At 41.6% G+C, this 288,358-nt stretch overlaps 1 protein-coding gene and 1 pseudogene across 5 annotated transcripts; both read right to left on the bottom strand.

Annotated features, from left to right (window-relative positions):
* Window positions 1-65,099: 65,099 nt before the first annotated feature.
* On the bottom strand, window positions 65,100-272,347 carry TGFBR3 (transforming growth factor beta receptor 3). Of its 5 annotated transcripts, none has more exons than XM_029228505.1 (17): window positions 272,133-272,347; window positions 240,295-240,474; window positions 178,957-179,141; window positions 140,309-140,446; window positions 116,986-117,169; window positions 112,405-112,573; window positions 109,996-110,143; window positions 104,149-104,338; window positions 101,862-102,196; window positions 101,282-101,434; window positions 98,420-98,560; window positions 98,087-98,245; window positions 93,405-93,704; window positions 90,409-90,529; window positions 81,564-81,599; window positions 78,870-78,977; window positions 65,100-68,520 (listed from the first exon to the last, which is right to left on the bottom strand). In XM_029228505.1, the coding sequence occupies exons 2-17, from the start codon at window positions 240,353-240,355 to the stop codon at window positions 68,402-68,404; spliced, it is 2,547 nt and encodes an 848-aa protein (XP_029084338.1). In that variant the 5' UTR covers window positions 240,356-240,474; window positions 272,133-272,347; the 3' UTR covers window positions 65,100-68,401. The 5 variants fall into 5 exon arrangements, with proteins under 5 accessions (XP_029084338.1, XP_029084334.1, XP_029084337.1 ...); XM_029228501.1 differs by having other exon boundaries at window positions 81,564-81,605; window positions 101,862-102,199; window positions 272,133-272,185; XM_029228503.1 differs by having other exon boundaries at window positions 67,124-68,520; window positions 81,564-81,605.
* Window positions 272,348-282,605: 10,258 nt separating this feature from the next.
* On the bottom strand, window positions 282,606-283,361 carry LOC114899116 (annotated as a pseudogene).
* Between the last annotated feature and the right edge of the window lie 4,997 nt (window positions 283,362-288,358).

The raw sequence follows: 288,358 nt of genomic DNA, 5'->3' as shown, positions 1-288,358 counted from the left end.
CCAATGTTCATGGTAAAGGAAGAGGTACATTGGAGACAGTAGAAGAGAAGGCGGTCAACATCCACTTCTCTATTCAGTGGATGTTCAAATACCCCTCACATTTCCTAAGGAGGGTTTCTATTGGGCCTCAGAGCCACACTGGGCTAACGGTCAACTTTGGTACTGTGTTTGCATTTACAATACAGTGAAGGAACTGGCAGGAACTCACTGAGAAACAGTAGCAACGAGAGAATGGGGAAACAGAAGGAAACTGAGGCAGTGATCTGCAAATGCCTAACTTGGGACTTGGATTCAGAGCCGAGTTTCCAAAGGTTGGGTGTGTTCTTTCTAAAGTGACTTTTTAGAAGGTAAGTGTGAGTGTGGGCGTGTGGGGGCCGCAGGGGGGTCTCGTTCGGGCACAATGCTGAGACTCCAGACTGCATGAAGTCCTCCTGGTTGTGTCAAAACCCACTGCGTGAGTTGGGAAAGTAGCCTTGTTTCTCTGAGCCCCGCTTCACATGGTGGGGAGAGGACAAATTAGGGCATCATCAAAGGCTTAAGATAATAAAAGTGTTCCTTAACCTTTTAAAGAGAACAAATCAAAAATGCATACTTCGAGAAAAACAAAGTCAGTGATTTAGGCTTCCCTTGGAAAATACAATACATTTAAGAAAAAACATTAGCCGATGTTCCCTTCATCTTCTCAAGGAACATATCCTTTACACAGCCATGAAAGGAGTTTCAAAAACACCCGACAAATCATTCTGCTTCTTTGCCTATAGTTCATCACTGGCTGCCTGTTGCCTACAGATCACAGGTCAGGTTCCTGGGCTCCACAGCCAGGATCCTCTGCGATCCTGCACTGCCCATCTAACCTCTCTGGAGTCAGCTCCCATCCCCCCTTCCATGCACTCCCTCTCCAGGGGCTCCTGAAGGCTGTACCCAAAGACGTCATAGGGGCCCCAGCACGGTGGTCACGGTGGAGATGCTTCAGAAGACCAAGGTGATAAAAGGCCTCATCAGACCATCCACCCAAGGTCAGCTGCATAGAAACCCAGAAGACATTGTCCTTGCCCACTCTGTACCATACCTCCACTGATCTTCAGCAGATGTTTGCCTCTTCTCTCTCTTCGCCCTTGTCCTTGACCCCGGTTTGCTGGAAGCACTCTGATAGTGCACATTTTCTGTTGGGTTTGGTGAGAGCTCGAGTCCCAGCAGTAGCAAAGGGCACGGATTTGTCTATATGGAGCCTGAAATGCACAGAAACAGGTAGTGAGCTACTGCAACAGGGCAGAGACCAGGCTGCTGGCAGATAGCCAAGGGCAGAGATGCACAGGGGTTTTGACCCAGCATCCATCGGGCCCTAACTCCCCTCCCCTGGGGCCTTGAAGATGCCACATTGTCTGGTGTTTGCTTCCTGGGATAGGGGTAATTTTGCTCATCTTTCCTCAGGCCTCCCACCAGCTGGGTCTTGCTAGTTGTGCCCTAGAAGTAGCAGGTTCTCTCTGGACAGCCCTGCTGCCTAGTTACCCACAACCTTCAATTGCTTCACAATTCTACCCTGGTTGCACTGAGGGCACACTACTAGGTCGACCAGACAGCAGCCACGTCTCCCTCACCCTCAGATCGTTTGGACAAATGAATTAAGAAACCAGATGATTATAGCCATCTTACTCTGAGCAGGCACTGCACCGTCCCTTTACATGCGTTACTGCTTTTAACCCTCTCCCTATTCTTCAGATGTGGAAGCTGAAACTCAGGCTCAGTACTTTGCTTGAGGTTATAGCTAGAAGGGGAATGGAGCTGAGATTTCAACCCAGGTCTGACTCCAAAGACTGCTTTCTTCCATTATGCTAATTATATTGTTTTTACTATGGGCTCGATACTCTTCTCAGCACTTTGCTTCTAACAACTCATTTATACCTCACAACATCTTAGGAGGAAGGGACTACTATTTCCATCTTACAGAGGAAAAAACCAAGGCTCAGAGAGGTTAAGTAACTTGCCTAATATCACACAGCTAGTAAGCGGCAGAGAGAGGATTCAGCCCGGCAGCCTGGCTCCAGAGTCTGCGCCCCTCACCCCTGTGAGCCACAGTCTCTCCGAGCTCCAGCCTCCTAGGTTGTCAACAACCAGCGCTCCTTGAGTGCCTGTCACGGGCCAGCATGGCTTGAAGGCACTGAGAGAGAAACATAAAGAGATAAGTGTCCTTGGGCTCAAGGAGCTAGCAAGGTCCAACTAAGGTCAAGGGGGTACGAGGCCTTTACAAAGACATGTTGAGGGTCATGCCTACCCTGCACCTCCAGGTTTACTTCTAAAAAACTATAACAGTTCCTTTTTGGAAATCTTTACAATGCACAGGCCTCTATGCTGTCAGGGGAGGCTGAGAAATAGCAAAAGCCTGCCTTTGGCTTTATCTCCTTAGATAGAGGAGAAATCCACAGTTATGTGAGATCTAAGCAGAGCCAGCCTTTGATACTCTCCAGCTCTGCCTGGAGAGGAAGGCGGCGGCCGGAACCGAGGATGACCATGGAAACCTGAACAAGCGCAGCTCAGCAGCAAATGAGAAAACCAGGTGCCCCCCACCTGTGCCCTAGTCTTCTGCAGGCAGCTAGAAGGCTCGGTCTAGACATCTGTTCAGTGTCTTCAGTCCCTCTGGGCACAGCTGGGGCTGGGGCATGGGCCGGGAGCTGCTTGGTCCGGGGACTGATCTCTGCATCTGTCCTCCCTGGGCTTCTTTTGGCCAGCCCCTGGCTCACAGTGCATGGTCAGTTAAGGATGCAAACTTTGGAGCCAGACAGAGTGGGAATTGGGCTGTGAGTCCTGGGGCAAGTTCCTGCATCCCCTACACCTATGGTTACTTTATCCATAAAATGGGTCTATTAGCAGTCCCTCCTCATAGGGCTCTCGTGAGGGTTAAACGCAACGGTCTTACAAAATACAGGGTCTGGCACATAGCCAGGGCTCCGAAAATGTTAGCTATTAATAATAAAATTCTAAATCCCAAGTCAACTGTTAACTCTTTTCTGAATCCTCCTGCCCTTCTCTCTATCCTCCACCCCAATTAGTCTCTCCTGTCCCTGGGCTCGTACAGTACTATATATATATATATATATATATATATATATGCTATGACACTTAGCATACTGAATGACAATTGTGTCTATCTCCTCACCTAGACCATGAACTTTCATCTGAGGGCTGAGCCTCACCTGTGTGCCCACACAGAGGCACTGTCAGTGTTGGCTGGAGTAATTGATAAAACAGACTCCCATCCTGCCTGCCTTACTGACCTCCCTACACTCTGGCCCCACTGGCAGTGACTGGAGGCCTGAACAGATGTGTCTGCTGGCTCAGGAATGGTTTCCTCTGAAGACCCTCTTTGCTACCACATGGGCCTTCATCCAGCAGCGGGACCCAGGCAAGCAAACACATAGGAACTCAAACCCTGAGCCAGGTTTCCAGATCGGCTCAGCAGGAGATGTGTAGATAGTTATTTCCTTAGCCTTCTCTCTGCTCAGCCTCCCTGAGGCCTCTGTATTACAACAGTTTCCTAAATTAGCCCCTGCATTTGTTTTTCTCTTACAATTTTTCTGTTATATCAGTGCTTCTGGACGTTTAACAGGCACGCAAACCACCTGGAGACCTTGTTGGGCTGAGGCCAAGGCGCTGCCTTTCTAATAAGCTCCCGGGAGAACAGGTGCTGCTGGTTCTCATTCAACACTTGAGTAAACAGACTGTGCTCTGTTGCCAGGATGATCTTCCTAATGCATAACTCCGATCATGTCACTTGAATGGGTTTGAACAGATCTTTCACCCAAAGACACAGGGGAATGGCAAACGACCACATGGAATGGTGCTCAACAGCGTTAGTCATTAGGGAAATGCAGGTTGAAACCGCAATGAGATTCCACTACACACCTATTACAATGGCTAAAAATAAAAATTACAATACCAAGTGGTGGTGAGGGTGCAGAGAAACTGGAACTTCCATTCACTGCTGGGGAGAATGTAAAATCTTACAGCTGCTTTGCAAAACAGTTTGGCAGTGGTTTTTTAAAATAAAGTTATACATACACTTATAAACATTTATTTGAACTAGCAGTCTTACTCTTATATGCTTAGAAATTTGCCCAAGTGAATTGAAAACGTATGTTAGTACAAAAAGCTGTACATAAATATTGTTAGTGGATTTATTCCTAATCACCCGAAACTGGAAATAACCCAAATGTCCTTCAACTGATGAAAGAATGCACAAACCATGATGTAGTCACACAATGGAATACTACTGAGTGAAAGAAAGAAGAAATTGTTGACATAAAAAAACATGGGACATTCTGGAAAAGGCAAAACTGTAGAGACAGCAGACCAGTGGTTATGAGGGGCTAGGGTAGGGGAAGGATTGACTGCAAAGAGACATAAGGAATTCTGTGGATGATGGGAATGCTCTACAGCTTGTTTGTGGCTGTGTTTACATCACGACATACATCTGCAAAACTCTAAAAAGGATGAATTTTACTGCATGTAAATTGTATTGATACTTCAAAAACAATGATGACAGCAGCAAAAAACATGTAGTGACTCCCATTTGTCCAAGGAACTAAAATAAAGTCCAAACACCAGACCCCCTACCCTTTCTGGCCATTTCTACTATTCATTTTGTTTAAATGCAGCTAAACTTTGCTGTCACCCAAACTTGCCTTGGGTTTTCTTCTTCTCTCAGCCTGTATCATCTCCCGGAATATCGTCTTCCTTTACAAAATAGGTAGGTAATAAACACTGAAGGGATGAATGAATGAATGAATTTTCCCAGTAATATTCCTTGATTCCCCACTGACCAAAAGTGGTGCCATGGAAAGATAAACCTACAACCCTGCCCCTTTCCGTCAGTGAGGAGCTCAGTCGTTTGTAAGCGTTTTGTTCTACTCTGGTTGACTCTTTGGACACAGGCGAACCAACTTAAAAAGCCCCAAGAGTGCTCGAGGCAGTTTGCAGCCTTGGAAAGGCCTTGCCCTGGCAAGCATCCCACCCGCTCAGGATGCTGCCAGCCTCCCCACTGCCCGGCATAAGCGAGGAGACAGGCCAGTCCCGCTGCCAGAAAAGAGCTGCGGTGGTGTCATCAGCTGGTGGTGATTGATTCCCCTGTCCTCAGGTGCGGCTTCCCAGGGCTGCCCCTCCCAGGACCTCTCGCCAGTTCATCAGTCCCATCGCTCTTTGCCCACAGCCCCGGAGCACCGACAGACAGGAGGAAAAGGCATAGGGATGGATTCTAGGAGCTGATCCCATGGTTGTTAACACTGAGATGATAGTTTGGGGCTCCCAACCAAGAATCCCAACTCTGACCAAGTCCCTACAATGAAGATAAGTCTTGAAGGAGGTACATATACACATATACATTTACATACGGGCCGGGGCGTGCGGTGGGGCGGCGGTTACGTTCCCGATTGGATCTTTGGCCACAAACCTCCAAATCATCTCCTGGTGAGCTAGTGTTTACAGGCTATAGGCAGGTCTGCGGCCTTAGTGAGAATCTGAGCGTGGCCAGCACCTTCCCCAGAGCCCTCAGGACTTGAGCATTCTTGAGAAAAGGAAAGATACGTCAAAGAAACAAAGGGTGAGGCTGTACGTCCCATTCAGGCTCCCTCTGACAACACGGCCTCGCTGCATCTTTGCTTGATCCATGGTCCAGGCATCTCTTTCTCAGGAGGGGGAGGTGAGGAGTCTTAAGGCTCCCCTGGGGTCCAGTGACGATGATATGGAAAAAAATTTTAAACCTGTAACGTGTACGTAAAGTTCCTGCCAGGGCCAGTTACATAATTGGTGGGGCCCCATGCAAAATAAAAATATGGCGTCCCTTGTTAAAAAAGCAGGAAAAAAAAGTATCTTAAAGGTACTAAAATATAAAGTTTTTCATTTCATCCATTGTCTCTATTTGCCATGGTTTATATATATATATATATATATATATATTTTTTTTTTTTTTTTTTTTTTTTTTTTTTTTTGCGGTACGCGGGCCTCTCACTGTTCGGGCCTCTCCCGTTGCAGAGCACAGGCTCCGGATGCGCAGGTCCAGCGGCCATGGCTCACAGGCTCAGCTGCTCCACGGCATGTGGGATCTTCCCGGACCGGGGCACGAAGCCGTGTTCCCTGCATCGGCAGGTGGACTTTCAACCACTGCGCCACCAGGGAAGCCCCGGTTTTATATATTTTATATTTTATATAATGTTGTTCTAAGTAAAGAAAAATTAACATTTTAAATTACTATCATGACTTTTACCATTCCTCTCTATATTGTGTAATACCTGTTTTAAGTGCAAATATAAGAGCAATTAATTCATATGTAGAATCACGGAAATTATACAGCTTTATTTCATAGTTTGTATGTGTCTATGTATTTCATTCTTACCAGAACAGTGGAGACACTGCACAAAACGAATGCAATTTTTATTTCACATCTTTCTATGCACATGTTCTACCAACACACTCTACCTTCAGCTTACTGATGAATAGAAAGAACTGAAAAGAAAAGGAACTATAGTTTGGCCCTTCTTTCTTTTTCCTTCTATGTCTTTCTCTCTCCCTCTTCCCAGCTTCTGGTAAGGTCACCGTCCCAACCCCGCTGCTCTCCTGGCTCCTTAGTATGGCTCTCTTGTGAGAAAGCTGATGTCTGCACAGAGGGCACAGGCCTTGGATCTCCCCCAACCCGTCCAGAGCTCCAGGCCTTCCAGATGCCCTGGAGCCTCAGCACCAAGCCATGTTTGAAAACGAAATGTCCCTCTTCCTAATGGGGTCTCAGATTTTATCATTAAAATAGTGGTAATAATAGTTAGCATGATTGAGCATTTAGTATACTGGACACAAACCCACATAACCATACACAATCAGAACTGCTTATGGCTCTCTGCATCTCAGAGTCCTTGGTGACAGAAGTTTCTCTAGCTTTAGTCTGCAGGTCCTCCCTCCAGAAAGCTCAAACAGGAGTTCATCAGGCTGGGGTGGTGGGTGCATAGGAGATAGCAAGCCAGATCCCTACTGTCTTCTCCATCTGCATAGGACACTGGTGCTCTTTTGAACTCCTTCCGGTCTCTGAAAGACTCACACGGGCTTCCCTGGTGGCGCAGTGGTTGAGAGTCCGCCTGCCGATGCGGGTGACACGGGTTCGTGCCCCGGTCCGGGAAGATCCCACATGCCGCGGAGCAGCTGGGCCCGTGAACCATGGCCGCTGAGCCTGCGTGTCCGGAGCCTGTGCTCCGCAACGGGAGAAGCCGCAGCAGTGAGAGGCCCGTGTACCGCAAAAAAAAAAAAGACTCACATGAAATCACCCCATGGGTCCTCCTTACCAGTCAGTGAGACAAATCTCAGGAGGAGAAACAATTCAGGCTATAGTGGAGAGCCCAAGTATAAGATCACACACACACACACACACACACACACACACACACACACGGTGGCCTAATTTGAATTTTAACACCCTTGGCAGAGGGGCATCTCCTACTTTACTGAGAATCATTTCCCTCTGTCCTCTCGTGGCCCCTGATGGACATGGGTGGCAATATGCAGGAACCAGCACCCCTGCCCTCAGGTATTCTCTATTACATCATGATGTTATAGCTTCAGTATAACGTTTAGTATAACTTATTATTTGCCTACATATCATCTCTCTCCCATCACCCTGGAATGTCAGCTCCATGAAAGCAGGGTCCTTATCTGTTGTGTTCCCTGCTATAGCCCCAGAGCTCACGGTACACCCTCAATATGCATTAGGTGAACATATGAATGAATGAATGAATAAGTGGTATCTTTTGTTGCTTTTGCTACCTTTGCTTAGCACCTGCACTGCCCATGTGCCCTCTAGGCTCTCAAAAGCCAAATGCTCTACATCACCCTAAGGGTAAAATCCCCTCAGAAACGAAGACATCCAAAGGGGATTAGGCCTCATGCTTTGTCTCTTTGGGAGGGCATAGAAAGGGGCTTTTATTATGTTCAGCATCTGGGCAATGATCAGTGGGGCTTTTGGCTGACGTGAGAGATGTCTGGGACCCCGTGAGCGTGGCTGGCAGGAATCCCACACAGTACCCTCCACCCCATCACCACCAGCCTTTTCAATATCTTTCGGGCTGAGTGCTGCCATCTTGTGACTCCTTTCACCCTTCCAGCTCACCCTTGGGGTTCATTTGTTAAGGTGAGGGTAAACAGGACCCTTTGCCTCTAAGGGTATTAATGTGGGTCAGCAGACCTTGGCCACCAGCAGGTGTTGGAGCTCCCCCACAGGTGCTGCCTGCTGGTCCCTGAATGTGGACCGGCTCCAGGCTAGAGGAGCAGCAAAGCAGAGGCCTGGATAACCCGAGGAGCGGTTAAGAATGTGAGTTATGCTGCCCTGATAACAAAGGGTATTGTTTTACTTTGTCGGCTGATTGAGGGCTAATCAGCTCAGGGCTATGCCGTGACCCTGGTGATCCTTGGCCTGTGGTCCCTGGGCCCAAACTATGTCATCAGCACTTAATTTCAGTACACAGTTTGCAGGTGCTGGTGGAAGGTCCAGGGTCTCACCCCAGGAGGTTTCAAAATATACAATTTGTAAGTGTCCTTTTAAAAACACAATAACATTTTAAAAATTATAAAATTAATACATAACCAATGTAGGAAAACATAAGATAATTGCCTAAATATTGGTATATATGACTGAAGCCTTTTTCAATATAAACACACATACATCTATATAAAACATTGCTTTTTATTGGGTTTGTCTGGGGAGGGGTTCAAAATTCAGTTCATATAGAATTTTTAGTCTGCTTTTTTGTTTTTAAACTCTTTTTTTTTTTTTTTTTTTTGGCTGCACAGCGCAGCTTGCAGGATCTCAGTTTCCCAACCAAGGATTGAACTCGGGCCCTAGCTGTGAAAGTGCCAAATCCTAACCACTAGACCCCCAGGGAATTCCCATAGAATTTTAGTCTGCTTTTCTTACTTAGAAAAATGTCATAAGCACTTCCCCATGTCATTATTCTGATTTTAATGGCTACAGATCGTCTCATTGTACGGATGCACCATAGTTCACCTTATCATTTCTCTGTAGATGGACATTTACATGAACTCATGAGCTATTAATAAAAATACAGCAATAAACAAATATTGTGAGTAAAAAGTAGGCACATATATATGAAAGATGAGAAGCTACTTAAAAGCTGTGTGCTTGTTTCCAAAACTTGTGCTCTGCAGTATCCGCCTCAGAACGTCCAGAATTTATATGTAAATCATCTATACATTTATATATAAATGTATAAATAACGATAGCTCTGGAGATCATGGGAAGGCTGGGATCCTGTCGGCACTCAGCACTCTCTCTCCTCTTGAGAAGTTCCTGCGGGGAATGTCTGTGAACATCAGTGTGTGCTCTGAACAGACGGTCTACACTCTTGTTCTCAGTTATACTCAGCCAGGTCTCAGCTGAATCTAAAAGCACATCTTCCAAGATATCCATGGATGAGGCTTGGGGCAGACTTTTGACTCAGGGCTTCAGAAGATACCTTGGTGCTAAATCACCCCCCGAGGGAAGGCAGTGTCACCTGTGGGCTGGAACAGAATTTGCTGTTCAGCTTAAAGATCCAGAGCTCAACTGTATCAGAGCACAAGGTACTGAGATCAGGAAAGATCCCTGGACTTAGGATCAGCCGAGTGCACCCACCTGCAGTGTGTGACTGAGAACCGTGTCCACAGTCTCCCACAGGTAGGCCTCTGGGCTATGTAGATATCCCCCTTTACCCCTAATCCCATGTACACCACCCACCCTTCTTCTCTCTTCTTTGGTTAATAAATAAAAAATTGGCTGAGAGGAGAGGGTGGTCAAGGACACCATGACTCCCCACGAAGGAGTCTTCACACATGTGGCAATGTCACTATATTCTTGTTGCAAATAGTAGCAGAATGCCCGTTCCTATTGCAAACCCCAGGGTGAAAGTGAAAGCTTGGGTGGAAAGGTCTAGAACTTATTTCCAGCTCACAGGTAACACAGCCCTTCATGTGAAACACCCTTTCCTCGGGAGGCGTCAGGGCTGAGTTAGTACTGACACTCTTCTGACACTCTTAGTCACTCGGCTCTGGGAATTATGGGTGTGGACCAGACTGGGAACTTGCTGGATACTTTTCAGTGTTACTTGGACCCACCCTAAGCATCTGAGGGACCTGAAGAGTCCCATGTCATCTGGACTAGGCCCCAGTTGCAGGCACACGGTAGACAAGCTTTAGACTTTCTGGATTGCTCCACTTCTAAGCCCACAAGGGAACCCCAGAGGCTCAAGAAATGCCAGCACCATCTCGGACTTGCCTCACTTTCTGGCCCTGCCAGACGGCCAAAAAATCAGAATGAATGAAGAGCACAAGAACAAATATATTGTTGCCTCCCTTCCTCTGCAAGAGCAGAATTGACAGTGTCCCTCTGCCAGGGCAAGGGGTGGCCTGAGGGACTTAGGGGGAAGGCCAAGATGTCCAGGGAGTCCTGAGGACACCTAGAGCAGGGAGACAACGGCCTGCAGTCAGCATCCTGAACCAGCATTCAGGACAGCCCCCAAGCTCTGCCCACGGGAGTCTGGACAGCCACACCTGTGTTCCTCAGTTTCCCTAGCTCAGCAATGGGAAGAAGAGCCACAGCTCCTACACTTCATCTGTGAGACAGTAAAGACCTAAAACATTTTCACTGAAAAACTGTCATGTGTAACCCACAACCTGGGTTCTCCCTACTGACTCGGGGGTTGGTGAGTAGCCTTTCCCAATGTAACTGTGGTTCCAGAACTTGATTTGATCCATGTGATAAGCAAAACCATATAAAAAAAACTAAGTTGAAATCCCATTTTTGTATTTTCGTGCAGGAGCTCAGAAAGAATTCAAGGTGGGAAGTGTGAGAAGTATGTTGATGAGAGGAAAGGAGAGAGCTGAAGTCTTGAATGAGTCACTGACCTTGGGTTATTGTAGTAAGAAGGGCAAGTATTTTAGATCAAACATCAAAGGGGTTCTTAACAGAAAAAGTTTGCCTCTGCTGGTAAGTCTTTCATTAATTTACTGGCTCATTCGTAAGTGTATTTCATATGCAGACCCTGCTACTCTTGCTTGAGTGGTGGAGAAGAGAAATAGAAAGCTGGATTTTGGAAGACTTGACCATGGCCTTGAAGGCCTTATGTTTAGAGAGGCAGTGTAGCTGGTAAAGGAGACAGGGCACTGAGGTGCCAGACTGCCTGGGTTCAAATCTGCCATTTACTAGCTCTGTGACACTGAGCAAGTTACTTAATCTCCCTGACCTTCAGCTTTCTCCTTTATCAAATGGGAATGATGATAGTAATTCTTTCATTAGGCTGTTGTGGGGAATAAATGATCTAATGCATGAAATGTACTTAGAACAGACTCTGATACCTAGTAAGTGCTCAAAAACATTAGTAGTTATTATTTCCTAGAAAGGGAGTATAAGGATGGGTGGTGTCATCATCCAATATCAGATTATTCCGTGCATCACAAAGTCATATTTAACATTTTCTTATTCTTAATATACCTTATGACATTGTTTGCTCCATTTCTAACATTTGTCATTTTCAGCCTCCACTGTTACCTGCAAACCTGGACCCTGGCTTTCAACTCTCTGGCCTTAAGATCTTTGCCAACAAAGTTTTTAAAAACTTAAAAGAAGATAAAAAGGCAAGACCCTAAAATCTGGTGCTATAGCAACTTCCTCCCAGGCTGTGAATTTAAACGGATTAGGGCAGGAGGTTTTGCATGCCTGTCATGTTTGGGGAAGGTATATGGGAAGAAGTGGCAGCACCAGTTGTGGGATTCCAGAGCCTCAGAAGTCACTGTGCTCTGACACCCTGGGGCCTTGCAAGTAAGCTGGAGTGGTCCCCTGCCTCATGGTCACAGCACATCACAAGGCACCCCCCACCAACCCCACCCAGGGAACCCAGAGTCTCTTCCAAACACCATCTTGTTGCCAGATGGTGGGTTGCCTGTCTTGGATCTAAAGAAACAAAGCAGATGGGCTTGGTACAGGGTCCCCCTGCTTCTCCTCAGCACGCTGTTGTTAGTGACTACATATATGGGGCCACTGGGGGCTGCCTAGATTGGCTCATATACACAGCAGCCCAGGAGCTCATCAGGTAAAGCTGCTCGGAAAGGCATCCTCCCTTACGGATGGGGGCCAGGAGGGAAGAGGGCAATGCGGCCTACAGAGCTCCTTCCTTTGGAGATAAATAAGGACTGGCTGTGCCAAGCTTCCTTCCTGCCCTCCTGGCCGTGCATCCCCTCCTCAACTCTGACCTCTGTCCTCCCACAATGCAGAAATGAAGACGAAGGAAACAGAGGGAAAGTGAGACATCAGACTCCCTCTGGAGCCCTGAGCAGCTGTTCCACAATGTACACAAAAGGGGCCAAGTTGGGGTTCTTCTGGCTTGATGGCGCTGGTCAGTAGCAACTAAGATGTCCCAGCCTTGTGGTCCATGGTCAATGAAGCAGATCATAGGGACAGCCAGGTTGACTTTTCACGGAGCCTAACCCTGTCTGGTGATGGCATCCCAGACCCAGCCTGAAAATGAAGGACCTGGCTGAGTAAGGAGGGGGCTGAGTATTTAACAGAAGCCTAGCATTGTCAGCCAGCCTCAAACCCTCACAAGTAGGGCTCACCTCTGACATGCACGACCACCTGGGGTGTGAGCCCTCTCCAGCAACCTGGCCTGGAGTGACGTCACCAGGATCATCAAGTAAAGCATCCCTCATTTGAAACACTCATATACAAATATTAAGGCCTAGTCTGCTCACTCTCTCATTTTAGAATAATAATAGCTATTGTTTATGGAAGGCTTACTATGCATTAGATAATATCTAGCCATTTTGCATGTATTAGCTCATTTAATCTTCATGAAAACCTCAGTTGTTGTTTTTATTCCATTTTTATCCCCCCTTCAGATGACAAAACTGAGGATTCAAGAAATCAATAGGGAGTTCCCTGGCAGCCCAGTGGTTAGGATTCTGGGCCTTCACTGCCGTGGCCTGGGTTCAATCCCTGGTCAGGGAACTGAGATCCCACAAGCCACACGGTGTGGCCAAAAAAAAAAAAAGAAAAGAAATCAAGTAATTTGTCCAAGTTTATTTATCTAGTAAGTGGCAGAGATAGGATTTTAAACCAGATCTGCTTGGTTCCAAAACTCATGTTCTCTCTCCCCCAGAACCCCTCACGCGTTGCACAGTGCCCATGTTATTATAGATCTGATAAGGAGTGAATTCTAGGGACAGAAAGGAGACAATGGAAGGACCTGGATTCCTAAGGTCTTAACTCAAGTGACTCTGGTTCCCTTGTGGAAAGTTAAGGTAGGAATGCCCAGTTACCAAAACCTGGGTCTAAGATCTGTGCTTCCAAATACCACAAAGCCTTCAACCTGGTGCAGATGAAACCGTGGGCCCACCTGAGACATAACTACAGCATAAACTCTAATCCTCTCACATAGTCTGGAGCCACCTGCTGCTCTGTGCCCCCAGGACCAGCCTTCTGAGGTGGGCAGCCACTGTTTAGAATGCGCCGACCGCCTGGGTGTAGCTCTTTCCCCTAAATCACAGCACGGACAATGGCCACTGAAAGAAAACTTGCCAATTACATCCACAGCGGTTTCAACTCTTACTCTCAGATGTTGGTTTCTCTGCCTTGGAGGATTTGACTAAGCTGAGTGGAAAGAATAACAAATATTTTTAGAGTACTTGATTCGGTTTACAAAAATTGCTGTGTTTTGTAGGTCAAAAGCAGTCAAATATCAACAACTTCATATGGTTCAACTTTATGCAAATCTTGCTGATTGAATCAATCCATTAATCAGCAATTAATCCAACCAGCCAGTTTTTTTTTTAATTGGAGTATAATTGCTTTACAATGGTGTGTTAGTTTCTGCTGTACAACGAAGTGAATCAGCTATACGTATACCTATATCCCCTCCCTCTTGTATCTCCCTCCCACCCCACCCCCATCCCACCCCTCTAGGTCATCACAGAGCACCGAGCTGAGCTCCCTGTGACATACAGCAGCTTCCCACTAGCTAGCTATTTTACACATGGTAGTGTGTATATGTCAATGCTACTCTCTCAGCTTGTCCCACCCTCCCCTTCCCCGCCCCGTGTCCACATGTCCATTCTCCATGTCTGCGTCTCTATTCCTGCCCTGGAAATAGGTTCATCTGTGTCATTTTTCTAGATTTCCACTGGGGAACAAAACTAACTCGTGAGCAATTATAGGACTAAAGTATGTAGTGAAGGCATTGTACAAAGCAAAAGTTACAGATGTTACTGAGGCCACCGAGCTCCTAAGTGGCCGAACCAGGTGGGTGGCAATGTCCTTCTAAATGCCTCAACTCCTCCAAGGTGGCCCAGTTGGCTCCTGACGGTGCCGGGAGAATGGGTGGGACTTAGATGGGCAGAGGGGAAGGGAAGGGGATTCTGGATGAGGGGAGCAACATGGCGCAGACGCTGGGTCCAGCTACACTCAGCGTACGTGGGGCAATGAGAGAAAACAACCTGATGGAGTAGAGGAAGCATCCAGGACAGTGTGTGGGTTAGACAGGAAGTGGGGTCAAATTTTGGTTAAAACTTAGGCAGGGAGTTTGCATTTTTAACATCTTCAATCCTAGTGCTGGAAGGAGCCAAAAGAGATCATCTATCCTAGCCCACAGATTTCAGACAGGAAAGATGCTACCTTCTTAATTTTAAAAAACAAACAACTGAGGCTCTGAGATTTGGGTAGAGATGGAGGGTGAGCTAGAATTATGATTTCTTGCTTCCTCATCTGTTGCTTGTTATATCTCATCACACTGAACTTGACTTGCCCTTCAGATTAAAAAATAACTATTTTGCCTAACAAGCTGTCTTATTTATAGGCTGTTACTATTTAAAACTCTTACACATTTCTAAAGTGGCAACAAGGAATCATAGGTTCTTAAGGAGAATTTCTTGGCAGTGATATAATAAAAGTGTTTTAGAAAGATTAGCCTGTCAAAAGCATTCTAAATAGATCAGAAAAGAGGGAGAGACTGGAGTTAGGAAAAGGGACAAATCAGTGAGGCCTCAGAGAGGCACTGGCTATGGGGCCTGGGGGAAAGGCAAGAATTATAGATGATGCCAGAAGAATGGTGATCCACTGACAGAACTGGGGACGACCAGAACGAGAGCCGGCTCTGGATGGGGAAAGATGTTAAGTTTAGGGGAGGGAGGCTGATGTTTAGGAGAAGGCTGGAGATACAAGACTAGATATATATGTGAGGTTGATGGTGGAAACAGAGATTTAGAAGTCACTAATGCTGGGATAAAGATGGAAACTATGAAAATGGATGAGTTCACCAAGGGTGAGAGTCTTGTGAGAAAACTCAAGGGCCATGGCAGAGACGGCAATTGTCTTCCAAAATCCATTTCCCCTACCATAGCATAGAGCTGTTGCTGGGGAAGGGGCTTCCCAGCCATGAACTGTATTTTCCAACTCCCCTTGCATCTGGAAGTGGCCATATGACTAGTTCTCTCCTACAGAGAATGAGCAGAGGTCACTTCCAGGCCAAAGTCTTAAAGCAGATGTGCGTTCTCCATTCTCTTTTTCCTCTTAGGCTAGCGGGATGCAGGTAATATTGAGGGGGATGGTAGGGTCATAGAATGGAAGGATCCTGGGTCCCTGGGTGGAGGAAACCCACCTGCCAATAGGAAAAGCCACTGTGGACTAAAAAACGAGTGAGAAATAGACTTCTTTTGTGATTGGGCCATTATAATTTTTGTAACTATTTGTTTTCGAAGGTTGGCCTACAAGGGCTCTTAGGGAATGTCAGGTTGAAGGTGAATGGCAGGGCAAAGGGGATAGAGAATCAGAATATTTAGCTAAAGAAAGAAGATGGATGATTAGAGAAACAGGAGAACTCCCAAAGTACAGCCTTACAGAACTCAAGGGAGGCACATCCTTGAGCAGAAAAGAAGTTCTCAGCAGTCTTAAATGTCCAACAACAGGAGAGGAGGATTGATAATGAGGGCAAAAAACACTAGACCTAGCATTAAGAAGACCATTCACAACCTTCCAGAAACAAAATACAGATATGGGCAGGCATATCGGAGAAGACCCAAGACCACATGGCCAGTATTCTCTTTCTTTCCACTTGTTTTGCTGTTGGGCTTTTCTCTCCTGGCTCTGAAAGAGCTTGAACTTCAGAACACCCCCAAAGGACTAGGCAGCACAGTCCAAAACCAATGGAAAAGTGACGTGAACCCTGCCATTATGTAATGCAGTGGAAGAGCCCCTTGGTTGGGCTGCTTTACGAGAACCAACTCCTGACACATCTGGGACAGCAAGCCCAATAGGACAAACAGGGGAGGAATTTTTGTTTGTAAGAGGAAAGGAAAAAAAGGATTCCAGCCTTGACCCAGACTGACTGCAGCGTCCCGCCTGGGAAGCAGCAGGTGGGGATCCTCCTGCGGGCATTGCAAGCAGGGGCAGCACCTGCAGGTCAGAGGCGGGGGCCAGCATGGGGCTGGAGCCAGAGCGGTGCAGGAGTGAAGACGGGCCAGCCTCCAGCCAGCTTTCTGTATTTGGGGAGTCTTCAGGAAAACAGGCCAAATCATGCAGTCTGCTTTCTCCTGCCTTATTTAGTTATATTAGTTTAAATGAAGTACAAAAACAAAACAAATCCCTAGTAACATTTAAAGAGGTTTTTGTGCTCACCATGAGGTCAGCCTGAGCTTTGGAATCAGACCAGTATTTAAATCTTGACTCGCCCCACATGATGCCAAGGAGTGAGTGAGGGTGGGACGGAGGGACTCTATCCTCATCTCCATCTGCCCCCACAAGCCACCCCAGAGACAAAATAAAAATAGCACCACATATATCAACTCTTTAAAATGTCACTAAACGCATCATTAGAAAATGCAGAAGAGGCAAATGCAGCTTCATGATAAGTCTCCAGGTGCTCATTCCAACCCAGTTGTTGCCCCTGATCTCCTCTTATACCAAAACTCTGAAGCCTCCACTGGCTCCGTGAATGAATATCTTCTTGCTCTTGGCAAGTTGTCTTGGGTCCTTTGTCCGGGAAGCGACTTCCCTGGGCCGTGGTGAGGACTGCACGAGATGACAGAGAAACCACCTGTTTGCTTCCACTCCCCACTTTTGCTGACAGAAGCTTGGTCCCAGGCTGCTTCTGAAGTAGCCTTTGCTACTGTGTGTGCTGGGAACTGTAGAGCACAGGAGAAAGTGGAACTTGCCTCCCCTGGGTCCTCGTTTGTCTGGATGGAGCCCAGTATTCAGAGCAGCTGAGTTCTCACAGTTCAGTGCTTTCAGTGCTTCAGGAGAAGCAGAGTCACTCATCCAGCTGAAAAGGCAGAAACCTCAAGGGCAAAACTTCAAAACCAAGATCATTAAAATATGGATCACAGGTTCACCCAACTTCCCACCCAATATCAGAATTGCTTCCACAGCTTCCTCCATTGGGTAATCAGCCAGGATCTTCTAGAAACAGCCAGGTGTTTCACAGCCTTCCTTGTGAGGTGTCCACTCCACCACCAATCAACCTTATGTTGAGCCAAATCCACTTTTTTGTAACTTCTTCCAACTGACCCTTGTCCTGCATTTTGGAGCAAACCAGAATAAGTAGAATCCCTTTTCCACACGACCACCATTGAAATATTTTACTGCAGTTATCAGGTCTCCCCCATTCCCTATCCACATCACCTCTTTTTCAAAGTTAAATACCTCCACTCCCTCAACATGATACACAGACTTTTAGCATCCTATTTACTTACTTTTTTTTTTTTTTTTGCGGTACACTGGCCTCTACCATTGTGGCCTCTCCAGTTGCGGAGCACAGGCTCCGGACGCGCAGGCTCAGCGGCCATGTCTCACGGGCCCAGCTGCTCTGCGGCATGTGGGATCCTCCCAGACCGGGGCACAAACCCGTGTCCCCTGCATTGGCAGGCGGACTCTCAACCACTGTGCCACCAGGGAAGCCCTATTTATTTACTTTTGAACTTGCTCTTATTCATCAAAGTGTAATAGGGAAGAACATTTTGTATTCTACTAGAAGTTTTTCACTAAAGGGATGCTACCTATAAGCTTAAATTATACATAATGGCCCATCTCTGGGAACCCTGCCTCCCAGGTAATGAGCATTAAGCTAAAATACCTTTGTTTAGCTCACAGGAAACATCCTGACCAGGCCCACCTATGGATGACCAGGCCCACCTATGGATGACCAGAACCAGGAAATGTTTGACTTTTAGTATAAAAGAAGCCTGAATTCTAACTCGGGCAAGATGGTTCTTTGGGGCACGAGTCCACCATCTTCTCAGTCTGCTGGCTTTCTGAATAAAGTCCCTATTCCTTGCCCCAGCAACTCCTCTCTTGATTTATTGTCTGTCGTGCAGTGAGCAATATGCGATCGGACTCAGTGGCAAAGGAACCTTTGGAGATTTTATCAACAATAGGGGCCATAAGTGAACCCAAAGCTCCCAGATGCAACTCAAACAAGGCAGAGTGTAATGAGAGTACTGCCTGTGTTGATCTGTATATTAACATAGCCTTTTTTTTTTAGCAGCCAAGTACATTATTGGCTCACATGTAGTTTGGGTCAACTAAAACTATTGGTTTTTACTTCTGATATTAAACAGCTCTAGACTGACTGCCCTGGTAGAAACTTGCCTCATTTTCTTCTAAAGTACCTATGAAGCCACAGAAAGATAAAAACCCCATTTACCACCAAAGGCTAAGGCCAACAGAAAATCAGTTACCATAGAAGGAATTTACACTTAAAATTTTTAAATGAGCAGGGAAAACAATTGGCTGTCAGTCTGGCTTTCCCGCCAAGAAACAGAGGATCTCTGATCGTTTAAAAGAAGGCAGAATGAGGTTTTGTTCCTCCTGGCTGCTCCATTTCCCAATTAGAGACCTGGGGTCTACACCACAAGAAACCTGGCAGCTATCCTTTTACCATGTGGGTGTGACATTTCTAGTTGATATAAACATTTTTTGCCATCTCCATCTCTCAACATTCATTTAGAGACTAATTCTAGGAAATGTACACGATGGTGAGTGTTGGATTCATTATATTCTTAAAGAAACAATCATGAGAAATAAAATGCTGTATCTGATGTGTAAAGAAGTGTCCCAGTAGCAACACACAGTGAGGAAGGTATCAAAGACCAGACACGGAGGTAGAAACCTAGCTCAACAGAACCATACAATGGGAATGCTAGCTAAATTATCAGAATTGGGCAGACACCCAGTTCTCATCAACTCACAGAGCTGAGAAGATTCCATCATTACCCCAGTGTCCAATAAATAGAATCAACTAAAGCCTACGCACCGTGTCTGTGGGTGAATCTGAAACTAGTTCTTTCTCTTTTCATTCAAAAATGAGTAATCAGAAAAAGAAAAACTGTCATTGGAAACATGAAAAACCATTACACAGAAGAAGACCAGATGAAAATGGCCTCCTGCAGGGGAACCAGAAAACATTTTTAGGAAACTCTGTAATATCCTCAGAAAGATGCAAGAAGACGTGGCTTCCAGGAAAGAGGTGCAGATAGTCACAAAGAGACAAAAGGGTGGGATACAAAGACATGAGTGAGGTGAACAGCAATGAGAGATAGGACGCGTAAATAAGAATATTAACAACACCAAAAATATATTGTTTCATGTTCAATACTATAGCATGGAAGTATACATTGGAATGAGTAAAAAGCAGCACTAGCCCTATGGAAAAGTAAGTTAGTATTCTGGAGATCACACTTGAGATATTCTTCTATAATATAGAGGAAAATGAGGAAATAAAAATGGTGGGTGAGAAGATGGTAGACATGGAGGATAGAAAACATGATTCAACCTAATAAGCACGATAAGAACAAGAGCAAGAGAAACTGAGATAAATCAAAGACATAATTGAAAATTGCTTTCTTGTTATGAGAAATATTTGAGTATGCAGACTGACAAGACTCATGATATTCTAGGTAAAACTAAAGAAAATGACCTATATCTAGATGGATCCTGAGCACATTTTTGAATTAAGAGAGAAAAGAATCTTTCAGGTACTCAGGTTAAAAAAATAATAATAATTTACTTACAAAGAAGCAGAAACTAGTCTAATCTCTGACTTCTTTGCAATGCTAACTGTCAGAAAACAGTGCAACTGGATGTACAAAGTTTTGATGGAAAAGGATTGTGATGTATGAATTTTGTATCTAACCATTTTGTTATTGATTAATATAGGCAACAGAAAGACGTGCTCAGATAGTCAAGGACTCAGAAAATAGATCAGCCCAGGGTCTTTTCTTTTTTTTTTTTTGCGGTACGCGGGCCTCTCACTGCCGCTGCCTCTCCTGCCGCGGAGCACAGGCTCCGGACGCGCAGGCCCAGCGGCCACGGCCCACGGGCCCAGCCGCTCCGCGGCACGCGGGATCCTCCCGGACCAGGGCACGAACCCGCGCTCCCTGCATCGGCAGGCTGACTCTCAACCACTGCGCCACCAGGGAAGCCCCCAGGGTCTTTTCTTGGACGTTATTGGAAGACATACACTGACTGATGAAATAATCAAAATTAACAACACATGCACAAAGGACCAGGGCTTCCCTTACACAGTTTGGAACCATACTCGGGAATTCAGTAGATTGTATGTGTTGTCTGGCACATTGTATAGCACAGAGACTACTTAGCCTTTAGGAGAGATATTGTTGGTTGCTACCCAACATCTTCCTTCCTTCCTCCTTTCCAACACTACCCCAGTTTTGTTCATATCCATCTCCTTATATAGCCATGAGCTTCAAAGAAAGCTAGCCTCTCCCAAACACAGGGTGTGGACTGTGGTTGGGCCACCTCCAGCCTGTAATTAGTTTAGGTATGGACATACAACATAATCCTGGCCAATAAGATATAACGGAAGTCCACAGGTGGAGACTTCTAGGAAAGTTCTCCCACTCTTAAAAAGAGACATCTCATAGAATACAGGCTCATCTTCCCTGGTCATTGCCATTTCTGGACCTGCCATGTCTGGGAATTGCTGCTGTCATCACACAGCCTTGAGAGGAGCTGGCCTGAGGACCATGCCAATATATGTAGGATGGCAAAGTTGGAAGAGGAGAAGAGCCTAGGTCCTTGCTGACATTATTGATTAGGTGAATTAACCAAACCTGGGCCTGCAGTGTAATACTAGGTGCATTTATTATTTAATCCAAATGAGCCAGATTTTTCTGTCACTTAGAGACAAAAAAGCATCCCAAGTGACACAGCCCTGAAGTGTTAACTTAGCTATTCCTCTGCAGCTCCCACTCCTCTCTTAGTACCAAGAAGCATTTTTCTTGAGCCATATCCTTTAACCTACAGTTCATATGGAATCTCTTGCCTTATTTGATGATCACTTATAACAATAACTGGTGCTGTTCTTGTCCAGATTTTTCTAACAATGGCTCAGCTTATTATATAACGAAGACCCTGTGCCAAGAAAATTACTAAACAAAAGGTCTTTTCTCTCCCTCTTCACAAAAGCAGCATTGCATAGAATGACATAATGAACTTTTTCATTGCTAAAGAACTTGAGAAATGATTTTAATCATTTAATCATTTTTAAGCCTCATGTTAAATGAGTTAACTCATTGGAATTTTTTTTAATGAAGAAAGACAATAAATCATCCATTGATAGACATTATATATTATTAAATGCCTCCTCTTAGATTATATGATTTGTGAATATTCCTGTATTAAATGACACTCAAAATCAGCATATATTATTATTTCCACCCAGTAAATGCATAAAAACTAAGAAAATAAATTATATCGTTTAGGATGATTCTTTCTGCATGGTGGAGCATGACTGATTATTATTTTCTTCTTTAAACTTACAGGTACTTGTATTCACTTTTGTCATATCTCTTCCTTTTTTTGTGAGTATGTGACCTTGCTTCACCCAGGAAGTACATGGCAGCCCCTCACTTTCCTGAGAGGAGCCAAGTGGGCCATTCCCCCTCCTCTCAGTTCTGAAGAACAAATATATTTTCTTTCCCAATTCAGATTTCCCTGAGTTAGATTTACATCTTCTAGCTCTAGCAAGATCCCCCTACACCAAGGCTGCAGAGTTGGCCCCTCTCCCTTTGGTGCCCTTGATGCATTCACCCACACCTCTGAGGACTGTCCTACCATGAACACCAAGTTCTGCATTTCACCTCTGCTCTAACTTCCTCCGATAACTAGTTTCTTGACATTCCCCTTTGGAATTCTTTTTTCTGGCTTCTTTCCTGGATTACCTCCTAGAAAACTAGATGACTAGAAACCCTTTATTGTTTGTGGTAAATTGAAGGGCAAAGAGAGGGGGGTGTTCTCTAAGCCTTTCATCTTTATCCAAATGGGAGATTACCTTGCGTTGGTAGCACTCAGAATGTAAAACACCTCAGGCAAGAACACTGGTCTAGCGCACAGCCTGTAGGTCAGCCTGACTGTCCAGTGACCGTATTTACTTCTTTTTTTTTTCTTTTTTTGCGGTACATGGGCCTCTCACTGTTGTGGCCTCTCCCGTTGTGGAGCACAGGCTCCGGACACACAGGCTCAGCGGCCATGGCTCAAGGGCCTAGCCGCTCCATGGCATGTGGGATCTTCCCAGACTGGGGCACGAACCTGTGTCCCCTGCATCGGCAGGCGGACTCTCAACCACTGTGCCACCAGGGAAGCCCCCTATTTACTTCTTAGATCAACATGGTCCCCAGGAAACTGCCATGGCAAATTACCTATTAGTTCTCTCTGTTCACTGTCTAGACCTCCTAAGAATATGCTTTTAATTCTCTCCTGGTACATTTGTACCTGGAGGGAAGACGGATTGGCTTTGATCACCTGATATTCTGGTTCCTACAAGGGTCTCTCCTAACCCTCCTTCATGAGATGCGGAACACCATTTGACACCAAGATTGGCAGGGCCACTCCACTTGGGCAGATTCTGACTGTAACAGGTACAAATAATCATTTGTTTTGAGGATGCCTATTTTGATGTGGAGGAACAGAGGCTTGACTCAAGCCAGTTCAAAAAAAGGGGAATCAGCTTTTAAAGATATACACAAAGCAAAAGTGGATCAGTAATGGCATAGGCATTCAAGGACAGCAGCTATAGTATAGCTGGGCCCCATGGGAAAAGGAACCAGGAACTGGAAATCTACAAGGAGCAGGGGCCACTTTCCTCCGGCAGGGCATCTGTCTCTTTCTGAATGACCACTCGGTTCTCCTCCCTAAGCTGACCAGCTTCCTCTTCTTACCCATACTTTCAAATCCCTCATAACTTTGGAATGCCTATGGCTTATCATGGCCTCCTACGACCCTACCTAATGACAACTCTTGATATAGATATTTGGCTTTTGTCTTCACTATTCATTAGCTTAGTTTTATAATAGCTATAATTTAAATAGATAAGAATAGAGAGAGGATAGATAATGAAACCCCCAAAACCCATCATCCAGCTTGCAATTATCAACATTTTGCTAAACTTCTGACTTTCTCTTATTAGAATGTTTTAAAGCAAATCCCAGAAATAATTTCATTTCACTTCTAAATACCTTTGTTCAATTTCCATATTTTAATATAATTAGATCTTTTCCATCAAAAAAGAATCTGGATTGGCCTTGTCTCACCATTTCAAGCCTAACCATACAACTGGACTGCCCATAGATTGGATGTCTTTGGGTTAGGTGACCAACCCAGTCCAATCAAGACTGACTGACTCTAATGACACTGCTTCTCCACAGGTCAAGAGTGGAACAGTTTTCTGTATAAGGGGATCAGGCATAGTACACAGTGTAAAATGTGATTAGGTCAGCTGTGATCACAGAGGCATCCACTGGGGCTAAGATTACGGTGGGGCAGGTGAAGTACTTGGGTCAGGCACAAAATTTAGAGAGAGCCAAAACACTTAGTAATCAAGATAAATAATATCTTAATGCAATGTTCTAAAGGAGCAAAATAACTTCTAGAAAATCTACAATGAACAAAATATCAAAATGTTAAATAAGGACAGGCTCTGCCCGTAACAAGTCCTACATTGAACGATTGTCTTGTGTACTTGAGGTACTCTAATTCATTAGAGCATTTACTCCTCATAATGACCTCGGGAGGAAGGTATCATTAAATATCTTATTAAAAATCTTGGTATCAAATTATATTTTCAATCTATTTTTAATAAAAAGCATTTATTGGTAAAACTAAATGTAAGGCAACAGAAATTCAGTCAAGGCAAAAAAGTGACCATAGTTTCTGTTTTTAAAATGTCTTCTTTAATCTTCCCTTTTCCCGGTTTGCCCAGTTAAATGACCTAACTTGCTTAGAAAAATAACAAACCCTTTCCAAAAGAAACAACATTTAAATCAAAGAAAATCCTTACAACAACAGTGTTTTTAAACGTGAATGTTTTAAGGCTCTGATATTTCCGACAGGCTGAGTTTTTGGAACCTTAAATTGGGGTGCTTCATCACTCAGGGGACTAATCCTTCAGGGGATTTGCATAGCTGCATTTGGGAAGTTGCTGGGAGAGGTTATTTTGCTTTTGAACTATGATACCTCTTCAACAAAAAGGAGGTTTCCATTATTATTATTTAAACTGGAACCGTAATGACAGGCAGCTACTATTAATCATTTACTTATTTTACAACTATTCATTGGGTGCCGTCATGGTCCAAAGCACTATGCTTGGGACACAACTATGAAATGAAACAACCAAAATTCCTGCTGTTCTGAGACAAACATTTGATTTTTAGTATTATGGCAGAGCTCAGAGTGGTGTCTGATTTAGGGCCTGATTTTACCATATTTTAAAAAAATAGACAGTTTTCATTTGTATAATTATATGAAAAATAGGAAATGCCTCAACTGGTTATAATTTGAATGTACCGGAATAACCTCCAATCAGTAAAAATCCCTAGACCTATATTATCATTCTCCTAAATAGTCTAGCTCATTCCCAAATAATGGCTTATTAATTCTACAGCTAAACATTCAATGATTAGCAGATTTTCTTGTGCTACAATGGTTTGTATGAATTGGGAAGTCATGATTTTCCCTTTCTTCTTCTAAACTGCTTTTCTGAAAACAATTCAAAAAAGCAATAAAGAGTTAGTGAATTCTGTCCTTCATGATTTTATCATGTAAATGAATAAGGGTGGTTAATTTTATGGCAATTTTAATCTCCTTTTCAAATTATTTCTGCCATAAAATATTCCCATACATTATCAGATAACTCTCAGCTGCTCTATGGGTTGAGACATGGCTTTTTGGTAACGCCATGGGGCTCCAATGGTAGCAATCCCAATACAGAGATGTTCCCTCTAATTATCCAGGTCTGTAAGACAATTCTTAAGAATTGTGTTCCAGCACCGCTGGAACAAACCTTCATTAAGATAGATGATCTTATTGGTTCTATAGTTTACATTATTCCTTTTGAAATCTTACAAAGACACTTGTTTTCTTGAATAAAAATGTCTCCAGTTTCCATAGTTATATCTTATCTTTGCATTGAAATGCAATTGCAGCTACAATCAGTAATGAAAGAGATGACATCACTACTGATCTTAGAAAAACAAAAGGATTATAAGGGAATGCTATGAACAACTGTATGTCAACAAATTAGACAACTTAGATGAAATGGACAAATTCCTAGAAAGATGAAGACTATAGAAACTGACTCAAGAATAAGTACAAAATCTCAGACTTCCCTGGTGGCACAGTGGTTAAGAATCCACCTGCCAATGCAGAGGACATGGGTTTGAGCCCTGGTCCAGGAAGATGTCACATGCTGCAGAGCAACTAAGCCTGTGAGCCACAACTACTGAGCCTGTGCTCTAGAGCCCGCAAGCCACAACTACTGAGCCCGCATGCACAACTACTGAAGCCTGTGTGCCTAGAGTCCGTGTTCCACAACAAGACAAGCCACTGCACTGAGAAGCCTGTGCACCACAACGAAGAGTAGCCCCCGCTCTCCGCAACTAGAGAAAGGCCTGCACGTAACAACGAAGACCCAACGCAGTCAAAAATAAATAAATTCATTAAAAAGAAAAAGAATAACTACAAAATCTGGATAGACCTATAACAAGTAAAGAGATTAAACTACTAATTTTAAAACTTCTCTTAAAGAAATGCTCAGGCTTAGAAAAAGAGGGAGAAAGGAATCGAAGCATATCACTACAAAACTTCATCAAATCACAAAGGAAGACAGCAAGAGAGAAAGAAAAGAACACAGGAAAACTTTAAAACAGCCAGAAAATAATGAACAAAATGACAATAGTAAATACTTACCTGTCAATAATTACTTTAAATGTAAATGGATTAAATTCTCCAGTCAAAAGAGATAGAATGGCTGGATGGATTAAAAAAAAAAACAAGATTCAATAATATGCTGCCTACAAAAGATTCACTTTACCTTTAAGGACATACATAGACTGAAAGTGTAGAGCTGATAAAAGATATTCCATGCAAAGGTAACTGAAAGAGAGCAAGCGTGGCTATACTTACATCAGACAAATAGACTTTAAGTCAGAAACTATCATGAGACAAAGTCACTATATAATGATAAAGGGGTCAATTTATCAAGAGGATACACTTATAAATATATATATGCACCCAACATCAGAATACCTAAATATATAAAGCAAATATTAACAGAACTGAAGGGAGAAATAGATAGCAGCACAGTAATAGTAGGGGACTTTAATACCCTATGTTCAACAATGGATAGATCATCCAGACAGAAAATCAACAAGCTGGACTTGAACTATACTTAGACCAAATGAGCTTAATAGACATAACAGCATGTTTCATCAAGCACATTCTTTTTAAGCACATATGAAACATTCTCCAGGATAAATCATATGTTAGGCCACAAAACAAGTCTCAGCCAGTTTAAGAAGATTGAAATCATACCAAGTATCTTTTCTGAACACAGTGGAATGAAATTAGAAATCAATAATAAGAGGAAATGGAAAAGTCATAACCATGTGCAAATTAAACAATACATCTCTGAACAATCAGTGGTCAAAGAAGAAACCAAAAGAGGTATTTAAAAAATATCTTGAGACAAATGAAAATGGAAACACAACATACCAAAACTTATGGGATGTAGCACAGTTCTAAGTGGGAAGCTTATAGCAATAAATGCCTACATTAAGGGGGAAAAAAGATCTCAAACAGCGTAACTCCACACCTCAAGGAACTAGAAAAACAAGAGCAAACTAAATCTAAAGTTAGCATATGGAAGGAAATAATAAAGATCAGACCAGAAATAAATGAAATAGGAAAAAACAATAGAAAAGATCAATGAAAATAAGTGTTGGTTTAAAAAAAAATAAAATAGATAAACCTTTAGTTATACTAAGAAAAAAAAGAAGGCTCAAATGAATAAAATTATAAATGAAAAAAGAGACATTATAACCAACACCACAGAAAAACAAAGGATCATAAGAGACTACTATGAACGTTTATACACCAACAAATTAGACAAATTAAAAGAAATGGATATGTTCCTAGAAACATGCAACCTACCAGTGAGGTTAAGAAGAAACTGAATAATGAAGAAATAGGAAATCTGAACAAGCCCATAATGAGTAAAAAGATTGAATCAGTAATAAAAACCTCCCAGCAAAGGAAAGCCCAGGACCTGATGGCTTCACTGGTGATTTCTGCCAAACTGTTGAACAAGAATTAATACCAATCCTTCTCAAACTTTTCCAAAACATTGAAGAGGAAGAAGTACTTCCAAACTACTTTTTAGTTGGATTGTATCCAAATAAAAAGCTTCTACACAGCAAAGGAAACAATCAACAGTGTGAAGAGACAACCTAGAGAATGGGAGAAAATATTTGCAAACCATACATCTGATAAGAGGTTAATATCCAAAACATATAAGGGACTCAGAAAACTCATAGTAAGAAAACAAATAGGGCTTCCCTGGTGGTGCGGTGGTTGAGAATCTGCCTGACAATGCAGGGGACATGGGTTCGATCCCTGGTCCGAGAAGATCCCACATACCGCGGAGCAACTAAGCCCATGAGCCGCAGCTACTGAGCCCGCGTGCCACAACTACTGAAGCCTGCACACATAGAGCCTGTGCTCTGCAACAAAGAGAAGCCATCACAATGAGAAGCCTGCACACCACAACGAAGAGTAGCCCCCGCTCACCACAACTAGAGAAAGCCCACACGCAGCAATGAAGACCCAACACAGCCAAAAATAAATAAATTTATTTTAAAAAAGAGAAAACAAATAACCCAGTTTTAAAATGGTCAAAGACCCGAATAGATATTTTTCCAAAGAAGACGTACAAGTGGACAACAGGTATATGAAAAAGTGCTCAATAGCACTATTCATCAGGCAAATGAAAATCAAAACCACCGTGAGGTATCACCTCACATCTGTTAGAATGGCTGTTATCAAACAGACAACAAATAACAAGTGTTGTTGGTGAGGATGTGGAGAAAAAGGAACCCTTATACAGTATTGGTAAGGATGTAAATTTGTATGACCATTATGGAAAACAGTTTGCAGGTTTATTTAAAAAATTAAAAATAGAACTACCATGTAATCCAGCAATCCCACTTTTGGGTATATAACCAAAGGAAATGAAACCAGGATCTTGAAGAGGTATCTGCACTCCCATGTTCATTGCAGCACTATTCACAAAGGCAAGATTTGGCAACAACCCAAGCATCCATCGACAAATGAATGGATAAACAATATGTCATATATGTATTTTTTTATATATTATATAAATGAAATTTAACTCTGAGAAAGGAGGAAATGCTGCCATTTGCAGCAACATGGATGAACCTGGAGGACATAATGCTAAGTGACATAAGTCAGACAGATAAAGACAAATGCTGTATGATCTCACTTATATGTGGAATCTAAAAAAAAAAAAAATGAGGAATTTATAGAAGCAGAGACTGAAAATGTGGCTACCAGGGATTGAGGGAGTGGGAGGTGGGGTGGGAATTGGGAGATGCTGGTCAAATGGTACAAAGTTGCAATCATGTAGGATGAATAAGTCTAAGGCTCTAATGTACAGGCATAAGGTCTATACTTAATAATATTGTATTGGTCACTGTAAATAAGCTGAGAGAGTAGATTTCAGGTGCACTCATCATACCCACGAAAAATGGCAGCTGTGAGATGATACGTTAATTGCTTGCATGTAGTAATTATTTCACTAGGTATACAAATATCAAATCACCATGTTTTATACCTTAAATGTATACAATTTTCATTTTAAACTATATAAACTTTAAAAAGAAAGAAAGCCAGTTTAGCAAAGTTGAGTGATAGAGATGTAGGATAAAACATGAGAGGTCAGAGGGTAAGGTGTTTTAGGGGAGGACAAAGGAAGAGTGGGGCATGTAGAGGCATGTAGAATCTTATAGATTGTTCTAAGCCTTTTCTTCTGAGCAGGAAGGGGAACTATAATAAGGTTTTGAGCAGATTAGTAAAATTATCTGACTTACATTTTAACAGGCTGCAGGCGGGCAGTGGCAAGAAGGCCAGCTGGGAAGCTGTGGCAGTGGCCCAGACTCAAGAGAGTAATGTGGCTCAGAGTGGCAGTGGAGAAGGTGGTGAGGAATGATTAGCCTCTGTATATGTTGTGAAGGAGGAACTGACAGAATTCGCCGACAGATCCACTGGGATGTGGAGAAAGAGGGAAGTCAGTAAAGGAGAAATAAAAATGGGTTAATATATGTAAACTGTTTACTTACCATAGAGCCTGGTTAATAGAAATCAGTGAATCAATTTCAGGTGTTCTTACTATTATTACTACTTCCTGTTGTGAGAGTCATGGAAGGTAATGTATGGAACCTGTAAGTATTATCTAGAGTTAGGTGTTTATAAAATGATTAAGCTCTGAGACGTAGGTCCCAACAGGAGATTGTGCCTCTCCCCAAAGCTGGCTGATGGGCAGGTGAGAAATCTTCAAGCCTCAGAGATGAATTAAATGACTTATCCAGGTCCTAGCTAAGACTGTTGAATAAGATCAATAAGTGGCCACAGTCTTTGTTTCCCAGTACTTAGAATCTTAGTTACTTTCTTTTTCTTTTTTTTTTTTTTTGGCCACACGGCGCATCTTGTGGGATCTTAGTTCCCTAACTAGGGATTTAACCCAGGCTCTCAGTAATGAAAGCACCAAGTCCTAACCACTGGACCACCAGGGAATTCCCCTTAGTTACTTTCTTGAGTACTGTTTTTGTAATATTCATTATGTGTATATTTTTACTAAAAACAAATGCATATTCAATGCAGAGAATTTAGAAAACACAAAGGAAAAAAATTTTAACTACCCAGAAATAATATCACTCAGTTTTCTGAGACATATACATATTTTTTAAATTAAAGCTGGGGTCATACTATACATACTGTCTTGAAGCCTGCCTATTCATTTAACAATACGTTGTTTCTTTGACAATGTTCTTCCACAACATCATTTTCAATGGCACATAATGAATACATTACAATCATGTATTCCCTATTTGCTCAATATTCAGGCTATTTCTAATTTTTTTGATATTATAAGCAACCCTGTGATGAACATCACGACTATTTCTTTGCACAGCTCTAATTTCATAGAAGAGCCTCCTGGAGGTGGAGCTGCTGGGTCCAAGCACATTCTTAAAACTTCTGTTACATGTTGCCACCAACTTAATATTGACAGTCCGGGACACACATTTTTACAACTGAAGGCTCCTTGAGGAACATAGTAGAAAAGAATTATGAACTTAAAAGAATTTCAAGTCCAGTCTTTATACCCTATTCGAAGATGTGAAATGACTTTACCTCTATTTTTCAATGCCTCTATTTCCCAAATGAAGCTAAGGCACTTTCTTCAATGCAGTGAAAAAACCCCTTGAAAAGATTGTGACTTCCCAAAGTACATATTACCTAAACCAAAAAATCCTCAGAGACCAGGCTCTGTCCTTACAATCATCCTTCATCTGGAGAAGGGGGAACAAATCTCCTTTGTCTTCCAAACCATTATCTCCTGTTTTATTTTTAATCACGTTTGGAACTTTACTGAATTGAGAACTGGGAACAAGGAACCAAAGAGCTCAAGAGCTAATTGTTGGGAAGAGCAACCTTCATTCACTGTCTGGTGTGAGTGGGCATTTCAGCCAGAAGGCCATGGGAGGAGGCCGAGGGCTCTGTTCTCTCAGCCACAAGACCTTGGCCTGGTGTTGAATAAAGTATGTGTTGCACTTGGAAATGGTAGGCTGGGCTGAGCCAGCTGACCCAGGGGGGATGTCCCTACCCTCACCCCAGGCAGGGGAAGGTGGTGTTGGGCTGCCTCCGAGGGGGTGCTAGGAGACAGGGGGGGTAAGGGCAAAGGGGGAAAGCAGGGGCAGTGGCGCCCCTGGTAACTGTGGGAACAGCCCTTCCTCAGCTCTCACTCCCCACCCTCCGCCTCGGACCTTAGACCTGCATGAGTCCATATCATTGGGCATCCAAAGTTTCTGCATCGGGCTGATGGAGCAGTCCCCACAGAGAAGGCCGAATTTCCTCATCGTGGTTGGATTGAAGCCATTCACGTGGATGACGCAGCGCTGGAGTCCAGCACTGGACTTTTTCCTTGTCCAGGTCACAAGACCGCCAAGGATTTGCTGGATAGCAGTGCTTTCCCAATATACAAAGAGTCACCATGAACTTGTACAAAGGCCATGAATGTCAACTTGGGAAGAAGGATCCCCGACCAAAACTCAGAACTCTCTCTAGGAAATCTCAGGGCCCTTGGTCAATAAATTTGGATTCCCCTAGAAAACCTCCAAGCTCCCCCAAGGCACATGGCTTTCACAGCACCCCAAAAGGACCCACAGTTGCTTTTTTCTATGGAGGCCGTGAAGGCACCCACTTGCGTGAGGTCACCTAGCCTAAGGGGTGCAGCAGGATGGCTCCTCTGATGGCAAAGCACCATCCTTCCCTGGAAAGTGCCCACTTTCCTCCCTCCCAGGTTCTCACATGGACCACATTCCAGGATGGTGCTCCTCTAAGTGCACCAGTGGCCCTGCATGTGACCCAAAGTCCCGTAGAAACCACAGCAACTGCAGAGACCCGAGGAGCCACAGGCATATGCGTCATCATGATCTCAGAGATCCACCCCTCAGGCAGCTGGCTGAATGTCACAAAAATCAATTAACTACATTAAATTGACTTCTGGGGTGTTAACCCGGAGAAGGCACTGACATCCATCCCTCAGGCTTCGCAGGGCAATGACAGCTGATCTGAGTCATTGTACAATGGGTCCCAATGGAATCCAAGTATAAACAGGGAGGTGCAAGTCTGGCCCATCCCCTCTGAGTCAGAGCAGGTCTCCCGCTTGCGGTCCCCCAGACCTGGCTGCCCCTCCTCCCTTGTGTGGGGCACACTCCCCGAAGCAGCTCACCCTCCTGCAGGAGAGGACAAAGGGATGCCTGCTCAGGAATCCTGGGGCTGACGGGAGGGGACAGCAGGTTGTCCTTGATTGGTTTTAATCCCACACCTCCATTTCTGAGCAGATGCACTTTTCTTCCTCCTTCTCCTTCCTTCCTTTCTTTTCCTTTGCTTTGCTTTCTCTTTTCCCACATCCAACTTGGGAAGTAGGAATTGGCAATGACCTTATAGGCAGATAAAGATAGAAAGTCTAGAAAGATAGAACATCCCAAGAATTGTTTGGAAAGTATCTGCTATTATATCATATACGTTATCACATACACAGATATACAGAAAAATCATACCTTTGTTTAACTTGTTGACACTTTCTTTGTGGTTTAGCTTAGTTTATCTTTTGAATCACAGGTGGATCTATGGGAACAAACACCATCATCTTTTCTTCTTTTCTGAGCTTAGAGATGCTAAAGTCCTGTGGGCGAGGTGAGTTTTGAGAAGCTGTGGCTGGGGTTAGTATGAATCAGGGGAGACAAGCTTTCAGACCTAAAGTCATGTCCAATAGTGCAATAGTATTTGCGATTGTCGGTAGATGTGAGCGGTCTCAGCTACTTTGGGAGGCAGCAGTAGAGCGTAGGGTTAAAAGCACCAAAGTTGTGGTCACGCAGGCTGAGTTCAAAACTCAGTTTACACCCTGAGTGATCTCAGTGAGTTATTCGGCCTCTCTCAGGATCAGTTTTGTCACTCATAAAATAGGTGGTCTTGAGGACTGAACGAGCTAACATGAGTAAACCACTTGATGCATATTGTAAGTATGCAGTAAGTGATAGCTATTATTCTGTAACATAAATTTTTTAAGTGAATCTGTTTTTTGTATTATTAAGACTTGCAACATGATAAATTATGTTTCCTTTTAAATATTTTCTAGTAAGTAAACTATTGGGTTTAAAAAAAAAAAAACCTTGTTTTTTAATATAAAAAAACCTCTATTGGGTACTGTTAAATAAGCCAAATAAGCCTTAGATTAAGAATGTAAACCTCAATACAGGTATAATTTATTAATTTTCTCAGTTGATGATATTATTATCATGGAAGACAATTAAGTTAATACATCAAGTTCACCTATAATTTAAAAAATAAAAGAGATCTAGAAAGAGTGGAAACAGTTTCCTTACCTAGACTCTGGTCATTACCATCTTAAGTTGACTTAGACCCAAATGATGAGAAGTGAAAGGCAGCTGGCCCAAAGTGACAGAGGGTAGGAAGCTGGGGGAAGGGCTTCCATCTTGGAAAAGACCAAAACAAGAGCTTCCGCGGAAGTAAAGATTCACACAGGAAAGGCCTGGAAAACCCACAGCTAAGTGGAGGGCTCCTACCATGGTTCTGATCCCCCGATGGTGACTGATAACTCCCATTGTGTCCAGGCCTGGTGCTTCCGGGCAGGAAATCCCAGCCCCCAAACCAGGATAAGGCCAGCCTGGGAGCAGGTCCTGTGGGGGGCATCTCACTGCCATTCCCACTTTCCTGACTGGGTCAGGTTCAGGCTCCCTTTCCCAGGACCTCAGAAGTCCGAGAGGTCAGGGCTGTTGCAGGCTGGTGTGGAATTCAGCCTCTTCTGCGTGGGGGTCAGTTGTTAAAGCCAGGTGGGGTGCTTGCCAAGGGATGGGGTGTGAGGAGGGTGAACGATGAGGAGTGAGAGAGAAGAAGACACGAATTTGAAGGTTCACAAGGTGGCTTATATTTGGGGGACATAGGGAGGTCAAGGGTCATGGTAGAAGGTGATTTGAGGGTTGAGATAGGAAGAATTATCTCTCCCCTGTATTTGAATATTTTTCCCAGTTTTAACTATATTTTGGTAAATCTCGCTAATAAGTGAGGACATAATAAATCTGTGTTTTTGCAAAATCTGCTTATTTTCATGGTGATACTGAGCCCTGGGAGGCCCAGCTGGGCATCTTCCTGGCATCCTTTTGGCATATCCTAGTCACACATTTGTACCAGAGTCCCAAATAAGTAGGCTTTAAAATGCCTGACCTAGGTGTGCCTCTGCCTGTGCATTTTTAAAGATGGGATAAGAGAATCTGGGAGAATTTCTAATGATAAACTAATAATAAACTCATACAGACTGTTCCAAATGCTTTAGCTATAGTAATGCATTCAATCCTCATAACAACCCTTTGAAGTAGGAAGTAATATCTTCTCCATTTTACACATATAGAAACTGAATCACAGATAAGTAATTTCACCAAGGTCACACAGCTTATAAATGGTACAGCTGGGATTGAACGCTGGCAGTCTGGCTCCACTGACCATGTTCTTACCAGCTACACTATGATGTCTTTCATTAAATTATAACTTCGTATCTTAACTTTAAAACCAGAATCAAAATGTGATAATAGCTGTTTTTTAAAAAATCATGTTACTGCTTTTTTTCTGAATATAAAATTTATAGTTATTGTAGAAAATTTGAAAAAAATTTTAAACTTCACAAAGAAGAAAATTAAAACCACCATACTCTCGCCACACAGAAATAACTACAATTTACACTTTATTATATTTTCCTTCAGACTTTTTTCTATGCATAAATATGTGTACATTATTGAGCTAATGCTCTTCATAGTATTTTGTAACCTGTTTTTTTCCCCTGAACGATGTATCACGAATGTGTTTTATGCCATGCGGTAGTCTACAACTTGATTTTTAACAGCTGTTAAATATTCCACCATTGCATTCCACGATTTATTTAACCAACTCCCTGCCATTGGACATTCAGTAATTACCTTTTTTTTCCCACTTTAAAAGATAACTCTGTGATAATCATAATAATTACCACTTTTAAATATGTATTTTCATTCTGTTAAAGCAAAGAGGGTTTGTTACTGTGACAATTATCCAAGAAGGTCTCAGTTTGAAAAGAAAGTTCTAAGAAGTTTGAAAGGCCATCTAAATGCAGCATTCAGGTCTCCCTGGCTTGCAGAGCACACTGATCCTCACCCAGGCCAAGGCAGCATGGAGTACTCATACATTCAGCTGGTTAATATTTTGGGGGCACCTACTATTTGCCAAGCACTATTTCAGGAGCAGGGGATATAACCTCCAGGGCAATCATGGAGCTTTTAAAGAGAGAGACTAAGAGCCCAGGGTCCTAGAGTCAGATGGCTTGCTCTGGCCCCAAGAAATCTAGCTGTGTGACTTTGGGCAAGTAACTTTACTACTCTGAACCTCAGCCTATTCATCTGTGAATAAAAATAACAGTACCCACCTCATGGATTGTTATGAACATTAAATGAGATAATACCTGTGAAGGTTTCCTACAATGTCTGATACATACTAAGTGCTCTACCTATTACTATCATTAACTCTAACTCTGCCCTCCTGCTTTTATCATTGAAGATTTGTCCATCTGAAGCTCTAGTCCCATCTCTCAATAATTCTAAATCTCTCTATTATCTACTGAAGAAAATTCATCTATTCTCCCACCAGCAGCCTAACTGAGGCAACTGTCTAACCTATTATCACTTGAGTGGTGCACACTGTCAAGGAAAAAGGAAACACGAAGTTAACAGATAAAAATAGAGTTCAACAGTTAGCCTTCCAAACTGCAGTAGATACTTGATTAGTCTTGAAACTTAGAGTCAACAAAACACAATTGCTTAAAGTTTACTCTGGACAAAGAGATTTCCTCAGTGAGAGAAAGTCCTGCCCAATGCCTCATGTTCCTTAGAGTTCAGTTTCCATTTTGAAACACTAAACCCTCCAGTTACTCTTCTACAAATTACATCTGCTGTGGCCCACACAGCAACCATATCACTAACGCTAAGTGTGGAACACCGAATGTTTCATTCCAGCCAGCATATTTTCCATCTTTTCTGTGGTCAAGAGCTTCATGAGAATCCAGTACTGCAAAGCAAAAAGGCACTGGGGACAACACTGCGATGGTTGTTCTACCCTTTTTATTCCCTCCCCCTGCAAAAAATCAGCATTTCATTCTCATTCTTTGATAGGGTTACAAGACTAATCTTCTTTTTTTCCCCCTGTAACTTGTATTATTTAAATGGCAAAACACAGTCCAATACAGCGCTAGCAGGAGTGGAGATTTGCGAGGTGAAATGGGAAGGGATGCCCTCATGCATGAAGTCACAAGAAGCCCCAAGTTAGCTTAAAAATCTTCTCAGCTATTTATTCCATCCTTTAAAAATGCTGCAAACTGTGGGAAAATAAAGGTGGCTCTCTGTCATCCCTGAAAATTGATTGGGCAGGAAATGTGACATTGGGGGGAACCAAATTTAGGAGTAATTGAAGGGACTGCGTAATCTAACAGGTGGAGGATCAAACTGGGTTTTCTCTTCCTTCAGCCGTTACCAACAGGGTTCTAGAGCTGGCTTCACACTTCACTTCTCAATCCTTTAGTTTTCTTTTTTGTAAATTGAGAGTCACACTACTAGGTAATCTCTAAAGTCTTGTACAAGTTTCTATGAGATATTTTTTAAAACATATTTTTGCACATTTATTAGAATTGGGAAGTCCGATAAATGTGTTTATTAATACTGTGGATGGGCAAAGAGCATGAACAGACAATTCATAAGAAAAGAAACAAATAACTAATGAACATTTCCAAAGAAGGTTAAAGGTAATAATAATCACAATTTTCCTCTTACCCGAATAATAACTCTTAAAAAAAAGTTTGTATTAAAGAGGTTTAAAAGAGTTCGGTGGCGAGTTGAGATAAACTTGCTTGCTGGAAAGATCATGGAGATAACAGTAAGCTCTAAATCAGCCGGGGTCTAAGCAGAGTGGGGCCTGCTGTCTCACAGCCTGGTCCTCCCACTGTTCCCTCTGTGGAGTCCGCTGGTTTTCTTTGCCTGGAATCCGGGCCCCTTCTGCTGTCAGCACTTCTTGGGCAGCCACTCACCCCTGACTCTCAGGCCATTTGTTTGGGGGTTGCTGGCCAATCCCTGGTCACTCCAGTGGAACAATCCTGGGACTTTTGTCAGAATTGTCAGGAAAGTGAGGTTTCTTTCTGCTGCCACTAATAGCTATAAGAAAATAGCAGAAAGTAGAAGCGTGGCTGCCAGGAGCTGGGGGGAGGGGGAAAGGAAGAGCTGTGTGTAATGGATATAAACTTTCCATTTTTCAAGATGTAAAATTTCTGGAGATCTGTAGCACAACAATGCGAATATACCCAACACTACTAAGGTGTACACTTAAAAATGGTTAAGATGGAAATATGTGCTTTGTAACCACAATTAAATTTTTTTTAATAAGAGAGAAAGAAAGAAGGAAGGAAGGAAGGAAGGAAGAGGGAGGAGGGAAGTAAAACATAGGCAAGGAGGTCCTATGCCCCATGAAAAGGGCCTAACTAAAAATGAAGTCAAAACAGAGAGCAAAGCTGAGAAATCAAGCCCTGATAAATTTGGATGAGTTCCTGGATCCAGTCATGCCTGAAGCTTGTCCTATGCATGGACTTTTTATGTCATTATTATTTTTTTAATTGAAGCGTAGTTGATTTACACATATCGTTATTATTTTTGAGGCAATATATATACAAGGTTTCAAAAGTCAAAGAATATTATAAGGTTTATAAACAACAACCACAGAAGCCCAACTAACTCCTCCCTGTCTCCTTTATCTTCCTCTTAAGTGTTTTCTTCTACTTTGTCTGGTGTTTATGTCTGTATTTTTAGCCAATAGGGTTATACAGCTACTTTTCAGGTCAATAGTTTTATGTATTATCTATTGACTCTGTATACAGAAGATGAGAATTCAGCACTATTGCTTCTCATTATCCCTCACCCTACATCACTCTTCCAAAACAGATATGTTACAATTTTTGGTTAAATCACTACTTAGTGATTACCTTTCTTTCCTTCACTGTTTGTTTTTTTTGTAGGGGATAATTTCCTCCCTTTTAGCATCTGTTCATTTTTCACTACCATAATTTCTTCTACACTCACAAGAACATTGTAAAAACCCCTGAATTCAACTTTCATTTTCAGTTGAATGTCTCGTGCTCTTTCAGTTCCAGCTTTTCCTAGAGACACTCCCTCTGGGAGCTTTCCATTGCCTGCTTTAATCTGGACTAGTTAACTTCCAGGCCTGCTATGAGAATCCCCTGACTTGACTTCCAACACTTCTTGTGGCAGACACTACAGTGTGTTCACCCAAACAGATCCTTCTCCCTGAGCACAAAGCTAGGCTGTGTCCCTTTTAGCTGATGGAATGTGAGCAGAAGTGATGCTCTCCACTTGCAGACCTGATCCATAAAATCCCCTAAGAGTGCCTCTTCCTCTCCCCCAGGGTGACAGTAGGAGCTCCGCGGTAAAGATGGCACAGACTTTGTCAGCTGAGGCTTGAATAACTTTGTGGAGTTGGAGTCTCACCTCATTCTGCCATCTTTTTACCACTGATTGGACTCATGAATGAGAAATAATTTTCTTATGCTGTAGTTGTTCCTTTGTATAGCATTCAGTTCTTATTTCAAGAATGCAACATCATGTGTATCACTTTGAGGACATTGAAGGGTTTTTGTTGTTTTGTTTTTACTTTTCTTTTGCCTCCTGCTTGTCTGTTTCCTCTGAGTTTCTTTTGCCATCTCTCTGTTTTGCAACTGTCTTTCATGTTGAGTTTTTCCCTAAATATATGAGTATGATCATTGACTCTCTGACCATATTTGAAATTGAAGCATTAAAAAACAGATTAAAAGCTATGTGACCGTAGATCCAAATGAATGAGACAATTTACCAGCTTCATTTCCTGCTGGGGGACATCCCTCCTGGGACTGTACATACATACACACACACACACACACACACACACACACACACACACGCACATACATATACACACTATATATATCTGGAAGGATAGAGGAGAAAATGATGTTTATCTTTGGGCAAAAGGACCAGGAGACGGTATGGGAGTGAGAATATTTTACTGACTGTACCACTGTTTGAAGATTTCCCATATGTGTATCTATGACCTAGCCCCCTCCCACACAAAAAAATATTTAAAAGAATAGCATTAGATCCCCATCTACCGGCTTGTGACAGCAAGTTAAAGAGACAGGTGAATATATGATCCAATTTTTTAAAAAAAATTTAAGAACATCAGTAAAAAAAAAAAAAGCTATGTGACCATGGGTGAGGTTTAGTGCCTGGTAATCTTCATTAGGTTGGCTTTTTTATTCAAGAAGCCCCAAATCTCAATATGGTAGGTCTTCACTCCTGGGCTGGCCAATCTCTCTAGAGATGAATTTCCTCTCTAGACTCTCCCCTAGTCTCTATAAGCCTGACTGCTCAAGTTCTGTGAGCTAAGTGGGGGAAGCAGCTGGAGGTCTCACATTCAGAATGTGGAATTCCCTGTTTTCCAAAGACTGTCTCCAACTCTTACATTTTCATGTACCTCCCCTGCACAACCTTGCCATATCTAGTGTCTCGGGGTCTGGAACCTCTCTGGTTAAAGCCTCCCCCAACATTAAATCTTCAGTCTCTGCCAGGGTTGGGGAGAGGAGGGGGCCTCCTCATATACCCTTTCAGACGCTATCTCTGTTTTCAGCCTCACACCGCCCCCTCGCCTTCAGAGGCTCCTTCATCATTAGTTCCTCAGCCTTTCCGGGGCTCTGTGGCATGAATGGGCTTGCTTCTCCTTTGAATCTCTTTGTAGAGAGTGTTAGGGTACGCCACCCAGATGCTCCCTTTTTGATGGAGACTCTCATTTCCCAGCGGCTGGAAGTATTTTCTGATGAAGGCTTACAGCTGAGTTTCTTCCCAGGCATTGGCCCTGGATGAAGGAACCTGCCTCACCCAAGATGATCTCCCTTCGAGGGGCAGCCACATCCAATGACTAGCCCGTGGAGGGGTACCAAGGCCTGAGTCCCTTGCTTCAATTTGGGACCACTCTGAAGAGCTTCCTGTGAGGTCAGTTAAGACTGCCGTGACTGCATCCCAGTTCCGCTTCTCTCTCTGCCCAGCCCTGCATCTTTCACTCCCCCTCAGGTGTGGTTCCCAAGAGCTCTGTCCAATAAACCTCTGGCATCAGATCTCCATCTCAGGGTCTGTTTCACAAGGAGCTCAGTCTAAGACCCCTTGTAGCTCTCTTTCATCTGATTTTCATATTCCAGACATTTATTGACATTTCTCACCTGCTGTTGTCTCCTCTCTTTGGCTTCGTGAGCTTATACCTATTTTTGTGTCCTCTACTCTCATTTCAATGATATTTTTACAAGGTATCTGAGATAAACACATATGTTCAATCCGTTGTGTTTAACCAGAAGCGTGAAAACATATACATAACACATAACGAATCTCCCAGCTTCACATAGGTCAAGCGACAATTATTAAAATTCACGCCATTTTTTGAGCACCATTTGAGATGGAATATTAAGAAATAAGAAAGCATAGGGTAAATACAACAGATTCCGATCGATCATCAGTGGAAAAGCTAGAGAGAAGCCCCCAAGCAATCCTGGCACACCCCTCCCAGTGAATCCACACCCAGCTCAGAGCCTGCTCTCTTTTCTCTCTAGGCATTTGCACCAGCTGCTTTCTTGGCCAGAATGTCCTCCCCTTCATTTCACTTGGCCAAATCCTCCTAGTGTCCCAGAACCCAGCACAGAACGCCATCAAACCCCCATACCCAGCATAAAGCCACCTCACACTTACCTTTATAATAGCACTAAATACACCAGGATTATAATTGCCTGTGACTTTGAGCTCCTTGAGCACAGAAACTGATTATTTTTCAACTTCTTAGACCTAGTATCTCTCACACTACCTAATAGATAGTAGATACCCAACAGTGTGTGTGGAATAAGTGAGTCATTTGGATTAAATGGATTGATGGATGGATGATTCAAATAGGCTCTCCCTGGGGGTCAGCCATGGAGAAGGGGAGCCCTCATGCTTGGGGAGAAAAGAATTGTTCACTCATGAATGGATTTCCCCTATCCAGTCCTCACCCAAACCTTGGTGAAGCAGAGCCCAGAGATACTGGAGCAAATAGTCCAACCAAGTGCTATTGATCTCGGTTGACAGAAAATGGAAGAAAACATGCCAGATTAGCTATTTTGGAGTACTAATCTAGAAAAGGCAGAAAGGGGGAAGCCACACCTAAAAATCATTATTACCAGCCTGAAGTTGTAAAAAATCTATAAAAAGGAACCTCCATAATTGCCTACAATTTCAATAAGAGCCCTACTACTAACATATATTTTAGGGATTTTTTAAAGATCTGTACATGCTTTAACTCCTTTTATCTTCACAATAGTCTTATGAGTTGGGTGCTTATTTATATTTTATAGATGAGGAAACTGAGCACAGAAGACTTGCCCAAAGCCATTCAGCTAGGAAGTGACAGTGCCAGGATTTGAATCCTAGCAGTCTCTTAACCACAAAACAAAAGCTCCCTCTCCTTGCATTTCCCGATTTCACCAACTCACCTCCTCCTCCAAGTTGCTGAAAAGGAAATTAGCCCTTTTGGATGGAACAGCAATATTCCTGCTTTGGCAGCTTTCCCAGCTGCGTTCAGTCTCATAGCCCAGGTGTAAAAAAGTTATAACAAAAGTGAAGTGAAGAAGGGAGCTGGGAGGGAGAGAGACCCAGTGGATGCTGCTTTTAATCCCATCCCTTGAGAAATGAAATCTGAGAAAGAATCAGTGTAGAGGACAAAATGAAAAAAAGAATCCTTGGAGGGCAGAGCCGACTGGCTGTGCCTCATGGCAGAGCTGTCCCCTCCAGGCCTTGTCACAGGGACCTGGGGGTCTGCTTTCAGATGACGAGCTTTGGTTTATGGACCCAGGAAGAAGGGAACCACATGCAGCAGGAATCAAGTCAGAGCCAGTGACTCAACCCACACAGGGGCCCGGAGGTCCAGGAACACATCACAAGATGCTGAGACACGTCTCAAACGCTTGCCAGCTGAGTCCATCTGGAACATGAGTTCTGAGCATGAAAGTGCAAGAGCAGAGAGATGAGGGGAGGAGGCCTGAATGTGCAGGTCAGTGAGAGCTGACTCAGATAACTTTGAAGGTCAGCCGGGACCATCCCGCCATGTCTCGGACCAGTCCCAAAGTGCTGAGGGTGGTCATAAGAGTCATGAGGCTGAACCTGGAGACTAGTTTCCCAAGTAGGGAGGGAAAGCAGCTTCAGTGTCTCCCAGCTTCTGCCCGTGCCCTCCCCTTAGGTCTCCTTATTCATGTCAGGGTCATCTGTTTTCTCAGGACAGCTCAGCCCTAAACATGGGAGGCAGAATAAAGGGACTGCCATCAAAAGTCCCAGGGGCAGTCTCCTTACTGTTCCCCTGAATCCTTTCAAAGGATTCAGAAAGGAGCTTGTAAGCTTGGCCATGAAATTGTTCCCACTTGACTAAGCAGAATGTTCACACTTGTATTTATTGAATTTGTGATGTGGAATTATTTATTCCATGTCTGTCTTTCCCCCTGAGCTGTAAATTTCACCAATATCCATTTAGTCTTGTTCACCAGCACCTACAGGAGTGCCTGGTACACAGTACAGCTGAATATATATTTGATGATTGATATAATCATAATAATAAATAATAATGATGATGATGACAATGAGTGGAATAAATGCATGGACTTACTCCAGCCCTTAGGGATTAGTATGAACAAAACCCTCCCCTCGCCTCTTTGCAGGGACCAGCCTTCAGAGTCTTCAGATGCTCTTGTGCCCCATCCGCCACCCACCAGGGCCTCCTTTCCCATCTGCAGAGCTGGCAGCTAAAGCTCCCCCCAAGGAATGACCGGCGCTGGAGCCCAGGTCACGTGGTTCGGGCCCCAGTTACATCTCAGGTGTCAGGGCTGGGCAGGGGTAGGGGCTGGACTGGGAAGGCTGGATCTCTGGGAATCAGATGAACGACTCAGATGAAGAATTTGAGAAGTAGCGGAATCAGCTTTTGAAAGGGAATGTCAGTAACTCTGGGGAAAAACAAAGAAAAACAGGGAGAAGGGCGAGCTCCTTGGCTACCAAGAGCTATACTGGCTCCCTTCCAGGTTTCTATTTCTGGTGTTTGGTGGTTAAATTTAAAAAGCTTATAAACTTAACTCCAGTTAGAAAAAAATACAACTATTTCAAATATTGATCCCGGATAATCGCCTCAAACCTGAGCGGGAGACCACCCGGCGTGAAGGGGCGGTAGGAGTGGGGAGGCCCAGAGTGTGGGAACCAGGGAAGGGGTTGGCAACCGAGGCTGGCGGCTGCTGAATCGGAGCGGCACTTTCCTGACTGCGCCCGCCGGTCACCTCCCTCCCTATCGTTGGAGGTTAAGGACCAAGGAAACAAAAAGTCAATTTGCAGGCCTGTAGCCTTTCCAGACTGCTCACATCTTAGTGTTGAAATGTGACATTTGGTTACTCTTCCTCTCTTGGCAGAAGTAATGTAAAAATATTTATTTTTGAAGTGGAAATGGATTTAAAATACTTTTAACAGATCAATAAAAATATGACAAATCCCAAATAGAAAAATTGGCAGGGGATACGAACTGGCAGTTCAGAAAAGGAAAACAAACACCCAATAAACACCTGAAAAGCTGTTCACCCCCAATATTGTCAAAGAAATGCAATCAAAACAATGAGGGACCACGTTGTGTCCCTCAGATTGGAAAGGATTGAAAGAAATAATGTCATTCGCAAATTTTAACTATTGGAAAACTAGAGAGTCAGCTGGAAGATGTGGAACTGAGACCTCAGTCAACTGACTGGTCACAACATTCTCATTAAAAAGTATAAATATACAGGCTTACCTTGGAGATGTTGTGGGTTCAGTTCCAGACCACTGCAATAAAGCAAATATCACAATACTGCGAGTCACTGGAATTTTTTGGTTCCCCAGTGCATATAAAAGTTATGTTTACACTATACTGTAGTCTATTAAGTGTGCAATAGCATTATGTCTAAAAAAATAATGTATACATTTTAATGAAAAAATACTTTATTGCTAAAAATGCTGTCATCTGACCCTTCAGTGAGTCATAATCTTTTTGCTGGTGGAGGGTCTTGCCTCGATGTTGATGTTAGCTGACTGACCAAGGCAGTGTTTGCTGAAGGTTGGGGTGTCTGAGGCAATTTCTTCCAATAAGACAACAACGAAGTTTGCCACACAGATTGACTCTTCCTTTCATGAACGATTTCTCTGTAGCATGCAATCCTGTTTGACAGCATTTTACCCACAGAACTTTTTTCAAAATTGGAGTCAAGCCTCTCAAACCCTGCCGCTGCTTTCTCCATTCATTTTATGTAATATTCTAAATCTTTTGTTATTTCAACAATCTTCACAGCATCTTCACCAGGAGTAGGTTCCATCTCAAGAAACCACTGTCTTTGCTCCTCCATAAGAATCAACTCCTCATCTGTTAAAGTCTTGCCATGAGATTGCAGCAATTCAGTCCCATCTTCAGGCTCCACTTCTAATTCTGGTTCTCTTGATGTTTTCACCACATCTGCAGTTACTTCCTCCACTGAAGTCTTGAACCCCTCCAAGTCATCCATGAGGGCTGGAATCAACTTCTTTCAAACTCCTATGAATGTTGATATTTTGACCTCTTTCCATGAATTATAAGTGTTCTTAATGGCGTCTAGAATGGTGAATCCTTTCCAGAAGGTTTTCAATTTCCTTGGCCCAACTCCATCACAGGAATCACCATCTATGGCAGCTATAGCTTTACGAAATGTATTTCTTAAAGAATAAGACTTGAAAGTCGAAATTACTTCTTGATTCATGGGCTGCAGAATGGACGTTGTGTTAGCAGCCATGAAAACAACATTAATCTCATTGTACATCTCCATCGGAGCTCTTGGGTGACCAGGTGTGTTGTCAAAGAGCAGTAATATATATATATATATATATATATATATATATATTTTTTTTTTTTTTTTTTTTGCAGTACGCAGGCCTCTCACTGTTGCGGCCTCTCCCTTTGCGGAGCACAGGCTCCGGATGCGCAGGCTCAGCGGCCATGGCTCATGGGCCCAGCCGCTCCGCGGCATGTGGGATCTTCCCGGACCGGGACACGAACCCGCGTCCCCTGCATCGGCAGGCGGACTCTCAACCACTGTGCCACCAGAGAAGCCCAAAGAGCAGTAATATTTTGAAAGGAATCTTTTTTTTTTCTGAGCAATAGGTCTCAACAGTGGGACTTGAATATTCAGTAAACCATGTTGTCAACAGATGTGCTTTCATTCAGGCTTTGTTGTTCCATTTACAGAGCATAGGCAGAGTAGATTTAGCCTAATTCTTAAAGACCCTAGGATTTTCAGAATGCTAAAAGAGCATGGGCTTCAATTTCAATTCACCAGCTACATTAGCCCCTAACAAGAGGTTCAGGCTGACCTTTGAAGATTTGAAGCCAGGCATTGACTTCTCTTCTTTAGCTATGAAAGTCCTGGATTGCATCTTCTCCTAATAGAAGGCTGTTTCATTTATATTGAAAATCTCGGAATTCTCTGGCAGTCCAGTGGTTATGACTCCATGCTCTCACTCCCAAGGGCCCAGGTTCAATCCTTGGTCAGGGAACTAAGATCCCACAAGCTGCTCAGCATGGCCAAGAAAAAAAAAAAAAGAAAGGCAAGAAAAGAAAATCTGTTGTTTAATGTAGCCACATTCATTAACTATCTTAGCTAAATCTTCTGGATAACTGGCTGCAGCTTCTACTTGCACTTTTATGTTATGGAGATGGCTTCTTTTCTTAAACCTCATGAACCAACCTCTGCTGGTTTCAAACTTTTCTTCTGCAGATTCCTTAACTTTCTTAGCCTTCATGGAATTGAAGAGAGTTGGGGCCTTGCTCTGGATTAGGCTTTGGTTTAAGGAAATGTTGTGACTGGTTTGATCTTCTATCCAGACCACTAAAACTTTTCCCCATTATCAGTAAAAAGGCTGTTTCACCTAATTATCATTCCTGTGTTCACTGAAGTAGCACTTTTAATGTCCTTCAAGAACCTTTTCTTTGTATTCACAACTTGGCTGACTGTTTGACGCAAGAGCTCTAGCTTTCAGCCTGTCTCAGCTTTCCACGTGCCTTCCTCACTGAACTTAATTATTTCTAGCTTTAGATTTAAAGTGAATGATGTGCAACTCTTCCTTTCACTTAAATAGAGGCCATTGTAGGGTTATTTATTAGCCTAATTTCAACATTGTTGTATCTCGAGGAATAGGGAGGCCCAAGGGGGCAGAAAAATGGGGGAAAAGGCCAGTCGGTGGAGCACTTAGAACACACACAACTTTTATCAATTAAGTTCGCCATCTTAAAAGGACATGATTTGTTGCACTTAAAAACAATTACAATAGGAACACCAAAGGTCACTGATCACAGATCACCAAAACAAATATTATAATAATGAAAAAGTATGAAATATTGCTAGAATTACCAAAATGTGACACAGAGACGCAAAGTGAGCAAACACTATTGGAAAAATGACTCCAATAGACTTGCTTGATGCAAGGTTGTCACAAACCCTTCAATTTGTGAAAAATGCAGTATCTGCAAAGCACAATGCAATAAAAAGAGGTATGTCTGTCCTTTCAGTCCTCATGTCCTTCACATTTGCTGCTGTCTCTGCTTAGAAAATAAATATTCCTTCTCTCACCACCATGGGCGGCCATGTCTCCTTCTTCAGGCTTGAGCTGAGAGGCCTACTTTAACCAGTCTAATTCAAGACCCTCCTTACTCTTTATCCCACCAACATGTGCATTTCCTTTATAGCATTTAACAAAACCACATCTTATAATTATAAATGTATTTATTCATTTGTGATTCCAATAGAGAGTTATATCATAAGGGCAACACAGGAATACGCCTACCTTGTACACCAGCATAAATCAGTACTTGGCACAGAGGCTGGCATAAGCCAGGAGGCAACGTACATTTGCAGGATGAATAAGCACTTCTCCAGGTGTTGGAGATATAAGAGAAAATGAGATAGAGTCCCTGCCCCCTGGAGCTGACATTATAGGGATTGGTTGGTTGGTTGGTTGGTTGGTTGATTGACTGATTGGATGATGTATGGATTGATGAATAAATGAATAGGCTTGGGTAAGTTTTTCATGAGAGTATTCTATAAGAATTGCCTACCTGGTTTTTGCCTCTTCCAAGGACCAGAACCTTGGCTTGAGGTGGGGTCCAAGTATCTTTATTTATCTTAAACCCTACCCTAGCCAGTACCCATAAGCTCAGCCACAAAGCACTGCTGCATTCAAGGAAGTAGAGTTCAATGAAGAAATTATTGAAAAGGACTTTCATTTGTTTCTCATATCTTGACCTTCAAGGGAGTCCAATTCATAACCCCTGCAGGACTTCTCATACTCTCCTTTTTCTACCCCAATTCTGTCCAGCTCCACAAGAATATAGATCAATCTAGACATTTCTTTACCACCTTCCTCATTTCCCTTCTTTCCTAATCCCACCTGGAACACATTCCCATGTTCTCTCCCACCCCAGCTATTTATTAGGACTTAACCCCTTTCAAAATCCTTTCCTGGGCTTCCCTGGTGGTGCAGTGGTTGAGAGTCCGCCTGCCGATGCAGGGGACGTGGGTTCGTGCCCCGGTCCGGGAAGATCCCACATGCCGCGGACTGGCAGGGCCTGTGAGCCATGGCCGCTGAGCCTGCACGTCTGGAGCCTGTGCTCTGCAATGGGAGAGGCCACAACAGTGAGAGGCCCGCGTACCGCAAAAAAAAAAAAAAATCCTTTCCTTCCTTCGGCCTCCTGGTCTAGTCTCTCGTGTCTTCAGAACTTCTGAGCACAACTGCCTCCACCAAAGTCTGACTGAGGCATTCTCTTGGGAAGATGGGGGCAGGGGTAGGAGAGCAATGATCTGGAAATTACCGGAAGCTCTTTTGTGGCCTGGGGAGGGGCAGGAGCAGAGAGGAGGAATCTCTCCATCATCAATAAAATCCCTACATCCCCAACCTCTTCTCTGATCTCTCCCTTCATGACTCGCAATGTCTGAACCCTGGGGGCACCCTGAGCACTCAGCCTCTCCTGGGCTGTCAGTCCCGCCACAGCCTGTTCCACAGAGGATAGGCTCTCACTCTCCTCTAAAAGCTTCAGCGCTGAAGCTCATGGCATCAGATGATACTCCCACCTAGCATTCCTTCTTACATCCTGGTCCCTCCCCTCATTTTTTGCAGATCTCTCTCCCCTCTCTCCCTCTCTCCCTCTCCCTCTCTCTCTCTCCCCTCTCTCCCTCTCTCTCCCCTCTCTCCCTCTCTCCCTCTCTCTCTCCCTTCTCTCCCTCTCTCTCCCCCTCTCTCTCTCCCTCTCTCCCTCCCTCCCTCCCTCGTTAGTCATGTGATGAATCCTGGCTTGACCTTCCCAGCCTCCAGAAGTATAAGAAATAAATTTCTGTTATTTATTTAAAAAAAAAAAAAAAAAAAACCCTGGCTTTCTCATCTTCTTAGTCTCCAAATGTTGGAATGCTCTGGGCCTTAATTTCTCTGACCCCTTCTTTATCTATACTTCCTCCCTAGGTGATGTCATCCAATCCCATGGATGGTCTGTACATCCATAAGCTAATAACTCCCAAATTTATATCTCTTTAGACCTCTCCTGAACTCCAGACTCATATATCTAACAGCTTACTCACATCTCTATCTGAAGGTCTAACAGACATCTCATTCTTAACAGAACTCTTGATTTCCCCATGTTAAAAAACAAGACAACAGACTCAAACTGGGGTTACTTATGCTAAGCCCCACATCACCAAACTGAGACTTAATTACAATTTCAGCTCTCGCAGGAGTAGAATTTTAAACCAGTCAATCAGGAATCATCTGATCAGCACTAGTTAGGTAACCTGCCTGCTACCCTGCCATCCCCTAAAGGAAAGTAACCCTACAATGACCAATCTGCTCCCTTTTGCCTGTAATAGTCTTTCATTTCATACAGCTCCTCAGAGTTATTCTGTCTGCTGGATTGGATGCTTCTTGGTTCATGAATCACTGAAAAAGGCCAATAAGATCCTTAAAGTTTACTCAGTTAAATTTGGTTTTTTGACATCCACAGAGCAATTATCCTTACAGTTTTCTTTAGCTCAGTAAATGTACTTTGCTCGGTCCCAAAACCTTAGAGTCACCCCTTACTCCTTTCCTTTTTTCACACTCCTCATTCGACCTGTCAACAAATCTTGTCCAGAATCCATCACTCCTCACCACTTCTGCCACTAGTCAAGTCAGGCTCTGTAGCAGACACTCGGCATCCCTGTCCTTTGTGCATTACTTACCAGTTTGGTAAACACAGTGTCCTCTGGGCCTTCCTGATGAACAGAGCTGTTGGGTTTTCCAGTGTCATATGAAGTAGCCCCTCCTGCATGCCCACTGCTCTGAGCGTCCGCGTCCTTTCTTCCACCATGTACCACAGCAGTGTGACATTTCTACGTCACTTAATGTGGGACGTTGCTTCTTCTGAGCAGCATCTTAGCACTATTTCCCAGGGTCCATGCCGGGGTGTTCATCCTGTATCACAGGAGAATTCTCCCATATCAATAAACTCTCTGTGGCAAGAGACTCACAGTGAACCCCACAATCCTGCTTTCTAGTGTTCACACACTTGTGTAATCCCTCCCCTGGAGTGTGATCTGGACATGTGCTGAGATATGTGTGATTACTTTACACAAGATTGTGACATCTGTCTTGCTAGGAGGCTCTCTCCCTTGCTGGCTTTGAATAAGCAAGCTGTCATGTCATGAGCTGTCCCAAGGAGGGGCCGGAGCAAAGAGCTGAGGCAGACAGCCAGGAAGAAACTGAGGCCCTCAGTCAGACCGTCAGAAAGGACCTGAATCCTGCCAACAACCGTGTGAGCTTGGAAGTGGATCGTTCTCCAGTCAAGCTTTTAGATAAAATCTCAGCCCTGGCTGACACATTGATTGCAGCCTTGCAGAGAACCCAGCTCACCTGTGCTAGAACTCCTGACCTATAGAAACTGAGAAAAATTAATGTGTATTGTTTTAAGCCACTAAGCTTGTGGGAGTCTTATCATGCAACAATAGATAACTAATATACTTTCTCTTATCCAGCCTTATGTCCTACCCAGCCCCCTGCTCCCTGCCCCACCTTGACCTATAGGAGGCTCAGGACCCAGTCCCATCCACACTCTCCCAGTTTCTACCAGTACATACTGGCCAGGTCCTGAAGCGCCTTTCTTCTCTTAGCAGGCCCAGCACTCCGCCAGCTGGGATTTATTACCTTGACCCTTGTTATTGGCTTTAACAATTGCCTGTTAGCTTATGCCAGAGGCTATGAGTACCTCACCTACCACCAGTGATGGGGTCTTCATAGCCAATGTGCCAATGAATAAGTTCAATATCCCAATTTAGAGCCTGCTTCCTAAGACTACTTTCTGTTCCAACTGTTATAGCTCAGGTACACTGAGAAACAGATGACAAGACTCTGAGATTTGCAGGCAGGAGGTTAATTAAGGAGCTCTCTCAGGCCAAACTTCTGTGAGGAGTGAGGGAGGCTGGATTGAGCAGGGGGAGAAGTTGAACTGCCATGTAGTTGTAACAGAGCTTTCAGCTGTTCCTCTAGGGAGCCATACCCAGCTGGCCCTCGAGAGTTGTTCTGTCTGGAGACCAGGGGCCAGGACCTTATACGCCACCTCATCCAATCTTTGAGGCCAGGCTGCTCCCAGTGAAGGAGCACGACCTTGGGCTGGCAACTCTTCCCGAGGGAAACTCTCTCGGAGGAAGTCAGCTGAGAGCACTGTTGCTGACAGGCCCAGCGGCTGGGGGATGGGTGCCTAGATCCGAAGGCACATTCCTGCACCCCTACATTCTCCCTAGTGGTCCTCTTTAACCTATTTCTACCCTACCTCACACTTCTTCTGCCATCCCACACAGATAACAGCCTCTCATACCTTTAGGACAATTCTGTTGACAGCCCTGTGAATCAGGCTTTGGGTGTCCCTCTGAGCTGGCAAAACAACCAGCTCCCAGGGCCACAGACTAATACTCACCATCTCAGAGCAGCTTGAGAAATGATTCCAGCTGGATCCGTGATGTTCAGGAGAGAGAACACAGGGGGAGAAGCCACTGGGAAAAGAAAAAAGCCCTCTTCTCTCCCTCAGCGGGCTGCACACAGCCAGCCCAGTACTTTAGCTCATTTAACCACCACAGCTGAGAGTTATTATCTCTGATTTACAGAGGAAGAGCCTGGGGATCGGGGACACTCAATAACACAACTGTTAGTCTCTTTGGAGTAACTGCTCCGTCTCGGGCTACTTGCTTCATCCTCCTTATCCTGACCCTAAATACTGGAATAACTCAACTTACTAGGGAGTCTCATCCCGTTCTATGGCTTTACACACCATCTTTCTGCTGATGATTCTAAATTTGTATCTCCAGCTCAAAATGCTCCCTAGAACTCCATGCCTGGTTGTTTATTTGCCTTCTCAGCATCTCCACTTGGATATGTAGAAATGAACTTGATAGTTCAAACAGAATTCTTGACCTTCTCTTCCAACTCTCACCACCCCCCATTCCATCCATTCCTACCAAGAAATGGCACTGCCATTCTTCCAATTGCTCGGGTGTCATCCTTGATTTTGCATGTTCTCTCATATCCCACATCCAGTCCATTGCACTTATTGTCAGATTTCCCTTTGAGGTGTATGCAGAATCTGACCCCTTCTTGCCAACTTTGCTGCTACCATCCTGGCCTAAACCACTGGCAGCTCTCATCAGTACTACTGCAAGAGCAACTTCACTGGTCTTCTCACCTGTTTCTTCTCTACAGCCAGAGTGATCCTTTAAAAATGTAAGGTCATCTCCTTCTGCAGTTCACTTTCCTGTCTCATCCAGAATAAAACCCAAAGTCCTTGCCATGGCCTACAAGACTACCTGATCTGGTGCTCTCCAACCTCTATCCTCATCTCTTACCTTCCTCTCCTTAAATCTCACCCTTTCTTTATTTCACTCTAGACATTATGGCCTCCTTACCTGTTCTCTACACCCCAGTGATGTTGCTCCCACCTCGGGCCTTTGCATTCCTTGTTTCCTCAGAGATGTTTAATAGGCTCACTCTCCCCCTTCTTTCCTTTGGTCTCTGCTCAAGTATGCTCCTTTTAGGTGTCACCTCCCAATATCAAAAAGGCATTTCTTACCAGTCTAGCCTATTCCATAACACTCTTACCTTGCTCTATCTTCTCTGTACAACATCTGTTTATTTGATAGCCTCCTCGCTAAAACATAAGTTCTCTGAAAGCAGGTCTGCTGTTCACTGATGTGTTGTCAGCACATAGACTAGCACCTGACACACAGTGAGAGCTCAATACATATTAGCTGCATGAACAAATGCATGGATGAGTGAACAGCCATGGATGAGACTTGACCTGGCAAGCTTCTTTCCAGGTTCTTGGAAAATGTTCTGTGAAAACCCAAGGAGCAGCAGGTAGCAACAGAAACTGGTACATCAGCTGTCTCTTTTGTGCAGTCTAGGGATTTCCCACCCGTATTTGTTATTGTCTAATCATCTCATTCAAAATACAGTTCTAAAACCTCATGGCTTCTACCCAAACCAGCAGGGTTTGTGACACAGCACAGCAAAACCCCTTCTTTCTTACCCATTTCCCAAACACACATCCACGTCCACACCCACGCTTAGCCTTAGCAAGCAAATTCTTCACAGAACATGTTAAGCCAACCAAATATACAAAAATCTGTATTTACAAAAAGATTAGGAGGAGTTTATGCATTTCACAAAAGGATCCTTTGCTTTGGAAAAGGATTCACCACAGGAATACTTTAAATAACTAGTTCACCAAATGATTTTAAAATAGGACTTGACTTCAAGCATCTCCTGTAGAAAAAAGAAAGAAGACTATATTTATCAAATACCTACCTATGTTCCAGTCACTGGGCTTGTCGCATTGGTCATTATTTTATTTAATCCTGATACTCCATGACTTAGTGATTTACACCAGGTGTATATCTAGTTATTACATCAGTTTGTTTATATCTTCTGAGTTTCTTTGAACTTTATAAACCATCATATTCATTCCCAATAAAAAATATAAAAATATATAGCACACTGGGGTCATTTTGTGTGGTGGCAAATAGATCTTACTCACCTTGAATGCGCTGAAGGAGGCAACTTCCATTTCTAGCTGTTGTGATACCAGACTAGCCTCCCATTGTAAACAACTCTTCAACTGGCAGAAATGTATAAAATAATTGTTCTCAGACACTAGACAGGACTGTGATCCTCAAGAGAGGAAAACAAATGAGGTAAATCCCTCAATTGCCCTACCTTTCTGCCTGGAGGCCCCTTACCCAGTGGGGTACAAGGAGGGGGCATTCAAACAGAGTACAGTCCCCTCGCTGAGCTGAGAAGACAGCAATCAGAGGTCAGGGCTACTTAAGTGAATGGAATCCGTGGGGCAAAGCACTGGAGAGGAGGGACTCTGCAGAGAAGGAACTTTAGGCATCTGCTTAGGGGTCCCCATGAAGCTATGGCTGAATGCTAAGCTGTTTTTGTCGGGGGTAGGACTCCGCAAGGCTAGGCAAAGAGCTATCAGGGAAAGAACAACCACTGGGGCGCTGTGAACTAAGCAACTACTGAAACGCAAACAGGACTGGGAGACACTAAAGTTCTGACCAGCCAGATGGGGAGATCTCACTGAACACCCCAGGCAGTCAATAGAGACCCAGGAAGGCCACACCTTAGGAGAAGGGTTAGTCTAAACTTGAGTAAAGGCTACTTTAGACCCACCCTAACAAGGCTTAAAAACAACTGTTGAAGAGACCAAGTTGATCCACAAGTAGATTAACTGCCTGCTAGAACAAAACTCACCCCTCTATTAAAGAAGACAACAAAATCCAGAATTCAGCAACATAGCATTCATAATTTACAACAGCCAATCAAAGATTATTAGACATCTGGAGAAGCAGGAAAACGTGAACCATAATGAGAAGAAAAATCAGTCAATAGAAACTGACATTCCCAATATTTTCCTTGCAATATGGTACAATACTTGCTTTTAGGAATGAGAATTTTAGTTAAATAAGAAGGTAAATGATGTTCTGTTTATTTGTTTAAAAACTGAAAAGTATGATAACCTTTAGGATTTATGCCCATCCCAAATGGAAAAAAAATAGGAAAAGAGTTTGTACTGAGAGGGGTAAACTTCATCTCTTTGAGAATCACTCTTGAATCATATGAATAATTTACAGCTTCATAGAATTATCATACTGTAAGTGGCCACAGAGTGTATCTATTTCCTTACTTGAAAGATGAGAAATCCAAAGCCCAGTGATTAGCTGTGATGTAGCAGCTGGGTAATCACTGAGCCAGAATAGCTTCCTAGGCCTATGCTTTTTCCATGCTGCTTCTAGAGCCATCTTGTTAACTTTTAAATTTCACAGTATTTATTATAGTTCTGTTATTCTGGACACTGGACATACAGCCATGAACAAATTGGATAAGGCCCCTTTCTCATGGATCTCACATTCTAGTGTGAAAGGCATACAACAAACAAGAAAACAAATAACTAAGAGTTCCAGATTGGGAGAAGTACTCAGAAGAATACAAAAGCAGAAAAACATGATAGAGAGTGATTGGGGAGAGAGAGGCGCCTAATTTGGTTTGTGTGGTCAGAAAAGTCTTCTCTAAGGAGCTCATGTGCCCTGAGGCCTGAATGATGACAAAAGAGTTAGCCATGTGAAAATCTAGAAGGAAATAATTCCAGACAGAAGGAATAGCAAGTGCAAAGTCCTTGTGGTGGGAATGAGCTTGGCATAACCATTATAACAGGGAGTAGGGAGGAGGTTAGTGATTCAGGGGTTACAGATTTGCATCCTGGACCTACTGCTGATTTACTGTACCACTTAGTTAAGTCTAGGTGACCATTAAGACTCTATCAGGCTCTGACATATTATGATTCTGTGATTTATTGAGAAAGTATGGCATGCCAGTAAAAAGTATATGCCATGCCGAAATTTAAGGAGTAAGATAATGTCCTAGGTATGGTGTAATTAGAAGAGAACGGACTTTGAAACCAGCTCACCTCACGTGGACGTGCATGTGTATAAACCACATGTTCTTGGGCAACTTCTTTGGAGGCTTATTAGAGTCTCAGCTTTATTGATAAAAGTGAACATAATGCTAACTAGCTCAGAGTGACCAGAAGGATGAAATGACATGTATAATAAAACCTAGCCCAGTGTTTGGCACATGTTGGTATCAAAACAAACAAACAAGAAAAAAACATGTTATTTTCAATCTTCTTTCTAGGGAATATGTCAGGCGATGCACATTGTAAAGGCATGTGAAGATGCCTGGAGAGAGGATGAAAGGATTCATTCATCACACAATCTGTCTGACGTGCCTACTACGTGCCAGGTCCTATTTTAAGCTCTGGGGATAGTGTGATGGGCAAGACAGACCTGTTTCTCTTGGAGCTTCCATTCTGGATGGGGAGAGACTGACGATAAACAAACTAAAACAAACAAAAAATACTGGTGAGAAATAAGAGCTTCGCAAAGAATTAAGCCTGAATGATGTGATAGAGCAGAATTGGGTGTCTACAGTAGACCGTGGTCCAGGAAAGACTTTCCCATCAATACTTCAGCAGAGCTCTGAGTAATAAGGAGGAGACAACTGTGCAATGATCCAGGGAACAGCATTCCAGGCAGAGGGACAGCAAATTTAAAGGCCTTCAGGCAAGAAAGAGATCACAGAACATCGCGGCTGGAGCGTAACAGGTGGGAAGGAGATTTATATTAGCTGAGGTCAGATGTGAGGTCAGATCCCTAGGGCTTTAAATACCAAGATGATCACAGATAAAGATCTAATCTCCCTAATGTATAAAGAATTCTTAGAAATTGAGAAGGTAAAGGACAACAACCCAATAGAAAAACAGGTAAAAAACAGAACAGACAGTTCACAGAAAGAGAAAAATAACTGATCTATATACATATAAAAAAGTTCACAATTTCATTCATCATAAGAAAAATGCAAATTAAAATTACATTGAGATACCATTTTTTATCCACCAGATTGGCAAAAATACCAAAGTTGGATAATGCGCGCAACTTGTGCAGCTGTAAGAAAATAGGTATTGTTGATAGAAGTGTAAAATGGTGCAACTTCAATAGAATACAATTTGGTAATATTTATTAGAAATATAAATGCATTTACTCTTTGGCCTGGTAATCCTACTTCTGGGACTTTATCCTTGAGATTTGCCTGCACACAAACCAAAAAACCTGCATATGAAGCTACTCAGTGCAGCTTGTTTGTAACAGCAAGAGATAGAAACAAACCAAGTGTGCACTGAAAGGGGCAGGTTAAATAGATCATGGTATATTCCCATTGTAGAACGCAATATGGCTATTTAAAAAAAAAAAAAAAGAATGAGGAACTCCCTGATGTTCTGATATGGAAACAAAATATATTAGGTGAGAAAAGCAAAAATCAGAGCATGTGTAGTGTGCTACCATTGTGTAATAAAGAAGAAAATAAGAAGCAATTCCTACTTGCTTGCATTTCCTTTAAGAAACAGGACAAACTTGTAAAAGTTTGGTTACCTATGGGGAGAATAGAATATCATTTACATTTTCAAATCATATAAATTGTATTTTTATTCAAAAATGTAAAAATAAAAAGTTAAAGACAAAAATGAGTAAGTAAGAAAACGTACTGATTGAGCTAAGAAAAAAAATAAAGGAATTTGGAACTTTTTCTAAGTGTGATAGGAAAAATTTGGAATTTAAGTGTGATGGGAAGTCGTAGAGCTTTAAACAGGGGCATATTTTGAAGAGAGCACTCCAGCAGTCAAGTGGGGAACAAACTGTAGTGAGACAAGAAGGATGCAGAAGTCTAAGAGATGTGTTAGTTTATGTTCCAGGACAGGATGACTTAGACCAGGATGAGGTGGTGCAGTTGGGGAGAAGCAGAATATGGTTTGGAAGTAAAGTCAACAAGACTTGCTGCTGATAGATAGGCTGTGAGGGGTGGGAGAAAATAAGAGTTTTGTGCCCTGAGCACAGGTAGCATGGTGATGCTACTAGAGCTCGGAAAGTGATAAAATAACTCACAGATGGGGCAGCTCATAAGGTTCCATGGAGAAGGTTGAGTAACAGCAGAACTATGAAGGATGTTAGGATCAGAGGAGATGGTGAGAAGGCCATGCAGATGGATAGGAGGGAATGGAGCAGGCCAGGGGCACAGGACAGGGGGCAAGGGGGCACAGGGCAGGGGGATGGGTCACTCTCCTAACAGTTGCTTCTGGTTTTTCTCCATTGCAGCTCAGCTCAGACTCAAGGGCATTAAATGACTTGAAACCAAATCCTCCGTTTCCATTACATGCTTCTTTTAACTGCTTCCTACTCTTCCTGTGACTGTTTCCTTGCAGTAACTGAAGAGTTCCTATCACACACATTGGCATTCTGAGAAATATACTAAAAGGGGAAAATCAGCCAGTCAAAATGGGGACTCTCTGGTTGGGCTTAAGATTTGTCGATTTTTCCTTTGCTGGCACAATAACTGAATTAACTTCTCTTGGAATGTAATTGTAAACTGTTAACTGTAATGAAACAGTGAAGAATGGTGGATTTCCCTGGAGTCCAGGTTAGACACTCCAACAGATGCTTCTACTTTGAAACCTAATTGATAGGCTAAGAAGATTTTTGTTTTCACCTCTCCATTCCATTTAAGAAAAAGATTTAATAACTAGATTCCTCAATGGAGAGACTCCCCTGCAGATTGTGTACTTATCTTGAAAGACTAGTGACCCCAGAAGTTTGTGTTTCTGAAGAATATACTTGAAGCTCTGGTTTCCAGTTTTGGGGGTTGATTGTTATTATCTGGGGTGGGTTTTAACACCAACAATGCAGTTTTCTCTCTTCCTACCCTTCCCCTCCACCAAACAGAATCCATGTGTTTTTCCCCTTTTAAAGTTCAGTATTATTTCAACACTCTCGTCAAGTGCACTGTGTTCTTTGCAGGAACTATGTCATACGCAGTTTATGAACCAGGACGAGCAACAGATCGGCAAAAACTGCTCCACCCAAGTTACTTATGAAGACTTTCAGCTCTGGATCTTGGGTTGGTCAAGTGGAAGGAACCCAGTTGGTTTTTAAAGCTGAGAAATTCTTGTTCTCCTTGCCCATCCTTCTTGTACAGATGGTGTGCTACGGTCTGTAAAAGAATGATCAGTTCTGGGGCTTCTGAGCAGAAAAAAATATTGAGAACATGTTAATTTTTTTAAAAATGAGGAAAATGTTTGAGATACAAGCGTGTGTGTGTGTGTGTGTGTGTGTCTGTGTACACACGTGCGTGCTCACGACCCTTATCTCTCTTGAAGTCAAGGTAGAGTTAACTTCAGTCATGTAGTTCTACTTTTGAAAGTTTTTTGTTTCTTTTTTAATGAAATCTCAGAGGCAATAAATGGAGAAGGTCATTAAAAATCAATTCAAGCTGTGATCTTCTGCAGAAGGGGAGGTGATGTCATATGACCTTTAAGGGTGAAATAAAATCTACATAAAGTGCAGTGTTCAGTTCCTCCAAAAGAGCTGAGATTGAAATTTAGACACGAAGGCAGAAAATAGGCAAAAACTCAAACCGTAGATTATCGATGACATCTATAAAGCTTAAAGCAGCCACTTGCCCATTTTCAAACATACTGTGTTAGGGAAGAGCAATGCTATAGGTTTGGCTTGCTTTGACACAAAAAAAGATGTGTGCATTTTCCTTGAAATTGGCATTTGGTAATATTTCTTCACTTTACAGAATTATTGTAACATTCACAGTGGCTGGAAGAAACCAACACTTTATAAATGACGTTTGATTAGCTAATATTAATTTTTCTATAAACATTTATGTGGAAGGACAAAGAGGAGGAGGAATAGTAAATCATCATGCAAATCATCGATTTCTATCTTAGCTCAGGCTGCTACAACAACTACCATAGAATAAATGGCTTAAAAAACAGACATTTATTTCTCACAGTTCTGGAAGCTGGAAGCCCAAGATCAAGGCACTGGCAGATCTGGTGTCTGGTGACAGCCTGCTTCCTGGTTGGTAGATGGCTGTCTTCACATTGTATCCTCACATGACAGAGAGAGGAAGCAAGCTCTCTCCTGTCTCTCTTATATAGGCACTAATTCCAACGTGAGGGCTCCACCCTCGTGACCTAATTATCTTCAAAGGCCCCTTTTCCAAATAGCATCACACTGGGGATTAGGGCTTCAACTTATGAATTGTGGGAAGGCACAACCGCTCAGTCCCTGGCATTTCACTCAGCACCCCCGCACCCCATCATGTCCTTCTCACATGCCAAATACATTCTACCCATTCCAACAGCCCCCAAAGTCTCAACCTCATTCCAGCATTGCCTTTAACGTCCAAAGTCTCATCTAAATACCACCTGATAACAGTGAGAATCGAGGTAGGTACAATTCATCCTCAGGCAGCTTCCTCTCCAGCTGTGAACCTGTAAAGCCAAACAAGTTGTGTGCTTCCAAAATACAATAGTGGGACAGGCATAGGGTAGACATTTTGAAGGGCAGCAGAACATGCCACCCCAAGATATGACTGTAGGAGTTTAGGAGTCATACTACCCCAAAATATGCAGCTTTGGTATATTGACTATTTTGAGCTGTAGGAACTTGAAAAACGGCAAATACGGGGAAAAGCTTACTCTGCACCCCCCCTTATCTGCCTGAAGACAGATCCTCCAAAAGGACCTCAATTGTCATAAATCTTCTCCCCAGGAGTTTTATCAACCAGGGGAGATTGATTGACTCATCACAGTAGAGGAGAATAGAACATCAATCTTAACCATTGTCACAAACTCATCTGTTCATCTATTTATCTTTCCTAAAAATTAGTTAATTATTTTGCTCCCCTAAAAGGCCTACTTCCCCCTCTTCTTTCCCTAAGACGGTATCTAATTCTGAATTCTAAGGCTGCCTGCTTGCACTACTCATTTTTCCCTGGGTGTCTCCCATGTATATATAAGGCATACATGTTAATAAACTTCTGTTTATTTTTCTTTTGTTAATACATCTTTTATTAGAGGTCTCAGCTAAGAACTTAGAAGGGTAGAGGGAACATTTTTTTTCCTCCCCCACAATTCTCATTCCAAAGAGGAAAAATAAGAAAAAAGGAAGGCATGACAGGACCCAAGCAAGTCCAAAACCTAACAAAACAAGTTCCATGTGATCTTAAGGACCAACACAATCCTCTTTGGCTTGATTTTCTGTTCCAGACCCAGCGGGGTGGCGACATCATGCCCACAGAAAGTTTAGGGTAGACCTAACATTAATCGACTTTTTCTTTTTCAGACAACTTTTCCTCTAAATGTTTTAAAGGATGGGGGAAAAAAATCAGATCCGTTTTTTTACAATGAAAATGGGACAACCTATAGCTCTTATTTTTGGTCTTGGATTTATAACCATTTTGGGGTCATGGAATCCTTTAAGAATCAAGTGAAAACTGTGACTAGTTATCATATGTTAAGGTCCCAATGAATTAGATCTCTTTGTGAACGCTCTAACTGTTTGAGAAATCTATTTAACTATTCCTGTGCTAATATCATACTATTTTTATTTTAAGATTTTGTGCTAAATTCTAGTATCTGCTAAGGCCAAATCACAGTGACCATTCTTTTTCAAAATCTTAATTCAGTGAGAAATAGATGAACTTTTAAATAAATGGTTCTGGTAGAAGTGAATAATCATCTGGAAGAAAACAAAAATAGACCCCTAGCCTCATGCCATCACAAAAATATGGAATAAAGATCTAAATTTGAAAAACAAATTAATAAAACTATTAGTATATGCCTAGAGTTAGAGAGACACTAAGCAAGACGGGAAACCCAGAACCCAAGAAGGAAAGGTAGACATATTCAACTACATAAAAATTAAACATTTTATCTTGGCAATATCTGTTATAAACAGAATGAAAGAAAAAACCATGGTGGATTAGAAAAAAAATATTTGTCATACATGACATGTGACATATAATGCCACTAATATGGAAAGTATTAAGAAAAATACAACTCAGTAGAAAAGCAGGCAAAGGAAATAGAAATGTACAGAAGAACATGGAAAAAGCCAATAATTTATAACAACTTAAAACTCACTGGTTATGAGGATAATATGAAGTCAACTAAGGAGATACAATTTTTCATCCTTCAGCCTGGCAAAATTTAAAACGCAATGCTGGTAACAATAATAGTAGATGACATTTATTAAGTGATTAGTATATGCTAAACACTTTATGTGGATTATCTCATTTAATGTTCATGACAATGCTAAGAAGTAAATTTTTTTAAATTAAGGAAATAGTTCAGCTAGCAAATCGCAGAGCCAAGATTCAAACCTAGACAGTCTGGGAGCCCAAGCTCTGTGTCGACATGCCCCGTTCTGATGGGGAGGCCTGTGGCATTGTGATTTGTTACAACCTTTAGAAAAAGTAATGTGGTAATAGATATTAATATTAAAAAACTCATTCCTTTTGACCTGCCGCCCCCCCCAAAATAAAAGAGCCACTGTGATTCTGGCACTATCCATTATCAATTCTTTGACTACTTGGTAGAAGTTAGCTTAGCAGCTTTTTTTTTTTTTTAATGTTCTGTTTCGTTGTAAGTAGATTTTAATCCCTGATTTTCTTAATGATTGAAGATGTATTTTCAATTTCTGTTGCTTCTTGAATTGGTTTTGGAAAATTGTATTTTTCCAGGAAATCATCTGTGCCATTTACTGAGCTTTTGTCTCCCAGATCCCAATCTTCCCTTCTCTACCTGCCTGATGATGCTGGTGCTGGGACTCTGCAAACCACCCCCAATTACACCTGCTGACAATCACCAGTCCCAGGGATGCAATTCTTCCTACATTTATTAACTCTGTGTTACCTCAGTGTCCTCTCTTCACCTTTTCAGCCATCCAACACCTGCTTAACCAACTCCTGATATTGATTTCTCTTTGCTGAAATACCCAGTGTGACTTCTGTTCATCCAATAGGACCCTAACTGATATATTATCCATGTTGTCTAAGTTTTCAAATTTATTAGAAGAAAATTATTTATGGTGATCCCTTATTTATTAAAATCTCTGTAGTATCTGTTGATTTGTCCTTTTTCATTCCTAATGCATGCATTTATTTTTACTTAATTTTTGTCTATTTCTGGTAGTCTTTTAAAATACTAATTAGTTTTTGGCATTTTTCCTAATTTGCTATATTGAATACTCTTTCAACCTTTCATTGCTTCCCAATATAAGCATTTTACAGCTATAAATTTCTCATAAATTACTACTTTAGCTGCATGTACGAATTTAGTATTTTAATTCTTCAAGTCTATATATTTTCTGATTTCTATTATAAGTACTCCTTTGAACCAGGAATACGTGTTTTAAAATTTCCAAATATATTGAGTGTTTAAAAATTATTTTCTTATTGATCTCTAAATTACTTGCATTATGGATAAAGAACTTGATCAGTATGATTAAGTTCTATGATATTTGTTGAGAATTCCACTATGGTCTATTAATGGTCAATTTTTATAAATATTCTATATGTACAAAATTCTCATATTTGGGGTCACAGATTCTATGTGTATGCCCAGTAGATCAAGCTTAACTTCATTGTTCAAATCTTCCATATCCAAATTTTTTTTATTTATTCGCTTCTGAGAATGATATATTAGTCTCCTAAGGTGATGATGAATTTGTCAGTTTCTCTTTGTGATTCTGTCACTTTTTTTCCTTTAAAGTACTAGGACATTCAAGGATGTTACAAGGATGTTAACTGCAGTAGAGTATCTTGGCAAAACCCTTCTAAATGTTCATCAGTAGTAAATTGGCTGAATTCATTACATGAAATACTATATAGCCACTAAAAAGCATGAATTTGTTCTATATGTACTAACTAAAGGCAGGTCCATGTTAAGTGAAAAAGGCACGTTTCGGAGTATGTATACAGTGTAAACCAAAAGAATTTCCTCTATTTGTGAACATGTATCAATATGTTTGCCTTAGAAAAAAGGCAGTCAGGGAAGTGAGTAGAGGGGGTGGGAAGAGCATTAACAAATAACTTTGTTTCATTTCACCTCCTTTAATGGCCACCTTTTACTTTGGCAATTTATGGAAAGTCTAGTGCAAAAGTGATGATCAGCGCTCGTGAAGCTTGATAGGAAGATATGCCACGAGAAAGAAGCAAGTCACAAATGTTATAATGTGATCTTATTTATTGTAGTGACATTTACATGTTGATATGAACATTAAGGAAATGTCTGGGAACACATTCACTAACTCAGTATTATTATCTCTAAATTTGAGGACTGTGGAGGCTTTTTCATTGTTACATGTCTATTGTTTGCATTCATTTTATACATATACATTAACTGTTTGCAAAAACAAATATTTTTTATTCAGTGTAACTACAAAAGCGCTATGGACACTTTCAAGAAAGAAACTCAAAACTAGAAAAAAAGTCCAGACACATTAATGCAAAAATTTACATGCAATTTCAGGTAGTTAATAGACACTCTGAAGCTCATTTATGGATCAGCTAGGTTTCTGCTCCAGTAGATACAAAGAGAGTTTAACAGCAGAAAAATTGGTTGACCTGCCAATTTCTCCCTTTTTCCTCCGAGCGAGGAGCTGGCTCCAGGGCACAATCTGGGTACTGGACATTGGCTGGACTCTTATCTGTAACGAGGACTCCACCTTCGCTGGAGTGAGATGCTGCTTAAGCCTCTCACACTGCTCTTGCTGTGTGGACACCTGCCTGTGTGAGGTGTGAGCATGGGCCACTGGCCTTGTTACATTTTTGGGTCTGTTTCTAACCATCTAGATCACTAATTCTCAAAAGGGGAGGAGAGGCAAGGATATGAGAGAGCAGTTTGTAAACACATATTCAATGTTATAATTTCATCTCTGATAGTAAAAGCTATTCTTTTCATAATATAAATGTGTCTGGTGGGAGATATGCCACATAGAACTTTAGTTCCAGAGAGGTGAGAGAAGTAGCTGGGAAAGTAAGCAGATTATTCTCTTTGAACCATGCTTAGGAGGCTGAACTTTATTCTGAAGGCAAATAGAGGAACTACTTAAAGGCTTTAAGCTGGAAGGTGACATGACTTGAGGCTGTTCAGGACTCCTTTGGCTGCGCGGTGGAGAGAGAGTTGGAGGGGAGCAGGCTGGGAAGTGGGCTTGTGCAGTGATTCAGTTTAAGAGATAACAGGCCTTGGATTCCGGGTAACAGCAGGAGGAGAAGAAATAAGTGCATGGTTTGGAGAAAGAGATACTCGAAAGATAGAATAAACTTGGATTTATTCATTTGGGGGTGTGAGAACCAAAAAGGAGTCCAGAGACATTCCCAGGTTTCTGGCTTTAGCAGCTGGTAGATGGTGATGGCGTATTGATAGAGAATGCTAGAACCAGGACTGAGGTGTTTGGAGGGATTGGAAATAGTAGGTCCAAAATACGTATTATTTCTCACTCCGTGCCTCTAGGAGATTGACAGAAAGCCCCTGAGCGGATTCCAGGGCTGACCCCCACTTCCAGGTCTCCTGCCATGTTTTTCTGAGAAGAGTAGCAGCTCCTGCATGCCCACTCCGGTCTGTCTACCCCCCCACCTCTGCTCTGTGAGCCTTCGCCCTTCCCCTCCCTCCTCCTCATGAGCACAGTAGTAGCGGAAGATAAATTTAGGAGAAAGGCACAATGAACAAGGGTTATATCAGCCTGAGGGGAGAATTTAATGATGACCAAACAAGACACGTATTAATAATTGATATATATCTTTTTATTATGCACAGATAAAGGACTTAAAACTGTGGTTATCAAAACTATACATCTAAGCATGGTCATAAGATTGACGACATACTGAACAGAGAAAAGAGTACAACAGGGGTGCTCAAACTGGCCACAGGGATTTTCAGGGTACTCTTTTTACCCTCATAGATGATGAAAAACAGCAACAAAATCAGGCTCATTCAGGAGAAACCAGAAGAGAGAAGTATTGTATTTGGAAACTGATAATAGTCCTTTTCAGAAAAACATCTGTCAGTTTCATGAACAACCCCCAGCCAAAACAAACAGGAAAAAAAAATCACACGCAGGAGTCACCCAACAAAATGTGCTCTGTTAACACAATCAGCAGTACAACCATCACTCAAATCATGAGGTAGTTACAGTACAAAAAAACCGGCACGCAGGTGCACACCCCCTCACACACTCACAAGCACGCCCACAACAGAACACACACAGGAAACGGGTTTACAATCTCATTACAGACAAGGAAAAGACCTTTTGTTTTGTTTAGAAAATGCTATAGAAACAGCTTACTCAGAAGGAATCTGACTTTCCAAATACAGAGCAACGGGCTGGTACACACCACACGGTGAAAAGCTATAGGGTATTACACAATCTGCCTTCGAGTTTAGGGCATTTCAACAACAGCTTTAGCATCAAATAAATAAAACAAAATGGCCTCTGCAAAGGAAGGGTGTAACCTGCAGAAGTAACTGAAGACTTTGCAGATAGAGGAATTTAACTGGAATATAAAAACAGTTTTAAAGAAACTTGTAGGATGTATTATAAAGTAGAGCTTATACTTTGTATTAAAACTGTGAAATATGAAGCAACTGGAAATGCTGTAACAGGAAGCCAGGGAGAAAACACAATTTTTAAAAAATGTTCACTTTTTAGAAACATTTCAGAAATACTTAATGATGTTCACTCTGCAATTAACACAGGATTGGGTTTCATCAACATGAATTTCTTGATCTGAATAATACTCCTGGATAGTAAGACCCAAACAAATAAAAGTTGATTTCTTCTCCTCTTTCTTTTAAAATCTTTTGGTTTGCACCCATAAATTTGTAAATTAATTTTAAATTATTTATAAAATCATCGGCAATGTAGCATCTCTCTCAAAAATATACATTTAAATATATTACAAAAGGTTTTAACCCTGTCCATCTAAGAATTGGACCTTTTAATACCTCTTAATAGTTAATCATCTTTTTAACAGGATGGATAGGGATTTTTAAAAAGCAAAGAACTGATCAAAAGAATTCACAGTAACTGAAATTAAACATTTCATATGGAGTAACTTAAATTTATCTAAAACACTTAAATATATCTTTATACACAGATTTTTGTAGTAAAATATAGCTATAAGTGACTTAAAGACTCTAGTCTTCTTTGAAGACATCTTTAAACTTTTTTATACATAGAATATGCTAAAACAATACATTCTGCTGAAGGTCAGGCAAAGCGCATTATTTTCAAACACAGGTAGCATAATCCAGGTCCTCCACTCATACCTTTATGTTAAAAAAAGTTAACTGAAGGCAGAAGTTTTTCTAACCTCCTATCTTCATTTGTCTGTGAAAATCTGCAAAATTATCAATATAGATAGCCTGGAAATCTTAGCCCACAATCTGTTTTGATTAAAATCATCCTGATTGAATGTCTATAACTATCAAATCAATCAGAGCATGACTCCATGATGGGTTAACGATTGTCAATCTCTACCTATTTGCCTTGTAGACACTGCCCTCAGGTCTCTGGTGACATCAACATTTCCTACTTAAGATTCCATTCACAGAGAACCAGGCACAAATTCCTTATTTTAAGAGCAGTTAGATTTGCTTATGAATAGTTTGGGGGTAGAATCTAGCCTGTTCTATTTGTAGACTTCTGAGTTGTTTGGGAGAATTCTGGAAACAGAATAATATTTATTTGCAATGAAGTTACCTTCAGGAGTAAATGATTTGGCATGGACATTTTCCTCCGGCATCTTTTTTTAACATAGAGGTATCAGTTGAGCTTATTTTAGCTGCAAAGTGGTATCATATTATTCCATTTTAATAAAATTCACCTCAAATTCTTTTTGAGTTTTGGGGGTATACTGAAGGCAAGAGAACTAAAGCAATCCAAATGAGTGTCTTTTTCTGTATCTCATCAGTTTCTTGGCAGAACTGGTGACACTGTTCAGATAACCAACAGTCTGCCATACATTTGCATCTTACAAGAGCTTGGCGTTTACAAAAGGGTCTAGTGAAAAGGTTGACATGTTTTGCATGGAAACACTAATTCTCTCAAATATATTTAAGAATAAGTTCCAACTCTGAAGGTGTAGGACATTTTAAAAATGGGAATGAATTTTCTCTTCTTAAACTGAAAAAAACGAATGTGCCAAATGACGTATTATATACTTGTACTGCTACATATATCACTGTGCAAATTCCTCCTCAACTTTACAACCGAATTTTGCCCCCATTTACACATTGATGTAATAGAACACATTGTCATAAATGGGCACAAATCTTCAGTCTCAGATTTTGGCCATTTTCAATTTCTATATGCCTATAAAGAAATGCAAAATTTACATTAAGACATTTTTGCAGTTGGTGTGTGAATGTGGGGAGAAGGAGGAAGCTGATAAGGAAATCAGCACTGGTTTTGGCCCAGGGCACAAGAAAGGAATGTTGCCTTGAGGTGTGTCAGGATGCAGTCCGTGAGGGCAGCACCCATCAAGCCGACACAGCAGTCCCCACAAGTGTGGCAGCAAGGTGAGAAGTGTGCATCCAGAAGGTGCAAATTAGAAATGGAGGAACACACTGAGAAAGTCTCGAAGCATTTCTGTTGTTTTACATCTTGGTTCAGTTATAAAAGAATCTTTGGCCACATCTACTCACTGGTTCTACTATCTGGCTATTATCCTTTTACCAACCCTTTGCGTCTGGGTAAAACGCAGGGCTCCAAATTACAGATGTTCTTACCTGGACAAAGCAGCATTTTAAAAACTGGCATGTGTTTCACATTGAAAACCCCCAAGCCTGTGAGGGGCTGGTGGAGAAGGCCACCACCTTAGCTTTCTCACATGAATCTAGTGTGTTACAGAAGCCCAGGGGTCACATTTATATTAGCCCTGGGTGGGGGGTGAACACAACAGGTGATCGCTATATTGAAATTCACTCTCTTTACCAGGGACCCACAATCTAGCCTCCCGAGAGTCTGGAATCTGGGCCCAGGGGTGGGCTCCCAGTCCTGCCCTTGGCGGTGGGTGGGGCAGGCTAGGCTGTGCTGCTGCTGGAGCAGGGCGTGCTCTGCGTGCTACCGATGCTGTGCGCAGCGCTGCTGTTTTCCGAGGCTGGTGGGGAGGTGGGGACCTGCTGCCTTCCTGCAGTCTCTCCTGCAGTTAATGAAGAAAAGGGGTGAGGAGAGATGCATGTTACACATGTGCACTTCTGAAAAGACCTTTTTCTCAGTTTTTGTTTTATCTTATTTAGTTATTTTTTTAACATCTTTTTTGGAGTATAATTGCTTTACAATGGTGTCCTAGTTTCTGCTGTATAACAATGAAAAGCCCATTTTCTCTGATGTTCTTCTCATCCACGGGCAGAAGCAACTAGACCAAAAGGCCTTGTACCATAAGGCTGTTCTGCTTGTGGGTATTTTATTTTGCTTTTAAAGCCTCTTGCATGGGGAAAAGAGAACTGATTTCAAGCAGACTGACAGTTAATAGGGGCAAAGACCCCTGATAGTTGAGGACGAATGCCCAGGATTTCAATGCCTGCAACCTTTGAAGACCACCATCATCTGTACTGTGTGATCCAACTGACTAGCACCTGTATTCAGGAAACACCTCCTCTCATAAAAGTATCGTAGGGTTCGGAGAGTGAGACCTTTAAACTGTAATAAGAGAATCTTGGCAATTTGGAGGCCTTTTTCTGAATACCCCTGGTCGAAACAGGGGTAGTGACGGCTAGGTTTCGCCCTAGCTACAGCGGAGAGAGCACCGTGCACGGAGCACATGACCCGCCTGAGAAATGGAGGTATAGGAGGAGCCTGCTCCCAGAAACACCTTTTGAAGAAGGGGCTTAGCTGTTGCACAAGGGGACTGTGGTTGCCAGGCAACAGCCCCTCCACTGGGAGGTTTACTGCAGGGTGCAGCTGAGCACATCAAGCACCCCACTTTTCATCACACACCCCACTGTATTTCAGCAAAGCCCATACCTCACGCCAAGTGCGCAGGGCTGTGGGGAGGCGGGGGATCCTTGGGTCACACAGATGGTCTGCATTTAGCACTGCAAAAGGCTCTAGAGCTGTCTTTTCTTCAACAAAACTGGCCTCAGGGCAGCCCTCAAACAATGGCTCCAGGTAGGGAAAAGTGATCAAGGCTCTCTGATGACAAACACTGCATTTTCTTCGAAAAGTCAAAGCATCAACTTAGTACACTTCTGGTCAGCGATCTCCCCACTCCAATGTGGGAAGCCCCAGAGGGCCAGGTCTGTTTATGAATGAGCCTCCTCTTTCCTGTCAGGCAGAAATACACAGCACTCTGCAGTTGATAAGCAACCCTCTGGCCTCTTCCTTAAAACAAAACACACCAGCAAAGGCTCTGCCCTCCAAGCACAGGAACTTAGTCCGTTACTTCCATTCCCCTTTTGGGGCCCCTCAAAAGCCTCTGCCAAAACAGCAGTTCTACAAAATGTAGAAGCAGCTCATGCCTCTGGGTCTGGTTACAGCTTTCCCTGTCACCCATTATGAACCACACGGCTACAACACACATTCTGGCCTCAACCTCAGGGCCTTGCATATGCTTGTTGCATATTTGGCCCTTGCTGTATTTCCTCTGATTATCTATTCTTCTGGGATTGGTGGGATGGAGAGGGGAGAGCAGGTCAATATTCCTCAGAGGCAGAGAAACAATGTAGTTTTCACTCTTCTTTTTTTTGGCAATCTATATTTTGGACCCTTTCCAGCATTACCCTCTACCCTTCATGTGTGCATTTAGTTAAAGGTGGGGAAGTTTGCCTCAATGACAGTGACTTTCTGCCAGAAATCCACTTTCCCCAGAGTGGGAACTTTATTTCTAAAAGGAAATTAAATCTGTTAACTATTCTGAATTATGTCTACCCCCTCCCACCCCCAAAAAACCCCAAATCCTCCAGAGACTAGAACAACTCGTGATATACTTTAAAAATTCAGCCCCCTTACAACCCACATGTTGAAACATACCCAGCTGGATTCTCAGGTTATCAATTAGCAGGACTAAAGTGGCTGTATGTGAGGCACATTTTAAAAATATCTTTTCCCCATTTCAATAAAGGATCCGTCAGAAAAGCAGGAAGTAAGTCAATACCCCACCTCCCTGTTTTGGCTCACCTGGGTTTCGTTCGTTCAGCCTGATAGCAGCTAAAGTAAGATGGCTTTGGCTGTTCTATCGACAGTGCACAGGTTTGTCTCATCCCAAACGTGACATGTGCTTGATTATTCACATTCAGGAAAAGTGCCAGTACTACTCCCTGCCCAGGAAGTCTGAATATTTGCTTTCCGATGTTTATTTGCCAAATATAATTTGTTGTCATGTCAGTTTATTTTAATCATTGCCCATTAAAAGGGTCTTTCAACTTCCAGAGTTTTGGAAACTCTTGCGCTGCTAATACAAAACACCGTCCAAAATGAAACCCCAAGCAAAACAAAACAAAGAAGTCCCCTATACTCAAGACTACAGGATACATTTCACCAGGGTGGACAAGTCAACTTAACCTAATAATCTGCTGGCTTTGAGAAAACAGTGTGCCAAGGAGTACCTTTTGGAAATGTTGAAAACGGCTTCTTTAGACTACCCCTTCTAGCTCTGTGTCTATTTTCACATGTGAGATGTGAGATTTCTCAGTATAACCAAGTTGTTAAAAACTTTTACCTTTGGAAAAACTTTTACCTTTGGAGAAATCAAGAAAAGTTTTCTCATTGTCAGATGCAAGTGGCACTACAGAAAAATTCACCATGAGAAAGGAAGTTGAATGCGCAGATGTTCCTGCTTAAAAAGCCAGCAGAGTCCCTTAGGTTTTCTAAGATGGGTTCTTTGGTTTTCTGCTCTCTATCACAGTGACCTCTGATTTCTTGGAGCACTGAGTTTCTCTAAAATATCCCTTGGGTGACAAATACAACTGGCCTACTTCTGGAGAAGATGGATGGTCAGGGAGGACTGCAGGGCTATGCAGAGCAGGCGCACTTAGAGAATGCAAGTTCAAGGAAGGCTCCCTGCTCATAAATATCAAACTTGGCCATCAGAAGAAATGTGTTCAGTCTTCATGCTTTGCTCCTAAAATCTGAAACCACCGAGGAAGAGATATTTGAGAAGGAGAGTGAGTAGGGGAAAGAGGCATCTGGCACACAGGATACTCAGGAGGAAGGTGTGTTAGGACAAGGATTCATTCCACCCGGCTCAGTGTGAGTTGGTGGTATAATGGTGAGCATGGCTGCCTTCCATTCCACCCGGCTCACATATTAGCCTGTGGCTGAGCTTAGATATTGCCAGAGATGCTTTTAAGAAAAAAAAAAAACCCACATAGGGCTTCCCTGGTGGCGCAGTGGTTGAAAGTCTGCCTGCTGATGCAGGGGACGCGGGTTCGTGCCCCGGTCCGGGAAGATCCCACATGCCACAGAGCGGCTGGGCCCGCGAGCCATGGCCGCTGGGCCTGCGTGTCCGGAGCCTGTGCTCCGCAACGGGAGAGGCCACAACAGTGAGAGGCCCGCGTACCGCAAAAAAAAAAAAAAAAAACCCACATATTTTAAGGGATAACCTATTTCCTTTCTTTAGCTTGGCATGGAGCTGTCCAGATCCGATTTCCTGCCACCTCTTTGGCAGTCTACTTTACAACTGGATTCTTATCTCTTAAATCTTTCACCATGGCAGGTCCTGGGGAAGAAACTTAATCTAAAGATGTGAATAACATGGAGAAGCTCTACGGGGAAACAACAACAGAAGAATTTTAAAGAAAGGTGAGAGGAATCTCAATTATTTAGCCCAAAGCAGACAGTTTGCAAATATTGCCCACAGAGGATTATTACAAAGAGGAGCAGACAGGTGTACTGCTCCCTGGAGAGCAGTACATGAGGAAATGGGTTTAAATGGCAGTGACAGAGATTTAGGTCACATAGCAGGGAACTTCCTGATTATGAGGATTGGTTAGTTATAGCGGGAATTTATGGAATTTCTTTCTTGAGAGATATTTAAGCATTAGATTGAAAACCATATGCCTGGGGGTGACTTAGACCTAATATTACTTGATGCTGCAGAGAAAACAAAGATATTTTCCTCAAGGCCTATGTGTTGGTTGCAATTTTGTACCAATTATTGTCTCTTGATATCCTAATTATAATTATTTCACAAGCTCACTCCAATAAGGAGAGTGAACTAGACCACCTTTAGTTTAGAGAAGCTTTCAGTCACTATTCATCATTTTCAAAAATTGTCCCTCCTCACTTTTCAAGCTAAAGGACTTTCCTGTTGTAGGCAAAACTCTGCAGGAGGGGTGAATTAGATGTTGTTATAAGTTATGGAGAAAGGTTCCAAGGCAGGAAGTAAAATCTTTCAAAATATTCTGCCTCCCACTTTCTTTCTATATTCCCGCAATATGGCCAACCTGTTCGCACCTGCACTTTGGTTTTCTGTAGGCATCTTACTTTAACTTAACCTGAGCACTTGGGTGAAAAGAGTGGATCCTGCCCTCTCTCCAGGCATACCAGGGTTCCCATCTGTCCCACCTGCATCTTTCTGATCCCTGGGAGTTAGTCTCTTGTCTCCTACTTAGTCCCACTTTAGCTGATCTTCTTGCTGTTTCTTTCTTCACCTGGACTAAACTGGGGAGCTTGGAGAAACTTCAGATGTCTGAAAGCATTTGAAGCCTCTAGAGATGCTCCTAATTAAAAGGAGCATCCTAATTACCTGACTCAGGTGGACCTGGGTTTGTGCTTGACTTCTGCTTTAAGAACATACAGTGTGTTCAACTCAGGATCGTTGAACAGAAGCCCGAGGGATTGGGACAGGCACACCTAATTCAACACCTCAGCATTTTACTTTGTTCTGTGAAACACAGTGTTCCTTCCACACTTAGATTTTTTTCTGCCTGCACATATGAGCAACCTTACATTTTTTGGAGGACTTTGGAGTTCAGAAAACTTTTCACTTGCATTTGTTTAAATACTCTCACCTTCATAACCCTGTGAAGTACAGATCATCTCTGTGTTTACTAAAGAGAAATATGGTTCATATTCTTGGCTCAGGTAACAAGATTAGCAGTTGAACAAACTAGTGCTTCAAGTCCAATTTCTGACAATAGCCCACACTTAAGGTGGTACAGATACACATAGAAGGTGGCCTCCCTCCCACTTTTCCCCTCTTCTTTCTCTTCTTCCTCTTCTTATTATCATCAAACTTTGAGTGCATCCGGTTCAGGGACCACAAAGGCAAGTTAAAGTAAAGATAAATTATAACAACATCTAAACCACCCCCTCCTACAGTTTTGCCCACAAAAGGTAGGTCTTTTTTTTTTGGCGAATGGGGAGTGGTAGTTTTTGAAACTGATGAAAAGGGATTGAAAACTTCCCTAAACTAAAGGTAGTCTAGTTTACTCTTCTCACAGGAGGGAGCTTATGAAATTCAAATATCAAGAATCAAGATATTAATTGGTACAAAACTGCAAGTCATAAGCTTAGAGGAAAAACCTTACCAAAATGACAATTTACAGATTTTTAAAAGGCATAAACCTATAAGAAGAAAGAAAACCTACAAGAAGAAGAAAGAAAACAGGAGTGGAGACAATAGCAATAAAATATTGGAAGCTAATGAGGAAATGGGTGAGTAGTAACTGACTTAGCAGATTCAAGTCAAGACTTAGGTGGAACCTAAGCCACCAGTAGGAAAGGCTGAGAAACAGCCAAGTAGTAACACAGAACTCCTCAAAAACTCAGGAAATGGTGGCATCAGGTACCCCTAGACAAGAGGGTGAACATGGGGCTGTAAGAAGTTGGGTTGGCTAAACTTCTGTTTGAGAAGCAATAACATTTCTCTAAATCCCCTTCTTTACTCCATGGTGCTGGGACCCTGCCCTTCCTCATCTGGGAGGAAGACAACAAGTTTACTCTCTAAAGAGGATGAAACTAGGGTTCCGGGAATGACCAACACCAGCACAATTGAGGGTAGAGAACCACAATTACAGAGGAGAATTAAATTAATGTCTACATGTTGAATGTTGTGACACCCAGAATGCTGACAGCCAGAACTACAACCTCCAGGAAGGAAACAGGAAAACCTGTTTCATTGAAAACCTGATAAGCTCAAGAGGAAAGATCCAAAGATGAGATACCAGGAGTTCCTCAGTAAAAGGCTTAGCCAGATTACCCTAAGGGAAGTTCAAAATCAATATGTTCTATCCACAAGCTCAGAACTTCCCTATTCTTAAATAACTCTATATTAATATTCTCAGAGAGATAAGACATTGCACCCATAAGATAAGAGTAGGATATATTTTTTTAATTCATAGGAAATACTTCTTGGAATTAACAAATGTGAAGGCAGTATTAAAAATGCAATAAGAAACCGAAAGATAAAGATGAAGAAATCGCCTAGAAAATAAAGAAAGGAAAAAGATGGAAAACAGAAAAGGAAAATTAGAGCATGATTCAAGAAGTTCAACTTTCAAATAAAATTATTTCTAGAATGAGAGAACAAAAAAAACAGGGGCAAGAAAAAATAAATAATTCTAAAAAATCTCAACAATGAAGGACATAGTTTCTAGACTGAAAGGGCTCAATTAATGCCCAGCATAATGAATGAAAATATACCTAAATCAAGCACGATTATTGTAAAATTTCTTCCAGAGAGAAAAAACAGCTCAGGAATCTGAATGGCTTTGCATTTCCCCAAAGCAGTCTTCAGAGGTAAAACTCAATGAGGAGTGCTTTCAAAATTCTGAAGAAAGTTGTAACCTAAAATTCTATACCTTGCCAAACTATCTACCAAGTGTTTGTATAAAATGAGGATATCTGCAGACATGCATGGTGCAAAAAACATTTACCTCTTATGTTCCCTTTAAACCAAGAAGGGGGAAGACAAGATCCATGACACAGGACATCCACAACTCAAAAGTACTGAGGAAAATGAATCAGTAGAATATCTGATGTCTGAATGTGTAAGTGTAAGAGGAGACTGAGACAACTGGCAGAGTCAACTGATGAATTAGTGATAATTATATACAAAACCAAGGTAATGTGGGGGTGGAGAGAGAGACAATTATTAATTCTAGGGAAAATTAGAAGTCATGCAGGAGAAGCAACACTATTATACTACATGGCTAAAGTGTGGTTAGTATTTAGGCTGTCATAATAACGCAAACATTAATTCTGACCTAACCAAAATGTCAGTATAATTCTATTTGGAGGATGGTGGGGACAAGGGGGACAAAAAAGGCATGAATATATAATTGGCACACAGGGCTGAAAGAGAACTAAATTTTCATTTTCCATAGTAAGAGGTCGACGGAAAAGACCTAAAATTTTTGTCAAGAAGTGGCAACATATTCATGTTATTTAGAGATATGGATTGATGTCCAAGAGAATCAGCTAAGAGTCAAAAATGGTGCTCTGAGGAGACAGAAAAGGGAGTGGGGCAGTAGGGGACTCATGTTTTTCATAACAAGAACTATTTACACAACTTACAGAACTATTTCAGCCTTTAAACTATGTGCATGTTGTGATAAAGCGTAAAAGTTTTACTAAAAATTAAAAATAAATGCTTTTGCTCCTCTCCTCAAAAAATTAATAGATATAATATTACACATGACTTTTGGGATCTTCATGAGTCAGGTTAGGGACCATGACCTAGCTAGGCTCCCAGGAGTATGAAGATTCTATGGCTCCATTCCAGCACCATTTCCACCCTGACTGCCCCTCCTCTCTGCACCATCTTAGTGGAGAATGTAAATATTAGAAATGGAGTTTTCCAAACAGAGTGAATATAGCCCTAAGGAAGTATCCCTTATTGTGCCCAAAGTTGTCATATGATAAAGCAGGGACCCAGCTTTTTTGGACTAACACACATTGCAGGTGTGTACGTAGATCTCCACAATTGAAACCTGTGACTTGGTTCTGCACCCTGAGCTGCAGATGGAATGGACAGCACAACAGGAGTTGTCTAAATTAAGGATCATTTTAGCCATAGAGGCAGATGCTGCCTGAACCCCCAAATATACCATATAAGGTCTGAGTTCCACAGCTTAGATTATTGTGGAAACTGAATGGACTGAGTCAGTGTTTGTATAGACACCTCTTCCCATTGGCCACTGCATTATGACCTTCTCTTTTTATCTAAACTTGCTGCTAGCTGACCCAGGTAAGAAACTGAGGGGCTTCTGGATAGGAAACTACCATTTAGTCCTAAAGTGAGCCTTTTTCTTCCTTGCATGACACTGGTATTCCTTATGAGCAATCTTTAAAATGAACCATAGGCTATAGCTTTTAATAAAAAGTCATCTGGGGACTCCCCTGGTGGTCCAGTGGGTAAGACTCCACGCTCCCAATGCAGGGGATCCGGGTTCGATCCCTGGTCAGGGAGCTGGATCCCGCATGCGTGCCACAGCTGGGAGTCCACATGCCGCAACTAAAAAGATCCTGCATGCTGCAACGAAGACCTGGCACAGCCGAAATTAATTAATTAATTAATTTTTAAAAAGTCATTTGAAGCTGTATCATATGTGATGCTAACAGCTTTAGAGCCCAAATGAGAGTGTCTATAAACCTTTCAGCTTCCAAATCAGCATAATTTATTTTGCTGGAAATCATCACAGGAAGGCCTTTGTGGTTTTTGTTTTTTAATCTACTTACAAATCTATGACCAAGGCCAGTCATGGCTCAGTAGGTACCTGGTAAGCGTCTGTGGGTGACTACCCCGTAGAAATTCTCAGGGCTACAGAGTCTTCTAGGCGTACTTTCAAGTTCATTCCTAATATATACAGCATAAGCTGCCCAACAGCCCTAAACCTTACAGCCATGCAGGATTGGGGAAAGTTGCAAAGAACTGTGAGTCTGAGATGTGAATGTGTCAGTACTCCTGTGACAAAATTATTAACTCTAAGATGCTCCTCTGCTAAACACTGTGCCTTCCAGTGCTTGTATACGCTGTTCGTGAAGAAGAACATTCCTAAACTGATTCACAGATGTTCATATATCCTCAGAGCCTTAAACTTAAGAGACTTATTTCCTTTCTCTCACGTGAAATATACACTTGACCCTTGAACAACGCGGAGGTTAATCTGCATGTAACTTATAGTCAGCCCTCCACATCTGCAGTTCCTCTGCATCTGTGGATTCAACCAACCGCGGACCGTGTAGTGCTGTAGTATTTATTATTGAAAAATATCTGCGTACAAGTGAACCCTCACAGTTCAAACCTGTGCTGTCTAAGGGTAACTGGCTTCACTCAAAGGATGCCGACGAGGAATCTGTGGACTCAAAGCCTACTGTTAAACTCCTAAACTTTTGTTTTGGACTGTGTGACTTTCCCATGCTAGGCACATAGGGTTCATTCTTCTCCTTCTGCCATAATTTAAAGTAAGTCAGTCAGAGAATGCAGTATTTGAAGGGAAGATTCTGATGAAGATTAAGATGTGACTTCGCAAAACGCCCTTCCGTGCTTCTCTTCCCTATAAAGCAGTCATCGTTTCAGCCTGGCTAGTTGGATGGCCAAGGTAAGGCCAAAGATCGTGGCATGTGTTGGTTCAATGGAGAATTAATGAAATTCTAAACAGAAAGTCTGTGCCTGTCTCACCTGAATGATCAATCCAGCAGCTTACCTAGCTTCACAGCGTAAACAAGCATCCAAGAACAGACAATACCAACTAGCTTCCTAGACACGCCTCAAAATGCATGTCTTTCCTTTCCATATTTGCAAGGAACCTAAGAAAGAAGCAATAGAAGGGCAGTCCACTTGTTCCTTCCCCTTGCCCGACAGACTCTCCGAGCCTGGCCTGCATTCTGTCTTGGAGTCAGAGCAGGTTCTCTGTTCAGGCCAGAATGTTTCAAACTTGGGACTGGGTGTAAGGGGCAGGAAGAAAGGCACATGAGAATTTTTAGGGGTGGAAGAGCATAACTTGAAAACAAACTGCTTTGTTTCAACCATTCTTATCTGTTTACAATTCATGAAAATATATTTTGAAAATTTAAATAATTTTCAAGCAAGACATGAGAATTCTATGTTTATCAAAAAAGACATGGTATGGATTTAAAAAAGGTTGAGAAATTCTGGTTTATGCCATTGATTAGGGCCTCTGGTGGACAGTGCTCAGCACCTTGGCTTCCTTTTTTACTTCCTGCCTATTTATATGTTTATTCTGATTTTTAGCTTTGGGGGAATGTTTTATGTTTCCAGTTTGTCTGCATTATCTTTCTTTAATTAAACGCTAACCACAAAATAGCTTTATTAGCAGCTAGACTTCAGCAACATCTCAAATGTAATTAACATAAATAGTTTAAACATTCCTTTTCTAAAAGGAATTTAGAGATTTGCTTAAAGCAAATTATATTTTTGCAAAACCCAATTCATGCCAATACGTAAATGTGAAAATGGTGGGAATGAACTTTCTCTCTCTTTCATTCATTATTTCATCCATTCATCCACGCAATGAAACACTGAGTGTCTATAGTGTGCCAGGCACATGGAATGTGCACCAACTGATATGCAACAGTCACACTAACCTGTGTGAGAATAGATGTACCATAAGGCCCCTGTCAGCAGTGCTCCAATCACAAATGCTGCGAACGCAATGCCCATCACGGTTAGGGTGTCCAGACCATGGAATATCGCTATAATGAAGAGAAACCAATGTATACGTTGAGTGACTCTGCATCACATGCTGCAATTTTATATTGTTTCACAAGTATTGTCAGAAAGGCTGAGCACCAGCTAATAAAATCTGAGGATAAAAAGCAGATTCCAACAAAATACACTGTATGTGTAACTTGCAAATATTTTCTCAAGAGAAAAATGAAATTTTCAGATTTCCAAGATACCCTCAGTTTGCAATTTATTTTGAGCAACAAACTTACTAAAAAAAATCAGATTTGTCAACTCTGTAAAACCTTAGGTCTATGGTTCATTGTCTCAATCTGAGGACCTACTATTTGAATGGTAAGTGGCTTGAAAAGTCAAAGGTTAAGATGCTTGGGAAAATAAGGTGAACTTCTATGAAAATCTGACTCATGGCTTCTTATTCGCTGAACTGAGACACTACACAAAAAACAACAAGACACTACATAGAAAACACACTCCAAACACTTTACAAACATACCTTCATGAACATTTAAAAGTATGAAAGATAACAGGAAGAAAGGTGGTGAGGAGAAAACATACAATAAGGATAAACTATTCCTATGGATTATAAAATTTCACTGACCTCCTCACATTAAACCCTCCATCTCAACAATTACCTATTGTGTCATTTAACACAACTTACTTTTTAACACTTTTCCAACCATGATCTTTCTATAAGGTGAACGGAAATACTCCTCAGTGGGGAGTGATGTCAATTTTATGGTCAGCAAAACATATAAATAGAACCAACTGTTCCTCAATTTGGCAAAGATTTTTATATTTGAAATTAACTCTAGGCCACAGAAATAGAACACTTCCTTTCATTTAAGAGAACTACCTTCTTTGAATCACTTATAAAAAGTAAAAATCAGTTTCCAAGGGAGAGAGGTTTTTGGTGGAATAAAATATCTAGTCTCTCTTTTTTTTTTTTACTATAAATTGAAGGTACAGGGTCTCCCCATTATTTCAATACTGTTTCTATGCTCCTCTCCAGTCAGAAGTGACTCCAGCTGATCTCTATGTAAATTCAATAACTTCAGGGTAGAAGATACAGGTGTAGACAAAGGTGACCCTTGAGCAGCCCCAGCACTTGAAAGGGCTCAGGAAAAGTATAATGTGGTAGAGAAGATTCTGAAGGAGCCAAATTCTCAAGTCCTGGTCCCTACTCTTCTAGCCATGTGCCCTATGGTGTTCATTTAACTTCTAAAAAATGGGACAGCACTACCTCACCTGCTGAAGGCAGGGGGTAAACAAAAGGAGTTTGCAAAGGGGCTGGGGATCCCCTAGGAGGAGTAAGAAGTGGGAAGAACGCTATGGAGGTTAAGACGAACCAAGCCGCCATCAACCTAATTTAGTCTGTAGGACAGATATTAAAAGATGACTTGGCTTGGGCTTCCCTGGTGGCGCAGTGGTTGAGAGTCCGCCTGCCGATGCAGGGGACACGGGTTCGTGCCCCGGTACGGGAAGATCCCACATGCCGCGGAGCGGCTAGGCCTGTGAGCCATGGCCACTGAGCCTGCGCGTCCGGAGCCTGTGCTCCTCAACGGGAGAGGCCACAACAGTGAGAGGCCCACGTACCGCAAAAAAAAAATGACTTGTCTTTTCATGCCTACAGATGCAAAAGTGGGGCATGAGTAAAAGTTTTTAATGAAAATATTCTAAAATTCTAAAGATGAAGGTGTCATTTATGAGAATCAGACTAGGTGAGTACCAGAGAATGTGTCCATATGCATCTCTTTCTGGGTTCATGATACTATTCCATGATATTGTTAAAATAATACACTTAATAGAATGGTTTATAAAGTACTTAGCATAGAGGAACTCTCCAGACTGATTTTTACATGTATGTGATGGGGTCAGCCATGGAGACTAACCTGGAAAGTCTTAAAGAGGAAAAAAGTATAGACTCTCCTCACAAGGCAACATTATCTAGAAGAGCTCTGGGTGCACACCCAGAAAGCCCAGGCTCTTGTCCTGCCTCAGTGACAATTATAACCATGGGGAAGTCACTTAAATACTTCTGGGTTAGAGTTTTCTTCTGTATAAAGCAATGAAATTGGCCCAGATAATTTCCAACGCATCATTTTGCAGCAGTTGGTCTCTCTCCCTTTTTGTCTTACAAGCCTTCTCAACACCCCTTGGACTAGTGATTGTCTTAATGGTATAGCAGCTAGTTCCTTTATCACTACTTCTCTGAGCAGGTAGATACTGTTGATGATACATAAAGCAAACCCCTCCCATAGCTGTATGTTAATGCTTTCAGATCACAATCGATATAAGTACGCAGACGATGAGCTTCTCTAAAACTAAGAAAGTTACTACATTCGCATTAAGGTGATACACACCAATGGGTTAACAAATTCATATTTTAAAATGGCAAAGGTAGAGAGGAAAAAAGAAAGGAGAATGAAGGAATGACAGCGGAAGGGAAAAAAGTAAGTTCGAGAAAAATGGGGTGAGGGAGAATGAGAGCAGAAGTCTTCTTATCAAAACTCAAAGTTTGGCAAATGTTCCATAACCAACTCATTCTTATAAAAGCCCAGGAGGCTTTATTTCGAAACAGTTGCATAAAGACTTACGTGGAGAAACTGGAATCGGTTTCTTAATGCTTGGACCTGTTTCTGAAACAAAAACATAAATCACAATGCGTTCTACAGAGAAACCAAGTTCTAAGCGAAAGGTCATCGAAATCTCAGCAGAGGCTGACACTTTTCTATTTGTTAATAAATACTTCCTTTGTAAAAGCTCTGTCAATTATCCTCTTTAGATATCAAGACTATAACATGGATTACTCAGGAATTTTAAACACTGTACTTTGTTAATGATCAATTGTACAGTTTCTCCAATTTGAAGAAAAATTGAAGGCAAACACCTTTAAGGAATCTGAGTCTGATAATTCGTGTGTGTGTGTGTGTGTGTGTGTGTGTGTGTGTGTATACCTTTCTGTTTATTTAAAAAAGGATCCAATATCTTTAAATCCTGTGTTTCTCCAGTGTATTCAATATTTGGTTTTTTTGTTGTTTTTTTTGGCCGTACGCGGGCCTCTCACTGTTGTGGTCTCTCCCGTTGCGGAGCACAGGGTCCGGACGTGCAGGCTCAGCAGCCATGGCTCACGGGCCCAGCCGCTCCGCGGCATGTGGGATCTTCCCGGACCGGGGCACGAACCCGTGTCCCTTGCATCGGCAGGCGGACTCTCAACCACTGTGCCACCAGGGAAGCCCAGTGTATTCAATATTATTCGACTTTCAAAAAAGTCTCTTAATGTACACAAGTGTTGTAAAGGCATCTTCATCCTTCCGTCCTAATACTATCGATCATCCTATCGTTCAGCTCCTCATCACGCATCTGCATTATTACAGAGCTTTTCTAACTGGTCTCCTTGTCACCACTACTGCTCCCACCCCAAATGTTTCTCCCCCCATATGTGCCCCCAGAGTGACTTTTCCAGAGCTCAGAGCTGATTATGCTATTGCCCTGATTAAAACACTCAATGACTTCCCTTCGTTTATGGGGAAAAAAAATCCAAACTCTCTAGCACAGCACAGAGAGGTCTGCCTCCCTCTATCCACCTCTCTCCAGCCTCCTTTCCTCATGAGCTCCTCACCCGTGCTGGGCTCCTCGTAGTGAAGTTCCCCCAATTCTCCATGTGGCTCCATGTCATCACAAGTTGCAAGCCATCCCCTCAAGTACTCCCCCTCTCCCAGACCTGCTTTGCTGGCATTTTCACAGGGAGGCCTTCTCTGATTCTCTCATAGTCCATGCCCACCCCAGCAGGACAAGTCTCTCCCGCCTCTGCTCACTCCCTCCCTCTTCTGTTATAAATGTGCCACATCACATCGGAATTCTCTTAGTTTTTTTTTACCCCCAGAGTCTAGATCTTATTCATCTGTATATCCTCAGGGCTCAGCCTGGCATAGAACGGCCTTAGCAGAAATGCTTGGTGGAGGATGGTTAGAATGTTGATGCACTTTTTGAAAATAAAGGCAATAGAGGAAATTTGGAGTAAGACTATAAGAAAATGCTTATATGCTTTGACATTTCTATACAATGTCTTTGTGTTCAGAAAGTGCTAGAAAGCCTAATCTCATCTGAGGTTTCAACCAACCCCGTAAAGGAGGCAGAAAAAGAATTCTTATCACTATTTTACCAAGGAGCAGCCTGAGACTGTTATCATGTGACCAGCCCAAGGTCAGAGCTGGAAAGCATCAGGGTAGGGGCCGACCAAGGATTCCAGATTCTGCCCCGTAAGCTAAATGACTGGTGAGTGTTGCTCTGTCCTCAGCTGGGGAAGCACTGATTAAGAAAGTACTTGTGCATAGTGACATGCTATTCTCAACAGTGAGAATATCATAGACCAGGGGGTAGCATATAACGGCCAACCACTCTAGTTTTGTTTAAGTGAACTAAAGATGAATTTTATATTTTTAAGTCATTAAAAAAAATGAAAATAAGGTTTTATGATGTGAAAATTATATGAAAGTCAAATCTCTTCCATAAATAAAGTTTTATTTGAACATAACAAGACTCATTCATTTATATATTGTCCACCGCTGCTTTCACGCTGCAACAGCAGTTAAGTAGGCGAGGCAGGGACTCCATAAGCCACAACCTGAAAATATTCACCATTTGGCCCTTTATAGAAAAAATGTGTTAAGTCCTCACACAGACTCTGCCCCTGTTCTTGAGAGTTTAAAAGTGATATGTTTAGGACCTCTCTTCATCTCCATTTTCATTCAATAAAGGAACACACACCTTGTGTTGGAATCCATAGGGAAGCAAAAAACTCAACGTGAAAAACTGACCAAAACAAGCAGCATTTGAGTTGATGTTTATAAAAATAAAAAAAGCTAGATAGGATTGTAAATTCTCGGGATTAACCATCTTAGCTGGTTGATCACATTCTTGCAGCATGGGGTATCATGGTCCAGCTCTAAGGGAAGGAATGCTATGGGATGAATCAAAGCCACTACAACTGAACGATGCCCCCTGGAGTTGTGCAGCGTAGTGGCCCTGAGATCAGGATATATGCGAAAGTTATACTTAAATAGAATTACTAAGAAAATTAAAATAACTGTGTGTTTTTAAGAAAATCTATCTCAGTGTGCAGAACACACACCAACTACACAAGGCACATAAGAGACTGTCTCCTGGGAGTTTGGCTCCACCAGCCTTATTGGCAGCAATAAAGTAACAACAGTGATGCCTTACATTTGTACATTTGTATAGTGTTCTACAATTGACAAAAAACCTTCACTTACATTTTCTCATTTTAAACTCTCAAGAGTCCTATGAAGTAGGGGTATCTAACCACAAAATTCTTCAAGAAGTAATGGTTTGATACGCTGAACTAAGTCCAAAGGCATTTAAAGGTCTCTATAGCGTTCATCATGCGAGAAATATACACACTTCTGGGAAGAGTTCCATTCAATCAACCACCCATAGTTAAACTCTGTCACTCAAAATCCCCAAGAGGCTTCAAATAATCATTCTCCCCTAAGGAGACATCAGATGTGAGAATGTAGGTTTTATAGTAAGGCCTGTGTGATAGATGACATTGTTTTAAAATTCTTAATGGATTTACGTTATGACCTAATCCTCTTACCCCACCCCGAATAGGGGCCTCCTCATAGAGCTAAGCAGAAACAGTTGTTGCTCATTTCCCCAGAGGCGAAGTTCCTCCATGCTTTCTGTGCATAAACAATAATAAGCACAAGCTGCAGATACAAGGTTAAAGGATTTTATCCTCTAACATTTGGGTTCCAAAATTCCCAATAACCCCTGAGTATAACTAAAATAGTTTGATCTCCACCGGAACCCTATGATCGATTTGGCATGCTGAAAGGAAAAGAGTGGACAGAACAATATTTACTTTTGGTTTCAGGGTACGATTGCAAGAAAGGAATCCTAGCTATTACTGTAAAGAGAATTTTAACAGTAAAGATTTCTTTACACACAGAACAAACTATAATCAACATTCTGAATTAAATCTTTTCATATACTCTGAGCAAACTTTGGTCTGCTCCAGAACCAAAACTTCCCTCCTCAGACTGTTAGGCATGGTTTTCATAAAAGGGATCTTTCTGGGCTTATGCATGAGTAACTGACCACAGCTTCTGGCCTCAGGCTTTCAATTCAGTTCTCCTAAACATGGCAGGACCAGGCAGGCCCACAGGGAAATGAGGTGTCTAACAGGCACTCACATCTATTAGTATTTGGCACAGAAGGAAGGATGGGGAGACAAAGAAGCTTGTGCAGGCCACTGAAGATATACTTTTTACTAACTTTATTGCACTCTTAACAAATTAATTAATCTCTTCTCTGGGTTCTTTCAATATCAATAGGCACTACAATTGCCTATTCACTTATCTGCATCCTTCTACTAGATCAGTGGTTCTCAACTGGGGGTGATTTTTGCCTACTTGGCTCCTCAGGGGACATTTGGAAATGTCTAGACACATTTTGGGTTGTCACAACTGCTGGTGGAAGGGTTTGCTAAGGACATCTAGTAGGTAGAGGCCAGGCATGCTCCTCAACATCCTACAATTCACAGGATAACGCCCACAGCAAAGAGTTATCCAGCCCAAAACATCAGTAGTGCATTAGATTGTAAAGCCTTCATTCAAAGATAGGAAAATTTGTTTACTATACGCCAAGCATGTAGTAGGTCCTCAATAAACATTTCCATTATAAATAACCATAAATATCATATATATCTTATTATTGCATACATACCCTAGCAACTCAACTTCCATGCTGCTTTCAGAGTAGCCTTCCTAAATGATCTGACCATCGGTCCTCTACTTGAGATCTTTGATGGGTCTCAACTTTTAAAGGTGCATACTGGAATATTTGTGAATAAAATGAAATGTCTGGGTTTTCTTCAAAACAATCCAGGGACAGGAAGTGATAAAACAAAATTGGCTATGAATTGGTAATTGTTGAAACCAATTGAAGGGTTTATGGGAGTTCATTCTACTATTACCTCTGTTTCTGTTTATATTTGAACTTTTCTAAAGTAAAAAGTTTTCAAAATGTGAAGCACATTGAATGAAAAAAAACCCCTATGATATCTCTTCCTTACTGGATAGAGACTGAATGTCCTGGTCTGTTAATTAAACATTCATACCATCTTTCTACTCAGCTTCCCCTCATCTCTACCTCAGCCTGAGGACAAAACCTGGCTGGTGCTTTAGACTATTTTTGTTCTGGAAAATCAAATGTGTTCCAAAAAGTAACGCCTCTCTTGGATTAATTTCCAACTGACGTTCACAACTTTCCCTTCCACTCCCCTCTAATCCCCCGCAAAAACCCCAGTTTGGCTGAGATGTTAAGAGGAAGGAAAGGAAATTAACATTTACTGAGTGCCCATGATATGCCAGGTACTGTCCTGAGCACATTTTAATCTTTAAAAAGTTATGTGTAAAATACATAGCTAGTGGGTAGCAGCCACACAGCACAAGGAGGTCAGCTCGGTGCTTTGTGACCACCTAGAGGGGTGGGATAGGGAGGGTGGGAGGGAGGGAGACGCAAGAGGGAAGAGATATGGGGACATATGTATATGTATGACTGATTCACTTTGTTATAAAGCAGAAACTAACACACCATTGTAAAGCAATTATACTCCAACAAAGATGTTTAAAAAAAAAAAAGTTATGTGGTAGAAATATGGAGAAAATTCAGTAATTTAAACACTTAACTTGCTAAGAATTATATATTGTATATAAATCATGGCAAATTTGGGGATGTTCTTTTGTGTCCTCAATTTTTTTTTATATACATGCCCTAAATCTCAGATGATTACTTTTCCCTTTCACCATTAAAAAATATCACTGACGTGGTGTGATCACTTTCATTATGTAAGCCCACGTGTTCTCAGATGCTGTAAAAAGTGATCACAGCATCCAAAGTAAACAGCACTAACGTGCCTATACTTCAAAATATTTCAGAAAATATGGTAGGATGGCACCATCTCAACGATTTTAATTGTTTTGCCATAAACCATAATCTGCATAAACTATTCACGTTTCCTGGGCTTTTTTGTGAGTTACAATTCAAAGTCACAGAACTTGTCCTAAACTTTAATACTCTCTTAAACAGTTTACATGTTTCCCAACATCTTAACCCTTTGGGGGAAACAGACTTTTTTCCTTAAATTCTTTTTTTTTTTTTTGAAAATGAAAAGATTCTATTTATTTGTATACGGTCATATGAGCATAGAGAAAGGGATGGAAAGATATACACAGGATACAAAAATTGTTAACTTTCATTAACCAGGTGTGGGTTAAGGACTAGTTATTACCTATTTTATTATACATTTAATATTGCATCAACTGTTAGAATGAATAGGTATTAATTTTATAATTAAAAATCAATAAAAATTAAAATGAAAACTTAAAATAAGTAATAAAATATATTGCTGGAAAACAGAAATTTTCTCAAATTATTGCATTTCTCCTCTTCCTTTAAACCCATTTCTTTTTTTTTCAATTTTTATTGAAGTATAGTTGCTTTACAATATTGTGCTAGTTTATACTGTACAGCAAAGTGAATCAGCTATACGTATACATATATCCCCTCTTTTTTGGATTTCCTTCTCATTTAGGTCACCACAGAGCACTGAGTAGAGTTCTCTGTGCTATACAGTAGGTTCTCATTAGTTATCCATTTTACACATAGTATCAATAGTGTAAATTCTTCAGCTTCTTTTCATTTCATAATTATTAGAGTACTTGGGTGCTAACTTGCATACCAGTGTGATGCGCCATGAACAGGGGAAGGGGCCAGGAAGAGGGGTATGAAGAGACAGATGCCTATGTTGCTTGCAGTTTTTATTAAAAACTAGAATCAACCTCCCTCTAGGACAAGGCATAGGGTTTAAGAGCACAGGCTCTGGAATCAAAGTTCCTTGATTTGAATCCCAGACCCACCATTTATTTATATGCCTTGGCCATCCTTGCTCTATACTATACTTGCCTCACGGGGGGGCTATGTGGATCATATACTATTATCCACATAAAGCATTTAGCACAGAGCCTTGTACTAAGGTAAATGCTCAATAAATGTTAGATCATCATTACCATCATCTCCAGCTCCATCATTGCCACTACCATCATCATCTATTATTGAAAATTTAAGAAGCAAAAGAATTCTAATCCAATGTTGGTTCCCAAGGGACTGAGATATCAAAGGTAGCAAAGATGTGCTGCAAGGTTCAGGAAAGTTCCATTAAAAACAGTGGCCCAGAGGAGGGACCCAGAATTATTTATTTAGTCTAGATGGCCTATTCTCCCTGTCCACAGAAGGAAGAAACACCACCTGAAATGTGTCCATGCTACTGGCAGTGGTAGTCACAGAGCAGCCCTGTGGCTGGCTGTGAAGTTGAAAACCTCTATCTGCTGCCCCAGAAAACCCAAGTGTTGAGAAATAAGATGGACCAAATGTCCAGGGAGAGCTAGAACTTTGGCCCAGTCTCCAAAGAGCACCCATATAGTAAAAAGACAGTAAACCATCCCATTGGTTGGGAAATTTTTACCCCCAAAGTTATTCCCAACAAGACATCTGCCCACTTCCAGAGATACTATAGTATGTTATCTTACTACAGTAACACATTAGACTGTCTGGCAGGAAGAACGTTCATGATCCTGTTATTTTTCAAAGAGACCAATGTTATCAGGCAAATGGCCACACTCCCCTTATAAATGATTATTCCAAATCACTGAGAGGTAGAAGGAAAGCACAGACCCCAGTGGCCTGCATTGAGGAGAAATGCTTCTAGAGTCAAAGGAAAATAAACATAAAAGGTGAGAGGAGTCACTCATAAAGCTAAAAACTGCCAGAAAACCTACCCCATTCAGTGTAAAGTTAGAAAGAGCATTTGCATACAGCCTCTGCTCTGGGAAGCCAGCCTACAGTCTAACCTTCTCAATTTGTTTAACAAACCGAAGCAATAAACTTTCTTCACTGCATGCTTCTCCACTAAAATCTACTCTCAATTAGCAAATCTCATGAAATTGCTTTGATATTTGGTAAAACTTTACTCTTGAACTTTTATGTAAAGAAAACACTGACCTTTCAGGATAATTACAAAGTTTAAATAAAAGAGGAATTACTTAGAAAAATACCACCAGAATTAAAAGAATGGATGAATGAATTACTGGAAGTTATACGGCTGCAGTACTGATGCCTAATTATTGTCTGGCACAGGAAAAAGCAAGCTGCTGCCTTCAATTACCAGCAGAATGACCTCTCTCAAAATAGGTAAGAGTAACAGATGGAGTAGAGGTAGCTCTTGCTGTTGTTAAACCACTTTCATAGCACAAAACAGAGCCAGCTGTCGCCCAATTGTCACATATACTTTGCAACACAGTTAATTTATTCTTATTTCTTTCCCTTGGACCCAAAAAACAAGGAACTATTTCGGCAATCCACTTAGAAAGACTGAGGCTGTTATAGCTGTTTCAAACTATTGAAAACCAACTAATAACCTAATAACGTAAAACAGACAACAACAACAAAAACATTGATGAGGAATCAATAAACATCTCACGTGTACATTTCACACCAACTTTAGGAGGGCTGGGAAATGAAGGAAAAATGGTTTTGCTTCTTCAAACAGTACAGCTGAAAAGGCCTCTGGGGGTCATCTGGTCGAAACCCCTCTTTTTCCAGATAAAGAAAATGAAACCCCAGGACCTAAGGGGAGAGCTCCAAAGTGCCACAGCCAGCTAGCAGGGAAAGCCAAGAGCTGTGCATAAGATTCTAAAAACTAAATTATAAAAATGCACTTGAACAGCTCTCAGCCTTCTTTCGGCTGTGACACCTAAGATGGATGGTGTTCACATAGACAGTGCCCTCCCCAAAGGCATCTGCGGTCCTGAAAAAGTACTCTAATAGCTTGCAGCCAGTACAACCTTTACCAGTAGGTCATGGAAAAATGGGCTATGGACTACATGCAATTCCAGCAGGAACTCTAACCCTCTCCTATGCTTCCTCAAGGAAGCATATTTGCATGCAAGGGAGAGTAACATCGTGATGTGATGGAGACAACCTAGACTTTGATCTAATATTTAAAGAGGAAATCATTGGGACTTCCCTGGCAGTACAGTGGTTAAGACCACACTTCCACTGCAGGGGGCACGGGTTCGATCCCTGGTTGGGTAACTAAGATCCCATATGCCGTGCAGCATGGCCAAAAAGGGGAAAATAAATAAATAAATAAGGAAATCATTTGCAAATGTATCACTAACCGCATGCCAGCAGGAGAACCAACTAAATAAAATACTCCTTGGGCAAAGAATTCTATTCTAAAGTTACTAATTGGCTATTAATTTATCTTTTGAATACAAGTGGACTTTGATTTACAGTATTGAAGCTTCTTTATGAGCAGCCCTCAGGCTTCTCTGACTGAGCCTCCTTGAAACGCACCTTTAAGTTGTACTTCATGGTGGATCACAGCGAGGGGCTTGGTGAACGTCTTCTTATTCTGCATCATGGCCCAGATCATCGAGGCATCCAGCGAGGTGCAGGCTTCATCAGGAAGCACACACTGCAGAGAGGCAGAGCAAAGCAGAGTCGGGAGGTCACTCAAAAGGGCCTGCACAGCTGACCTGTGGCCCCTTATCAGACAGCTCACAGCTGTTTACCCCAGAAAAACAGGACATTGGGAGAGTTTCAAAGATCCACAAATAATCTGGGAGATGTGAGAGCAGGCCCAGTGTATTCTCAGCTGCACTTGAAGATGCAAACATGGCTGGACGGCTTCCCACAAAACAACTGGAGCTTTTAGTGTTATTTAGTCTGAAAAATAAAAAAACTACATGACGAATGTTGGCCCTTCACCAAGCTGGCTTCACATAAATGGTTCATGTTTGTGATTTGTGATTGTGGGAAACTTCATGTATTGCATTATGAGGGTGACAGATTTTACATTTGTTGTCCAAAAAGATAATCATGTTGTTGAGTACGTTTGATTTTTTAACTCTGGTATAGGCTCGTGCAAAATGAAGCTTTCCAGGGTCATCTGCTTTTAATGTTCCAAAATGAAGTCCTGGGGAGTTGTGCCCAGGTGTGGAGGCCATGAGATCAGCTGTTTCTAGCTATTGTAAGGCTCCAAACTTAGAACCGGCATGCCCAAGCCTAGTGTATCTGTTTCCATTACCTTTTTCTTTAAAATAACTTTGGTTCCTTATCTATGCCCATCAGTGGGTAAAACCCTAATGTCAATGACATTCATTCCCTTTTGTTGGAAGAAGAAACATATCAATTATTTTAGAAGTCTATATACAGCAAGGTACCCAGAAAGGTTAATTAGCTTCCAGTTCTTCCAATCACAAAAGAGCAAAGACTTGTAGCTTTACTGTCATTGCTGCTCTAGGCAACATGAAAGTCAGATACATGTTATAAGAAGACAACTCCCCCCCTCTCCCCACCCCCCCAAACAAACAAACAAGAAAAGCCTTTACAATAGCCCTCCTGTAAAGGGAAACAATGGATTTTCTGTGGAGAGGAATCATTACTGAAAAGATTTGCATTTTAGGAAAAGCCTTCTTACTTTCCTACTAGTTCTTTGGTTAAGCAAGAGTCTATGATTCTACAACAAACTCACTGCAAGACCCTGGGCAAGACACTGAACTCTCTGGCCTCAATTTCATCAGCAATGGGCAGGGTTGGACTCACCTATCTTTGAGAACTCTTCCTAGAAGATTCTTTGACTCTGTTTATTGTCATAGAAAGCACTCACAGGAATGTGGAAATATTAACCACAGGCAGCAAACAGAGGGACAGTGGTAACAGCTCTATAAATGGTCCTCTGTCATCATATCTACCGTCTCATTTGCTCCTCTACCCAGGAGGGAAGCCGGTACTATTACTTCAATGGTACAGATGAGGACACGCAGGTTCTGAGAGGTCAGGGACTTGCTAATGTCCTGTTGGTAAGCAGCAGGCCTTCCTTCTCGGTCCTCCATGCTCTTTCCATTCTATCTTGCCTTGGATTTAATAGCGACTTTAGGCTTAGGGTCACATCTCATGTCATCCCCTATGACTTAGAACTCTCCTTTGAATGTTCTGGAAGGAAATATTAGGACTAATTTTCACAGATTAACACACTATGAAGCTGGGCTGCCACAGGCCAGGCTCACTGAAAGGTAACAGCCACACAGCCATCAGTATAGACCCCTGGTAACTGCCAGGCCTCCCCTCCTAGATTCCTAATTCCTAAAAGTTATCCTCTGGGTCCCAGCCATGCACGAAGCTCTGCATGGTTTTCTACCATGGTCCACTACACCCCAACCTTGATGGCCACTGGAAAGTGAAGGTCCACACAGCTAAGGCACCAATGTTTCCAAAGGCAACCTAAAGAACACAGCCTAAATCACCTTGTATATATATGTACTCCCTAAGGACTATGAAATCAGATTTGCTATATTTTCAAATGTATTATAAAATTTCCTATGGTCTTATGGAGAAATGGATGCCCAGGGGAATATAACAGTGCAAAGGATTCATATCAATGGTAATCCATCCAATAATAATAATTTTTCCTTCTCCCTCTACACCCATCTCTTACAACCTATGTATCAGGTGAGAAAATTCCATCCATACGATACATTATTAATGATATGACTCGATTATTAGACTTTTAGACATTAATTGATATGTGATTATAAAAGGAATAGAAGTCAGCTTACACTGTGTGAGATATCTAAAAAATAAATGCACATATGAAATTATACATAATTATGGCAGATCACAGAAACAAAACTAAGCAGAAGATACCCTTTGTGCACAAGGCCAAAATGATGAGGTAATTACCCTTGCTGATCCCCCCTACCTTGGCCACGCCTGCAAGGTCAAAGGGTTCTGATTTCTGTTGTGGCAATAGAATGTACTGGTTCAATGTGGGGAGTGACATGAGGCGAACATGACGAACCGATGAGAAACCAAGAAAAATTAAAATATTTGTTAGTTTCCCTTAGAAGTCCTCATGAGAGAAGTCAACCTTATAACTCACACAGAGAAGGTCAAAAAACAACTGCAATACAAATCTCAGCGGGACCTGGAAAAATTAATCCTCACACTGAACTTGTCCTTCGGCTCTCTGTACTCTTGGCACTGGATACTATCTGAATAGCAAAGATAAAGCCAGACCTCTCCTTCAGTGGAAAACAGTCTTGATTTATCATTTGTAAGATACTACTGAGTAGCACGCATGGAAAAAAAAAAATCATACTGTCAGGATTTATTCTCTAAGACTCCATAAAACTCAGTTCCCTGCTAACATGAACTTTATGGCTTCAACTGGGCAGTTCCCTAACCCAAAACCTCAACCTGCTGTAACTTGTGATTAAACTTCTCTGGTAGATCACTGCCTCACCTAAAAATGTCAAAATAACAGTACAAATGGATAAAGGCTCACTAACCTTAGGTAACTTCTGGGGGTCCTTTTCCTTTTTGGTACACAATGTGAGCTCACACTGTAGAAAGAGCAGGGAGGTGTTGAAGATGGGCTTAAAAACAAAGCTGAATCGTTTCTTATCTATCTCGGCTTGCGGGATAGGAAAGTGCACTCTCTTGGGATTGTAGAATTTCACAGATTCATCTTTAGGACAAATGTTCTCAATGATAGTATAATCAGACATCCTATCAGGGTTCGAATATGGAGAGATAAAGCAAGTCTGGATGGCAAATCCCAGCTCTTGGTCAGCCTTGGTGACGGACACCTACAACAGAACAGAAAGGTCAATTCAGAAACAGGTTAGCATGTCACTTTCACTCTAGGCACAAGGGTAACATATCAAAGCGGCCCTTCTGATGAGAGACATCGCTTTACTTTCCTAACATATCCATATAGTCTTCCTTCTAATTACAAAAGTAACACACACTAATTGAAGAAACATATGTTTTCCTTTAAACTTGGTATAGATGATACAGTGAATTATTTAGTTCAAGTCCCAGCCTGGAAGAGTCTATAATACAAGATATATAAGTCTCTTCAACCTCCCATAAGTCCTCTGGGAAATAAAAACAAAAGTACATCATGCACCTAAGTGGATTTTCCCAAATAAACAAAACACCAGTAGGCAAAGCCCCTAATGTCATTAATAGTGTATCACCTGTAAGGCAAGCTCTTTTAAAAAATTACTCAGAGGATTCCCTGGTGGTGCAGTGGTTGAGAGTCCACCTGCTGATGCAGGGGACGCGGGTTCGTGCCCTGGTCCGGGAAGATCCCACATGCCGCGGAGCGGCTGGGCCCGTGAGCCATGGCCACGGAGCCTGTGTGTCCGGAGCCTGTGCTCCGCAATGGGAGAGGCCACAACAGTGAGAGGCCCGTGTGCCACACACACACACAAAAAATTACTCAAAAATTAGAGGACAGAGGTAGAATCTATTTAAACTAGGCACGGAAGACCAAACTTCTAAACTGCAGCAAGTCAGACTGAGCCTAAAACATCGCAGTAAAGCTATAGATTGACCTGAAGTCCTGGTTCATGGTGAGCAGGCAGAGCTGGCCTCTGGGGCTGGATGTCGGGGAGGGTGCAATCTGGTGGCGATCATGGGCCTGGCGAAGTGTCCCAGCTTCTCAGAGGTCCAAACCAGACCTTGCCAAGTACTCTCCCTTCACTCTTTAAGCCCAAGGGTGTTTTAAGGGAAATCTAATCTGGAAACGTTTCCGACTCATTTACACTTCCCTCTTACAAAACATTTGTATGGGCTATGTCCAAACCTTGTTAAGGTTCTTTTCTTTAGAAACAGGAAGTAGTATTTGGCCAAGAGTAAACAGAATTCAATTCTCATCTCAACTACCAATTCAAATCTCAACTAATCTGAACTCAGCGAAAATCCTCAAACCAGACTGGGTCCTCCATTTGGTGACACATGCATCACTGTGTGAACTGCCTCTCCCCTCTATTGCCTCATTCCTTGACTAAACTCAGGATCAAAATAAACTTAAACACTTTAGAAATAAAGTTGGTCCTCAACCATAGGCCAATAGCCCCAGAATCCTTTCAAAGGCATGAAGATATAAACACACTTTCCATTCTGAAATACCCAGGGGAAATCCCTGACATTGCATGGGGCTTTTAGGCCACGGCACTATTTTGAAAGATCCCTATGTGGTTAACTGCAAGATGCTAAACAATGAAGATGACTGTGATAATGACATTTTGTTGTGCCTTAAAGCTTAATCCCTGAGAAATAGTCTTATGAGATAAATATTTTCAACTTCATTTTATAAATGGAGGAAAAACTGAACACACAGGATAGCTGACTTGTTCAAAATCATATCTAACAAACACTGGGTGAAACCAAGACTTGAGCCCAGGTCTTCTGAGACCATCTATTTTCTCTTCACTATTTCACTACAGCTACAGGGTCAATTCAAGCCACCCATGACGTGGCCAGGGAGGGTGCTCGGTAAGAAGTCTTTCCAGGAAGTAGTATTTGGTAGTCTGAAAATATTCACACTTCATTATTTTTACAGTATTTCCAAAAATGAGATATTTAATCTTGGGAAAATGGCAAATTACATATACTCTATTTTAAAAAGTGGCCTTTAACATGAACTCAGAACCCACAATGCAAAAATGTGTGACAGAAGAAATGTAAACCTCTTCTCTAATCTCAAAGAAAGTATGCAATGGCAGAATATCTAAGGTATTCCAAAAAGTTGTTTCGATGAGAGGAAAAAAATTGTCAACAAGTCTTTTCCTCTGAAATGGACCGGAAATGAGTAGTGGCAGGACTCTGCTGCTCACGTGCTGTGAGCACTAAACCTTGGTTTCTCCCCCACAGAACGAGGGCACTAACACTGACTAGATACAGTGATTGTGACAATCCGTAAAGTCAAAATTACATGCACACAACACAGTTCCCTTCTAGTTAAGAAATGCCAGCTGTTATTAATAGTATCAGTCTAGATTTAAATTTGGGGGGTTATATATAGAAATATATTCTTTTAATTTCCCAAGACAAATGAACTAAAAGAAAAGCTGCCACCTATGTGACCAACTATCACCCAAGGATGACCAAAGACCAGGTGGCAAAGCTGATAATGTCTTGGATTAAAGGAAGAGACTAGGATCTAGAGGAAATAGAAGATTCTGGGAGGGGATGTGATAAGGATGACCACGAGAAGAAACATGGAAATAGTTCTTTAGACCAAGCCAATGATTGGGTAAGTTTTATTTACTTTCCCCAAATAAAAATTTTATTATTAGCAGTGGAGTCCAAACTGGGAAACAAGAACTAGGCATGGCTGCTATCCTATTTAGCAAAATATTTACAGATTCTCTCTCATATTTCAGGTGGTTTGAAACAACTTTAAAATAAAGCAGTTTATACCATTTTCCCCCTCCCCAGATTCTCTTCAATGTATTATTATGATGTATAATGATATTTAAAATGGTATCGCAAAAGGATTTGGTTCACTTTTTTCCATCACTTGACCATGTCTTTGATTAAATTTAATTATGAACAATACAGATGATATATAAATGGGAAAATAAGAATGAAAAAGAAAATGAATTTCAAGTAAGCCAACACTGGGGGTGGCAGGGTGGGGGAGAAAACCCAAAACACCCAGGGTAGGATACATGAGGAAGATTTAAGGCAGCAACGCCATAGCCTGGCAAAACCAGGCACACATCTGGAAAAGAACAAACTGCAATGAAGCAGCACCCCTAAAACCCACAGTGTAACAGCGAACCACTGACCAACCACACACGTGGATTGTGCAGCCGGAAAAGCAAGAAGAAAACAACGCATCTTGGATTAGGGGAGAGCTCTGATTAGGGACAGCATGTAGAAAGCAGTATATTTTCCCCAGCAGAGAAAGAAGGTATACCCAAAGAAAGACAAGATCTCTCAGAACAGGGAATCAAAAAGGAGGAGACGATCCAGGAAAATGTCTAGAGCCAGTGGGCTCCGTCCCAGCATCAGTACAAATGTGAGTTATTTGTCTTTCTTAACTAGAAATATGTGCACTGAAGTCACTTTTAATATATGGAAGTATCCCATTTTGGCCCCTTAAGCTTCTCCCTCCTCCCACAGTGAAGGAGAACACCAGCTTGCTGCTCAACACCCAAATCAGCTCAACAGAGGATGACTTCCATGTAAGACCAGCAGACATTCTGGGGCCATGAGGATATTGATATTCTCTGGAGTCCAATCTGTGAACTTGGATATTTGCACTGCTAAGAGGTTACATTTTCTCCCCCTTTCAAGTGGTACTTTGAGGATAAAACATTTTCTCCCCCTTTCAAGTGGTACTTTGAGGATAAACGATAGCATCCAGTGGATAACAGTGTGGGCTCTGGAGCCAGATGGTCTGAGCATGAACTCTGACTCTGAACTCTAGTAGGTACTAACTGTGTGACCTTAGACAAGTTTGTGCCTCAATTGCCTCATCTACGAAACGGGAATATTAATAGTCCTGTCTCACAGAATTGCTCTGAAGAGTAAAATACTACAATACTTATAACTGAGCTTGGCACAAAATAAATCTGCAATAAATGTTAGCTGTTGTTATTTCGTTATTACCATCACTACCTAATATGCTGGAGTCATTCCAAAGGTTTATGTTATGTGTGGTTATTACTGTTATATATAGGAAATAGTTTTAATGAATTTATAGATACATTTAGGAGATGATCTAGAAAAAGCAATTTTCATGAGATACAGTAACACACAGTATTTCACTCAAAAGTATCCACAGTTTAAAAGATAGTCTCTGAGGTGGTTTGAAATATTCTTTGGTTAATTCTGATACTGCAGCTACTGAACAACTGTCCTTAGCAAAAATGCTAAGGACAAAGTAAGGACAGGGCTTTATTAGAATTCACAGTGCTGATTTTTTAAAACATTCATCTTTTCATCTACAAATTACTCTCTCCGTTTAGAATGAACGTAGTGAATCCTGAAATTTCCTGCTTTGGTCAGAAATCGACGTGGGAGCGTTTTCTAAGCCACGCCCTCACGCAGAGCTGGTCAAAGTGGTGAGGAAGAGCAGGAAGACGTCTGCCCTAGCTGCTTTCACTCACGCGCAGAAGCTACTACGAATCTGTGCTAACCTAACAGCCCAAGGCTAACATTTGGGTCTCACCTCAACAAAAACATGTCCGTTCTCTGCCACAGAGAAGACGCCTTGGGAGGGCACCAGAAAGAGGTCAGTGTTGTACAGCTCCATGTTGAAGGTGACATTTCTGTTGGGTGGGTCCTGGAAGCTACTGGGATTCCCCACCTGCCGCAGGCTACAATTAAACTGGAAAAAAAAAACCACAACAACACAGATGGAGATAAATCACAGTCAAATGAAGCTTGTAGCTTTATGAGCTTTAGCCTTTAACATCTGATTTTATTTTCCAATAGTCCCTGACTAAAGCTGACCAAAAAGACACCGGTCTCTACAAACTACCTACTACAAATAAACACATACCACCACAATTTCAGGTCGGCTGAAGAAGGAAGTATCTCCTTCATCTGTATCTCCCGGAAATCCATTATCACCTGACTCCAAATCTTCATAACCATCTGGCCAGCCGCTACTATCCCCAGGGGGTGGAACCTGTATTACAATCTAAAAGGCAATGAAAGCACAATGTTATAAAAACACCAAATCACATGCCTTTGGTTCTACCTCACACAAACACCCATGTAATAATTCAGAGGCAAACTGAAAATCTGACTTAAAAAAAAAAACAACCAACTTCAAGTATTTTTAGGACTTCATCCTCAAAGAGATGAAAAAACGAAGAAGCCCAATGCATGTTCAAATTAAGATTTACAGTAAAATACGTATTTTCCCCTGTGAAAAAATATAAATTATTTCAAACAGTGGGAAAACACCAGACACTGAAATGGGATTGGATGGGGTTGTCAATAGGCCCCCCTATACTGTGGGGGGTGGGAAGGGCGTCTCCTTAGGAACCTTTATATTGAAAACTCTAAGAAATACTGATTTGGTTAATCCAAGGAGTCCTGTAATTTGTATCTGTCAAGATTTGATCAAGTTTGGTTTGAGTTAGAAGCAAAGGACCTGATGTTTACTATTGAGCCATTCTCTCCTTACTTTTACTCCTGCACTCCTCCATCTCCCCAATATATCTTTTTTTTAAAATAAATTTATTTATTTATTTTTGGCTGCGTTGGGTCTTCATTGCTGCATGTGGGCTTTCTCTAGTTGTGGCGAGCAAGGGCTCTATAGGCACGCGGGCTTCAGTAGTTGTGGCGCGTAGGCTCAGTAGTGTGGCTCACGGGCTCTACAGCGCAGGCTCAGTAGTTGTGGCGCACGGGCTTAATTGTTCCGCGGCATGTGGTCTCTTCCCCGACCAGGGCTCGAACCCGTGTCCCCTGCATTGGCAGGCGGATTCTTAACCACTGTGCCACAGGGAAGTCCCCCAATATATCTTTTGTATGGTGTATAGATGCAGGAAAGAACATCATGTTTTATGCCATGACAACCTCTCTTAACACTGGTTGAAATGATTATTCCTAGGTTAGCTCCAGATAAGATGAAAAAATTCACCCAAGGACCAGGACTCCATAAATTAACTCCTAATTTCTTTGCATATATAGGACAGTTATACTTTTTGTTTGATTTTTCACTCCACGTCCTTAGATTTTTAATATGTTGCAAAACAAAAATACATATTAAGCCTGAAAATTACTACAAACAATTATAACTGGAAGAAATAGTTAAAGTAGCCACTGAAGAGGTGAATGGGAAGAAAATGAAGGAAAACTGCCTCTCTATTCTTTACCAGGCCCTCAAAAGAAAGTACTAATACAACTGAAGTAAGTTAGGTTATGACTTACCCGATCATAATTTAAAAAAAAAGAAAGAATGAATGAATATACCTTTCTCTCCTGAGGCAGATGGCACTTTTTTTTTACTTAACAGACTGATTACCATGGCCTCTTATTGGCATTAATTTAGATAGCAGTTTAAAATTCCAAAATCAAGTATACCAGTAATATATGACATTCATTACATCTGGAAAAACTGGATAACTGCAAGAAAATTAGTGTTGGAATTGGCAGAAGAGGGTTCATCATAGAAGTCAAAGGTTAATAAATGATTTCAGTAACAAAGGGAGAGTAACTGCCACTACCTAGAGTTGGGGGAAGATTAGTGCACGAGAGGTCCGGAAGCTGGATTCGGTCCTGGCTCTACTGTTAACTAGTCTCTCAAATCCAAGCAAGTCTCTTAACTCCCTGGAGTTCCATTTCCTCACCTGTGAAATGAGGACGTTGAATGAGATCAGCTTAGGGCTCTTTCCAGCTCAAACATTCTAAGATTGTCTGAGGAACAATAACCTTGGCTCACAGGACAGTCAGTCTCCACATGAGCCACACTGACCAGAGAGCCAGTCTCTTCTCTGGCTAGGTTGAGCCTATCTGTTGACTGGCAGTGGAATAAACAGAGGAGTCGGGGTCTCCCCATGCCAAGCCAAAGCTGGGGTAGGCGCTGAGTACAGACACACACACCATGTCAAAGCTATTTCTACCATCCAAAGTACAACTCAAATTTCAAAATTATCACTTTAAAGTCCTTTTGAAATTTCATGTTCAAATTCTTTCAACATTCACTGTTTAGTGTCCATCTCTATAAGAACAGATTTAGATGAATCTGTTCTGACAAGATTCTGACAAGAATCATGTCTGGAAAGTGAAGGGTAGCTATTGCAATGGATTATCATTGGGGGAATCTGTGGAATCTCTCTCGGGGTAACTTCAAAAATGGAAGATTTTCTTCAATTTAGGGTCTTTCTTAGAGATGGAGAGAGATTTAGCACTTTCTTGAATGACCTTTTCAGACTTCTCTCTTTTGGTTCTTTTGTTCATGAGGGAGGGAGAAGTTCTCCTACTTCTAGACGAGACTCAGATGAGGCCAGAGAGACCACAGCTCTGGTTAGCTCAGTTGTATGGAGGTGCTCACTCATAGCCCAAGGGCTTGGATTTTATCCTTCTGTGGACCAGGCCATCCGAGCCTGCAGCTTAGCCAGAAAAAAGTCATAATCACCTTGCCAGTGAAACTCTGCCAAGAGGAGATGGAAGGAAGGGTGGGAAAGATCACCACAAATGCTCCAGCCGAGAAAACAGGGCCTCCCAGCTCCCACAGACTCACCAACAAAACAAATAAAAGAGTTCAGGGTCATACTACATCCCATTTTGTTGAGAACTGACACTTGGCTTTGTTCAGACCCTCCTCACTTTCCTAGAAGTCTTAAGACTAATTTTAAGGTAACACCCAGCAAGGCTCTGGCAAAGGGAAAGCTTTGTACTGGAGAACACTCACGGAGTTGTAGTAAACCACACCATAAGGGACTGATCGCCGGTGCCGAGTCCCACAGCCATTCAGGGGAGACTCCAAAATGAAGTGGGTGCCATTCATCTTGGCCTTGCATGTGGGATCCAACAGGGTGAGCTCCATCCCAGAGTAGCCTCTGGCCTGAAACAACAACGACCGAAGACATAAAGGGGGGCCCACAGGCCATTCTACAGCGTGCAGTTAACACATTTTGCTTGGTCTTCCAAGTTGCAAGTCCAGGCCTTGCAAGTTGCTAGAGGCCTGCACTTCCCCTCCCCCCTTACCTCCTCTCAGCCTACCATCTCTCAACAGCCCCAGAATTGTGTTTGTTGGCCTTGGAAATTCAATAGCAAAATATTGACACACAAGGATCTGGAACCCCCCTCACTGAAAACAACAGGAACCGGGTGAGAATCACAGCCAAGGGGAAGTGAGCCCATCCAACTGAGAAAACAGTATCAAATCTCTGGAGTTCAAAAGTGAAAGAGCTGGAAATAACTAACACAGGCTGAGGCAAGATGGGGAGGGAGGTAGCCTTCCCTTCTCTCCTTTAAGAAACTGCACCCACCTGAAATGAATCTTTTTCTATAGCCACAGTCATCTTTTCATTGTCACATTTGACTGACAGGGCAACATCCATGCTCCCCTGCACCTCCTCGGCCTCTCTGGGACCAGGAAACAGTTGTATGCTGGGGATGACAGGGTCCTTTGGCCGAGGGATCCCATCTTCTCCCCCTTCCTTCCAGCCTCTCCTGGAGATATCGGGGAAGGGAAAGGGGAAACCTCCATTTTGGCCTCCCCTTCCCCGGATGCGGGGGTTGTCCAGGGCAGGCAGGTTGCCAGGGTCCAGCAGGATCCGTAGCTCAGGAGGGATGGTATGGACTTCCTCATCTCTCATCTCCTCTGCTGGTAAGAGAAGAAGGCAAAACATCATCAGTGTTTGCTGCAAGGCCACAATCATATCATTAGAGGCAAGAACAGGAGAAATTAGCGAAGAATGGGCATGTGTAAAATTACTCTTAACAAGCAATGTATCAAAGAGATGAGGAGCCTGGAAGCCTGAATTCTAGTGCTGATGTTCTTTCTAACTGGTTGAATGGCTTTGGGTAAGTGGCCTACCTCTCTGTGCCTCAGTTTCCCAATTTTTAAAATTAAGAGGTTGGATTAGATCAGTGGTTCTCAACTTTGGCTGCACATTAAAATCGCTGTGGGAGCTTAAAAAAGAAAATCCCTAAGCTCAGGCTGCATCCCAGGCCAATTAAAAACTGAACTCTCTTTAAATCATTATGTTTTAAAGCTCCCCATGTGATTCCAATGTGGAGCCAAGATTAAGAACCACTGGATTAGATGATTTCTAAGGCCCTTCAAGCTATACAAATCTACTATTTGAATAAGTTATGTGGGACAATATTATTCCATTCAAATGCCAATGAAATACTTTCCTTGAATCTAGAGATTCTCTAGAACAGTTTCTCTAAAGAGTTCTTGAAACAGTATTGGTATTTTGAAATGATTTTGCTACCTCCTTTTTTTTTTTTTTTTTGCGGTACGCGGGGCTCTCACCGCTGTGGCCTCTCCCGTTGCGGAGCACAGGCTCCAAATGCGCAGGCTCAGCGGCCATGGCTCACGGGCCCAGCCGCTCCACGGCACGTGGGATCCTCCTGGACCGAGGCACGAACCCGCATCCCCTGCATCGGCAGGCGGACTCCCAACCACTGCGCCGCCAGGGAAGCCCTGCTACCTCCTTTTTGAGTGCTAAATTCTAACACGTATCTGGGTACCCTGGCCTTTTAGAACCTAGTCCCAAAGGAAGAAAGAAAAAGTTGCTTAGGCAGTTATTCCTTCAAAGGGAGAGACATATTTCCATACAATCCATACTCATTATTCTGTCATATTTTCAACAATTTAAAGAAAAAAATTTTTTCCCAGTATTCTCTACATCTACTATCCAAAGCCAACTGACGTATCCATCTCAGTGGGAGTTGGGAATAAGGATGACAGTGGATGTTGGCTCTCCTTAGATACTATTTTTTTGAAAAGGATGGCACAGTTGTATGGGTCCAAAAGAAGTCAGAGGTTTGGAGGTTTTTAATTTGTACTTTGATTTAAAAAAAACCCTTCACAACCACCCTTCGAGGTGGGCCTGTTGTTTCCCTCATATGACTGAGAAGGAATCTGAGGTTCAGAGGTTAAGCAACTTCCAAACAGTGAACAAATGGCAGGGCTGGGACTTGAACCTGTACTCCTAACCTTCATTCTACCGGCACTGCACTCAGTAGTGGTACTGTGTGGTAAGCAAGAGGTCTGGTGATCAGAAAACCTGGGTTTCAAGTCTTACTACCGATCAGATTCTGGAGAACCTTAAGAACTTGTTAAGCCTCTGCTTTCTCCTCCATCAAAGTGGGATAATAACTCCTGCATTCCCTCTGGATGAGTATGAGAAAGCACGAGTACTTCTGACTATTTTCCTATAAGATCCAGCCTGAACTAAGACTTCTCTCCTGCAGGCCCAACCCCTCTGTGTATCAGCCAAAAGTGATTATTAGGCACCTCTGAGAAAAGAACCCAGGATAATTTATCCTTAATATAAGCACAGCAAAAGTGATCTATAACTAAGTTTTCCAACACGCAATCAACTCTGTTACAAAAAAATCTATATTAAAGATAATTTCCCCAAAATAATCTAGCACAATTCTACATAACTTTAAGCTTTATAGCGTAAAGTAGTGAATGAATCATTAAAATTTGCAACAGAAAAACAGCACCATATAAGCTGAAATGAGAGTTCCTCATTGGAAAACTCATTTGGGGGATATTTTTTATACAAAAAAAAAAAAAAAAAAAATCATACTTACCATTGTTTTCAAGCCGAAGATGAAATCTATTAGCCACAGGAGCCACTGTGTATGATGTTACTGGACTACAGCCATTGTCCAAAGCCCACTTGACCAGACTCTCTTGGGTTGAAGGAATGTCATCTCTTATTGATTTGGTCATTATCATGGATCTTTCACTTTCTTTCCCAAAGCCAATACTGTTAGGAGCCTGAAGACAATAGTAAAATTTCACTCATGAGTGTATGAAATTAAACAATGCCTTACTATCTGAAACAAATAGATTCTCTATTGTGTATGAAAGAACTATTTACTCTTTTGATCCCTACTTTCCTTGGGCTGAGAATACTGATGTGAAAATCTGTTAACAGCAGATTAAGAAACTCATGCTGACTGGTTATACCATTTGGGTTGCTTATGTTGATACAAATGGCATAATCATTTTTGTCATTGGTTGATAAACTAATTATCATAAGCATACCTAGTATGTCACTACAGAGTTAATGTTTAAATTTTATTAACACGCACACCAAATACGGTACCAAACTTTTCCTTATTTTTATTTAAAATTATATATAAAGTATACAGGTGTACATGTTATATTTTCCCCAAATCCTATACCCTAGAGTTAAATGAAAGAAGACACAACTTAGTTACTTCACTGTGGAGACTATCCCACCTTTGTAAACTACTGAATTCCACACGGTCAAACAGTCAATGTTCATACTTCATTTATAATTTATGATCAATTTAGGAAACCTGTAACTGTATACATCTGCCAATTCTATTAACAGAATATGCTTAGATTTTATGGTTTAAAATATTAATTAAGTTACCATCCCTCTAAGTCCCTATATATATATATATATATATATATATATATATACATATATATTTTAAACAACTTTATTGGAATATAATTGCTTCACAATGTTGTGTTAGTTTCTGCTTTATAACAAAGTGAATCAGCTATACTTATACATGTATCCCCATATCTCCATCCTCTTGCGTCTCCCTCCCACCCTCCCTATCCCACCCCTCTAGGTGGTCACAAAACACCGAGCTGATCTCCCTGTGCTATGTGGCTGCTTCTCACTAGCTAGCTATCTTACATTTGGTAGTGTATATATGTCCATGCCACTCTCTCACTTCATCCCAGCTTACCCTTCCCCCCACCCCGTGTCCTCAAGTCAATTCTCTACATCTGTGTCTTTATTCCTGTCCTGTCCCTAGGTTCTTCATAACCTTTTTTAGATTCCATATATACGTGTTAGCATATGGTATTTGTTTTTCTCTTTCTGACTTACTTCACTCTGTATGACAGACTCTAGGTCCATCCATCTCACTACAAATAACTCAATTTCATTTCTTTTTATGGCTGAGTAATATTCCATTGTGTATAGTACCAATATTTTTATCCGGCAGTACAAGTAACTGTTAAAATTAACTTTCACTTGGTAATCAGTTACAAACTTAAAACTGAATGACAGAAATCTTTCCAGGAAAGGATATAAAAGGACTCTGAGTAACAAGGACATGGAAGGTAAATTTCATATCACCTTCTGATCCTACAGCAGTGATCTTCTCAGACGGTGAGGGAGCTGAATGCTGCAGGGGGCACCCCAAAGGGAAGTCACCACATTTTCAACAACTGCTCCAACAGGGCTGGAAGGCCCTTCCAGCAAGCAGATTATGCCATCTCATGCCATATAAAAATCACTTTAATTTCCATGCCCAATTATTTTCTTCTGCATACATGCAGCATTTTTCCTAAATTCCCCATTTGTTTCCCATTCTGTTTGCCCCTAACATGACTAAATATTAATCCTTTCCCACTGTAAAACCATAGAAGATTCACAGCCTCTAAGTTCTCTTGGTCTCTCTCGTTGTGAGATATTGGCTGAGGACACACATTTTCAATTCAAAGCTTAAAGGATCTCACCCAGTATATTCTTCTACTACCCAAAGTGCTTATCTGAGGAAAAACTGCCAGACTGGCCAGTCACAGTGATGCATGCAAGGGACCACAGAGAGCTTTAACCAAGTTCTGTAGCCATTTGCAAAAAAAACCTCAGTTTCACAGGTTTGGATTATTCTATTCTTACTGGGATTCAGAGAAAACTCCTTCAGAGAAAATTCCTTAGGGAAAGTGAAAGAAGAAACGAAAGGAGAGAGGGAGAGAGGGAGGAAGGAAGGAAAGAAGGAAACTAAAATGAAGTAAAGAAGGATCCAATTTGTTCTTAGAACTTCTTATTCACTGAGTCAATAGCATTTTCTCCAGCACAGCTTCTTCCAGCCTTTCAGGGTAGCCTGTTGTTTTGACTGGCTGGAGTTGCAACATTGGCCTAAACAATACCGCTTGGCCTCATCTGCACTAGTCTTTCATGTTGTTGGACAGCTGAGAAAATACTGTATTTCCAGAATACTATCATCATAACTGCCACCTATCCTTTTTGTAACAATATGGAATGACTTGTTTACACCTTTCCACATTAACTCTAGGAGCTGTCAGCGCAACTCATACTCATTACGCCTCGTGACTTACAAGGCTAGAAATCTACCTACGCGTTTGTAAAGCAGCAAGCTTTGGGACAATGGCAGGCGAGTTGGTTCCGGGCAATGAGTGAATTCCTCATCCTGTATTTCTGGGAGTCCCCAGGCTTTTCCAAGGCCTCAGTATAGCTACTTCCTATGGGAGTGTTCAAGGAGGTCTCAAATACCGCCGCCATTTCCCACTCGTATCTTCACAAAGGACGATGAGCTAAGTAGAGTCTGAGTGGCTTCCCCTCTCTCCCACCACCCAACACACCTGCATCAAAACTGCTGATGTTGGGAGGGGGCATCTGGGGGACGGGTTAGGTAGAGCGTTGTGCATATTCCCACTGGGATTAAAAAATGTCTTTTCTAAGAATAAACTCACTATTTCCAAACTTGAAGCCCTGAGGCCATATGAAATAATACAACAGGAAATTTCTAAAAAGTTATCTCCATCTATTCTTTTATGTGTTGGAGGTTCTTCCAAAATGTGATTATGCATGGTCCATAAGGGCCCTGAATTAAAAGCCAGAGCTGGGCACGGCGACGTAATGTGGACACTTGTAGTAGTCCCATCTGGCTCCAGCACACAACCCTTTGTGTCTCTTTGGCCCATCCTGTCTTTTGGAGGGTGCATTCTACCCAGGTCCCATTCCTGACACACATATACACACACGCGCGCACCTATGTTTTGGTTTGGTTTGGTTTTTTAATTGGGGTATAGTTGCTTTACAATGTTGTGTTAGTTTCTGCTGTACAACGAAGTGAATCAGCTACATGTATACATATATCCCCTCCCTCTTGGATCTCCCTCCCACCCCACCCCCCATCCCACCCATCTAGGTCATCACAGAGCACCGAGCTGAGCTCCCTGTGCTGTACAGCAGGTTCCCACTAGCATCTGTTTTACACGTGGCAGCGCGCATACGTCAATCCCAATCTCCCAATTCACCCCACCCCACCCCCCGCCCGGTGTCCACACATCCATTCTCTACGTCTGCGTGCTCTTCTTTAAATTTACCCCATCAAGTTCCATACAATTCTTTTAGTGGACATTTGTCCTTGTCTTCACTTTGTTAATTGCTCCTACAGACAAACTTTTAAAGAGTTGTTAATAGAAGGAAGATGAACCCCCCTTTTTATGGCAGGCACTGTGCTAAGAGCTTTACATGTGTTATTTAATTCTCCTCCAAAATATAAGGACGAGGCATTACTATTCCTTTCTAGAGAAGGGGAACCTGAGGCTCACAGAAGTTAAGTAGTACAAATAGCTGAGAACTCACCATGTGCAGGCAGTATGCCGAGTGCTTTACATGAAACACCCAGGACACACTTAACAAATATTTGTTGAATGAATGAATGGACTCTGCTAAACCTCACAAGAGCTCTCAAGGTGAGTATTATCATCGTACCCATTTCACAGGAAAGGAAACAGACCCAGAATTTAATGACATTGCCCAGTATCAACTGGGAGTAATGGCAATTGGAAATGGGATTTGAATCCAGCCCTTTCTGGCCCCAAAGCCAGGATTCTTTCCACTCCACCCTTTTATTAGCAGCCTTTTATTAGCAGGTAACTATTCCTCCCAGCACAGTCAGAATTCACATCTGAGACAGCAGTTAAGAAATCACAAAGCATGAAACTGGTTGGGAGAATAAAAAAGAACATCATGAAACATTACCTAATTGTTTAGCAATGTTGTCATGCATTGTCCAAAATTGGCCTGGAACAGGAGTACGGCCAAGGAGAGCAATATAAACAGATCTTGCACTGGGATGAGCAATCTCATTTCTAGCCTTTCTGATTCATATGAGAAGTGGGGATGTTCAAAGTGAACTCCAGGACTGCCATGGACCAGGCACACATACTCAGGGAGAGAAAGAGCCATTGAAGGGTCAGGGCCAAAAGAACATTTACACAAGAACTCCAGCAGGGAATTAAAACGTACCGTATGTTTTTGCCTTTCAAAGCATGATTCCCTTTCCTGTTTTTGTTATTCTGAAATTAAAAACATTTGGTTGGTGTGCCAGGCAGCAAAGGCCGCAGACACCCCTGGTCACCAACACCCCTCAGGCCATGCCAGGGAAGACAATCAAAACAGCTCTGACTTCAGAAAATCACTGCTGGGCTCTGTGCTCAATACCAAATTAATGTATCACCATTACACATGATGGCTCATTGGGACCCTCTCAAAGTTAAAAAAAAAAAAAAAAAAAAACAACCCCACAGGAACCAGAAATGATTACTTTAAAATTACGATGTGTGTGCTCATGGCTTTGCCTGCTGCCCCTGGCAAATGCTTGTACATGACGCTGCCCAGGGGACCGTTGGCTCTGTCACTGCATTATCACACGGAAGGTGCCATGAATGAATAATACCAACGCCAAAGATATCCCTCTCCCCAAATAGTGAAAACGTAAAACCCACTCCAGTTGATTCAATGCAGGTACTGAAAGAGGAATTGGCCACGGTTTTTATAAAAGACAATGCACAAAAATTTGAGCCCACAAAAGAGATGCTAAAGAGGTGATTATCTTCTTAAAAATGAGGAGGGGCAATTCTTCTTTAACTTTCAATATAATTTGCTCCAATATTCTGTCAAATAGTTATCTCCCTAAAGACTTGAAAAAGATTTATTTTACCAAATTTCAACATTCATCTTTTCAGGAAACTAGCTACTGTTCGCCTGTCATGCCACCCAGCTAAACTTCTTAAGTATATTTCCTTCATGAAATATAATGCTTAGGGAACAGGCTGGGGGATGCTTTTCCAGCACCATCTCACTAACCTCTCCATGGCTATAATGCTTTTATCAGTGTTTCACCCTTAGAAGCAAGCAAAAAAGACATGCCAATACCAAGTATTTATCTCAAAAAGAAAAATGGGCTGGAGTCAGCTGATTTCCCACAGCTTCCTTCAATACCCAACCCCAAAGTGTGAGCTGAAATTTAGGACCATGACACTGAGGCCCCTACAGGGCTCTCAGCCATGAAAGGCTTGTGTTCATTATTTTATACTTACTAAGTCTGGGAAGCACACTAATACACTCCAGGAATTTCACAAATGAGGCAAGTGGGGTCCAGAGAGGTTAAGGAGCTTGCCCAAGGTCAGAGTTTGTAAATGGCAGAGTCTGAACTTAAATCTGGGTCTGTACTGACCCCAAGGACCATGTTTTTAACCACCACCCCGCCCGCCCTTGTCAGGAGAAGCCAAGGAGCAGCCTCTTTTATAAAGTGAAAAATAACAGAGAGAAACTTCACAAAAATAACACATACAAACACAGCTTAAATTACCACCATTCCTCAAAACAAAGAAACGCTTAACTAACTTACGATAACTTTCAGGTTTCCCTTAATATCAAAAGATTTGATCACCCAGTTGACAGACTTTTTGCACTTCAAGATCAGGATGAGATCTTTGACCACCTCAGGATCCTTTCGAGAAGGTCTTATGTCAATTATGATATCCACCTGGAAAGCACTGTGAATGGAAAACAAAGGCAGAGTTAGGACCCAAATGCCAGAAAGTTGCAACTATCTTCCCCTCTTCCAAGTCTTCATGTTTCCAGCGTCTGGCCAGTTGATTAAAAAGCTGGAGTTGATCCCAGGCAAATGACATGTGCAAAACAGATTGTTAGTGCACACATAACAAAATGGTTTTACATAACAATAGAAAAATATGCCTGTGGACAATTAGCCACTAAACTTTATCTCTTTGTTGAAAAAAGAAAAAAAAGGTGGATACTTAATGCAGCCACTTTTTTTTGGTTTTGTTTTTAACATCTTCATTGGAGTATAATTGCTTTACAGTGGTGTGTTAGTTTCTGCTGTATAACAAAGTGAATCAGCTATACGTATACATAGATCCCCATATCGCCTCCCTCTTGCGTCTCCCTCCCACCCTCCCTATCCCACCCCTCCAGGTGGACGCAAAGCACCGAGCTGATCTCTCTGTGATCTCCCTGTATGATGCGGCAGCCACTGTTTGAAATGGACGTGAACAAACCCGGAGAGTTTACTTCTGAAGCAGAACTGCTGCTTTTTCAGCCTCCAGCACCTTTGATGTGTAACATTCTAATCTGCTATATGCTCAAAATCCTTCAGAGCAGTAGTGGGCGGCAGTTTGGTGAGTGGGATGACAGGGTGGATGGAAGAGGGAGGCAGTAAAGCAGTGAGGAAGCTTCAGAATAAAATAAGAGGCAGAAGGCTAGAGAATTTCTTGACTTATATAAGGTGTGCTTAAGCCATTAACATTTGTCACAAAATCATATCTGCATTTACTTTCCCAAACTTCTGGATATACAGTCATTAAAATAAAAAAACAGATGGTCAACCAAGTGATTACTGGAAAATTAATGAATACAATCCAAACTTCTAAGAATCCAGTATAAAAGAGAATTTTTACCAAACAATAACATCTCTGTCATTCTGGATTTAGGGGAAAGTCTTTATTTCCATCTTGGTTTTACACACTTGTAAACCGTAAAATGAATGATATACAGTACTCAAATGAAGCCTTAGGCTTAATATCTAAGCACATATGCCAGATCGCTTCTATTCCCATTCCCTTTTAATTTTCCACAAATTCTTTACATGGAACAGAATTCCATTTCCAATCCTACCAAAACCGATTGGTAGTTTAATCACTTTTGAAATCAAAGTTTCATTAGAATTTTAACTGTGAAATCCTTCTATAATATAAATTTACATTTTAACTCACTAGTCCCCATGAAATGCAGGTGAAAGTGGGAGAAAGGCCTACTTTCTCCCTTTTCTTTCTTTCTTAAATTCCACAATCATTCTTGATAAATTTCCAGTCCTGGGGCAGGACGCTGGGGGTGAGAGAGAGAGAGGTAAGTGGTATCTAATGGCTCTTTGGTGTGTCACCATGAAGGGCCACTCCTCTGACACACACACACACACACATTCACACACAGATTTAAACAGTTATGAGTGCAAAAGTGCTCTGAGGACACTATAAACAGAAATCTGTTAAAAAACATAATATTAAAAAAAACACATAATATTGTTAAAATAATAATTATGTTAACAAGGCACATTTTGTAATTTTCTTAACAGGGATAACCTCAGTCAAAGGAGATAATAATGGAGTAAGAGTGACTGTTCTATAACTAGTACAGTCCACCCTCTGTATCTGCAGGTTCCACATCTGAAGATTCAACCAACCATGGATGGAAAATATTGGGAAAAAAAAAAATTCCAGGAAGTTCCAGAAAGTAAAACTTGAACTTGCCAGGTGCAGGCAACTATTTACATTGTATTTACAACTATTTACATATTGTATTAGGTATGATAAGTAATCTAGAGACGATTTAAAGTATACAGGAGAATGTGCGTAGGTTATATGCAAATACTATGCCATTTTATATAAAGGACTTGAGCATCTATGGGTTTTGGTATCTGAGGGAGATCTGAAACCAACCTCCCACAGACACCAATGGACGACTATACCAAGAAGTTCAAATTAGGCTTCAGAACTCATCTGGGATATATGGGATCTAGAGACAGATGCAGAAAATAAAATATGACACTGGTACCTTTACTCCCTTCTTCAAAGCTTCTGTGAATCTCACCCAAAGCATCAGTGGCTTCCTCCCCCTCACCCGAGGGAGGGCTAAGCCTCTCCCTGTCTCAAGTCAGAATCATGTCAAGTCATATCAGATCTTTGTTTTCATCTCTTAGTTCAGAAAACACACACAACACACACACACTCACACTCACCTGTAGGGGTTAGAGTTGGGGGTGATTAACTCAATGATGTGTACTTCCTTATCTCGGGGCTGGCTGGATATCACACACCCTTCTGCAGCTTTGGGCTGAAGGTACCCGGCAAGGTAATTGAGGGAGAGAAAATTCTTCCCTATGTTGCACGTGGGAGGGAACACTTGATCTGAAAGTAAAAAAACACATTGAACTACATGGTAACCAGACTCTAAGGAGAGAAGATAACAATGACACTGGGCAAGTGCAAGACACAGGAAATCACAAGCTTGTGTCCTGAAATGCTTCCTCTATGGTCACCAGTGGCCTCCTACTGACCAATTTTAGTGGCCTCTTTTGGTCTAAATTCTCTCCTTTCCTGTTCTCTTTGATTCTGCTTTGTCCTCACCCATTTCCTCTGACCTATCTTTCAGCCTCTCACTAGTTCCTCGTCTGCTCATCCTTTAAACACCAGTGGTCCTCAATCTTTGGTGCATATCAGAATCCACCTGTTTGGACCCCACCCCAGAGAGTCTGATTCAGAAGATCTAGGTGGGACCTAGGAAGCTTTCTTTTTGAAAAGCTCCATAGTTAATCCTGATATAAACCAAGACTAAGAATCTCAGTTCCTTCCTCAACTCTCTTTTTATTTCGTTTTCTTCCTAGATGATCTCAATCACTCCCACGGCTTCAGTTTATACCTAGATCATGACTCCTGAGCTGCAGACCTGCATTGTCATCTGCCTACCAAGCACCTTCCACCTAAAAATCCAATAGATATTTTAGTCAGCATACTCAACACTGAATCCAATTACCTATCCTATCCCCAAATATGCTCCTCTTTGGATATCTGCTACTTCAATTAATAGAAGAACCAGCAACCTAACTAATTCTCTGGCGCATGGTGTAGAATTAATCATTTCTTCATATTTATCCCTCAAAGCAATTTATACTCTAAAAGCTGAAGGTAACAGTTTGAGGGAAACAGTGAGAGCAGACCTCTACTCTTTCCCATAATCTTGACACAGACAGCGAATGTTTACATGGCACTTTACAGTTTACAAGGAGCTTTCATTAACATTATCTGATTGTGCTGAGGGCTGTTCATCACCTCCACCAGGGAAAGTGATGCAATTACTAACAGTCTGAAGATACTCCCCCAACGGCACATGCTGCTTACACAGCACCATGGCTGATGGGATTTCCATTTAGTGGTTTAAATGTTTAAACAGGACTTGAAACTGCTGGCAGTGTGACAGCTGGGACCAATGTCAAGGAAGTTCTAGGTGTAGCAAGCTTTATTCAGAAGGGGTAATTAATCAGAGCCCTGGCACTCTAATGAAACAGACTTCTGCCTTTTTCATTTAATGGACAGCATGCCAGGGTTCAGATTCATATGCAAGTCTCACTTAGGAGTGAGGAATCAGCCCGGGAGTTCCCAAGATTGGGTTGACAGTGCCCTCCCCTACCTGCCCAACTGTGCAACCTCCCCTCTACTGAAGCTCACAACATACATTGTGGCATCCTGGCTCCGTGCACCATGGCACCCCCAGTGCCACCCCTAGAACAGAGGGGACCAGAGGAGTTCACGAGGCCCCTGCTCGGAGGCTCGCTTCAAGAAAGTGTTGGCTCTGCATTCTGTATTCTTCCCTAAAGACCCCCTCAGAGAGAAGAGGCCAGGGCTCTGCCGACTCAGGCCGCTGGAGCAGCCTCCGCTCCACATGTGCTGAGGGTGTTGCCAGATGAGCAGATGAGGAACGCACACCCTGCAGCTGCAGCCCTGCGGATGCCTCCCCCAGGTCACAGGACAGAAGATGATATTGGGGTGGCAAGGCTGAAACTTAATCAAGAGTCAGAGGGTGGATGTATGGGCCAGAGACAGGTCAGTCTGGAGCTCAAGAGACTAGGACCCTCCTGGGACTCTAGCCCGTATACCCAGTTCATAGGTGTGCCTGGGGTGCACCTGGCACATAACAGAGTAGGCACATGGCATAGGTTTCCTGAATCAACAATGGTGTGAGATTTGAGACAAATAACAAAACACTCACCCACATTGTGACCCTCCACAGCCACCAGGAAAGGTTTAATTGTTTAAAAGTTGATGTTGTTAAGGGCTTAAGTCCCAGTTGCCATTGTCACTAAGGTGAATAAGCTGATCACTTTTTGTTGTGCGTGCATGCATGTGTGTGGTTTTTTTTTTTCCCCCCAAATGACCTTCCGCATGCCTGGCATCAAAACTTACACCAACTGCCAAGCAGAAAGGAAACCACAAAGGGGAATCCCCGGGTAGAAACCTAGCAAGTTTGGGGGAGGGGGGAGGTCACATGCTTATTTGTATTTTAGGAAAGGATTGACAAACCACTTTGAGAGCTAGAATAATATACTCTAAGAACCTGGGAGGTAATGTAAACACCTCATGCTGCCGCTATAGAAACTGAGGCTCCGGTGGTAGGTAAATCAGAGTGTTGCTTGAAGCCTCACAGGTAATGAGACCAGCTAGGATAAGAACCGAAAGCCCTCAGTTCTTCCACTCTAAGCATATAGGTTAGAGCAGTAGTTCTCAAACGTTAGCAAGCAACAGAATCACCTAGAGTGCTTGCTAAAACACAGATGGCTGGACCCCAGGGTTTTCAATTCACTTGGTCTGGGGTGGGCCCAAGAACCAGCATTTCTATAAGTTCCCAGGTGATAAGGATGCTGCTGGGGTGGGGACCACACTTTGAGAACCACTGGGGAAAGAACAAGAGGAGGCTCATGGCCTAGGATTCCCGACTCAGTTGGGTAGAGACAGGTCAGGTTCTGGGAAACCAGTGGATGAGGTTTGTTCAGCAGAGTCCAATCCATGGTGATAGACAACATTGCCTGTGGTCCACCAACCTAACCAAGGACCCTCACTCTCCCAGCTGCTCCTCTCCATGGTATGGGCCAGTGACTTATACCCAACTGGTGGCTGGAGTCAAGTTTCAGGGGCTCCAAAGGTGTCGCCAAGGAGTTAAACAGTTTTTACTGGGTGGGACACCAGGTCCTTAAAGTTCTTCCCTGATCCAGTGTGCAGCCTTGGGGAAGTCATGGAACCCCTCACTCCTGTACACAGAAGCTCATGCACCAGAAAGAGAAAGGAGCCCAACATTCTACATGTTACCATAACACATATTCTTATTCTAACAAATTCCAGGGGGGTAATCAATATTCAATCAATATGCACCAGAATTCTGCTTCAGAAATAGAGACTGTTGGTCAGGGCTTAGAACATTTATTAAAAGAGACTTTTTGTTTTGTCCCAATAGGACTTGACCTCTATGCTTAGCTGCCTGAATACCATTGAGAGTTTAGTAACAAACTTCAACTTTTTGAACCCAGTTCTCATCTAAAACTCTTCCTCCCTCTACTCAACTAAACAAGTCTGCCCATCCAGGTAACCTACTTTCATGTTTAGGTTACACTTATTTGGCTAAGACTTAAAATGCAGCATCAGGAAATAAGCATTAGACTCAAAGGTCAGGAAACCTGAGTTTGAGTTCTAGTTTTGTCACTTGCTAGTAATGTGGATATGAGCAAGTTAGGTTAACCCTCTACCAACCCCTCTGCAAAATGGTGGAAATAACGGTTTTCTCCTAGGATTACTGGCAGGGTTAAGTGGGGTGCATGTGAAGGCACCTGATATGGCCTCTGCACAGAGCACACACTCAACTTCAGTGTCCACCTCTTCCTGCATCTATATTAAACATCCCAGATCCAAAAGAGGGCTGGGAACTAGCATTCAATAATTCACTTGTGCTGCCACGCTGCCTGTGGAAGAGGTGACAATTGCTGTAGGTTTCAAAAGAAAGCAGATGGACCCTGAGGACCTGAAATGCCATTTTCACACAATCACCTGACTGTAACAAGGACCCACTCACAAGAGTTGTTATTTCCAGTAACTTATTCGGGAGCTCCTCAACTAAAAATAATGATAAAAAAGTTATTTAAGAAATAATATGCTTTCAAAGTTGAGTCACCAGATATTTATATCCCTCTGCAAAGGCAAGGAAATTAAAATGGGCAATTTCTTATCAAGGCTAAACAGTTCCTTTCTCCAATAATTTGTCCTTGTAACAGGCATTAGTATTAAAAAATATTTTCAAACACTTTTCCTCTGCTATTGTCCAAAACTTAACTGATGTCTCGAGGCCATAAAGCTGACATTGGCTTCAAATGTCTACAGAATTATAAGTGGGAGGAAGCTCTAACCGCTGACCCATCCTGCTAACTCTTCGTGCATTCCATCAGGTATTCCCTCCTTTCCCACACCTCAGCTTCTCGGCCTCCACTCACTTCTTCTGACTTCTGTGCATGGGTGTCTTCTAAATTTCTGCACAACAACCTTCTCCTCTCTCAACCAGGCTACTCCCCACTTCTCCCCCATTACCGGGTCTGTTTCCTCAGAAGGAAAAAGGGAAGGAGGGGATGTGGTGGTGAGTAGGCCCCAGTGATCCCTCAGGTCCCTGCCAGCTCCAACAATCTGTAATTCTATAATTCCCTGCCCTAACCACCTGGTCTCAGAAAAGAAAAAAAAACTGACTGTCATAAATCAGTCGGTAATTGACGCCACATAAAATTTACCTTCCCCCACTTTAATATAAATGTTTCTTGCTATCTTGAGTTCAGTGAATGAAGTAACTGCTCCATATTCCTTTCGGGCCCAATTTAACAGATGCTCATTTCCATGCGGGAAGCTTCTTTCCTCTGTTTCTGCTGACAAGGAGAAGTTTCCTGATGAAAAATGGACCACAGAACCCTCAGACACCTAGAAGAAATAGCATTGCATATTTAATGTGGTGCAGTCACCCAGAGCCGAATCATAATTAGTGAAAGAACTAATCAGACAATTAATGGATATTTGTCAACCCAACCTCTTCCCTTTGTTATAGAGGCACATCATCTTTTTTCAGCAGCTGATTCAAGAAACAATCACAAGCCTACCTTCTTCCAGGTAAAGACAAAACTACAAACGGCAGGATGTCCTTTTGAATTTTTAAGGAACTTTGTGATGAGAGAGTGCATTGTGAGGGATCATGAGACTTATCACTATTTTCCAGATACCTAAATTGAAGGCCAACCTTTCAAGTAATGAGTTTCAAGTTAAATAGGAAGCCTTGGTGAGTGTTTTCATAGGCTTGTAATGGGCTTCTGGATCAGTGCAAGTGACCCCAAAGGCCTGCTAGCACCTGAACTTGACATCTGAGTCTTCCACAGTTGCAGCCTCTGCCATCAGAGTCACCACCACAGGAACACAACAAGAGTCCCTTTGGTTTAATGTTTCCTGAGCGCTGAGATAAAAAATGGCCAGAGCTGGCCTGTCTTCTACCACTTTATATACTACTTCCTCGTAGTGAGATGAATGTGTATTACAGTTTATTTTGTAAGACCCCCAAATTCCCATAGATAATGAAGTCAAGAGGCTGTTAGACTGATCCTCATAAAACTTTTGGGATGATTTATGCAAGTCCCACATTTTTTGCTGGATGTATTTAGACCATTGCTGACCTAGCATATCATGGTATATATAATTAACACACACAAAGGGGGAAAATTATCATCTTGTTGCTGTACTATAATTAAATTTAGCTGCTGGTGAAAATATGCATGTCATCTTTATTGGCTAGCATTTATAACTGATTTTATCAGTGTCATTGGAACCTCAAAATGTGAGCAAAAAGGCTCAAAAATTCCCAAGCCATAGAACTCTAAATGTTTTGTATTAAATTTCACCTTAACAACAGAACTACCATACGATCCAGCAATTCCACTTCTGAGTATTTATCCGAAGAAAATGAAAACACTAACTTGAAAAGATATATGCACCCTGCAGCATTATTTACAACAGCCAAGATATGGAAACAACCTAAGTGCCCATGGATGAATGAATAAAGATGTGGTATATATACACAATGGAATATTTTCAGCCATAAAAAAGAATAAAATCTTGCCATTTGCAACAACATGGATGGACCTCAAGAGCATTATGCTAAGTGAAGTAAGTCAGACAAAGCCAAATGCCATATGATCTCATTTATACGTGGAGTCTAAAATCAAAACAAAAAACCAAATTCACAGATACTGCGAAGAGATTGGTGGTTGCCAGAGGTGGGAGGTAGGGGGTGAGTGAAATGGGCGAAGGGGTCAAAAGGTACAAACTTCAACTTATAAACTAAATAAGTAATGGGGATGTAATGTACAGCTTAGTGACTATAGTTAGTAACACGGTATCGCATATTTGAAAGTTGCTAAAGACAACAGATCTTAAAAGTTCTCACCACAAGAAAAAAAATTCTGTACATATGGTGACAGATGTTAACTAGACTTATTGTAGTGATCATTTTACAATATATACAAATATTGAAGACTATGTTGAACACCTGAAACTAATATCATGCTATATGTCAATTATACCTCAATAAAAAATGTTTTCACATTAACTATCATTAACAAAAAGCAAGCAGTTTCTGAAGTGGTTACAGCCAGACTAACAGCAGGTTGAGGGCAGGGATTTTGCTTAGGGCTCTACCCTTGCCAGCGATGTTTTCAGCCTCCACACACATACAAAACAGTACTTACCCTAACTATTATGCTAGGCATTAATATTTTCTCTCCAACTATATATACATATACTTTTTAAATGCTAGCAAAGAAGCACTTCACCAAATTGATTCCATCACCTACTCATGCTGTAGTCGCCCTCTTGGCTGAAACCTAGAAGCATCTGAAGAGTTTCTAAAAATCCTGAGGCCCAGGCCATATCCCAGATTAGAACTTGGGGGTGGGAGCCAGGCATCAGGATTTTTTAAAGCTCCCTGGGGGGCTTCCCTGGTGGCGCAGTGGTTGAGAGTCCGCCTGCCGATGCAGGGGACGCGGGTTCGTGCCCTGGTCCGGGAAGATCCCACATGCCGCAGAGCGGCTGGGCCCGTGAGCCATGGCCGCTGAGCCTGTGCGTCCGGAGCCTGTGCTCTGCAACGGGAGAGGCCCACGTACCGCAAAAAAAAAAAGCTCCCTGGGTGATTCCAATGTTCAGCTACAGTTGAGAAGCCTAGCCTTAATGGGTACTGCGTGATCCACAGTTTGAAAAGCCCAACGTGCATCTCACAGTTTCCTCTACGCCAGTGGTTCTTAACCAGGGGTGATTCTGCCCCCCAGGGAACATTTGGCAATGCCTGGAAACATTTTTGATTGTCACAACTGGGAGGGAGGAGCTACTGGCATCTAGTGAGTAGAGGCCAGGGATGCTGCTAACCATCCTACAGTGCACAGGACAACCCCACAACAAATAATTATCTGAAATGTCAATAGCGCCATGACTGAGAAATCCTGGTTTACACTTTGGACTGACCGAACGTTACTGCCACTCGAACATCTACTGGATCCCCAAACTGGATCCCCAAATTGACAGCTCTTTCTATCCTAGAAATTGGGCTGTTTAGTACTTAATAAAGAATAATAGAACCTTTCTGGTTTGTATTGGCTTGGGAAACCCGGAACTAATCATTAATAAGCTGAGCGTAAACTATGACCACTGACAACAGTCACCATTTACTGTACACTTACTATGTATCAGGTACCATGAAGTGCTACCAAGTGTAGTAATGACACTTGCTACATGTCCCAATGCCAGTTATAAGCAAAACCAGTGGGGACCATTTAGTTTTGACCTTGTGTTTTTTTTTTTTTTTTTTTTTTGCGGTACGCAGGCCTCTCACTGTTGTGGCCTATCCCGTTGCAGAGCACAGGCTCCGGACGCACAGGCTCAGCGGCCATGGCTCATGGGCGCAGCCGCTCCGCGGCATGTGGGATCTTCCCGGACCGGGGCACGAACCTGTGTCCCCTGCATCGGCAGGCGGACTCTCAACCACTGACCCACCAGGGAAGCCCTGACCTTGTTTTGACATCACCTGCATAAGAAAAAGCTCCTGAACCTACTACCTGCCAACGATAACCATGCCAACCTATGCATAAATCCTCTGAAGCTTAGCTACTCCTCAACAGTGAACTTCAAACAATGTTTATCTGATTTTCTGACTTAAGCACTGTAGTAAAATCTTCTTTTCACTGAAAAGCACTTGTGCTAAAAAGTCGTTTTTATTAAGCCTGTCACCGAAAAAACCCACAACAGTCCAAAGGCCTTTGTCCCACTGCCAGCACAGTTCTGAATGTTTAGGCAAGCATCCCTGGATGTTCTGCTCTTTTTTTCTCATTCATGTTACAGCCATAAAATAAAACACTTGGGCTATAAATACGTTATGCAGAGAGTACATTTCTTCAGAGTGGAAGGTGGGATAGATCACCCTGGTGCATTCCAGAGGCAAGAATGTGAACAGTGTAAATAAGAGTAGAAATGGGGAGCAACTCGGGAACGTATCCTGAAGTAATTAAAAGGGACGCCACCGTGTAGCTGACTCCTCGAAAGGGGAAGCTCCCTCCATGCGCCATGCACTTCGCACGTCCGTCTCCCCCAGGGCCAGCAGCAGCACAGATCATACACTCAGGGCTGAGGAATTTGGAAAAGGAGTCAACTGCCACTCCTCAGGCACATTCCAGTGAGAAGAAAGCAAAGCTGCCAGGGGCAGGGAAGCGTCCCTGACTGCGGGTCAGTGGAAATTTTCTGCCGCGACAAGGGGTTAGTCGGTGCCCCTTCTGACCACCAGTTCTCTCACTCTGACCCCAACCCCCAACGAGTTTTACAAGGTGTTGTTATTTCCACCTGATCCTCAGGATGACCTGTGACGTAGGCTAGTCTGATTTCCACGGTGGAGAGGAGGAAACATCCGAGAAGCTAAAGGCCTACCCAAGGTCAGAGAAGCAGCGCCCAGGGCAGACCAGCACAGGACACTTCGGACTCCCGCTTACAGCTGGCCACTGCCTGAACCCTTCCAGAAAGACCTGGGTAGCTCCCAAGGCAGAAGAGTTCTCTTCCTACTTTCTACCTGTAAGATTTGCCCTCCATCCACTTGTCTGAGGTAGGCCTTCCAGACCAAAGAATTCCTTCCTCTTTCTTCCATGAGATATGCCTTCAAATGTTTGAAGTCATCACTCAACCCCAGGCACGACTTCACTTCTTCAGGGCAACAGTCCCAACTCCCCCCAACTCCTCCCCAGACACCAATGTTGTCAGAGCTTCATCAGCATAGTCTCTGGTATGTGGTGCCCAGAACAAAACCTAGGGTTTTGGGTGTGGTCTGATGAGAGTACTGTGAAGGTTAGTTTTAGGTGTCAATGTGACTGGGCTACAGGGTACCAGATACTTGGTCAAACATTATTGTGAGTATTTCTGTGAGGGTGTTTTTGGATGAGATTAACATTTAGATCAGTAGACTAACTAAAACAGATTGCCCTTCCTAATGGGTATGGGCCTCACCCAATCAGTCGAAGGCCTAAATAGAACTAAAGGCAGACCCTTCCCCTGAGTAAGAGAGAATTCTCCTGCTGACGGCCTTTGAACTGGGCATCAGCTCTTCCTGGTTCTACAGCAGCCTGCTGCCCTTCGGACTCAAACTGGGACACTGGCTCTGCAGAATTTGAACTTGCTAGCCTCCATAATCACGTGAGCCAATTCTTTACAATAAATATCTTTCTATATCTATGTGAACACTGCATGAGGCCCAAGATCACATCAGCTTTTATATCAGCTGAACCCTACTATTATCTCATAACCATTAATTTATGCTTTAACCATACATCCAACAAATATTTATTGAGTGTCAGGCACCTTTCTAGGTGCTGGGGATATACTGGAGAGGGCAACAGACAAAGTTTCCTGTTTTGTGAAGCCTACAGTCGTAAGGAAGTCAGAGGAACAAAATATAAACGATGAAAATATATGTTAGTAAGTGTGAAGGAATGATATAAATTGAGAGAAGAGGAGGGGGCACTATAAAGTGTTGTGATGGGACAAGTCTAACTGAGAAAGTCACTGAGCAGGTGAAGACCTGAAGGAGATGAAAGAGCCGGGCACGTGGACCTCAGGGAAAGAGTTCTAGGGTGGAGGCAGCGGTGAGGGTACAGGTCTGGTGTGGGGAAGGGACAGCAAGGAGGCTGGTGTGGCTGGAGCACAGGGGTGAGGGGTAGATGAGTAGGAGGAGAGGTCAGAGATCACAGAGGAGACCAGGAGGTCCAAAAGGACCTTACAGACTGTTGCTAAGGACTGTGGTGTTCAGTCTGGGTGAGATGGGCCACCACTGAGAGTTCATGAAAACATCTAACAGATGTTTTAACAGGATCACTCTGGCTAAAGGGCCAGGCTAGACTGAAGGGAGACAAGGAGCAGGAGACCAGTAGTAGACTTCTGGAATAATCCAGGGAAGAAAGAACAGCAGCTCACACCAGGGAGGTGGAGGTTGAGGTGGGCACGACGATACCTAAAGCCCCAGGTCTTTATTTTATCAGCTTGAGACTCCTTCCCTTACACCTTCCCTTACATCCTTCCCTTACACCTTCCCTTACATCCTTCCCTTACACCTTCCCTTACACCTTCCCTTACATCCTTCCCTTACACCTTCCCTTACACCTTCCCTTACACCTTCCCTTACATCCTTCCCTTACATCTTCCCTTAAACCTTCCCTTACATCCTTCCCTTACACCTTCCCTTACATCCTTCCCTTACACCAGCACTTCTGTAATATAAATCAAACTCTTTAGACCCGTATTTCAACTCTGTAGAGACCACATAAAAATCCTCATTCTGTTAGCTGTCAAAAATCTCTAAATTTCGTGTGTGCGCCATCTACACATTCATCTAAATCCCTGAGAAGCTGAACCAGACAAGGCTGAGGTCTGTGACTTACAGGCACGCTCCCACGCTGACCCAAGCCCATTAAACAGCACTTGCCCTGGTTGTTCGCCAACTACAAAGTAACCCAACGGAATTATCCTCATCTCGTCTGTAAGGACGTCATGCTAGAACCTGTTAAGAGCCCTCTGGAAATAAAGACATGACACGTCAGTATCACCACTCCTATACCAGTCAGCACTCCAGTCCCTGCCTTATCTTCCTGGTGTGGTGTCTGTTCTTACTGGAGTCCGGCTTGGGTTAAAGTTTGTGGAAGAGCAGAGATATAAAGAGAATAACAAAAAACAAGAAATAGAAGGAAAAATAGTATTTTTCTAATAGGAGAAGTGGTTACAATCACTATTGCAAGGATAATAACTACATGACTGAATATGGAATTGCTTTAAAAAAGTGTTAAAGAACAAGGGTTTTTTTGTTTTTTTTATAAAGCATCTTTATTGGAGTATAATTGCTTTACAATGGTGTGTTAGCTTCTGCTGTATAACAAAGTGAATCAGCTATATGTATACATATATCCCCATATCCCCTCCCTCTTGCGTCTCCCCCCCACCCTCCCTATCCCACCCCTCTAGGTGGTCACAAAGCACTGAGCTGATCTCCCTGAAGAGCAAGGGTTTTATATTTGGATAAAGTGGCAGAAACTTTCCAAGGCAATTCATTCCCTCCCCCATCTTCCACCTTATTTGTAGGTCCTTGTGCTGCTACCACCACACTTCCGGCCCTTATGTCTCAACCAACCTAGTATCTCAACCATTACAGTAACCTCCTGCTGTCCAAGCTGCCAATCCTGTCTCTCTCCATCCCTCACCCATACTGTGACCAAGGCGATCTTTCTACAAAGTAAACACATGATGAGGCAGGATAGCATCTAAGCACCTGAACTGGCACGGGACCAGAGAGGGCCTCTGCCTGCCACACTTCCCACCACTCCCCCAAGTACTTGCCATATGGAACCACTCACAATGGCAGAACACATCATGCTGCTTCACATCTCCTGGGTCTTTTTACATCCTGTTCCCCACCCGGCTTGCTCACCTGGTAACTGCTCCTGTCCTCCACAGGTTTTCACTTTCTCTGTAAAACCTCCCAACTCCCTTTCTTTCCTCAGGATGGAGCTACCCTCCGTGCCTTGTGCACACCACTAGCCCAGCCCTTCTCTCGCATGAACTGCTACTATCTACCAGCAAACCTGCCACCCCACTTGACAAGCACTTGAAGGCCAAGAGAGTGCCTAGTTCGTTCTGAATCTCCTGGCCTGGCAAGGTGCTGGGCACAAAGCAGGGACTCAGTAATTGCTTGTTGAATGAAAGTTCAATGGTGTTACTTACAGGAAAGGCTATGTCATAATTTCTTCATTTTCACAACACTTACTTCCCTCACTGCCCAGAAATGATCTTTCGGCCAGGCTTTAAAGCTAGTATTTGATTTTTCACCTAACAGCTCCACCTAAAAACCAATTATCAAATCATTTAGTAGTTCCATGTCTCCCCGCAGAATCCACTAAACTTTCCTCCTGTTTGCTAATTAAAACCCAGTCCTCTGACATTCCCTGACATGACAAGCATCTTCCTGTGGGAACAAACAGAGCCCTGAGCCCTGAGAATTCTGAATCTTACTTAGCAAGCGTCCATTGAAGGGGCAAACGTGAAGCACCTGACTGTCCAACAAGCCCCAGGCTTCAAAATGCACTGAGCCACCCCTTCTCCCGACTGCTCTTCCCTACTGAAGCCACGCACAGCATTTGTATTTTACATTCTGGTTATGCTACCAGACTTTTTAAAAAAGCAGAACATTACTCTCTCTGCCAGTGCTGGGAGTTTTATTACAAGAACTTACGGCTAGGCAACAAGAGCCAAGTTTATTATTTTTTCTGGATCAGATTCAACAACCTTGTCCAAAAGAGCAAGAAACAAGCAAAAGAGGCAACCAGCCCTTTTGTTTCCACACCTGCGTTTAAGCTTTAACTCTTAAAGTCCTAAGCAGACCCACTGAAGCCTCAAGATTGATCTCCCAAGCCTCAGGGAAGGGAACCAAATGCCGGCTAATGGGTGCAGACACCATTTTCCTGGAACTGAGGCTCTTCGTCTTAGCACTTATCTCAGCACATCAGCTGACTCAGAGGCCTGGCGGTTGCCTCACAGTCACTCTGCGGCCTCCCCCAAGCTGGTGTGGTCTTTAGTGAGGAGGGAGAGAGAATCTTTGCTGAGGATAATGTCAGATTGTAAGGCCTCACCTAGTCCTACCCACCTCCTCCCGCCTCGTCCACGCTCCCAGATGAAAATGCAGGCCGCACGTAATTGCACGGGTGGCAACTGAGTTTCCTCTGAAGTTTCCCCTCATCTCCTTCATGTGCACTCACATGTTACCTTCTCGATGGAGCCTATTTAAAATTACATTCCAACCACCCGGCAGCCCCCACTCTAGCACTCTGACTCCCTCACACCTGCTTTACATGTTCTTATTTCTAGATTAGAGTACAATATAGCCAGCTTCTAAACTACCGTGTAATTTACTTATACATTATGCTTATAGCCCATCTCCTCCCACTAGAATGTAAGCTCCTTCAGAGGCTGGGATTTTAGCCTGCTTTGTTTATGGGCATATCCCAAGCGCAGTGTTGGGTATAGAAAAGACACTCAATAAGTGTTAAATGAATGAATGAATCCTGAGGTCCCATTAATTGGCAGTGGCTACCTAAAGTTCTGTGCTGGGAAGAATTCTGAGGCCATACTCAGGAGCAGTGGAGAAAGGGGAATGAGTGTCATGGTCACTCATGTGCCTGCCAGGGGCTCAGGGCAGGCTCTCCTGGCTCTATGGCTGCCCCAGTAAAGTAGCCACTGGCCATTGAGAGCTTCAAATGTTGCTAGTTAAATTGACCTGTGTCATAACTGTAAAATACACACCAGATTTTGAAGGCGTAGTAAAACCAGTGTTAAGAAGAAATCTCACTGCTTCCTGAAGCGTGATCCTCAGATCAGTGTATCACAGACAAAAGTATGTTAAAATGCAGGTTCCAGGGTGGGGTGGGAATGTAGGGTCAGGCAACTGCATTATAATCCTCCGCCCACTACCCCTTGATTCCCAGGCATACTTGAGGATCACTGCTCTGCCATAGATAAAAATATTATGTAAATTCCAATCTTTGTAAAGCGTGAAGAGGATTACTTGGAGAACAAGCAAGAATTTTCTCCCCTGCACTGGTTAAAAAAAAAGCTAAGAGGGTGAGAGTAAAGCCAAGTCATTTTTGGAGTCATCTTCTTCTATATCTAAAAAGATAGAAATGGGCCCTGTGAAATGAGGAGCCATAGCTCCCCAATGATAAAGAAATGCTTGCTGAAATCTCAGAGGAAAATCTGTTCCAGGAATCAAGCTCTCTCTCTCTCTCTCCCCCGCCCTCTCTCTCTCTCACACACACACACACACACACACACACGCATGCACGCGTGCACGCCCAAAAGCTGGGCTGTGGTCCATTGAGAGCCTGAGTTATCGCTTGGGTGAGCGCCTGCTATTCAGGTTACAGCTCCGTGAGGCTACTTTAACTCGCACACGCAACTTCGCACATTTACATGACTTTGGCATTGCTGAAAGTTCAACACTTGCACAGTCAGGATCAGCTCCTCTCCCTCTTCTGTCCTGCCCTACCCCCAACCTGTACTATTCCTATTCCTTTTTCTTGACTCTTGCACTGACACATCTCTTTCTGGAGATGCCTGCCTAGGAGAACAGGAAGAGCAAAACAAGGAAAACAAATAAAGCAAAGAAAAACACATGGGCATTTCAGAAACACCTGCCATGCCAAGAATCTGCTAGTTCAACTCTAGGGGGAAAAAAGACTTACGGTAAAGTAGAATAGGCATTTCTCTAGAGCTTAGGTTTATGTATAAGTAGGATCTATGCAGATTGGCCTGAGAACTTGTAACAGTGCCCACACAGAAAGGCATTGAGGAGATTATGCTTTGATGTATTTTGTGCACCAAGTCTAGCGAAAACAAACTTACATAAAGTGCTGGAACAGTCTTGAAATATTTACCTCCCAAATGAGGATGGGACCCTACATTCTGAAAGAGGAAAATCACACGTTCTCCCTACCCCAATTCCTGGGAGGACTGTGCTTGCCTAGTTCCTCCAAAGTCTCGTGATATGAAATGTGATCTGAAACATGTTTTTCTACTAACCATATATCATGACTCAATGTGTTTTTCAAAGTTTGTTTTAAAGAAATAATAACTTCCATGCCCATGAACCTACAGTCATAATTTGCAAAGCTACATATTCATGAGCCATGTGATTGTGGTCTCTGCCAGTAGTGCACTCAAGAAACACAAATCCATTTAAAAATTCTTGGAGGAAAAAAAAATTCTTTGATGTTTTAATTTTGTATCCACAACCATATCACTCTGTCCAATAAAATGAATTAAAATATATTCAACAATTTTTCTCAAAACATTCATGATGATCATCCTCTGCTTTTAATTTTTATTCCTGTTGAAATATAAGGAATAAAGGATTGAAAGTGCCTTCTGTTCTTAATGCCCTACATGTTTACACACGTCCAAGAGGAAAGCTCTGAGATGCTACCCTCCAAATAGAAACACGCACAAACTTGAACGTGAGCCATTCCAAACCAATACTCTAATCTCCCATGGAAATGTTACAAGAACGATAGTATATGTGAATACACATATACACAAAGACAAGCAAAATAACTCACTGCATCTGAAAGATGAACTCAGTCCCCACAGGTTACCAAATTAATGAAGCATAAGCTGCTTTATAATATAGAGTTTTCCAAAGTAGAGCCCCAGGCCACACAGGGATCCTCAACGACCTTACAAAATCATCTCTTGAGACTCTTAAATTTATTCTTTCCCATCTTCCAATGCAGCATGATGTTAGAAGGAGTTGACCCAAAACTTAAAGTGTATTTATCATCTAAAGGGTGTTTTTCAGGAAACAACAATAAAATGTTGGCATCCTTACCAGTACTTGCCATGATCCTCAATCTATTGTGGCCCTCCAAGTGTGCTTCTGGGAAATCCCTCACCAAGAAGGGTTCTTTCTTCTATTTTTCTTTTAAGTTACATCCAATCTGCCGACCCAGGTTCAAGGGCACAAACTGGATTTTACAAACAGTTGGCTCCAAATAGGTACCTAGAATTCTCTTTACAGAGTTCCTCTTCATCAATACTGAAAATCTAAGTTCAGTTTTGCAGACAAGGAAATTGAGGCTCAAAGAAGCTAAAGAATCTGCCTGAGGCACAGAGTTGGTAAAAAGCAGGATTGACAACAGAACCAAACACCTCGTTTCTCACTCCAGAGCTCTTTCTACTCCACCTCCATGAAGTAGTTGCTACTAAGCTCAAGAAATCAGTAGAGTAGGGTAGACAGGAGCCCCCTGGACCCTGGATTAATAGAACTCTGGGAGAGAAAGTCCCAGAGGCGCTTACTGATCATTTAGTGCATGTTTCATAGATTCTGAATCCTCACATCTGACAACTGAAGAAACTGTTGTCAGAGTTTCTCCTGAGAGGTTAGGTAAAGCCCCAGATTACACAATTTTAGCAAGGTGCACATTCAAACTGCATCTGCAGGACTCCAAAAGCTATGCAATACAAACCCAGGCTTTTACAAGAGTGACAGGGGAAAGCAGTAAGGCAGAGCAGGGGGTTGTGCCTTCTCTGCCTCTTGCACAGTCTCCCCGTCAGGTTGTTTCCTTCTCTCTCTCCCCGCCACCTTCCCCAGAAGCTGGAGGAGCTATGCTGGTGAAAGTGGAGGAGAAAGGGAATGGAAGGTGCAGACAGAAAATCGTAGTGACTGTTATGGAAGCAAAAAATTGCTTGGCTGGAGGAAGAGAGATCTGCTAAACAACAACAGCAAGAAAAACTGCCAAAGAATCCGAAAATGATCGAATAGACACTATAGTAGATACAGCATGACGAGAACCTGAGGCTGTAAAAATTTTAAATATAAGTGCTTCTGTGACGTTCAGTTTTATATGCCAATTTGGCTTGGCTATAGTCTCCAATTATCCAATCAAACACTAATCTAGTTGTTGCTGTGAAAGTATTTTGTAGATATAATTAAACTCCACAATCAGGTGGCTCTAGGTAAGGGAGATTACCTTAGATAATCTGTATGGGCCTGATCCATCGGTTGAAAGGCCTTACGAGCAGAGCTGAGGCTTCCCTGAGGAAGAAGAAATCCCACCTGTAGACAGCAGCTTTGGCTCCTGCCAGAGAGTTCTGGCTGCCCTTCCTGACTACTGGCCCTACAGGTTTCTGACTTACCTTGCCTGTCCCAACAGTGTCATAAGCTGATTTCCTGCAATAAACCTCTCCCCGTATATACCCACAGCTGGTCCCCTTTTTCTGGATAACCCCTGACTGACAGCTTCTGTGAATGGCTGATATAGGCCCCAAGAGAAATGGAGCTGCATATTCTAGCCCAGAAACCACAGATCTAAGAACACTTTGGGGGAAAAGGGTTCTAAAGGACATTTCCTTGTGGGGCAAGATGAAGGTGGGGCCTCCAACCCAAAACGACTGTTTGGAGCCCTCTTGAACTTCCTAAGCGTAGCTTTCAACCAAAGGCAGGCCGTGTATTTGTGCCCACCCCCATTTTTCAGTCTACATTCCACAGTCTCTGAAGACGACTACAGTGATCTCCTATGCCAAAGCCAGAAAGCTGAACTGAACACGTTTAACAGCGATGAAGAAATGATCCCCAGAGGGCTAAGAACAGATGCAGATATTAAAGCAGGGCATCCTGGTAGAGCTGATCCAGAGACAGGACAACCAGAGGAGCCCAGGGACACAATATTGCTGGGAAAGCAGCCAAGAAGCAGTTTTTAAATCCTTACCTGAATGACATCCCTCAGAAGGGTCACCCAACTACCTTCCTTGCACTATCTGTGACTGAGGGATAGTGGCAAGGACTCCAAGCAAAGGAGGAAAAGAAACAGGGAAAGAGGGGCTCAAAACACTTGGGGGGTTTAATCACTTTTAGAATGCTTTGCTACTTTTAAGGTAGCAGCCACTATAGCTCACTTCCAGCTATTGGTAGAGCAACTGTAGCACTACTTCACAAGCTTCACGTGGTGTCTAGGAATACTGTTGTTATATACAGTCAGATGTGGTCAGGACCACCTCCCACATCTAGGTCTTGGGGAAAATCATTTATCTTAGGTATCTTCCTCTGCAAAGGAGAGCCCTGGACCAGATGACAGTGGGTAATTAAAATCTAATATCCTGGACTTCCCTGGTGGCACAGTGGTTAAGAATCCACCTGCCAATGCAGGGGACACGGGCTAGATCCCTGGCCTGGGAGGATCCCACATGACCCAGAGCAACTAAGCCTGTGTGCCACAAGTACTGAGCCTGCGCCCTAGAGCCCGTGAGCCACAACTACTGAGCCCGCATGCTGCAACTGCTGAAGCCTGCATGCCTAGAGCCTGTGCTCCACAAGAAGAGAAGCCACTGCAATGAGAAGCCCGTGCACCACAACGGAGAGTAGCCCCCACTTGCCGCAACTAGAGAAAGCCTGCACGCAGGAACGAAGACCCAATGTAGCCAAAAATAAATAATAAATAAATTTATTTTTAAAATATCTAATATCCCTGCCTCACCTATTACTCCCATTCAAAGTATAACTTCATTCAATCCCAGTGTCAAAATCTGGGATATGTGATGTAAAGGGAGAAAGTAGGGGGAGTCTAGCCCAAACTACTAATTCCCATCATTAAAAAAAAAAAATTTATTATTATTATTTTTGCTAATTTTTATTGAGCACTTAGTTTGTGCCAGGCACTATTCTAAGCACTTTACACAGGTTATAGCCACCACTCACTGTGTGACCGTGCACAAGTAAACTCAACCTCTCACTGTGTCAGTTTCCTCATCTTAAAATGAGGATAATAAGAGTACTTACTTCATAGGTTTGTTATGAAAATTAGAGATCAAATGGGCAGTAGCCACTGTGGGCTTTTGCCAGAGATGGCAGATGGATAAGCCCGACTTCCAGGTACAACCTGCTTCCTAGTATCGCAGCTATGTCATTCACCACCCAAAAAGGACAAGGCAGAAGGAAGCAAACCAGTGATGTCTCCTTGGTCCAGGGGCATTAAAAGGTTGCAACAGGGCTTCCCTGGTGGCGCAGTGGTTGAGAGTCTGCCTGCCGATGCAGGGGACACGGGTTCATGCCCTGGTCCGAGAAGATCCCACATGCCGCAGAGCGGCTGGGCCCGTGAGCCATGGCCGCTAAGCCTGCGCGTCTGGAGCCTGTGCTCCGCAACGGGAGAGGCCACAACAGTGAGAGGCCCACGTACCGCAAAAAAAAGGAAAAAAAAAAAAAGTTTGCAACACAGACCCTAGGCCATCTGGGGACAGGGTATAAGGATCAAGGGCAAAGGCAGATCCTGAGACATAAATTCTACTCTGGACAAAGAAATAGGAAGACTAAAGGGGCTTCTTCCTCCCCTGAAGAAATCTGCTTCCAAGCCAGAGAGCTGGATGATGGAGGCCTGAAATGCCAGAACTGGGTTGCCTCAAATAAACTCAACGACTCTCCCTAGGAAGGAGTCAGGCCATCCTGCAGTCCTTTTCAGAGACAAGGAATGTCAGCTACCTGTGGGGAGCGCTTACCAAGGGCCTCACTGTCTGCAATTTATGAGAAGACCAAGGCAACGCCAATGAGCTTTCAAGTCAGCCTCACTAGAATTTCCCAGGAGACAGATTTCCCCCATCCCATGACATGAAAAAAATATTCTGCCATCTCCCTTAACAAAACATTTGCTTTTTCTACCAAACAGCTCTCTGGAGGCTGCCCACCACATTAACCAAGGGCACTAGAGACGTTACATTTGATACAATTGCCCAACGCTTGGGAAGGGCAGATTCATCAGATTACCAGATCAGCCTTTAACAGTAAAGCCTTAAAGGGCAGCATGGGACTCTACACAAAAAAACATCAACCTTCCGCCACAGAGCCATGACAAAGCAAGTCCAGCAGAGGCAGGAAAAGTCCATGCTTGCGTGAACCCTTCAGGACAGGATGTCTTGATCAGGAAGAATACACCCAGGCAAACCTCCTAAGGCCACTCACTGACAACATTCATCAGCTTTAATATAACGAGTTAGGATAAATCCTAGGAAGTCTTTCAAAAACTCTTTCTGGACCAGGATTACCAGCCCAAACTGGACTCTTTCCAATGCTCTAATTACCTCAGTGACATTTAGGAAGAGCTCTCTCACCACAAAAGGGCCAGAAACTCACTCCTAGGAAATATGGTAGTTGACCGACCCTAGTTCATGAGAGGATCAAGCCCCTTATAATTAAGACTCTTATGGACAAGCCACAAAACCAAGAGATAAGCAGCCTCTGGGACAAAAATGCCTGGTACACAACCACTTGGAATATCCCACAGGACACAGTGAGTCATTCCACAAGAGATATTTTTAAAAAAGAAAAGGGAAGAACCAATCTTGAAACATTTAATTATTTAATCTGCCTTTAAGAGAGAATTTGTTTGGGGAAAGACCTCACTGGAAAATCCAAAATGGTATATTCAGACTCCTATATATAGGGGTGACACTTCTGGTCGAGCAAAAGGCCGTGCTTGGGTCTGCAACCCCGAGCCCTCAACCACATGCTGCTCCCCGGTCAGCCTCACAGAAGGAGCTGCCTTAATTGCACTTGGAATAAGAAGATTCTTGTTTGCTCCAGTTTTCAGGATCCACTGGTGGTACTTCCCAGTCTCCTAACCATCCCTCCCACACCACGGGAAGCTCCTTGAGGGCAGGGCAATCCACCCCATTTCTCTCTGGAGCCTCCACACTTAGGACAGTTCCCAGCAGGCACTGAAAACTAGGTGTTGGATGAATGAACAAGTAGATACAGAAACCGTCATACCAGGTATGCTAATGTCATGTTTTTCTAAACATGGGGAGAACTGCCAAACAAGAGTAAGGAGGAAGTTCAAAAAGAAAAAAAAAAAAATCATTTCCAGGTTTTTAAATGCAACACAGTAGAGAATACAGAAACTTTTCAAAAGTCCCCTCCTCCACAAGCAAACTTGAATGTCTGAGTTATTCAGAGGGCATTTTTGGACGCTCAGTGTCCAGTTACACATCATTTGGATTCAGAAAAGGAATTTCTGGACATGCGCTGTAGTACAGGCTGTGCATGTCCCTTCCTAGAGCAGCTCTAAGCACACATCTGGGGCTATTTAACAACTGATTGGAAATTTCGCCTTCTGATTTCCAGTTAAATACTGGGCACAGGAAAACAAATAGCACTTGTTTTTTGCTGAGCCTTGTTAGTCATCCAAACTGCAATGCAGACCAGAGAACTGCCTGTGGTTTGGTGGCAGAGCCCCAGCATATTTGGACCTTCCCCCCACCCCAAGTTTAAGTGAAAGGAATAAACCGATTTTGGCAACCTCAGCTTCTTCACCCACCCACCCCACTCAAAAACACAAAACAAGGTTTTAAATATTAAGCATGTTCCTGGTATTAATTTACATTTTTCATTAGGGTTAAATTTTTATTTGTTTTTAATCCAAAGCCAAGAGCATAGAGTTTGGTTTCTCTCATTTATTTCAATTGCCCTGCTCTAATATTTACTTGGATTTGCTGAAGAGGCAATGTTCAGATTACCATTTTCTGTTTCCAGTTAAACTGGGATGTAATATGTAGCAGTTGTACTATCAAAGAATGAGAGTTTGAAAGCTGGGAGGAACTTCAGAGATTGACTAGTACCACCTCCTCACTTTAGAGATGAGGAAACTGAGGCTTGAGTAGTTAAGTGATTTTGTCTGGTGATTGATGTATATAACTGGTTAGTGGCAGAACCAAAGACTAATAATTGGGCCTCCTGACACCCAGGCCAGAGTGTTAACTAGAAACAAAAATCTGGGTTACCTCTAGGTGGAACTGCCAGATAAAATCAGGACACCCAGTTAAATCTGAATTTCAGATAAACAATGAATAACTTTTTAGTATAAATATGCCCCAAATATTGGAAACTCTACCTCGAAGACCAATATCCCCTTCAACTCCCCACCTTCATTCAAACACACACACATTTACATGCATTTCTTTCCTGATTTTACTGATAAATGGCTGGGAAAAATAAATCATAGTACTGTAATCCCAACAGTGAATGAGGTTGGAAGAAGTTGCCGCTTATTTCTTGAATACATTTTTCCCCTCACGAGAATGCAAAGCAACAAGCCCGATGTCAAAGGGCTGCAAAGGCCCCTGGATTAGACATTTCATGTTATTAGAAGCCAGGCATTAGGGTCTCATCTAGAGAATTTCTGCTTGTCCCAGGGTTCTAAGTCTGTAGACCTTTTAGGAGAGAGTGCTTAGGTTTGTAATACAAATAAAGCAAGATTTTTTCAATAAAAATCATGGAATAAAGTAAAATGATTTTAAAGTTTGGTTCACTGATTTTACAACATCACTTTTGAAAAGAATGCTGCCTCAAGTTTTTTTTCTAACAGCTTTATTGAGATATAATTCAACCTTATTATAATTCTATTACATAAACTACATAAACATGATTATATATTAGAATTCATCCTTATAATTCACTTTATTGAGACATCGTAATATTCCTCCTTTTAAACTGTACAATTCAGTGTTTTTAGTGTATTCACAGTTGTGGCAAGAATCACCACTACCTAATTTCACAAAATTTTTATCACCCCCCCCGCCCCCACCCAAAGAAACTTCATACCGTTCATAGTCATTCCCCATCTTCCCCTCCCACTATCCTTTGCCAACTACTGATCTACTTTCCATCTCTATGGATTTGCCTGTTTTGGAAATTTCATACAAATGGAATCATACACTATGTGGCCTTTTGCACCTGGCTTCTTTTATTTATGTTTCCAAGGTCCGTCCATGTTCGGTATGTATCAGTACTTCATTCCTTTTAACGGCCAAATAATATTCTATTGTATGGATATACCACTTTTTTATCCATTCATCAGTTGATGGACCTTTAGGTTGTTTGCACTTTTTTATTATTATGAATAATGCTGTTATGAACATTTGTGGACGAGTTTTTCTATGGACATATGTTTTCCAAAGCCCCATTTTACCTTCCCACCAGCAATGTACGAGAGTTCCAATTCCCCTATATCCCCAACACCACTTGTTCTCATCTGCCTTTTTTATTATAGCCATCTAGTGGGTGTGAAGTGGATTCTCATTGTGGTTTTAAATTTGCATTTTCCTAATGACTAACGATTTTGAGCATCTTTTCATGTGTTTATTGGCCATTTGTGTTATTTCTTTGGAGAAACGTCTATTCAAATTGTAGCATGTTTTTAAAGACAATCTGGTACTGTGGCTCTTCCCAATCTTTTTTTAGCAACCTCAAGTTAAAAGTTCAGACATCTATTACACAGTTGAGCTAACATACTTCTTCTTTGATGCAGAAATAATTGCATAAATAAAAATAAGCTTAGATGATCCTTCTAAGAGAGTTTTACTTGTAGTTTCAACATGACAGACTGAGAGAGTAGGATTATTTTTACTTCTGATTGCTCTGAAGCATAACTCTAACCTACCCAATTTTCTCTGGGCTATCCCTACACCCTGCAAAAGAAAACCTATGAGGCTATGAGAACTCCATTGCGCGCGCACGCGCCTGTGTATGTGTGTGACATACTCAAAGATCTACTACTTCACACTCAGCCTGAGATAACCACTCTCATCCATTCCCATTTCCTGGGTAACCAGAACAACCAGATAAAGGAACTGCACTTGCAGAGGGAACTCAGTCCCACTCCCTACCTGACACACTCCCTCTTGCCTGCACTGTGGAATCAAGAGAAGGACTAAAAAGATTTGACAGTAGAAAACAGATACTTTTTTAGACGGTATTAAAATATGTTTTCAGTCACCCTCGTGGGTGGCTGAGACATTTTGAGTAACACAAGGTCCTGCTAACTAATTATGAAAGGTTTCCTTTTTTAAATTGGGCAGTTATAATAATGCAGACATGACAACTTAAAAGGTTCACCATGATAGATGAGTAGATGCCATTACTTGAACCTTTCTCACAACCCTACTTAAAAATAATTATCATAACTGTTGGGAATTGCCTGGTGGTCCAGTGGTTAAGACTCCATGCTGAGGGTGCGGGTTCAATCCCTGGTTGGGGAACTAAGATCCCACAAGTTGCGTGGCACAGCCAAAAATTTTTTTTTAATTTTTTAAATAACTGTTAAAGTATTGTAACTCTACACAGAAAGTAAAGACAGCTTTATGACAGTAATGCAAATCCTTCAGCAATATATAAAGGAGGAAGCAAGGACATACACATCTTTGACTGAGAGTCAAGGGACCCACCCTCTCTCCTCAGCTCCCTTAAGCTCTCCAGGTAACTTTGGAAAAGACACTGATAGAAATGGCTAAGCCTCAGTTTCCAAAGATTCCATGGGCCTTCCGAAGTGTTTGGATGAAACACTTTATGTAAAATAATTTAGTTATCTTATCCCTAACCTTCAACTCTTAACTACAATAAATGGATAAATGAAACACACCACTGATTTTCTATCTAGATCCCTCTGCTGCAATGGTTGTCAAGTCATTCATTTCAGGTTACAGAGAGCAAGGGAAGAGCTTGCCTTGCCTCCTTTCTTTCAGCACAGTCTCTGTTAGGGAGAGCTGCCCAGCTTGTGAGAGAACTTGTATCGCTCGTCGTCTAACTATCTGAGAACCTGAATGAACAACAGATGCTCCACTACCTCTTCCAGGCCATGAGGAAATGTGCAGATAGAGAAAACCATGTTCCCTAAAGAAGGCCTGCTGGACAGCAAGGCAGAGTTCATGTGTCCCACAATTTAAATCCTCGACTTCTCCCAGTGCTGCCTCCCTTGTGTTGGTAATTTGAGATTTATCACTTGATCTACAATCTCCTTACATGGGATAAACTCCAAATAGGGTTGATGTTCAATTGTTTACTAAAACCGTCTCCTGTGGTTCATTGTTAGTGCATCTTAAGCTGATGGCCAAGAAGCAGTTCTTACAGATATTAAACAAAATTAAAGCAAATAAATAATAACTAGGAGTAAGATACTTTCCCTTAAAAGTCACAGAGAGGCAGTTTGAAGAAAGAATCTAGAAAGTGATCAGTACAACTATGATATATGTGGTCCACACTTTTCCTCTGGACCTACAGCCCAGAGAAATGGGAACTCCTTTCAATCTGGGGCCGGCCAAGCTAGACATTTCATAATTAGAAATGTAAATTCAACGCCCTTCCCAAGTGTTCTTTACTATGACTAATAATAAATAGCAACAAAAATGGTAGGTAATGTTTATGAAATCATCAGTGCCAGGTCCCATACTAAACGTTTTACATGTAATCTCACTTAATCAAGAAAACAACCTCATGATGTAGGGACTATTATCATTCCCATATTACAACTGAGGAAAGTCAGGCTTAGAGAAACTAAATACTTTTCCCAGGTTCTGCCTGGATTCAAACCAGGGTAAGCAAAGCCTTTGCTCATAACCTCTCTATAACCTGCCCAATATGGTAGCCACTAGCCTCTCATAGCTATCGAGCTCCTGAAATGGCTAGTGTGCTTAAGGAATTGTATTTCTGATTTTAGTTAATTAAAATTTTTTTTTAATATTTATTTACTTAGGCTGTGCTGGGTCTTAGTTGTGGCACACGGGATCTTCATTGCAGCATGTTTAGTGGCACCATGCAGGATCTTTAGTTGCGGCATGGGGACTGTTAGTTGTGGCATGCATGTGGGATCTAGTACCCCGACCAGGAATGTAACCCGGGCCCCCTGTATTGGGAGTGTGGAGTCTTACCCACTGGACCACCAGGGAAGTCCTCTGATTTTAGTTAATTTAAATTTAAATAGCTACGCACAGCTAGTACCTACAGTATTGGACGGTGCAGCTCTGCACGATAAGGGCTAAATGAGCATATGACTTTATAATCACGGCCCTTAGTCTTGCTATCACAAATGCCTTTAATTACAGGAGATTGACAATGCTTATAAGTATGAAGGGAGCCAGTTTAGCATAAGAGCTTGTACAGTTAAGTCCTATATGGGTTTGAGTCTCAACTCTGCCAGTAATTAGCCAAGTGATTTGGGTCACTACTTAACCTCTCTAAATCTTAGTTCCTCATCTGTGAATGCATCTGTAAAATGGAGTAAATCATCACAGGGTCATTATGAGAATTAAATAAGATAAAGTATTAGAGCACTTATGCAATACCTGGAATGTACTAAGTGCTAAATAAACGTGCTGATAATAGTAGTAACAACTAATTCTGACTTTTGGACCTTTAAATTTAGAAGTAATGAGAGTTTCAATTCTCAGAAAAGGCTATAATTTATTAGTAACTCTTATCTTGTAAATGTACTTTTGAGTTTAAAAAAGTTTTATTTTGAAAATAATTCACATTTACAAAGTTGCAAATATAGTACAAAGACTCATGTACACTCTTTAACTAGATTCCCCAGTTTTCAACACCTTGCCATATTTGCTTTATTATTCTATCTACACATTAATTTTTTTTCTGAATTATTTGGCCCTTTAACCCTTAATGCTTAAGTGTATTATGTTTCCTAAGAAGGATATTCTCTTATATAAGAAAAGTACAAATATTAAATCTATGAAATATAACATTGATACAATACTTTAATCTATAGGCTCAATTCCAATTTCTCCTATTGTCCCTCTAATGTCCTTTATAGCAAGGGTGCCACTCCCTACCCAGGGATCACATGTGTCTTTTTAGCCTCCTTCAATCTGGAATGGCTCCCCAGTCTTCCTTTGTCTTTCATGAGTAACATTTTTGTAGAGTACGGGCCAAGTTATTTTATTGAATGTCACCCAATTTAGTTTTCTCCAGTGTTTCCTTATGATTAGACTCAGATTATATGCATTTTTGGCTAGAATAATAACTAATTTAAGACCATGTAAATATACTGTTCCTCAAACTCCCTCCACCACCACTAGATCTAATATCTGTTGATGACTCTTGCCTAATCAACTTTTACTGTGATGGTTACCAATTGATGATTTTCTAACTCCATCATTCCTTCTATATCAATTGATTGGTATTCTTCTATAAAGAGGAGCTTTCCCTTCTCTCCTTTTTACTCATTTATTTATCTACTTTTTAACTGTATTGACTATGGATTCTTACCTTATTCAATGGGGACCTTTGAGTTAAAAGTACTCTTCAAATACAAGTGACAAGAAACTACAGAACTGAATTAAGAATCATTAATTAGGCAAAATGTATTCATTGTGCAAGACGAAGACTATTAACTGAGGCCTCTTCTTGTTTTGATTGCTTGTAGGCAAGAGAGGTTTAAGAGTCCAAGGCTCTGTAGTTTAGGACATCAGCACATAGCTCTAGCAATAGACAATGTGAGTTATCACTGTGAAGTGCAGTGTTGCTCATCATCAGACATGATATCATACCCCAAATATTCTATCCAAACAACCCATCAATTTCTCCACAGCTAGCAAACTTGAATGTTCTGGCAAACTCAAAAGGACATGATTTACAAATAGTAGGTAATATTTGGATCCTTCCACAAGAGCTGGGTTCCAGCTTTTTTATAAAATACAAATGTTTTCATTTTGGAGCTCACTGTGTTACTTTCTCAACAAACAGATCCTCATATCAGAAATTAGGCCTGTGTTATACACAAATAAAATGGGTTTGTGCATATTTATTTTGCGGTCAGAGACCACACACCTAATGGCTACTTACGATATTTACATTGCTCCTGGTACTATGGGGAGCGTGGGGAGGTGGTCTCAGAGCTGAGACCAAAGCTCAGTCCACACAAAGAAGGACTGCAGATCCTGCTCTATCGTGCAAGAGAGACCGGACTCTCCATCCACAGAAGAGGGCATGTGAATGGTATCTGTTTTCTGTGAATGTTTATCGATGCCATCCAAATATCACTAACAGCAAAATCCAAATTTAATACACTGTGGACTCTGGTATTATTTCAATGAAATAAGCCTTTTAAAAAGCCTTGCAAAATTTTAGGGTCATTATATCCTTATGCTAAGGATCACTTTGGGAGGGTTTCAAACACTTACCAAGAAAAGTCTGGAGATGCCAATTGCAAGTCTCTCTGTCTTCAGATGCCAAACCAGGGGCTGTGGGGAGTTGAGCAGGAACACGACAGGCTTGTGGTGAATGTAGACTGAGGAGATGGGATTCAGGTGCAGAGTGACCTAGGAAGAAACAAGGAGAAGTCTTAGCACTGGCTTTCCATTAAAATCACTTAGCACAGAATCTGGAATTCTTTTTCACAGCTCACCATTAACAGAAACAAGCTATAAGCTAGTTCAGATTCTGTGGATTCGATATATTAGGTTGAACTAGATGATACTGCCAATATTTGATCATTTTTTAACTACAAAACATAGCTATATCGTGTGGTTCAACCCACATTAATCTCAACCAAAACATGAATCAGCTCCTAGTAATGGCAGAATACAAATAAACAGAACACTTCTTTTTTTTTCAAAGTTGGCAAAGGCAAAATAAAGGTTACCTTCCCTCAGGACTACCTTATCCTTCAAGTCAAATGACCAAGTTCAAAATTGGAGTACAGAATCAATCACCTGAGGGCATGTCATCCCTCTGGATCACCAAAGAAATGACTTTGTTCTCTTCCAGGTAAACCCCAACCTCCCTCTATAAAGTTAAGTGAGTTCTGCCAAAGAAAAGTGCCGAAAGCTAAGGGAAAGGGGCTGCCAAGGGGAGCTGCCAGTGCTTTCATCATCCCAGCTATTAGCTCGAAGGGATTTTCCAAAGAAATGAAGCATAGAGAACACACAGAATAAAAACTGATTGTACACAGTCCCAATCCAAAAAGAGAAAAAAACAGGGAAGAAAACCAGGAGTCTGCATAGGAAGACTGTGGCCAGTTTTGATAGCAGATCAAGGACTACTGTAGGTTACACTGTCATCATTAGCATCATCCAAAAGCACCTGCGAGGATATCTGGAAACAGTGGGTTCAGCAACACCCTCCCAGAGCACATCACCCAAGATCAGTCAACACAAACACAGAAAAGCAATAGGATGAATAAAGAAATACTGAACAGATGCTTTCATATAAGTATGTCTCACACTGGCTTTCTGTACAGAGGGGTGAGGCAAGACCCAAGAATCACGTATTTAAACAAACTGAACTCACCAAAGAGCACCATAGAGTGATAAGAGAGGGAAAGAACAAAAAAAGACTTTAGCTAAAAAGACACAGACTGAGTGATACGCTGGGAATAATCGTACATCTCTCAGCCATAATCCTTATGAGGATTAAATGGTCTAGATCTATGATCTGAATCTATACAATCATCAGGGGTAGAGCACTCAAAGCTGGAATACTTTACTTGATATCCTCCCAGTGGCTGCTGACTCACTCTGATCTCAATGAATCTCTGCCTTTCATTGTAGAGACTGGTTATGACACCAGTGTCACCTACTACAGTGTACTCTCAAGTCACTGATAATAAGGCACTAACCTTGCTATATCCATGCCTTAGCGCACGATAGGCACTCAGTAAATGCCAACTGGATGTTTGTCTCTACCTTTCAAGGCCACAAAAGTACCTTATTCTATGGATAATTAGCACTGTGGTATATAATAGCATCTCATTCATTTGCTACTGAGTGTATGTGTCTTAATTTTCAAAATACACTGCAAATACTCAGTAGGCAAAGATACGTCTTACGTTTAATGCTCTGCTTGATATAGAGTAGATAATTTTTTAATGATGGATTTATCACAACAAATTCATAAATTTATGTTACCTAAGAAGCTTTTTTTAAATCTGATTAATAGGCTCAAAGGAATTTAGTTAGCTAATTTACCAAAAAGTGAAAAAACACATGAGCGAGACTCTAACTGTCGTGAGCTAGGAGTCATTTTAATACTGGCATAAGCATAGCACTAAAAGCAGAGTACTAATGAACAATGATGTCAATTTGATGTCAGCTACAGCAAATCAACATGTTCTTTTATTGGACAGAATCTACCTCACAGCATTTTGGAGATGCTGTCCACATCTAGAAGTAATCAGACTGATCGCCACTATAAACAGGAGAGGCTGTAGAAACAGAGCAGGGGCAGAGATTCATACTGCAGCATTAACTAGACAGAAAGAGGCACACTACAGAAAGCACACACTATGGAGAGTGAAGAAAGGAGAGATGAAATCATTACTTGTCCAAGAGTACTTGAAAATTGCAAAGAAACACTCTGTCACTTATAGTATGTGAAAAGTTTCCAGATTTATTCATTTCCAAAACTGTTTATTGAGCACAAGAAGAGCAATGTATACCCACAGAGGGCACATCAACTCTTTTTTGGATGATTTTCTTTGCAGCCCTCAGGCATATGATTCTTCTTGGAGCTCACAGATAAAATAGTAATAAATATATATCTCAAATGAACAAAAATTTAAAAAAAAAACCTTAGGAAATGAAAAGAAAAATATGTATGAGACACATATTGGTGCTCAAGTCCAAAATTTTCCAGATGGTCAAAAGTGTTGAGGCCTGGCTCATACCATCAAGGAAAGATTTCTAGGAGCCATGGCTCTCTGAGCTTTCCTGGAATCGGTTCCCTCTTCAATATGTGGCAGTGTCTGGCCAAGATGAATCCCCGACTCTGGCACATGGGGCCCAGGCAAAGCCCCAAAATCCATTTGGCAAAGAAGAATTGACACGACGATTGGGAAATTAAAAGAAAAATACTCAATACTTTTTTTAAAAGATCATTTGGCAGGAACAGAGAGTCCTCCAAGCACCTGCTCACCTAATCCCTCAGCAACCTTCCTCCACTTGAATAAATCTTACTGAAGGGAAACTAGAGGACAACCAAAAACAACCAACAAAAGAACCAAGGTAGAAAAGCTCTCGGAAATGTGGGGAGAACATACCCGTAACAGCTCTTAAAGAATTCCTGGCTAAGGTGCCTAATTTCTCTCAGGCTGAAAAACAGAAGAAGGGGTGGGGGGGGGGAGGGAAGAAGAGAAGAAGAAGAAAAAAAAAGAAGTAAAAAATAAAGAAAATCCTCTTTAGAGCCAATTACAGATCAGGATAGACTATAGTTACAAAGGTAAGAGCATTCTGCTAAAGTTTTTTTCCCCTGGGTAAACTGTCCAGTGATCATGGTCTGAAGACCAGAGGTGAGACAGACTGTAGCAAAGAAATAGCCCATGGAGAAGTGATACAAATAGTATTCAGTAATTTCCAACTTGGAAATCCAAACAATAGTTTAAAGAGTTGACTCTCAACCCTATGTCAAATTTACACATAAAAATAAGGGTCATCACTTAGTCCATGGACAAAACTGAACCCACATAGCTGATGGCTTCTTTCTTAACCTTTGGGAGTCATAGAGCACTTGAGAACTTAAGGCAAGTTATGAACGCCACACCCCAAACACACCAAAAAACCCCATATGCACATAAAACTTTCTGACCACGTCAGGGAAACACATCCATTGCAGGGCCCATAAACCCCAGGTTAAGTAACCATTAACCCAGGTTAAAGAATCCATTATAGAAGAGTAGGAAAATTCTAATGACAGAATCAGAAACAAAACTACTCCCTGTAATTAAACTAGAAATTACACCTCTAGTCTTAAGATATCATCCCCTCAGGGAAAGAACATAATAGATGACAACTCAGAACTAAAAAATTTTCACATGCAGTTTCTGGGGTTCCAGTGACTTCTTGAAACCATACTTTGACCATATAGTGGTCCATAAAGTCCTGTCCAAGAATTCCAGCTTTAATCACGTTTGTCTCAAACAGTGCTGAATGTTCAGTCTTCCTAATGTCATGAGAAAATACAAGTAAATGTGATCTGTCACATCCCAGATGTAGACACTGTTCCTCATGCACTGCTGACCCCTCCCCCAAATAAAGAAAAGCTAATTGGTCTAATCTGTTCCATGACATCTATTTATATTAGGTTTTCTGAGGCTATCTGTACACTTCAATAAACTACTAGATGCAATTAATGTAGTTCTCCTATTTTACAAAGAAATCCAAAGTAAATATTTTTTGAGTACTCTTCTGGGGAATCTGAACACAGTTGTAACGAAAGTCAAGGCCAACTCTCAGGTGCATAAAGCCTCTGGGTGGAAAGACAACCTTCCTATCTCCCATTTAGGAAGCATGTCCCTGTCCACATTATCACCAGAAAACAACAGGGAGAGTTTTCTCTGGACCCTTGTTTGGGTGAAGACTCTCAGCTCTCCAAAGATTATCTTTGATAAGCAAAAACTATACATTGTAGCAAACTCGGTAAATCACTTTATCTAAATGAATTACGTACTTTCTTACAGAAAAGAAAAGAAAAAAAACCCACCCTACTTTCTTGATGGAAAGATGCCATATGAAAATTGTTTTGAATTTCCCAGGATTCGTGGTAGAGATGCAAGATATTTCTACCACAGTGACTTCAAAATTTTCTTATTAGTTAGATCCCCTACTCCTGGGGTTTGTTAAAACAAGCAAAAGAAAAGCGAGTGGAACAACTGATACGAGAGTCTAACAGTTGTCTAATTTTGCTAACGTGTCAGTGAAGTTCCAGCTCAACGTTTCTGATTCTTGTAAGAGCCCCTATGGACCCATGAAACGGTGAAGTCATCCAAAACACTACCAGAGGGACTCCTGTTCTCTAAAACCAGACCAAATATTGCTCTGAGATGGATGATCCAATAATCAGTTTACATGAAGACAGATAAGAGAAGCACTCCAGCACTGTGTCTATAAACAAGACCCATAAACTCCCACCCTGGTGTGTGTATAGTCATATCTATGCCCTCTTCAGAGGTAAGCAGACATCCATTTAGCAACAGTGTTCGCAGTAACTGAAAACATCCTAAATCTGGGTCCCATAGCACTCATAATTTACACAGCCGAACAGTGAGACATGAACCTACTTCAGGACACTAGGGTAACCACAGCAGAACCCAAATTTCACTTACATGTAGGCAAAAGGACTTTTAGGAACTCAAATCTGGCCCAGATGCATCTGAAATACACAACCAATTGCTGGGAGTGGGGAAGAGTAGTTAGTTGCTTTGCAGTGTTTGAAAGTATATTCCAGTCTGAGGAACCCCTACAGCTGACATTTTATTTACCACTGCTTGTCTTTTGCCATCTGGGAATTGGTATAAAAAGATTCCCTTAAAATATTCTTAGAGGGGTGGATTCGGAACTTTAAAAAATTTCCTTATGATTTTATTTTTACATTTCTCTGAATTTCTAGAACATCAGTTAGCATCACATTCAAGGAATCTCAGCCCCCCTAAGTGTCTCTACGCTACCCGGTAAGTCAGCTGACCATTCACCCTGGTCTCTCAGCAGCATTAAGGTCAAAGACTTCACTGCCATGACAAATGATATCAAGTTCCTGCCCAATGGTTTTTTCTTGAAACACTTAACATGATGAGAGCAACAAAGCCGGTCAATTCCAAAACTAATTCCTCCTCCCCTCAACAAGGACAGGATTCAGGATTCCCTGGGAACCTCTGAAAATAATCTAATAAAACCATAAAATAGGGGGAAAAAGCCCTAAAATGAAAGACTGAAATATAATGCAGAAATAAGTCTGCCCTCTCTGCTCTGTATTTTGAATGCCCTGGAAAAATACTTGGAACTAAATTTGGGTTGGGGGTTGAGGGACAAGAGCTCATATAAACAGAAGAGTATTTCTGAAACTACAGGTCATGACCCTCTAAAGGAGTCCTGGGAGAGTTGCAAGGGGATTCCAGGGACCCTGGCCCTGCCTTCCCAGAGTAGCCCACTGCTCAGTCACTATGGGGAAGGGAGGCTGAGAAAGGGGAGACCCCAGGTGTGGGTATGTTCTGAGGCACAGATGCTGCTAATGGCAAGTCTGGGAACACCGACAAGCACTTTCCCATTGTCCTGGAGCATTAAGCATCTACCATCTGAAAACGGGACTGTGTGTGTCAGTAACACACCACGGCCCTTCAGGACGGTAGCCTGCAGCATCCTCCCACCAGCCGCAGGACTGACATGTGTGTCCAGCTCAAAATGCAGCCTCCAGGGAAATCTTCCCTGTCCTGCAGGCAGACTTGGGTCCAGCGCCGCTCCCACAGACCACATTCCTGTTTCTACCTTCACACGGCACGGCAATGATCTGGTCGGATGTTTGCCGTTGACTCCCCACCTTACATTGTGAAATCCTCAGGGCATTCTTCAAGGGCAGAAACTAAGTCACACTCATTTCTGCATCCTTGGGCCTAGCACGGGGCTAGACATCGAGTAAGCAGGCAACAAGTTTTCTGAAAGATGAATAAAAGGAAGCACCAATAACAGTTATTTATGAAATGTGACTCAAGTAATGGTTACACAGTCATATGGTTGCACTTCCCTGGCCATAAAGTGATGGGGGGATGCATCTAGTAAAGAGAACATTAACTTCACTATCCAGTTCTACTTGAACTTTAAAACACAGTTAAGAAAAGCAAACAGATTCCAACTCGTGCTTCCAAAACAAATGGTAGGGGCTGCCTGGAACGCGTGTCGGACAGAATTCGGAGGCCACGCCCAGGCTTTGTGAGAATAACCGCCCTGATTATCATCCTCTGTTGTGTGTATAGGCCAGGGCAGAGCACCACCTATGCCATTTAGGGGAATCACACTAGGCAAACAAAGAAAACAGAATGTTTTTATTTATTATCTTTTACAGTTATGCAAATACAAATATGTGAAACGTGAAGAAAACTTTGTAGCATGTTTACCTTCTCAGGGGTAGATAACAAAGATAAAATTTTGACCAAATATTCTACTATCTTTTACAGGCACAGAATTTTAAATGATTTTCATTCAGGCAATGAAGTGTGTTAGAAACTGAACTTCTAGACAAATTGAAGGAACTCAATATTGGCAAATTGACCAATGTGAAAAAAAATAGTTTGCTTTTATTTTTTCATATTCCTTTGTCACACTTAATAAACAGATCGATTCCAAACACTTTATTATTGTTTCGAACACTAACAGAAGCTCCATATAATATGTACCATGTCAATTTATTTCCTCTCAATGTCTACTTTTTACAATGGGCTTGAAATTGTTTTTGCTACCTGTTTAGTGAGCCAGTCCTTTGACATGTATATGTCTATAATAATAGGATGTCAGGATGGCCTGCTTGTCAGTACTACGGTAAACAGAACTGTGTAATAAAGAGAATCATGGGGTGACAAGTAGAAGCTAATTTAAAAGGCAGGCATAGCAAGAACCCAATTCCCACATGATCTGAGTACTGGATTAATCATTTCCATCTGCCAGTTGTAGTTACGGATCTCAATAAAGATTGCTGCCTATGCACCATCTTACAGTTAGCAAATACACCAGTGTTCATGTAGTGATTAGATTTAATTTGATGCTCTAAGCATCAAAAGATGGCATTTGGATTCCCCTGGGCTAGTACCTTAACCTTTAGCTGGTAAGGAATTCTGAATGGGCACACAGTGTTAGCTTTCTAGAACAAAAGAGAAACCTGGAGAGGAGTAATTACTGAGATAGGGATGTTCAAAAACACTACACTTGGAATTGTTGTTGTTAGTAGGAATAGTGGTGCCAACAGTAGTGACAGCCATCACCTCCCAAAGAAAGACAATAAGCAGATCCCTGGGTCCATCTACTGGATTAAGACTTGCTACTCTCACCAAGAGACGCTTTGCATAATTATCTAGTTATTCCCATTTTCAAGATGAAGAAATTGGTGCTTAGAGATAAATAATTTATCCAAAGGTATATGGCTAGAAAGTGGCAATGGTAAGAATAGAATGAACGTCTCTCATTCATAAGAATATTCATATTCTATTCCTAAGAACAGAATGAATGTCTGACTTTTCCTTTCTCCCTACCTTCCCATTCCACTCTTAATCTTGGGTGTTGGCCATAGGGCATAGGGGTTGATGGGGAGCTGCTCTACAGGAGTAAGAGGCAGGAACTATTTTGCTTCTGGAAAAGAGGGAAAGACAAAGAAGAAAGGAAGGGGACTGAGTTGTAAGCAAGACGACAGGAGGCCAGCACAAGCCGAGAGGTCAGTGAAACTCCACAGGGATGGGTCAACAAGTATTTTTATGAATAGTGATGTCTACAGGGCAGCTAAAGTTGTCTGAATTGCTTTGATGTGAGCTCCCCTCTATCTCCTCTACAAAAACTATAATAATGCTTACTGTTCTCATGAACGAAGGCACTATGGAACTCAAGATAGTGTTGGTTGCATTTCAAATCCAAGTGAATCAAGTGTATCTCAGCCATGTAACATCTAGAGTTATAAACCCAGGAAGTGGAGAGGGCCACAAGAATGCTAAGGCTCTGGCAATCTGCTGAAATATACCCTCCTCTGGATTTCTTCATGCCACGGAATTAGCAGAGGTGTGAGCCAATCATTCCTTGAGCTCCAGGGCCTCCCAGTTGATATGTGGATTAGACCAAGTCACTCTCTAAGGAAACTAAATTCTGATTACCGTTGAATTGGGAATAATGTGAAGTCTGATTTCCTTTGAAAGCTCTAACCAAAACAACTCCTGAAGTTCACAGTACCAGTCCCCTAAGAGTATTCTGGTCTCATCCAGCCAGGTTATAATTTTAAGTGGAAATGTTTTTAGAGGAACTATAGTTTCAACATTACATGGCCTATCTGGAGGAAGGGAGAACAAATAATCCAGAGGTCAAAGGTGGGAGTACATGTTATCTGTCTGTGTTTTGGGAACATTTTTCCTGAAAAAGCATTATTTTCTTTGATCAAATGTTCTATTATCTCTTAGAGGCACAGAATTTTAAATGCTTTTAATTCAGGCAATGAACTGTGTCAGAACAGCCTAATGCACAACAGAGCAAATGCAGTTTGCAGCGTTTACATTAGAGTTCAGTACTGTTGCCTGTTTTCCTCCTCAGAATCAGTTCTCCCTAAGCCCTGAAATGAGTTTTCAGGGTAAGAGCTATGATCACAGAAAGCAGAGGGAAAGTTGCCAAAATATGCCTACAGAACTTGGCATGCTGTAAGTGATAAGTGTCTAAGATGGGATCATATCTTCCCAGAGCCAGTACTGAAGGGTTTAAATTTCCTATTTTCTTCAGGCAGCATTAAAAGTAGTTCAATACATTTGTTCTAACTGGAAAGGGACAAAGCTACAGTAAAGAGGTGGATACCTGGTGACAAATTCATTATAGTTACATTATACCCTTAAAAACCTTTCAGCACTTAATTAATAACCTGAAGGAAAAAGGAAAATAAAACGTAAAAAAAAAGAAAGAAGCAAAAGACTAAGTTGTAAGAAGTCTGAACAACATTCCTTATTTAGATCAAGAATGAACCTCTTGACATTTATGTACAAGTAAATCAGAATTGAGTGTCATAGCAGGGACGAGGAATAGATTTCACCTCAGAATGAAACAAGTGCAAATTCTAACACAAACCAGGACTTCCCTGGTGGTACAGTGGTTAAGAATCCGCCTGCCAATGCAGGGGACACGTGTTCGAGCCCTGGTCTGGGAAGATCCCACATGCTGTGGAGCAACTAAGCCTGTGCACCACAACTCCTGAGTCTGTGCTCTAGAGCCACAAGCCACAACTACTGAGCCCACGTGCCACACTACTGAAGCCCGCGCGCCTAGAGCCTGTGCTCTACAACAAGAGAAGCCACTGCAATGAGAAGCTTGCACACCACAACGAAGAGTAGCCCCCGCTCGCCACAACTAGAGAAAGCCCGCGCGCAGCAACAAAGACCCAACGCAGGCAATCAATCAATCAATCAATCAATAAAATTCAAACACAAACCATTTGATTTTCAAGTCATATAACTTATACGCAGTTGTTCGTTTCCCAATAATGAAGATACTGTAATTCTGTCAACACCATACACATAGTCAGCAAATTTAAATCCTGGTGAATCAAGTTATAATGCTGGGAATTAGTGAATGTGCAGAGCAACGGAAAGGGGAACAATATCAGTTCATTTCTAAGTGAATAATTAAAACTTCTTTCCCTATTTGACATTACGAAATATGAGGTTCTGCCTTAATATTCGTAAATATTAATTGTCTTAACTTTTTATACAGTCTCTTTTTTTATATGTAAAATGACTTATAAAAAAGCTCATAATCTCTGAATTTTACTCAGTATGTTAAACATGGAAGGCACAGCTGGAGCTCTTGTATTTAAACAGAGTTTGAAAGTACTACAAAGGCTTAGTTTCCCATGCAAATAGAGAAAAGTACAAGCTACTCTTCCATAATTCATCTCTAAAGAAATGTTCTAATCCTGACCAAAGTCTGGAAGGTCCTAAAAGATATCAAAATCAGATAGCTTAAGCTCTATTTCATAATTCAGGGAAGACCCAAATGCCTATTAAGTCAACAGCCACTAGTCTTCTACTTCTCGATTGCAGCAAAACTACTATAGTCTACCATTCTGTCTTTGATTCGTCCTTTGAAAATACCATTAATAAGAAGTAAATTGAGCCAAAATGGGAAAAGCAGAAGGGGTGGGGGTGTTGCATTACAAAACATTCAGGCTTAGATTATAAATTTAAATATTCCAAAATTACCAGGATCTTGTAGATAATAATGAAGATTCTCTGCCGTTCATGATATTTGGCCAGAAGTAAGAAATCTGACTCACAATGACAAATCTCTCTATAAAAATATGATCTGAAATAAGCAAAATGTGGTATATCCATACAATGGAATATTATTCGACAATAAAAAGAGTACAGCACCGACACATACTACAACATAGATGAACCTTGAAAATGTTATGTGAAGTGAAAAAAGCCACACAAAACGCCACATGTTGTATGATTACATGTATATGAAATGTCCAGAGCAGGCAAATCCACGGAGACAGAAAGTAGTTTCCAGGGCTGGGACTGACTGCTATTTGGTATGGAGTTTGTTTTTGGAGGGACGAAAATGTCCCGGAACAAAACAGTGGTGATGGTTGCACTACCTTGCGAATCTACAAATGTCACTGAACTGTACGCTTTAAAATGGCTAAAATGGTAAATATTATGTGTTTTTTACCACACACCCCAAAAAATGTGATTTGAACTTTCATACAGGATGAACCTGACCAAGTCTTGAGTTTCAAATCTTATCTAGAAAGAGCTTCATGTGACAGTACGAGGAACTCAGAGTATCTTAGAAGTCTGAAGGGTCACATCAATGCTCAGGCTTTCAGATCTAAGGTGATCAAAGCTAAGGCACACACTAAGCTAGCTTAGGACAGTAACTATGTTTCCTGTGCATGTTTTTCATTTATTCAAACAACATAAATTAAGTCCTATGATGCGCCAGGCACCATGCCGATTACCGGCAACAGAAACATGAGTAAGATGCAACCTATCTTTCCCCAGTGTGCTCACCACAGTCCAGAGGAAGACAGACACGTGAAGAGATGGTGAGAATACAACACCAAGACTGACATATGTGCAGGGTGTGTGGGGAGAGAAGATGTCAAGGATCGGGAGAGGCAATAGAAGCTTGGCTGGGCGGGGCTCCCAAGCAGGACAAATCAGACCTAAACTTCTCTGAAAGAAACAGGCAAAATCTATCAACGTGATCAATTTTCTTGTTTCTTCCAATCCTTCTCAATTTTCTGAATGACTTGGATTGGCTGGACGAGCACTTGCCAGAGATATTTTAGAAACAAAATTCACAAACAAGGAATAAATAAAATAAATAAACAAATTGAACTGGATGACCACAAAGACCCCTTCTGATCCTAGAATCTAGGGATTCCATGACTTCATTACTGAATACTTTTCTTAAGACTTTCAGAATCACTTCACCCACTTCCTATTTCATTTACTCTCTATAGAAGTTTGCCAGATTTGGTTTTTAAAGTCCATATATTTAGTAAGCAATACAGTAAAATACTTGAGAGTACTTCTCAACAGTAATTATTTCAAAAGAAAATGATACTAGGATAAAGCAAACCTATTAGGGAAGTGATGACAGTTCTTTAGGATCTCATAAAGAGTTCAGAATACTTTCCTGGTAGGTTCAGGTCACATCTGTCCATGTCTTGGTATATTTGAGTCTGTGGGAGCTTGCTGTCTCTTGCTTTTAAGCCCAGATTCTAAAATTAGAACTAGCTTTGAACAAGCCATTATTCTTCATAAGATATTAAATTAAATCTCCTCTAACCTTAAAAGAGATTAAGAGCAATCACATAGGATAGTTGAGAAGGTTAAATAATTTACATTATGACAAATATAATTCTTTGTGAACTCTAACGTGTGAAGGAAATGTTATTATTCTCTGAAAGAAAGATGATGAAAAGTTAAATTTTTCAGACCCATTTTCGAGGGATAATATTCTAAAATAACTGTTTTTAAAATAGAGAAACCTGATAAAGTCACCATCAGATTCCACATTCTTAAGCAAACAAACATTTCAACCAGAGTTAACAAGTAGCTAAACTCTACGATTTTTCTTTTTTCTATTAATTATCCACTTACTATGGAAGGTTCCCAGTCAGCCCTGAGAAATAAAGCATGATGTACAAAGTAGGTTATCGTCCCTTTTAGAACAGTGGATGACCAGATGTTTCATGGGGAGGGGGTGTCCGACATTAGCCTCAAACTAAACTTAAGAATGCCTTTGCATCTAACAGACTACCTTTATGGCTTAAAATGAGACCCATAAAGTGAAATATGGCTAATCAGCAAAGCATAATGATTGAGAGCATTGACACTTGCACCAAACTCCCTGTGTTCAATTCCAGCTCCATTAATTCCTTAGCTGTATGACCTTAGGCAAATTGCTTGACCTCTCTGTGCTGCTATTTCTTCACCTAAAAAAACAGAATAGTACCTACTTTTTAGAGTTATTACGAGGAATAAATAAGTTAATACTTGTAAAGCACTAGTAACATGCTTGCCCCATAGTTAAAAATCATGCATTAGTTTCAGACAGGCCTTCAACATATCTCAGGAACTTTGCGCAGTCATCACCTGAGGCATCATGGGAACTTCTTCCTATAAAGATGGATCTCCCAGGCCTTCTCAAACCCTTTCCTTCCTGTAAAGTGCTCTCCATTGTTACCCTGGAACCCACTCCTGCCAGTGCTGTTTACAAATTGGACATCCTGCTCTTCTGTGGTTTGGAAATCCTCAAGAGCAAACTATATGGAACTATATGTAAACTCATCAAATGAGACCTCTCAGTTCTGTTTAGAAAGAGGTAGAGGTATGTACTAACATACTGAATTTAATTACAGTTTCATATTTTCACCTGGGATCAATTTTGTTCACCTCACAGAAAAATACCACACTCTTTAAGAAGGCTTCGAGCCATCAGTGCCCTAGAAGGCAGAAGGAAGCTCTTCCCAGTGGATGCTCCTGACCTACGTCCAGATGACCTTCTTATAGCATCTAGCATCTGCTGCCTTGTATTAAGTTAACATGCACATTATCTGAGGGGAGGGAGTGGGACTTGTCTTCTTACCATCTGAGAGCCTAGTCTAATACCTGGCACTTAGAAGGCACTACATAATATTTAATGATGAATGAACAAATGAATGAATCAATAAACACATTTTAGAGCATAATTTAATTTCTTCCAAGATCTACATTTTCTTCCAAGTTGGCCAGTATCTCCTGTAATCCAATCCTTTGGGTCATTCTGCCTTCCTTCCTAAATTACAGACAGTTTGACCTACTGGTTAAGAGCTCTGACCTATTGGTCAGAGTCAGTTGGACTCTCAGCTCTCCACTTACCAGCCTTAGGACCTTGAGCATGTTAAGACTCTATGGGCATCAGTTTCATCCACTGTAACATGGGGATAATACTTGTGCTTATTCCATCAAATGTCAAAGGATTAAACATGCCATATGCGTAAAACACTTAGAACAGTGACTAGCACATATAGTAAGTACTCTTTCTTTTTGTTTTTAAATTTATTATGTATTTATTTTTGGCTGCATTGGGTCATTATTGCTGCGGGCTTTCTCTAGTTGTGGTGCACAGGCTTCTCACTGTGGTGGCTTCTCTTGCTGCGGAGCATGGGCTCTAGGCGCGCGGGCTCGGTAGTTGTGGCTTGTGGGCTCAAGAACGCAGGCTCAGTAGTTGGGGCACACGGGCTTAGTTGCTCCACAGGATGTGGGATCTTCCTGGACCAGGGCTCGAACCCGTGTCCCCTGCATTGGCAAGAGGATTCTTAACCACTCCGCCACCAGGGAAATCCCAGTAAGTGCTCTTTAAGTGTTCACTATTATTACTTCTACCCTCTAAAACCATGGCAATTTTTCTCCATTCCCTTGGTTCCTATGGAAGGAAGGGTTTGCCTTTATTGTTCCCCACTGAAGTTTAAAGTCAAAACATTTTTTCTCACTGTTCCCTAAACATCAAACTGCTGGCATCCTTAGACACAGCCCGCCTCTCTTCCTAAACCAGCTTCTCCTGTCTGGGCACACACAAGCCCCATTAAGCTTCTCCTTTGCCACCACTTTCTTCCCCACCTGGCAACTCTACAAACTTCATCAGTCATTCTCCCAAAGCTCTTACTCGTATCATTATCGTGACCAACAACATCTCGATGGCTCACTAAACTCTGGCTTCAGCCGGACTTGGAGATACTTCAAAGTCCCCATATGATTTGGGAGAAGGATAGGGGAGCTATTTGTTTTGAAATACAGCATGTACTGAATGAGATGTCCTGTTTCCACATATTTGTTTACGCTAACACAAATCAACCACTCTCAGGCTTGCTACGGAGCTTGGTGAAGACCTCCACCGGATACAATACCAAAAAGGTTGAGACAGCTGCAAAGGTTTCTGTTTCCCTGGAGATGGAGTTTCATGGAAGACTAAGAATCACCACAGCAACCAGACTACAAAAACAGTCCGTGGGCTTCAGCCCCGTAACTCTGGTAAAGCAATTTGTACTCCGTGAAAGGCTGGGGCACAGAAGTTGAAAAATGATCAAAGTAAACACTGCTCTTCAAGCACCATTTTGTTGTGCTGATTTCAAGGCATCAAGTCACAGACAGCATCACAGTTCTGTTATGAAAGATGCACATCAAGTGCCAAGGTTTTGCTAGGCTGAACTAACTGCTCTGGTGCGAAGGTCTAGAGATAAACTCATAGCACATTTTCCAAAACAACCATTTCAAATTTGCTCTAAGAGCAGACCAGGGTAAAAATGTATGCCATTATATCAAGTTACCCTGCCCATGCTAGAACAGCTGTTGATCCCAACCCTGGATTTAAAAAAAAAAAAGAGAGAGAGAAAGAGAGAAGGTGATTTTTCTGATAAAATCTTAAACAGACTTTATTCCATACTGACCTTACCTGGACTAATTCCTATAAATTTAAGGAAAAATTATCTAAACCTTATTTAACACTAAGGGAGAAAATGACCTGTTCTAGGGTCTCTGATCTACTACCATCAATCTATGCTATAATTTAAATAGCAAATAAGAAACTATATAAGAATAAGAATATAGTATATTATATCTGTACCACATAGAAGCAGAAACTACAGAGTATTTCTTCATGGATTTATAAAAGCCTTCAATTTTTATTAACATGATTAAAGTTAATTATTAACTATGTTTATGATAGCTTTAATATACAGAACATTTTTATTTTAAGGAACTCAAAGTGATACATCTGTGTAGCCTTATAGGATCCTCAAAAGTTAGGTAAGAAAAATATACCATTATTCCCATTAGCAATAATTTATGGAAGAAATTCTCAGAACCTCAATTATATTGGTAGTACACAACCCACTAATAAAAAAAAAAATTATTGGTAGGGAGAAATCTGTAACTCGAATTACCCTGAATAGAACATTTAGAAATTTGATTAGAACAATGTGATGTGTACACACACATCACATTCCTCTTCTCTAGATGCATCCCACGTATAGTGCTGCTTCCTGAATCTATGGGGAAGAGGAGGTCCACTTGCACAAGTTCTGGGGTTTGAGCAAGATGCTCAGATGTAAATGTGTCCAGGGGAGTAGAAAGGGGGCGCTGTTGCTAGGCCCTGTGAGTGAACAGGGCAGAACAGGCAGAACTAAGGGGAGAGGGCAGGAAGGAGGGCAGGGAGAGCCTCGAGAGAAATGTCAAGACAGGGAAGGCAGGCAGCTTGGGTAGGTCTGGGGAACATTTAATTCAGATAGAGCTGAGGAAATATACAAAAGAATATAGAGAAATAAAGTTGGAAAGGTAGACTGGGGCCAGATCTCAATGGGCCGTGAAACCCAAGCTTAACTAATCAGTGAAGGCAATTGAAAGAAGAGCATGTAATATAATTCACTGAGATGTGACCATGGCTTGCCTCCTGATAAATAATGGGTACGTCAACTTCTGGCATATCAAGTATGACTTAGATAATCACATTAGTACATTAATTTATTAAATCCCCTTCAATCACTTCACTTTTTTGCCCAACAGAATATATGTCAGTAATAGAAATTTTTTTAAATCCCATTTTGTATAGGATCCCATTCCAAGTCTTATACGGTATCATTATTAAGGAATTACCAAGGAGTATCTTGCAAGGGGAGAAAATTAAATCTTAATCCTCAACCCCAAGTCTCCCAGACCTGAGGAGTTTGTTCCCTGGCTTTGTCCCCAGCTCATAGGCCCTCAATAAACACTTGTTGAGTTTGGGATATATTTTAACCACAGAAAATGAATAAACCAGGCAACTACTATGAGTTACTAGCCTTGAGCATTTTTACAAGGAATAACTCACGGGCCTGGTAATTCAGTCCTGATTATAATATTCTATGGAAAAATCTTTAAATCCCACCCTTAGTTCTCTACTGTCTAAGAAATGAACCAGCTCATTTGCTCCCTCTACTTTACTACCCCTAAAGTGAAAACAAGTCTCCATTCTCCACCCTAGGAATGTCTTCCTGAGATGCCCTCCTAAATCCTGGCAAGACCTAACAATAAGTTTCCAATATTTCCAGTACACACCTGAAACAAATTTTGGTCATAATCTCTCATACAGTATTCTTTTCACAAGAGAAAGCAAGTAAACGGTTGGTAAGCAATTTTGGAATGAAGATGAGATTGTCTGATTTACAGAAAACGATTTACTGTCTGCCCTTGGGGGGAAGTTAATTACCCTTGCCTGAGAAACAGAGAAAAGTAACTTTCATTATAAACCACAAACACTGGTGCTTCCCAAACTTGTCTTCTTCCTAGTGTAAGATTCTGGACATATCACTCATTTAAGGAAAAAAGTTCTGCCTAAGAACTTTTGGAATCCTACTTTGGGATTCAGTTTCCCCATAAATGAAGGGGCTAAACCAAAGCCTACCGTTCTTTGAGCAAGTGGTGGAGTCAGTAACAGTCTTCAAGGCAGATCCCTAGGAATAGACGTAGCTGATGAAAAAGAATGGGTTGATGTGACTGAGTCATCAACTCACAAATGCCAGGTCACACTAAATGATTTGTGTACTCAATTAAAAGGAGAGATTGACAAAAGTTTAGTTGAACCTGCCAAAGTGAATGCAAGAGATTAAAATAGAAGATTTTTCTTCTTTTAAGAACTGAAAATATTCCAAAATGAATTTATCAAACTTTTCAGACCAATGTGAGCATTTTTAGAGAATTTCGTTCTTTTCTTTTTTTTTTTTTTTTTTTCACTTTAACTCTGGGTCAGTGTATGCCCTATAGTCTTTTATGCTTGGCAGAAGCAAAATAAATCATAAAATTCTCAAGGCTAATCCTAAAGGTAGATCAAGATTTACAGGGTCTTTTAAAATAGGTAGCGTTGACAAGATTATAGTCCTAAAACAAGTTAATTTATTTGGTTTTGCTAATTTCTTTTAGATATACTTTTGAATAAGAGACCTGCATGATTTATTCTGAATTTCAGGAAGACTGGCAGATTTTTCTATTTTCTATCTTTCCAATAAATCAAAATGTGATTTAAAAATAAAGGAGTCAACACAAACATTATTACATTGTCAGGTTCTAAAAACACTATTTTGATGGGATAATCCCTCTTAATGAGGACAATGGTTGCTCTTGGTTAACCATAAATCATTAGGCTGAGATCAAGCCTTAGTCACTATAATTGACTCATTCAATGACTGTGGCCAGCTCTGAATCCAAGGTGTGAAGTTATGAAGTTCTCTCATTTTCCCCCCACTCTTTACTTCTTCCTGCCACTTTCTGAACCAACAAGACTTGGTTACTGTAAGCAGCACTGATAAAAAATCTGAAAGAAGAGGATAAAACACAAAATGAAATTTGTGTATAATAAAATTATTGACTTTCAGTGATACAGGAGATTTTAGATATAGTCTACTCCAAATATTTATTGTAAAGGAAATTGAAGCCCAAAGACATAATGGCATGCCCAAATTCCACAGCTGGTTATGGCATCACTGGGACTAGAACCCAAATATCCATTCCAGTGTTCCAGCTTCTACTTATCCTGCTAGTGGAAATTTCCATGTCTCTCCTTACAGAACTAATTCTCTGATACTGGAGAAGGTCTCCCTGAACCTTTAGAGTTCAGGGCCAGCCTTTTTAACCACTGGATAAGAACACAGAAACATAAGGAACACCAAGAAACAACTTCTCCCTCTGCAAAGTACCATATGATCTGACCCTTGACTAACTAATCCAATCTCCCATGCTTTCCTCCCTGCTCACTAGATTCCAGCCACACCGGCCTTCTCATTCACCTCCAACAAGTCACTTCCAAGCTTTGGGCCTTGACATAAGCAGATCTTTTATCTGCTCTATACTTCCCTTGGATCTGTGCATGGTTCACTCCTCTTCATCATTAATGTCTCTGTTCAAGTGTACCTCCTCAAGGAAGCCTTTCCTAACCACCCGAACGACCACACCTTCGTGTCACTTAAATACCTGGGTACCTCACGTTCAAATCAATGTAAGCATTACAAACACTGAAACTCTGCCTGCTTTCCCACTGTTATCTCCAGTCCTAGAACAATGCCCATACATGGTAAACGCTCATGCATTTTTAGAATGAATAAATGAATGAATGTATGAAAGACAAAGGAAAGATGAACCAACATATGGGGTGACTCCACGACATGGTGCTGGGAAATCCTTCCATTTATGTTTTTATAAAATGAAGGGAAAAGAAGGTGGATGTAGATACAGAAAGTTACCAGAAACCCTGTTGGCATCTATCTAAACCATATCTCACAGGCATTTCTTACAAAAGATCATTGCCAAGAAAACAAAAATAACCAACTTTCAGCCTACTCCAGATATGAAAGAATTCAAGATCAAGCCATAATATATCTCAAAGCTCACCTTATTCTGCCAGCAGGAGCCCTGCAGTGCTGAATTTTTGGGCATGTGAATGATACATTGTTTTACTGAAATATTTTCCAAGATTCCTTTCCAAATTCAACTCCATGGTCTTTTTTTTTTTTTCCCCTAAAGGGTAAAACACCAACCTGTTTCCAAGCTATTTGGTAATATTTTGGCACAGATAATCCGGTAAAGAAAGTTGTTTGTATAGAGCAGAGCTATCGGGAGTAACAGGACACCCCAACCTGCCCCTCTTTCTAAGCGCTTAACCTATAGATAACAACCCAGCTAGTCACATGTAATTCTTACCAGATGGCTATTTTATTGCAGCTCAAAGACCTCCAATATGATTAAAGTTAACAAACAACACTGGCAGCAATACTTAAGCCCACAGTTAAGAAGAGCAGGGAGGCTGAGATCATCTAAACGGGAGCAGGGACAGGGGGAGAACTTGCTACCCACTCTATCTTTGCTACCTTTGGCAAATACTCAAGGGGTGTCAGGACTGCCTAGTAACAGGTGCTTAATAAACACTGATTTAATGATCAAACAAATGTCTAAACGTCGGGAGAGCCCACCTTGCCCACAGCCACTCACTGCACATCGACCCATCTATAGGAGATGTATATGCTGCACATCCAAGCTTGGGCTCTACCGATTCCTTCCTAGCTGATGACCTTGGGGAGAATATTTAACTTCTCTCAGCCTCAATTTCTATCTCTGTAAACTAGTGCAAACGACTCCCTTGCAAGGGTGTTGATGAGATTGACCAGAATGCCAGTTTTCTTAATCCTCTGAGGAAGCAGTTTACCAATGTTTGTGGCTCCGATCAACGTGGTACCGTTACCTCCTGCCTACAGGTCCCTGGATTTTGAAGCTGGATGACAAACTGATTACAGCCGCACACACGACCCTTAGATTCCCAGTAAATAACCAGCGGCTCTTCTGCCATCCCCCAGCTTTCCCCTCAACCTTTGGGATTCGGGTCTCATCAAAGACCCGGTCCGAATGACAGATCACAAGCAGCACAAATGCGATCGATCATCTTCACCAGTGATTCCTGTTCGGGTAAGGCTAAGCCGGGCAGGCTCAAGTCTTGCTCTCCAAATTTCATTGCAATTTGGGGGAATTGTGTCCAGAATCTAACAAGAAGCGGTCCTGAGAATACCACATTCATTCCACACTTGACCCCAACACCACATCTGCTCTAAGGAGACCCCAAATTTCTGAACAGAAACTCAATCGCCTGCCTTTCCATCCTGGAGTATGCCTTCCAGAGAAACAGGAACACAGGAAGTGCTAAAGCCATGAACTCCTTCCAAGGCAGCTGAAGTCACTGGATGAGGTAAAGCTAGAGGTTTCTCTCAATCTGTGGCTGGGAAGTTTTATCTTTAGAGGTCTACCTAAATTGCCCCTTCCAGCGTTAAAGATTGAACCAATTCATCTGGCTTTGAAGACCTGCATCAGTACAGCTGGGCACCCATTCTCCCACCGAAAACACCAATGGGCAAGGCCATCAGACACAAGCTTTCACAGCTGCCAAGGTACTTGCTGTCCTAACTTGGTTCCTACTCCTCAATTCGTCTGTTTTATTTACCAGCCTCCTCCCCTAGTCTTGGAAAACGTTGCCTCTAGCCCTCAGCCAAACCACATCCCTATTTCAAACCTCTCCAAATTCTCACCTCCAAGTAGCACACCCGGATCCAATTACTCCAATGCGCCTCCCCAGTCCCAGCCCCTTCCAACACGCCTGATTCCTTAGCACTTGTGTTTATCTCCACCCAGCTGCAGTTGATTAAATCTACTTGGTTCCATTTCTGTCATGTATGTTTAGGGCAATAATATGTTTCTATGTCTCTGTCCTCTCTGTTCACAGGTGGTGTTCTTTGCCGGGGTCCGCACTGCGGAGCCCGAGCTCCGCGGGTTGCGGCCTTCCTCCCTCCCACCATGCTTCGCACTGGGGGACAGTGCTCGGAGTCGGCGGCCCATGGCTGTGCAGCTGCCTGGTTCTAATTACGTGGGGAGGGGCCTTCGCTGGAGCAAACTGAAATGATTCGTTCCTCTAATCTTCTGTATTTCAATAAATGAAAGAGAGAGGGAGAAAGATTCTTTGCGTGTACTCTGTCTTGATGAAACAGTGAGCTGTTTGGGAAATCATGAAATTTCTACTGTGCAAGGCAGTAATATCTAAGCAGTGAAACTGAAGAGCATTTTCCCAAGTATTTGGAGGCCAGATTGGCCCCCGGATCTGGAAATCCTACTTAATACAGGTTTTTTTCAAAACACGTAAGAAAACATATCATTCGTTTTTAGGTGGTTCCTAACCCACTGTATGCTGAGGGTTTCTTTGAGGATATTTTCTAGTTTAACAATTCCAGAAACACTTGCAATTCTACTTTTCAATGGGTATTTTTCACTAAATGCAAGTTATGCTGTTTTTTATTTGGAAGCCTGGACTAATGTATTAAAAAAATATGCCTTAAAGTCTCAATGTAGACTCAAAACAACAATAACACTGAAAGAAATATTAGATCTCAATCTTCCCAACCTCTCCATATCGACAAATGAAGAAACTGACTCACATGGGTGTACAGATTTGCTCAGGTTTAAATAGTATCTTGATAAATGAAGAACCAATCATTTATTAAGATGCACAATGCAGTGATCTATTTTCTACTCCTTGAAACCTGGATTAAGTAACATTACCTTAGGGAGCTCCCTCGTGGTCCAGTGGTTAGGACTCAGTGCTTTCACTGCAGTGGCCCGGGTTCAATCCCTGGTTGGGGAAGTAAGATCCCACAAGCCGAGCAGTGACCCCCCAAAACACAAAAAACATTATGACTGAACCATACATACCAATATCAATAACCAAACATTCCAGAAAATATAATTAATATAAGGAATTTCCAAATAAAAAATTTCTAACTCAGTCCATTGAATAAAGCTAAACCGCTACAATCAACATATTCACTGTTCATTCAAGTATTTATTTCACATATATGTATTGAATGCTTACTATGTGCTGGGTATGTTCTAATTACTGGAGATAGTGCACAAAGTAAAACATCTCATGGATATTCTAATGCAAGGGACAGACAATAAACACAACTAAATATAAATATCAGGTGGTGATATGAGTTATTTTTAAAAAGTAAAACAGGGTTTGGAGACAGTGGGAGCAAGGGGATATGGTTATTTTAAATGGGGTGGTCTGTGAAGGCCTCTCCGTAGAGGTAATGGCTGGGCAGGGACCGGAGGAAGGGAAGGAACAAGGCCTGTGAATAAATGGGGGAAGTGCTCCAGGCAAAGGATGAGAGGCAGGAACATGCTCTGCACCTTTGAAAGACATCTGGGCCAACAACTGCAGTACTGTGAAAACGGTGAGTGATGGGAGAGGGGGTGAGAGTTACACTGGGGATTGGGGACTTTACTCTAAATGTAGTGGGAAGCCACTGCAGAACATTTGAGCTGGTGAATTTTGTGATTAGACTTAAGTTTTTAAAGGATTATTCAAGCTGCTACGTGGAGAATAGATTTTTACTAGCTAATAAGGATAGTCGCTGACATTTATTCCAAGCACTGTTCTAAGCACTTGTCCCATTTTAACTATTCAATTGTCAGAGCAACTTCTGAAGTAGATACTATTCTTATCCCCATAGAGGGAAAGTGAGGCATAGAGAAGTTAAATAACTTGCCCAAATTCAGCTCATAAACAGTGGAACCAGGCTTCCAACACAGGCAGTCTACCTCCAGACCCTGCCCTCTTCAGGGACCTGGGTTAGGGGTCCACTGTGCCTCAAGTAAAGATGTGATGGTGGCTCAGACCAAAGATGGGGGAGGTGTAGCAAGGGTGGGAGAGTGGGGGGCCAAAGGTGGGCAGATTCAGAATATATGTCTATGGTAGAATAGATAGGATTGGGCGTGACATCTGAGAAAACGTAGGAAATCATGGATGATGCCAAGGATTCTGGCCTTGGCAACCGGGTAGTAGAGTCCTTTACAGAGATGGAGAACACAAGTTGTGAACAAAATGGGGACAGGAGGGCTGCATGGAACTCAAGATAATCCCCCAAACTAAGGTGATATGGGGAGTGAGTGTATTCATTTCCTGTGGCTGCTGTAACACATTACTAAAAGCCTGGTAGCTTAAAACAACAGGAAATTATTCTCCTATAGTTTTGAAGGCCAGACGTCCAAAATCCGTGTTACTGAGCCAAAATCAAGGTGTCAGCAGAGACGTCAGAGTCTCCAGAGGCTCTAAGTGAGAATCCGTTCCTTGCTTCTTCCAACTTCTCATGGCTGTTGGCATTCCTTGGCTTGTGGCCCCGTCACTCCAATCTCTGCCTCCATGGTCACGTGGCCTTCTCCTCTTCTGTCTACATCAAATCTCTGTCTTATAAGGACATATGATTGCATTCAGAGGCCACCTAGATAATCCAGGAGAATCTTCTCACCTCAAAATCCTTCAATTAATCACATCTATAAAGACTTTTTCCACTGAATATTCATATAGTAACATTCACAGGTTTTGGGGATTAGGATGTGAGCATATCTTTGGGAGCCATTATTTAGCCTACCAGAGTCAGGAATACATATAATAAGAAAACTAATAAAATCCACAATGGACAAAGAGTTGGCAAAGTTTATCCCTTTTTCACGTGAGAATTTGATCTTCTGTTAACTCTCTTATCTCTATAACCCTGGTAATCTAGAACAATATGTCAACTATAATAAAAGGCCACTTGCTTATAATAAAAATTAACCCTGGGATTGGTAAATTGTATGGGGATTGGAAAATTTTTAAATATCTGATAAGAAGAGATATTTGGAGGCTTCTCTGAGAGCAGAGACTCTTGTAAACCGGCATGTTTTTCATGGACATCATGGAAAGTATTCCTATAAGCATAGTTGCCTATTAGGTCCTGGGAAGTATGAGTCCTCTAAATCAGAACACACACACACACACACACACACACACACACCACGTAGATCTAGCATTTGAGCCATCAGTTGGAGTGCTCCAGATGGCTGTATAAACTCATGTGTACGTAGCCGCAAGCATCAAAAAAAAAGAGGAAGGCCATGATGCCCTGCTCCAAGCTGCAGCCCCTACCCTATATCCTTTAATAGTCTGAAGCCACCTGTGGCCTGTGATAATCTCTTGGGTCTAAGTGTTTATCTGAACCCAAGAAGGCCGCCCCCGGATGTTTGCTGCCACATGTAATACAGATATCATTTCAGTTTAATGATTTCCATTTCTTCCACCACCAAACTCTTTAACATAGTTACCAACAGGGAAAAGGAGTAGCACATTTGTTCCATCTAGTCACCCTCTGGTGGTCTCGCTCATAAGCAGTAAAATGGCTAAAAGGGGCAAAGGGAAAAGAAAACGTGGAAAACACAAATTAATAAATTCATAAAAACTGAGTTGACTGTTTCCTCAGGCAGGAGAAGTGAGTAGAACTTTAGATGAATATGTCATGCTTCCTTCACTATGCCTTCAAGAGGCCTATCCTACAGGATTAAATGCAAAAGTCCCAACTCACATCTCTGCTGGAAATGTGCAAGTGTGCTCGTTACTCAGAGCCAAGATAAAGGATAAATCTTTATGAGTACCATAAGTATGAGTCATCAAAAATAGGAAACACATGTAGGACATATACACAGTAATAGTACCAAGCCAGGAAAAGTGTTTAGGAAATGCATATAAGAACACATGGCAAAAAGAGGACTAAAAATTACCCTTGTACACTGCTCCAAAAACATCAAAAAAAAACCTCACAGCAAATCAGGGGTCCATATCATTCTGGTCTCTAATAAACATAGGTCATTTCCCTACTTGGAAATAGGCTTATTTTTAAATGCAAAAAGGAGGAGAACTGAATCAAGAAAAAGTAACTTGGAGTAGGCTTTGAAAGATTTTATGAATTGGGAAATTTGAACAGCTTCCAACTAAAACACTGGGAATTAGATATTATCGGCATTAAAGCTGAACAAAAAAGATCTTTTCAGAGAAATACTTGTGCACAGTGGTAAGATTACCATTTCACTGAGATTTTCACTATCTTAACAACCAGGGGTGATAAGGGAAAAAAAGGTGGAATCTTCAACCCATATGAAAGTAGGAAACAAAAGAAACAGCAACACATGTACTAACAACATACAAAGAGCAATAAAGGGCCAGCAGCAAAGCCTCTAAAGGCCTCTCGGCTCAGCAGAAAGAGTTCACACTGGGGAACACGCACCCTCTGGTCAGCTGCACCAGATGACAATTTGGGGGGTGTTCAGAGTAGAAGGCAGGGTAATTGGCCCCCAAAAGTCCTCTGGGGCAGATGACGGAGGCAAAATGCCCACACATGACTCCACTGGAAATTAAGCTCTTCAGTCGCCTTGGATTTTGGAAGATCCCCAAATCTGAGACTCAGCACGGCAAGCAAAGGAGACCTATGTCTCACACCAAAGCCTGCACGTCCGTGTCCAGATGGACCCTGGGCTCCCTTAGATTTCAGCTTTCTCCTTTATCTTCAGAGACTACTCTCTCCCAAGGAAAGCCTTGCCTACATGTCTATCTACTTGAGGCTGAGAGGAGTAAGAGAGAAATGTGTAGGAGTAAGAGAGAAATGTGTAAAGTATTGTTTTTAACTTCATTAAGGTTTAAATTTACCAAAGACTTCAAGAAAAGTCAAGGTTCTTTAGGAGCTATTCTGAGGTAGGAATCTCATATAACTTCCACCTCACAAAACATCCAACCGTAGACCAGAAAAGACAACAGGAGCATGACTAGAGCTGAGAAGTGAGACACCTCATTTTCCTCTGCCTCTCATTTCTCAGTCCTCTCAGCAGCTGCCATATCTCTTTATTCCTTTCTCCCAAGGCACCTGCATATGCACTTAACATCCCTAGGAGTCAGGCCTTGTGGGGGGCTCACCTCTTAAGATATGAACGCAGCTTCCCTTTAAATCAGTGCATAGGTGCTAGGCACATGAAACCTACAGCCACATCACCAACTCGCTGTGCAAATTCAAAAAGAATCAGATGCGTGTACACCTGTATCAACAAATAAAGATTAAACTTTAATGTGCACAGCGTGGTATTTGGGCTCTAGGCAAGAATTAGGCTATTACAGTGATCCTGAATCCTATAGCTTGCTCTCCTTGGCTTATTGTTAGACCCAGTAACACCTAATCTAGTCTCTCTAACTTCAAAAGAAGCCAAATCTTACCTGCAGTTTGCCTCTTAAACCAAGGGATGTAAAACTTCTAGATCTAGTCAAAGGACTCTGTAGTTCAGGTGGAAAATGCCGTAAATATAAAGTACTATTGTATATCCAGTGATAAACCATAATGGAAAAGAATATGAAAAAGAATGTATGTATAGGGCTTCCCTGGTGGCGCAGTGGTTAAGAATCTGCCTGCCAGTGCAAGGGACACAGGTTCAAGCCCTGGCCGGGGAAGATCCCACATGCCACGGAGCAACTAAGCTCGCACTCCACAACTACTAAGCCTGAGCTCTAGAGCCCACAGGCCACAACTACTGATACCATGTGCCACAGCTACTGAAGCCTGCACGCCTAGCGCCTGTGTTCCTCAACAAGAGAAGCCACCGCAATGAGAAGCCCGCACACTGCAACAAAGAGTAGCCCCCGCTCACCGCAACTAGAGAAAGCCCTCACACAGCAACAAAGACCCAGCGCAGCCAAAAGTAAATTAATTAATTTTTTTTAAATGTATGTATATGTATAAACTGAACCACTTTACTGTACAGTAGAAATTATCACAACATTGTAAGTCAACTATACTTCAATAAAATAAATCTTTAAAAATAAATAAATAAATAAAGCACTATTGTAGGGTGTCCTGGACTAGAACCCAGATAATGCCTGACGACTGTGGGCAAAGAACAATTCCCAGAAGTCAAAAGTACAGCCATTTCACCTGAGTTTTAGCATTCTAACTCAGGAGAGCACTCAGAGCAAAATCCCATCAGAATACTAGCAAATGGCACTAAACTAATGAAAGACAATTGATTTCTTTAAAATTAACCTCATTCTTATGAGTTTAAAAGGGCTATCTAGTACCTGGGTGTTGATGTTTTAGTATTTCAGACAAGGCCAAGGAGCTTCAAGGAAAGGGCTATTTCAATTAACCACCCGTCTAGCTGAGGTGCCTGGGCAGCCTGGAAAGGAAAGCACAGAGCACACAACTGCAATGGAAGCCAAAGCAGCAGGTCTTCCAAACAGATTCAGATTCCTGTATCTTTAAGACCAGACCCTCATAAATGGATTGCTTCTGCTGGACACCATGCTTTAAATAAACAGACTCTTCTGGCCGACACACAACTTCCTGTAGGGTTCTGGTGGGTAAAGCTTGAAAAGGCTGCCAAATCCAATGACCAGCAACTTTAGAGCTGACTTAGAAAACAAGCTACAAAGACTTGAGTCCAGAGTAAACAAAGGAAAAAGCCACATTAAACAGGGAACAAATTACTATACAGGCAGGGATATTTTAAGTGCTCACTGAGCAAAAAACAAAATAAAAAAATCAAGTTATTAAGAATTTAATGATACAGGGTAGAGTAAAATGTCCTCTTTCAATTGGAGAAATCAGTTTAATTAATTCCAGCAACATTAAGAATTGGCCAGGAATCACCGCCTACATCATGAGGACAGATTGTTCTCAATGGCCCAACTTCAAACCAGGCTCAGCTCAAATGAGCTACCCAAGGGAGTAGCATGGAGTCAAAAGCCATTTATAGCTTTTACCCATCTGAGGGAAAGGACTAACTAGTGTACTAGCAGAGGACTAAAATCCATAAGAGTAAAGAAAAATGTGGGACTTCCCTGGTGGGCCAGTGGCTAAGACTCCACGCTCCCAATGCAGGGGGCCCGGGTTCAATCCCTGGGCAGGGAACTAGTTTCCACATGCTGCAACTAAGAGTTCACATGGCGCAACTAAAGATCCCGTGTGCGGCAACTAAGACCCGACACAGCCAAATAAATAAATAAATATTTAAAATAAAGAAAAATGTAACAAAAACTCAGAAACGGGCTGACACAGAGATCTGGAGAATATACAGTAAATTGCAGTAGCATGAGATTTAATTAGAAAAAATAAATCAAAGCCATAATACAAAGTGGAGGACACCTGCTCAGCTATAGCAGTCAAGGGGGACTGGGGACAAAACACCAAGTCCACTGATATAATGAAATCAAATAAAAGTACGCTGTGGAAAAGGGGAGGAGCTTAAGAAGACTTTGATACTTTAACGTCCTCAGCACTATGCAAAAACCCAATATCACAATGCGAAAGAGTCCAACTTGGCTCCTGGCCTTAAGAAGTCCACTCACCAGCTGACTGCGCAAGATTAACACAGGTGATTCAGCAGCGAATAATACAAAAAAACATATAATCCCATACTCTGCGGAAGTTCAGACTGGAAGGGGCGGGGGGAGGAATTCAGAGCAACATTTAGAAAAGAGGGAAATGGAGGCGGATAAAGGAATCAGGAAAGGGTGTGCTGAAGAGTTAAGACTTAACGCGTGGGCTTCAAACATGGCCAGGATTGAGAGAGTTAAGAAAGGAGTTCAGGTGGAATTAAGAAAAAGCTGTGGGGCAGTAGATTCAGCTGAAAGGTCAGGGGTGAGGCTCAGGAATCTGCACTTAAGCATTTCCAAGGGATTCAGATGCAGGGGGTTCACGTCCCACACACACTTGGGGAAACACTGATCCACAGGATTAAGTCCAAATCCTTACCTGTTCAGCCTTTCCAGCCTCATCTTCCACTCCCAGGCCCCAGCTCGCCCCCATCACTGTTCCCATCACTGCCCCATCCTCTATTCCAGGGGTTGGCAAGCTTTATCTGCAAGTAGCCAGACTGTAAATATTTTGGGCTTTGTTAGTCTTGTTACCCTACTCAAGTCTTCTACTGTCATGAGGAAGGGGCCACAGACAATACATAAACAAATGGGCATGGCTATGTGCCAATAAAACTTTATTTACACCCCCCCCAAAAAAACCCTTTATTAACAAAAACAGGCTTCAGACTGATGAATGGATAAGCAAGATGTGGTACAGCCATACAACAGAATACTGTTCAGGAATAAAAAGGAATGACATAACTAATACACGCTACAGCATGGATGAATCTCGAATGCATTACGTTAAGTGAGAAAGCCAGTCATAAAAGTCACCCATATTGTGTGGTTCCATTTATAAAAGATCTCTAGAATTTCAGATCTATAAAGAAAGTAGATTAATGGTTGCCTAGAGCAGGGGTGGGAGCATGGGGAATGGGGAATGACTGCTAATGGGTACCAAGTTTGGGAGTGCTAAAAATGTTCTAAAGTTAGATTGTGGTGGTAGTTGCACAAGTCTATAAAAGACACTGAAAACCACTGACTTGTACGCTTTAAACAGGTGAACTTTATGGTATGAAAATTACATACATACAAAAACGGGCAACAGGCAGGATTTGGCCCAAAGGCCATAGTTTGCCACTTCCTGATCTGTACATCAGCCACACCATGTACAAGGAAGAACTTTCCTCCACACATGGTTTTGCTCTTCCCTCTGTGCATGTTGAAGCCTCCCTTCTCTTCTGCCCAGTAACTTCTACTTGACTGTCAAGCCCCTCATCAAATGCTCTCTTCTGGATCCTTCCCTCCCCTGCAGATAGAGTTACCACTCCCTCTGTTGGGCTCCTGCAAACTTCTGTTAATTTTATAACAAATAATGGTCATATTATTTGTCACACTGTATTAAATTTATTCTCCCTCAACCCCCAATAAGTGCTGAAGATATAAAGATGAGTAGGAATCCAGCAGAGTGTCTACCTAGTATACAGTAGGTTCTCAACAAATAATTCATTGAATAAGTCTGTAAATGAATGGACAAATGAATCAATTATAGGAGTATTATTTAGAGAAAATCAGTTTTATGAAGTGGTCCACAAGCTGAACCAAAAGAATCAGGGCCTAACGCTGGAGGCACCAGTCCCAGGAGACTGGTTAAGGAGCTGCAGGTAAGTGAAGGGAAGCGTAGAAATTCGGGAAGTTCCAGAGGAATGTCAATAAAACTTGGTGACTGACCAAATATAGGGTTTGAGTGAATGGTTCAAAAGTCCCCAGATAGATGGTAGCAGTGCCATTGATGGGACAGGGAAGTTGGACTGGTAAACCAGCATGGAGGTAAGGAGAAGACTGGCTTAGAAAGGTTCTTAGAGTCAATTTTAGAGATAAGAGCTAGTGTTTGATTGTTTATTGTATGTCAGGCACACATGCCAGCCCTAAGGGGGCCATAGAGACTTCTCTCAATCCTCAGTGAACCCCCTAAAAAACTACTATCATCTCCATTTTACAGATGAGGCAACTGGGGCTCAGAGAATTAAGTAACTCCCCCAGAGTCACACGCTTGGGAAGTGACAGGGCTGAAGTCAGCCCTCTATCTGACACCAGGTAGAAGCACACTGATAGCCACTCCTCCACAGCACAGCTCAGGCACCTGGGAGCTTGAGGTAAGACATGAGAGGCAGGGAGCTTTGGAGACCCTGGAGAGAGTTTTGGGAGTTGCTGGCATGGAGGTGACAATCCAAATCCTGAGAACAAACAAGCCACCTCAGGGAGAGTAGACAGGGGAAAACAAGGGCCAAGGACTGCACTTCAGTCAAGACCCCTGAGAAGGAAGAAAGACCAGTTGGGAAAGAAACAGAAAAACTAGGCAGTAGAAAGAACTCTGAGATAGGAGTCAGGGTCCCTGGGGTCCAGTCCAGCACTGACACCAATTCTTGTTTGACGGTGAATAAGTCATCACTTCACTCCCTGGCTCTACAAGGTGGTTAGGACTAGGTTGTCTCGAGGGCATCTCTCCAGTCCCAGCATCCTATGAGTTGGGTCAAAAGGGCATCTCCAGAGACTAGTTCAGGAGAGCAGAAGTCAGGTTGCAGAGAGGAAAGAAGGGAAAGGCAGGACACACAGACTCACTCCTTCAAGGTGTGGGATAGGCGAGGAAAAGAGAAACAAGATAGTACAGAGAGGCGATCAGCAGGGCCAAGTTCACACATGGCCTCTTCACTGTGGGAGAAAGGAAAAGTAAAATAATTAAACATGTGTCTAATTTTCACAGAAATATTTAGAAAACACAGTGAGGAGTGGGACTCTTGAAAGTAATAAATTCTTCTGCAGAATTTGGGCATTTAAATCAGAGGTATTAGCAAGTAAATTGACATTCTCAAATAAAATGTCAAGGAAGCAAATCAGCAATGGAAACAAGAAAATACAAGCTGGATATCTGGGTACTCTGCAACACAAACTGGGCCTTTGCCCAATCGGCACATCAGGGTCTCAGATTTGCACACCCGCTCCTTACTTTGGTCTGTTGCTTTCTTAAAAATACTTTCCGAAAAGTCACATTTTCAAATGTGGAGGGTGCTCCTAGAAAATGTTAGAAACATTTTCTAACGACAGTTTTGGGAAATTATACAGTCTTTTAAAAGTCAAGAGAAGTTACCATGGCAACAACAGTATGGATCAGGGTTGTAACCCTAACCTCCAAAAAGACAAGCACCACACTGGTTGGAAAATGCTGCTGCTGGACAAATTTTAGAAGGAGTCAAGGCAGCCTCTCCTCTAGGCTGGGGAAGAGGCAATAACGAGAGAGGCTCTTTCAGTGTGTCAGCTCCCAGCCAGCAAAGAACATAACTGGCATTACCTCATGCTAAAATGGCAGAGTCCAACCAGGCTCAGTCCTTCTGTGGGGCAGGGGGCATGCTTTCCCAGGGCAATGTTACTGTGATACATGGCAAAGGTTAAGCCACATGGCTAACCAGCGTGTTGGTGGGAACGTTATAACTTCTTCACTTCCTCTTGTGTCCTAATTTTTTGCTATATCTCGATGTTTACTATTATCGCTCTGATTTCTGCTTTCACTTTTTTCTAAGATTCCAAGACTGGGTTTTTGGAGAGTTCTCATTTGAAAGTTAGCTGTAGCTTCAGATTGAACATCTTGCCCCAACGTGTTAGAAACCATCAATGACTGGCGTGGCCAGTTCTACCCGGCCTGCATTGCCTTCCGTGGAAACAGCAGCCGGAGGTCTAGCGGCCTGGCTAGCCCCACCCCACGGCCTGACTGTTACTCTGTCCAGTCCAGGCCTGGCAACTTCATACTGCACAGCAGGGTGTCATCATTTAACCTGCACGGAGTATCTTCAAGTGAAGTGGCAACTCGTTTTAAATCATGTGACTGTCCTATTCATTTAGGGCCTCCAATCCTATGTAAGAGCCAGGTTCAGTGGCCTTTCAAGTTAATGAAATAATTTCCAGAACAACAGTCAAACGAATGGGGGAAGGGAGGAGGAGGGGAGAGAGGGAAAGAGGAAGGGAGAGAGGAGAGAAGAAAGGGAGAGGGAGAGGGAAGAGGAGAGAGAGAAAGAAAAAGGGAAAGAGACAGAAAGAGAGATGAATGCCTTTAGAGAAACGTGACCCTCGTTGTCGGTGTAACTTTCTCATAAATCTGCTGTAGGTCTGTGACAAAACGGCCAGTTCAAAGATAACCTTACCTGTCAGCCTGGGGTGATTTCCAAAACAACTTCCATTTAAACAAACACCAGGCAGTGTTTACACATGGAAGGTGTTTGTTTAGTAACTGAACTTCATCAGTATAGAGTGTCTGTGTGTGAGTTTACTGTGACGCTTGCTTATTAGCACAAACTGCACACAAGATCTCTGAAATATAAATAGCCTTGAGTTTGTTTGAGGTTTTTTCCCCAGTATATACACAGGACTAGCACTGGGAAGTCATTCATGAATAACAGCAGAGGGGAAAATGTCCCAGATAAGAGAAGGAAGGTAACTAGTGTGCTAGTGTTCATTTGGTATTCCTGCTCTCACGTGTATACTCTCCAAAAAACAAGTCTTGACATTTTTTATCAGTTCTTTTAGTTGTGATGGGTAAAGGTAAGACACACACCCATTCCCCCTACCCCTGCACTGTTCCATTATACTTTTAATAACTGAGGGGAAGGGGAACAAAAAGAGAGAAGTTGTCAACCTACTAACATTGTGGAAACGGGAAAGATGACAGATAGATAGATAGGTAAGTAGGTAGGTAGTAGCGCTCTCCAAAATGTTTAATCCCTGAACTGCAAGATTCCTCAAAGTAAGCAAAAAAGATGTCAGGGGCTTCCCTGGTGGCGCAGTGGTTGAGAGTCCGCCTGCCGATGCAGGGGACACGGGTCCGTGCCCTGGTCCGGGAGGATCCCACATACCGCGGAGCGGCTGGGCCCGTGAGCCATGGCCGCTGAGCCTGCACGTCCGGAGCCTGTGCTCCGCAACGGGAGAGGCCACAACAGTGAGAGGCCCGCGTACCGCAAAAAAAAAAAAGGTGTCAAATCAGATGGCAAAGTCCACACACTAAAGGTCCTGTGTTTCACGCATAGCAGGAAGAGTCCCTTAATGTGTTTGTTCTCCCTTGTCACACAATTCAAGCAAGTTTGGTTACAAGTCATGGATTACTAGCAGAAGACAGGTGAGTTACTTTTTGTGGAGGCAGTTGAAAGCTTTATTTGGGGTGGCGGTGGGGGGAGGAAAATGATCAACTGTGAAAAACAGATGGGAGGTGACATTTAGTGTAGGATTAACAGCCACATAGAGTGCAAGGGCTCCTGAGCTTAGTCCTGCATTTTATAATTACTGACACTTGACGTGATAATCTTCTAAGTCAGAAAGGAACAAAGAGACAATGGCACACGAAAAAACACCCTCACTACTGCCCCAAAGCCACAAGGAAGGGAACGAAAAGGAACTCTGAGCATCAGAAAGAGCTATCACAAGCCTAGGCAGGAAACCCAAACCTTCGGTGAGAGATCTGCTGCCTCGTGGAACAGGTTGAGCCAAGTGAGACAGGGTGGCAGGTTTCATAGCTGGGAGCAAGGTCAGAGCTAAAGGTGAAAGGGAAGTGGACTGACGTGTGGGAAAACCTTGGACTGTAGAGTCACACACGGGCTCAGAGGTGGGCTGCATGCCCCAGGGTCTGCCGTGAAACCTCCCTAGGCCTCCCTCCCTTTCCAGCCGACAGTGAGGATGGGCGGCGACGGCACAGGTGCCCGCAGCTGGCACTTCACCACCACTGTGGTCACTGTTACTGTTATTTGGGGCCTACGGGAGCTGTTAAGAGGCAAGCAGAACCGTTAGCATTAGGCTGTGTTTTCTTCCTTCTCTTTCTCCCAACTGTGGTCTCTCCCGCCCTCAAACAGAACCAGGGAAGGAACAATTGTATGCCACAGTCCTCAGAGAAGGCACCAAGGAAAAGTAACTTGGAGCCACATGTGTGATTAACCGCATATCCCATGTGGCCCTGCCTGCCAAGAAGCCTGCCGAATTGCTGCCAAATTTCAAACTCAGTCGCACCCACCACATAACGCATGTGGCTAACAAACTGCACTTCGCTTTTGTCCTCATTTCGCTTTTCTGCTTACATTCTTGGTATGTCTATTGTTGTAAGCCCATCCCAAATCCCTTTTTGGAATGAAGCAGAGAATAAGTAAATACATACAAGAATGGAGGGTTCTGAGCTTTCTGAAGGGTGAGGATAAAGTTATTAAACCTGGCCCCTTTCCCATGACCATGGATCCTCCCAGATCCTCACTCCACCCCTACAGCCAGTCTCTGGCTTGGCACGCCCATTAACAGTCGCTTCTTCAATGTCAAAACAAATACATAAATTCAAACGTCCATATCTGTTATACACATACGTACTGCTAACTAAGGGCTTTTCATAATAAGCGAGCAGTTAGATAGACGGGAAATAGAAAAGAAGCATCGCCCGGAAAAAGCAGGTCACAATAAAAATTAGAGGATCGGAAACAAAATTGTTGCCATTCCAGCAACTAATGAACGTATGTTACTGTAAACAAGGCTCTGGTGGTGCTACAGCCCTTCTCAGGAATCAGGAGACACCCAGAGGGACTGAACTCAGGGGTATGGGCAGGGGATGGAGCGGTGGTCAGAACAGAGTAGGGGCAGGAAGTGAGGGAGGGGCGGGACATTTTACCTTGAAGTTAAAGGGCACAGGCAGCTGGTTTTCATAGGGTGAAGCTGATGACATCTCCCCACTTATTCTAAAAGACAAAGTTGGTCTCTCAGGGCTGTTTACCCTCTTCTGCCCTCCTCTGTCGCCAAAGAGTCTTTTTCCAGTTTCCGGTTCACTTCCAGGACTGTTGTTTCCAAAACCAATGATTACAAATGAGAGGTGTGGTCTCAGATGAAAAATACAACTACAGGTCTGTGCTGTCCTGATGAGAACCCAGCAGGGAAGTCAATGGCAAAACCATGCTTTGCCACAGGGGGCTTTGTATACATTATTGTAACAAGTATGTTTCTGATACAAATTCTCTGCTGGCCTATAAAATTGTTTGTCTAATTAAGTATAACTGTTTCCCCAAATCTTGTCAACCTGCTGAGGTTATTACTTCCAGGTGTAGGCTCTGTCACCTCCGCCACACAGGAAAGGCAGCAGCCTCTCCTCAGCTGAGGAAGCTTAAGGCGCCCGGGAGGTAGGAATTTAGTAAAATGTTAGAGAAGGGATGATTTATAATAGATCTTAATGCTAATCCTGCACCAAAACAAGCCGGTCGGGGAGGGGAGTGGGGCTAGGGTTGATTTAGTAATTCCCTCACATTTAACGAGGACATCATGAAAAACAACGACTTCGGTCATAAGAGTCAAAGTAATTATGGCTTGGAGCCAGTAGGGCATTCTTTTCTAATTTATAAGCAACAACATTTATCATTTCATCTTGAAAAATATTTGCCCTTAATATTTCGTAGAGACATGCACAAAGGCTGCCTCTGGTCCTCCCACTATTACCTCCAGAACTGACTGGCTGTGATTTTTAGCACAGACCATATCTAATAGCATATCTATAAAAATCAAGTTATCCATTGAGAATATCAGAAAGAGTTGAATGGGTTTAGGTTGGAAGAGGAAGCAATCCTAGTTTTTTTTTTAAAAAAAAAGTGGATATAGTTAAGGTAAATTTTATGGGTAATTAATATACCGACAGGTTGAATTCATTTTTTAACAGCTTTACTGAGATAAAATCCACATGCCATAAAATTCACCCATTAAAAGTACAACTCAATGGTTTTTGGTTAGTCACATGTATTGACATTTATCAATGGTATTTACTAGATTCATATTCAATTGTGGAACCATCATTATAATTTAATTTTAGAACATTTCTGTCCCCCCAAAAGAAACTCTGTACTCATAAAGTCAGCCCCCACGTCTCTCTTTTGCTCTTCAGCCCTAAACAACCACCAGTTTACTTTCTATCTCTATAAATTTGTCTACTCCGGACAGCACGTAGATTTTGTGCCTGACTTCTTTCACTCAGTGTAACGTTTTCAAGGTTCATCCACGTTGCAGCATGTATCAGTATTTCATTCCTTTTTGTTGCTGAATAACATTCCATTGTATGGACATATGTACCACATTTCATTTATCCATTCATCAGCTGATGGGCATTCAGGTTGTTCCCACTTTTTAGCTATTATGAATAATGCTGCTGTGAACAATCGTGGACAAGTTTTTATGTGGACGTATGTTTTCCTTTCTCTTGCGTATACATTTAGGTGTGGAACTGCTGGGTCATATAGTTCAAATGATTTTAAAAAGCTGTTGGCATGGCTGCAGTCCTGTATCTCCAGAGTCACATGTGAAGAACATGAGAGATACTTAATTGTTCAGGTTTTTAAACAAGTTTTAGAGACTATCTCCCGTAGGCCCACTTTCTTTACTTCTTCACTGAACGTACGACGTCCCTTGATGCCAGCTAATTTTCCGTATCTTCAGTACAGCCATGTCTATTTTGATCTAACATAGTCAATATAAGTGTGGGAGAGCTCTGCTGTCATTCCTTGAGATATTCTTCTTTTGCTTCAGTAGTCTTATGTGAATCTATTTTCAGAATCAACAACAGTACCGCACAATTTAGCACGCAGAATTTCTGCCGCTTCTGTAATCACTCGGACTTGCTTTTCTTTCTTGGTTCTTCTGAGAGAGCATATATAATATGAGTAATTATTGCCGCTAAAGAATTGCTGGAGTCAGCAAGGCTTCATAGGAACTGCACTTCCTCCTCCCTTCCTTTCCCTCCCACCCAAATTCTCCCCCATAAGTTAAGAATTAAAGACGCATTACTGGGATAAAGAAATCCAACCTGAAATATGTGTTGCAGCAACAATGGCAAGCAACCACGAGTATTAACGATAATTTCCAATGTAGCTGGAAAGGTTAGATGATTTGTCTTTGAAATGAGCCAACTCTGCACACTTTCACAAGATTAAAATCAGTTTGCTTTTCCTTCTGCACACCTCACCTCTCCTATTCCTACCCACCCCCCCACCCCCAAAAAGAAGAGTGGTTGAGGCACATAAACAAACAGTTTGGGAAATTAACTTTCCTGACCAGAAGAAAGGTCAAAGATAAATTCTGCTCTATATTAGTTTTTCTACACTTCACTGTGATCATGGTTTATTGTGGTTTCTCTCTTCCTGAAGAGCTAATAACTGAGTGATAACATTTCTGACAAAGAAGCTTAGAAACAGAAAGAATGACAACTGTGTGTTATCTTAAAAGAAGCAGGGGGACCATTATCCACAACCCAGGTCATTTATGAGCCACAAGAAAGAGGAGGCCATTTCTCTCTTATGGTAATGACCTTGGGCAAGTGAGTTACCATTGTGCCTGTCACCTGTAAATTGAGGGTAGTAATAGGACTTCATGGAATAAGTGTATGAGTGCTTCAAACAGGGCTGAGGATAGAGGAAATACTGAGTCACTATGAGCTTGGGTCATCATCACCACCACCAAGACCACCACAGTCTTCAAGAAGCTGCCTGGATAACATAAGGAGCTACCCGCCCCCAGTGCTTTCATGCACATACAAGGTACTGCCATCCTTATTCCAGAGTGTTTCTGTTTCCTCTGACTCATCCTGCAGGAGCAATAGGTCCACAAGACAAAACAAAGAAAGATGAAAGACAGGGCACAGGAGAAGATGAGGAAGACATTTTACAATAACAGAGAAATGGCACCTTATTTTGTTTTTTCACAACCATGCTTTAAAAATGAAATTCTTAAGAACATTCTTTCCACTATGAGGCAGGGAGGGGGGCCAGGAAAGTTGAAAAGCTGAAAAATCTCTCTAGAGCGAAGTCTTAGAGTTGCCCAGTCCAGAGAGCAATCCTTCTGGATTAAATGAAATCCTTCTCTCTCTTGAGTGTACTTTGTGTCCTCCTCCCCACTTATGTTCATACATGAGCATCCTCGTTAAACCCAGAAAGGAAGAAAAGGACTCTTCATCCAGAAAAATGTCTTTACAAATTCCTAGGGGCAGTGGGTAGAAAGCTGGCACCTGCGCCTACCTCTCTCTGTGGCTGGCCGGGCCCCTGGTCGGCAGTGCGGAGGTTCAGGACGTGCACCTCCTGGGGCAACCCCACCGTCCCCCTGCTGGCACATCCCGACAAGACGGTGAAGCTCTCCATCAAGGCCTGGACTGGATGGGAGGCATTGACAGGCGACAGTTCACACTGGGCGCTGGGCTCTGGACCTGCAGAGGGAATCACAAACATGAACCCCTCAGAATCCTCAATTAATTGTGCCATGATTAAATTAATTGTTCTGAATATACAAGTCACTGCCAACCCACCAGAGGTGCCTTTCCAGGTAAGTTGTTTCCAGAACTAAATGGCAAAAAAGCTAGTCTATTCTTGTAAAATCCCAATCTCTTAAACTCCTTTTGGATACTTTTGATGTGTATTTGATTAAATTCCCTTTTAGACACACAAGCCACGAATGTATTCCTCTGGATGGAGGAAAGTTCCCATTTGACATCTGTGTTCAATTCTTCCTTCCCCTCTTAGAAGAAAACCAGAGATAAATAGAATAAGTTGTGGAAAGCCCCAATGATATTATGCATAAATATTAGACACCTAAAATTGCACCCAAAAAGGTATAAGATGCAGATTCTACCTTTCTAAGTGCTTCCCCTTCTTAGGGAAAGCAAAACAATCTTAAGAACATACAAAAGCAAGATGCAATGAGCAGAGGCAACTGGGGCCAGAGCTGTACAGCAAAGTTTGAGAGAGGTCAGAAAGATCCTCCCAAGAGAGGTAGGATACGAGCAGAGCCTCAGATAGAAAAAGTAGAACCCTGGGCATGCCTGGCTCCTGCTTCCTCATTCTCCCTTCCTCTAAGCAATCAGAACTTAAATCTGAAATCCATCCTTTCCTCCCCGTCTCTACCTCCTGCAGCACTCACTGTCTCCGTCCCTAGACAACTGCAGATCTTCCTGAAAGGAGCCTCTGGTCTCAAGCTCTCCGAGCTTCCTTCCATACAGACAAGGTTCACCTAACCCAGGGTGGTCCTCGACTGAATGGTTATTCCAGATGCAAAGACCTGCCCTGCCCAGCCCTGCAGTTATGTCCCGTCCCTTGAGAACTGCTGGTCTGTGCTCCTTCACCTGGCACACGAAGGCCTTTCTTGATCTAGCCCCTTCCTAGCTCTCCAGCCTAAGCCCTCCGCCTCCAGGAACCCCACGTGGCTTAAATGTCTCGAAACATACCATGATGTTTCTCACTCTATGTCTTTATTCAAGCTTGTTTCCTTTTCCCAAATTCCTCGTCCGCTCTACCTCCACCCCCGAAACAAACATCCCAAGCTGAGGAAGGTGCACTTCCTCTGTGCTCCCATAATTCCTCTGCCTGTCTCGGCTGTTTCATTTTCTACACTGTAACCACCAGTGTATATGTCCGTCTTTGCCAGTCCAGTGGGACCTCCCTGACAGCTGTGGGTTACTCTCTTTGTATCCTCAGCACCCATCACAGTGCCTCACATGTAGGAAATGCCCAAAACGTATTTATTAAATGAATCATTGAGCTTAAAGAAAACACTGCCCCCTCTCTGATCAGTGATTAGGGCCCCATTCTGGGGACTTGGATTTGGCTGTATGCAGCTAATAACGGGAAACAGATTGCTACAGCGGTGTGACATACATTAGCTGAACTGATAGGGAAGGACATCCAGAAATCAAAAGGACTCCGCGATACTTAAACCTCACATACCTCTGTAAGCTTGGTGTTGTCCTCAATTAGCTGAGGAGACTGGGGCTTGGAACATACAGCATCCTAAACCCCGACCTTCCAGATGGAACCCGATAAAAGACCTGAATGCACGCCAAGTAGTTCTTCCTGACTTCTACATAATAAAAGTACTCTCCGGGATTAGCCCCGGTCTAAAATGCAAATACAGTTCAAACCAGACAATCCTGTATCCCCACTGCTGTGCTATACGCAGATACCCCACCTGGTGTGCAAGTCTATTTCAGAACTCATGGAAATTATCTAGGTTGATAACAGTTATCAACTGTTATCTGAAATGAAGTATGTACCTTCTCAAATAATCACTGCCACCCTCCGTACTGCTCTCCGGTGCCCGGCTGCTTTCTGAGAAACAGAGGTGGTAAAGGAAGATGTCACGGCAGCAAAGTCAGGAGGTACTGGACGCAGGATTCCCTGAACTCCCCAAGCACGGCAAACAGGATGAGCAGGTGCCCCCACCCCCTCCTCCTGCCCGCACCAGTCACAGTGAGATATCTCACAGCCCAGAGCTCCAGAAGAAGTCTCCTACTCCTACACTGGGCGCTGGGCTCTGGACCTGCAGAGGGAATTGATCCTGGCGACTTGCTGCGGCCATTGCTACCAACACTGGGAAACCCTTCTGAATTGGTTTCACAGCCTCCTGCCATGAATTTCCCATTATCACAAATTAAGCACAAATAAAAATACTTTTCAGGGCTTCCCTGGTGGCGCACTGGTTGAGAGTCCGCCTGCCGATGCAGGGGACACGGGTTCGTGGCCTGGTCTGGGAAGACCCCACATGCCACAGAGCGGCTGAGCCTGTGAGCCATGGCCGCTGAGCCTGCGCGTCTGGAGCCTGTGCTCCGCAACGGGAGAGGCCACAGCAGTGAGAGGCCCGCGTACCACAAAAAAAAAAAAAAATACTTTTCAGTTCCATTTTTGTATGTATGTACAAAGCTCTGACTGGACTATAGTTCCACCTAAAACACGTCTGCAAAAGGCTTGCAATCTGCTTGACTTCCCCTCCTCCTTACATACCACCGTCACCCATTAGGGTCTTAAGTCACCACACTGCTCATCTCCACACTGGGCGAGAGCAACACTCACTGGCAACAAACCAGAGGATAAGGTCTTACCCAAAGGTGGAGGGAATCAGAGAGGGGATGCCCCCAGCACTGAAAATGGGCACTCTTTGCCTTAAGAGTGTCTGTTCTCTGTCCTACCAGAGTCTAAGACGGGGCAGACCCCCACTTTATGGGCTGCAGCTCCAGCCATGTGTTACACAAGTCAGTCCAAGGTCGGAAAAAAAAGAGAAAGCAATGTACAAGGCTCACTCTGATCAAGTGACGGAAGAGCTGCACTTTACAGAGACCCACTGGGGTCAAGGTTTAAATATGCTCGGCATAGAGTGTCCCTGACCATCAGACACACTAGAGTAGTGTTGGCTGTTGAGGTGCCTTGATGAATTTTTTTTTTTTTTTTCAGTATGCGGGCCTCTCACTGTTGTGGCCTCTCCCGTTGCAGAGCACAGGCTCCGGACGCGCAGGCTCAGCGACCATGGCTCACGGGCCCAGCCGCTCCGCAGCATGTGGGATCTTCCCGGACCGGGGCATGAACCCATGTCCCCTGCATCGGCAGGCGGACTCTCAACCACTGCGCCACCAGGGAAGCCCCCTTGATGAATTTTTTGTCCTCCAAGTTTAAAAAAGAAAAAAATTCAACATATGATTAATACATCCTGAAGCCAAAAAGACCCAGAAAGGAAGGAAGGAAGGAAGGGAGGGAGGAAGGAAGGGAGGAAGGGGGAGAGAGAGAGAGAGAAGGAAAGAAAGAAGGAAAATGGAAAGAAGGGAGGAAGGGAGGGAGGGGAAGGGAAGGAAAGGAAGGAAAGGAAAAGGAAAAAAACAGAAACTATCTACCCCATCCTCCAAGGGTATATAAGACATGGTGCCTTCAACAGTTCAACACACAATGTCAGTCTGGTCTAGTAAGTAAGTAAAGAAAGTAAGCAAGTAAAGTAATAAGTAAGTAAGTAAATAAATATCTCCCATTAAGTGCTCACTAGAGGCTGGGCAGTGCTAGGTGCTATACATCCTTTCAATACCACCATAAGGAGGTCGTATTATCCTCATTATAAAGAACAGGAAAGTGAGTTCAATGAACGTAAGTAACCCTTCTAAGCTTGCCCCAGTCGCTCAAGGCCTCAGACTCAGACCTGCCTCCAGGGCTAGTATCTCTGTAAAGTGAAAGTTTTCATTAAAAAATGTTGGGCCCAGAACAAAATAATGCCATTTGCAGCAACATGGATGGACCTAGAGATTGTCATACTGAGTGAAGTAAGTCAGACAGAGAAAGACAAATATCATATCACTTATATCACTTATATATGGAATCTAAAAAAAAAAAAAAGGCACAAATGAACTTATTTACAAAACAGAAATAAAGTCACAGATGTAGAAAACAAAATTATGGTTACCAGGGAGAAGGGGGGGATAAATTGGGATTGACATATACACACTACTATATATAAAATAGATAACTAATAAGGACCTACTATAAAGCACAGAGTACTCAATATTCTGTAATGACGTATATGGGAAAAGAATCTAAAAAAGAGTGGATATATGTATATGTATATGAATAAACGATTCGCTTTGCTGTACAGCAGAAACTAACACAACACTGTAAAGCAACTATACTCCAAAAAAAAAAAAAAATTTTAGGCCCAGATGGGCTCACTGGTGAATTCTACTGAACATTTCAGGAAGAAATTATACCAATTCTCTACAATCTCTTTCAGAAGATAACAGCAGAACAAATACTTCCTAACTCATTCTAACTCATTACCCTAATACCAGAGCTAGACATTGCAAGAAAACTACAGACCAATATCTCTTGCAAACATAGGTGCAAAAATTCTCAACAAAATATTAGCAAATCGAATCCAACAATGTATACAAGGAATTATACGCCACAATCAACTGGGGTTTATCCTAGGTATGCAACATTTGAAAATCAATTATAATCTATCTCGCTAACTGGCTAAAGAAGAAAAATCACATGATCGTATCAATAGAAGCAGAAAAAGCGTTTTACAAAATCCAACAGTCATTCATGATTAAAAGAACTCAGCAAATTAGAAACAGATGGGAACTTCTATTCTAAAGAATGTGTACAAAAAATCTCACAGCTAATGTACTTAATGGTGAGAAACTAAAAGCTTTCTCACTAAGATCAAGATCACTAAGATCAACAAGACAAGGACATCCCCTCTCATAACTCCTTTTCAACATTGTACTGGAAGTTCTAGCTAATGCTTGCAGCTAGGTATGGCCATGTGATGAAATCCTGGCTAATAAGATGTAACCAGAGGTGATACATGCAATTTCTAAGAAGTTTCTTAAGAAAGGAAGGAGTTGTGTTCTTCTGCCCTTTCCTCCTTCCTGCTGGTTGGAATACAGATGTGATGAACAGAGCTAAAGCAGCCATTTTAGGCCATAAGATGGAAGCAACATGCTGAGTCAGGCAAAGCAATAAGACAGAAGTTGCCTGGGTCATGATGAACATGGAGCTGTTGAATTAGCTCTGGACTGTTTTTTGCTTTTCTTTTTTTTAATGTGAAACACACATAACTTTTCTCTTATTCAAGCCAATATTGTTTTGAGTTTTCTGACACTTACAGCTTGACCTGCCTTCATTAATATACAGGCTTTATTTTACTTCAACCTTCTTCCCACCAGGACCTGCACATACAAGGTTTCTTTCAGCAACACTTTCCCTACCATTCCTATCCCTTTCCTCTGCCTTGGTGTGATGAACTCCTACATAGATCTCTCAAGGAAGCTTCTCTTACCTCTTTTACAACATTAGATATACATTTTTCATACTCTCTATTTCTCTTCACTGCACTTCATGTGGTTATACTTATATAATTATTTGTGCAATTATTTGTTTAACGTCTGCATACACCCAAAGACTATAAATACCACAAAAGAAAGGAACCCAATCATTCTGTCTTTTGCTGTATGCCTTAGCCCAGCATAATGTCTGGCACACAGTATGCACTCAAATATTAATGACGGAAGGGAGTAAGAGAGGAAAAGGGAAAGAACAATGAGGTGATCCATGTGCAAAGGATTTCATACCAATAGGAGACTCTATCTTAGAGTTCTTCCTTTGACTCTTCACCTACTAGCCAAAGCTTCGATCTTATGGTAAAGCAAAAAAAATCGATCATGAGCTGAAGGAGGTGACGTTTTTGGTTGCTAAGAATCAAGTCTTCATCAGGGCTTCCCCACCCTCAAATGTCACAGAAGGCAGGAAATGCAAACCTGTTTTTGTCCTCTCATGCCAAACACGGTCTGGCAATATCCTTCTCTCCAGGTGGCATAACAATCCTCCCTCTCCCATAGCACAGCACACCCCCGGCCTCATCCTGCCACCCCCTGGGTCAGCCCCCAGGCCCTCCTGCCCCTCTCCTGCAGCCACGGCCTGCCTCCAGAAACTGGTCTCCCATCCTTCCCTACCGGCCTCACAGTGGTGTCTACAACGGGCTGCCCACACAATGCCAGATCCAACTCCAGTTAGAAGAGCTTCCACCTGGGAAGAGCTGATCCCCTCCCCAGGCTCTACCACACAAGCCTGAAGTAGGCAGGCGGCCGTGATTCTCACATGACCACCACGGGGCCCAAGTACAGTACCTCACAGTCACAAAGGCTCCAAAACCAGAAAAACATGCTCCAAAACCCTACCTGACTCATGTCCTCCTCACTTTTGTGACCTGTGAGCTCTGCTAGTGTAGGCTCTCACTGACAGCCTCAGAGGGCTGGGAGCTTCTCCTGTGGCCACTGCTAGAAACCCACAGCCCTTCCTCCCCTGAGCAATCTCTCCCCCACACTCCAGAGGCAAGTGAGCACATGCTCTGGCGATGATGCTGAGTGGCACAGCAAAAGCTACTTTACCACAGTAAGAATCAACAGGGCACAGATGATGGCAGAAAGAAATGCTGGCTGAGGGACTTCCCTGGTGGTGCAGTGGTTAAGAATCCACCTGCCAATACATGGGACACGGGTGTGAGCCCTGGTCCGGGAAGATCCCACATGCCGCGGAGCAACTAAGCCCGTGTGTCACAACTACTGAGCCTGCGCTCTAGAGCCTGTGCTCTGCAACAAGAGAAGCCACCGCAGTGAGAAGCCCGTGCATCGCAATGAAGAGTAGCCCCCGCTTGCCGCAACTAGACAAAAGCTCACGCGCAGCAACGAAGACCCAACACAGCCAAAAAAAAAAAGAAAGAAATGCTGGCTGAAAGCAACAATACTCATAAGCAACACTCCTGTTAACCTTGCACTGTACTTTATAATTAAAAAGCATTTTATAGAAATTCTGTAAAGTGGGTAGAACAGATATTATTCCCACTATAAGTAAATTGCTGCAAGCCACAGAGCTGGGTGAATATTTCAGTAAAGTGCTTCCTGACAGTAACACACCCCCAGAGATATTCCTCACTGTTGCCTCCCAATCTGGATATTTCTGTTTATTCCAGACATCTAGTACATGGCCTGTCCAGAATTCTTTGGGGGTAATTCCCAAAAGAATCCAACTTAAGTCAGACTCTGTTTTTCCTGCTCAGTACCCCTCCTTGGCCACCAGGACAGACACACAGCCCCTATTCATCTATAAGGTGCTACTTCTATTGAGTAAAAACGTTTACTGCCCTGAAGGCAGCACAAATTCAAGTAAATCCTGTGGTGAGAAACTCACCAGGTGGCCCTGACCAGGTGGCCTCCTTCACCAAGCAGGGCCCTCTGTTCAGCAGCTGGGCCACCTGGAGGAACACTGTGAAGCATCTGGTGGGACCCCCGTGATAAGCGAGGGTTTAATTCTTCATGGAAACAGTTATCGCGCACCTTCTCTGAGCCACATGCTGTGTACATACTGTTTCTAATCCTCATAACACCACTGTAAAGACAGTGCTAAAGCTCCCACTTTACAGTGGTGGAAACTGGGCCTCAGAGAGGTTAAGCAACTTACCAAAGGCCACATACCATCAGTAAGTGACAGGGTGGGATTCGAATCTGGGGTCTCTCAGACTCCAGATCCAAGTTCTTCCCATGACAAGGCACTGCCTGCTTCTACCCTGCATTCTCCACTCCTTCACCTCAGGACTTGATGAACAGGCCAATGCCTTAGCCAAACACAGACATTAATTCATGTCTAATAAAATAAAATATAATAAAATAAACTGCTTGGTTCACACTTGCAACCTTTTGGTTGACTTAAAAGACTTCATAAATTTAATGAGAAAGCACAAGCTCATTTCTCATTTTACCAACTGTCTTCCTCTTTCTCACTGATGCTTGCTTATCTGCACACATGCGAAATGTTCCTAAGGCCTGGCTATAACATGAATGTCTAACTTCCCAGTTCCACTTAAAGAAAAAAATGTAAACGGACTCACCCTTTCATTATATCCTTTAGCTGCAACATAGCATTCCAGTCTTAGTTACAGAACCCCACATACCCACTGGCTGCAGGCCAGCCCTCAGACTTGACAAAATGCAGACAAAGCATTTGGGAACAGATGCATTTGCTGCACACACATTAAATTTAATCTGTCCCCAAAGAAATTAATATCACACCTCATGCAACACAGAGAAAAATACTGGGGGTTGGGGAGGGGGAGAGTTATTGTTTAGGGGAAGGTATAGTAAGTAATTTTCACATTTAATAAATGGGATCCTTAAGCATTCTAAACACCAATGCATACCAAGTTGACACAAACATCTGGTACCTATTCCACATAATTTCCAGCACACTGATTCCCCACATCACCCAGAGTACTAATGAGGAGCGTGTGTTCAGCTGTAATAAAAGTGGTAAAGATGCAGAGGGAATCAAGGGGTAACATTATAGCCTGGGACCAAGACACTTCAGTGGGGAGATTTTATTCCAACAACACCATTGGTTAATAAGGGTTTCTGTTATTGTCCCACAGGGACTTCCGCAATGCTGTCAGCTGCGAAGAGGGACAAACTCCCACAGACTGTGGGACTGGCACCGCAGGATCTACCCTGCCCCTGAGCTGAAAATCCCTTCTACCTCCACAGGATGCAAGAATCTGTAAGAAAGGACACCCAAGGTGATTTCTCGGCCAATAGCACAGCCTGGCTCTAACTGAGCTTTATGAGAGGGAATGTGACAAGCGTCAGGATATGATGTGAAAACAAAGTTCCAGGATAAAGCACCTGGAAGGCCCCAAGCTCATGCAGTGTACACAACGTATGTTCGTGTTTATACCATCTTACGTTACAACTCACTGGAGCTACGGCTCCTTGGGGATGGAGCTGTGGAATGCACCACCATTAAAATCCAAAGGGGGACCTTCTACCACAGCTCCCACCTGGGTTTTTCAACAATAAAACCTGGCTTACGGCTGAAGCTTATCCTTGATAAGAAAAAGATAGGCAGAAGAGCGTGTATATATATAACGTTCTAAAACCTGTACTGTGGATTTCTCAGGAAAAAACAGCCAGATTTTTTTTTTTAAACAGAACAATTCCTTAAGCATATCTTATCATAGTTTCATTCATTCTCCAAGTGAATATCTAAATCCAAACCTTTCTCTTGACAAACCAACCCTCTTCCAAGAAGTCAACTGCCAACTTCTTGGGCCAAAAGCCAGTGCATAGCTGCATACTGTTGTGTTGAAATCATGGTGCAACCATGTTGAAGAACTTCCTGTGTTCAAGTTGTGTCTTTAAATGTTCAAAGGGAAACAGTGGACAGAGCTTCTTTAAGAATCTAAATTCTCCAAGTGTTGGGAAGTGCCAAGCTATAAAGGCACTCTACTCTTCCATCTAAGCAAGATACCACTATACAACGGAAAAGTATCAGAGGGGATTTACGCAACTCTGTGAGGATGTGGGGTTGTTTTTTGTTTTTGTTTTTGTTTTTGTTTTTGCAGTAAGCGGGCCTCTCACTGCTGTGGCCTCTCCCGTTGCGGAGCACGGGCTCTGGACGCGCAGGCTCAGCGGCCATGGCTCACGGGCCCAGCCGCTCCGCGGCACGTGGGATCTTCCCGGACCGGGGCACGAACCCGTGTCCCCTGCATCGGCAGGCGGACTCTCAACCATTGCGCCACCAGGGAAGCCCTGTGGGGTTGTTGTTTCATATTTTTTTATAACCTGAAGAGAAAAGGTAGCAGAAGGAGCACACCCCAGAAGTTACCACTGGGCATTGCAAGAGAAGAGTCCTTGTATTAAGAGACATACTGGTACAGGAGGAGCACTGGACCAGGAAATCCAAGAACTGCATTCTAAATCCAGGTCTGCCAACTATTAGTTGTTTGACCTTGTCTTTAAGATTCCCATAATCTCTCTTTCTCTTACTTTATGACAGGCTCGACTCACAGATCAAATGAAACCCTATACATGCAAATACTTTACAAATTTCACTTACTATTAGAGACATAAAGCCCCCTGGGGGGGGGAGAAATAAATGAATGAAAATATTTTCTCCAATTGAAAAAATGTTTTCTTTATGAGCCTTTAGAATGATTAATAAAATATCTAAGATAAGATGTTCTCATACTACTCCCTAGCCATTACTCCCCAAAAATTATTTCTAAGAATTGCCCTGGGAAGGATTAAAATAAAACTATGCTCAGTATTAGGGTAAAAATTCCTATTCTCTGAGCACAATCTGGAAGTACAACTCCCAAAGGTGAGAACAGGCCATGTTTCTGCCTCCAGGGAATTCCCACAATCCAGAAAGACAGTAATCTGGCACCATCTTGGTCAACTTTCTCATCATTTACTTTCCATCAATAAGATGGTGCACTTGTTCCTGTTTTTTTGACAAGTCTAAAGGAAGCTGGGAATGAAGGGAAAACCAGCTACAGAATTCATTTACGAGGAGATTAGAACTTATGGAATGTTATTGCCTAAATGGTTCAGCACAGGGACCAAGAACAAATCTGAAGATTTGGAGGATGGAAGAAAATGAAATCTGTTTTCTCCTGCTGTGTTTTTGAGATACACAAAATAGGTGTTTTTAAGTATACTTCTTTATTAAAAGGAAAATAATTGATCTGGAGTCAAAATATTAAATTCAGTTTAGGTACATCACCAATAAAAATTATAATTTAATTCCTACTAATGCAACATTTTATGGTAAAGTGAAACTTGCAGGGCTGGAAAGCCACTCCTCACTAACCCTGAGGGATAACGTCACCAAATCTGTCTCTCAGACCTCAACTTGTACCTAAGATAGTCGCTAAACTAATTTTCTTTCCTTTTCTTTTCTTTTTTCTTTTTTACCTCTAGTAAACTGGTGTCTGATAAGAAAGAAAAAACTGGGAGAAAACAGAGGTAAGGACATGCACAGAAACACACAGGTATAACACGCTGCAACAAGCATTCTCGGGGACTGGTGAGCCCTTGGTTAGGGCTGGGGTGCAGTGTCTGGGTAAGTGGCAAGACAAGAAGCTGTAAGTGGGGGAGTGGTCAGAAAGGACGGAAGGGGGAAACCTCAACTGTTCGGGAGTTGAATCAAAGGTTGTAACCACTGGTCCTGATTATAAATAGGAGGCAAGAGATTAAAAAAGGAAAATCTACCAACTTTTGGTTTGGCCATGCAAAATATTACTAATTACAGCCATATGTACAAACTGGGCCATGAACTAAAATACATTTACTTTAAGGATTTTATATATAGTCAGGGCACTCAACAATTGGTTGTTAAAGGAATGCAGGAATGCTTAACAGGAATGCCAAATCACCAAGCATCAGTGATACGTCAAATCCAATTACAATAGGAAACCATAGTCCTTCCTCAAGCAAGCTAGCTCCTGCTCAGGTGCTTCTGTTAAGAAAGAAATAGCTGATAGTTTGTACACAAATCTATGAAAAACTAATGTGCTCTTGCTCCTTTCACAGTGAAGCTAAAAGCCTCAGGAGTATTGATGGAGCAGAAATTTCCAAGGTTCACAGTAGTTATGGGCCAATCAAACAGAACCATTGATAGGACTTCTCAGTGTAGACCGAGGGACAACAGACCTTCGAAAGACAGAAGGATTGTGCCCAGCTAACCAGCCCTGGCCCAGAGCCACATTTTCATACCTGATTAAATTTAGTGACTCCATAAGCCTGTCATACCTATTACACTTTTCCTTTACACCCAATATCAACTTTTAGTTATAAACATACTGTTTCATTTATTCTGGCATGTGTTTGTGTGTCTTCTACTTAGCTGGAAACCCCATGAAGGCAGGGACCATGTTCCTTTTGCTAACTCTCTATCCACCCAGGTGCTTGGCATGGTGCTTGGCATAAGGCAGGTGTTCACAAAGATTTGTTGAGTAATGAATTCTTCAATCAAACAAACAAAACCTGTTCTTAGGATTAACTCATTTTTATTATCATATAGCTATAATTATTATTATCATCTCTCCAACTATGGAATATGTTCTGAAAAAAATACTTCTTAACTTATCTCAACCTCCTTTTGCATTAGGAAGCATAGAATATTAGAGTTTAAAGGAACTTTGGTACCATGTAGTTCGATGCCCTCACTGTCACCCTGAGAGTTTGAGGCCTCTATAAAATCTTTGGTAAAAAGACCTTTGCTTCCAATTCCTCCTAATTTTTAGATAAGTCCCAGCGATGCAAAATTAATGTACCAAGACAGGTCTGACCAGAGTCCCCAGTTTTAATGGACTCTATTCCTAGAAAATTACTGATCCAACCAAAATGTCATGCTATATATTCCTTTATTATTTATATACTCAACTACTTCTAGAAAGGAAATTGAGGGGCTGGTAATTAAAAATTTAAAATAGAAAAAAAAAAAAACAGGCCCAGAAAACTTCAGCTGCCAATCAATTAAAAAGTGGATATGAACAAAACCAAATCTTATTGAAGAACTTAGGAAACAACTTCATTTGAGCACCAGACCTAGCTCTGAGTTTCCTAGCAGTTGAGGTAGAAAAGAAAATGTGATGTTCCCAAGATCTCATAAAAAGGAAACAAATCAGTTCTTTGGATAAGAAAATATTCTTCCTAAGTCTGAATTTAAGAGGCCTATTATAAAGCAAGGGTCAGTGATTTCAAGAGTTATTTTACAAAAAGCATAGGTGCATAAATTTTCTTATACAGCCTCATTAAAAATAGAGGAAATACACTCTATAGTGAGTTTCAAACAGGGATCTAGGCAATTATCTCCAGTATGCACAAAAACTCCTTTCTAGAATTGGAAGATTTTTTTTTTACTTTTCAAACCAATAATTTACATTACTGTAGGTACGAAGGCAAAAAAACAAAGTGGCATTGGTTTGCTAAAGGTATTTAGGGAAATCTGTGATCTCAATTTTTTAAAACATGCCATGCAATAAATCAAAAGTTTTGGATATTCCTGGGTCAACAAGCAACTTCTTAAAGGATAAAATCTAAACAGAGCTATCAGTTTAATAAAAGGCTAAAAGAGAGGGGTTTGATTCAATCACATTGCATTTAAACTAAAGATAAATATAAAATAAATTAATGTATTGTTGTTTAATAAACTCTCCCCCCAAATTTTAAAACTGGGATAAATGAGATACCTGTTCAGAAAGATATCTACTGAGCATGCTCATGATAAAACTTCACACACAATAAAGTACTGTAAAACACACAGCTGTATCTGACAAAGCAACCTTTCAAAACAGATGTGTCATATGATGTTTCAAAGCTCAACTTTTTTTTTTAGTTTGTCACATTCAATCAAAGCAATTTTTCTTTTCCTGAAATCTGTGTGTTATTTTAGGGAAAACTTTTCTTCGGTGTTTTTCCACTCTGGATCAACTAGCTCCTCTCTTTTCCTCTCAAGTAAACCTTCGGAAAGCACTCTGCCAGAAGGAATTCACCCTTTCTCACGTGGAGACAAGTTCTAGTACTTTCAAATGGTCAGTTTGAAAATAAAATCCTTTGCATGCCAGTTCCTAAAACAAAAAGAGCTTTGTTTCAAGATCTGCACAGAAAAATATATCGAAACTACACTAATCCATTATTTACAGTAATAATTAATTCCTTCTTTCAGTATTTTATATCATTCTCCCTCCCTTCTTCCCACATACTGCAACTGGCCCAAAAAACCACCTGACTGCCACACAATCAATGCCTCATTAATTAGCACTGACTAGCAATGAGATAGCCCACATAAGCAAATCTTCCAAACAACTAAGGCTTCACTCCTTTTCAAGAAAGTGACTTCTGTCATTTCTAAGGTAAGTCTACCTAAAACATACTACATACATAATTACTTCATGGCCATCATATATATTTTGAGCATCCTAAATATCACTTATTAATTCTTTTTTTTTGAGGACATAAGGTCATCATTATGAATACTAATTACAGTTTATTAAACTTGGTTTGGTATTTTAGTTTTTATCTCTACATCAAATGGTCCCATATTTCTGTTTTATAGTTCTGCTTATACTTTCTATACTTCTATTTTTCTCAACTCTGGCTGCAAGCCTCTGTCTCTGCCTCAAGCCCATGACATGCCTTCTTTTATACTCAATTGTAAGTCGACAAGCTCTGGATGAGGGCCATCCCACCTCCAGAGTAACTTATATGGGCTTTTGACAGCTATCTTCCTTGTAACTCAGCAAACATTTTGGCTTCCTTCATGTGCTCCAGACACACAAACCTGGTGTAAAATTGACCATGTATAATAATGTGAGTGACAATATTAGCAACAATATTAGAGACACTGTCCACACTAATCTAATTTGAATGGCAAGCATCAAAGAAAGCGAAGCTTACACACTAAGGGTGAACTGTTGGGAATTTAGTTCACACAACCACTGTGCTAAAAGCCCTATTCTCCTAGTGCTCTAGGGCTTCAAGCATTTTTGAAATTTTATCTTTTCAAGAAGAGGTGAAAGCAAATATACAATTAGGTTTCGTGTATATATGTAAAGTTCTCATGATATCTCCTCCTCTTTTTAGTTTTCAGGATGAAGAGATATTTAAACTGCACATCCCCAATTAATTACAATTTTAGCATCATTTTCACATTCACTGTTCTCAATGGAACGTGTAACTACTATTCCTTTCATCTTCACTCTCCCCTCAATGCTAGCAGACACCATCAGGGAGATCAGACACTCCCACCAGTGGTCCCTATTCCCAGTCAGTACAAATGATCCACGGTATAAATACAGAGCAGGGCAGGCTATGTGCTGGCCAGTGCCATTTCACAAAGAAAACACAAAACAAAGCCACTCAAAAAGCCCCTGTACAGGACAGTGATACCATCCTGCGGCTTTCTAAAATCAAGTCATGACATGACTCTTCCTTGCCTTCTGAAATGTTAGTTTGAGTTACGGATCAGAATGAACTCCTTGCAAACCATGATTATGTATGGAAAGGCATATACTGCAGTTTCAGACTCAGGGAGGCTCACTTTTTTAAGTTTTTTCCTGAAATGAAATAGAGTTTCTTTGCTCCCAGAGATAACTCATAATTTATCCTCAATTTCAACCTTTTTTACTGTGAAAAGTATAGGAAGTTGCAGGGAAACAATGAATGGAAGTGGCCTTTTTATCAAACAAGAACAGGAAACTTTCAGTAGCTTATGGTAAAACCACATATTTGAGCCAAAGAGAAAAATTAAACTAAGCTCTTTTAGCATAACTTTTCATCCTCTCCCATCCAAAACATATAGGAACATGCAAAACTGATACCCATGACACAAATCTCGACACCAAGCAAAAATTAACATTTACAGACTTCAAAAACATATTTCCTCAAAATTACTTAATGAGCCTCTTCAAACAGGCCTACACCTACTTCTTCTATTATTGGATGGCCAAAATGAGTCATAGTAAAACTTTGGAATATTAAAGACAATAAGTGAGGAAATTCCAGAAAATATAAAAACTATTTCAGGGAGCCAAAACAGAACTATATTTATTTTTCTATCCTAATGCATAGAAATGAATAAACCAGCAAATAAAACGGGCACTCACAAAAGTAAACATATATCTGGCTGCAGTTCTATAACATAATGTCTTCCAAATTTACCCCCTCCTCCATACTAGAGAAATGATTTCCTTAAACAAAAGTAACCCCCAGCACCACCCCACAAACTCTAGAAACCTCTGACATACTGTGACAAATTTTAAAACAGGTATTTTTTTTCTTTTCAATTTTTTTAAATTGAAGTATAGTTGATTTACAATGTTGTGTTAGTTTCAGGTGTATAGCAAAGTTATTCAGTTATATGTATATTCATTCATTCTTTTTCAGATTCTTTTCCCCTTATAGGTTATTACAAAATATTGAGGTTAGTTCCCTGTGCTATACAGTAGGTCCTTGTTGGTTATCTATTTTATATATAGTAGTGTGTATATTGTTACTCCCAAACTGCTAAAAACAGGTATTTTTAAATCCACGACATCTAACATGGCAACTGACACACTATAGATGCTCCATGTATGTTACAGAAAGGAAAGGTTCATATTTAATTCTCATTCACTTTAGTCTTAGTCCAACCCGGTCTGGGCTATGGCTCCACTTCAACTAATAACATTTCACTTCACTGAGCCTCAGTGTTCTCATCTTCAAAATAAGGATAGGGGACTTCTCTGGCGGTCCAGTGGTTAAGACTTCGCCTTCCAATGCAGGGGTTGTGGGTTCAATCCCTGGTCAGGGAGCTAAGATCCCACATGCCTCGTGGCCAAAAGACCAAAACATAAAAAAATTTTTTAAAAAGCAATATTGTAACAAATTCAATAAAGATTTTAAAAATGGTCCACGTTAAAAAAAAAAACCTTAAAAAAAATAAGATAAAATAAGGATATTACTTGTCCTAGCTAACCCCCAGGGTTGTTAGGAGAACAATGAAAAAGTTTTTGGGTTTTTTAAATTAAATCAGGAAATGCTATACAAATATAAAGAAATTACTAATAAACGTAAGAAAAATCAACAGGAATGAACCACTTTTTTTCCTACCATCCTACCTTCTCCCATCAGAAAAGAAGCTCATAACATACCACATGGACCACAGAAACACAGAAGAAGGTCGAACTTGGATTTAGAAGACTTGGGTTCTACACCAAGCTCTGCCACTAACGAGTTTCTTGACCTGGGCCACCTCACTTGGTTCTCCCTGTAAACTGGGGCTAATACTACCTGTCTTGCCAAAATGAACTAACATAATGGGTAGCAAAGAATTCTATAAGCTTATAATTCTTTAAGGATTCTATAATTCTTATAAAGTGAGATATCTATATAATAGATTAATGAATTGGATTTGCTTAACAAAGAGTTTGGACTTTAATAGCTTTGTTATAAAATCCATTGACAAGCAAAGAAGCTGGCTATGATAAGACCCTTCCTAAACACCTGAAGACAGAAGGCTAAGCAAAGACAGAGGAGTGGAGAAGCGTAAACAGTGGTAACTCATGTACTTATTACATAAAGAAATGGGGGCTTTAGAAATTGGAGCTCAGACCAAAGAACTGGATTAGGACCCCATTGAGTCCACTTCAACTTGTGAATTAAAATATTGGGTCAGATTTTCTCCATTACTGGTTAAGACAGAGGTGGGCAAACCCTAATTCTACATATGGATGCCCAGCATTCCAGAATAAACAGCAGCGCCTGCAGAAAGCAATAGAAAGAGAGTAAGAGGAGAAAATAGATCAACAAACTGCAAAAGGTTGGTCGCTTGGTAATTAAAAAGAAAAAAGAAAAGAAAAGAACGTATCTCAAAGTTCAACTCAAGGCTGAATTCCTATCAAAAAACTACTGGAGGGACTTCCCTGGTGGTGCAGTGGTTAAGAATCTGCCTGCCAATGCAGGGGACACAGGTTCGAGCCCTGGTCCAGGAAGATCCCACATGTCACAGAGCAACTAAGCCTGTGTGCCACAACTACTGAGCCTGTTGAGCCTGCGCTCTAGAGCCCGCGAGCCACAACTACTGAGCCCGCGTGCCTAGAGCCCGTGCTCGGCCACAAGAGAAGCCACCATGATGAGAAGCCCACGCACTGCAGTGAAGAGGAGCCCCCGCTCGCCACAGCTAGAGAAAGCCCGTGCGTTGCAAGAAGACCCAACGCAGCCAAAAATAAAATAAATAAATAAATACATTTATTTAAACAAACAAAAAAAAACTACTGGAGGCCAAAGTCCACATGTACATATTACTTTAAATCTGAGACTGGTCTTTGAGAACATATTTAACAAAGATTATCAAACATCAATTTTTCTTTCTTTCTATTCATTTCTCTCAATTATTTTTCATACCTAACCCTTGAGCTTCACTTACCAATCCTGCTTTCTCAACTGCAAAAAGAAAATACATATATATGTGAACTTAACAGTGTACGACATATTCTTTTATATCTTTTTTTTTTTTTTTTTGGCTATTTTGCTTTTGTCATTGAGTGAACAGCAAACATCCATACAACTAACGGCCAACAACATGGGCTGGTGCACAGCGGTAGTGTTGTAATCACTTCCGGCAGTGATGAGACAGTGTCGGATTCTTTCTGGACTCCCAAATGTTCACTTAAACTGAGCATACCACCTGTTTCAGTTGTGGGGTCTCTTCATCTTTATGGGATTGTATTTTGAAAATCACTAGAAACCGTGGTTCCCATCTATTGGCTGCAACTGAAACTTTAGACTCACGCTATGAGCGTTAACATTCAAGTATAACTTCACCTGGTGTGAGCACATCAAAAGCAAAATGAAGCATTAAGAAATTTAATTACATGCATTCTTTTATATCCCTTTATATGAGCAGAAAAAAAGTAATTATTTTACTTTTTTCCCCTAAATTTATACCGGATTTCAACTAAATTATGATTATTTTCAATTATGCCCATATAATGGATATTCTTATTAAAGACAATATCTTCATATTGCCACATATGAATCCATCTAATCCCTGATTACCTTATCATTTATCATCTTTGCAACACCACATCTGACAATCAAACTGGCCCTAAGTAGTGGGCATTACTGACCTCACTAAGTACTCAAAAACCCAGTATACAACAATAACTCTAGTTATGTATTTGCTTTAAAATAAGAATAATAAGAGGGGTGGGAGGAGGGGAAATGGGATGAAGATAAAAGGTACAAACTTCCAGTTATAATATAAATAAGAACTAGGATGTAATGTATAACGATTAATATACTGGGTTGGCCAAAAAGTTCAATCGGTTTTAAGTAAAAATAAAAGATATATTTTTCATTTTCACCAAGAACTTTATTGAACATATTCATTAACTGAATGAACTTTTTGACCAACCCAATAATTAACACTGTTGTATGTTATATGTGAAAGTTGTTAAGAGGGTATATCCTAAGAGTTCTCAACACAAGGAGAAAAATTCTTTTTCTTTTATTTTGTATCTTAGATGATGGATGTTCACTAAACTTATTGTGGTAATCATTTCATGATATACGTAAGTCAAATTATTATGCTGTACAACTTATACTTACACAGTGCCGTATGTCAATTATATCTCAATAAAATTGGAAGGGAAGAAAAAGTGCCATCTATTAAAGTGAAAAAATAAACAGAACAATAACTTTTCACTCCTAGGCTTTGGACTCTGCCTCTGGCCTAAGCAAAAAAAGCTACCATGAGGCCTAATTCCAATTAATATTACTATGCTCTGGCAAATCCTAACCATCTGACAATATTTTTACAAACAAAGCATCACGAAGAACATATTGTTCAAAAGGCATGGAAACTGTGCTCTTTCCATGGTCCATATTTGACAGTCAGAAGAGGATTTCAGATATTAACACAGTGTAATAAATGAGATGCAATCCCCTCTTCATGACAAGGTCATTTGCAAAAGAACACTCTGACCTTGAGAGAGTTCTCAGAGGTTTAGACAAATAGGAACTGCAAGAAGTTTTTTTGTTTGTTTGTTTTCAAATACTGCCTGTTTTAAATCACCCCCTTGATTTTTTAGTCGGAAAGGATGCAAATGTCTGAGTTACTATCGTCACCTTCCCCCCACTGCTTTTAATGGCCTATAAAGCAATCCCTGAAGACACCAAACTTAAACTGCCCTGGCCTTGCCAGGACAAATGTTGGCCCATATATTCCAGCAAGGCCATGAGTATTCTGAAGGTCAAACAAAATATGGATTATTTCCAACCATAAAGGAAGTCTGTGCTTTCTGGAAGGTGGCCCCCAGCTTAGCCTTGACTTAGTGCGCTATGAGGCAAGTAAACCAAGAACTGGAAACAGCCTTCACTTTTAATCAGTACTTTCTGAAGGATGCTACTGATAATAGGGAAAAAATGTGAATGTACTTGATGCTCACATCTTCTTCTGTCTTGGCTTTTCTCCTTTTACAGATGCATATACAGATGTTTGAAATAATACTTCACTAACAAACCTTTCAACTTAAACTACAGTATGTAAATTTGGATTTCTGCGCCATTCATGAAAAAGGCTTGACACATCACTTAGGTTTTTTCCCCCTCTTTACCAAATAAGTTTCCACAAGCCCATCCTATAGTAAATAGTAACCTAGTGATAAAGATGCTAAAATAAGAAAATAATAAAAAGGGGGTGAAAATAATTTTTAAAAAAAGAAAGAGGTGGTGGGGGAGAAAGCCTTTTGATGTCTACTTTTTATAAAGGGCTAAAATCCTATTTGTTTTCAAGCACTAAGGCCTAAGACCAGTGGCAGTTGGCATGCCTGGCCACAAACATAATCCTCTCTTTCTTTCTTTGGCACACTGAAACAAAAAGAAATTTCAACCGTCTTTTTTGCAGAGGAGGAAACTGAGGACTAGAGAAATTAAGACACAGTTTAACTAGATGTTCAGCACATACCAAGACAGAGCCCCACTTTCTTCTGCAGCCTGGTCATCCAAAAGGCCTCATGCTTCCCCAGCTCTGGCAATCAATCTTCACTCCCCATCTCTAAACGCCCACCTGGCCTTTAAAGCCCACCTCAATGGTATTCACTGCCTCTAAGAAGCCTCTTTCAGCTGGACATAACCATGCCCTTTCCTCTGAATTCCGGCAGCAGGCTGGTTCTTCCTTCACGGGCATGCACCATAGCAGCAAGCTGCAACGCTGAGCGTTTCTTCACGATTCCCCCAGCATCTAAGCATATTCAAGTCACACAACATGTTTTCTGATTGACCTAACCCTCCACAGCACCTAGATAGGGCCTTGAACATAACCAGCATTCAATAAATATTTGTTCAATGGAATTATTTGGGGCTTCCCTGGTGGCGCAGTGGTTGAGAATCCGCCTGCCAATGCAGGGGACACGGGTTCGAGCCCTGGTCCGGGAAGATCCCACGTGTCGCGGAGCAACTAAGCCCGTGCACCACAACTACTGAGCCTGCGCTCTAGAGCCTGTGAGCCACAACTGCTGAGCCCGCACGCCACAACTACTGAAGCTCATGTGCCTAGAGCCTGTGCTGCACAACAAGAGAAGCCACCAAAATGAGAAGCCCGCGCACCACAACGAAGAGTATCCCCGCTCTCTGCAACTAGAGAAAGCCCGTGCGCAGCAACGAAGACTGAACGCAGCCAAAAATAAAATAAAATAATTTTTTAAATGGAATTATTTGATTAATGAATAAAAGTGACATTTCCAAGATTCCACAGCAAGCGGTCAGCAGAAATAAAACTAGTACGTCATGATAACCAAATACAGCTTGTACCACACCACCATGAAAATCCATGGCTGCGTGTGTACTTACGTGTGCAGTGAGGTGTTTACTATGTGGTGTGCGCACATACGTGAGTCTTCACAGCCAATCAAAGAACAGTGAGATTTTTCACCATTGGTTCAGTTTTGATTTTTTTTTATAAGTGTCCCCACAGTCCTGGCTGCTATCTGATATTTTCACTCTTCACTAGTAGGATTTTTAAAAGGGGATCATTTCCTCTTTTTCCTTGGTTTTTTTTTTTTTTTTTGGAAAGTTTAGGACAGCGGGAAAACTGCTGAGCTGAGATACAAAGTAAAGCTGACTCTGCACATGCCTCATTGTTTTCTATTTTCATTCCAGCACAGTTGTGGCTGGAAACCAGTGTTCAGGATTCCCGGTGGACCCACGTCCTTGGTGTTTCAAAACATTACACTTTATACACTACTCAGAGAGGTGTTTCCTCATATATATATCATGTCTTTTTAGGGAAGAAACCAAAATATGTGTTTGAGGAAAGGAGGGGGAGAAGTGGACCAAGGGAGTATTCAGAGATGTAATTCCACATACACAAGTGGGAGCTTTGGTGAGTGTGTTTTGGAGGTGGGAGGCTGAATGTAAACATTGACTACATTTGTGCTTTTCGCTTGTATACACATACTGCATCACCACATGCTTGAGTACACGCCCGTTAAAAATGCTGACGCATTCATTATGAGAATGTTATTTACTCTGCTATGGGTTTGTGTTGTGTTGTGTTGTGTTTTGTTTTCAGATTTTCTAAGCTTTTCTTCCTCAAACACATGTGATGACTTATTCTCAAATTTTTTTTTACTGCCAACAGGATCGATGGATGCAAATCATTTTGCCAGAGAGCAGAACTGATTCCCCTTACCCAAACTGCTCAAATTCCGCCTCTAGGAGAAAAGGCTGCTCACATGTACCTCAGGGGACTTAACAGCGTCCAGGAAGAGCTTGAAACAACCCTTAAATCCTGACCATCACCCCACTCCACGGCGCCTGTAAAAGGGGCCACTTCTCAAAGGGCCAAGCCATCCCATGGGTTGAAAATAACCCTTTGATCTATATAGAAATTAAAACTCAAAGGAAGCTGAGACAATTCATCCACTGAGGGCCGTTCTGTTGGGAGAGGGCCTCCAGGAGCCGGCTGCATCTAAGCACACAGCCTTTCCTGGCGGTGATTTATTTTTCTCAGCATGATATTAAATCCACAGCTTACAATAGCAGGACACTGCTGTCAGGGCACCAAGGCCTCTCACTGTCGCCACTACCACAACCTCCTGAAGTCATGAATCTCACTTCCAAGCCTGATGACAGGAGCAGAGGCTTCCAGACCACCCTGACCCCCAACCTAGAGGATACCCTCTCTTCCTTTCTCTCCTCATGCTACAACTCCATTATTTCAAAGACGTTTTACCTTCTACAGTTTTTCTTCTTAAAGGCTCGTAGAAGGAAATGGACCAGCTTCAGAACAATGGGGAAAGAGACACTGAATTGGTAATCAGAAGATGAGGTTCAAATTTTGAACCAGCTTCTTAGAAGCCATGTCACATTACACAAGTCACAATCTTTCGAAGTCTTAGTTTCAGAAAATGGTAAATAGTAGCACATTTTTCTTGGGATTATTAAAAGATTTAAATGAGATAATACATAAGAAAGTACCTAACACATATTACATACTTACTAACCTTTTACCTATAAAACAGTGATAATGCTCAATTAATACTTTTCAAAGGGTGTGATCATTCAATAATAAAGGCCAATAGGAACATTTTGAACCTGTTACAACCTTCTCAGATAGGATTGGTTAGTGCCCAACATCCCTGTAAAGGTATTACACCGTAACTGTAATTACACCTTACCAATTACAATCGGTATAATTGTAAATACACCAACTGTATTACACCATAACTTTACAGCGTTAACCGTAAAGGTATTACAGTGTTACATGCATAGGTGTTAACTGCCATAGTACTTACAATAGAGAAATACTAGAAATGCTGTAAACGTCCATGCGGGTACATCTGTACCATGAAATACACTTGCTGCAGTTAAAATAGTCTATTAGTACTGACAAAAATATCTTAATGGCATGTTGTTAAGCTTCTATAAAAATTGTAAACAAAATATGTAAAGAATGATACAATTTATTAACTTCCTAAAACAATGTATATGTCTACATGTGTATAGAAAAAAGATTAAGCACATAATTGTAACTAAAACAGTTCTTACCTAAGGTGGGGATGGTGCTATAGTGGGGTCGGGGAGATGAATGGGAACTGTGACTTTGCTCTCTGTCTTTCCACATTATTTAACCCCTTTACCACGCAAATGTATTTTAAGCATTGCTTGTATAATGAAGATAAACAATTGTATTTGTATAATTAAAAACTAAGAACATATACCATACTTTATCATACAAATAACTCTGATTAAAGCCAATGCTGGTTGATTACTTTTCTGCTCTTTATGTCTCTATTTTGTGACAGCATCATAAGTGGTTCAAAAAAACCACCACCCAATGTCTAAGCAGCAGAGAACCCTGGTCTACTCCACCTGTGTGACAACAGCCTCTCCTCTACTTGAGGACTTTGGCCCGATTTCCTCCTTCTCTGTGGTCAGTGACCCTGCAGACCTAGGGTCTTGCCTGGGCTCAGAGGATGCTATACTGAAAAGATCTGACTTTGACTCCTAGCTCTGCTGTGTACCATCTGAGACTTTGCCTGAGTTTTCTCATTTGTAAAATGGGGACGTATCTACACTTTGTAGGGCCGTCACAGGGATTATATGACACACACTAAGTGCTCAACGAATGGCAGCTTTTATCATGACTATTACTAACCAGGTAACTCTATCGGTCTCAAGATCAATTCTCATCTGTTAAACAAGAGCCTGATACCTGATTATTTTGAAAGCTCTAATATTCTATGAACATGTGCTAAAAAAGAAAAGTGGACAAGTACATGCTAAAAAGTGCAGCCAGGTGACTGGGACCAAAGACAACCTCCCAGGCAGAGCCTTGGCAATGGTGGGACTTGTGTGACCATTACTGCACAGGGTAAGAGGAAAAGAGGATACAAGAAGGCTTTTTTCTCCAGTCTAGAAGACTCAGAATTTGGAAAGGTAATAGACAGACAGACAGACACATTCATATTCTTCTATTGCCAAATGGAAAATAGCCCCTAGTGTCTGCGGTAGACTGGGAATAGCAAAGCATTACAAAATAGAAGGTCTTAGTGTGACCTTCCCAAACACAGCCTTCATTTTCCAGCCTCTCAATCTTCTGAACAGAAGTTCAAGTCAAATCACTTTAGAACCAATGTATAATAATACCTCCGTACATCTAAACCTATCTTCTGATGCTTAGCGGAAATTCCACCTCCCTTATTAACCTTCCCAAATTCTCCCCATTAAAAGTCATCTCTCAAAAAAAAAAAAAGTCATCTCTCTCTTTGAATTCACATAGACTTTGTTCTTCAACTTTATCAGTTTCTACTATACATTGCAGTTCTTTGCATGCCTGTTTCAACTCCTATACAGGGCTGTAAACTCCCTTATAAGCCGAATAATGTTTAATTCAGTCACCCATTCACAAACATTTACTGAGCACCTAGCTAGATGATAAGTATCCCCCATCTTGGGGATACAGAAATAATAACACATTCTCCATTTTCAAGGAGCTCACAGTCTAATGAGAAAGATGGACAAGTGAACAATTTCAATAACCAAGGTGCAACAGGAGCACAAAGGAGCAGCCTCTTCAAATCCATCTCAAGGAAGGGGAAATGAAGGGGTCAGAAAAGACTTCCTAGCAGGTGATGTCTGTTAATTCTTGGGCTCTTTTTTTTTTTTTTTCTTGGAGTATCTTAGTTCCCTGACCAGGGATCGAACCTGTGCCCCCTGCAATGGAAGCATGAAGTCTTAACCACTGGACTGCCAGGGAAGTCCCTCAGTTAATTCTTAAGAATTAGTTGAAGTTACCTAAACAAAAAGGATAGGAAAGGACAAATCTGTATTAAAATCAATATAAGTACATCTACTTGGAGAACTAGGTGGTAGTTTCTTATAAAGTTAAGCATACAGTTACCATGCGACCAAGCAATTGCACTCATAGGTATATATCCAAGAAAAATGAGAACATATGTGCACCAAAAAGACATGTTTGCAAATGTCCATAACCACTTTTTTCATAGTATTCAAAGGGACCAACACAAATGTCCGTCAACAGGTGAATGAATAAACAAATTGGGGTATATCCATTCAATGGATATGCTCAGCATCAAAAAAGAACAAACGACTGATATACACAATAACCTGGTTGTTAACTCTCAAAAACATTCTGCGGAGCAAAAGGAGCCAGACTCAAAAGAGTACCTGAAATTCTGGAACAGGCAAAAGTAATCCATAGTGACAGAATGCAGGGCTTCCCTGGTGGCGCAGTGGTTGAGAGTCCGCCTGCTGATGCAGGGGACACGGGTTCGTGCCCCGGTCGGGGAAGATCCCACATGCCGCGGAGCGGCTGGGCCCGTGAGCCATGGCCGCTGGGCCTGCGCGTCCAGAGCCTGTGCTCCACAACGGGAGAGGCCACAGCAGTGAGAGGCCCACGTACCGCAAAAACAAAAACAAAAACATAGTGACAGAATGCAGATCGGTCAGAGCCTGGGACTGGGGATACTGACTACAAAGGGGCATAAGAGAATTGGGATGGTGGGGGATGGGGAATAGGACAATATCTACATCTTTTATATCTTGATAGCAGTGGTAGTTACAAAGATATACACGTTATCAAAATTCATCAAACTGTACCCTTAAAATGTGTGCCTTTTAATCTATGTAAATATACTTCCATAACACTGATTTTAAATATATATTTATATATTTAAGAATACAAACTCTAAAAAAATTAAATTAAATAAATAAAATCAAATTAAAAAGAACACAGACTTGGAGCCAGACTTCTAGCTCTATGACTTACTGGCTGTGTAAGAATTACCCAGTATCATTACTAGTATTAGCATTAGCATTAGTATTCATATTCCAGGCACAAGGAAGAGCACAAGCAAAGGCCTAGAGGTAGGAAACAACACAGTAGTGTGGGGACTACAAAATAATTTAGTGTGCTTGGAATATGAATTAAGAGAAAAATACATGGACCACCTAGAGGGGTGGGATAGGGAGGGTGGGAGGGAGGGAGACGCAAGAGGGAAGAGATATGGGAACATAGGTATATGTATAACTGATTCACTTTGTTATAAAGCAGAAACTAACACACCATTGTAAAGCAATTATACTCCAATAAAGATGTTAAAAAAAAAAAAGAAAAATACATGAAAGAGATGAGGCCAGAAAGATGGAAAGGGTCAAAAGTTACTCAATATCTTTTTACCTAACAGAGAGCTTCTGCCACATCCAATTGTTTATTTTTTTTTTAATCCATGAACATGTAACGAGATACCACTTGACACCCACTGGGATGGTTATAATCAAAAAGCAGATAATAACAACGGTTGGCAAGGATGTGGAGAAACTGGAACCCTCAAATGTTGCTGCTGGGAATGTAAAATAGCACAACACTTTGGAAAACAGTTCGGCAGTTCCTCAAAAGCTTAAACATAGAAGTTACCATATGGTCCAGCTATTCCTAAGTATATATATACCCAAGAGAAATAAAAACATATGTCCACACAACTTGTACACGAATGTCCACAGCAGCATTATTCATAATAGCCAAAAACTAGAAACAACACAAATGTCCATCATCTGACAATGGATTAATAAAATGTGGTATATACATACAACAGATTATTTGGCCATAAAAAGGAAAAGGTCTGATGGAAGGTGAGAATGGGGAGTGACTGTTAATGAGTATGGAGTTTCTTTTTGGGGTGATGAAAATGTTCTAAAATTGATTGTGTTGGTGATTGCACGACTCTGTCAACATACTAAAAACCACTGAAATGTACACTTTAAATGAATGAATTGCATGGTATGTGAATTATATCTTAATAAAACTGTTATAAAATAAATTAATGAACAACAGGATATCAGTGGTCCACTTATTTCAAGTTTGATAAAAGTTAAACACAAAGGAATTCAAAGCATCCCTTTTCAATCAATTTGTTTAAACCCCATGTTAAGTTCCTATGATGTGCCAGGTATGCCCACAAATACTGAATAAGACAGAGTGCCTTAGTCTTAAGAAGCTATACTCTAAGAGTGGGGAGACAGGTAGGTCCACAGTGCAGCGCCACATTAGAGGGCCCCATAGAAGGATGTCTAGGGAACTGAGGGAACACAAATAAGGGCCAGGACCTTCTCTCCATTACTTCTTGACCTCTTATCCCTATGTCAGGGTCCTACTGGATTCACATTTCTTCTATTGTAAGGTACACCCGCATTTACTTTGGTAGGAGACCCCTGTGGTCAGCAATGTGATTGAGTTTCCAGCTGATCAGTCTAAGCCAATCACAGCAACTCCATTACTCTTCACCAGTGACTGTTCCTGGATGGGCGGGGCTAAGTTAATTGCCAATGAAAGCAAAGAGAGGCATGCTTGGAGTTTGGGGAAAAGGGCTGTCACATTTTTAAGAAAGCCAAAGGCAGCATCACACTTCCTTGAACTATAAACAAGCCCACAGCCCTGATACCTACTGCCAGCCATTCCTACAACCACCAGCAGATCCGTCTCCAGTTACAATAACATTAAGGCCAGGCAAGTGGAGACAAAATAACCTAAGAACTGAATGAAATTTTCTCCTGTCCACCTTAAGTTTAAGAAGCTCCTGACAACGCCATCTGATGTTTTTTCTTCCCTCACTAGTCAGGAAACACCTACAGAGCAGAGACTAGAGGTTACATCTCTTGTTTCATTTCCTCCCTCAGAGCCTAGCACGTAGTCAACCATTGCAAGTCACATATTCTGAAAGAACAGAAAACAGTGAACAGAGGTGTTATTCTGTTCTTGTTACACCCAACCCTAGACGCTTTAAAAAGCAGAATTTAACAGAAAAAAATTTTACCTCAGTAAAAGCCTTCCCTATTAAAACAGATGAACACAGCTCCCTTTATTGACTCAAGCAAGGACCACATTTCACAAAGGGAAGGGTCCTGTCCCTTCCCCTCAATCACTTCCTGTGGTGCCAATGTGGAAAAAGCCCTGGGCTTCTAGGGCAGGTAAACTGCTTGGAATAGGGACCATGCAGGTGTGATGTAAAGTGGCAAGCTAATGGCTGACATTTGATGTGAAGCGTCATAGCAACAATCACAACAACAGAACCAGTGGGGCATGTATGGACTAGCGATCACAACATGGAATGGTACTAAGTTTCTATTCTCAGCATGTGTCACTGACTTACTGACAAGACAGTTAAACACAAAAAAAGGTCCATTATCACTGGTAACTGGGACAGAGTTCCTGGGCTAGAAGGAATAAGAAAACTCCAGCAGTAATCCCCAAACCTCCTGTTTCTCAACAGTTTCAATTTCCTTCTCCAAACCTTTGCTAAAACTGCTATTACCAAAGTAAACTAATTTAAGTCAACTTCCGCTTCCTTTCCCTGGTGTGAAGGCACCAAAGGATGGGCAGGAAGAGACACACAAGATTCCAATTATCCTCCTCTTCTTAAGGCTTCTTTGTGTGCTTTCTGCATGAGATCATTCATTAACTAATAATAAGTTACTCGTTGTGATAACACAGCCCCTGGCACACAGTAGGCATCTGATAAATGCTTACTGACTAACTAGGAAACGAGGAGAACACATCTGAGGGCTGGAAAAAGAGGAACAAAGCCTTGACTCTTCCAGGTTCTTTTTAGCCAACCGGTTAACAACAATAATAATACATGTCATCAAAAAGCTGAAAAGAGCTGGTTCTGCAGCTAAGGCCGCTGTTACTCACTGCTCACTGAATGAATAAATCTATTCGGTTTCTCTGACCCCCAGCCAGAATACAGGTGAGTTATGACCAGTGTAGGCATTGACTCCCAGCTAACTTGTTATTAACCTCACCAGCTAACTGTGAATAGATAATAGAGAAACCTGTTCAGCTTCAGACTGTCCAGAACATCATTTTAGTTCATGGCTTCATCCAGTCCGGGGTACTGGCTTTTCAGTTCACCCTGAGGTCTGCTTTTCAAAGCCTGACAGCACCAGCACAGGACATCCTCTAACAAACCCCTTCCTTATCCTCTCCCCAAGGAACATGAATGTCATGATAGTTACCGAACAAACTTGGAAAAGTTTCCTTCTTCCCCTGATTACAATTTCTCAGAGTGAAACACAGGATTTACCTGTGCCAATATTCACGCCCATGAAAAACTCTCAAAAATAACCAATCAACCGGTCTATTTTAGCTTCACTGACCAGCCAGAGGAAACTCACATTTCACACAGGTATCTCAGCCGAGACAGCTCAGAAACATCAACTCCACAGCCCAGTGTACAGATGTTCAGCACTGACATGAATGAAAACTAACAGGATACTTGTGGTTATACTTTAACTTAAATCCTCAGTTAAAGGAAAACTACCACTGACTTGGTTTGATTTATCAACAGGAGAGTCCATAAGGAATTACCATCCGCAAACAGCGGCAGCCATTCAGTAACTGCACGGGCCTGACTGCTGAAGGAGCAAGGGCTTAGCTTTACTCCCTTCCCCGCAGGCAAGGGTCCCTCTCGATGGGTTGCCTTCATGAGGGGTAGGAGCTGTTCAAACCCCAGGACATGCGGCCGAAGTTAGGGGTAAAGGGCTGCTGGGGCAGAGGCGGACCTGAATTCTTCTGGGAAGGAGTTCTGGTTCAAGCCCATGTTCTTCTCACTGCAGTCAAAACCTGTAGCACCCCCTCTGCGGGTCCCTCTCCCCCTTTATCCCCAACTCCTTGACATCTGATCAGATCAAGAAGAGCAGGTACATCCGACCTCAAGGCCTCCTCAATGCAGCAAACGGGTGTTTCAAAATTTAAAGCTAAAACTGACTTACATGGATGTGGAGGAATCCCTCTTTCTTTGAACGTACATCATGTTTCTAAGCACCTCTGCTCTGTTGGCGAACCATCAGTGCCAGCCCTCTCAAGCTCCCCAACTCTCCCTCCTCCACCTCAGCCATGGCCCAAACAGACCCTCGCAATGACGAAGCACGGTGTGGGGAAGGGAGCTCTGCCACGGCATCAGAAGACCCACGCACTGGCTCTGGCTTTGCCAAACTAGCCACGTGAACTTTAGCCTTGGCTTACATATCTTTAAAATAAGGGAGTGTGGTTTGATGATTTCTACAGGCCCTTCTAGCTCCATATCTATCTGTACTTCAGTGAAGTACCCCAGTGAACATCTAAGTGAGGCTAAAGGACACATATGCTGGACGGGTCCAGCCATGGAATCATAAAAGCTAAGAAGGCTAGAAGTACCCAGAACATAGCAGTCCTCTCAAAAGAAGCTCCAGTTTCAGAGTTCTCAAAGACATCCATGGGTTCACCATTTCCCAGGGAGAGTTATAACTACTAAGGGTGCTTTGGACACTGTGAAAGCCAGGACTCAAAGATGACAAACTCCAACCTCAGTTGTTCCAGACAAGGGTCCATTCCAAAGGTGCAGACCCAAAAATAGCTTTACAGTTTACGTGAAGGCAGGATCTAAAATAAGCTTTTCGAAAAGTCAGATCCTTGGTATTAAACACTGCTTGCTTCTAAACCCACAGCTAGAGGCCTGGCCAGTGCAATGTGAGGATGTGCTCAGAAAACTGCCCAGACCAGTTCCAGGGTCTTAGCCTCAGTCTTCCTCTAGCATAACCGAGATAAGCTCACTCTGGCATGGTTCTGCTTGGTAAGGGAGGATAATTAGGCAGTTAAGCCATGGCTCATGTCTCTCCAGGGCAGAACACTTCCCTGGCTACTTTTGTTTGGTTCATCTTTGTTTTGGTTTAGCCCTGGCAATCTGGCAGGCGATGTATTTCCAGGGGGAGCTCTGTCCATGGTGTGGATGCCCCAGGCTTGAGGTCCTCATTCATTTTCATAAACAGAGCCCAGTTGCCACAGTGACTGGTGCTAGGAGCAGCTGCTAAATAAGAGAGGTCACCCAGAGCTTTCTTTGGGTTCTACAGTCTGGGGCTATCTGTTCCTATGCCTCTGTGAACAGAGGGTCAACGGGAGCTGCTGTCACGCCAGCCAGTATTTCAGACAGGAGTCCGGGCCCTGAGCGGGAACGGCCAAGCAGGCTGCTAAATACAAATGTGATTTTGGGTGAGGCCCAGACCCACCTGACAGATCTCAGTGCGGAGGCACACGCAGAGTAAAGGGCATGAAGAATGGCGACTTCCTCCCTGCTGCTCCCACAGTCCCCAGAGCTGTGAAAGGGGGCAGGGCAGACCTCAGGGCAAAGGGAAGGATCTTGGAAAAGTGAATGTGGAGTTGCGAAGTGATGCTTCTGAATCACATGTGCCAATCAGATGCTTTCTCCCTTCCCCACGAGGGTGGGCCACCGCTCCCCCCCACGCCCCGACCCTCACAGCAGGACACACACTCTACTTCCCACCTGGCACACACAGGTCAAAAAACTTGTGGACTGGAGTCCCAGAGGTCTTTCTAAGTTGGAAACCAACACTATTGTGTTTCCACCTTCCCAAAGCAACCCTGTCCAAAGGCCACAAGATCTGCTTGACCAGTAACACAAGCAGAGCAGGTGTGAGGCACAACCTGTTGTCTAGAAACACGTGTGCCCCTGCCCACCTCTCTGGTGGCTGTCCATTTGCTAAGATCAGTCAATAATTGTCTTTTACTCTGCAAAGTAGAGCTCTGTCCTCAAGGTATTTTCAGATTAAAAACAGATATAAAAAAGAGTCTACTCTTTAAGCAAGGCCTTCTTGGCCCTTACAAAACCAAGTCACCTTGGCTGGGGCCCAAGGAAGCTATAGAATAGAAATGGACATAAACCTCACTTAACATCTTTCAGATCCATTCCCATGTTAACGACATGGAAGTAATAAACATTCTTTGGTCCCTGTGCCAGTTCGAGAGGCAAGAGATCATTTAAAACTTAAACAAATGAAGGCTTACCTTTCCCAGAAACACATGCTTCTGTCTTTATCAACCATGAGCCAATTAGACCGCTACAAGGAGAGGAAAATGGAATGAAAGTTCCCTAATTCGTCAGTGTAACTCAAAGGGAAACCTGAAAATTTGGATCAAACATTCTTTGCAAACAGACTCCAAATGTTTTACACACAGAATATTTTTGTGTTATTCCCACCCCTGTAGTTTACTACAGGCCAGAGGAAACCTAAACAGTTAAGAAGTTTGTCCTTAGGCAAACAGTTCAATAATTTAGACTTCAAAGACTCGATATTAACCTCTGTTTACACAAAGTAATGTGTTTCCTTTGCCTGCTGAACATCAAAATACTTCACAATTAATTACCTCTATTTTTTTAAAAACCTAGATCCTGTTAAATATGATGCCAATATATTTTCAGGAAAAAAAAAGCATGTTCAAAATCTGCTCCATTCTCTGCATAAACAAAGTGATAATTAAGATACAAGATCTATGGAATTTGATTAATGTAGACAATTATTTTTTAAAACTTTTCCCTTCAAAACTTTTCTCCTTCGGGACTTCCCTGGTGGTCCAGTGGTTAGGACTCCACACTCACTGCCGAGGGTGCAGGTTCAATCCCTGGCTGGGGAACTAAGATCCCACAGGCTGTGTAACATGGCCAAAAAAAAATTTCTCCTTGAATTGTCTATTTTTTTTCCATTTTGCCTATGAACAAATGGAATAGAGTCTTTTTTTTAATCCCCTTACTTAGACATTCTACAAAGTTAAAATTCCAAATAAAGGTATAGCTTAGAAAATTCAAAGTTATTTCATTTTCTAACTAGTCAGTACTTAAACTTCTTTTCCTCAGAGCATTCCTGGCTCGTGATTAAGGAAGCACCCTAGGAATTAACTCCACACCCCACAGAGAAACATGTAAATGAGAGCACAGTGTGTGGCCCTAAGTGCAAAATAACTTTGCAAATACTAAGGTCACCATGGAAACAAATAATCAATACTCCTTTGAATTTGTATAGAGATTTTAAATCTCCAAAGCTCTTTTATCTATTTTCCACTGAATTACCTTCAAAATATCCACCTTTGACAACAATGATATTACTATCTATGGGTTGTTTACAATGTCCCAGCTCTCTTCTAAGCACTTTATATGTGTTTATGTATTTATTCCTTACAACAACCTTGAGATACAGTTCTATTATCTCCATTTTACAGATGAAAAATCTGAGGTAGAATGATGTTAAGTAACTCACTCAAAGTCACAAAAGTTACTGACTTCATAAGTTATAGACTTAGTCAAATAACTAAGCCAAGACCAGCATACGGGGGAGGGTGGGACCTGGGCTAGAACGCAGGAACCAGCCTTCTGGTTCCAAAATCAAAGGGTGTTTCTTCCCAGAGAAGATGACAAATCAAGATATCCCAAGGAATATGCCAATGAGTTTTGACCTAAATATATATCTTCAAGCTACAGAAAACTCAGCTACTAGCACGTTAAAGAGAGATACACCAAAAAAAAAAGAGGCTCAGATTTCAACTAATGTCATTTTAATTTTACATATATTTTATACAACCTCAGATAGTCTTTGCAAATTACCTAAGAAAAATCTTTAAAGCCTTCAGAAAAAAGGAACCATTTAGACATTATATGTTGGAATTTTCACTACATTTTTCTTCTACATTGTAATGTTTTGATGGCTTTTTACCATTCATGTGTCTGGCAAACTTGTTTCATTAGCACTCAGAGTACAGCTAAGTTCATATAACATTGCCCAGGCTACAGTCTGAAGCTGCTATCCAGCTGGGCTGATTTAAAAACCCAATTCTCATAGCATGGTATACCTCTGGCTTTGATAATATCAGAAACCTCTATCTTCTTTCTAGAAAATCCTCACATATCAAAACAGAAAAGATACTTTTTTTCTGAACATATTTGGAAGTTGCAAATAATAATAACAGATACTTTTCTCAATCCTATCCTCTGACAGGTTCTCCTTCAGCTCAAGACCCAAAGAATGGGCCATGACATAAAAGTGAATGTGCCATTTATTTATTTAAATTGAAAATACATTCACATTTAAGTGTTCAATCTTTGCTTCCATCATTTGAATATTGAGCACCTACTATATTCCAAGTTCTTGTAGCTGCTAGAGATACAGCAGTGAACAAAGTAAGCAGTTTCTCTTCTGCTTTCGTGAAGCTTCCATTCTACGTAAAAGAAATAGACAAAAAATTTTTAAATATGGAAGATCAGGTTTTTAAAACACAAAGAAGCTCCACCTCCAGGAAAGGACATGCACAACAATGCATGGGGGTGTTTTGTACAAGGGGGGCCCAGAGATCCAGGCACTGCCTTTCCCCCCTCTGGTTTATAGCCCCACCACAGGCTTAATGATACAAATTTCTATGCCAAATGTGTTCCCAACTAGCTCAGGGCAACTCCATCTACAAATAGGAGCCTTACTTCTTTTACCAACAGGCAGCAAAGTCCATTGAGCCCCTCAACTTTGAATTATACTATCTGGTCACTTCTAGACAACCCTGAATTATCCAGAATCCACTTGTTTCACGGTCACTATTCAGGTGGGTTATATGTTAGCCAAATTCTATGCAGCTCTACTGCACAAAGCTTGGTGCTGAGAGTGGAGGTTACAGCCAGGTGGATTGCACAACACAAGGAAGAATTTCCCGAGAGTCAGAGATATTTTAAATTCAAGCAAAGGCTGGGGGCTCAGTCAACAGGATATTAGAAAGGTGATTTATGTATCAAGCTGAGTTGGACCAGGTAATCTCTAAGGATCCTTAAAATACCAGCAACATACCACAAATCTAGAGCTGTAGTGTGCCCTATGAATGGAAAATCTTTCCAGATGTAACTTTTCCTAAAACTTTACTTGAGGATAATGTCACTAATGAGTTAAAAAATCAGATGTCGTGAAGAAATAAGGAACCAAAAATATGCCATGTATTAACTAAGCAATAATTTTAAAAGCACACAAATACTAAAAGTTACAGCCTTCTTACTGGTGCTTAATAAATGCCAGCCAGTGTTTTGAGCACTTGAAGCACATTATCTCATTAAATCTTCAAAACAACCCAGTGAGATGGATACTATTATTAGCTCCATTTTACAGATGAACACTGCAGCAAACAAGGCTACACAGCTGCTTAATGGCAGACCTGGGATTTGAACCCAGGCAGCTGGTTCTCAAGTCTGTGCTGTGAAGCACCGTGCTCTGCTAAACTGTCTTGTTGGGAGCCGGGGAGCATTTTTCTCTTAGACTGAGTGACATGAATATCCTAAAATAGTTAACTACTTAAAGAAACCTTTCAAATTTGATAAGTGAAACCTTTTTGATATAAGATAATCATAAGTTTCTGTTCTAGATATAATATATACTAAATTTACCTTATCATAATACGGTAAATTATTATTATTACTACTAAATTGTAGAAGTGCTCAGAAAGTTAGTTCAGGTTCCAAGTCTTATTTCCAAGTAGTAGCTTAAACACTAGAAGAATCTGGCTCAAAATCAGTTACAAAATTTTCCTATGACAGTGTAACAAACACACTCTGCATTGGATATTTATATTTCTGTTAAACATCAGAGATGCCCAAATTGGTGATTATGACAGAGCTGGCCCTCAATTGTGGCAGTTTCCATTACAAAATCCACTTTACAGGAATGCAGGATCCTGTTTAAAAACTGATTTAGACTTATTCTTAATATGACAATTTACTATTGGCTTCTCTTTCCCTTTTGTTTCCTCATCTTAAAAAACTATGTCATCAAGTCTCCTTCCATTTAAACTAAAAAAGGAAAAATGTTAGTTTCAAAGCTTGGGATTCTCTTTTTTTTTTAATTTATTTATTTTTGGCTACATTGGGTCCTTGTTGCTGAACGGGGTCTCTCTCCAGCTGCATCAAAAGAAGGCCACTCCCAGCTGCGGTGTGCGGGCCTCTCACTGTGGCTGCCTCCCCCGCTGCAGAACACAGGCTCTAAGTGAGCACGCTTCAGGAGTTGTGGCACGGGGGCTCAGCAGCCGAGGCTCACAGGCTCCAGAGCACAGGCTCAGCAGTTGTGACGCACGGGCCCAGTTGCTCCTCGGCATGTGGGATCCTCCTGGACCAGGGCTCGAACCCGTGTCCTCTGCATTGGCAGATGGATTCCTAACCACTGTGCCACCAGGGAAGCCCAGCTTGGGATTATTAATACATTCCACCTGGCATTTTTCTACGTCTATATTTGTAAATATCAATGATGTCCAAAGAGTCTTAATCATATTTTTTAAAAACCAAAGTACCAAAGTAACTAATTAATTTCATGAAGATGATCAGTAAGTATAAAATGGATATACAACTTGAGCCTGCTTCAATATAGATATCAGTGGTATATTAAGAACCCTAAACAAATGAAAATGATTTATGCAAATACTTATATATATTCACACAAAATAAGCTTACACATACACAGAGAGAGAATATTATAGCAAAAAACTTCTAGGAAATCATGCACTTCTTAATTTGTGATATACATAAACTGACAAAAATATTCAGCAATAACTTAAATCTTTCCTCATTATAGTAAAATTTAGCATAATTAAAACTATAATTTTCTGAAGGTGACGATGAAAAAAATAGTTTTACAGGCCCAAAAAGTCAGAACAAGGTTCTCACAAATATTACTGTGTCACATCCTCCACATGAGATCTTCATCTTTAACCTTGTAAATATCTAGAAATTACCTGTGTTGCTGCATAATGTCCATGCTACCAGCATGGCTTCTTTGACAGCCACAGTGATTTGGAGTCATAGTTTGGGAGTTGAAAGAAACTTGGAGATCCCTAGGCCAATCTCCCTCATCTGACAGGTGAGGGGATTGATTACAGAGATGCTAAGTAAGTGACTTCCCTCAGGGTCACGTCTCCTTTGAATCTTCATTTGGGCCAGAAGACAAGATCCACTAGGGACTCTCCACCCCTACACCAAGATAGCTCCTCTTTAGTATTCAGTAAACAGGAATTTTGAAACTTTTTGGTCTTAGGATTCATTTATGCTTTACAATTACTGAGCGCTCCAGAGACTTTGTTGATATGAGTTCTATCTATCAAGATTTACCAAAACAGAAATTAAAACAGCAATTTCTAAAATATTTATTAATTCATTTAAAACCAATAATAATAAACCCATTGCATGTGAACATAAATAGTATATTTAGGAAAAAACAACTATTTTCCAAAATAAAACATGATTTAGAGCAGAAGCAAAAAGAACTACAATCCTGCAGCCTGTGGAACAAAAACCACATTCAGAGAAAGACAGACAAGATGAAAAGGCAGAGGGCTATGTACCAGATGAAGAAGCAAGATAAAACCCCAGAAAAACAACTAAATTAAGTGGAGATAGGAAACCTTCCACAAAGAGAATTCAGAATAATGATAGTGAAGATGATCGAGGACCTCAAAAAAAAAAAATGGAGGCAAAGATCGAGAAGATGCAAGAAATGTTTAACAAAGATCTAGAAGAATTAAAGAACAAACAACAGAGATGAACAACACAATAACTGAAATGAAAAATACACTAGAAGGAATCAATAGCAGAATAACTGAGGCAGAAGAATGGATAAGTGACCTGGAAGACAGAATGGTGGAATTCACTGCTGCAGAACAGATTAAAGAAAAAAGAATGAAAAGAAATGAAGATAGACTAAGAGACCTCTGGGACAACATTAAACACAACAACATTCGCATTATAGAGGTCCCAGAAGGATAAGAGAGAGAAAAAGGACACGAGAAAATATTTGAAGAGATTATAGTTGAAAACTTCCCTAACGGGGGGAAAGGAAATAACCACCCAAGTCCAGGAAGTGCAGAGAGCCCCATACAGGATAAACCCAAATAGAAACACGCCAAGACACATAGTAGTCTAATTGGCAAAAATTAAAGACAAAGAAAAATTACTGAAAGCAGCAAGGGAAAAATGACAACATACAAGGGAGCTCCCATAAGGTTAACAGCTGATTTCTCAGCAGAAACTCTACAAGCCAGAGGAAGTGGCATGATATACTTAAAGTGATGAAAAGGAAGAACTTAAAACCAAGATTACTCTACCAAGCAAAATCACAACCAAGATTACTCTACCAAGCAAAGATCTCATTCAGATTTGATGGAGAAATCAAAAGCTTTACAGACAAGCAAAAGCTAAGAGAATTCAGCACCACCAAACCAGCTCCACAACAAATGCTAAAGGAATTTCTCTAAGTGGGAAACACAAGAGAAGAAAAGGACCTACAAAAACAAACCCAAAACAATTAAGAAAATGGTAATAAGAACATACATATCAATAATAACCTTAAACGTGAATGGATTAAATGCTCCAACCAAAAGACACAGGCTTGATGAATGGATACAAAAACAAGACCCATATATATGCTGTCTACAAGAGACCCACTTCAGACCTAGGGACACATACAGACTGAAAGTGAGGGGATGGAAGAAGATATTCCATGCAAATGGAAATCAAAAGAAAGCTGGAGTAGCAATACTCATATCAGATAAAATAGACTTTAAAATAAAGAATGTTACAAGAGACAAGGAAGGACACTACATAATGATCAAGGGATCAATCCAAGAAGAAGATATAACAATTCTAAATATATATGCACCCAACATAGGAGCACCTCAATACATAAGGCAACTGCTATCAGTTATAAAAGAGGAAATTGACAGTAACACAACAATAGTGGGGGACTTTAACACCTCACTTACACCAATGGACAGATCATCCAAACAGCAAATTAATAAGGAAACACAAGTTTTAAATGACACAATAGACCAGATAGATTTAATTGATATTTATAGGACATTCCATCCAAAAACAGCAGATAACACTTTCTTCTCAAGTGCGCATGGAACATTCTCCAGGGTAGATCACATCTTGCATCACAAATCAAGCCTCAGTAAATTTAAGAAAACTGAAATCATATCAAGCATCTTTTCTGACCACAACGCTATGAGATTAGAAATGAATTACAGGGGAAAAAAACGTAAAAAACACAAACACATGGAGGCTAAACAATACATTACTAAATAACCAACAGATCACTGAAGAAATCAAAGAGGAAATCAAAAAATACCTAGAGGTAAATAATGAAAACACGACAATCCAAAACCTATGGGATGCAGAAAAAGCAGTTCTAAGAGGGAAGTTTATAGCAATACAATCCTACCTCAAGAAACAAGAAAAATCTGAAACAAAAAATCTAACCTTACAACTAAAGGAACTAGAGAAAGAAGAACAAATAAAACCCAAAGTTAGCAGAAGGAAAGAAATCATCAATATCAGAGCAGAAATAAATGAAATAGAAACAAAGAAAACAATAGCAAAGATCAATAAAACTAAAAGCTGGTTCTTTGAGAAGATAAACAAAATTGATAAACCATTAGTAGACTCATGAAGAAAAAGAGCAAGAGGGCTCAAATCAATAAAATTAGAAATGAAAAAGGAGAAGTTACAACAGACACCACAGAAATACAAAGCATCCCAAGAGACTACTACAAGCAACTCTATGCCAATAAAGTGGACAACCTGGAAGAAATGGACACATTCTTAGAAAGGTATAACCTTCCAAGACTGAACCAGGAAGAAATAGAAAAGATGAACAGACCAATCACAAGTAATGGAATTGAAACTGTGATTAAAAATCTTCCAGCAAACAAAAGTCCAGGACCAGATGGCTTCACAGGTGAATTCTATCAAACATTTAGAGAAGAGCTAAAACCCATCCTTCTCAAGCTCTTCCAAAAAACTGCGGAGGAGGGAACGCTCGCAAACTCATTCTATGAGGCCACCATCACCCTGATACCAAAACCAGACAAAGATACTACAAAAAAAGAAAATGACAGACCAATATCACTGATGAATATAGACGCAAAAATCCTCAACAAAATACTAGCAAACAAAATCCAACAACACATTAAAAGGATCATACACCATGATCAAGTGGGATTTATCCCAGGGATGCAAGGATTCTTCAGTATACGCAAATCAATCAATGTGATACACCATATTGATAAATTGAAGAATAAAAACCATATGATCAACTCAATAGATGAAGAAAAAGCTTTTGACAAAATTCAACACCCATTTATGATAAAAACTCTCCAGAAAGTGGGCATAGAGGGAACCTACCTCAACATAATAAAGGCCATATACGACAAACCCACAGCAAACATCATTCTCAATGGTGAAAAACTGAAAGCATTTCCTTCAAGATCAGGAACAAGACAAGGATGTCCACTCTTGCCACTATTATTAAACATAGTTTTGGACGTCCTAGCCACAGCAATCAGAGAAGTAAAAGAAATAAAAGGAATACAAATTGGAAAAGAAGAAGTAAAACTGTCACTGTTTGCAGATGACATGATACTACACATGGAGAATCCTAAAGATGCCACCAGAAAACTACTAGAGCTAATCAATGAATCTGATAAAGTTTCAGGATAAAATATTAATGCACAGAAATCTCTGGCATTCCTATACACTAATGACGAAAAATCTGAAAGAGAAATTAAGGAAACACTCCCAGTTACAACTGCAACACAAAGAATAAAATACCTAGGAATAAACCTACCTAGGGAGACAAAAGAACTGTACGCAGAAAACTATAAGACACTGATGAAAGAAATTAAAGATGATACCAGCAGATGGAGAGAGATACCATGTTCTTGGACTGGAAGAACCAATACTGTGAAAATGACTATGCTACCCAAAGCAATCTACAGATTCAATGCAATCCCTATCAAATTACCAATGGCATTTTTTACAGAACTAGAACAAAAAATTGTAAAATTTGTATGGAGACACAAAAGACCCCGAATAACCAAAGCAGTCCTGAGGGAAAAAAATGGAGCTGGAGGAATCAGACTCCCTGACTTCAGACTATACTACAAAGCTACAGTAATCAAGACAATATGGTACTGGTACAAAAACAGAAATATAGATCAACGGAACAGGATAGAAAGCCCAGAGATAAACCCACGCACCTATGGTCAACTAATCTATGACAAAGGACACAAGGATATACAATGGAGAAAAGACAGTCTCTTCAATAAGTGGTGCTGGGAAATCTGGACAGCTATGTGTAAATGACTGAAATTAGAACACTCCCTAACACCATACACAAAAATAGACTCAAAATGGATTAGAGACCTAAATGTAAGACCAGACACTATAAAACTCTTAGAGGAAAACATAGGAAGAACACCCTTTGACATAAATCACAGCAAGATCTTTTTTGATCCACCTCCTAAAGTAATGGAAATAAAAATGAAAATAAACAAATGGGACCTAATGAAACTTAAAAGCTTTTGCAAAGCAAAGGAAACCACAAACAAGACCAAATGACAACCCTCAGAATGGGAAAAAATATTTGCAAACGAATCAACAGACAAAGGATTAATCTCCAAAATATATAAACAGCTCATGCAGCTCAATATTAAAAAAACAAACAACCCAATCCAAAAATGAGCAGAAGACCTAAATAGACATTTCTCCAAAGAGGACATACAGATGGCCAAGAAGCACATGAAAAGCCACTCAACATCACTAATTATTAGAGACATGCAAATCAAAACTACAATGAGGTGTCACCTCACACCAGTTAGAATGGGCACCATCAGAAAATCTACAAACAAATGCTGGAGAGGGTGTGAAGAAAAGGGAACTCTCTTGCATTGTTGGTGGGAATGTAAATTGATACAGCCACTATGGAGAAGAGTATGGATGCTCCTTAAAAAACTAAAAATAGAATTACCATATGACCCAGCAATCCCACTACTGGGCATATACCCAGAGAAAACCATAATTCAAAAAGACACATGCACCCCAATGTTCACTGCAGCACTATTTACAATAGCCAGGACATGGAAGCAATCTAAATGCCCATCGACAGATGAATGGATAAAGAAGATGTGGTACATATATACAATGGAATATTACTCAGCCATAAAAAGGAACAAAATTGGGTCATTTGTAGAGATGTGGATGAATCTAGAGACTATCATACAGAGTGAAGTAAGTCAAAAAGAGAAAAACAAATATTGCATATTAACGCATATATGTGGAACTTAGAAAATGGTACAGATGAACCGGTTTGCAGGGCAGAAATTGAGAGAAAGATGTAGGGAACAAATGTAAGGACACCAAGGGGGGAAAGCAGCGGTGGGTGGGGGTTTGGGGGTGATGAATTGGGAGATTGGGATTGACATGTATACACTGATGTGTATAAAATGGATGACTAATAAGAACCTGCTGTATAAGAAAATAAAGTAAAATTCAAAAATTCAAAAAATAAGATAATTTAGTGAGAATAGCGGCATTGTTTTATATTTTTGAAAATCTCTTTAATGTCTGGCTTAATAGAAGACAGCTGGGTTTTCAGGTCTACTTCTGCATTCAATTTGTTGTGATACATCGCTCTGGTTGAAGGATATGAAGAATCCTGGCCTCACACAGATATGTAGTTGGAAAGGAGAGCTAAATCTTATTAGTGTTTTCATATACTTGTGGCCTCCTCATCTTGTATATTACACCTAAACTCAACAAATAAACAGTCATTTCTTAAAGATTAGTTGCAACGTGTAATCTGAATCACATAATGAACTTTTCATAACTTGTTACATTAAAATCCATTGTTCTCCCCAAAATACTGAGTAATTACAAAGGGATAAATATAGTAACTTTATAGCAGAGAATTCTGACAGTCACCACTTTAGCCAAGTGATCAAGATTAATATTACCAGTAATAAGACACACTAACATAATGTAACCCTGATTTGATACCCTGAGAGGGGACCATTACCTCTGTGGCATTCTTGTCAAGAAAACATAACCTCAACGCAATCATGATCAGATAAACCCCAATTGAGGGACACTTTGCAAAACTGACTGGTACTCTTGAAAAAGTGTCAAGGTCACTGAAAGACAGAGAACTGTCACAGATCGGAGGAGACTAAGAAGACATGACAGGGACTTCCCTGGTGGCACAGTGGTTAGAAATCCACCTGCCAATGCAGGGCACACGGGTTCGATCCCTGGTCCAGGAGGATCCCACGTGCCGTGGAGCAATTGAGCCCGTACGCCACAACTACTGAAGCCTGTGCACCCTAGAGCCTGCGCACCACAACTACTGAGCCCACGCGCCTCAACTACTGAAGCCCACATGCCTAGAGCCCGTGCTCTGCAACAAGAGAAGCCACCGTAATGAGAAGTCCGCACACCACGACGAAGAGTAGCCCCTGCTCGCCACAACTAGAGAAAGCCCACTCACAGCAACGAGGACCCAACGCAGCCAAAAATGAAATAAAATTTTAAAAAAAGGAAGACCTGACAATTAAATGAAATGTGAGATTCTGACTTGGGTCCTGAAACAGAAAAAGAACATTAGTGGGAAAATTGGTGAAATTCAAATAAATTCTATACTTCAGTTAATAATATTATATCAAATTAATTTCTTAGTTTTGATAATAGCTCTATGGGTATATAAGATGTTGTAAGGTGAAGCTGGGTGAAGGGATTATGGGAACTCTCTGTAGTATATATGCAACTTTACTGTAAGTTTAAAATTATCTTGGGAATTCCCTGGCAGTCCAGGGGTTAGGACTCCGTGCTTTCACTGCCGAGGGCCCGGGTTCAATCCCTGGTTGGGGAACTAAGATCCCGCAAGCTGCACAGCATGGCCAAAATAATAAATAAAATAAAATAATCTCAAAATATGAAGTTTTAAAAAAAATCAGTTGCTCTATCTTGTACTATCAAGATGTGGGATCTTTTAACCACACATGATTTTATAACATCAGGTATTGGTCATCTGGAAAATAATGGTTCACTGAGTTATACAAATATGCCAAATGTTGAGGTATTTCTTATATGATATCAAAAAATCACATTTGTTAATATCTCCATTGACCTCATCAGAAAAGCATTTAACTACTGAGAAACTGCCATGGTCATGGTGATGGATATAAATTTTCCAAAATTTTAATTTTTACTTGAAAAATAAAATTGTATCATTAGCAACAAATAGTTGTTTTCCTTGAAATAATATGCTCCCTCTGTTTATTTCTGAGTAATACCTGCCAAATAGCAAAGTCTAGATAACCATCATTTGTCTGTCACTCGTTTTTTCAAGCAAAATGGTATTTGATGATAAACAGACTAGCTCAGCTCACAATTCAAGCAACTGCACAAGTGCTTTTCCTCAAGAAAACCATTGTACTTTGAAGTATCAAAGTGCTACCTGCATACTTCCCATTTCATCATACAGAATATGAACAAGACATGTATTTGAGGGGTTTTACTGCTTCAACAAGAATATTCTTAAATGAAGCTGGTGTGTGGCAGTGAAGCACTGCCTCAATTCCTGATAAGGCACCAGCAGTATTATCCAGTATTGCTTTTATATATCATCATTGCAATATTAACCCAGGGAAAAAGACATCTTAGAATTATTATAAAAATGGTTCTCACTTCACAGACATCCTGAAAAGGTCTCAGATCTACAATTCACACTTTGAGAATCAATGGTTCAAAGAGTTAACCTTCAGCTCCTGAATGAAATATAGCACCACTACTTTAGCCAACATGTAAAGTACTGTCTTATGCTGTTGTTGTTTTTTTTAAGTCTTTATTGAATTTGTTGCAATATTCCTTCTGTTTTATGTTTTGGTTTTTTGGCCATGAGGCATGTGGGATTTTAGCTCCCCGGCCAGGGATTGAACCCGCACCCCCTGCACTGGAAGGCGAAGTCTTAACCACTGGACTGCCAGGGAAGTCCCTATGCTAAGTTTCATAGAATGTTTCCCAAGAAACAACAGCATCTTGGGGCTTCCCTGGTGGCGCAGTGGTTAAGAATCCTCCTGCCAATGCAGGGGACACAGGTTCGAGCCCTTGTCCGGGAAGATCCCACATGACACGGAGCAACTAAGCCCATGTGCCACAACTACTGAGCCTGCGCTCTAGAGCCCATGAGCCACAACTACTGAAGCCTGGATGCCTAGAGCCCAGGCTCCTCAACAAGAGAAGCCACCGCAATGAGAAGCCCGTGCACTGCAACTAAGAGTAGCCCCAGCTCACCGCAACTAGAGAAAGCCCGTGCACAGCAATGACGACCCAACGCAGCCAAAAATAAATAAATAAAACAAATAAATTTATATAAGAAAAAAAGAAAGAACAGCTTCTTGCCGCCAAAGACTCATAACAATCTAGTGACAGATCGAGTATCTGTCTTTAAATAGATGCCCACATGTCACTCAGACACTGTTTTATCTGAAAAGACAGTGACCCTCACCCGCTCTTCATGGAGTAGCCTTGAGATTTATTATTTTAGCAAAGTTGTTTCACTTTATTGTACTTTATGAACAAGAGTTATAATTAGCGATTTATTCAATAAATATTAAGCACCCACTATGTGCTGGAGACCAGGGATTTACCAGTGAACTGTCCCCATGCTCTACCACAATAGTCACATTCAAGAAGGGTCAAACAAAAACATAGAAACTCCTCTACTTGTGAATTTTCATATAGATGGAAGAGCTATACCAGAGCAAAAGCAAACCAACCTGACTTCTGTGGAGCTTACACTTTTGTGGAGGAAGACAAGTAATAAACAAAATAAATCATAAACTTGTTTTAAGGTGATAAGTGCTACAAGGGAAAACATAAAACAAGATTATAAGAATGGGAATACCAGGGGTTGAGAGGGATTACAATTTTAAATAAGGTAGTTAGGGTGGGACTGAGCCCAGGGGTACCACCACAGATGAGGAAAATTGCTGATAGGTGGTCTCACTCCATTGTTTCCAAGTTCTCCTGTCCTCAGCCAGGCATAATCCTCAGTGCCACTACCACCTTTCTTGAAGTTTCAGGCTTACCCTCCAACTTCCAGCTAAAGGCCAAGCTACTTCCTCAAGAGGAATAAGGTCTTTTCTATCCAGGCCCCAGATTTAGTTCTTTTCATTTCAAAGCCACCTGAGCCCTGGTTCAGCCAATAGCAAATCAGCCATCTCCCAGAAAAATACCCTGACCTGCCTTTTCTCTGCTGGGAGCACAGAGCTAAACAGCAAACTCATTCTGCCCTTGCTACGTTTGTTCTAGCTCTCTTTCTTTTTCTAAACACGCAGATTCTCTAAATAAGGAATAACTTTTTGAAGACCTACTATGTGCCATAAACTGCTGGCTGCTTTACATGTTATTTAATTCTCATAAAAATCAACAGAATAAGTATAATTAGCAATAATCTATAGATAAGGCAACAGAAGCTCTGAAAATCATAAATTTGGGACTCAAATTCAAATCTTCAATACAGAAAACAAAAGAAGAAAACTTTTTATTCACAACCTCCTCCCAACTTCATCAGTCCCACTGTACTGCTTTAAGCAGAACATATGGAAAATAAAGAAACTGGGCATTGATAGAGTCTGTCTTGTCTGCAACACTGGATTTCAGGATCAGATCTGATTTTCGCACTAAAAATATGCCTAAGCAATAGACTTCCAACTTAAAAGACTGGATAAATATGTTCAACATGCTCATATTTTTCAAAGAACACCATTTTCAATAGTTTTGTTTAAATAAACATGACCCTCTGATTTACATGCATTATCTCATTTATATTCCTCACAAGAACACAGTGCAGTGGATATAATCAATATCTCTATTTTATATATGAGGATACTGAAGCTATGGTCATGCAGCCTGCAAATAGCAAAGCCTGGGCCTGAACCTGTGTCTGAATCCAAAGCCCATGGTCACAACTACCGTAAGATCCTGACTCTCTGACTTTAATACATCTCTGTTAAGACTAGACATTGTGGTAGAGAATTACTTTTCCTACATAAAAGTGTAACAGGAATCCTTAGGTATTGCTCACATTTGGAGGGTAAAATCTCTACAAAATCCTTTAGTTACAAGTCCCAAAATAAATTTCTGCTGGGAAAACCCAAGGGCCTGGCAAAAGGGCACAATTTTCAATCTTTGGGTTCTGAGGCTGTCCAAAGGAACAAGAGTGCTCACTTTACCATATTGAAGAGATGCGATGGCTTCCCCTGCTCAGCAACACCAGTTTAAGCCTCAGCTAAAGGACATATTTCTTATAGTACACACTGAGCTCTGAGTTCCTACAACTTAGAGCAAAGCCACCAGGCCAATAACTCTCTTTAGCAGAAGGCCTTAGTTATCTGTGACTGAGTTCACTCTCCAGATGGCCAGAGGGAGTATTAATTTTTATCACTGTTAATCAAGGGTAGTTTAAAGAAGATAGAATTATTATCTCTAAAACAGAGGTTCTCAAACCTAATTCTAATGAAACAGACATGCATAATGAACATTGTTCACATTTGGACACACTACAATCTTCAAAATAAATTCCTGAAAACTCCAAGGAGTACTGAAAGAAATTAAAGAAAACTTAAATTGAGGGGTGTACCATGTTCATGGATGGCAAAACAGATATTACATGCTACAGATTCTGTGTTCTTTTCATTCTTTTTTTTTTGAATTTTATTTTTTATACAGCAGGTTCTTATTAGTTACCTATTTTATACATATTAGTGTATATATGTCAATCCCAATCTCCCAATTCATCCCACTACCACCACCACCCCCGCCATTTTCCCCCCTTGGTGTCCATACGTTTGTTCTCTACGTCTGTGTCTCTGCCCTGCAAACCGGTTCATCTGTACCATTTTTCTAGGTTCCACATATATGCGTTAATATGAAATGTTTGTTTTTCTCCTTCTGACTTACTTCATTCTGTATGACAGTCTCTAGATCCATCCATGTCTCTACAAATGACCCAATTTCGTTCCTTTTTATGGCTGAGTAATATTCCATTGTATATATGTACCACTCTTTTCATTCTATCGACGGCAATCCTAACCTCTCTCTCTCTCTCACTCAGATATATTTAAATGCAAATAACCATGGTTAGGGTAAACTTGAATCTTGTCTTTTTAAAGAAAAATCACTCTTTAAAGTCAGCACTTTAACTATTAGTAGTAACATTACTCATGGTATCTTACAACTTAACTGGGATATACCAGCAAGTCTTGACATTGTGGCACAGAATTACTTTCTAAAATAAAAGTGTAATGAGGTGGAAAAAAATAAAGCAGCAAAGAAAAATCACAGTCATTTATTCATTCAAAGGCTTCATTCCCAACTTTAAAAATATCTTTCATGATTCCTCACAGCTCTGAGATCAACTCCATCAAGCTGCCTGGGGACCATCTGCAGAAAGGGTTAAAAGTCAAAGTTGCTACTCCATGCTTGCTGGCTGAGGAGGAAGCAGGTTTCCTGGAACCTCAGGATGGCCAGCCTCACACAGAGTAAACAGAGCCGCTGTGCACGCAGGAATAAATTCCTCAACCAGCACATACTCTCCTGAGGTTTGCATGTAAGTTTTTTCCAATAGATTCCAAGTTGAGGAATAAACAGAAATAATAGATGTTCTTGGGCCTTCTTGAGTTCAGGAAGATCTGACATTATCATGAAATAGCTCAGCACAGTCCTCTGAAATTTTTCATTAGAATTCTTTTCTCCTGAATCATGTTAATAAAGTACAATTTGGCCTCGGATTCATACGTAACTACTTACTCACAAGCAGCTCAAGCCCAGAAGGACGGGGAAAAGACACTGAGGCCTGTCAGTAGGAGGCAGGGCCAGGCCCAGGCCCAGGAATTGTCAGATTTCTGGATAAATGTTTTCCAACAAAGCTATATGTTGCTTAGAAGAGAGCTCCCTTACAGAACACTTGACTGGCTCTGAGATAAGTCTGAAATACTCTTCTCTGCTTTCATTTTCAACTGCCTACACTGCTCTCAGAGTCACCAGAACTGGCGCTTGGCTCAACAAGCCTCAAATATCTCTCATCTTTAAGGGGCAAGGACTTCCATTATTTTTCTATAATTCATCAGATTGAGCTAATTCAAGGTATTATTCTATAACATATGTCAAATGTAACAAAATGATGCAAGTCTATTTTTAATCCTTCATACATACAGTATGCTCTGAACTTATATTGTGTGCACTTGATTTCAAACTGAGATTTTTGAACACCATTTTCCAAACGCAGTAGCAGTTTGCTGCCCTGGGCCGGCCAAATAGAGGAAATGAGGAATCTGATTTGTTTTATTTTAAGAGGAAGAAAAAAAAACTACTTAAGGCCTGATCCTAGTACCTTTTGAACAGTTAACACTTGGAACCTAAACTGTTTCATAATAAACTAGAGCTCCCTTTCCTCCCTCCAAGAAGAGACCGTTGGGAAGTATTTATTTAGTTAATGAATGTTAAGTAATTGTGTTTTACTCACAAAACAAAACAAAAAAAAAAACTTCTAGAAGATGCTCTTTGGGCTCCCTAGCTCTGCAAGGTCCATATGAGCTCCATCAGCCACGAGCCTGGAGCAGTAAACTGGGAATTTAGGGAACAATGTGACCACAAGCACTTCTCCAAAAAGAAAAACAACTCCCCTCTTGGCCCAACTCCAAAAGGCAATTGAGCTGGGTAAGGTCCAGGCTAATCTCTGAACAGCCTCTCTGCCAACTTTCTCCTACAGTCATTAGGTTTTTCAGCATGGGCTTTGCAAATGATCTAAAACAATTAATTAGTGCTTTTGAATTCACCCCATACCATTAATGAAACATTGCCAGACAGCCTTTGATAACATATTTCCAGAGCTCATTAAACGTGGCAAACCAGAGGACACAGACTCCCCAGGCACCCAAGAGGGCCAGGCTGAGACCTGGTTGTTGACAGTGAAGCCATCCTGGAAACGATCCTGGGGTGACAAAGTGGGGGGCTGCTGGGGTCAGGCCCTTAGGGTCCTCCACAATATGCCAGACCCTGCTCTCAAATTATATCATTATCAGGCTCTTAAAGTTCAAATTATTCTTTCACCCTAAAGACATTTTTTTCTTCTAATGAGTGGAAATTCTTAATTTGATACTTAAAAGTTTTATATTGCTTCTAATCCACACCTCCACACCTCCATACCTCCATCCCCCAAAAGACTGGTTTTAATTTTTTAAAAGAGGGGGGGGATGAATAATAGTTTTAAAAACTAAATATTAGAATAAATCTTGTCCCAAAATTCCCTTCTTTCAATCAAAGAGTCCTGCATAATCCAAGATTTCCCACTCCCATAACCTCAGTCATGTGAGAAATCTTTCGATTTTTTTTACTATCTAATGCCACACAGAATTCCAGGCTGCTCTACATGCATGGCCAGCAAGATAAACACATTTTTGGGAGGCCTAGAAAAAAGCTAGCAGGGGGGCAAGAAGTAAAAATGTTGTTGCATTCCTCTGGACTTTTCTGTTCCAGTTTCAAAAACAGAAGGACCACCACCTGGGGCTTGTGGAGAGCTCCAGGGCAAAACTTAACCTGCTTATCGCTGCCCACCCACCCCAAAACCCACCCCCTACCACTCCTATGATGACAGTGATGAGATCTGAGAAAGCAAATCAGAAAATTTTACAAACTACTCAGGGGCAAAATAAATAAACAAGTTATTTTAAAAGACAACTTTTCAGGCACAGAGGTTAAATCTTCACAGTGTCTTATCCCAATTTTTAATAAATATGATGTTGATGCTTAAAAAATATCAATAACAACTTTGGGGAGTTTTTTCCCTTCTGTAAATTGTTAATTTTTTTAAAGTTCTAGCCTAGAATCTGATTACAGGAATAAAATAGGAACCAGTGAGGAAGCCAGAGCTAAAAACTAGAACGGCGGGGCTTCCCTGGTGGCGCAGTGGTTGCGAATCTGCCTGCCAATGCAGCAGACACGGGTTCGAGCCCTGGTCTGGGAGGATCCCACATGCCGCAGAGCAACTGGGCCCGTGAGCCACAATTACTGAGCCTGCGCGTCTGGAGCCTGTGCTCCGCAACAAGAGAGGCCGCAATAGTGAGAGGCCCGCGCACCGCGATGAAGAGTGGCCCCCGCTTGCCACAACTAGAGAAAGCCCTCACACAGAAACGAAGACCCAACACAGCCATAAATTAATTAATTAATTAATTTAAAAAAAAATACTAGAACGGCTCCAGCAGAAATGGGGTGTGCCCCACTTAACATTCCGGATTTTTTTTTTAACACCCTTGTTAACCTACCTCAACTCCCCCTGTTATCCAGTCAGCTGGTACCATCCCGCATTACCTAGAGTCTCCTCAGCCACAGCTGCCTGCACCAGTGTCCCCATTACCTACTAAGTCACGAGGCAAGAAATGGGAAAAGGCAAAAGAGGCACATGAAAGGAAGAACTGAGGGAAAATTCCTTCTTCTTATAGCTACAGCCATTATTTCAAGGTGTGGCCCCAGCCAATAAAGATGCACCTGGTATTTGCAGGTGCACCACACCTACAGTTGGAGAGCTAAAGGTGTCTGTGGACCTCACTCCTTCAAACCAATCTCCCTTCCAGCACATGGATCCTTCTGACCCAAATGAGTTCACTGAAAGGTTTTCAAGGTAGCTGTTTCAAAGGCATGCTAAAACCAAGCTCCCTTAATGACAGTAAGACTTTTTCTAGAAGGTGTTTGCAGGTTCTGTGTTACAATTTGTGCATAGAGATAACAGATGATCTATGCTGTCAAATGTGGTCCTCAGACCAGCAGCATCAACATCATATGGGCCTGTTAAAAAAAAATATGCATTGAGGGCTTCCCTGGTGGCGCAGTGGTTGGGAGTCTGCCTGCCGATGCAGGGGATGCAGGTTCGTCTCCCCATCTGGGAAGATCCCACATGCTGCGGAGCGGCTGGGCCCATGAGCCATGGCCACTGAGCCTGCGCGTCTGGAGACTGCACTCTGCAATGGGAGAGGCCACAACAGTGAGAGGCCCGTGTACCACAAAAAAAAAAAAAAAATGAATTGAGTAATTAATTTAAAAAAATAACACATATAATTCAATGGTAAAAAAATATATGCAGTTTGTTACCCCATGAAAACTGAATCTGCATGTTAACAAGACCCCCAGGTGATTCGTACGCACATTAAAGTTTAGAAAGCACTGGTCTAATGTCTGCCTGTTTTTAACTTCCAACTCCAAAAGCAAAATGGGTATACCACTCTCAGGCAAAAGCAATATGAATACCCATACTATAAAACATATTTTAAAGTAATTACTTGCTCTACAAAATAAAGTTTACTGTAAGTATTCAGCTCCTTGCTCACACCTAATATGTAATTTAATTTATAAAAATGAGTTTACACACAACATGCTTATTTACTATGTAAAGCTGGATGCAACTGTATTTCTCTGAAACGCTAATTTTGCTATGAGAAGCAATTTTGCAAAAGGTGGTAAAACCCTCAAAATCCATAATCCTGAAAAACAGACCACATGGGGAATGAAAAGGATGAGACTTGGAAATCAGGACAGTAGGTAAATTAGGAAGAGAGGGTCCAGGCTTTTAAGACAGTGATTTTTCAAGGACAGTCATTCACAGCGCAAAGAGATTTTCTTTAGACAGTTTGGGAGGTTGTTCTGTGTTTTAAGATACAGTTTTTACTGTTACATAGAAGTAATTATCTTTACTATTAAGTTATGGCATAGTATTCCACTGATATATCTGTCTTTATAATCTCCTCCTCAAAAGGAGCAAATTGAAAGAAAACCATAAAATCATTCTTAATTTCATAAGCATTTCATTCCCAAGGGTCTTGCCTCTAAAACCTGATTCTGGCCACCATCATCTCTTGCCTCAATTATTACAATAGCCACCAGCCAGTATCCCTAAATGCACCATAACCCAACAGTCTATTCTCAACACTGCAGCCAGAGTAATCTTGTTACAATATCCTTCAGATCACACCATTCTGCTGCTCAAACTCTCCAATGGCTCTTCTCACTCAGAGTAAAAATTTAACAATGGCCTACAAGGCTATATGCAGCCCTACACCTGTCCCCCAGGTAACCCTCTGACTCTTCACTCCAGCAGCCACCTGGCCTGTTTACTAGGACTTGGGCACTTCAGACAAGCTCCCACCTCAGGACCTTTGCACGTGCTTTTCCTTCTGCCTGGTGTCCTCGTTTCCCCAGATATCCACTTAGCTCACCTCCTTCAAATCTTCATTCAAATGTCATCTTCCCAGTGAGGCCCTCCCTGATCACCTTACTTTATATTGTACTTCCCCAGGAGTAATTCCTAGCCCTGTTGCTTCTTCTCCACGGAACCTGCTAAAATATGCATAATTTTTTGTTTCTGGTCTCTCTCTCTCTTCACTAGAATGTAAGCTTCAGGTGCACAAGAATTTTTGTCTGTTTTGTTCACTGCTGTATCTCCAACACCTGGAAGAGTGTCTAGAGTGCTCAGTAGATGCTTGCTGAATAAATCAATCAACACTTTAGGAAACAACCATGTTAGAAGGTGGAAAAAACTCATTATTTGCACTAACTCCAAAGTATCCCCTTTCTGTGCCACAGAAGCTAGCAAACTACCTGAGACCTGGTATGCACCCAAAGCTAATTCACCAGACTACAACCTCCCACCTAAACATAGCAGTATTTAAAAGTTGAAAGAAACGGTGAAATGATAAATGGTTCCTTCGTCTAAAAAAAGAAAGGGGCAGGTGGGAGCTATGTGGCATTTTGTTTTACCAAGCAGCAACGAAATGCTAAAGTGGGCCACACAGATGCGTCCCGCTGGAACAGCTCATCGCAGGAGCAGCTCTGGCACCACTGGAAGCAACAGAGCAGCAACAGAGAAGCAACTGACTCCAGAAGCAGGTGCTCTGCTCTCTCCTGAGGCCTTTGCTACCTGAGCATCTTTCCGGATGAGGCAGGAGGGTAGGGAGGAAGGGAGGTGTTACTACTAATGGCTCATCTATCATCCAGACCAGGACTAAGTTATTCAGGCACGTGAGGACAAAGGGAAGCAACACAAAGAACTCAGAGCGGTCTTATTGGAACTTTTTCCTTTTGCCATAACTATACCACTTATCACTGTATGGTTCCCTTCATTGCCCACAGAGAGAATAACTTTTTTTTTTTTAATCAATATTTTCCTCTGAAGGCAGTAAGATTTTCCACATTCTACTCTAGTGTTTTTGTTTGTTTGTTTGTTTTCCTTAAGATTTCTAAGAGTTGGCAGGATAGGACAGGAGAATAGCTGGGCCTCAGTCCCCAGAGCACCTGCTGCCTAGTCCTTGGAAGGAACATTCTGAGAGCAAGTGCATTTTTAAGCCTTCTAGAATTCTGCCTGATTTACAATGTCCTCTCAGAGAACAAAAATATGATTATATGGGACTTCAGGATAAATCTATTTTAGGCCACTCTGGCAGAGAATGTTTTAAAGAGAATGAAAGTCAGCGGTTCACGTGGATGCAGTGCCGGCCAGGCCAATCTTCCAAGACAGGCAAACTGTTCCATGCCTTGAGGCACCCATGTGCAGGGCCAGTCCTGAGAGAAGGCACCACAGTGAAACACTTCCTGGAACCCGCCTTGTTCCTACAACACTTCCAAAACCAGCACTCGGAGTTCAGAGCTCTAGCAATGATTCAAGGTGGTCCCAGAGTAGGAAGGTTTAGTTATCAAAGCAAACAAGCTAAGAAAGTCTAATGTCCCAAATCCACAGTGTGTGAGAGTATAAGCCCTGAGCAATTAAACAGCTATGTGGTCACATACAGATAGCTCTGTCCTGATGGAAAAGTTGATCAGTGTTTACAAAAATGCCCCATCATTGGTACCCTAAAACAACCCAAATAAATCAACAATTCAGAAAGCTGGGTGGCAATTATACAGTCTAGGATAAGGATGCAAAGGAGAGAGAAACCTGGGTTCTGTGGACCTGTCTGACATCAAATCTATGTATAATCTTACACACACTCTTAGTAAATATCTTTCTCATACTATATGAACATCTGCTTACCCAACTATCTATTCTCCTTGCAAATGAAAAAGGAAAAGGCCTTTTATTTGATATCATATCATATTCCACTTCTGTGGGTGGAATATGCAGGGCAAGGTGATCTTTGAGAAATGAACTCGTATTTTTCTTGACTACAGCTAACGGCCCCAACTCGTGTGTGTGTGTGTGTGTTTGTGTGTGTGTGTTGTTTCTCTGCAAAACTAAAGAAAGGGAGGCAGGGACCTCATCGTGCTAGGGTGTGCATGGTCCCCCCAAAGAGATCACTACCTAAAATGCAGGCCACGGTATTCACTCTGGGACTTTTAATAACATTACTTTGTTTTAAAATAAATAGAAAGTTGGCACCCTGGTGATAGCTGGCATCACAACTGACAATATCTTTTGCCTATGTATCCAAAAGTGGAATTAAACACAAAAGCGGTTATAATAACCACCTATAAACAATAATAATCAGAGACCAAATCAACTAGTTGTGTCCAAAGACTTAGGGGTTAGCAAGAGAAGATCCTTTTGAATTTGCTTTGAGCCTTCAAGTCTATTCCTCCTCTACCCTTTACATTCCCTGGTGGCAGCTCCCACCGGCACCCTCCCTCCCTTTCTGCCATTATGAGTTACAGCCTCTGATCCCTCAGTTGGCAGAGCAGGGAAACTATGGCAGAACCACCTCTGCGGTCCTCAGACCATTGATCTCAAATCCAAGAGAGAGAGAGTGCCAGCTCCCTTTGGGCAGCACAACGGAAAGAACATGAACTCTGGGTCTGCTGCCATGCTGCCACTTACTCATCGTATGACTATTATTACCTAAAGGACCGTTTTAACTTTTTTAAAAATTTGTCTCTCACTATATATGACATTTTTCTTCTCTAAGCCTCAGTTTCATCATTTGTAAAATTAGTATAATAATAATGGTAGGGGTGGTGGCAGTAGTAATAATTACAAAAACAGCGATAATGATGAATACCTACCTCACTGGGTTTCTGTAAGGATTAAATGAACTGATTCGTGCAAAGTACCCAGCAGAGCACCTGGCTGCATTGTTTCAAGAGGTGCTGAGGGGCACACTAAGACTCAACAGTGCGGTTCATCTGCAGAAGTGTGCTGGGTTCGGTTCGATCAAGAGGCAGACCAGCTTTCTAAATTGCTTACTTTCTCTAAAGCCCCTTACTCCCATTCCATAAATGAAGAAAACAACCCTGCCCACCCAGGGACTGCTAGGAGAATCAAATGAAACACTAGACATGAAAGCATTTTGGAAACAATAAAAATAAAATGATATTATTATGTTTAGCCTCCCCTCAAGGCTGCCAGCTTGTTCCATTCCAAACCACGTATTAACCAGCTAGTGTCTCTGCTTGCTGTCCTACGGACCCGAAGAGTTCAGAGCTTTCTTAGCAGGAAAATAGCTCCAACTAAAAACATCTCTGTTTTCCTGTGGACTGTACCTGGAATTCCAGGTACATCCTGGAATAAAGATAAAAAGAAATGAGTTTGTTCAATAGAAATAAATGCGTGTGCGGGTCACAGGCAAGCATCCAAAAGCATACACCTAGGCACCAAATGGAAACCACGGAATGAGGGAGACAGCCAAGCCATCAACACTGGCCAGCACGGAGGCCAGCAGCGTTTCTGCAGAGCTCCCCTCAGCAGCACCCCTTTGGCCTGACACAAGGGACCAGTAGGGCACAGACAAGTCCATCCCCTCCTACCAAATTGTTTTCCCTGAATTCTCCATACGTGCCTCTTTTTCTCATTATTAAGGCTCCTGGGAACACAGCCCTACCTAACTCTGGCAAGCCTCAGAGGCAGCCGTTAATACTTTTTAAAGATGTGTAGCAGAACAGTTTTTAAAGTGAAAACTTAGTGAGCCTTAAGCCCACAGGAGCAAGCATTTACCTTTATAACTTCCCACTTTTCTTAGATACATTACAGGACCTAAGATAAGGCACCAAAAAGCTAAGGTAATTTCTAATCAGAAGGCATTATGGTCCTTACACAGTTCTCGTTCACCAAGAGCATGGCCCTCTCTCCCCACATGCTGTACAATAACCAAGGAACAAGGGAGGGAAGGAAAAGTATGAGTTTTGTCAAAGCAACCACTAACCCTGGGCTGTGGCTTCTGCCTCCGCCTCCTTCACCCTCAGCCACAAGCAGGGAAGGAAGGCTTTCACTGAAGGCCCACACGCAGGCAACTACTGTTCCAGCTCAGGCTCATTTTAGGTGCTGTGCTCTTCTCCCTGGCCACATGTCTAAAGGAGGCCTTCACCCCTTCTGCTGCCAAGAACTCTACAGTAGAGCTCCACAGCCCCGTCAGTGAAAGAAGAACGCGAATAAAGAAGGCCCATTACTTGAGGGTCTTTCCATTCTGATGACTTACATACGTCTCTTCTGAGGCCAAAGGGGTTTCATCTGGTTCCAGGATGTCTCACTGGTGGCTACTCATCTGGTATTGAATCAATCAAGGGAAGAGGCTCATTCATTACCCACGGAGTGTCTCCACTCAAGTGGAGCGGTGGATGGGCTGGAGTCTAGAGCCAAATTGCCTGAGTTCAAGTCCCTGCTCTGACACTTATTAGATATTTTTTTTTATAAAATGTTTTTTTTTTTAAGATTTATTATTTATTTATTTACTCATTATTGGCTGTGTCAGGTCTTAGTTGGGCACGCGGGATCTTCATTGAGGCACGCGGGATCTTTCATTGCAGGGCGCAGCCCCTTCGTTGTGGTGTGCAGGCTTCTCTCTAGCTGTGGTGTTCGGGTTTTCTCTTGTCTGGTTGCGGTGCGCAGGCTCCAGGGCGTGTGGGCTCAGTAGTTGTGGCATGCGGGCCTAGTTGCCCCACGGCATGTGGGATCTTAGTTCCCTGACCAGGGATCAAACCCGCACCCACTGCATTGTAAGACGGATTCTTTACCGCTGGACCACCGCAGGAGGCCCACTTATTAGTTACCGTGTCCCAGTTTCCTTGTGAGTAAAATGCAGATGGTGATGGTAATACTAATACCACCTCACAGGGTTTTCTTACAAAAACAAAATAAATTAGCTGGCAAAGAGCGAGCCCTAGCTGAATGTCAGCCTATGTGCCAGGCACTGTTGCCTTTGTAGCCAAGAAGGCCATATTCTCAGTCTAACTTTGGGAGGCTGCAGTTTGAATTCTAAGATTAAACAGTGCATGCTTTTGGCTACAGGGGGATGGAAGAAGAGACAATCCAAACCTCAGAATGAAATCCACAGCCTTGTTCTCACATTTGAGGTCCTCCACAATCTACCCCCATCCTTCCTTCCAAACAGACCTCCTCTACCTTCCCAACCAGTTCTCTGGGTCATCCGTTCTTTAAAACAACATCAAGCACCTAACTGCCCTGTTCTGTGCTAAGCCCTGTTCTCCCCTCTGCTCACCCCAATGCCTTTCGCTTTCTAGATTCTGCCTGGTCTTCAAAACAGAGCTCAACACCTAGGCTTCCACAAAGCCCTCCCCAGCTGCTCTAATCCACCCTCCTGACCCCCCTGAGGTCTTCTGGCTTTTCCTCACCATGCATTGATTATTTGGTTATATGGTTATATTTTATATGCCGAACTAAAGTATAAGCAACTCAAAAGAAGGATGAATCTTACATTTCTTTCTATATCCCTAAGTGACTAGTACTGTGCTTTGCACTCAGCGGAGACTCAGTGAATAAGTGATTTACTTGACGCTTCAAAAGGGCACAGATGACACACAGCAAACCCATTATCATTTTTTTAAAACACCTTTCTGATCAAGACTCCCTCATAGTGTAGAGATTAAAGGCTCAATCTGTAGACCTAGACTCAGTAGGTTTATGGTTAAATCTGCCACTTAGTAGTTGTATGACCTTGAGGAAGTTACTTAACCTGTCTATGCTTCAGTTTCCCCATCTATAAACTGAGAATAAACAAAGAACCTACATTTCTTAGGGGAGTTATGAGGATGGAATGAGATAATACATTTAAAGCACTTTGAACAGGGCCTGATACACAGTAATTAATTAATTATTATAAATATTCATTATTATATTATCTTCTACTATCTTCTTGAAATCCAGCTCATGCAGAATGCCCCAAAAAAGTATTTTGCAAAGTATGCTGAGCCTATACAGAAAGCTACTGGATGTCAGTATTATATACAAAACATTTCTCCCTCCTTCTTCATTCATTTGGCCCATCAGCTTGTTCAAAAAAGCATCTCTACCTCTGTACTACTGATCAGTTGTCTCAGTTTGTTATAAAATCTGTAATTCTGCTGTACCTCCAATCTTACTGTGCACTTCAGCAAAGCTTTCAGTGTGTACACAACTCAAAAAAAATTTTTACCAGTGGCTGGAAAGAGGAAGGAAGGTCTCAAGCAAAACTGATTCACTATCAAATACATCAAGGCTATACAGAACCACCAAACTCACCACATTCCCATGAAGTACCTTCTTAAGTTATGTTTTTTCATCAATGAAAGCAGAAAATTCTGCCTCAAACCCACCAGGTATAATTATACATCTTGTTATCAAAACAGCACATTTTTCCATCAAGCCGTTTCTCTCTCTTTTTTCTTTCTACTACTTTTCAGTGAGATTTTAATTAAGATAAGTTTTAATACACGGGCTAAAAGGCAAATAACTTTTCAATCATGAGACAAAATGAAACTGCTGACAGAGAGAACGGGCAGTTCAAATTCACACACCAGCATTCAAAAAAAAACTAGCAACTTTCTCTCAAGATATTTGCAACAAGGAGGACATTCTGCTTTCCAATCTCATAAACCAGTTTCTGCAAACTGGCTTCCACTCAGTCTGTGCCTGCATATGACTCCTGGTCTGAGTCAACTGGAGCATTAATGGTGGTCCCGCTCCTTCAGTATAACGCAGAGGTGAAGAGCAGAGTTGTGACTAAGTGAGCTCATGAACTAAGAATATCCTTGCTCATTGTTAGAGGCTATAATTGTTTAGCACAGTACCTGGCTGCAGTGCACACTCAATACATGGTTATTATTATCACTCTCATGTAATCTGTATGTGCAATTCAACAGCTAAAACCAAGAGGCTAATCATTTTTTAAGTCAATGTGTTTCTTCTTGAGGCCAGCCAGTTTTCAGAACTGGCCCAACAAATTAGTTCTATGTAGCTCATTATAGAAGAGACACAAAGCAAATTATAACAAAATAGAGCAAATTAAGTTTCCAAATTTGTTAAGTAACCCTGATTGCCACACTAAGACCTTGCCTAGGAGATCTGACACTCTTATTTAAGCAACAATGTTCCAACCAAATCATTTGCTTCTTCTCATCTCTGAGCTCCCATCCTGATGGCCTCTAGGAAGCACAGTGTATTTCTGTACATTTTTAATTTTTTAATTTTGTTTTGTTTTGTTTTGTTTTTGGTCGTACCACGTGGCTTGTGGGATCCCAGTCCCCCAACCCGGGCCCTCGGCAATGAAAGTACAGAGTCCTAACCACTGAACGCCAGAGAATTCCCTCTGTACTTTTTTAAAAATTACTTTTTTAAAAATTACCTGAAATAGGCAAAATTAAATATTTCCTAAGTAGCCTATGCTAGGAGTGTCACCTCTATGTAAAAGATCTATTTATTTTGTAATAAAGAACAAAAAGCCTTTCTTGAAATTCTTATTTACGACAAGAAAGTAAATGTAATCAATGCATGTAACAAAATTAAGTGGTATTAAACCGCATATTTGTTCTCTAGCCACCTCAACACTGAAGGTTAGTTAGGTATCTGTGTTACTGACATTAGAATGTCTAGCACTTGTCTAGTAAAATATAACATGGGCAAATATACTATGTATCTGTAGAGTAGTCAAATATTTTATTTCCTTGAAGAACACAAATACTCAAGTTTTATATAAATATCCCATGTCCTAAATGTTTCTAGACTGAAGAGACTGAAGAAAAATATATCCAAAAGAATATAATGAACATGCAATTTATATTATGCAACTTACCTGCAGTTGCTAAACAGGAACTCATCAGGGCAAACATGGCAATCACACAACGAGAAGCCATTTTTATTTCTCCAAAAGTGTGTCCCGTTCAGTCACCTCAGCCTGCAGTTCTTCAGATTATAAATAATCTTTGCAAATTGGAAGTGGCCTTAAAATCTTTCTTGCCAATTTTCAAATTGCCTATAAAAATAAACATTTTAAGAAGAAAACTTAATGCAGGTATTTCTTTTGATAAATACACATCAAAGTGAAATGAAGAATTTCTAAAAAGTATAAGATAAATTTATCTTGTGTGCCTAGACAGCACTCAAGCAAATGTTGGGGGTGCAGGGGAGGTAATTACCTAATAAAGAATTTTATAGCAAATACTTCTGCAAATACATGCTGTTTTGACATTTTAAATCTTTGGTTTTATATAAAATTTTCAAGAATATAGAAGAAAATCAAGGTACACCTATAATATAACATCATCAGTTATAAAATAATCAGTGACACTTGATACATGAACTCCCTAGTGCCAGCAAAAAAAACACAAACAACTCTGATTAGAACTCAATCTAAGATGCAAACTATCATATATAGGATGGATAAACAACAAGGTCCTACTGTATAGCACAAGGAGCTATATTCAATATCCTGTGATAAACCATGATGGAAAAGAATGTGAAAAAGAATATATATGTGTATAACTGAATCACTTTGCTGTACAGCAGAAATTAATACAACATTGTAAATCAGCTATATTTCAATAAATTTTTTTTAAAAAAAAGAACTCAATCTAATGTTATAGTGACAGAGTTATCACAGGGATCAAATTGAAACACATTTAGAGTCAACCTGAAAAAAATAAAGAACCATTAAAAGACAAGATTCTTATTTCAACTGTTTACCAACATTTTAATAAGCAAAAATGTCTCTCCCTGTCTCTCAACCCCATCTGAGACTATCTGGTTGCATGAGTAGAGGATCCAGAAGGTCTTTTCTAAACTTTTCCTATCCAGAGCCTTGAATGGTGAGTTTTGTGAAGGTTTGCTGAACTGGAATATCCTCCTATGGCCTTAAAGATCACCTCATTTAGACACTCCAAAGTATTTCCAGCCTTATCTCGTTGAGCCTGACACAGCCCATAGAAGTTGCAATTCAACAAATGTTTACAGAGCACCTACTATGTTCCAGGCATTGTGTGAGGACATGATTCCTGTTAACAGGGAAAAAAATTATCCAACAACTGGAAAAAAGTATAAAGACCCTGCCTGATCTAAGCCCTGGGCAAGGCAAGATCACAGAGTTTCTAGGGCCCACTTCAAAGAGCTAGAGATTGCAGCCTTGTTACTCTCATCCAGAAAATTGCATCCCCAGAACCAGTTTGCTACCTTTAAAGACAAAGCCAGTTTGGGCACTTGTAGATACAGTAGAAAAATATAAAAACAATGGAAAAATGAGTTTCTAATCAAATGGTCTTAGTTCACTGCATCGATTGTTAAGAGAAAGATATTTAAAATGGTTCCCTGCAGTAGTAACACTAATGGCCCCTGAGAAGGAGAGAAACAGGGTGATTGGGGGACAGTGGTGGGAGGGGGCAGGAACCTTTTCACTGAACTCCCATTTGGGTTTTACAAGTATTACCTACCCAGAAATAACAATAAAGTCCTAATTTCAAAAATAATTTTTAGATATGCTTTAAAACTAAACTATTACATATGCAGGAGGCACTGCAGTTCAATCTTGGTATGACAGTGACTTTAAAAGCCTAGTGTGAGTAAATACAGATTATGATGGCAGTTAAAGGTCTGCCTAAGTGTGGATCCACTCTGCCACCTACCAAATGGGTGATGTTGACCAGAATACTCTTCATGCATGAAACTATCCTATGGACTGCTGTGAGGATTAAAGGAGTTAATATATATACATTGCTTACAACAGTGCCTAGCACATAATAGGCAATGAATAAATGTTAGCTATTATTATCATGCTTGTCCATTCCCTTTGAGGTATATTTATACCAAGAAAGTGGAAAAAGTAGGGTGTGATTATTGACATAATTCTTAGCTGCTGGAAAACCAGTTTAGTCTTTTGTTTGCTGCTAAATAAACACTACAATGGACACAAAAAGGAGATAAGCTAAAGAGTGGAATCACTACGGGAAAAGAATTGCCAGTCAAATTGAGGCACAATCCATTGGTGGCACAATGGTCTTATCTCAAAAACTGACTAAATTATAGACACAATTTTGGACACCATAAAATTGACTTCAATCTTCCCTTTAAGTCCAACATTTCTGTCACCATAATTCCACATCACCTCAGATGTAATGGAAGTCTCCTCTGTTAACCTAAAAGTCAATGACAGCAAAGAGAATTTGTCCCTATTTTTTTTTCCCTTCAAAGAATTAGATTTCCTGGGCTTCCCTGGTGGCGCAGTGGTTAAGAATCCGCCTGCCAATGCAGGGGACATGGTTTCGAGCCCCGGTCCGGGAAGATCCCACATGCGCGGAGCAACGAAGCCTGTGCGCCACAACTACTGAGCCTGCGCACCTAGAGCCCATGCTCTGCACCAAGAGAAGCCACCACAATGAGAAGCCCGCGCACCGCAACGAAGAGTAGCCCCCGCTCACCGCAACTAGAGAAAGCCCGCACACAGCAACGAAGACCCAACACAGCCAAAAATAAATAAATTAATTAAATTAAAATGTTTTTTAAATTAGAGTTCCTGAATGGATCAGTAAGAAAAACTCTAAAAGAATACGCTATTTCAACAAATGCTAAGGGCAACTTTTATAAAGCAAAACCCTGTAAGGAGATTTCAGAAGAAGATGACTTCCCAGAGGATTTTTATGGTGCACACAATCTATATAACCAGCACGAGGCTTGTGGGAATATTTAATGAGCTTGTGTCACCCCCTGCCCGCAGCTGCAGAGGCTCTGTGGAGCTGTGCACGTTAATCTGGGGCTTAAACCAGGTCTGAATGAACCTGTGGAAAAGAAAGGCAAACGGTTCTATTAAAAATATAGACTGCAAATTGCTGACAAGAATATTGGGTAATTATTAAAATGCAGCAATTACAGATACAATAGAGCCAAGCTAAATAGTTTGATGCCCAAAGGCAAACCACAGCAAGTTTACACCGGATCTTAAAACATCTCCAAGGAAGTCCAAGACAAGTTGAAACTTACATACTGCTGCTTCAAACAAAGAGGGAGCTTTTCTTCTTTCAGCTTAAAAGTCCCTCCATAATGTAACTTGTTCAAAAAGAAAATAAACTGCACAGAATTTTTGTCTAATCTTCCCAATGTGGTGACAGGATCCTAAGGCGGAGGAGAATCAAAAAAGGAAGCATGTCGTTCCATTCAGTGGAACTCCAGTTTTGGCCAAGACTTGCATACATCAGCACCTTAACACACGACTTAGGGATCAGTTCCCCAATTAGAAGAATGCAGGATGATCAAAGGCTTTGGAAAAGTCGCAGATCTTGAATAAAACTAGGGAAATACAAACTCTTCTCCTTCTCTGATGTTATATCACACTCAGTCTGCAAAGACCAGGGACTCGCCACTCTGGTTTTCTGACCTCACTGTATCTCTTTGGACTTTAAGAGCTAAACTCTTCCTTTAGAATATAAATAGGGTACTCTGAAATCTTGAATGAACAATTTGGGGGCTACTGTGTAGTAGTCATTTCACCCACATTTCAAAGCAATGTATTCCATTCAAAGGGTACCAGAACTTACAGTATCCGCAAATGAACAGAATACAATTCTGAGAGGGACTTGTAACGGATTTTTTAAAAAAAGGAATGTGATACTAATTCTTCTAATTTCCCCTGTATCTATTTCTAAGGCCATTAAACTGTGTGCTGCCCCACATTCTCTAGTGATCCAACAGAATTCACAGGGAAAGACCAGGATAAGCTGAAAACCGCTACCCAAACAAGTCCCAAAAACCATCACGGGTTAAACTAATGTTCAAAAGGAATTGGTTGGGAACAGTATTCCCTGAGTTGACCAGGATGTCTTTTAAAGAGAAAATCTTGCTCTATCTTAGTGGAAAAATGTGGTGAAATGATGTCTGGCAATAGGCTAAAAGCCAACAAGAAAAATTGCTAACTTCCCCTTAGATGGCTAACGCAGTGGCTATGAACATGAGATTATTCAAAATCAGAACTTAAATTAGCTTCCAGCCAATCAATTTCTCAATTAAAAGAATTAGCATGCTAAAGATAACATGAACAGCTTTTAAAGTTAGAAGAAGTCAACAGGATTCATGGATGAAGAGGAGCCCAAACTCCAAGCCCAGCACTTGCCCCAAATAACAGGGCAGAGTCAAGACTAGAAACCAGGTCTTTCCATGACCAGCACCCTACCTTGCAGTTCCAGGTCTGTTGCCACAAACTAGGAACCATTTTCTCTCCCTCCATACTCAATCTCTGGAAACAGAATTTTTTTTCGGAGAGAGGGGGAAGCCTGCCATGGCTGCCACCAGACATTGGTACTTCCATGTTGACATATGTACTCTGCACAAATCATTACTGATCACAAACTGTGACTTGACTTCAGGACTGTGGGTGGCGGCTATAATAAATAAACAATCCTTGGTGATGTTGTATGACTCAAGTTCTGTGAAGATGAAGCACAAATCTTTGCACAATCATATCTTAACACTAAGACTGTTTAGCCCCCAACAAGGAAAATATTCAACAAATGTGAAGATCTTAAAGACAGAGATATAATGAGTGTAATAAAAAATGGCCATTCCCTAAACTCAAGTAGTAAATAACACCTGATTTTCTGGTACCTTCAATATGAAAAGGTTTTCTAGCAGATCATTAAGTTGTTTCTAGTCTGATCATTTAAGTGAATTTTTTTGAGAAAGGTATACTGTTAAGTCTGCAAATGGTTAAATAAAAGCTGGTAGAAGAATTGTTCTGATGGATATTCAACATGTTATTCAGGGGATTTAGAAAAGAGGCAGGGTGGAGGACATCAATATCTAGCTTGGCAGCCTGTAAATAGGGGTGTGCAACATGTAGAACAGATACTGTTGTTTGTCTGATGACATTTGGATGCCCTTTAAGACTTGTACACAGAGAGAGCAAAGCCACCTTACTGAGTCGCAACTCTCAGATTTCTCTACTACACAGCGAAACTAGCTACTTCCAAATCCCCATTTTCAGACAGATTTGGCACAAAGAGGAGAAAAATCCTGGATTTGGATAAGAAATCTTTGGAATTGCATCTAAGTACAATCAATATTCAATAAATATTTAATACTAGGAGCCAGGCACTGTTGAAGATACCAAGGATATAGCAGTAAAAAAAAAAAGAGCCAAAAATCCTGCCCTCATGGTGCTTACATTCTAGTAACAGTAACACCATTTAGTACATTAGGCAAGATATTTAATTTCCTGAGCTTCATTTCTCCCTTCAGTAAATCTTTATTTATTGCTTACTCATGCCAGGCAATGGGAATATAATGGCCATGAAGAGAGACATATTCTTTTACCCTCATGGGCTTAAAGTGTGGTGGGATAAACACAAATATGTAATTATACACTATGATAAGGGCCCTAAAGAAAAGGTATCCACAACCTGAAGGATAAGTAGAGATTTAAAAGCTCTAGTGAAGGATGACATTACAGTAGAGGAAACATTACAGGTCACTGATGCTGAAGGGAGCATGGCTGCAAAGCCAAAGGGAAAAGAGAGGAACAGGTTCAAGAAAGAGTTTAAGCAGGAAAGTGGAATGATCTGATTACGTTTTTAAAGTTTCCCTGGTATAGGGACTATGGAAAACAGTATGGAGGTTCCTCAAAAAATTAAAAATAGAACTACCATATCATCCAGCAATTCCACATCTGGGTATATATCTAAAGGAAGTTAAATCACTGTGCTAAAGAGATATCTGCAAACCCATGTTCACTGCAGCATTGTTTACCATAGCCAAGACATGGAAACAACCTAAATGTCCACTGATGAATGAATGGATAAAGTAAATGTGGTATGTACACAATGGAATATTACTCAGCCATAAAAAAGAAGGAAATCCTGCCATTTGCGACAACATAGATGGACCTTGTGGGCATTATGCTAAGAGAAATAAGTCAGTCAGAGAAAGGCAAATACTATAGGACACATATGTAGAATCTAAAAAACTGAACTCTTAGAAACAGAGAACAGATTGGTGTTGCCAGAGGTGGGGGTGAGGGGTGGGAGAAATAGGTGAAGGTGGTCAAAAGGTACAGACTTCCAGTTATAAGATAAATAAGTTCTGGGGGCGTAACGTACAACATGATGACTATAGTTAACAATACTGTATTGTATATTTTAAAGTCGCTAAGAGAATAAATCTTAAAAGTTAACACAAGTAGGGAATTCCCTGGTGGTCCAGTGGTTAGGACTCCATACTTCCACTGCAGTGGGCACAGGTTCAATCTCTGGTTGGGGAACTAAGACCCCACATGCCGCATGATGCAGCCAAAAAAAAAAAAAATGTTAACATGAGTAAAAAAAAAATTAACTATGTGAGGTAATCGATGTTAACTAAACTTACTGTGGTGATCATTTTTCAATACATACATACATACAAATACATGTTGTATTTTATGCAATGTTATGTGTGAATTATATCTCAATAAAACTGAAAAAAATTTTAATTAAAAATAAATAACAATTTCCCTGGGTACCATGTGGAGAAGAGACTGAAGAGAGCCCAGAGTGCTTGGATGTTCAGTTAAGACTCTGACAGCACGTCAGATAAGAAAGGTGGTTTGGATCAGAATGGAGCCTCAGTTTCTTCATTTGTAAGAAAATAAACTAACCTTACCTACATCACAGGGCCGTTACAAGAATCAAATGAAATTGTACACATAACAGCATAAAAGCTATCATTACTTATCATTAGCCGGCTGTCTCTACCAAAGAGAATTATCCTGAAGCCTAAGAAAGTCCCAATATTCCATGGCTGCCAGTGGAAGGGGAAAAAAAAAGGATTACTCTTGAACTACCTATACTTGTGGATAGGAATTCCACATGAAGACCCAGTAAAGGAAGGCAGGAAGCACAGAGGGTACAAGATGTGCAGAGAAGCTGGGCTCTGCTCTCCCCTGCCCCTCTAGGGCCTGGCCCACCCTCCCTCCTGTTGGTTACACAGAGTATAACCAACACATCTCTGGCCCCAGCATCCTTAGTTTTCTTGGGGCTGACCTTCAGTCAGTCCTTAAAAGCCCACTGTCTATCCCAAGCACAGCAGACCTCACTGCCCAAGGAAAATACAGCAAAAAGGGGAGGGTGGGCATGTACACATCTCACAAGGTTGTGAAGACCAGGTTTTGTTCAAGTTCACAAACTAGGACAGATTTTTTTTATTTATTTATTTATTTTGGGGTGAGTTAGGTCTTCACTGCTGCGCCCAGGCTTTCTCTAGTTGCAGCGAGCGGGGGCTACTCTTCTTTGCAGTGCACGGACTTCTCACTGCGGTAGCTTCTCTTGTTGCAGAGCATGGGCTCTAGGCGTGTGGGCTTCAGTAGCTGTAGCACACGGGCTCAGTAGTTGCAGCTCGTGGGCTCTAGAGCGCCGGATCAGTAGTTGTGGCCCACGGGCTTAGTTGCTCTGCGGCATGTGGGATCTTCCCGTACCAGGGCTCGAACCCGTGTCCCCTGCATTGGCAGGTGGATTCTTAACCACTGCGCCACCAGGGAAGTAGGACAGATTTTTTTACCCACCCGTGCAGTATTCCAGGAACTACCTTTCACATTTAATATTTCTGCATCCAAAGATTTCTGTTGCTTATAATTTTAAGCTAGAATTAATAGGGAACTATTTTTGGGGTTCCAAACCTGGCTTACCCAGATGTCTTACACTGGACAAGTCATTTAGCCTCCATCACCCCCTCATCTGTAAAATAGTAATGATATTTTGATGGTAATATATGAGACAGAATATGGGCATGATACCTAAAACAACACCTGGCCCACACAGTATATTTTTTTATTAAAAATAACAGTCATTGCAGTTATTATGATTAAAATACATCTAGTCTTTGGAAAAAAACCAAGCAAACTACCAGTAACAAGATAATATAAATAACAGTTTAGGGGCTTCCCTGGTGACGCAGTGGTTGAGAGTCTGCCTGCCGATGCAGGGGACACGGGTTCGTGCCCCGGTCCGGGAAGATCCCACATGCCGAGGAGCGGCTGGGCCCATGAGCCACAGCCGCTGAGCCTGCGCGTCTGGAGCCTGTGCTCCGCAACGGGAGAGGCCACAGCAGTGAGAGGCCCGCGTACCGCGAAAAAAAAATAACAGTTTACATCAAAGTTTGTATTAATTTTAGGATTAGACTTTGTCATCTAGAATTTCAAAAATTCCCTTCATCACCAAAAAATAATGATTCCAAACCTAATATAAGATATTAGTCCTAAAGATAGTCCTAATATTGCAATGCTGTTCCCAAAGGGTAGTAAAGCTGCTGCCTCAACAGCTCTGGTGTTAAGTTACAGGGATCTGGCTGCATGGCCCTCCTCAATTCTACATTATGATTCCCAAATTAGCTTCAGGGGTTTAGCCTGGGGGCTGCGGAGCTCAGCCTGGCACTGCCACCAAACTAACCCAGCTGCCTAGAGAAAGGAATCAGCTATCACCAGAAGGGCTTATTAAATCACAAGGCTGCAATTATTCCAGCAAAGTCAGCACAGCTGAATATTCTCAGGTCCTAGCAAGCACCAAGCCATTAAAAAAAGCTTTGGGGAAAAAAATTTAAAAATAAAAATAAAATAAAACAAAAAAAAAGCCTTTGGGGAAGCTACACCTTCTAGACCTCCAATAGACTATTTTGTACAATATGTACTAATTTACTAAAATATTTGATTCACATCTTTATTTATATTTGCAGGGATTCTGCAAATATATGAATTTAGAATAAACACTCCAGCAACAGACTATTTTGCTAATCACAATTAAGCACATTTTGGGACTTCCCTGGTGGTGCAGTGGTTAAAAATCTGCCTGCCAATGCAGGAGACATGGGTTCAAGCCCTGGTCCGGGAAGATCCCACATGCCACGGAGCAACTAAGCCCGTGTGCCACAACTAAACTACTGAGCCTGCGCTCTAGAGCCCGCAAGCCACAACTACCTAGCCCGCGTGTGCTGCAACTACTGAAGCCTGTGCACCTAGAGCCTGTGCTCTGCAACAAGAGAAGCCACTGCAATGAGAAGTCCACGCACCACAAGGAAGAGTAGCCCCCGCTCGCCGCAACTAGAGAAAGCCCAACGCAGCCAAATATAAATAAATAAATAAAATTAAAAAAAAAACAAACAATTAAGCACATTTTTTTATTCCTCTCACTGACTTCCAATATAAAATTCTTTCTCTTGGGTGGGGCTAATCCCTCAACAGATACATTTCAATCACTTAATTGATATTATTTGGTAAGGAAAGGGCTCAGCAGCCCAGGCATTGTGAAACATTAAGAATTAAAACCTTTAGATGGTTGCCCACTGCGGTCAGGATAAAGACCAAAACACTTTGCATGGTTGCTGGGTGTTGCCAACTTAATCCCACCTCATCTTCTGCATCTTCTCCAGCCATGCTCACCTTAATTCAGTTTTACCAAAGGGCCAACCCCTTGCTTCCAGAAGCGATGTTCACGTTTTGCAACTCAATGACCCTCCATGGTCCCCCTAATATGGTCAATTTCAAACATCTTCAAGGCCTCAGGTCTTTGTATAAGCATTACTTCTTTAAGGAGGCCTCCTCTGATTCTCTCGAAGTAGAACGTAGTGCAATTCAGCCCTGTTGGTATATCTCCATGTAATTATTTCCTTCCGGGTATGGTTTTTGCACTCATCTGTTCACTCCAGAAAGCAGGATGACAGTCTCCCTGGCTCACCTGGCATATAGTAGGCATCCAATGAATGTACCATATGGATCACAAGTATAAAATACTACCCTGTACATTACAATGAGAAACAGTATGAAAAGATGGTGAATTATCAGAACATTTCTCAATAATAAATGATAAGCCAACAAGTAAGAGTTGTATATAAGAAAGAACCTACACAGTAAGCAGCCTGAAAGGGACAAGAGAGGCAAGAATTCTGGCATCAACATGTGTTACAAGCTCAGACAAGTCACTTCATTTGGGGCTTTAATTGCTTCATCTCTAATATGAAGAGATTCAACAAGAAAATCTTTTATTCTCTACCTTACTTATGATTGCCGTTATAAGGACTAACAACTAATCCTGAATCTTTCCTATAAAATGAAACTTCAAACACACTTGTGGAAATTTGAAATGCATGATCATGTAATGGCTAGCAGGAATGACAACAACACTAGAAAGTATTATCCCAGAAAAACATTCAACTTGACAATGTATGTGTACATAAAATACTAATACTACATTAGCTATTTTTAACACAACATAGAGAAAGAAAAAAATTTTTAATGAATTATCTTACAAGCAATGCAAGCAACCACAAAACCTGAATTTTGTCAGATCTGCCCATTTCATCAAAACTGCCATTTTTGGGAAGATCTAGGGGAAGATGGCAGAAGAGTAAGACGCGGAGATCACCTTCCTCCCCACAGATACATCAGAAATACATCTACACGTGGAACAACTCCTACAGAACACCTACTGAACGCTGGCAGAAGACCTCAGACCTCCCAAAAGGCAAGAAACTCCCCACGTACCTGGGTTGGGCAAAAGAAAAAATAAACAGAGACAAAAGAATAGGGACGGTACCTGTACCAGTGGGAGGGAGCTGTGAAGGAGGAAAGGTTTCCACACACTAGGAAGCCCTTTCGCGGGCGGAGACTGCGGGTGGCGGAGTGGGGGAGCTTCGGGGCCGCGGAGGAGAGCACAGCAACAGGGGTGCGGAGGGCAAAGCGGGGAGATTCCCAAACAGAGGATCCGTGCCGACCGGCACTCACCAGACCGAGCGAGAGGCTTGTCTGCTCACCCGCCGGGGCGGGCGGGGCTGGGAGCTGAGGCTCGAGCTTCGGTGAGAGCACAGGGAGAGGACTGGCAGCGTGAACACAGCCTGAAGGGGTTAGTGCACCACAGCTAGCCAGGAGGGAGTCCGGGCAAAAGCCTGGTGCTGCTGAAGAGGCAAGAGACATTTTCTTCCCTCTTTGTTTCCTGGTGCACGAGGAGAGGGGATTAAGCGCGCTGCTTAAAGGAGCTCCAGAGACGGGCGCAAGCCGCGGCTAAAAGCGTGGACCCCAGAGACGGGCATGAGACGCTAAGGCTGCTGCTGCTGCCACCAAGAAGCCTGTGTGCGAGCACAGTTCACTCTCCACACCTCCCTTCCAGGGAGTCTGTGCAGCCCGCCACTGCCAGGGTCCCGGGATCCAAGGACAACTTCCCCGGAAGAACGCACGGCGCGCCTCAGGCTGGTACAAGGTCACACCGGCCTCTGCCGCCGCAGGCTTGCCCCGGACTCCGTACCCCTCCCTCCCCCCGGCCTGAGTGAGCTGGAGCCCCCGAAGCAGGGGCTCCTTTAACCCCGTCCTGCCTGAGCTAAGAACAGACGCCCTCCAGTGACCTACACGCAGAGGTGGGGCCAATCCAAAGCTGAGTCCCAGGAGCTGTGCGAACAAAGAAGAGAAAGGGAATCTCTCCCAGCAGGCTCAGGAGCAGCGGATTAAATCTCTACAATCAACTTGATGTACACTGCATCTGTGGAATACCTGAATAGACAACGAATCATCCCAAATTGAGGAGGTGGACTTTGAGAGCAAGATTTATTATTTTTTCCCCTTTTCCTCTTTTTGTGAGTGTGTATGCTTCTGTGTGAGATTTTGTCTGTATAGCTTTGCTTTCACCATTTGTCCTAGGGTTCTATCCGTCCGTTTTTTTTACTTCTAAAAAAAATTTTTTTTCTTAATCATTATTTTTTTATTTTAATAACTTTATTTTATTTTACCTTTATTTTATTTTCTTTTATCCTCTTTCTTTCTTTCTTTCTACTTTTTCTCCCTTTTATTCTGAGCCGTGTGGATGAAAGGCTCTTGGTGCTGCAGCCAGGAGTCAGTGCTGTGCCTCTGAGGTGGGAGAGCCAACTTCAGGACACTGGTCCACAAGAGACCTCCCAGCTCCACATTATATCAAACAGCGAAAATCTCCCAGAGATCTCCATCTCAACACCAACACCCAGCTTCACTCACCCTATGCCAAACAATGAGCAAGACAGGAACACAACCCCACCCGATAGGAGAGAGGCTGCCTAAAATCATAATAAGTCCACAGACACCCCAAAACACACCACCAGATGTGGACCTACCCACCAGAAAGACAAGATCCAGCCTCATCCATCAGAACACAGGCACTAGTCCCCTCCACCAGGAAGCCTTCACAACCCACTGAACCAACTTTGGCCACTGGGGACAGACACCAAAAACAACGGGAACTACGAACCTGCAGGCTGCAAAAAGGAGATCCCAAACACAGTAAGATAAGCAAAACAAGAAGACAGAAAAACACACAGCAGATGAAGGAGCAAGATAAAAACCCACCAGACCTAACAAATGAAGAGGAAATAGGCAGTCTACCTGAAAAAGAATTCAGAATAATGATAGTAAAGATGATCCAAAATCTTGGAAATAGAATAGAGAAAATGCAAGAAACATTTAACAAGGATCTAGAAGAACTAAAGATGAAACAAGCAACTATGAAAAACACAATAAATGAAATTAAAAACACTCTAGCAGGGATCAATAGCAGAATAACTGAGGCAGAAGAACGGATAAGTGACCTGGAAGATAAAATAGTGGAAATAACTACTGCAGAGCAGAATAAAGAAAAAAGAATGAAAAGAACTGAGGACAGTCTCAGAGGCCTCTGGGACAACATTAAACGCACCAACATTCGAATTATAGGGGTTCCAGAAGAAGAAGAGAAAAAGAAAGGGACTGAGAAAATATTTGAAGAGATTATAGTTGAAAACTTCCCTAATATGGGAAAGGAAATAGTTAATCAAGTCCAGGAAGCACAGAGAGTTCCATACAGGATAAACCCAAGGAGAAACACGCCAAGACACATATTAATCAAACTGTCAAAAATTAAATACAAAGAAAACATATTAAAAGCAGCAAGGGAAAAACAACAAATAACACACAAGGGAATCCCCATAACCATAACGTTAACAGCTGATCTTTCAGCAGAAACTCTGCAATCCAGAAGGGACTGGCAGGACATATGTAAAGTGATGAAGGAGAAAAACCTACAACCAAGATTACTCTACCCAGCAAGTATCTCATTCAGATTTGATGGAGAAATTAAAACCTTTACAGACAAGCAAAAGCTGAGAGAGTTCAGCACCACCAAACCAGCTTTACAACAAATGCTAAAGGATCTTCTCTAGGACAGAAACACAATAGAAGGAAAAGACCTATAATAACAAACCCAAAACAATTAAGAAAACGGGAATGGGAACATACATACATATAATTACCTTAAATGTAAATGGATTAAATGCTCCCACCAAAAGACACAGACTGGCTGAATGGATACAAAAACTAAGACCCATATATATGCTGTCTACAAGAGACCCACTTCAGACCTAGAGACACATACAGACTGAAAGTGAGGGGATGCAAAAAGATATTCCATGCAAATGGAAACCAAAAGAAAGCTGGAGTAGCAATTCTCATATCAGACAAAATAGACTTTAAAATAAAGACTATTAGAAGAGACAAAGAAGGACACTACATAATGATCAAGGGATCGATCCAAGAAGAAGATATAACAATTGTAAATATTTATGCACCCAACATAGGAGCACCTCAATACATAAGGCAAATACTAACAGCCATAAAAGGGGAAATCGACAGTAACACAATCATAGTAGGGGACTTTAAAACCCCACTTTCACCAACTGACAGATCATCCAAAATGAAAATAAATAAGGAAACACAAGATTTAAATGATACATTAAACAAGACGGACTTGATATTTAAAGGACATTCCATCTGAAAACAACAGAATACACTTTCTTCTCAAGTGCTCATGGTACATTCTCCAGGACAGATCATACCTTGGGTCACAAATCAAGCCTTCGTAAATTTAAGAAAATTGAAATCATATCAAGTATCTTTTCTGATCACAATGCTGTGATACTAGATATCAATTACAGGAAAACAAACTGTAAAAAATACAAACACATGGAGGCTAAACAGTACGCTACTAAATAACGAAGAGATCAATGAAGAAATCAAAGAGGAAATCAAAAAATACCTAGAGACAAATGACAATGAAAACATGACGACCCAAAACCTATGGGATGCAGCAAAAGCAGTTCTAAAGAGGGAAGTTTACAGCAATACAATCCTACCTCAAGAAAGAAGAACATCTCAAATAAACAACCTAACTTTACACCTAAAGCAATTAGAGAAAGAAGAACAAAAAAACCCCAGAGTTAGCAGAAGGAAAGAAATCATAAAGATCAGATGAAAAATAAATGGAAAAGAAGTGAAGGAAACAATAGCAAAACTCAATAAAACTAAAAGCTGGTTCTTTACGAAGATAAACAAAATTGGTAAACCATCAGCCAGACTCATCAAGAAAAAAAGGGAGAAGACTCAAATCAATAGAATTAGAAATGCAAAAGGAGAAGTAACAACTGACACTGCAGAAATACAAAAGATCATGAGAGATTACTACAAGCAACTATATGCCAATAAAATGGACAACCTGGAAGAAATGGACAAATTCTGAGAAAAGCACAACCTTCCGAGACTGACCCAGGAAGAAATAGAAAATATAAACAGACCAATCACAAGCACTGAAATTGAAACGGTGATTAAAAATCTTCCAACAAATAAAAGCCCAGGACCAGACGGTTTCACAGGCGAATTCTATCAAACATTTAGAGAAGAGCTAACACCTATCCTTCTCAAACTCTTACAAAATATAGCAGAGAGAGGAACACTCCCAAACTCATTCTATGAGGCCACCATCACCCTGATACCAAAACTAGACATGTCACAAAGAAAGAAAACTACAGGCCAATATCAGTGATGAACATAGATGCAAAAATCCTCAACAAAATACTAGCAAACAGGGGCTTCCCTGGTGGCGCAGTGGTTGAGAGTCCGCCTGCTGATGCAGGGGACACGGGTTCATGCCCGGGTCCGGGAAGATCCCACATGCTGTGGAGCAGCTGGGCCCATGAGCCATGGCCGCTGAGCCTGTGCGTCCAGAGCCTGTGCTCCGCAACAGGAGAGGCCACAACAGTGAGAGGCCCGCGTGTCACACACACAAAAAAAATACTAGCAAACAGAATCCAACAGCACATTAAAAGGACCATACACCATGATCAAGTGGGGTTTATTCCAGGAATGAAAGGATTCTTCAATATACTCAAATCAATCAATGTGATACACCATCTTAACAAACTGAAGAAGAAAAACCATCTGGTCATCTCAATAGATGCAGAGAAAGCTTTCCACAAAATTCAACACCCATTTATGATAAAAACCCTCCAGAAAGTAGGCACAGAGGGAACTTTCCTCAACATAACAAAGGCCATTATCACAAACCCACAGCCAACATCGTCCTCAATGGTGAAAAACTTAAAGCATTTCCACTAAGATCAGGAACAAGACAAGGTTGCCCACTCTCACCACTCTTATTCAACATAGTTTTGGAAGTTTTAGCCACAGCAATCAGAGAAGAAAAGGAAATAAAAGGAATCCAAATCGGAAAAGAAGAAGTAAAGCTGTCACTGTTTGCAGATGACATGATACTATACATAGAGAATCCTAAAGATGCTACCAGAAAACTACTAGAGCTAATCAATGAATTTGGTAAAGTAGCAGGATACAAAATTAACGCACAGTAATCTCTGGCATTCCTATACACTAATGATGAAAAATCTTAAAGTGAAATCAAGAAAACACTCCCATTTACCACTGCAACAAAAAGAATAAAATATCTAGCAATAAACCTACCTAAGGAGACAAAAGACCTGTATGCAGAAAATTATAAGACACTGATGAAAGAAATTAAAGATGATACAAATAGATGGAGAGACATACCATGTTCTTGGATTGGAAGAATCAACATTGTGAAAATGACTATACTACCCAAAGCAATCTACAGATTCAATGCAATCCCTATCAAACTACCACTGGCATTTTTCACAGAACTAGAACAAAAAATTTCACAATTTGTATGGAAACACAAAAGATCCCAAAAAGCCAAAGCAATCTTGAGAATGAAAAACGGAGCTGGAGAAATCAGGCTCCCTGACTTCATACTATACTACAAAGCTACAGTAATCAAGACAGTATGGTACTGGCACAAAAACAGAAAGATAGATCAACGGAACAGGATAGAAAGCCCAGAGATAAACCCACACACATATGGTCACCTTATCTTTGATAAAGGAGGCAGGAATGTATAATGGAGAAAGGACAGCCTCTTCAATAAGTGGTTCTGGGAAAACTGGACAGGTACATGTAAAAATATGAGATTAGATCACTCCCTAACACCATACACAAAAATAAGCACAAAATGGATTAAAGACCTAAATGTAAGACCAGAAACTATCAAACTCTTAGAGGAAAACATAGGCAGAACACTCTGTGACATAAATCACAGCAAGATCCTTTTTGACCCACCTTCTAGAGAAATGGAAATAAAAACAAAAATAAACAAATAGGACCTAATGAAACTGCAATGCTTTTGCACAGCAAAGGAAACCATAAACAAGACAAAAAGACAGCCCTCAGAATGGGAGAAAATATTTGCAAATGAAGCAACTGACAAAGGATTAGTCTCCAAAATTTACAAGCAGCTCATGCAGCTCAATAACAAAAAAACAAACAACCCAATCCAAAAATGAGCAGAAGACCTAAATAGACATTTCTCCAAAGAAGATATACAGACTGCCAACAAACACATCAAAGAATGCTCAACATCATTAATCATTAGAGAAATGCAAATCAAAACTACAATGAGATATCATCTCACACCAGTCAGAATGGCCATCATCAAAAAATCTAGAAACAATAAATGCTGGAGAGGGTGTGGAGAAAAGGGAACACTCTTGCACTGCTGGTGGGAATGTGAATTGGTACAGCCACTATGGAGAACAGTATGGAGGTTCCTTAAAAATCTACAAATAGAACTACCATATGACCCAGCAATCCCACTACTGGGCATATACCCTGAGAAAACCATAATTCAAAAAGAGTCATGTACCAAAATGTTTATTGCAGCTCTATTTACAATAGCCAGGAGATGGAAACAACCTAAGTGTCCATCATCGGATGAATGGATAAAGAAGATGTGGCACATATATACAATGGAATATTACTCAGCCATAAAAAGAAACGAAATTCAGCTATTTGTAATGAGGTGGATGGACCTAGAGTCTGTCATACAGAGTGAAGTAAGTCAGAAAGAGAAAGACAAATACCGTATGCTAACACATATATATGGAATTTAAGAAAAAAAAATGTCATGAAGAACCTAGGGGTAAGACAGGAATAAAGACACAGACCTACTAGAGAATGGACTTGAGGATATGGGGAGGGGAAAGGGTAAGCTGTGACAAAGTGAGAGAGTAGCATTGACATATATACACTACCAAATGTAAAACAGATAGCTAGTGGGAAGCAGCCGCATAGCACAGGGAGATCAGCTCGGTGCTTTGTGACCGCCTGGAGGCGGGGGATAGGGAGCGAGAGGCAAGAGGGAAGAGATTTGGGAACATATGTATATGTATAACAGATTCACTTTGTTATAAAGCAGAAACTAACACACCATTGTAAAGCAGTTATACTCCAATAAAGATGTAAAAAATTAAAATAAAATAAAATAAAACTGCCATTTTTATTCCACTCCTCCAACTCCAAGAAATCTATTCGTTCGCCTCACCTCATTCCAAAAGCCACTTCTGAACAATCCCAGCCCACTGTAAACACTGTCTCCTTAACATCTTGTGTATGATTTGTTCCATGTTATCTTCTCCTCAGAGCCGAGTCAGAATGTTAGAAAAAGATAACATGTACTCCAAGCCTTTAATTTTGCAGATTAGCAAACCAAGAATTAGAAAGGCTCGATGATTGGTCCACTGATACACCACTTGTAAGTAGCACAGCCAAGACTTACCCACAGGCCCTTTGTAATTATTCTGTGGTCATTCCCGTGTTTCTACAACATTAGCCTGCCTTCCGATTAGAGGCTAACACCCTGCTTTCTTCTTCTGACGTCACAAAACATCTCAGTTAACATCTACTGAACACCTGCACTGTTTTTCACAATTTCTCATTTCAACCTCTAAAAACCCAAGGAGACAGGTGTCCTTAACTCCACTTTATAGTGAGAAAAGTGAGGCTTAAGATGCTAAACCACCCCCAAGGTCACCACCTAATAAATCCTGGCACCAGGATTTGAGCCCAGGTCTGTCTGATTCCACAGCCTATGCTCTTAACCACTACAAATAGGAGCTCCTCCACTATGGACACCAACCAGGCCCTGCAGAGACATTCACTTTCTGATAGGGGCAGTCTGATTAGATCTGACATACGGGATAATTTATTTTGTTTTGAAGCCATGGAGGCAAGGCTCAATCAGCAGTTTTCTTTTACTTCATTCATTCATTATTTATTAGCACCTACCATGTGCCAGGCACTGTTCAGAGAGCTGGGGACACAGCAGTGAACTAAACATGACACTGTTTTCATGGAGTTTACCTTCTAATGAGAGACAGACAATATATGATGTGTCAAATGGTGGTAAATCCTGTGAAGGAAAAATAAAGCAGGTTAAAGAGAAAGAATGATGAGAGGAGAAATGTTATTTTAGATAGGGTGGTCAGGGAACGTGTGATATTACGATTTATAAGAAATATGTAATTGGTCTTCATCCTGTTTCTGGCACAAAGCTCTTAAAACCTTTGGAATTTCCTAAGTGACAAGAGAGAGAAAGGTGTCTTTTGTTATGTTAATGAGGTCAGTTTTAGACCCCACCTAAAGATGGGGGGGGGTGGCTGTCAGGAGAGCTAACCACGTGATTAGAGGATCGGAAATTTCAGTCCCATCCCCTACCCCTATCCATCCTCGGGAGATTACCAGTGGCCAATGATTTGATCAATTGTGCCTACGTGAAGAAGCTTCCATAAGAACCCAAAAGGACAAGGTCCAGAGAGCTTCTGGTTGGTGAACACATGGAGGTGCTGGGAGAGTGGGGCACCTGGAGAGGGCATGGAAGCTCTGCTCCCCTTTCTCACATACTTTGCCCTATGCCTCTCTTTCATCTGGCTGTTCCTGACTTATAGCCTTTTATAATAAAGTGGTGATCTAATAAGTAAAATGTTTCTCTGAGTTCTGTGAGCTGCTCTTAGCAAACTAATCAAATTCAAGGTGGGGTCATGGGAATCTCTGATTTATAGCCAGCCTGGTCAGAAGTACAGGTAACAGTGTGGACCTGCGACTGGAACTGGTGTCTGAAGTCCAAGGAGGAGGTCCTGGGAACCTCCAATCTGCAGCCAGTGAGTCAAAATCCCAGGTAATAACCTGGGCTTTTGACTGGTGAATGAAGTGGACAGTGGTCTTTGAGTCCTTAACCTGTGGAAGATGATGCTATCTCTGGGTGGACAATAGATAGTGTCAGAGCTGAGCTGAATTCTTAGACACCCTGCCAGTGTCTGAGAATTGCTTGGTGGTGTGGAGGGAACACACTCCCCCAAAGTGGGATCAGTGACCAGAACCCTTTTTAGAAGGACTCTCAGATGAGATGACATTTGAGCACAGTGATGAGAGGCAGAGCTATGAATAGCTGAAGGAAAAGCATGCAAGGCAGTGGGGATAGCACGTGCAAAGGTCCTGCACTGACAGCATGCTTGGTGTGTTCTGGGAACAGACTACAGTATAATATAGTGGAAAGGGTGGGGACCCAGCCTACCTGGGTTCAAATCTCTGCCCTGCCTCTTTCCAGTGGCGTAACTGTGGGCAACTCAATAAACACCTCCATGCCTCGTCTATAAAGTAGAGATAATGATTCTACTTCCCTAATGGGGTTGTTATGAGGATTAAGTTAATAACATATAAAGCACTTAATACCTATGTTCTTAGGGTTCAGGAAATGGTAGCTTTGATTTTTAACTAGGTCATTGACAACAGCTCCATTCAAGACAATTTACTTCCAATTTGATGGTTTTGAATCCCAGGGTTAAATTATGCTGCAGCTTTGAACATGGCCAATAACATCCTACTAAGCCTTTGACTTCCTTGGCTGGGCTTCCTGTCCTGATGAGGAGGGCTCTGTAGGAACCATACTGATGTTAGCACAAAAAGAGAGGGGGGCAAATGCCTCTACCATCACTGTTACACTAACATAAATGAGTTCTACACCCAACCTAGCCCCCACCGCAAGAACTGGATGCTTCTTCAGAAGTATAATTTACCACCCCTTGGATTTAAGTCATTGGTTTCAAAGGACCAGATCCCCACCAGCACCACTGAGAGAAGCAAGTGGTAGTTTCTTTTTTTTTTTTACTTTTTGGCCGCACCTCACGGCATGTGGAACTTCCCCAACCAGGGATGGAACCCGTGCCCCCTGCAGTGGAAGCGCGGAGGTCTTAGCCACTGGACCGCCAGGGAAGTCCACAAGTGGTAATTTCAACTGCTGTTTTGAAAAGGGTTAAAAACCTCTCTGCAAAATTAAGACAGTAATTTAATTTTTTAAAAATCCTTTCTCCAATGTCCTTTTTGTCTAAACTAAACATTTCTTTTCAAAGAAATAGGAACATCAAAGCAAAACTTAAGAGTCTGGCCTGGCAGTCTCCAGACTGTTCCTTAGAGCACAGCCCCAAAGCAACTCTAGAAGGTCCAGTGAGCAGCCCTGTAGATGGGCCCAGAGCCAAGGGAAGATGTCAGGGCCACAAGGAAATTCTGCTCCTCTGCCCCATACCCTCTCCCCCAGCTCTTTTCTTTAATGCTGTGTTTACTTTTCATCTTTGCAGTCCGATGGGTTAAAGGGCAAACCACAGGCAGAGAGAAACCACAGCAAGCCCCAGCCTTTTAGAGGTAAAATGGGAGTCTTCCCAAACCACTTTTAAGGCTGAGGAGAACCCATGGTTGCTGCTTCAAGTCAGACAATTAAAGATCAAGTCAGACAATTAACGATGTCAGTGTTCTAGTCTGACAGGTCTAGAATGAGGCTTTTTAAAAATCAGATTCTCCTTCTAGACATATCTGATGGTTTTCCCTTTTTAATGCCATAAATGTATATTTAACTGGATTTATAAGAAATCCACAAATCTTGCTTCTTCTCATTTATTTATTCATCCAACAATATTTATCTAGTGCCTGCTCAGTCAGTGCAGGACTCTTCTAGGTGTGAGGATTCAACAGGGAATAAAACATATAAAAATTCCTGCCCTTGTGGAGCTTACATTCTAGTCAGGGGAGACCAACTATAAACAAGATATATAATTATACGTGAGGTAGAGATAAATGCTAAGAAAACAAATAAAGCAGAGAAGAGAGAAAGGAAGTATTTGGGAGTCTTTGGGTTTTTTTTGTTTATTTTGTGTTGAATAAGGACCTACAAGAAATGAGCTCTGTAGAAAACCATAATTCAAAAAGACACATGCACCCCGATGTTCACTGCAGCTCTATTTACAGTAGCCAGGACACGGAAGCAACCTACATGCCCATCGACAGACGAATGGATAAAGAAGATGTGGCACATATATACAATGGAATATTACTCAGCCATAAAAAGGAACAAAATTGGGTCACATGTAGAGACGTGGATAGACCTAGAGACTGTCATACAGAGTGAAGTAAGTCAGAAAGAGAAAAACAAATATTGTATATTAATGCACATACGTGGAACCTAGAAAAATGGTACAGATGAACTAGTTTTCAGGACAGAAATTAAGACACAGATGTAGAGAACAAACGTATGGACACCAAGGGGGGAAAGCGGTGGGGGGTGGGAGTGGTGGTGGTATGATGAATTGGGAGATTGGGACTGACATGTATACAATGATGTGTATAAAATGGATGACTAATAAGAACCTGCTGTATAAAAAAATAAATAAAATTAAATGAGCTCTGTAGATATTTGGGAGGAAAACATTCCAAGCAAAGAAAACAGCACATGCAAAGGCCCTGAGACAGAGTGTGTCTAGTATGAGGAAGGTAAAGCAGGTCAAGCAGCTGGAGCAGAGTAAACAAGCCAGAAAGCAGAGAAGTGAGGTCAAAGGGGTAACAGGCAAGGGAGTCACCGGCTGGTTGTATAGGGCTTTATGGATCATTATAAGGATTGGGGTTTTTACTCTGAGAAAGGCAGGAACAAGAGAGTGTTTTAATCAGAGGAATAACAGCATCTGACTTAGGTTTTATCGGGGCCATTCTGGCTACTGGGTGGAGAATACTACAGAGGGGCAGAGGGAAGCAGTACTCCCAGCTGTGCAGTCTTGGGCAGACCACCTAACCTCTCTGTACCTGGTTGTCCTCCTCTTTAGAGGGACCTGAAGAGAATTATTTCTAAGACCCAATCTAATGCTAAACTCTATCATTCTGAGTTGATTATTTCCTTTGTCTTTTCTACAAAAAGTTATAATTTATATCAGCTGTAAACTTGATCTTTCCCCCAAGCTTTAACAGAAATGGAACCAAGTTGAAGAATTCAATTTGACAACATGTATGTCATGCCCATGCCACACACCTAGGATACAAAGATAGTAAGACTCAATCCTGCTCTAGAAGTCTACAATCTGGCAGAAGAAGAAAGTAAGTTCTCACGAGGCAGCAGGAGAAACGCTGCAAGAGAAATACAGGGAGGAAGCAACCAACCACCTGCCAGGGAAGAGCCATGTGAAGCTTCACCAGAAAAGCTGACCATGGAGATAGCCTGGATGAGTAAGCAGGGAGCCACAAGGAAGGAAGGAAAGGAGAGGATGCTAGAGAAGAGACCAGTACTAAAGAAACAGGGCATGAGAGCACAGAGCATGCTCTGGAAACCATAAGGAGTCTGGTATGAGCACAGTGAGGTTCACAGAAGAAGTGAAGGAATGATGGCTGAAAAAGTAGGCTGAGCTACATTGTAAATAACCAGATATCCCATGCCAAGGATAATGGAACAGCAGACACTTTTAAAACGTAAGAAAGGAAAACACAGATCTGTATTTTAGAAGGTACCAATCATAATGGATGAACAATTTGAGATAGAGATGATGAAGCCTGGAAAACCAACAGCAATACGTCTGCAATAGTCCAGGTGAGATGATGATTTGGAAATGGAGATGAAAATGTCAATTGCAGGGTTTGACCTACAGGCCTATTTTGCCAATTCCTACTCTAGAGCTAAGATTGGTGTTTACATGTTAAAATGATGGAGAAAAATCAAAGGAATAATATGTCATGATAAGTTGAAAATTATATGAAATTCTAATTTCTGTGTCCATAAATAAAGTTTCCTGGAACTCGGGGAAAAAAAGAAAATGCCAGTTGAGATCTGCTAAAGGTAAGACACCGTGGGATTTGTGGGATTCAGCTGGGGCAAGTAAGCAAAAGGAAACTGAGTATGCCTGAGGCTCCTAGCTTGATAACTGGTGCCACTTACAGACATGGGAAATAAAGGAGTTGAGACTGGGGACCACAGAGACATTGTATGTCGGGTTTGGGACTTAGTTCTAACAGTAAAACCTACAGAATAGCCAGGTAGCTGCTGGAGATAGGGTATAGCGTATAAAACTGGGAGTTACTGGCATAGGCGTGGCCACTGAAGCATGGAAACATAAACCACTGAACAACCGAGGAGAGGAGGGAAAGGGCAGATGCAAGCTGGAGAACGCCGACCCGCACGGAGCGAGCACTGAGAAGGAAAACTGAAGACAGATCGGGCAGGAAATGGGGAAAACCAGGACAAGTAGTTCCCGGAAACCAAGGTAATAAAACGTGGGGGAGAAAAACAGCAGAGGCACCAAAGAGAGGACAATGAAGATGCTGACTGAATACAAGCACGGAATTTTGCACTTCGCACCTTTTCTGGCGCCCGCCCATCATGGGTCACGGTGCAGTGGGCGTGGGAGCCTGCCTGCCGCAGGCCGAGTTGTTAACCCGAGGTGAGAAGAAAAGAGCCAGTAGCTGCACACCACTGGCCCCGACGGACTACGTTGTTATCAAAGATTCTGTACCATCAGGAAAGTTTTATTCAGCACTCTGGAGGTGTAAGGTGTGAGAAACAGGAACTAGGATCTGTTTTGGTGGTGATCTTCTGGCGGTACAAAGGAGATTTCTTAGTTAACACCTGCGTCTCATGGGACCACTAATCCTGAAACTAGCAGCAGGCTTTATTTAAGAAAGGCTAGTTGCTTCCGACAAGTGCTGAGGACAATATCTTCACCCACACATCATCCAACTCCCAGTTAGGCTTCTCACCTCTGATTCTTCTCACACTAGCATCGCTAGTCTTTCTCCCAGAGCAGAGGAATGCTAATCCACAGGGACTACATCTCCGTTCAAAGCACAGTATAAAGTATAACAAAAAACCATAGCATCAACTACCTGGTATGATGCTGGAACCATAACCTGGCACCATTCAGACAGGAAAAGGCTTTACCAGTAATACCAGATGGGTCCCAAAACACTGAGACCAAGCCCCTCAGTCTCACCAGAAGCTGCCTAACTGCTCTTCTGTTTGCTCTCTGAAAAACAAAAAGGAGCTGAAGGAGGAAGAGTCTTTAATCCTAAAATTATTCTTAATTTTCAATATAGAATGCCTGAAAAGCATTTGAAAACCAACAGAATAACTAGCAGATTTTTTTTAAATGTGCATCTATGGTCCTTTCTCCTTTACCCTCTGAAAAAAAGCAACCCAACCCCCAAATGATCATTTTTCTTGGCCTAATTTCCCTATTTTTGTGATTTATAATTGGAAACAGGCTGTTTTTTCCTGGCTTCAGAGAACAGGATCTTCAGAGCTAAAAGAGTTGCCAACTACAGAACTTCAACCTTAGCAAAATTTCTTTTGCAAATCTCTTACCTGTATAACTACTTGAAATATATATTAATTCCAAAGAAAACATTTAAATGCTTATTATTATGCAAAAGTGAATTTTCTCCTAATAAATTAGACACTCCCCTCTCTCTCCTAGCCTCCCTACTCCGTTAAGCTAAGTGGGACCCTGCTGTGTGTTCAGTTATCTCCCATTTGAACATTACCAAAGCCTTACCCAACAACATATCTATATATGATACTTTCTGGAAGTGGGGTTTTTTTTGGTTTTTTTGTTTGTTTGTTTTTATTTAGTAAAACTGCCTCTACATGAAACCTCCCTGTTTGCCCACACTGAATGAAATTAAAACCTTGAATATCATAGAGAGCAGCCACTCTAATAATGAAATAAAGATGCCTCGAACTGAAAAAGGCATAAGTACCAAAAAAAAAAAAAAAAAAAGAAATGCATCAAGTAGGTCATCCTCCCCCTGGCTCCTGTGTCAAAAACATGATGCATCCAATGGCTGCACGGTATTGTAATGGATAAGTATGATGGACTCAAAACAAAATGGCAGGTGCTACATATTTTTTCGTGATTCACATGGTATATTATGAATACACAACAAGTAACTATCTCTATAAAGACACAAAAATAAGAAAACTAAGAGGAATGTCTGCTCAGAAAGGCTCTGACAAAAAGAGATAGACCAGCAATAGTAAACATGCCCATTTAGAAGATCAGAAACTTCTCCCACACACATAGGGAAGACCTTACACTGCAGTGATGCAAAATGTATGTAATGAGTCAATGGTGCTTTCCCTCGAAGTTGAATTTCATGTGCCAGCCAATTGCACAAAGTAGAATATAACAAAATGAGACGTTTTTTCTTTATGGACACTTGGAAGGAGAGTTTTGTGTTTGAGTATGTTTTGCTTTAAAGAAAAAAAAACAGAAAAGAGATAAAACAACACAGGGAGTATCACACAAAAGTACTTAGGGCACCACATGAACACAGGGTTTTGAGACTGGAATCTAAGTATTTCACCCCAAATAACCTTCCAAGTATTAAAAAAAAAAAAAGCAACGTTCTGCTCCAGCAATCATCATGCAGTTAATTATGAAATGAAATTTGCAAACAGCCACCAGTGTATTTTTGCATCCAATGACCAATTTCATATGTCAAAACACATAAATTACTAAAAATGCTAACTGAATTATACTCCCAAAAGGGAATCTTTTCACACACCAAATGAAATTAAGTATTCATCAAGTTTCCATTAATAAAATAGTATAATAAGAATTTTAAAAAAGAACTCCAAAGTTCTGCTAGACCCTCCACCTGGTCCACTTGGTGTTCTTACCCATCACTGGCGGTTAGTCATCATGCCTGTAAACTCCAGAGCTTCTCCCAGGGCAATCTGATCACAGGAAAACTCAAGGACTAGGATCTGTAAAGACTATTTTCTAAAGATCATTTTTTTTTCAGGGACTAAATCAACTTGAATGTGTTTTTACAAATGGTCCATCTGCAAATTCAAACAAAAACCTGACCTTCAGCATGTACCAGAAAAATGAATTATGTGCTTGGAAGGACATAACAAACAGCACCCAATTCTTCCTTCTTCTGCAAACAGCACCGAATTCTTAAGTCCCTTTTCTCCCAGAGCCCAGTGTCCTAGAGGTAGGGAAAGTATATGCTTCTGGATTACCATCCTTTTCCTTAAAGTGAAGACAGAGCTAACACTTCAGACTTGATTCTAAATTATTACTGTGGCAACAATTTAACATTAAATCCTAAAAATGAACTTTTATATCACTCTGAGTCCTCTTCCCAGACTTGAAGCTTTCAGCATTAAAGGAATTACCAGCACTAACAACAGACTTTAATCTTTTTTTTCTTATAATTATCTTAAACAGGAGATATCAGGATAGCCTAAGGGTGTGCTTCTGGAGCCCACGTTTCAGACCTTCAGGGATAATCTCAATTTTAAATATGGTCTCCATCCCTTATGCCCCTACTTGTCAGCCTATTAAGTCTTGCTGTTTGGCCTGGAAAACTGAAGGATAAAACAAGTAAAATAAGGTCCAAATAAGAGGGGCCTCAACGCAGAAATTTTACGAATGTTGCTTCAAACATTAAATACTGCACACATCTTGGTTGAGAAATAAAAATTTCTCCCTAAGAGAAGGAAGAATGCTCAGAAATCTGTGCTAAATCTTAAAACTTTGCAGAGAAAATAAATCCCAATGTCAGTTAACAAACAAATGTGCTATTTCAAAAGATATAAAAGAAATCTAGAAGTGGACAGAGCCCAGGAAATGGACCCAAATCCTTTTTTGTAAGGCACTTCCAAGCTGTGTTGATTTATTTCTGCTTTACTAGAAACCAAACAAATTAGCAAAAGCTTGTGTTTTATGAAATGCTACAAAAAGACAATGCTATCATTCCAAGTGTTACTCTGAAGATGTGGAACCAGAGAAATTACTGCCATGAATCTTGGTGCAGTAATTCTCTTCCAAAGCCACAAATGCCTTAGATTCACTCTTCTATATTCCAAATTATCCATGTTCCTAAAGGCAATATAAGATTGCTTTTAAGTTAAAGACCCTTAAAAACATTATCTAACTTGAGTCATGCAAAGTTCCAAAAGTAGTTAACATTTTTTAAGTTTCAAAATTTCAAAAGAAGTTGAAAAACATAAGAAAAACACTCCAGTGGACAGACAGAAACAGTGATAAAATCATTTTCAAAATAACTGTTGAGTAAAAAAAAAAAAAAAAAAATGAAAAAAATGAAGACTGTCCTCATTAACTAATGAACCTGACGATTATAATTAGTTTTTGTCCAATAGCAATGAAAGAAGAAAAAAAATACATTTTCAAAATGGATTATCAAGAACAGGGGTAATTTTAAATGACCACAGAGCAAATTCATCCAGGAAAAATATTACAGCAATGTTAACTGTTAGCAGTCATCCTCTAAATTTTAACAGTTCTGTCTGTTAAGCTTAAGATGTAAAGTCAGGAATTTCCACAAATTTACGATCCCAAGAAATTGGTCATCACTTAGGTACTAAAGAAGTCAGCAGAGATCACCTTCTTAGTATTCAAAGGACATTTGAGTTCCCTAGGCACTTAGGCCCAGAGCAGGCCCTCAGAAAAGCAAGAGTCACCTGACTTTTACAAGATACAATCAAGTTTGCATGTAAAAAAGAAAGATTAATTCCTTTGAGTCTTCAAAAGAATGGGACAATAGTTCTCTTTAAGCAAAAAATTTTGTCAATGTGTATAAGCTTTCCTAAGCCCTAGGAAGCCTTAAGGCCTCCTGCTGTCAGAGGACTGAAAGAGGATAGTTAATTTGCCAAACTCCAACACCAGGAACCTTAAGCCTATTAGGGAGTTGGGGCCTGATAAATGTTTGCTGAATAAGTAAACTAGATGAGACCCTGGAAGACTAAATTAGACTCTAAACAAAATGCTACTCTGAAGTGTAACTGCAATGCTGAGATTTAGAAAGAAAGAACTAAATTTGAAAGGTATTTTAAAACAGGATCCACGTGCTTCCCTGGTGGCGCAATGGTTAGGAATCCTCCTGCCAATGCAGGGGACATGGGTTCGAGCCCTGGTCTGGGAGGATCCCACATGCTGCGGAGCAACTAAGCCTGTGCACCACAACTACTGAGGCTGCGCTCTAGAGCCCGTGCTCCTCAACAGGAGTAGCCACCGCAGTGAGAAGCCCGCGCACCGCAACAAAGACCCAACGCAGCCATAAATAAATAGATAAATAGATAGATAGATAAATAGATAGATAAATAAGTAAATAGGAACGAATTATAAAAAATAAAATAGGGCTTCCCTGGTGGCGCAGTGGTTGAGAGTCCGCCTGCCGATGCAGGGTACACGGGTTCGTGCCCCGGTCCGGGAAGATCCCACATGCCACGGAGCGGCTGGGCCCGTGAGCCATGGCCGCTGAGCCTGCGCGTCCAGAGCCTGTGCTCCGTAACGGGAGAGGCCACAGCAGTGAGAGACCCGTGTACCGCAAAAAAATAAATAAATAAAAATAAAGTAGGATCCACCTGACCCCTAACTTGGTAAATAAAGTTAAGTCCCTACTACCTGATACTCAAGAAACAAGAAAGGAAGCTGGCCTACAAAATTCAGACAAAGATTGAAAACCTTTTTTAAAAGTTTAACTGTTTTTGCAAGCATGTTAATTCCTAAATATGGTTTATATATTTATCTATAGACACACTGTATCTATACTCAACAAATATGATACTTCTGAACTATTGCCATACTAAAATACAAGCCTCTGAAAAATGCACTGGAATAGAAATGCTGTTACTCAGCATAACAATCCCTTATTGTCTTGCACTCAGATGTTAATGAAAAATGATAATGACAGGACTGTGAGTACACCAACCTCCCTGAGAACAAATTCACTATATCCAGTTTTCTACAAAGGACAAATGAGCATCATTACAAAAGGATTCACAATGGATCTCTCCAGACTCCCAGTTCTCCTAGATAATCTGAAATATCATTCAAAGTACACAAAATTATTTTACATATGCCTCTTAAGGAAAACAAATGGCAATAAACTGTGTGTGTACTTAATATCTGTCTGGACACCAGAGAGTCCTTGACATATATCCAACATGTAGGCCCTGTCGTCAGTCATTCTTAACAGTAATCAGTTGAAATTAAACCCAGTTCTCCATAGTCAACTCGGAAGGCAACTTGGTTACTTTGCTAGATAAAGCCACACATTGTCCATTCCTGAAATGTATGTTTAATACTCTAAAAACTGGTTTAGGTGCCTAACGGACATCAGTACATAGTGTGTTATGCTCCCCCTATTGGTTAATATTCAACATAACAATGAATTCCCCAGGGGTTGCCTTTGAAGTGCTGGGGTTCAAAAGTAAGTTGGTGATTTTTATGTGTAAAAACATGAGCTGGATCAACAGTTGTTAAGCAAAGCTGCCATGTAATGGTCAGATTCCATCAAAACAGGAAAAATTAAAGTTGACAAAGACAAACTGAAGAGCTGAAAACATGCTGAAGCCTTGAAACACTAAACAATGCAGAATTAAAGCCAAAAGCAGAGAACATCAAGAAACAGAGCAACATCCTTTAGCTGACACAATGGCATGAAATCAATTTCATTTTAATAGCCCTTAAGGGGGTAAGAATTATTTCCCTGCCTTCTGTGCCAACCCCAAGCTGTTTCCTAAGGAAGCCATGTAACACTGACCAACGATGTCCGGAGAATTAATAAAAGAAATGAAGATTAAAGATCCGAACTAATTAATACAAATCAGAGTTCTATGTATAATTACTTGGGGTCAGTTTCAGAGGAGTTGTAATTTGGCGCCCCCCTGGGCAGATCACCTAAATTAATCACAGATACCTGATTTGTGTTTCAGGAGATTTGTGCTCAACTCAAATGGGAAGCTGAAGGATGGGAGAAGACGCCCGGACTCACTGCACACAAATCTGACTGCACTTGCTGCTCTCTGCTGAGTGACTAAGCTAGCCCTGCAATCAGACAGAACTAACAGTTGTGTAATAGCTTGGGCAAGGATCTAACCTCTAGTGTCTTACCTGTAAAATAGGGCTATTAATAGTGTTTTTTCCAGAGGGTTGGTGTAACGATTAAATGCCCTAAGTATTAGGAGAGTGTCTGGCACAGAGTTTGAGCCCAATAAACGTGAGCTATTATTATTACCGGAAATTAATAGCTAATTTCACACTGAAGTACCTGTTTGCAATCTAAAGTACCATTTCAGAAAAATTAAAAGGTCTTGACATGTGCTTTGCTACTTGTAGAGACTTTTCTCCTCCCAAACCGCTCGCGTACTCCTCTTGGAAGGGATGCGGAGTTCAGAAAAAGCCTGGTTCCCTATCTCTGTCTGTCATTCCTACCATCCCGTACCCTCCCTGCTCTTCTCGTCCCCAATGGGCTCAGGACAAGCACCGCTAATAGCCATGCAGCGCTTGCCTGGCGCCGGGCACTGCTCTAGTACTTTATATATTTTAAATCATTCAATCCTCACAGTAACCTTATGAGGCCAATACTGTTATTATTCCCATTTCACAGCTAAGAGAAATTCCCATTTCTCTCAGCTCTTTTTGTAGGCACATTAAGTTCTACTCTGTCAAAGTAATTCAAGCTTGACAAGCCGGTTCCCTACACTAAATGATTCTGGAAAGTGAGGCAAACGCCCTAATAAGAACAAGACTGCAAGAAGATTCTCCTAGCAACAGTCCAACTTTCCAGCGTATTCTAACCAAGTAAGCTGGCTAAGGTGGCTAGTAAGTTAACGCGGGAAGGAGGATTCTCTGCGGGGCTCCGAGCTGCAGCGCTCGGCGCCTCCAGCACAGCACCCCGAGGGCGCGGCCCGCAGGGAGCGTAGCTCACGTTGGTGCTCGAGTCCCGGGGCCGCAGCCTCTACAACGGCAACTGCGTGCAAACCCACAACAAATCTCTCCCACCGACGCTGTCACGAGCGCAGTGGGAAGTGGCCAGCGCGCCCCGCGGAGGTCAGAAGAAACCGCGGAAAGGAAGAGTGAGGGCAGGCGCGGAGTAGATGTCTTCTCCAGCACAGTGCAGCGCCCCGAGCGCTGCCCACCCCGGGGCGGCCGCTGCCCACGCACCTAGGAGTGTAAACACTAACAGACCAACGCCGCCCCCACAAGTCCGGGGGTCCGGGCGGCCGGAGCGACCCCCGGCCGGGAAACAGGCGCGGACCACCGCGCAACGCCGACAGGCACCGCGCAGCCTGCAGAGCCCTCGGCCGGAACGGGTGCTGGGCTAGCGGTGCGGCCAAGGGCGTCCCGGCGCCGGCGGCAGTGCCGCGGGGCCGAGCCGGCGCGTACCTTGGATGCGATGTGTCAAGCGGAGATCCACCCGCCACAAGCTGGAGCAAAGCAGAACGAAGTTTCCCCGCCCCGCGCCCGGCGGCGGCGAGCTCCGGCAGCTGCTGCGCCGCGGCGCAACTACGCCATCCGGACCCGCCGGGGACTTTCTCCTCCTGCAGGGAGCTCAGGGAATCGCGCAGGGAAAGTGGCCGGGCACGAGAGCCGCCGACTTCCCTCCCTCACGCACTGGGAAGAGGAAAGCGCCGCTCGGCGTCCCCGAAACCCTCGATTACCCCCATCGGGCCGACCCAGCGCACTCGCTCCCCCTCACACACGCGGGCGGGGACGGGCAGGACGCCACAGCAATCAGCGTGCGGGGGGAAGGGCGCTCCTCCTCCGCGGTCCCCCCGGGAGCTCCGGGCCGCGGAGAAACTCCTCCTCCCGCCGCCCGCCTCCTCTCTCTCTCTCCTCCTCCTTTTCCTCTCAGGCTGACGGATGAACCCTGAGCGCTGCCACAGCTTGCCTTTCCCTTCGGACCGCGGAGGGAGGGAGAGGAGAGGAGTACCGGGAACTGCTGTGCTGCTGTGCGCCCAGGCTGGGGCGTCGGGTGGGGGGGTCCCAGTCGTCGGGGAAGAGCCGGATTGGGGCGGGGGTGCGGGGGGGTGGAACGTGGGCGCGAGCTGCAGGGATTCCCTCCCTTAAACTAGGTCCTTCCAACTTCTCAGGGCTCTCTGGAAGAGTTAGTTGGGTTATTTGGTTCCCTCCGTCTTGATCTAAAAATTCTAAAACCTCCAGTAATCTGATCACGCCCTCTTGCCCACTCGCTAGCAAACGTCCCCACGCACACATTCATTCTGCCCCTGGTTGTTTTCCCGCCTCCAATGCTGTTTGCTCTCTCAAGATGCGCTCCGATGGTGGGTCTTGCCTCCTCATCTTTAACAGCTGAGAGTGCATTACCCAGCCATTGCCCCCGCTCGCTAAATAAATGAATACAAATAAAGGAGTCAGGTCAGCGTTACTGGCATTACCCTAAGGTGGGCGCGATATAAGCGAAGGTGTTGGCGGCGTGCAACTCCCTGCGTACATGCGCGGATGAACTGGTCGCTGCAAGAGTTGACGAATGCTGTCATCAGTATGCCACTTTGATACTCCTTTTTTACACCTGGTTTGTCTATTAAAAGATATGCTTAAATCAAAGGGCACTGTTTTACCAAGAGGCTGGTGAAATGACTCTGGGCTGACAGGTTTCAGAGACCAGACTTCCAGTCCTGACTCTGCCCTTCGACGAGCTGTGGAACCTTGGACGATCGGCTTAAACTCTCCAAGTCTGTTTTCTCCTCCGTAAAATCAGGAGCTTGGCCTAGGAGACCTCTTCCAGTCCTAAAATGTTATGGTCCTAGGCCTTCAAAACGTTGGAAAGTAGAATGGGGAGGTTTCTGATATTATTACTTACGCAGTATTATTATTTGGAAAGTTACTGGGTTTCCCTACTTGGAGAGAAGAGGAAGTGTTTCTCCTCCTTTTTCGCTTGTACCTATACATACAGAACTCACCCAATTGGAGATAGTTTGACAAAAGTCAAATCATTATTGATCAACTGGATTCCTGCAAAAATCTCTAAAATGAACAATTCATTCCTTACCAATATTTATTGAACACCTACTGTGTGAGAGGCTTGAGTGAGGCCTTGGAGAAACCCATAGGCATAATGCCCTGTTGGAGCAACAGTCTAGGTAGAGTTAGCCTCAGCTGTGATACAGTCTCTCTAGATTCAAGGCCTTAGATTTCTCATAGACTCAAATGACATAGTATTCGTGCCTCAAATTGTCAAGTTTTAGTTTCAAGAGCAGACATGAACACATGAGTTGTGTTTGGATATTTAATCCTACATTCAAACATATCAATCACGTTAAGGCTTTTTAATTTCTAAATAAAATGGCATAGAAAAAAAAAAGAAAAAAAAATGGCATAGAAGAGAGAGAAAAACCAAGTCCTGGATAACTTAACAGTGTCTTGTGTTTAAAGAGTGATGAAGTAACTGTTCACAGTAGTCAGATTCTCAATAGTGTAACCAGTTATGTGTAACTCAACAGTGAACACTTACTCTGTGCCAGGCAGAGTTCTAAACATTCTACACATATGAACACATTTACTTCTCACAGCCCTATAAGGCTGTATACAAACTGAGGCCTATGTAGGAACCTACCTATATACTGAAGGCCTTACAACTTGCTAAGGTAGTACAGCTAATAAGTGGGAAAGTCAGGATTCAAACCCACATCCATCTAGCTCTGAGCCCAAGTCTTCAACCAACAGGACATACCACCTGTCATCAAAAGCTTTACATTATTGGCAAAATGAAAGGTTTGGGGGGTTTGTTTGGTTGGCTGGGTTTTTTTTTTTCTCAAAACATCTTTAAAATTTTGGGCTATTTAATTATTTTCTGTAGATGATACGGAAAAACACAAGAAATTATATCAGTATTTGCAAAACCAACAATGTCTACATAGGTGTTTTCTCTAAATATTTACACTAATAATGTGATATTATTTGCAGAAATACAGACTCCTGAAGCATAGAGAAAAGGTTTAAAACAAACTAAAAATTCTGGTTCCCCAGCAAAGCTCTAGAAAAGGGGTTTCCCCTACATTTTAATAATGCAATATTAACTGATTTCTAGGGGGAATGAATCCTCTCCTTTCATTGGTCTCTTACAAATTAGGACTTTGTTCAAGTTACAGTATTTGTTACCATAAGATACAAACTTTCTTTGGTTCAAGGTGGTATCTTGGTCATTCGTTCCAAATTTTTTCAAAAAGAATTGCAAGCAGGGGGGTGAGATATAGAGGTGCACTCTATCTCACTTGCATAAAAACGTTTGACAGCAGAGCGTCAAATTTACTGAGGCTGTATTTCTCGCAAGGAACCACCCTTCCTATAGGTGTGGACCCACTTATTTATGACAGTGGCATGTCCCCAGATTCTGTTGATTAGCAGACAGCTGAACAAATCCATAATAACCTGTTTGCGTTCCTTACAGAAGCAAAGACCTCAAAGTTCTAAAAGACTTTATCAGTAGAATATCATCTGGTTGTTTTTCTTTTTTAACAAGTCCTCATATAGTACTGCATATGCTTTGCACTTTACAAATCCTAACTCATTAAACCCTGTAACAGCTCTATCATCCTCATTCTACAGATTAGAATGAGGATGTGACTTAGCTGTGACTCCAGAGTCCGCCCTGAACCTCCGCTTTGTGCTCCACAGGTGAAAATGAGCCCCCTTTCCCTCAGAGCAAGAGTCTTATATTTTTAAAGCTCAATTCTTTAAAAGTTTCAAAAGATAAAGTCTGTTGAGGAGAAATATGACCCTCGATCACCACATAAAAATCGATTCCTTTCACCCAAGAAAGAGAGGCGAAGGGACGCTAACTTCAAAGTTTGTCTGAAACAGCCAACATCTTGGAGGCAGTTGCATAACTACTCTTAAGAATGTGTGACAGAACAAGAACCAAATGTTCCAAAATTGTTGTGACAGGATACTGGTCTACAAACTACAGCCTGTGCTCCTATTTTCTGCTCAGTTGACCTATTATTACAGACAGATTTAGTACCTTATTTCTAAAATTTGCCCATAAAGATTCTAATTCATACCTGTAGGTGTTTTATATATCACCATAACCTAAGGCCATAATCTAAAGCCACATTTTCTATACCTACATCCAAGATTAGAATATGGTTTTCACTGATAATATTTGCAGCCAAAAATTTCAAATTAATGAGGAAAAGATACTGTCAGGTGAACCCGTTTGCAGAGCAGAGCCCAAAACAGACACCTGATTCAGGCTGGTGGATTCCTCAGAGAATTTGGAAATAAAAATCCAAAGCAATTTCCCTTACAGTAAGCCCGAGTTCCTGTACACTTGTCATTTCCTGTGCCTGTGCAGAGCCTCCAATAGCAGTTTCCACAATGCCCCTTTAATTTCCCCCTCAGCAGGTCTACTGACAATGCAGGAAACCTCACACCATTTCAAAGGAACAGCAACCTCCCCTGAGATCCCTGTGGTCTTAGCTCCGTAGGGGATGTGGCAGAGCCTCTGCTCTCCCTGCCTCAGGAGCAGGGGTTCCAGAGGGAAGGCTTCGTCCTGGCCCCCACCTCCATAGCTGCCCCGCAGAGAACTTTTGTTTTGGCCTGGAGAAGAGAAAAAAATGGAAAACGTTGTTTTGTGACAGGGGGACCAAAAAAAGACCAGGAGGACCCAGGACATATATTAGCATCTGTGAATGTTACAAATCTTATTACCTTCATTTAACAAATATAAGAAATGCTGAAACTCCACTTGTAAAAACACCAAAATTTAAAAATTATTATTGTTATTGATCTTCTGTTATTACTGTTATTATTATTACCTTTTATTGAGCACTTTCTCTGGGCAAGCCCTTGTTATAAGTTTGGCCCTATAAAATTTATTTCCTAACATATTTTGCAAATGGATAGTTCCATGTAATTGTTAAAATTACCTGCTATAACATTTCTTTAGGTTACTCACCCAATGTTTTTTACCATGTAATCTAAGGAGGAGAGTGCCTCAACTGGGTCCCGCAGACATAGTCTTTAGAATTTGGTAATAATTTCAATAAGAAATTTGTCTTCATTTTGTATTTTTGTTTTAATGGTAATATTAAAAAGCAGCATTTACCCTCTTTTGGGGGGGAGGAGGACAGGGATAATTAAAAACCAATCGACTGGACTTCCCTGGTGGCGCAGTGGTTAAGAATCCACCTGCCAATGCAGGGGACATGGGTTCAAGCCCTGGTCCGGGAAGATCCCACATGCTGTGGAGAAACTAAGCCCGTGTACCACAACTACTGAGCCTGCACTCTAGAGCCAATGAGCCACAACTACTGAACCCTGCCCCTGCCTAGAGCCCGTGCTCTGCAACAAAGAGTAGCCCCTGCTCACTGAAACTAGAGAAAGCCCGCGTGCAGCAACGAAGATCCAATGCAGCCAACATAAATAAATAAATTAAAAAAGAAAAAAAAACCAATAGACGTTCCCATAATAAAAGACTTTTTTCTTAAGTTGATGTTTTTCGAAGTGGGAAATTCATTGCCAGAGATGCTTCAGAATTTTTTTTTCTTTTAAAGTGTCCTTACATTGTTAACATTTGAAAAATTTGCTGCAAAAATTTAAATTAAAATTTCCTTTACCATGTCCCCAGCTTACCCATATAATTTCTGGAAGATGTTAGCCTCTTTCATGAAAAATCAACCAATATTCATTGACATTTGCTAAGCCATATTAAGAGGTGAAAGATACATATAGAGATGACAGGAAACATGATAAAAGATAACTAAGGAACAGAAAAGTATTATTTTTTTTGAATTTTATTTTATTTACTTTTTTATACAGCAGGTTGTTATTAGTTATCCATTTTATACATACCAGTGTATACATGTCAATCCCAATCTCCCAATTCATCACACCACCATACCCCCCCACCACTTTCCCCCGTTGGTGTCCATATGTTTGTTCTCTACATCTGTGTCTCTATTTCTGCCCTGCAAACCGTTTCATCTGTACTACTTTTCCAGGAGGAACAGAATAGTATTATATGTTAAGTATCAAATGTGACTGTAAGTGCTAGAAGAACTGAGATGATCCTTGGTCTGGGATGATCGGAGCAAGATAAGAAGGGAGCTGAGGATTCAGCAGATGCAGAAGATGGAAAGAACATTCTGAACAATGGCAAAGGCTATAATGCAAGGAGCACCTGAGAGACTGGTCCCAAGAAAGAAGCTAGAATAATAGAATGAGAACAGCCTATTCATCTTCCCTGACGAGACTATGAGGACCTCTCAATCCTGTTTCCTTCAGTCTCCATAAGAAATCCAAGCCTTCTTAGTCATTGCTCATCACCTGGATTCTTATCACCATATGGCTCTGAAGGTTCCCTAACCTGTTCAATCCTTCTCCCTTTCTCAACCTTCCAAACCCTTCCAGTTGCCCTCTAGAACTTATGACAAATTACCAGTAAGATCCCTTGTATATTCCACCTCTGGAAAGCTCTGGCCTCTCAGTTCCTTGACTTTCTCCCCTCCAGCAACCTGTTCTTCCATCGCACTTCAGTCGCCTAGAAACATGATCATGTCCAGGTCGTTTTCATCAGAAATAAATGCTCCGCCTCCCAGATCTCAATTTCAAGCATCCCTCTCTGACCATCAATCTCTATTGTTCCAACTCATTGCCTCCAGTATCTTGATTCCAACAATGATTTGACCCCACCAGGACCTCTAATCCATTGTCCCTACTACTTTTTTTACCATCTGCAACCATGATTGGTCTCACTTAAATTTATGACCACAAGCCTCAATGGGTTCTTAGCACTGCTCAGCAATCCTACTATATTTTCCTTATCAGCTCACTCTCTTATTCTCCAAGAGGTTTATGTTACTTCTCCTCCTCTTTCCTCAAATCTTCAATACCTTCGACCCTTTACCTGAATTCAACTGCTGACCCTGCTTCTTATTTCTTGTTTTATTGATACTAAGAATATCAAAGCCCTCTGAAGAAATATCCTCATCTTCCCACCACCACATCTGCAAATTTATCTGTGTCTATTCTTCTCTGCTCTGGTTTCTCTCTTGTTGGCCCTTCTCCCTCCACCTGTGCACTGGATTCCATTTCTTCAGCTACTCAAGGACTTTCATACCGTAGTAATTCCTTTTTCACCTGCATCCTCAGACCTCTCTCTCTCTCTCTCTCTCTCTCTCTCTCTAATCATTCCCATCAACTTACAAACATACTGTAATGTTTCCCATTTTAGAAAATTTTACTTGACCCCCGCATACCCATCTCACTCCCAGTTCTCTACTCCCTTTGTAATAAAACTCCAAAAGGGATATTTACATTTGGTGCCCATGATTCTTCACCCATCGTTTTCTCCTCGACCAGGTCCAATCAGACCACACTTGTCAAGGTCACCTTGTGGCCAAACCAGTAGCCAATTCTCAGTTTTCATCTTACTTAACCACTCAATAGCTTATGACCCAGGTACTCACTCTCTCCTCCTTGAGACATTTCCTTTGCCTACAGGGATACAGAGCACTAGTGGTTTCTCTCCTACCTCCTGGCTAGACCTTCTAAGTTACCGATGCTGGCTCTTCTTCCTTCTCCCAGGATCTAAATGTTGGACTGTCCCAGGGCAGTACATTTGATCCTCTTCTCTATTAAGACTCTCTCTCTCAAGGTGTTATTATCCAGACCCATCTCTTTAAGTGTATCCACACATTGATAATTCTCAAAATTTTATCTCCAGACTGGACCTCTCCCCTGAATTCCAAACTCGTGTATTTAGTTGACATCTCAACATCTTTACTCAATGTGTTCAGTAGGAAAATCAAATGTTACATGACAAAAACTAAACTCCTGATGCCCATGAACACATCTTCCATCTCCTCATCTCAGTAAATAGCTCAACCATTCATTCAGTGACTCAGGTCAAAAACAAATGGGTCTTCACTGCTGCCTCTATGTCTCTCACACCCCATAACAAATCCAGGCCTGTTTGCTCTACCTTCAAATTATCACTTCTCACTATTTCCATTGCAGTCAAAATACTATCTAACCTATACAATTTTTTCACCTGTACAATTGTGATAGCTCTAGCCTCCCTACTTCTAATCTTGCTTCCCACCCACTAACATACACACATGTACTTATTCAGTATTTTCTGTGTAGAGTTCATGTTAGTGAATAAAAAGCTGGCCCCTCCTTGGAGCAGGCCATCTGTGTAAGTTCACATTAGACGATAAGAACCATGAGAGCAGAAACCATGGCTATCCTAACCAACATTGTATTCCCAGCTCCCAGCAGAGTACAATGCTCCTTGCCTCTAACAAGTATCCAATAAAAATTATTGAATTTATGGACGGCTTCATTCCACAAATAGATACCCACAGTTAGAGAATAGTGAAGTTTTGCAACAACCATTGTGATAGATGCCCCTCTAGAGGCTCAACAAGACACTGACACAAGGGCTTTGGGTGTTAACGCAAGCCAAGACTCAGGAGACAGCAGAATACATCTGACCTGGAAGAACTGGAACCAATTTGCCCAGGCAGGAAGCAAGTATGTGGTATAAACAGCGTGAATGAAGCTTGACCTGGAAGCCACAGGTTTAGCATGAGAAAGGGGCTTCCTGATCTCAGCCAGACCCGTTAACAAAGAGTAGATAAACCAAGTCCCTGGGCTGGAGCAAATAAGGCTGCTGACTCAAGTTAGCTTGAGAGAAAGGAGAGAAAGAGCCAGGAGCCACTAAGAGTAGAAATAATGTGTAATGTAATGCCTTTGCATATCACTCTTATTTTATACTATGTTGATAGAAAAAATCATATCCACACTACTATTAACATTGCTGGAAAATGCTGGCCATCTTTAAATGCTAAAGGCACAGATACTAAAGGAGAAGGAAGCAGGTCTTTGGTCTCTGGCTACTCCCGAAGTGAGAGAGAAAGGAAGGAAGCATTCATTAACTTAAACAGCCTCCTCCCTTCCCACTCACTTTTCCCTTTGAGAAAGGACAACGTACTTCCTTCTTTGCCTCTGGTCTCTGACACTACACAGTCCCACTAGGATCCCCTTCAGTTTTCTCTATAGAATATTAAAACAACTTCAACTCTGTTTTAAAAATCAAGCAAACCAATTGTTCAGGCCCTGTTTAAAAATCCGAAGCATCACAGGGTTTTGTGCGTTCTATATGGCTTTTTGTTCCTTACTCTTGTTTCTTCTCTTTTTGCCAAATTTCCTCCTGCTTTTCCTTAAATGTAATTTTACTAAATTTAAATGCATAAGCAAAGCATATACATTTGTAGAGTTTGTGCACATTTGTAAAAATAAACATAGGAATTAGTAAATTTTATAGATTTTTTCCTCATGTAAATTATTTTCCAGTCTTTCATTGTGCCAAATACCTTCAGAATTTCACTGAGTATTCTTTCAACTTTTCTCAAGGCCTGAAATTTTTCAAAATACAAAGTTTAGAAGGAAGAAACCTTTACTGGGAATGTTGAGTTTTAACTTTGCATGTGACCTGAGATTTCAGTCTCAGATTTCATTCTGTTGGTTAGAAACCCCTTTCAACTTTTTTTTTCCAGAGAGCTAAGTGGTATGTACCTTAAAAAAAAAAAAAAAAAAAGACACACTGAGGCTCCCAAACTAGTTCTTCAGATATTTGACTTTTCTTAAATAACTCTAAGTTCAACTCAGCTGGAATTTTGAGTATCACTTGAGTGCACTTGTATCCTTGCCTTGTTAGTTTTCTCTGTCCTGTATTTTTTATTAACTGGTATTTCAGCTTATGAGATTCTCTTTCAGAGGAGGATATAATGGTCTTTTCTATAGAATTCTGCAGCCCCACTGCTTTTAAAGGTATTGTACTGCCCAACTGTAACCTGCTGGGGTATGGTGTGACATTTGGGTATTTATGTGGTGGACATGCAGCATCAGCATATTTTGGGGAATATACAACTCGGCTTGCAGAAGAGGCATATTCTTTGGAAAGGGTGATATGCCTGAAAAGCAAGTTATTTTTAAAGGCCTTGTTACCTTGAGGAAAACCTCACGTAGAAACACCAGAAAATCTTCGTGTCCCAAGGGCTTTGACGTGGCACAGTTTGGGTTACAGCGTATTTTCCTTGTATATATTGGTTCATCAAGCTCAAACCAACCTCATAATTATGTGATTGTGACAAGATTAACTGACGGACAAACCAAAAGTCCTGAAGGTCAGCTGAGGGGCCCTCTACCCAATCATACTTTCACTTTTCAGTTATTTTTAGGCTGGCTTGGTGAAAATGTGCCAGGCAGCTATGCAGAGAATTACACACGCTTTGTTCCAAGACCCCTTCATTACTATTGTGTGAAATGTGCACAACTTATCAAACCTAGGCACAAAGTAGAAGATTGATTTCCAGAAAAAAAAAGGTCTTGTTTATAAGAAAATTTCAAAATATAGAAAAACAAAAAGAATTTCATAAACACCCATGTGTCAACACCCAGAACTGAACATTGTTAACATTTTGACAAATTCTTTGTCTTTCTATACAAGAAGTAAAACATTACAGATAAAATTCAAGTCCCCTTGACCATTCCCCTCAACTCCAGTCCAAACCGACTACCCTGCCAGTGTCTTCAGAGGAAACCACTTTTATGAATTTAGGTGTATCCTTCCAGTGTGTTTTGTTGTACTATTACATATACATATATGTGTTTGTATTGTATATTCATATACATATATATGCATACATATAGAAATAAATCAATTCTTTATAATATGAATGTATTTGTCCATTTAAAAATGTTACATAACTAGAACATAATCTACAACTTGCCCTTTTTATTCAACTTTATGATTTTTAAATCCATCTTTGTGGTATTTCTCTTAGCTGATAGATAATATTCCACAGTATCACTATACCATTTTTTGGGGGGGGGTACCAAATTACTTTATTTGAAGGAATGGTACTAAGGAAAGGACTTGTAGATATTTTGGTACAACTTACAGAAAAGGTAAGGTAACCCAAATATGCATGCACTGCCTTGGTGACCAGGGAAGTCACCCCTGTGGCTACGGGAAGCCAGCCTAAGGCTTAGCTCTCATTATCACTATTTCCCAGGGCGTGCTTGTCAAAAAGATACTGTGCCATGCCAGATTCGGGGGCCCCATCGTGCACAAGTGGGTTACATGGTCACCCAATTCTTTAATGGATTTCACCTGCTCATTCAGATAATGAGTCTCAATGAAGTCACACAAATGGGGGTCATTTTTCTCAGTGGCCAGTTTGTGCAGTTCCAGGAGTGACTGATTCACACTTTTTTCCAAGTGTAGTGCACATTCCATTGCATTCAGCCCATTCTCCCAGTCATCACGGTCTGGTTTCTTGATATCCTGAAGGAAGATTCGGCCACCCCGTTGGTTCTGCAGCTTCATCAGTTTCTCAGCATGTTCCCTCTCCTCACAAGATTGGTGAAGAAAGTATTTGGCAAAGTTCTTCAAAGCCACATCATCGCGTTCGAAATAGTACGACATGGACAGGTAGACGAAGGAGGCGTAGAGCTCCAGGTTGATCTGGCGGTTGATGGCGGCCTCCGAGTCCTGGTGGTAGTTCTGGCGCACCTGCGAGGGGGACGCGGTCGTCATGGCGGGCGGCTGAGGTGAAACGGTGGCGGTGGCTGCTCGGCGCTGTAACGGCGGCGGGGACCTTGGGGCGGTCGGAGGGCGCCGTGAGGCGGTGGCGAGGGCTGGCTCTGAGCGGCCGGCCGGAGCAGGGGACGAGCGCCAGGTTCCGTCCAAGCACTGTTGAAGCAAGAAACCGCGGCGACTCTCCGCGAGGACTGTCACACTATACCATTTTATTTATTTATTTTTTCTTTTTTCGATACGCGGGTCTCTCACTGTTGTGGCCTCTCCCGTTGCGGAGCACAGACAGGCTCTGGACGCGCAGGCTCAGCGGCCATGGCTCACGGGCCCCGCCGCTCCGCGGCATGTGGGATCTTCCCGGACCGGGGCACGAACCCACATCCCCTGCATCGGAGGCGGACTCTCAACCATTGTGCCACTAGGGCACCCCCACTATACCATTTTAAATTTAAGTTTCAAGTTTCCTTGAGGATGGTCATTGAAAATGTTTCTACTTTTTATTATTACAATGTTTCAACAAACAAGAGATTCTTATACCTGTCTCCCACTTCACGCATGAGACAAATTCTCTATAATGTATAACTAGAAGTGTAATTGCTGGGTTGAAGGATATAAACAATTAAAATTTTATAGGTATTATCAATGTGTACTACATAGGGAGTATATTAATTTAGATTTCCACTGAGGGAATGAGCCATGCTACTTGTCCACATCTTTGCCAATGGTTGATACTTTCCAATTTTTTTAATCTGAAGAGTGATTTGTTTCGCTCTGGTAAAATTGAACATGGTTTCATATGTTTAACCACTCAGTTTTCCTCCGCTGTGATATATGTTCATTTCCTAGACAAAGCAAATCTTAAAAGGAATTTGAAAACCACTTTCTCAAAAAGCAATCATACCAAAATTTTGATATATAGGTTGTTAATGTTTAAACTGGTATCTTAATGTATTTGTTTTCATTTTTGTGCATCATAGGGACTAACCTGTCTTAATTTTTCTTAGTGCAAATAAAAATATGCTTCTTAGGGCTTCCCTGGTGGTACAGTGGTTAAGATCCCGCCTGCCAATGCAGGGGACACGGGTTTGAGCCCTGGTCCGGGAAGATCCCACATGCCACGGAGCAACTAAGCCCGTGTGTCACAACTACTGAGCCTGCACTCTAGAGCCCGTGAGCTACAACTAGTGAGCCTGAGTGCCACAACTGCTGAAGTCCGCGCTCCTAGAGCCCATGCTCCACAACAAGAGAAGCCACCACAATGAGAAGCCCGCGCACCGCAACGAAGAGTAGCTCCTGCTCGCTGCAACTAGACAAAGCTCACGCACAGCAACAAAGACCCAATGCAACCAAAAATTAAAAATAATAAATAAAACAAATTAATTTTTTAAAAATATACTTCATAAATATGGTAGCAAAACAAATATCTTCGGTGCACCACCCAATGTTTGGCAGATAGTAGGTGCTCAATAAATACCTGCTAAATTAAAAAATAAAAGGAGTAGGGCAAAAGGTAATTTCAGAAGGAGCATTTCAGAACAAGTGCTCTGGTAAAGATAAAACTATACACTAAAAAAAAATAAATAAATACACAACCAATACTTCTTTCTGCTAATCACACTGTCTCTTGTAATGACTTAGATTCATGGTTCCACTTTTCAGGTTCAAAATCAAATGCTTCTAATGCTAATGACTTAACCTAGATGACGTATCAGGGACTCACCATCAAAGTTCTACACACAAGTCTTCCCTGCCCACCCTCTGATGGTGTGTCCTGGCTTTGACTACAAATAAAACAAAGAATATTAATTGAGTGTAGTTGTAGCACCCCTGAGTTTTCAGCTGAAAAAGTAACACATATAAGGACTCTCAAAATATCAAGAAACTGCTTTGACTCTCTTCTTGCTCAGTTGATTTGGATTTTGTGGGCAGATACTTGTAGTAGTTGTTTCTTTCTTTAATATTCTAAAATATACTCCCTCTAGAGATTACTCCATTCATATCAAGCTTAATTTTAACTAATCAGTTAGTTGTTAAATGGGCCATTTCTGAGCTATCATCATTTTAGTAACAGTAACATTTAAAATCTCTGGAATGAGAATTCAAAATAAGGCAACTATAATTTCCTAATGCAGTAGCTAGCTTTTTCTTATAAAACAAAAAAGTTATCCCACTGAAGAAACTACACACTTTGACCATTTTCACCTTGCAATATGTATTCGTCTTGACTCACTCTTTTCTATTGACACCCTTGCAAGTTTGTCCAATATTAATGCTCTGTTTGGAAAATAGCTGGAGTTACAAAAAAGCTGCATCCATCATATAGCTTTACAGTATCTCATAACAACGAATACTAAAACTGAAACTACCCTACTCTCTGGATATTTCCCCAGTGGTGCTCATGGTGAAGGAGATGGGCTTCACAGCAAACCCAGGAGAAATGAAAGAAAGCTACTATCTTAAAGGAAAGCAGGTGACAAGAATATCATGACTTTTATGATACAGGGCAGCATTCTCACACTGGTGTGCTGAGGACTGCTTCCTTGGTTATATGAGATATGAAAAAACATGTTAATATATTAACATGGATATTAATGAATACATTAACATAAATGTCAACCTATCAAATGTTAAATATTAACATCTAATAGTTAATATTGGTATGGTAACATTAATGTTAACATAGTAAAGCCTTTGAGAAGTTATGGAGTAAAAAATCACATTTTTAACTCTTTTTATCCCTATATCTTCCAAACTTTTTGACCCCAAAACCCTTTTTTTAAATGTAATACCCACAGAGCTAATGTTTTACGGAACACAGTTAGGGAAACTCTGATATGCAATAACAAACATGATTTATTTGATTTAAACAGTGCATTTCATTGGTGTATTTCATCAACAAATATTTCCTTTATCGATGACTGATATCTACTAACATGAGGTTCTGGAATGCTTTCCCCAGCTCACATGCTTCAGAGAAAGAGTTCTGGACCAAAATTCAGTTCCCCACCCCTACAAATGGCCTTGGATTTAGTCCTTACAAACTGATAAGAAACTCTCTGCCCTGCGGCACTACCACCATCCCCTTGAGTCAAACACTGGGTTTGAGGACGCCTGCACCTCTGTGCCTTGTAATCTGAAGCAAATATCTGAGCTGCTTATCCTGAGGCCCCATGTGAAGATGAATTATCATCAGGCCTGAAAAGATAATAAAGAGGTATTCTGAATCATCCCCCAAATTAAATTGCATTTGTATATAGTTTTTTTATCGCGGTAAAAAACAGCATAAAATGTACCATCTTAACCATGCTTAAGTTTACAGTTCAATAGTGTTAAGTACATTCACATTATTGTGTGACAGCTCTCCAGACCTTTTTCATCTTGCAAAACTGAAATTCTCTACCCACTGAATAACAATTCCCCAGTTCTCCCTCTCCCCCAGACTCTGACAATCACCATCTTACTTTCTGTTTCTATGAATCTGACTACTCTATATTCTTCATAAAAATGGAATCGTACAATATTTGTCTTTTTGTGACTAGCTTATTTCACTTAGTATAATGTCCTCTGGTCCCTACATGGTGCAGTATGTGACAGGATTTCCTTCTGTTTTAAGACTAAATAATATTCCATTGTATGTACTACATTTTTTTATTCATTCATTCATTCATGTACATTTGAGTTGTTTCCACCTTTTGGCTATTGTGAATAATACTGCAATGAACATGAGTGTGCAACTATTTCTTTGAGATCCTGCTTTCAATTCTTTTGGATATATACCCAGAAGTGGAATTGTTGGATCATATGGTAATCCTATTTTTTTTATTTTTTGAGAAACCTCTATACTGTTTTCCACAGCAGCTGCACCATTTTACATTTCCACCAACAGTGCACAAGGTTTCCAATTTCTCCACATGATCACAACACTTATTTTCTGTTTTTCTGATAGTCATATATAGTTTCATTAGGTGTATTTTTATTGGTTCTAATTCTGAGAAAAATATCTAATAGTTCTTCATTAATCTAAATATTTAATTACCTGGAACACATACAAGTGGTGTCTAAAGAGAAATAAGTCTTTTCTCCAGCATGAAAGGAAAGCACAGTAAGAACCAGTATCTACAAATATGTAATTAAGGGAAACTAAGCCCAAAAATCAGAACAAAACAAGTTAATCATTTTTTGCAATTGCTTGATCTTTCATACGATTAAGATGACAAGGATTTAAATCTGTTTTTATTTAGCTATTTGTTTAAATAATAGCATTGAACATTGCAAACAGTATTGTATTCTGCATTGTAATGTGTTTAAAGATATTAAGTTTTAAACTGACTTTTTTAACTGTTCGTGAAATTCTATGGAAATAAGCATATCAAAATGAATGAATGGTGTGTGTTCCCTGAGACTCAAGGGATTTCTAGGAAGTTTTCCTATCAACATTAACTTAATCTTCCCAGCATCTTTATGGGCTGAAAAACTGAGATACAACAATCTGCCCAAAGACGTATATTTAATAAGTGGTTAACTGAAACTCAAAGCTAGGTGTTCTCTCTCCAAATCCCTACTTCTTTTCACTCCTCCATTAGAAAACATAGTTCTATTTGAATTAGTTCAGTTTTGCAAATATTATTTTTACCTCTTTTGGGGGTCTCTAAATACACCAAACACATCTTTTCTTCAAATAAGGGCTCAATTAATTACATTTTGGACTCTGTGTGGGAAGTTAAAACAAACTTTCGGTGCCAGTGCAGCTCCCAGCTGTGAAAAGTCAACATGAAAACAAGGCGTTGTCACACATCCAGACGCAGGTCAGGAGCACACATCCACACACGGGACTTGGCTTATGACAGAAGGTTGTGGACAGGGCCAGGGCCAGGCTCTCCACTCCCTCCTTCCTGCCTGCTATGCCTCAGATCGCCCTTGGATCTCATTAGATCAGCAGAGAGGCCCTCCAAGTCTTCCAAAACCACCAAAGGTTTGTGCAATTTTGGAAGAAGCTGCAACACTACGTTCTGCTAGCAGTCTGCTGGATTGGTTGCCTCACTTT

Source organism: Monodon monoceros, unplaced genomic scaffold, assembly GCF_005190385.1.
Source record: "Monodon monoceros isolate NGI ecotype Baffin Bay Population unplaced genomic scaffold, NGI_Narwhal_1 Super_Scaffold_18, whole genome shotgun sequence".
In the NCBI taxonomy this organism is placed as follows: Eukaryota; Metazoa; Chordata; class Mammalia; order Artiodactyla; family Monodontidae; genus Monodon; species Monodon monoceros.
Note: the sequence above shows the minus strand (reverse complement) of the source record. Positions and strands in the feature narration are given on the sequence as shown.

What these genes read in the sequence shown, in the direction of transcription:
- TGFBR3 (XM_029228501.1), bottom strand. Translation starts at nt 240,355, where the DNA reads ATGGCTTCTCGTTGTGTGATTGCCATGTTTGCCCTGATGAGTTCCTGT. An exon ending in GCATCTCCAGACTTTTCTTG is followed by an intron (nt 117,170 to 140,308) that starts GTAAGTGTTTGA and finishes TATTTCTTCTAG; the next exon opens with GTGTCTGAGGGTTCTGTGGT. An exon ending in ACCGATTCCAGTTTCTCCAC is followed by an intron (nt 78,978 to 81,563) that starts GTAAGTCTTTAT and finishes TCTTCATTATAG; the next exon opens with CGATATTCCATGGTCTGGAC.